Source organism: Trichomycterus rosablanca, chromosome 23 (genome assembly GCF_030014385.1).
Source record: "Trichomycterus rosablanca isolate fTriRos1 chromosome 23, fTriRos1.hap1, whole genome shotgun sequence".
Classification (NCBI taxonomy): domain Eukaryota; kingdom Metazoa; phylum Chordata; class Actinopteri; order Siluriformes; family Trichomycteridae; genus Trichomycterus; species Trichomycterus rosablanca.
In genome coordinates, this window is record NC_086010.1 from 9,736,090 (window position 1) to 9,994,020 (window position 257,931).

A 257,931-nucleotide genomic window follows, 5' to 3' on the forward strand; every position below is an offset into this window, starting at 1 on the left:
ACTGGTATTAGTGTGTTCACAAGGTGCAGCAAGTGTTGATAGGACTTTATATCCTTTAGTGTCAATACTGGGAGAAGAACAGTGCTTCAACCAAAATATTAAGCCAACAGTGTCCTGGGATCAGAAAGTGTCCACTCATAAAATACTAGAGGAAAATAGTTCTCGTCCTCAACTACACCCATGCGGAGTACTAACAGGGTATGTGTTCATAAAGAAGCCAATTAGTTTAAACAATATATAACAATATATAAAAATTTAAGCCGCTGGGCAGTGGTAGCTCAGTGGTTAAGGCACTGCCAAGTTGGGCCTATGAGCAAAGCCCTTAACCCTTGATTGCTTGAATTGTATTCAGTCATAACTGTAAGTCGATTTGGATAAAAGCGTCCGCTAAATGCCACAAATGTGAATCTAAACAGCACCTGATAGTCCTTTTTAGAACACACACCACTGTCATTACCAAATTAGCATCAATGCATTGCTGAAAGTGGTCCCAAACTATTTTATAATCCAACTTTATTAGTATTTTAACGTCATGTTTTACACTCTTTGGTTACACATGACAGAAACAGTAGATACTCATTACTAGGAATGTAACGATACACTCTACCCACGATGCGATGCGATTCACTATACTGGGTTCACGATACAATTTTTTTCCCAATTTTTTAAACTGAAATTGAAGACAAATTATGACAAAGTTTCCTTTTATTATTTCTCTTAAAAAGGTAGGTACAAACTATGCAAAACAATTTTGAATTAAGCCCAATTAGGCAGAAAACCCTCGAATCTGGCAACCAGGCGTATAGCGCCAGTGAATATCGATTCATTTTACATGTCAAATCGATTTGAATCGTGGAATTTTTGAATCGGTTATTAACTGTCTTGTGGTGCATCGTTACATCTCTATTCATTACACAAGGTTCATCAGTTCACAAATTTATATCAAACACAATTTACCTCACTTGCATGTCTTTGGACTGTGGGAGGAAACCGGAGCACCAGGAGGAAACCAACACAAACAAGGGCAAACTCCACACAGAAAGGACCCGGACCGCCCCACCTGGGGATCAAACCCAGGACTTTCTTGCTGTGAGGCGACAGTGCTACCCACTGAGTAACTTTATTCACTTTAGTGTCAATGCTGGGAGAAGAATAGTGCTCCAACCAAAGTATTAAGCCAACAGTGTCCTGGGATCATAAGGTTCTTAACTATACACCCACAGAGAGTACTAACAGGGTATGTGTACATAGTAAAGAAGCCAATTAGTTTAACAATATTTAAAATTCTAAACCGCAGGGCAGTGTTGGCTCAGAGGTTAAGGTACAGGAAAAGTAATCAGAAGGTTGCCAGGTCAAACCTCAGTTCAAAAGTTGCCACTGTTGGGCCCACTGAATTGTATTAAGTCATAATTGTAAGTCAATTTGGATAAAAGCGTTTGTATCAGCTGCACCTGATACAGTAATTTTAGAACAAACAGTACTGTCATTACCAGATTAGCATCAATAGAGTGCTAAATGTGGTCCCAAACTATTTTATAATCCAGTTCTAAAACTCAGAAATATTTTAGCCATTTACTCTGATCCAAATTCTAGTAAATTTAGTTATTTATTACGATTTTAATGTCACGTTTTACACTCTTTGGTTACATTCATGATAGAAACAGTAGATACTCATTACAGAAGGTTCATCAGTTCACAGAAAAACATCACCACACTATCACTGATTCACCTTTATGCTTGATCATGGTCATAAGCCTCACATTTTTATTTTTCACTCAATAGAATTGTGTCCAAGAACTCTGCAGGCCCATGCAAATTCCTTCTGGTGTATTCCATTCGACCCTTCCTGTGCTTCTTGGTCAGAAGAAGAGTGGCATACGTCAGGAAGTCCAGCCAAGAAGTCCTACGCTGTTAAGAGAATCTATTACAGTTGCCACTAACACATTTGTTCCAGCCTACATCAGGTCATCCTGTAAGACAGGGTTTAACTTTGTTGTCATGATAAGATTACCAAGTCCTGCGGATGAAATTTTGGCCTTTCTCCAACGGCCAAGCAAGTTTGCTTGCGTTTTACAAAAATGTCCCAACTTTTCTGGAAATGGGCTCATCCCTTATATATCTTCACTCCAGACATAACTAACTGTAATTCTTCTTTGTAGAGACATCCTCCACAGCAACTTTTTGTCTCAGCCTCTTTAGGAATGAACCGAGGTGATTAGCACAGCGCTAAACAGAGAAGCGCACGTGGGCGGATCGCTCTCCGCCTTATGAGCTCACCACACCTTTGATGTTGTTGTTTTTGTGCTCGGAGTACTCACGCTATTTACATATCAGAGAGAAGCGAGGGTGTAGCTGTGGCTCGGCCAGTCGCTGTGCCTTTGTTGACGTGATTAAAGCAGGTGTCGTCCAGGGCTGTGTTGTTTAATGGCAGTTTAAATATTAGTAGCTGTCACTCGCCTGTCAAATGGGGAAGTGTTTGTTTAGAAGCCTCTAAAGGGCTCCTGTAGTGCATCTCTTTTACATACGCTTAACCCAGCTTTGCAAATGAGCTAAAGTTTGTTTGCTTGCTCAGTTAGTCTTAGTTTTACTGCACTTACTGTATATAAAAAGTTCATAGGAGATAACAGTCTGTACGTGAATATTCTAAAATTTGAATTAGTGATTGATTTATTGATTGCTTGCATTAGTTATTTATCTTTATAAGGCATTATAAAACATACGGATATACAGTGGGGGCAAAAGTCTGAGACCACTAGTGACAATGCTTTAATGCTATTTATTCTAATGTTGCAGTGACACCGACATGGTGGTGGTGTGTTAGTGAGGTGTTTAAAAACTCCATTAGCGCTGTTGTGTTTTATCCACTCATACCAGAACAACAAACACTGTCACTGCTGGACTGAGAATAGTCCACCAACCAAAAATATCCAGTCAACAGCACCCCGTGGGCAGCGTTCTGTGACCACTGATGAAGGTCTAGAAAATGACCGACTCAAACGGCAGCAATAGATCGGCGCTCATCTCTGACTTTACATCTACAGGGTGGACCAACTAGGTAGGAGTGTCTAATAGAGTGGACAGTGAGTGGACACGGTATTTAAAAACTCCAGCAGCGCTGCTGTGTCTGATCCACTCATACCAGCACGACACACACTAACACACCCCCACCATGTCATTGTCACTGCAGTGCTGAGAATGATCCACCACCTGAATAATACCTGTGGGGGTCCTGACCATTAAAGAACAGGGTGAAAGCAGGCTAAAAAAAAGTATGTAGAGAAATAGATGGACTACAGTCAGTAATTGTAGACTTACAAAGTGCTTCTACATGGTAAGTGGAGCTGATAAAATGGACAGCGAGTGTAGAACTCACTGTATACGAATATACAGTGGGGGCAAAAGTCTGAGACCACTAGTGACAATGCTTTAATGCTATTTATTCAAATGTTTATCATTACAAATCATAGAATCAGAATTATTTTTTGGTATTTAGCACTAGTGAAGAACAAATAAGCACACTGGCAAAACTGACCATGGCAATTAATTTAAAGAAAAGGTCAGAAAGCCTCGACTTTTATCTTTTCCACTGAAGCCCATGATCAGGGGACTAAGCAGATGAAAGGCTCGTTTTTCAAAAATCACAGATTTTACGGGTTTTTAAAGAAAAGTGCCACATTTCATGCCAGTCATAAATTACACTCAATTACAAAATAAATGATAGAATAACTGGAAGCTACAATACACAGCAAAGCCTACATTAATTCCGGACAGTCTAAAATACGGACACTCTCATCCGTGTTTTGACACCCCCTTCTGCGTCCACAGAATTGGTTGGGAGTTTTCCAAATTTAGTTACCAGATTAGTGTTTTTTTTTTTTTATTATCTATTTTTTCCCACTTTTTTCCCCCAATTTTTCCCCTCTAATCTTGTCATGTCCAATTACCCTGATTGCGTCCTCTATACTGATTCGACCCTTCACCGCCGATATAGGACGCCACTCAACTAACTTGCGCCCCCTTCGGTACTCAATCAGTATAGCCTGCATTTTTTCACCTGCACGAGCCGAATTCATACACCGAGAGACACTGCGCACGGAGGGTCACACCCCCCTCAATGTTATTCCCCAGCCCTGTGCAGGCGCCATCAGCCAACCAGCAGGGGCCGCAGTTGTACCATTTATGAGGACCTATGCTCTGACTCCCTACCCTCTAACCCTGAACAACAGCCAAACGTTGTTCATGCTGCCTCCCAACCCAGTCGGAAAGGTCGAGCTGAAGTTCGATACGGTGTATCTGGAAACCCCAACTCTGGTGAGCTAGCGTACTTTACCGCTGCGCCACCTGAGCGACCCAGAGTAGTGTTTTTAGCTGCTTTAGACTTTGACATCTTGGACATTTTGACTAACTGATTTGACTGCTAACTAAATTGCCATAGGATTGCTTGCGTAACAGACTTTTCTGTGGTGTAGTGTGCTGACAACGTTTGATGCATGTGTTTACATATTGAGAGCATTTTGTCCCTTTGGGGATTCCATAATCAATGGAAAAGTGTGCTTCTCTACACACATGATCATCTCTCTGTAGTCTGTGCTGCACCTCGAAAGCACAAGCCATTAAAGTATCATGCTCCCGAGAAAGCCTTATTTCATGATGTGATTTTCACGGCTATGAATTGGGTAAGGCCTTAACTATTAGTCTCAGACGTTTGAGATGTTTTTTAATACATACACTCTGCAAGCCCTTGGACTGGTAACACACACGCACACACACCATAAGGTGTCATTTAGGGAGGGAGGGGTAAACGTGACTTAATTTTAACGGGAAACCTGAGCCTGGAATAATGCACACAATCGCCCTATTCTGGCAGGGATGGATGAGAGGCAGAAATGGAGCTCCTGATTCAGAGTCCCCAGTCGCTCCCTGTACTTGTTCTTGATGTAAGTTTGGCTCGAAAAGCTCAGTTCGCGCCATGAACGAATCAGATTTAACATAATTAAACAAGTTTATAGTTTATTTCTCAATTATTTGTCATTATACTGAGAGCACAGCTTCTTTTCTGCATGTTCTCTCTGTAGCTCGGTTACGGCTCTCTTAATTCAAAAGAAGCTTTACTGGCATGACAAATAAGGACATTTGTATTGCCAAAGCAAGTTAAAGAGAAATAATAAAAATAACAATAAGAAAGAACAAATATATACAAAACAGTTACATGTGCAAAAAAATATAAAATAGAATAAAATATTAAAAAAACAGTGCAAAATAATAACAATAAAAATTATTATATTTACAGTAATGAGGTAGTAATAACGATCAGTTTGTGTGTGTGTGTATCTCTCTCTTTTTGTGTGTGTGTGTTTGTGTGTGTGTCTATCTCTCTTCTGTGTGTGTACGTGTGTGTCGCTCGCTCTGTGTGTTTGTGTCTTTATATATTAATAATTTAAATATTAAATTATTAATATTTTATTCTATTTTATATTTTTTGCACATGTAACTGTTTTGTATATTTTTGTTCTTTCTTATTGTTATTTTTATTATTTCTCTGTAACTTGCTTTGGAAATACGAATGTCCTTATTTGTCATGCCAATAAAGCTTCTTTTGAGTTTGAGTGTCTCTCTCTCGCGCTCTGTGTGTGTGTGTGTATGTGTGTGTGTGTGTGTGTGTGTGTGTGTGTGTGTGTGTGTGTGTGTGTGTCTCGCTCGCTCCACGCTCTCCGTTTTCGGATTTGAATTTCGATAATAAACAGTTCTTATTATGATTAATTCCCTCTACTGATGGAAGCGGAATGGGTGGATTACAGCCGAACTGCGCAGAAATAAACATATATATAGCCGCTCCCAGAGGCGCGACTCGGTTCCTTTTGTTCATTTTAAAGAGCCGTTTAATAGAATCGGATCGTTCGCGAACAACTCATCACTATCAGAATATTTTTGACGGCACCCCTGACGAAGCCAGACGGCACCCCAGGGTGCCGCGGCACCCCGGTTGAGAAAGGCTGAGTTACACTGGTCATTTACAAATTCCAAACTGCTTAATTTAATTGATTGGATTTTCAAGGCTAAAAGTACAATATGAGTCTATGATATCCATGCAAAACACATTAGCTTCTAAAAAATATTAATAATAATTTATCATAGTGCCATCGGTAGGGCTGCATTCACATGATACACTGCAAAACCTCTGTTGTGTTGGCTGAGCCTTTGTTTTCTATGGAGTGAGGTGGTGCCGCTTACCTTGCCACTGCGCCACCTAAAGAGTTGCACACCACATCGTTCAGTTTTTACTGCTTGCCGCTGCACTCCAAGTCCAATCTGATTGACCCTGTTTGCTGCTGCCCTTTTCAAAGCGCCACCAATAGGAACAATTGTTTAGATCTAGAAAGAAGCAAAGAACAGACGTGGCGAAGTTGAATCGAAACTTCAACTTGATTTTTGAATTTGATCCATAGCACTGTGAGGGGAAAAAAGACATGAAAACTAGTGAGTTCTTTGCATCTTAGAAATCAAGTCGCAGCTCTTTAATATGATTTAATTCAGTCTTGGATTAACAAAATGACAACTACTGGGAGAGTTTTCTGATATAAATATACATTTTTATATACAGTATATATATATACAGTATATACAGCATATATATATATATATATATACTGTATATATATATCTACACTGTGCGTGTGAATAAACAGTCAATACTGTCAGTCAATATAGTCGATGCTGTTTAATATTTCAAGCTTTGCACACAGTGGCACAGCCCTCAGAAAGCGGTTTTGGTGTGTGTTATGTGACAGGCTGAAACGCTGCTCTAGGCAGCAAAATGTGCCCAGCCTCACACTGAAAGAAGTGCAAAACGCATATAAGAAAGCTGCCTAAAATTTAGTCTGGAGCAGTATGTATAAAACTGCTCAGAAATGCCTCAACAATTGGTCTTAAATGAAAAATTGGCTAGAGGTAGTAATTTAGAAATTTACCCACGATAGCCCATGCAGTTATCACAACCTTTTATGTTCTTGTAAGGCTTTCCTCAAGGTGTGTCTGTGGATATTTGTGTCCATTCAGTCAGGACACCAGTGTTCCTTATGCCCCATTAACATTCCCATTAATGCCAAAGGTGTTTAGCAGGGTTGAGCTCAGGATTTACACCCCAAATTCCTCAAGCCATGTCTTTTTGGGGTCAAACTTTGTGCACAGTGTTACATGTAAGCACATTAGTGAAACTGACCATGGCAATTCATTTGAGGAGAAGGTCAGAAAGCCATTCCAAATACTAAGAAATTCAAAAAGTAATGCATTCATGGTTTCACCCAATCATAAATCCCATGTACTGTAATGCCATTTTAATCAGTTGTACATTTAAATATACATACCAATATATAGTGCAGTATACACTGAGCAGGCATAACATTATGAGCACTGACAGGTGAAGTAATAACACTGATTATCTCTTCATCACGGCACCTGTTAATGGGTGGGATATATTAGGCAGCAAGTGAACAGTTTATCCTCAAAGTTGATGTGTTAGAATCAGGAAAAGGTGTCAGACACACAGTGCATCACAGTTTGTTGTTTGTTGTATAGCCGCAGACCAGTCAGGGTGCCCATGCTGACCCCTGTCCACCGCCGAAAGCGCCAACAAAGGGCATGTGAGCATCGGAACTGGACCACGGAGCAATGGAAGAGGGTGACCTGGTCTGATGAATCACGTTTTCTTTTACATCATGTGGATGGCTGAGTGCGTGTGCGTTGTTTACCTGGGGAACACATGACACCAGGATGCACTATGGGAAGAAGGCAAGCCGGAGGAGGCAGTGTGATGCTTTGGGCAATGGCAATTCTGCTGGGAAACCTTGGGTCCTGCCATTGATGTGGATGTTACTTTGACACGTAACACCTACCTAAGCATTGTTGCAGACCATGTACATCCTTTCATGGTAACACTATTCCCTGATGGCTGTGGCCTCTTTCAGCAGGATAATGCGCCCTGACACAAAGCAACAATGGTTCAGGAATGGTTTGAGGAGCACAACAACCAGTTTGAGGTGTTGACTTGGCCTCCAAATTCCCCACATCTCAATCCAATCGAGCATCTGTCGGATGTGCTGGACAAACAAGTCCGATCCATGGAGGCCCCACCTCACAACTTAAAGGATCTGCTGCTAACATCTTGGTGCCAGATACCACAGCACTCATTCAGGGGTCTAGTGGAGTCCATGCCTCGATGGGTCAGGGCTGTTTCATCAGCAAAATGGCGACCGACACAATATTAGAAATATGATCGGTGTAGAATACATGCAATGGGGAGACCCTAAACTGGCACTATATGCTTATAACAAGAAAAGGATGTCGTTATAACAAGAACAGGATGTCGTTAAAACGAGAAAAGGATGTCATTATAACGAGAAAAGGATGTCGTTAAAACGAGAAAAGAATGTCGTTATAACGAAAAAAGGGTGTGGTTATAACGAGAAAAGGGTGTGGTTATAACGAGAAAAGGATGTGGTTATAACGAGAAAAGGATGTCGTTATAACAAGAAAAGGATGTGGTTATAACGAGAAATTGTCATAACGCACATCTGGTTGTGGTTGTGAGGTTCGTGGGATGTACTGTTTCTTCTGAGACCTCTGTAGTGTAGTCCTGTGGTTTACATATTAAAAAAATAAGAAGCTACATAAAGCTGTTGTGCTATTCATTTTAAAATTCTGACATTGATTGAGAGCGGATCACATGTTATTAAAGCAATAAGCCACGAGAGACCGTGCGTTACTGCGATTTTATGTTTCAAAACAACCTTCCCCATGATAAAATCATAGCAGTAACGCACGGTCAAATAAAACGGAGGTCAACATAAAATATAATAAAATACAACAATGTTCAATTTATAAATGTTTTTATTTACAAAAACACTTACAAAAAGCATTCTTCCGCTACCCCAGGTAGTTCGTTAACAGTGTTGCTAGGCAACATGAGGGCGAACATAACATTATCTTTTCAGTGGCGTATTAATATGGAATGATGTGAGGTGGTCATAGGTGTGAGTTTATCGGGGATTTTACAACGGCTTCGAACGCGGCTCAGCCAATCAGATTTTAGGACGGGACTATCCGTTTTATAATGATGTATTAATTACTGTAGTCAGGCTTATTTATATTTACTTATTTATAAATACATTTATATTATATGGGACAGTGGTAGCCTTGAGGGTAGAGCTTTGGGCTATTAACTGAAAGGTTGAGAGTTTAAATCCCAGCTCTGCCATTCAGCCACTGTTAAGTGAGCAAGACCCATAACCCATTGTACAATGGCTGAGCGTGTGCTCTGACCCCAGCTTCCAAACGAGGTTGGATATGCAGAAAAAAATTTTCGTTGTACTGTACACTTGTATAAGTGTATATGTGTATAGAAGCAGATTGTAGTTCTACAATTACTGACTGTAGTCCATCTGTTTCTCTACATGCTTTGTTAGCCCCTTTCCATGCTGTTCTTCAATGGTCAGGACCACCACAGTAGGTATTATTTAGGTGGTGGATCATTCTCAGCACTGCAGTGACACTGACATGGTGGTGGTGTGTTAGTGTGTGTTGTGCTGGTATGAGTGGACTGAGAATAGTCCACCAACCAAATATATCCAGCCAACAGTGCCCTGTGGGCAGCGTCCTGTGACCACTGATGAAGGTCTAGAAGATGACCAACTCAAACAGCAGCAATAGATGAGCGATCGTCTCTGACTTTACATCTACAAGGTGGACCAACTAGGTAGGAGTGTCTAATAGAGTGGACAGTGAGTGGACTAATGGACTAATTGTAGAACTATAAAGTGCTTCTATATGGTAAGTGGAGCTGATAAAATGGACAGTGAGTGTAGAAACAAGGAGGTGGTTTTAATGTTATGGCTGATCAGTGTATATATATAACTGTGATTTACAGTTTTACAGACCCACCAAATTAATCTTAAGGTATTACCTAAAATGAACAACTTTTATTCCAATGTATCGATCTGACACAGCATTAAATCAACACGGCCAGTGTTGTATTTCAAGCATAACAAAAATTCATACATCACTCACCAAGAATGAAATCCACATGAAAGCTGCTAATTCATGGTCCTGTGCTTCATCGATCTCTTTGTGTCATTTCAGATTGCTCGAAATGTTAAGATGAGTGATCAATAAAACCAGCAGCGACAGCCGAGGCGTTTTGCAATTAGCAGCGTGGAGCTGCCTGCTATATTCAGTCTCAAAAGACTAAGCAAATAGATACTTAAAAAGTACCGTGTTAGTCGTTTAAACACAACTTATTTGTATTTTATTACCTGGGACATTGGCCATTGATGTTTCTATTATTTGACATCCTGGAGGTACTGTGAACTATAATGTATGGACTGTCTTCAGCAGTATTCAACTCTCTAAACTATTTTTTCTATTATTGTCACATTTCAAATAAAGTAATTTTATCAAATGAAAAAAAATAAAAATAAGACTACCTTTAGGGTGACCACACGTCCTCCTTTTCCAGGACATAATATCATGAAAAAGTTGATTTATTTCAGTAATTCCATTCAAAAAGTGAAACTTGTATATTATATTCATTCATTACACACAGACTGATATATTTCAAATGTTTATTTCTTTTAATGTTGATGATTATAACTGACAACTAATGAAAACCCCAAATTTTGTATCTCAGAAAATTAGAATATTGTGACAAGGTACAATACTGAAGACACGTGGTGCCACACTCTAATCAGCTAATTAACTCAAAACACCTGCAAAGGCCTTTAAATGGTCTCTCAGTCTAGTTCTGTAGGCTACACAATCATGGGGAAGACTGCTGACTTGACAGTTGTCCAGAAGACGACCAATGACACCTTGCACAAGGAGGGCAAGACACAAAAGGTCATTGCTAAAGAGGCTGGCTGTTCACAGAGCTCTGTGTCCAAGCACATTAATAGAGAGGCGAAGGGAAGGAAAAGATGTGGTAGAAAAAAGTGTACAAGCAATAGGGATAACCGCACCCTGGAGAGGATTGTGAAACAAAACCCATTCAAAAATGTGGGGGAGATTCACAAAGAGTGGACTGCAGCTGGAGTCAGTGCTTCAAGAACCACCACGCACAGACGTACAGTGTATCACAAAAGTGAGTACACCCCTCACATTTCTGCAGATATTTAAGTATATCTTTTCATGGGACAACACTGACAAAATGACACTTTGACACAATGAAAAGTAGTCTGTGTGCAGCTTATATAACAGTGTAAATTTATTCTTCCCTTTGACACAAAGTCAGAAAGAAAGTCAAGTTCAGTGTATATATGCACTAGAGAAAATGCTACTGAATCATTGTCATTGTTGGCCTTGTTCTGGTTTGGAAACAAATGATCCAGTTTTGGCAGGAACTTTGTGCTATGTCCTGCCCCCTTAGCATCAAATCATGACTAAACTGAAGGTTTCTAAGAAAGCCCCCCGCCCCCTTTTTGCTTGGAAGAACTATTTGAAGAACATGTTGACTTTTACTAAATTCTTTCCACTGTCACATTGTTAAATGGCATGAATTGTTCTGATTTAAACCTGAAGGTACGTCTACGTTTACTACAGGGAACAATATCCGAGGAGGTAAATTCCACTTGAGTGCCGTCAAAACGTGTGCTTCAGTAGAATAGCTGAATTTGAAAGAAATCTGACCTTGACGTGTTAAATATAACAGATGTGCTTGCTTGCTTTTCAGTAGTGTCAAATAATAATACGTTCTAAAAATTCTGTACATGTTTTATATTGAAAATTCAATATTTCACATTGTAATGCTGTTATGGATTGGTGCAGTAAATAATGGATACAAATCTCTCAGAATTTTTTACCTCCTTTATTCAGTGGTTTTTTAACATTGATTTTGACTGACATTTTCACTGTGCCAAAAATGCCCATGTGGCAGACCACTTGGGCTGATCCTTTTTCAGTATGCTGTTTGTGCTACCTGTATAACCTAAAACATCCAAGAAAAAAAGAAACAAGGATTTCCTTTGCCAAAAAAAAAATGTTGAGTTCAGAACTGTACAGAATGTAATTGATGTTAAATGTAATTACTTTAATTGTAATGCTGATTTGTTTTAATGATTAATAACAGTTTTTCATTTGCTCATAAAACTCATTAGCATTAGCTTAAATAACCTTTGCATTTACTCTTTGTATATATATATACGTATATATATATATATATATATATATATATATATATATATATATATATATATATATATATATATATATATATATATATATATATATATATATATATATATATATATATATATACAGTGTATCACAAAAGTGAGTACACCCCTCACATTTCTGCAGATATTTAAGTATATCTTTTCATGGGACAACACTGACAAAATGACACTTTGACACAATGAAAAGTAGTCTGTGTGCAGCTTATATAACAGCCATTAATGTCAAAACCACCGGCAACAAAAGTGAGTACACCCTCTTAGTGAAAGTTCCTGAAGTGTCAATATTTTGTGTGGCCACCATTATTTCCCAGAACTGCCTTAACTCTCCTGGGCATGGAGTTGACCAGAGCTTCACAGGTTGCCACTGGAATGCTTTTCCACTCCTCCATGACATGTCACGGAGCTGGCGGATATTCGAGACTTTGCGCTCCTCCACCTTCCGCTTGAGGATGCCCCAAAGATGTTCTATTGGGTTTAGGTCTGGAGACATGCTTGGCCAGTCCATCACCTTTACCCTCAGCCTCTTCAATAAAGCAGTGGTCGTCTTAGAGGTGTGTTTGGGGTCATTATCATGCTGGAACACTGCCCTGCGACCCAGTTTCCGGAGGGAGGGGATCATGCTCTGCTTCAGTATTTCACAGTACATATTGGAGTTCATGTGTCCCTCAATGAAATGTAACTCCCCAACACCTGCTGCACTCATGCAGCCCCAGACCATGGCATTCCCACCACCATGCTTGACTGTAGGCATGACACACTTATCTTTGTACTCCTCACCTGATTGCCGCCACACATGCTTGAGACCATCTGAACCAAACAAATTAATCTTGGTCTCATCAGACCATAGAACATGGTTCCAGTAATCCATGTCCTTTGTTGACATGTCTTCAGCAAACTGTTTGCGGGCTTTCTTGTGTAGAGACTTCAGAAGAGGCTTCCTTCTGGGGTGACAGCCATGCAGACCAATTTGATGTAGTGTGCGGCGTATGGTCTGAGCACTGACAGGCTGACCCCCCACCTTTTCAATCTCTGCAGCAATGCTGACAGCACTCCTGCGCCTATCTTTCAAAGACAGCAGTTGGATGTGACGCTGAGCACGTGCACTCAGCTTCTTTGGACGACCAACGCGAGGTCTGTTCTGAGTGGACCCTGCTCTTTTAAAACGCTGGATGATCTTGGCCACTGTGCTGCAGCTCAGTTTCAGGGTGTTCGTCTTTTAAGATCCTCAGAGAGTTCTTTGCCATGAGGTGCCATGTTGGAACTTTCAGTGACCAGTATGAGAGAGTGTGAGAGCTGTACTACTAAATTGAACACACCTGCTCCCTATGCACACCTGAGACCTAGTAACACTAACGAGTCACATGACATTTTGGAGGGAAAATGACAAGCAGTGCTCAATTTGGACATTTAGGGGTGTAGTCTCTTAGGGGTGTACTCACTTTTGTTGCCGGTGGTTTAGACATTAATGGCTGTATATTGAGTTATTTTGAGGGAAGAATAAATGTACACTGTTATATAAGCTGCACACAGACTACTTTTCATTGTGTCAAGGTGTCATTTTGTCAGTGTTGTCCCATGAAAAGATATACTTAAATATCTGCAGAAATGTGAGGGGTGTACTCACTTTTGTGATACACTGTATATACCAATCAACCATAACATTAAAACCACCTCCTTGTTTCTACACATATTGTCTATTTTATTACTCCACTGATTGTAGTCCATCTGTTTCTCTGCATGCTTTGTTAGCCCCCTTTCATGCTGTTCTTCAATGGTCAGGACCCCAACAGGACCACTACAGAGTAGATATTATTTGGGTGGTGGATCATTCTCAGCACAGCAGTGACACTGACATGGTGGTGGTGTGTTAGTGTGTGTTGTGCTGGTATGAGACACAGAGTTTTTAAATACCATGTCCACTCACTCCATTACACACTCCTACCTAGTTGGTCCACCTTGTAGATTTAAAGTCAGAGACGATCGCTCATCTATTGCTGCTGTTTGAGTTGGTCATCTTCGAGACCTTCATCAGTGGTCATGGGACGCTGCCCACAGGGCACTGTTGGCTGAATATATTTTTGGTTGGTGGACTATTCTCAGTCCAGCAGTGACAATGAGGTGTTTAAAAACTCCATACTGCTGTGTCTTATCCACTCATACTAGCACAACACACACTATCACACCACCATTATTATAAATATTATAAATATAATTATAAATTATAAATAATACCTGCTCTGTAGTGGTCCTGGGAGAGTTTTGACCATTGAAGAACAGCATGAAAGGGGGCTAACAAAGCATGCAGAGAAACAGATGGACTACAGTCAGTAATTGTAGAACTACAAAGTGCTTCTATATGGTAAGTGGAGCTAATAAAATGGACAATGTGTGTAGATAAACTACTGATCAAATAAGGCTTAGTGTTAGTGTTTGTAGGTTTTAAGGGATTCAGGGGTAAAGGGGATCTGTAGATGACTGTGGAGGATTTGGCAGGGAATATGTTGGTGATAGTGGAGGATTTTGGAGGGATTCTGTAGGTGAATGTGGGGGATTTGGGAGGGGGTCTGTAGGTGATTGTGGGGGATTTGGGAGGGGGTCTGGTGGTAATTGTGAGAGATTTGATGTTGGGTCTGTTCTTGATTGGATTTTGTGGATACATAACATCAACAGCAGGTATTTCTCGGGGCAGAAAGTAGATGGCAGGAATTTAAGTCACAAGACTAATGTTGTTAATATTTTATTAGGAACATTAACTAAATTGACATCTTAATTTAGATCTCCACGATGGCTGTTGGGCTGAAATTATTATTACAATAACATATGTAAGTAAAGCAGAAGAGCAACTTATTTTATATTAAATATTATATTTACCACCTGTTTATCCTGGTCAGGGTTGAAGTGGGTTTGTTTTTTCCCAGGATTAATGGGGTGCAGTGCAGGAAACCAAATAATCCACACCAATCTATTGCTGGGCCTCATTACCCACCAATCATGTCAGTATGTAGAGGCATCTTAATCCTATTAGCATTAGTGGGCTAATACAGTTTAACGCTAAGCCACCTGAAAGCCACTTATTTTACATGTTTTGCAAATTCATTAAAGTGATACAGTGGTGTTATGACTGATCACCTAATCAGTATGATAAAGCATTTCTATCATGATTGGAGTGGTCTCTTCATCGATGGCAGCTCCTTTTTACAACCCCATCAGAAAAAGTTGGGACAGCATGGAAAATACAAATAATAAAAAAACACAGAGTTTCTTACATTTACTTTGACTTATCTTTGATTACAGACAGGATGAACCTGAGATATTTCATGTTTTGTCTGGTCAACTTGATTTCATTTATTAATAAACATCCATTCCTGCATTTCAGGCCTGCAACACATTCCGAAAAATTTTGGGACAGTAAAGCATTTACCACTTTGTAATGTTGCCATTCCTTTTCACCACACTTAGAAGAAGTTTTGGCACCGAGGAGACCAAGTGATTCAGTGATTCAGCTTTTATTTTGTCCCGTTCTTCCTGCAAACACGTCTTAAGATGTGCAACAGTACGGGGTCGTTGTCGCTTTTTTCCTTTCAAAATTCTCTACTGGGGACAGGTCAGGACTGCAGGCAGGCCAGTCCAGTACCCGTACCCTCTTCTTCCACAGCCATGTGTTTGTAATATGTGCGGCATGTGGTTTTGCATGGACGTCCCTGGAAAAGATGACGTCTTGAAGGCAGCACATGTTGCTCTAAGATCTCAATGTACCTTTCTGCAATAATGCTGCACGCATAGAAGTGTAAATGACCTTTGCCAAGGTCACTGATACAGCCCCATACCATGACAGACCCTGGCTTTTGGACTTGTTGCTGATAACAGTCTGGATGGTCCTTTTCGTCTTCGGTCTGGAGCACAAGACCTGGAATGCTGATTCATCTGACCACAATACACATTTCCACTGTATGATGGTCCATCCTAGATGCCTCTGAGCCCAGAGAAGTCAATGCCACTTATGGACATGGTTAACACAAGGCTTCTTTTTTGCACAGTAAAGTTTAAGTGGCATTTGTGCATGTAACTCTGTGTTGTAGAGTTTGACAAAGGTTTGCCAAAGTAATCCCTCACCCATGTGGTTATATCAGCTATTGTTGAGTGGTGGTTCTTGATGCAGTGCCGGCTGAGGGATGGAAGATCACGGGCTTTCAGCTTAAGCTTGCGCCCTTGACCTTTATGCACTAAAATTCCTCTTGATTCCTTGAATGGTTTAATGATATTATGCACTGTAGAGGGAGAAATATGCAAATCCCCTCCAATCTTTCTTTGAGGTTCATTGTTTTTTAAACATTTCAATAATTTTCTCACACATTTTTTGACAAACTGGAGATCCTCTGATTATCTTTGCTCATCAAAGACTCAGCCTTTCCTGGATGCTGCTTTTGTACCAAACCATGATTACAATCATTTGTTTGGAATCACATAATTATTTAGTTTTTTCACCTCATTACTAGCCCTAAATTGCCCCATCTGAATTTTTATTGTAATGTGTTTCAGGCCTGAAATGCAGGAATGGAGGTATATTAACAAATGAAATAAAGTTGAGCAGATAAAACATGAAATATCTCAGGTTCAAACTGTCTGCAATCAAATAAAAGTCAAAGTAAATGTAAGGAACACTGCATTTTTATTTTATTTGCATTTTCTGATTTGGTGTGAAATAACCAAGCACACGTTATCTTAATTACTTATCTACTTCATTTATTTTCTTTAATATGTAAATGATTTCTCATCTGTTATATGAATATGAACTTTTTTTTCCCTCTGGAGAGCATCTTGAAGGGGTGGGGGGCAAGCACGGCGACTGTAAAAATAAAGGATGTTGGTCCTGCCATCTGTCACAAATGCAGCTTGCCTTTTTGCCTGCTACGCTGGCAGGCTGCTTTGGGTCAGAATCCCTGGAGCCTGTGTGGGTATCATGTCACATCCTTAAGAAGTTTCTTCTCATTTTCTCTGCCAAGGGTGTCGGAGCAGCAGGCGAGCGTTTCCTCGGCGCAGAAATTGCTTGTTAGAATTTTATGTAAGTGATGCTTTATGCTTGTGAGAAGGAAAAACACGGTGCTTGATCAGCGCTTGATCGCTATGTGGAAAGATAGAAATTGTACATTTCCGAGTCACTATTTTTTTTCCCTTCTTGAAGACGCTGCTTTTATTTAGAAATGCCTTTTGGTTAAATGGTAACCAGCAGGATTAAATTAGACAGACAGACCTTTTTATTATGAAGTATGAGAGGATTACAGCTTTGTTACAGTGAACATGAAAACTCCCAGGTCACCACTTGACAATCTGTATTATACTTCTTATGAAAAGCTAGCAAACTCTTCTTTCACTTTGCTTTTGGGGTTGATGTGTACTCGAGGGTTGGCTTGATAAATAGAAATAAACTGGTTGCCTTGATTCTAAAACCTCCTTGTTTCTACACTCACTGTGCATTTTATCAGCTCCACTTACCATAAGCACTTTGTAGTTCTACAATTACTGACAGTAGTCCAAATGTTTCTCTACATACTTTTTTAGCCTGCTTTCACTCTTCTTCAATGGTCAGGACCCCCACAGGACCACCACAGAGCAGGTATTATTTAGGTGGTGGATCATTCTCAGCACTGCAGTGACAATGACATGGTGGTGGTGTGTTAGTGTGTGTTGTGCTGGTATGAGTGGATCAGACACAGCAGCGCTGCTGGAGTTTTTAAATACCGTGTCCACTCACTGTCCACTCTATTAGACACTCCTACCTAGCTGGTCCACATTGTAGATGTAAAGTCAGAGACGATCGCTCATCTATTGCTGCTGTTTGAGTCGCTCATCTTCAAGACCTTCATCAGTGGTCACAGGATGCTGCCCACGGGGCGCTGTTGGCTGGATGTTTTTGGTTGTGGACAATTCTCAGTCCAGCAGTGACAGTGAGGGGTTTAAAAACTCCAGCAGCATTGCTGTGTCTGATCCACTCATACCAGCACAACACACACTAACACACCACCACCATGTCAGTGTCCCTGCAACACTGAGAATGATCCACCACCCAAATAATACCTACTCTGTAGTGGTCCTGGGAGAGTCCTGACCATTGAAGAATGGCATGAAAGGGGGCTAACAAAGCATGCAGAGAAACAGATGGACTACAGTCAGTAATTGTAGAACTACAAAGTGCTCCTATATGGTAAGTGGAGCTGATAACATGAACAGTGAGTGTAGAAACAAGGAGGTGGTTTTAATGTTATGACTGATCGATGTATATTATATGGCCAACATTAAATAGTATGTGGACGCTTAAGTTTGTAAACCAATCATTTAGGCAGTAAAAACATGCCAGCATACTAGAGCTGACATTTCAAACTCTTGAGTTGTAATCTAATGCAATTATGATCTCTGCTGGCTGATTGATGGCGCCTGCACAGAGATGAGAAAAGAGTGCTGTCAGGGTGTGTCTCTCCGTACACAGTGCTGAGCTGCACTGCACTGGTCAAAGTGTAGGTGACAAGATGCATATGGCATGCTGCCCATTTGTCGGAGGGGGCATGGGTTAGCTTCGTTCTCTTCAATCAGAGCAGGGATTGGCATTGGTGGAGAAGAAGCATGACGCAATCGGGCAATTGGACGCGCTAAAAGGGAGAAAATGCATAATATATATGTATATAAAGCTTTAGCAAACTGTTTGTATAATATGATGGCTTTAAAAAGTAATGGTGTGCTAGGTTATTGGGTCTTCTTCATTTTGCACACTTTATGTCCTTTTGTCAAGCAACTCTAAAAGCAGTTTGCAGGTTAAATGGGTTTACTGATTGTTGGTTATGATTAAATCAAAACCATGGGCATTTGGGCATCCTCATTTTTGTGGCTCTAATAGCTTCTGTATTGAGACGATAGGGCCCAGTCAATAATAAAAAAGCATTTATAAGGTCAGGCACTGATAGATTTTAAGGTAAAAATATGTGGCTTGCAGTTTTTCAGTTTATCTAAAGTGTTCAGGCCATTAGAGTTTGTCATGACCTCATGGCAAGCCAGTCAAACCATGTCTTTATGGACTGCACTTTGTTTGAGGAAAGAACTTTCCTTTCCCCTCATGAATGTGCCCTTGTGCTGTCATATACCAGTCAGCAATTAATGTAGCAAACACACCTGAACTCAATAATTATTGTTGTATATATAGGGGTCACAGTGGGGTTTACATACCAGACCTAAGTGTTTTACTCTGGATTCATTTCCTGACTCAAACCTTGTATTTTATTTATGCATTTTGTCCCATTTTTTCCCCCAATTTAGCGTAGTCAGTTTGTCTTTCGCTGCTGGGGGGATCCCTGATTGCAGTCGAGGTGGGTTACTCAGTCCTTAGCGGAACCCTTTTTCACCTATGCACTCTGCACAGGCGTCTCTCTATTTGCCAATCAGGGTCCTTACACAGCATTTGAAGACCCCACCCACACAGTCCGGCCATCCCGCCCTAGCAGAAACATGTCTGCTAGATGGCGCCCAGCCGGCCGGTGACAACGTCAAGTTTCGAACCGAGGAGTTCAGAATCTCTGTGCTGGTGAGCTAGCGGAATATTTCGCTGCGCCACCTGGGCGCCTAAATCTTCTATTTTTATCCAGGCTTAAGAGCTGCAATGACAAGTGCACCATCCAATGACAAGGTTGCTTCTTAGCCAATCATGTCCATGCAGGCGTTGAGTAGCTGGTAACACTGCTGAGCTTCGAACCCTGGATTCCCGGATCTCAGAGGTAAAAATCTCTTTTTGTTATTACATTAATATATATATATATATATATATATATATATATATATATATATATATATATATTTTTTTTTTTTTGTTATTTTGTTTTTGTGTAATTAATATTTATTATTTAATTATTACTATTTAATTATTTATTTAAAAAACAATATTGAAAAACAATTCAAATAAATAACATTTATTTAATTAAAAGAAAAAAAACTGTTAATTTATTAAAAATGATCATTTAAAACAAAACCATGGATATGAAAATATGTTTGGACATTTGTTCTGCTGGCTGCTTTTTATTTTGATTTAAAATCTTTTCGTACTTTACTGAGTCCACACTTCCATGGGCCAATTTTTAAATCAAATTTTTAGAGGTCAAGTATAAGCTAAGAGTATAAGCTCAACTATATTGTCCAGCAGGCTGATAGCACAGTGTAGATTTGAACCTGGATCGCAGCAATGGTGGGCTATCATAATAGGCCACCTTGTTAGTCGAGCATCCCAGCTAAAGTACTAAAAATTCTATCCTACCCTAAAATATACAGTGGTACCTTGAAACTCAACGTCAGTTGGTTCTGGGACTGACGTTGAGTTTCAACTTATTTTTTCCCATAAGGATGTATGGAAAACTTAAACACTTGACACTTATACACTTGACATAACACAAATATAATATAAAAAACACTGAAATAAAAATCTGATCCTTACAATTTATACAAGTGAAACAGTGAGGAAAATCCAGCTACATGTGTAGCTTTCAAAGTAAATTTGATGGTTATTCCACACAAATGCAGTTTCGTCTCAAATGCACACTTTGATGAAGACCGCTCAAGCCGAACGCTGAACAAAGCAACTGTTTATTGTTCAGTTTGTTTTTAAAAAATTTCAAATTAACATGTTGATTTTAAGGCAGAGATGTTCACAAGTCACAAAATACGAGTCTGTGTTGAGTCACAAGTCTTTAGGCTAGAGTCCGAGTCAAGTCACGAGTCTTTAGGCTAGAGTTTGAGTCAAGTCACGAGTCAATATAATATACACAAAACATATATTGGAAATGTAGCGTAGAAATAAACAAATAATATGTACGTTCAGATAAAAAACAACAGATTAGTGACTGTATTTTGCTGTTTTACTTTAGTGCCTTTACTTTCCTAGGTACCAGTTAAAAGCTTAAACTGACGTTTTGTTTTCATTACAAATTACTGCACAGCATCCAAAATCCCAAACACAGCAAAAAATCCATAACCACTGCTTACCTTAGCTTATGTTGTTCCAGATGCTATTAAATTTATAACCGTGTGTCCCATTAGGAATATAATTCGTTATCTTGTAAATGTGCTTATAAATAAAAACCTCCAGACTTTTGCCGGTTGTGAAGTAAAACACAAACTCGTTAGAAAGCCAATCAAGCGTTTCATTGACACATCATCTGTGTGACGCTGCAAACTAAATACATGAAAATAACAGCATTTCTTACTAAACATTACAATCAGAAGGTCTGATTGGTTCAGAAAGCGGTTCTTAAAATCATTAGTGCCAATTCTGTAGGCCCGTTCCATTCACATTATCTGTTACTGTGAAGTGCACTATGTAGGGTATTCCACTATTTTAAGTAGGGAGCGACGCTGCATCACTTCGCTGGAAGCTGGCTGGAACATTTACCCATTGCGTGTGTTGCGGGTTAAGACGGCCGGAGCGTTATCGGAGAGCAGAAAATGACACGATCAGAATTATGTCGGATCATATATATACATACATATATATATATATATACAGTGTATCACAAAAGTGAGTACACCCCTCACATTTCTGCAAATATTTCATTATATCTTTTCATGGGACAACACTATAGACATGAAAATTGGATATAACTTAGAGTAGTCAGTGTACAACTTGTATAGCAGTGTAGATTTACTGTCTTCTGAAAATAACTCAACACACAGCCATTAATGTCTAAATGGCTGGCAACATAAGTGAGTACACCCCACAGTGAACATGTCCAAATTGTGCCCAAATGTGTCGTTGTCCCTCCCTGGTGTCATGTGTCAAGGTCCCAGGTGTAAATGGGGAGCAGGGCTTTTAAATTTGGTGTTTTGGGTACAATTCTCTAATACTGGCCACTGGATATTCAACATGGCACCTCATGGCAAAGAACTCTCTGAGGATGTGAGAAATGGAATTGTTGCTCTCCACAAAGATGGCCTGAGCTATAAGAAGATTGCTAACACCCTGAAACTGAGCTACAGCATGGTGACCAAGGTCATTCAGCGGTTTTCCAGGACAGATTCCACTCGGAACAGGCTTCGCCAGGGTCGACCAAAGAAGTTGAGTCCACGTGTTCGGCATCATATCCAGAGGTTGGCTTTAAAAAATAGACACATGAGTGCTGCCAGCATTGCTGCAGAGGTTGAAGACGTGGGAGGTCAGCCTGTCAGTGCTCAGACCATACGCCGCACACTGCATCAACTCAGTCTGCATGGTCGTCATCCCAGAAGGAAGCTGACACACAAGAAAGCCCGCAAACAGTTTGCTGAAGACAAGCAGTCCAAGAACATGGATTACTGGAATGCCCTGTGGTCTGACGAGACCAAGATAAACTTGTTTGGCTCAGATGGTGTCCAGCATGTGTGGCGGCGCCCTGGTGAGAAGTACCAAGACAACTGTATCTTGCCTACAGTCAAGCATGGTGGTGGTAGCATCATGGTCTTGGGCTGCATGAGTGTTGCTGGCACTGGGGAGCTGCAGTTCATTGAGGGAAACATGAATTCCAACATATACTGTGACATTCTGAAACAGAGCATGATCCCCTCCCTTCGAAAACTGGGCCTCATGGCAGTTTTCCAACAGGATAACGACCCCAAACACAACCTCCAAGATGACAACTGCCTTGCTGAGGAAGCTGAAGGTAAAGGTGATGGACTAAACCCAATTGAGCACCTGTGGCGCATCCTCAAGTGGAAGGTGGAGGAGTTCAAGGTGTCTAACATCCACCAGCTCCGTGATGTCATCATGGAGGAGTGGAAGAGGATTCCAGTAGCAACCTGTGCAGCTCTGGTGAATTCCATGCCCAGGAGGGTTAAGGTAGTGCTGGATAATAATGGTGGTCACACAAAATATTGACACTTTGGGCACAATTTGGACATGTTCACTGTGGGGTGTACTCACTTATGTTGCCAGCCATTTAGACATTAATGGCTGTGTGTTAAGTTATTTTCAGAAGACAGTAAATCTACACTGCTATACAAGTTGTACACTGACTACTCTAAGTTATATCCAAGTTTTATTTCTATAGTGTTGTCCCATGAAAAGATATAATAAAATATTTGCAGAAATGTGAGGGGTGTACTCACTTTTGTGATACACTGTATATATATATATATATATATATATATATATATATACTGTATATATACAGTACATACTATTGTTGCTGACTTTTGCTGTCCACAGGTCATTTTTTCCGAGTCGAGTCCGAGTCATTTGAAATGAGTTCGAGTCGAGTCTGAAGTCGTTGTGTGTGCGACTTATGTGCGACTCGGACTCAACTCACAGACTCGAGTCCCCATCTCTGGTTTAAGGGTACAAATTTCTCGAAGAAGGGCTTTGAGTTTCAAAGGTTTTAAGTTTAGGGGACGTTGAGTTACAAGGTACGACTGTATAGTGTTCTATGCACTATAACTGTAAGTAGGTGTATTAAAACAGATGGTCTTTGATTAAATCGGCTGAGGAATCTATAATTTATTCCTCTGTGATTTGAAGTGAGGTGATTTGTTTGGGTGCACTTCTTCTGCATGTAGAACAGAAGGAAATAAACCAGGAGAAGGGATTTATTTCTGCTTGTTTCCTTTTATCTTGCCTTTCATTTGGGTAAAAAAAACCTTGCGTCTTGGTTCATACCAATAAATTCTGTTAGATGCTTTTTATGTAGGATTTTCTTCCAGTCAATTCCTCAAATAATGAGCTGCATCCTGTTTTATGCAAATATTCTGATTCACATCAATGATGAACAGCTGGATCCCCATCTGACTGAAACCCACAGAGAAATCTGAAAAGTCAAGGTGCTATACCTACACGAGTTTAATATGTCTTATAATTGTTCTGAACATGCGTATCATTAGTTTAACTGCTAAGCCGCTGTATAATGTAGAAAAGCCTATTTTTTTTTTTATTAGAACTGAAACGTTGGAAACCCACAGAGCATTGATTTACAAGCAGAACCTAAATAATGGCTATTTGCTTCTTGTGAGTTTTGCTGCTAACAGCCTTGGCAGGACTCTACACTGCTTCCTGTGGTTGTTATGATTGAAGCTGTGGGCACTCTTCCTGCCGCTAATACCCAATTAGAGAGATGATTATTGATCCAGGTGCTGAAAGTTGACCACTAATCTCCTCTCTTAGAAAAACAAATGATTGATCGATTTGCTTCCATAACGAGCAATGCAATTTGCTTACACATTGTATAAAAGAGATTTAACGTAACGCAAGTAATGCTCTAGCGAGGTCAAAACATGCACAAAGACGCAAATCGGCAGCTAAATGATCGTGCTGATCAACCTACGATGTGCTCACGTGTTTAGGGGTTTATTATATGGGCAGTAATTTAATCTGAGAAATGCCACAACTGGTCACAAACAGTGCCATCTTTGTTAATTACACACGAAGGCAGCTTAGCCTGGCATGTTTATCTTCACTGTCAGTGAAAGTTCTATGTAGGGGGTAGTTTGACAGACAGAAACTAAGCGCACTTTAAGAACTACCTCATTGTTTGTTATTTAGCATACCTCTGGCACATACATTGATCAGCCAAAACATTATAACCACCCTCACAATGTGCTGTCTGGATTCTGAGGGAGTTCTGTGTTATCTGATACTTCTGTATGATGCAATGAGGATCATCCTACACTGCAGCCTGGTGCCAGCTTTGCCTCAGGTAAACAATGCCCACATTCTTAGCCATCTATTGATCTTGGATGTTTTTCATTGCTCTACTGATCATTTCACATACCTTTGTGCCTATTGTGCCTTGTTGTTTTTGACAATGGACAAGGGTTAGCTCTGGCATTTTGACAGGCTCTACAGAAGGGCTCAATGGACTGTTTGTTGTGACACATCCACCTCAACACCAGAGTTAAAATGATCTTCAATATAGAGCACAGTAGCCCTTCTGTTGGTCCATACTAGATGCTATAGCATTTATGATGTCTGGCATCAGCAAAACCTCCCTTCCCAACAACCTGTCAACGGTTTCAAGAGTTCAAGCGAGGCTTTATTGTCATTTTATCTATATACAAGTACAACACAGAACAAAAGTGCAAGACAATACAATACACAGTGCAGGTAAAAAACAGTACAATAAATACAAAGACCTACAATAAATACAGAAGACATTTCTAATCTAAAGTAATTAAGGGAGACAAGAGTAGTGTTGGCCAGTTTATGGTACTGAGTAAATAATAAGTGAGCAGTTAGCAGCATATGGTCCTTATGGCAGCAGAGGTATAAAAAAGTAATGTGCAAAAAATACAATACAGTGGTATCTTGTAACTTGACGTCCCCTAAACTCGAAATCTTTGAAACTAGACACCCTTTGTGGAGAAATGTGTACCCTTAAACTCGATGTGTTCAGTCCTTTTTTCCCCCAAATTTTCCTCCTAATTTAGTCGTATCCAATAACCTGGTTGTATTACGCTTTCTCTCTACTGATGCTGATCTCCACTCCTGATTGAGGAGAGCGAGACTGACACATGCCCACTTCAACACACTCCTTCCCCGTCCCTCTTCAGGTGCCATCAACCAGCCAGCAGAGGTCGTAGTTGCATCAGTTATGAGAGAGTCCCTATCTGACTTAATATCCCACCCCTATCTGAAGAACAGGCCAATTGGCTGAAATTCAAGATCCCAGCTCTGGTGTGCTAGTGTATGTTTTACTGGTGCGCCACCTGAGCGGCCTACCAGTACCGTTTTAACTGGTGGTAGTCGTGGCTTGTGGTTGGCTACCTGTAAGCACCCATTGCTGTTGCTGTTTCTGATCTGCTTTAACCCAGTCGTCCGGCTATAACTTTTTGGCCTTCATTAAAGTCTCTTAAGTAACTGCTGCCCATATGTGCTGCATTAATGTTCCATGTTCCATTACTGTGCTGCAAGTACAGTGGGGGAAATAAGTATTTGATCCCCTGCTGATTTTGTAAGTTTACCCCCTTACAATAACTTGAACAGTCTATAATTTTTATGGAAGGTTTATTTTAACAGAGCACAGTCACTAAGAAAACCATTAGTAACACACTTCGCCGTAATGGATTGAGATCCTGCAGTGCCCGCAAAGTCCCTTTGCTCAAGAAGGCTCATGTACAGGCCCCTCTGAAGTTTGCCAATGAACACCTGAATGATTCAGAGAAAGCTTGGGAGAATGTGATATGGTCAGATGAGACCAAAATTGAGCTCTTTGGCATCAACTCCACTCGCCGTGTTTGGAGGCAAAGAAATGCCCGGTGGGGATGGTGTTCTTGGGTCATATCCAGCATTTCTCTGCTCCCAGCTCCCTTGAGATCATTGACAAGCTCCTCCCGTGTAATTCTGGACTGACCTCACCTTTCTCAGAATCATTCTTACCCCACCAGGTGAGATCTTGCATGGAGCTCCAGAGTGAGGGTGATTGACTGTGATCTTGTATTTCTTTCATTTTCAAATTATCGCACCAACAGTGGTCTCTTTCTCACCAAGCTTCTTGTTGATGGTCTTGTAGCCCATTCCAGCCTTGTGCAGGTCTACAATCTTGTCCCTGACGTCCTTTGATAGCTCTTTGGTCTTGCCCATGGTGGTCGAGAGATTTGAACGGAAGAAACTGATTCTGTGACAGGAGTCTTTTATACAGGGACAGGACTAATTTGTGTGCCTCATGGGCACATAACCGGTCTGTGGGGGTCAGAATTCTTGCTGGTTGGTAGGGGATCAAATACTTATTTCCCTTAATTAAATACAAATTAATTTATAACTTTTATTTAATGTTTTTTTTTCTGGATTTTTTGTTGATATTCTGTCTCTCTCTGTTAAAATAAACCTTCCATAAAAATTATAGACTGTTCAAGTCTTTGTAAGGGGGTAAACTTTCAAAATCAGCAGGGGATCAAATACTTATTTCCCCCACTGTAACTACCATCAAGCCAACATTTAATATATCCCTGATTGTGATATGCACATTTTGTTGCAGGGTGGTTGTCAACAATTACAGCTTGTCTGATGAGAAATAAGTTTGCTTTTTAAAGCATTGTGATATCTTTTTTCCTCATTCCTTTTAACAAAATGTCCTTTTTTCTTAGATGAAAGGGTCTATCTAATAGGACTGCAGTTTCTATTAAAACTGTGCACAATGTGTGACCCAAAAAGACATGGTTTGAGTTTGGAGTGTAAGAACGTTAGTTGGGCTTTATTTCATCCATTCTGGAGGGCTTATAACCACATCCTTTTCTCGTTATAACCGCATCCTTTTCTCGTTATAACATCCTTTTCTCGTTATAACCACATCCTTTTCTCGTTTTAACGACATCCTTTTCTCGTTATAACAACATACTTTTCTTGTTATAACAACATCCTTTTCTTGTTATAATGACATACTTTCTCGTTTTAACCACATCCTTTTCTTGTTATAATGACATACTTTCTCATTATAACGACATCCTTTTCTCATTATAACGACATCCTTTTCTTGTTATAACAACATCCTTTTCTCGTTATAATGACATACTTTCTCATTATAACGACATCCTTTTCTCATTATAACAACATACTGGGGGCTTTTTTTATGTGTGGCAGCAATACGCTGCCATACCAAACAAATAAAAAATAAAAAAAAATAAAAAAAAATTTGGTGAGGACATTAAAGGTTTAAATATGTATTATTTATTGTGCTTACTTCTTTGTACATAGCATAACATATCTGTCTGCACCAGGTTTGACTTTTACTTGCTTACTCTGTCTACAAATAGATTAAAATTTTATATTTCTGCTACAAATGGGTATGCTGCAAAGATCAAAATAGCAGCACAACATGCAATGGAGGGGAAAGACCTGCATAAATTTCTACTTGGTATATATGCTTCTGGGCCAATGTTCTTTAGATAAACAAGACCAGAATTTAACCCCTTTTTAGAAACTGTTTGGAAATGCAAACCAATACCAAATCCTTATCTTAACTGTAAAGCATAGTGAAGGGAGCATCATCATTGAGAACAGTCCACCAACCACAAATATATCCAGCCAACAGCGCCCCGTAGGCAGCGTCTTGTAAACTCAAACAGCAGCAATAGATGGTGGACCAACTGGGTAGGAGTGTCTAATAGAGTGGACAGTGAGTGGACACGGTATTTAAAAACTCCAGCAGAGCTGCTGTGTCTGATCCACTCATACCAGCACAACACACACTAACACACCACCACCATGTCAGTGTCACTGCAGTGCTGAGAATGATCCACTACCTAAATAATACCTCTCAGGGGGTGCTGACCGTTAAAAAAAGTATGCAGAGAAACAGATGGACTACAGTCAGTAATTGTAGTACTACAAAGTGCTTCTATATGGTAAGTGAAGCAGATAAAATGGACAGTGAGTGTAGAAACAATGAGGTGGTTTTAAAGTTATGGCTGATCAGTGTAACTGCTGCTAACAGAGGGTATTAGGTATTAAATACAAGAATTTACATAGAAAATGCTAATTATTTGTGCATTACTAATTAAGGCTGAATGCGCTTGGTATAGTGACTTGGATAAAGATCAGATCACACAAGTAATTAATATGAAAAAGCCAGTTCATTCCAAAGAGATCACAACCTTTTCTTAAGCATGTTTACAACAGTGATGTCTCTGATCTGATAAATAATTTCATTTTTTTAACCCTGGCATAACTAATTGAATGATACAAGAAAACATGCATTGCATTAAAATAAGTTTAAACTTTAAATACTCTGAATATTCTGAATACATCTTTATACCTCATTTACACAGATGATGGTGCAGCAGTTAGTGTGGGTGCCGCACAGCATTAGGGTCCTGTGAACCTGGGTTCTCTCCTCTAGTCACTGTCTGTGATGAGTTTGGTATAATCTCCCTGTGAGTCTCCTGCCTTCCAAAACAAAGCAGATGGTACATTGATTGCTCTGTATTTGGGTATGTTTGCGAGCAAGTTAACAGGTGAGCATGTGGTTACTTGCAATGAATAGGCGCCTCATCCAGGGTGTTTTCCAGTCCTTCGTCCAGGGCTTCCAGATCTGAACCTACAGCAATCCTGATCAGGACAAAACAGTTAGATAGATGGCAAGCAAACTCAAAATAATTAGTCAAATAAATCTAGAATCACTTACCATCTGATTTGTTAATTGTTAATAAAAAACTGAACATCAGAACCGGTTTTGTTTGTTGAGAAAATGACCCATCCAATCTAAAATGAGCAAACTCTGGATCATGAAACACTACAGAGAGCGTGAGGTGGATCCCACTCATCTGCAATAATTAAAATAAAACCTATGTGCAGATATTTAATCAAAATAAAACAATATTGTGTAACTAAATGGTCACTAACAAAAATGGGGCCAATCCTAGATTAAAAAAAGTGGCTGGATTAATAAAAAACAAAGCAATGAATGAAAGAAACAATATGCAGCCCGCAATGGAGAAAGTGGATAGAACAGGGATAGCACAGAAATGAGAACTTGGTGTCACAATATGACATGCAGCCCTCTGAAACAGTTTGTTTGTTTATTAGGATTTTGACATAATGGTTTTACACTGACGCAGACACGGGGAGAACATGCAAACTCCACACAGAAAGGACCCGGACCTGGCCGCTCAGGTGGCGCAGCGGTAAAAAGACACGCTGCAACCAGAGCTGGATTCCAGATACATCGTATCGAATCCAGCTCTGCCTTACCGGTCCGAGGACGAGTGGCTGTATGAGCAAGGATTGGCCGGTTGCTCAGTTGGGGGGCGGGACAAAGAACCGGATGTGGGTCTCTCTCTGTCAGAATGCTATTACGACCTCTGCCGGCTGATTAGAGGCGCCTACACAGAGATGAGGAAGGGTGCCCTTAGGGTGTGTCTCTCCGCATGCAACGCTAGGTGGCGCCACACTCATCAATGTGTGGGTGGCAAAAATGCATCCGGCTGCTGCCCATGTTTCGGAGGGGATATGAGTTAGTTTCGATCTCCTCGGTCAGGGAAGGGTTCGGCGTAGACAGAGAGGAAGCACACGATGCAAACTGAACAATTGGCTGCGCTAAAAAGGGGAAGAAAAGGGAGAAAAAGAAAAAAAGAAAGGACCCGGACTGCCCCACGTGGGGATCAAACCCAGGACCATCTTGTTGTGAGGCAACTCTGCTGCCCTCCCTCTGAAACAGAACAGACGGGGAACTATCAGAACCTGCCGTCTCGCCTATGCATGCACAGAACCCCTACCGTACCAACTGGTGCCCCCTGCACATGAAGTGGCTTTAAGGGTGGGTCCGGTCTGAAAGAGAGATGCCGTGCCACCACTGGGGCAATCTGCAGTGCAGCTGAAGATTGGACCGTACAAGGCATTCTTGCATCACGGCTTCAGAAAAAAAGTTAATGTGCAAACAAATGAGCTGGTCAGAATGAAAGAGAGAAGCCATGATATACAGTATAGGGAATCTTCCACCTCAAGCAAACTAACACTTGGTGGGTGGCACTGTCACCTCACAGCAAGAAGGTCCTGGGTTCAATTCCAAGGTGCAGCGATCCGGGTCCTTTAAGTGTGGGTTTCCTCTGAGTGCTGGGGTTTCCGCCCACAGTCCAAAGACATGCAGTCAGGTTAATTAGAGATACTAAAGTCCTTCTAGGTACGAGTGTGTGCATGCTCTGTGATAACCTGGCAACCTGTTCAGGGTGTTTCCAGTATTTCAGCCAGTGATTTTTCAGACCCACAGCAACACTGACCCGAATAAAGCGGTGGTAAAACAGACAATGAATGAATAAGTCAGTCACAGGTGATTGTCAATCAAGAAAAATTGACAGGTCAACTGCAACTGAGCCTCCATGCCCCAACTGCCAGCTATACTAAGTAGCGCAGAGGGACACAAGGCATGAGTGATTGAAGTTAAGAGAGACTGACAGATCACATGCTACTGTACCTTTGTGCCTCATTTGCCGGCCAAAACAGGTCGCACAGAGGGACATGACTCCTATCATGGAGTAGCTCTTGTACAGTGGACACCGTTTTTATTTATTAGGATTTTAACGTCATGTTTTACACACTTTGATTACATTCATGACAGGACAGGTAATCACTGGTTACACAAGGTTTATCTTTGATGTCAAACAGTCATGGACAATTCCCCTCACTTGCACGTCTTTGGACTGTGGGAAGAAACCGGAGCTCCCGGAGGAAACCCACACCGACACGGAGAGAACATGCAAACTCCACACAGAAAGGACCCAGAGCGCTCCACCTGGGAATCGAACCCTGGACCTTCTTGCTGTGAGGAGACAGTGCTACCCACCAGGCCCCTGTGCTGCCGATATAGAACAGGTAATTTATGTGAAGAATTTGTAATGCTTCTTCAGCTTGAAGCATCTGGAGTCATGTTCACTTATAGCGCTAAAGAAATACTATTCTGTGCTGCTGATTGGCTGATGTAAACAGTCACTGAATCTAAATTGGCTCAGGCTGCTGAAATAGCTGCCTTTTTCTGTCGTGTGCAAAGTGATGCCCTAAATTACTTAAGCACAAACAGCTTTCTACTGTGTTACTGAACCAAAAAATACTCAGTTGTTTTACACAACAAAGCAGTGGCGGCTCGTTCCTTAGGGCGATCGGGCGACGCACCACCAAAGGGCGAAAGGGAAGATATTTTTCTATCACAGCTGTGACAGTTCTGGAGTCTGTCTTGCCTCGGAATATCGTAGTCCAATCAGCGTCGAGTTGTGTTCCGTACAGTACCGCGCCTTTTGGGGCGACTTCTGTCTGACTGAAAATCGCCCCGGATTGCTCTCATAGACTCTCATGTTAAGGCACTTTTTTTTCGAACTGCAGGCGCTGCAATACATTCTGAATGGGTTCCGGGAGGGCTCGCACTTACGTGCTTGCGTCACACGTAACCTGGTGTCGCGATCTCGTCACCATGACCACTGATGTCAGTAACGCGTTACTCTAATCTGACCACATTTTTCAGTAACGAGTAATCTAACGCGTTACTATTTCCAATCCAGTAATCAGATTAAAGTTACTTATCCAAGTTACTGTGCGTTACTATTTTTGTCATTTTCCGTAGTAAAAAGATATATTTTTGCTTTCTTCTTGCGTCTCGGGGAGTGACGTCTGTCCTATGCGACAATGAAGTCACGGGCTGCGTCCGAAATCGCATACTTACAGAGTACGTACTAGATTGGAGGAAGTATGCACTACTCGGCCGGTAAAAAAGTACATCTTGCCAACGTCAGGTGATGACGTGGGGACGTGAGCTTTTTGTTATTTATTTGTCTTTAAAACATTTTATTTTATTTATCTTACTTACACTTGTGAACAGAGGACTCCGTTTTCCGCTATCTTTCTTGTTTCTTATTCCGCTTCAATCGCCTACGCAGCTCCAGTTGCATTATGGGATACATTAGCGGACCGCATTATATAACTAATGAAGTAACTTGTAATCTAACTTAGTTACTTTTAAAATCAAGTAATCCATAAAGTAACTAAGTTACTTTTTAAAGGAGTAATCAGTAATCAGATTACTTTTTCAAGGTAACTATGCCATCACTGACCATGACTACCATTACCTCAGTTCGGAGCAACTCCATCGTGTAATCAGGATAAATTAGCAACTAAAGAATTAGGGCCACCCAGACCAAATTTAAACATCAAGCAAGTATCTACAAAGGAGGGAAAATCATATAAGTTACAAGTAAATTACAAGTAAGTAATGTCATTTTTAAATTGTGAATTGTGATTGCACTTATCGTATCTCCCCAATTGTTTAATTGTACTTCTTTATTCATTGCACATCAGCCCCGATGCCCCCAATCTTTATTCTGGATCTGCAGCTCCTACAATAAAATGCTATCTGATGAAGACTGAATTAAATTGTTAGGGCTTTACCTAATTTTATGATTAATGGTAAAGCTGGTCTCTCTCCATGTTCAAAGTTATTTGTGAGGGCAAACTGACATGACTTAAGATGTTAATAATTTAAGCTTTAATTTACCAATTGAACGGGTCACCTTGGCCATCATCGCAACAATTGCCCCCCTTCCTGAGAGATTTGGCAGGAGCCGCCACTGCAACAAATGATAAAATAATACCTAATAATATATCATTTATTAGGTATTTATTCTTGAAACGTTATATATTTTGGGGGTGTAAGAGCTTGTAAGGCAGCACGCTAATGCCTCTAGTGAACGAGACCCTCCTGGTACCTGAGAGACAGCTTGGTGAGTTTTGGGTGGTGCAGTGCTGACCTCTTGTGGATGCCTTATACTAGTACACTTAAAAGTAGAACAATATAAAAAACATTTACAGGTTTAGTAGCAAACAAATGCATAAAATGTTCTTTCTTGGCAACAACCTGGGGAGAGTCATTTTCCTCGGTGCTGGTAAAGACTTTAAGTAACTTATACTTCAAAGAAAACAGTTTAAAGGTATTGAAACTCTTCCTGTGGTGCTTTTTTGTCCAGCTTTTATACACTGCCTGGCCAAAAGAAAAGGTCACCACCTGGATTTAACTAAGCAAATAGGTAAGAGCCTCCCATTGGATAATTACTGCCTGAATGATTATGTTTCAGCTGGCAACAAGTTATTTAACCCTAACTGATGCAGTGAGTAGCTTCTCATTTGTTAAACAACCATGTCGAAAGACACATCCTGTGGTCTTGGAAAAGATGTTCATCTGTTTCAGAAGGGTCGAATTATTGGCATGCATCAAGCAGAGAAAACATCTAAGGAGAAGCTGAAACTACTAACATCGGGTTAAGAACTGTCCAACGCATTATTAAAACGTGGAAAGACAGTGGGGAAACATCATCTTCGAGGAAGGAATGTGGTCGAAAAAAAATCTTGAATGATCGGCAATCACTTAAATGTTTGATGAAATCAAATCGTAGAAAAAAATACAGTAGAACTCAGGGAGATGTTTAATAGTGAAAGTAAGAGCATTTCCACATGCACAATGTGAAGGGAACTCAAGGGATTGGGACTAAACAGCTGTGTAGCCTTAAGAAAACCACTCGTCAGTGAGGCTAACCGGCAAAAACGGATTCAATTTGCTAGGGAGCATAAAGATTGGACTCTGGAGCAATGGAAGACGGTCATGTGGTCTGATGAGTTCAGATTTACCCTGTTCCAGAGTGATGGGCGCATCAGGGTAAGAAGAGAGGCGGCTGAAGTGATGCACCCATCATGCCTAGTGCCTACCGTACAAGCCTGTGGGGGCAGTGCTATGATCTGGGGTCGCTGCAGTTGGTCAGGTCTAGGTTTAGCAACGTTATGTGCCCAGAGAATGAGGTCAGCTGACTACCTGAATATACGACCAGGTTATTCCATCAATGGATTTTTTTTCCCCTGATGGCACGGGCATATTCCAAGATGACAATGCCAGGATTCATCGGGCTCAAATTGTGAAAGAGTGGTTCAGGGAGCATGAGACATAATTTTCACACATTGGCCACCACAGAGTCCAGACCTGAACCCCATTGAGAATCTTTGGGATGTGCTGGAGAAGACTTTGCGCAGTGGTCCAAATCTCCCATCATCAACACAAGATCTTGGGGAAAAATTAATGCAACTCTGGACAGAAATAAATGTTGTGACATTGCAGAAGCTTGTGGAAACGATGCCACAGCGAATGCGTGCCGTAATCAAAGCTAAAGGCGGTCCAACCAAATATTAGAATGTGTGACCTTTTTTTTGGCCAGGCAGTGTATTTCATGTGTTGACTGCTGTCAGGAAGTTTATGATACTTTTTGGAAACCTCAAGCAGAATGCACATTAAACCTTTACATCTGATTAACGATATGTACATGAATAAACACACATTTCATTAATGTCACACAATTCATTTAAAGACATTTCTTTTTTTGCTCCTTGAAGAGGTCAAGATGATTTTTATATATGTATAAACAAGTATTTTGTAACATTATTTTGTTATTATTAAAGAACTGAATACACAGCAACACATACATTGCCAGGTTTAATTATGAATAAACGTTCTGCTTTGTCTTGATTTGTTTTTTGATACACATTTTTGCAGTACAATGCTGATGTACAAGGAGTGTTGAGATTCACTACAGTCCTACTATTGTCCTTTAATAGGTAGGATCTGTAAACAATACTCCTACTACTGGGAAAATTAGCTAAGAAGTACATTTGTAAAGCGAATTTGAACTGACTCATTAAAACCAGCTTAAGGCTTTCACGTTCTCTGTGGCTGCATCTTAAATGGTGTTTAATGGTGTTATGAATTATTGAAGGGAACAAATTCCAAATCTGTAGTGAGTACAAAACATTCTACAATTAAATGAGTATGAATAATTAAAAATGAAGAAACAAACTGCAGATCTGTGGGTATAAGTTGCCCAAAAAAAAAGTAAATGAATCCAAAGCCTTTTGGGTTACCCAGGTACCTTGGCTACATGAACGCACATTAGTGACATGAGATAAAGTCAGGGCCTTCAAAACACTGGTCAGATTTCTGTGATGGATACGCTTCACAGAAAAACCTGGCAGAAAGAAATGTGAACACATCTTGTTTAGTTGGTGATTGACACCAAGTGGTGTTCAGTTGAGCTTTGCATTAAGCAGCTCCTGTAATAACAGCGCTGTTCTTGTTGATTTTCTATAGTGATTCTGGACATGCAGGGGCGTGCCTATACGTTACACAAAGTAGGTATGTTTGCTCTGTCTAGGAATCCAGGTAAGCAGTGGCGCCAACCCATGTCATTTTGTTTATTTTAGAAGAGGAAAGATTAGTGTATTTAGCCCCTCTGTTCTATTCTGTTTTAGAGGAGGAGGTTTCTTTTCTTTAGTGTCACACATGTCCTGACTCTGTGCAGGTGTACCTAGAAGAATTAATGCTGCTTTGAAAGCAAAGGCCGGTCACACAAAATATTGATTTGATTTCGATTTCTCTTTTCTTTATTCACTTACTTTCAAAATATAACTGCTACACCTACATTAATGTTCCCGAGTCTTTGGATAAACAGGGTGGCTCCAAAGAAACGAAAACTAGACAGCGAATGCAGAGGACTTCAGGTGTGCTGGGAAAATTACTATTTTTTCAGAGGGAAGTGTGAACGTTTAATTTAAGATAAACGTTTATATGCCGCTCAGGTGGTGCAACAGTAAAAACACACACTGGAACCAGAGCTGGGATCTCGAATGCATCGTATCGAGTCTCGGCTCTGCCTGCTGGCTGGGCTGAGCAGCCACATGAACAACGATTGAGAGAAAAGGGGGAGAAAATGCATAAAAAAATATATATATATACATATATGTACACCCCTCACATTTCTGCAAAAATTTTATTATATCTTTTCATGGGACAACACTATAGAAATAAAACTTGGATATAACTTAAGAGTAGTCAGTGTACAGCTTGTATAGCAGTGTAGATTTACTGTCTTCTGAAAATAACTCAACACACAGCCATTAATGTCTAAATGGCTGGCAACATAAGTGAGTACACCCCACAGTGAACATGCCCAAATTGTGCACAAAGTGTCAATATTTTGTGTGACCACCATTATTATCCAGCACTGCCTTAACCCTCCTGGGCATGGAATTCACCAGAGCTGCACAGGTTGCTACTGGAATCCTCTTCCACTCCTCCATGATGACATCACTGAGCTGGTGGATGTTAGACACCTTGAACTCCTCCACCTTCCACTTGAGGATGCGCCACAGGTGCTCAATTGGGTTTAGTCCATCACCTTTACCTTCAGCTTCCTCAGCAAGGCAGTTGTCATCTTGGAGGTTGTGTTTGGGGTCGTTATCCTGTTGGAAAACTGCCATGAGGCCCAGTTTTCGAAGGGAGGGGATCATGCTCTGTTTCAGAATGTCATAGTACATGTTGGAATTCATGTTTCCCTCAATGAACTGCAGCTCCCCAGTGCCAGCAACACTCATGCAGCCCAAGACCATGATGCTACCACCACCATGCTTGACAAGATACAGTTGTCTTGGTACTTCTCACCAGGGCGCCGCCACACATGCTGGACACCATCTGAGCCAAACAAGTTTATCTTGGTCTCGTCAGACCACAGGGCATTCCAGTAATCCATGTTCTTGGACTGCTTGTCTTCAGCAAACTGTTTGCGGGCTTTCTTGTGCGTCAGCTTCCTTCTGGCATGACGACCATGCAGACCGAGTTGATGCAGTGTGCGGCGTATGGTCTGAGCACTGACAGGCTGACCTCCCACGTCTTCAACCTCTGCAGCAATGCTGGCAGCACTCATGTGTCTATTTTTTAAAGCCAACCTCTGGATATGACGCCGAACACGTGGACTCAACTTCTTTGGTCGACCCTGGCGAAGCCTGTTCCGAGTGGAACCTGTCCTGGAAAACCACTGTATGACCTTGGCCACCATGCTGTAGCTCAGTTTCAGGGTGTTAGCAATCTTCTTATAGCCCAGGCCATCTTTGTGGAGAGCAACAATTCTATTTCTCACATCCTCAGAGAGTTCTTTGCCATGAGGTGCCATGTTGAATATCCAGTGGCCAGTATGAGAGAATTGTACCCAAAACACCAAATTTAACAGCCCTGCTCCCCATTTACACCTGGGACCTTGACACATGACACCAGGGAGGGACGACACATTTGGGCACAATTTGGGCATGTTCACTGTGGGGTGTACTCACTTATGTTGCCAGCTATTTAGACATTAATGGCTGTGTGTTGAGTTATTTTCAGAAGACAGTAAATCTACACTGCTATACAAGCTGTACACTGACTACTCTAAGTTATATCCAAGTTTCATGTCTATAGTGTTGTCCCATGAAAAGATATAATGAAATATTTGCAGAAATGTGAGGGGTGTACTCACTTTTGTGATACACTGTATATATACTGTATATATACATATAAAAGATAGCTCATTAATCATGCAAATAATAAAAGTGCAATTGTTAGTAATCAAGTAGGTCTATTATATTTTGTTTTATTAGTCTGTGGCCCATGTTTGCATATTTTTACTCCATCTGGTCTCCAACAAGAAAAGTTTGGACACCCCTGCACTAAACAAATACTATTGATCACTACTGATTGGCTGATGTAAACATTTACTGAATCTTAATTGCTCAGACAGCTGAAAGACCTGCCTTTTCTAGCCTGCGTGAACAAACGCTTTAAATTACTTAGGTACCACTGTGTTTCTACTGTGTTATTGAAACGTTCATTATTTTTGCAAACTTTCTTAATTTGCATTATTTATTCCCACACCTGCCTAATACTTTTTGTACAGTACTGTAGATTGTATTGAACTGTAGTCTTTTTTAAGGGGGGTGATGTTGGGGGAATAGGGGCAGAAACGGGATTAAAATTCTTGCTGCACAGCAACACCCACTGTCTGGCCGATCACTGTAGACCCAAAACTTCCTAAATCCCTATAGAAACTGATACTACAATAATTACCAGATCAAAGTCTTTATGCTAAACCGCTGAATTACAGGTGTTTTTATTATTTATGTATAGAATTTAGACATACAGCAGTTCCCCTTTAATAGACGTGTTGGGTAATTATGGTCTAGTCGTCCGTGTCGTCCCGTCCACAATGAAACTGCTGTATTTTCTTGGCGATACACTCCGCGATGCCGTGTCTGCTGGCTGCAATCAGTCTTCGAGACATCAGATCAAACGGCCCCCCTGGAATATGTGAACACCAGCTTAACACAGCTTAACTTAGTACTTGCTAAATTACCAACAGCATCTGCATTTTCTGTTTAGCATTTGTACTTGACTGTGAGCTAAGGGGTACCATTTGAACAAAGACATTTTCAATGCTGAACGAATTCTGTTCACTGTTATGCATTACTGATTAAAAACAGTGTAACATAGTAAATATAATATAATCTAGGGCAGATGAAATGCCTTTACTTGTCTAGATACATGGAGGGTTGGGGTCAATGCTGTCTGTAAAACATGCGTTGAATGAAGCATAATGCATAACAACCTCTAGTACCTGTAATGTCTGTGACGACTCCCCCAGCCTCAGTAACTATGACTGAACCTCCTGCCATATCCCAGCAATGGATTCCCATGTGGTAGTAGGCATCTGCTGCCCCACACGCCACTAAACACAGGTTCACTGCTGCACTGCCTGGGGTGCGGATCCTGTAGAAATATATTTCAATGTCTGGTGACTTTCTTTAGAGTATTTTAGCACCATATACAGTGCTTAAGGAGAATCAACATATCCTATTGAAACAGTCACATTATTTGTCAAACAGCATGAAATTAAAACTTAATAAATATTTCCATTTAGTTTAGGAAAAATATGGGGAAAAAATATTCTAAAATGAATTAGTTCAAATATTAGCTCTGCTACCGGTCGGCTGGGTGCCCCCGATCAGGCACAATCGGCAGTGTCTGAAGCAGAAAAAATTGGCCACCAGTCTGCTGGGTGGGAAAGACTGGACTAATCAGTGGCTAAAGTCTTCAACGCTGTGTAAGTTACTAAAGTGCAAAAATAAAGGAGCAAATTCCGCCCAAAAGTATGGGGGGATGAGAAGGTGTGCGGAAGGAGCGTGAAGGCAGGCGAATATACCCTCTTGGACACCATTGCGATCCCCAGCAGCGGATCTTATTTTTTTTAGCATTGATTATGCTAAAAACTGGGAGAAAACGGGAGACAATGTGAAAAAAAAATGGAAACCGTTAATAACATGGTTAAAAAGGTTTTAAAAATACCCCATTTTGCATTACTTGCAGCTAGGGCTGGGCGATTTTGCCCGCAAAAAAAAATCTCGATTATTTTAAAATTATAACAGATTGTCGATTACGATTTCGATTTGTATTGTTCTTGTATAATGCAATTGAAATAAGACTCAGATTACTTTTTTCTGCATTGTAAATTAAAATGACTGCAGAAGTGCAAAAATAGTACCACCACCACCTATAATTATCCTTTTAAGGATCTAAAAATTTATAACAATAACGATCACAATAATTAAAAACAAAATGGAAATCTGAATTATCTATATGCTTTATAAGAATAGCTCACAAACAACTCTTTTTTTTTTTAATAATGTGCAGCAAAACCTTACATTAGGAAAAGGACTAAAAAAAAGTTCTTTACAGGTTTCTTAAAAGAAACACGAGTCTGTGCTGTGCTGTTTCCACCACTGAGTGAGTCTGTATCAGTATCTATACTGGGGGAGGGGGGGTGAAGTAATCACTCAGCTCAGCTTAGATTTTGTCCTCTTGTGATTGGGGGGTGGATGGAGGGGGCACGTTCTGCTTCTAACTATATAGACTACAACTCCCATGTTTCCACGGACCGTCACATGTCCCCGGTCAGCCAATCCGCGCCGGAGTTTTGATTCAGTTCAGCGGTGTTCGATTCAGTGAATCTTAATTAAACTCTTCTGTTTGTGTCTCGTTTTACCGATCGTGTTTACGCTCCTTATTTCTGAATCTAACCGTTACCGTGTATAACCCTTGTTGTCTTCCGTTTACTGTTTTAGTTTATCCTCTGGTTTTGGACTCTGACCTGGTTTTGTACACTGTTTTTGCCTTTTTATATTAAACTTTCCCTGATTTATATTCCGCGAGCGTCTGGTCAGTTTCTGCCTCGTGTCATGTTGGTATTTTAGTAAAAAATATAAAGTATGTAAACAATCGCGATTGTCACATTCTAACATCGGGTGAAAACGTTCATTCTGATTAACCGAATTAATCGTGAAAATCGCCCAGCCCTACTTGCAGCAAAGAAACTGTCTGGATTTGTTGAACCAGCTTCTGCAAATATAGTTTTTGTATGTCTTAACTTTTCACCAATATCCATTGTGAAAACAATTGTTGCCACCTAATTAAAAAGTTGACCATGCCACCCACACAAAATGGTGAGACAGCACCAGGGTGGGGGGTCAGGTGCGATGCCAGACAGGCGGCAAGAATTGAATTAAACACTTTAGACAGACTTAGACAAATACACTAAAATTACCAACATTATTAAAATAGGTTCAGTTATTTATAATGATCTCAGAATTAAAAATACAAGATAATTGTATTTTCTGTATTTTAGAGGGATATTATTTTGCAGTGAGATAAATTGGTGTACATATTAGTCATTACCAGTTCTAAAACCAAAAACAGATCAACAGCTTGGCCGTGCGGCTGTGGTCTGACTCCAAGGATAAAAATATCTGCTTCTTTTGTACTGGGAACTGATGATAGAGTTTTGATTAAACAATAATAAATGTAGACCAGTAGCTCACCCATGAACAGGAATAGAAAGGATGCTCTGCATATTAGCCATCATGATTCTAAAGTGTTCTGGATCTTTCTTGAAGCCCATCTCGGTCAGTACCAGAGTCTTGGTGATGTCTATATAAATCCAGAACAAAGAGGTATTAAACAACCTCAAACAGCTCTTACAATTATTTTCCCAGTGTGAACGGACTCACCCTGCTGCTCTGAGACTTTAATAGGGATGCCATTGCAGAATGCTCCTTTCCCCTTGCGTGCAGTGTACATTTTGTCCTCCATGCAGCTGTAGACAATCCCAAACTCTATCTGAGAAAGAAACATGGATACACTGGACAATCCATAGGCCCATAATGCATAAGACATAAGAAAACCAGTACAAAATGCTACTCCTAAATGAAATATAGTTGGACTTTGAAGCACTCTGTAAGCAAATCAATAGAAAAATCTAGAACCAATATCCTGTTTTTAAGGTACAGAAATATTTTAAATGTACATCAATAAAGGACCTAAATGAATAGACTGCTTATATTTGACACCAATTGTACATGTTTATTTACTGTACCTGTTTATTTAATGCAAATCCAATAGATACAGACACAAATGGGAACCTGGAGACAAAAACAAGAAGTCAGTTACATTTGAGAAGGATTCATGTTAAATGTGAGGTCTATTACTGTGGTAAAAACCATTTACAGAACAAAATTAAAATGAAATTAAATAAACATTTACTACTGTCTACATGTGACATTTGCCATCCATACAATCAGTAATATTCAACCACTGAAAGGAAATAAGGTTTAGTTTGGTGTTTAGTTTTTAACAACATGTCTGCCCTTGGGCTTTGTTCATGGCAGGAGAGGTTGTGATGTCTTTTATTCGCCATTCTGTTGTATTTAGTAAAGTGATGTCTGTTGTCTATGTATGTCCATTATATGTGGTGCTTTAGTTTTGTTATTGATAATTTCATGAGTGTTTCTTCTTTTGTGATGTTGACATTGACCATTCCTAAATGGTCTTTGCCGTTAGGGTCTGTTGTCTATGATGGTCATAAATGATACATTTTAGCATTTATTTATTTATTAGGATTGTAACGTTATGTTTTACACACTTTGGTTTAGGGGTGTGCTATATCGTATCGTTCACGATAATACCGGTATAATTTTTAAAACGATACAAAAAAGCCCATATTGTAATAATAGCGATATTCTGCGTTGTTTACGTAATGACGTCACACAGCTACGCAAATGGCGTACGTTCGTTCCGTGGGTCATTTGGGCACAGCAACGAGTATGGTGGAAAGCGGCTCTGCGGTGGAGGAGCTCGTTCCAAAAACTCCAAGTCCACCATAAATTAATCTTTGGCAACCCAAACCCCAACCACCGCTTTGCCGGCAACTTTTTTGCGGAAGTATTTCTGCACGCAGGTTCACACAGGGACGCAATTCAACAGCGCACCTCCACCAAACAGTTCAGGAATACTCTTAACATTAATGTCAACCACCAATGCAGAAGTACTACTACTGCTACTTAGTACTACTACTACTGTACTTAGTAGTAAATGTGGCGCGCTACGAGTAAAGGCACCACCGGGCTCTGCGCGTTCCAGTGTTGGTGCCAAATTGGGCGGATTTTGATGGGAAACAATTTAATAGCAGTTAAATAACACTTCAGTCAATTTTCAATGCTGATTTGGCTTAATAGTGTTGGTCAGTCTGTATCATATTGTTAAAAGAAAATTAAAATTAGTTTTCCATGCATTCACGCTAGCATGTTCTGGGGTTCAATTGAGTGTCATCATTACACACAAGTTAGCAGGCAAATTATAAAGTATTGCAAAGGAATATCTTTGAAATTCTTCCTCATAATGTTAAGGTTGCTATATTTTGTTTTTTTTTACTTGTCAGGGAAAATGAAGAGAAAAAAAGCTTAGTAGTATGCTGGTCTTCGTGATGTAATTCTACATGGCACTCACTGCCTGTATAGGTAAATGAGTGAGTGACCACATAAAAAAAGGTATCAGTTTCTGTGTGACCCCTGTGTGAGCAATGGTCTCAGTCTGGCCACCCTTATGGAAATTGTCTGACTCCGCCATTACGTTACATTATTTTTACTGGAAAGACAAAATACAGAAAAGTGTGCGGAATTCTTACATACGTCTTACATTTTTTTACGAAGTGTTAACTTATATTAATTCTAAATAAAAACTGAACATTATTTATTTTTGCAATAGTGTTTTCTCGAAATAAATAAAATATTTTTCAGTGTTTTGTTATATCGCCAAAAATATCGTTATCGCAAAAATAACCTGAAATATTGTGATATTATTTTAGGGCCATATCGCCCACCCCTACTTTCTGCTTAAACTAATAACACACACATTATTCAATACATTGCATGGACTTATCATTTTCAGCAGTGATACAGTAGTAATGATCAACTGATAACCAACAAAGAAGTCATTGTTCGATTAACACAGTCTAGTTAAATGCTATTTAAATTTATTTTTAGCAGCTGACAATTGATTTTTATGAGATTTAAGGCTTACCAATACAAGGTAGGTGTACAAACTCATTTAGAAAAAGCCACCTTTTTTATTTTGAAGTTTTTTAAAATACATTATTATTAATTATATCATGAATGACGGAACTATTGAACATTAAAACCACATACAGTTGCTGTTTTTTGTACATGTGGATCTATCTGCTTGTTGCATTATAATTATTATAATTATTATTTTACAAAACATGGCGACATTGTGGCTCGGTGGGTAGCACTGTCGCCTCACAGCAAGAAGGTCCTGGGTTTGATTTCCATAAAAAAGGGGTTTGTGTCCTTTGTGTTTGCATGTTTTTCCCAAGTCTGCGTGGGTTTCCTCCGGGAGCTCCGGTTTCCTCTCACAGTCCAAAGACATGCAAGTGAGGTGAATTGGAGACACATACAGTGGTATGTAAAAGTTTGGGCACCCCTGATATTTTTCATGATTTTCCTTTATAAATCATTGGTTGTTCAGATCAGCAATTTCAGTTAAATATATCATATAGCAGACGAACACAGTGATATTTGAGAAGTGAAATGAAGTTTATAGGATTTACAGAAAGTGTGCAATAATTATTTAAACAAAATTAGGCAGGTGCATAATTTTGGGCACCCCAACAGAAAAATTACATCAATATTTAGTAGATCCTCCTTTTGCAGAAATAACAGCCTCTAAACGCTTCCTATAGCTTCCAATGAGAGTCTGGATTCTCGTTGAAGGTATTTCTTCTTTACAACACATCTCCAGTTCAGTCAGGTTTGATGGTTTCCGAGCATGGACAGCCCGCTTTAAATCACACCACAGATTTTCAATAATATTCAGGTCTGGAGACTGAGATGGCCATTCCAGAAAGTTGTACTTGTTCCTCTGCATGAATGCCTTAGTAGATTTTGAGCAGTGTTTAGGGTCGTTGTCTTGTTGAAGTATCCAGCCCCGGCGCAACTTCAACTTTGTCACTGATTCTTGAACATTGTTCTCAAGAATCTGCTGATATTGACTGGAATCCATGCGACCCTCAACTTTAACAAGATTCCCAGTACCTGCACTGGCCACACAGCCCCACAGCATGATGGAACCGCCACCAAATTTTACTGTGGGTAGCAAGTGTTTGTCTTGGAATGCTGTGTTCTTTTTCCGCCATGCATACCGCCCCTTGTTATGTCCAAATAACTCAATTTTAGTTTCATCAGTCCACAGCACCTTATTCCAAAATGAAGCTGGCTTGTCCAAATGTGCTTTAGCATAACTCAAGCGACTCTGTTTGTGGCGTGAGCGGAGAAAAGGCTTCTTCTGCATTACTCTCCCATACAGCCTCTGCTTGTGCAAAGTGCGCTGAATAGTTGAACGATGCACAGTGACACCATCTGCAGCAAGATGATGTTGTAGGTCTTTGGAGCTGGTCTGTGGGTTGACTATGACTGTTCTCACCATCCTTCGCCTCTGCCTATCTGAGATTTTTCTTGGCCTGCCACTTCGGGCCTTAACTAGAACTGTGCCTGTGGCCTTCCATTTCCTCACTATGTTCCTCACAGTGGAAACTGACAGCTGAAATCTCTGAGATAGCTTTTTGTATCCTTCCCCTAAACCATGATGTTGAACAATCTTTGTTTTCAGGTCATTTGAGAGTTGTTTTGAGGCTCCCATGTTGCCACTCTTCAGAGAAGATGCAAAGAGGAGAAACACTTGCAATTGGCCACCTTAACCCTTTCTCATAATTGGATTCACCTGTGTATGTAGGTCAAGGGTCAATGAGCTTACAAAACAAATTATGTGTTCCAATAATTAGTGCTAAATGTATTCAAATCAATAAAACGACAAGGGTGCCCAAAATTATGCACCTGCCTAATTTTGTTTAAATAATTATTGCACACTTTCTGTAAATCCTATAAACTTCATTTCACTTCTCAAATATCACTGTGTTCGTCTGCTATATGATATATTTAACTGAAATTGCTGATCCAAACAACCAATGATTTATAAAGAAAAATCATGAAAAATATCAGGGGTGCCCAAACTTTTACATACCACTGTAATTGTCTATGACCGTGTTTGACATTAAAGACTTAAACTGATGAGTCTTATGTAAAAAGTGGCTCTCTGTCCTGTCATCAATGTAACCAAAGTGTGTAAAACATGACATTAAAATCCTAATAAATGAATAAATAAATACTTCGTAGCTCATCTTTATGCTGGTGAACTTCTCTACTGGCAAACGTTTCCATTGCTATCCGGTATGTACCAGCATGCCTCGGAACGTTGAGGGAACGTTCGTGGGGGAACGTTGGGGAAACGTTCGTGAAGGAACGTTGGGGGAACGTTCGTGAAGGAACGTTGGGGGAACGTTCGGGGTGGAACGTTGGGGGAACGTTCGGGGGGGAAACGTTGGGGGAACGTTTGTGTGGAAACATTGAGGGAACGTTTGTGTGGAAACGTTGGGGGAACGTTCGGGGGGGAACATTGGGGGAACGTTTGGGGGGGAACGTTGGGGAAACGTTTGTGAAGGAACTTTGGGCGAACGTTCGTGTGGAATCGTTGGGGGAACGTTGGGGAAACGTTCGTGGAAACTTGGGGGAACGTTCGTGTGGAAACGTTGGGGGAACGTTCAAGGGGGAACGTTGAGGGAACGTTCGTGTGGAAACGTTGGGGGAATGTTCGGGGGGGGGGGAACGTTGAGGGAACCACCCAAGCGTTTTCTCAACAGTCCACCCAACCATTCCCTCAACAAGAAAACGAGTCATTATTCGTTTCAAAAACCGCATGCACACGCTGACATGCATGTATTTACTTCATATACAGTGTAAATCATGCAAGTGTTGAGAAAGTAATAATAACGTAACGGTGCGTCTCCTGTTGTTCTGGCTTGTGTGTTTGTATATGTGATGTGCATATATCTGTAAAAAACAAACATTATGGGGAGTGATTTCTGTACTGGATGTTGTACGTGGTCATGTTAGTTTATACTGGATGATCGCCCGACGTCGTCATTTATTTATTTATCTTCTTTTTATAGTATTTCTTGTTGTCGGCAAATAAACAACCAAAAATTAATAAAATTGCATGAACTAACTCTGCAGTAAACAAGAAGCAAACAGCAATTAAACAACAAATAAAGCTGTTAAATAATAATAAAGTGCATTAAATGTTGTAATAGTTACACAGTAACATGAACGATTAGTTCTGCCTGTATTACAGAACTGAGTTCTATACAGTAAAAGAAAATATTAATGTAAATGTTGTGGCGACTGTGATGTAAAATAATTCAAAGTCCAAACATGTGAGGGGGGTTTAACGAGAACGCTTCTTTTAATACCACACAAGCTCAGTGCAAAACAACAGAAGAACATGAGCACAGCCGGAAACGATACATTCTGATACCTTCCCTACACACTCGCTCCCTGCGCCCTATAGTGCACTTAACATTCTTAAAGGGCCAGACAATATATTTGTAACTCACATTACACGACAGGAGATACCTTAGAAACAACTTTCTTTTTCTTAGAATAGTTCTTTTTTTTTTTTTTTTTTTTTAAGTAAAAATAGTTCTTGTGTGAAGCTTCCCCAGCATGAATTTTAATAAAAGTGCCTGTAAAAAATTTGGAACATGTAGCTTTGTCTCAGAAGTGTCTTTTTGTTATTACCTTATGGGATAAAAAAATATCGAGATATATATCGTATATCGCCATTCAGCGAAAAAATATCGAGATATTATTTTTGATCCATATCGCCCAGCCCTACTTTGGTTACATTCATGACACCACAGGTAGTTACTGGTTAGACAAGATTCATCAGATTCAACTCACTTGCATGTCTATGGACTGTGCGAGGAAACTGGAGCTCCCGGAGGAAACCCATGCAGATACAAGGAGAACTAGCATTCTAGCATTAAGTGTTTGTTTGTAGTCTGAGTTTGGCATGCTGCATAATATGGGGCAGCTTCATTTTTTATCAAAAACGTGTGTTATTTTGGTGTGTCCACTACGACATCATGTATACACTGCCTGGTCCCAGTGTTTTAGTTTTTTTTCTTCAATAATGGGATTAGCTTTGTATATAGTTTATTCTGGTATGTATTCTATTCGTTTTGCTATGTGTCCCGGATATATGAGTTTATAAAAGCAATAAGCCACGAGAGACCGTGCGTTACTGCGATTTTATCATGGGGAAGGATGTTTTGCGAAGCGAAGAGGAGTGCCTAAAACGTCTTTCCCCGTAATAAAATCATAGCAGTAACGCACGGTCTCGAGTGGCTTATTGCTTTTATAAAACGGCGGTCAACATAAAATATAATAAAATACAACAATGTTTAATTTATAAATGTTTTTATTTACAAAAACACTTACAAAAAGCATTCTTCCGCAACCCCAGGTAGTTCGTTAACAGTGTTGGGGCGAACATAACATTCACTTTTTCTTTTCACTGGCGTATTAATATGGAATGATGTGAGGTGGTCATAGGTGTGCGTTTATCGGGGATTTTACAACGGCTTCGAACGCGGCTCAGCCAATCAGATTTTAGGACCAAAACTATCCGTTTTATAATATAGGTTTGATGTCCATTGGTAAAAGAACATAAGGATTTGTTATGCTAAACCTTTCTGAAGAGCTCTGAAGTTTGCTTCAAATGAAGTATTTCAGTTTTCAGTTAAATTTCAGTTAAATGATAACAGCAACTAAACAAAGAAATGAATAACAGATTTTAGATTAGCAGGATATTTTGTGAAAATTGCCATGTGATAATTATTCAGCCACTACACAATATTGCTGATCTTAAAACCTTCTGCCAATCTGTATGACCTAAAGCTGGGCTACAACATGATTGAACAATTGAGAAACATAATAATCAATAATTTCTCTGTTTACTGAGACTTACTGATGTATTTTTCATTTAATTCGATACACATTACTACAATACCTTTGTTGTGGGGGTTGAATATTTGAATATTATTGCAAATGTATATGAATTTAAAAAACCCTACATTTGTAAATGTGTTTTGCTCTGCTGCATTATGAAGGCACAATTACATAAGCAATGTTTACCAACATTTGATAAACATGTTCAGATATGTGTACTTGTGTGTTTCTATAAAAAAAAAAAAAATTAAGGTTACGATAAAAATGTGTGGCCTATAAAATTTACATCTACGACAGATCATGCCAAGACAATTGTATTAGAAATCTAAAAATAACTGTATAATTATTTAAATACCTGTGAACAAAGTTTGTAGTCCCATCGATAGGGTCAATGATCCATGTGGGATTGTCTGTGAGAATACTAGAAGCTCCGGCAGCCACAGACTCTTCACCTATAAAACTTACATATTTAACAGAGAGGAAGAGGAGAACGGGATGTACAGAGAATTGAGAATTGATTACTGAAGTTTGTTTACTTCTTTTAATTAAAAAAAAGCAATTAATTAAGCAAGGTTGTAATCACAATGCAAATGGTGGGGGGGGGGGGGCACTCCCCCTCCCCTTATATTCAGATATGCTCAAAATGCCCCCATCAGTGTGCTGATCTAAAAACTGTTTTATGTTTAACCCCCCCATTTATGTTTGTGTTAAATTCATGGCTACAGCCTTGGAATTAAATAATTAACATTGAAGAACCTACACAACTGTAGATTATCTTATTTTGTATATAACTAACAATTAATTATGTAGACCTGGTCACTTTATACAACCAATTTTTTTTTACAATTATTAACTAATAGCCTTACAGTGATTTAAAATCACATATACCATAATATAAGAATTTGGCCATGTCACCCATCACTAATTCTGACCATTCTTTTTCTGCACCTGTGACTGGGATACTTCTTCTTGATGGATGAAATGATGAGTTCTTCCACTTTCTGGTCCGTCTCTGTGACCAAGTCGACTGGAGAGCTCTTCTGCATGATTGATATATCTTTTCGCAGAGCATCTTGAATCATCTGTGTCACTCAAACAGAAAAGAAATGTTTACTTTTTTTGCAGTAGACCATTTAATATGAACAGAACTGACTCGTGATTTGTTGTAGCTTACCTTTCCTGCCTGTTTGGTCACCTCAACACAGTAATCCATGCATTCTTGCCAAGGATCCGACATGACTTGATAGATTAGATTAGATTAGATTAGACAGACAGACAGACAGACAGACAGAGACAGACAGACAGACAGACAGACAGAGACAGACAGACATACAGAGACAGACAGACATACAGAGACAGACAGACAGACAGATAACTTTATTGATCCCATAGGGAAAGTCAGTAAAATGAATAAAAAAAATAGGTTCACAATGACCTGGCTACTGAAATACAGTAAAAAAAAAAATACTGCAATGAGTTTGTTTGTTTGTTTATTAGGATTTTAACGTCATGTTTTTACACTTTGGCTACATTCATGACAGGAACGGTAGTTTTCATTACACAAGGTTCATCAGTTCACAAGTTTATATCCAGCACAGTCTTGGACAATTTTGTATCCTCAATTCACCTCACTTGCATGTCTTTGGACTGTGGGAGGAAACCGGAGCACCAGGAGGAAACCCCCGCAGACACGGGGAGAACATGCAAACTCCACACAGAAAGGACCTGGACCGCCCCACCTGGGGTTCAAACCCAGGACCTTCTTGCTGTGAGGCGACAGTGCTACCCACTAAGCCACCGTGCCGCCTACTGCAATGAGTAAACAGCACAGACATTATTGATGTTGCCTTAATGCTAAATGCCAAACATGTTAAATGTACATTTATGGGCAGCTGTAGCCTAGTGGTTATGGTACTGGACTAGCAATCAAACGGTCACTGGTTCAAGGCCCACCACTGCCAGGTAGTCACTGTTGGGCCCTTGAGCAAGGCGCTTAACCCTTTAATTACTTACACAATATATACTGTCACAGTACTGTAAGTCGCTTTGGATAAATGCCAAAATGTAAATATAAATATATAAAACCCAATCAGTCGGACAGACAGTAATTTCCAGTTCACGAGACAACTTGAAGGCTGCATTAAATCTAAATAAAAGCCTGGTAAATGTCATGCCTATTTATGTCCGGACTAATGTGATACAATAACCCAGTATTGACTATAGTGTCGCTAAGTAACAATAAAATGATTAAAACACCTTTAAAAGCTGTTATAAGAGTAAAATAAATGAGAGGCAGCGGAACGGTTGTTGTTAGCACTTGTTTGTTTAGACGTTCTATTATAATAACAAAACATGGCGTTTTCTCTTCATTACAGTGAGCTTCATTAACATAATATGTAAACTCCACTAATGCCATCTCACCTCCAGCAAACCGCGGTACATCCCACACAGCTCAACCGCCTGCAATTCTTCGTCTTACATCTGAGCAGACTAACATCCTACTAAAGGAGTGTTACCACCATCTACTGGACGCCATTAGTTCATCTCGGATGGATGAGGGGAAAACGCGCCTTTATCCGATTGAAACTCCTTTATCCAATCAGATTTGTAAGCGACTGTTTCTTTAGCCAATCAAAACTTTAAGCGCCTGCGCCTTTATTTAATCGCTGCACAAAGAGCTCGCATCGCTATACAACCAAAACTTTCCGCGACTGAAATTAGTGCACAAAGCGCATGCGTACTACACCAGCCTGGAAGTTTAGCGCTTTGTCCTTTAATTAATAATTGCATAAAGCACTTACAGTAAGTTCTAATCTTAATCCAGTCAAAACTTTCCAACAAAAATATTATTGTATGTAATAATTAATTTATTAATTATTGTATTTATTTATTGCATATTCTCCCCGTGTCTGCATGGGTTTCCACCGGGAGCTCCGGTTTCCTCCCACAGTCCAAAAACATGCAGTCAGGTTAATTGGAGACACTGAATTACCCTATAAGTGAATGGGTGTTTGTGTGTGTATGTGTGTCTGCCCTGCGATGAACTGGCGTCCCGTCCAGGGTGTTACTGTGTGCCTTGCGCCTATTGAAAAGCTGGGATAAGCTCCAGCACCCCGCCACGACCCTAATTGGATAAGCGGATAAGAAAATGAATGAATGAATTTATTTATTTATTATTTTATTAGCGTTTTTTATTATTCAGTATTTGCAGTCGTTGCACCAGCTTTTTTATGAAGTCAGAACTCGCATGTTTTCTCCAACCAAAACTCTAAGCTCATTCAAAGCACCTGTCCTAATCTATGACTCTGTAATCAGAGCACAAAGCTTCTGTACTTCTACTACTACTCTAAGCACCTGTGCCCCATCCACCCAGAACTCTGTCTGCACTTAATTCAATCAGAGCATAAAATACAATCCAACCAGAGGACAAAACAATTGTCTCAGTCCGACCAGAATTCCAAGCACCCAAATCTTTATCCAACCAGAGCTCCAAGCACCCACATCTTCATTCAACCAGAACTGCAAGCATCCATATCTTCATCCAACCAGAACTCCAAGCACCCACATCTTTATTCAGCCAGAAATCAAAGCAAAGAGTCTTTACCTAACCAGAGCTTAAAGCACCAATTATTTTTATCCACCATAACTCAGTGTCTGCATCAATATCCAGCCATAACTCAATGTGTCTAAGTCTTTAACTAACAAGAACTGAATGCACCTGTTTTGTTATCCAGAACTCAAAACACCTGCATATTTATCCAACAGGAACTCAAGGTATGTGTTTTTGTTCAACCAGAACTCAAGCATTCTAGTTAAATGAAGACAACTTAAGTGTCTACATCTTAATCCAACCAAAGCTCCAATTGCCTGCATCTTTAATAGATCAATACACAAAACCAGCTTTTCTCCTCTGACCAGAACTAACTGATTTACACAACCGTAATCAGAGAACACGGCCGCTGCACATTTATTTATTTATTTAGTGCACAGACTTCCTACATCATCATTAAATAGACAACCAGGAGTCTATTCTCCCCTGAATCACTAAGCACAATGCAGTAACACACAGGACAATACAGGCAATGCATTAAATATCAAACATGCTTCTATAATAAACATCATTCATTACTAGATCCAGTAAAGCCATATCAACCAACAACCTTCACAAACTGTGCTGACTTCCCTGCATTTAGCTCACCTGAAATAGACTAGGGCTGCACAGTGTCAACAAAAGGTGGAACTTGCACATCTGAAAAATAATAATAAAAAAAATAGAATGAAATGCAGCCTTTTTAACCAGGTAGAGGAAAAAAATAAATTTCTAAGCCAAATACAGATCCACCCCTTGTAGACAAAGATGCAGCCCATTGTAATTAAAGTCATGGGAGCTTGTGTGTGAGAGTCTGTGTTCTTTAGAAATTGGTTACGACTTGTTTCACAATGACCTCCTACTAAGGATACTCTCTATTTTCCGCTTGCTCCAAAGTTAGTCGCTATAAAATAATACTATAATCTTCAGCATAGTTTTCTGAGCTTTATTTTTCTGGTTTACCATAAAGGTATGTACAGTTATGTAGTATTCTATTTCTGTATTGCATTTGAAGACCCATCTGTCATTAAAAAATTATGCTGTAAAGTTATTTTAATGTTGATGTTTAACTTTTATAATTATGTATGTAGGCCTGACCATAAATGTGATCGCTGCTGTCTTTGTGTGTGTGTGTGTGTGTCTATATGTTTGTTCATAGAATGCTGTAAATATGATTGCCTTTGTTATTTCTTATAATACGTATGTGTCTTAGATGTTGATGTAGAAACATTGGGTGGCTGTGTTTATCAGTAAGGGTTGAGATACGTGTACTTTAACTGGGCTGTTTTAAAAGATACTTGTCTATGATCAATTAGTTAAACTGGCTTACTAATTTAATTATTCTAACGGGTACAATGTTGCATAAACACTCAAACCCATGTGCTGTGTTTTTACTTTTATGTCATGTTTTGATCTGAAACAATTCGGTGCACTAAATCTGTAGTACGAGACGATCAGAAAGGGGGGTTCACTAATTCATAGCATGTTTCATGCATACATAGACTACAGCATGGCATACAACATATTTAGAGATGTAGCATGGGAAGTGCAGTTAAACAGGATGGAGTCACATTCTTAAGTTGATTCAATTACTTGATTTTAACCATCATGTGGAAGCACAGAAATACACAATGGATGTATTCACAGACTTTTGTTTACTGTATACAATGAGCATCTAACATTTTACATTTAGCATTTTGCTCTTTCTTGAGTGTTAGTCTAGTACAGGAGGGACCCGAGGGCCTGGGTTTAATCCAGTAAGGAGCCTGGTATTATCCATCTGTGTTTGCATGGGTTTCCTGTATTAGTCCGGTTTCCTCCCACCTCCCAAGACCATACAGAATTTGGACAGGTAACTTAAAATTGCCTCTAGGTGCAAGTAACTGAGTAAATGTGTACGTATTTTGTGTACAGTCAGTGGTTTGGTACCCTGTCCGGGGTGTATTTCTGCTTTGCGTCCAGTGTGTCCTAGTCACAATCAGAATGAATGAGTAAAAATAAAGGATGAATTAATTCCTTTTTTGCTCCTTACAGGTCTAACACAGACACAGAATGATATCAGGTAGGTCCTCTCATTATGACCATATGCACCCCACTTGGCCAAAAGTTTGTGGACACTTGACTTCAGAACATCACAAATACAAAAAACAAGAAATTTGAAACACAATTCAAATAACACACACACACACACACACACACACACACACACACACACACACACACACACACACACACACACACACACACACACACAGAAACAAATACCACAAACACACACTAACTGCATGGCAGCAATTTTACCAACAATTAGTCTTCATCCTACCAGCTTTTACAGGTGATAAATAATCAAACCCTCACTACACAGCAGCATTGTCATTAGTACCTGCATGTCCTACCTGCATTTTGGGTTTGGCAGTGTTGCTAATTAAGCTTCCAGTAATGGAGTGTTATATCTAATTTGTAGAAAATGTTTACCTTGTGTGACAATATCTTTTGGATCCTAGTGCTTCTTAATCAAGGTGTAAGTTACTATCCAAACTAATTTGAAATGATTGGCTGGAAAGGTGGCATTCTAATACAATGACAGATTTTTGTTTAGAACTGACTTAGAATAAGACTCAGGGCAGTTGTAGCCTAGTGGTTAAGGTACTGGACTAGTAATCCAAAGGTCGCTGGTTCAAGCCCCACCACTGCCAGGTTGCCACTGTTGGGCCCTTGAGCAAGGCCCTTAACCCTCAATTGCTTAGACTGTATACTGTCACACAGAGGTGGAAAGTAACAAATTACATTTACTCGCGTTACTGTAATTGAGTAGTTTTTTCGTGTGCTTATACTTTTTAAAGTAGATTTTACAACTAGTAATTTTACTTTTACTTAAGTATGTTTTGTATTAAGAATTGTAATTCGCTACATTTTAAATAACATCCGTTACTGAGTAAAAAAAACCCACTAAAGATCGCGTCTGGGAAACTGCTGCAGTGAATTCTGCGATGGAAAATAAACTGGTGCTAAAATAAAGGAGCTGTAATCTAAGTATAGAGTAGGGAAGGATGATTTTAAAAGTTTAACGTGTTTGGAGTTTGATGTTTCGTTATTTGACAACATAGTCTGATGTCAAAGAATGGCAAAGTTTTGTCTTACATCTTGAAGTTTTTCTTTGGGTCATTAAGTGAAAGTCACAACACTTGTAACCTTGACTTGTTTTGAGTTATGGATTTGCAGTATGACTGTTGTTTGGTATTTGTTGGTGATGAAAAGAAGGCTGGTCTATAGAATCCATAATTAATGCTTCAGTGGTTATACAGTTTGAAAAAGTTTTATGGGATGGTCTGTACTAAAATTACAAATGACACATCCCTAAATGCTTTAAATGTTGTATCAACATGTTTTTTTTTCTAATATATTTTAATTAAAAACAACTATTGTGAGATTTATATCCACTGGTCCTGTTTGCATTACACATGAGAGACACCCCCCCGCTGATAAAAAAAGTAACTAAGTAACGTTTACTCTGAGTACATTTTAAATGAGTTACTTTTTACTTGAGTAGGTTTTTAGACTAGTAATTTTACTCATACTTAAGTAAAAATTATTTAAAGTAATAGTACTTTCACTTAAGTACAATATTTTAGTACTCTTTCCACCTCTGCTGTCACAGAACTGTAAGTCGCTTTGGATAAAAGTGTCTGCTAAATGCCTAAAATGTAAATGTAAATGCAGAATATATTAATTTTTAGCCCATGAACGTGATGAAATGTGTCATATATCTTTACTTTATTACCCCTAACGTTTGTAGGAATGGTCATCATCCTATTTCTCACTGGTCATGTAAGCACAGGGCCCGGGACCACCCCAAACTTAAAACAAATTGTGATTGGCCGGTGTTATGAGTACATTATTCTGGTGAACCCCACTTTTAGGTAAGACATTTTACTTTTTCCAAATAATGTTGGGAACTGCAAGGTACATACTATCCTCCAGGAGAGCTGTGTGTGTGTTATACAGGTATAAATGTGAGGAGATATGGTGTGAGTTTGAGGAAACGGTAATCAGAAAATCGCCATGTAATGTAAAGGTGAAGGATTATGAGAGAATGTTTCAACTCACCCCTCAGACTCTTACCTGTGACAAAGTAAGTCTTTATTCAAGATTCCAAATGTGGTGCTAAATATCAGTGAAAACTTCTATGACAGTCATATGGGTTGGAAACCCAAATGTTGACCTCGTTTTTAGGAAAAAGTATTTTTTCACTTTTCTGTAAATATTTCTAGTGTTTATGGTATTTCCTCCTAATTAATATGGACTCCTCTAGACCCCTGAAGGTGTGTTGTGGTATCTGGCACTACACACCACACATAGATGTTAGCAGCAGATCCTTTAACTCCTGTAAGTTGTGAGGTGGGGCCTCCATGGATCGGACTTGTTTGTCCAGCACATCCCACAGATGCTCGATTGGATTGAGATCTGGGGAATTTGGAGGCCAAACTCATTGTTGTGCTCCTTAAACCATTCCTGAAGCATTTTTGCTTTGTGGCAGACAGAGGCTGAAAGAGGCCACAGCCATCAGGGAATACCGTGTTCATGAAAGGGTGTACATGGTCTGCAACAATGCTTAGGTAGGTGGTGCGTGTCAAAGTAAAATCCACGTGGCTGGCAGGACCCAAGGTTTTCCAGCAGAACATTGTCCAAAGCATCACACTGCCTCCGCCGACTTGCCTTCTTCCCATAGTGCATCCTGGTGCCGTGTGTTCCCCAGGTAAGCGACGTACACGCACCCGGTCATCCACGTGATTTAAAAGAAAACATAATTCATCAGACCATGCAGAACTGGCACCTTGATGAAAAGATAATAAATGTTATTCACTTCACCTGTCAGTAGTCATAATGTTATACCTGGTCGGTGTAGGTGTGCGAATACAAATACAGGATATACTGAATATTGATAGACATATAATACTATTTATATGATACTATTTATATAATACTACTTATATGATACATGATACTCTGTGATATATAATACAGCATGCTCTGTCGGATATATAAATAGAAAAATATCAAAGAGACCTTAAAACGAGGTCACAGCTGGGGTAAAAATTATGTTTAGCTGGCTAATGTTTTAATAGTGTTTCCGGGCAAGTATGTCTGTGACATACATTAAAAAAAATGCAAAGACTTAACCTAACCTTAACCTAAGGGGGTCCAGTGGGTCAGATTTGCCCTGGGTGGCATCCTTATTAGTATTAATATATTCAATCCAGTATATTAATATTCTAACTGTGCACCTGATTAATATGTTGGAACAGTTTTATTCCAATGAGAATGGAGTCTATTAGAATGATGATGCATTTATCAACAGGGCACAATGTGTAAACAGTATAAAAATGATATAAATCATATGCTATAACTAAGGCTCTACCTAATTCAACTCCGTGAAAATCGCGCTACAGACCGTGAAACGAGCCTTTTCCCATGTAATATGCAATTTGCTACGAAATTCAAAATGTGGTCCTAGCAAGATGTGGTCCAAGCAAGATGTGGTCCAAGAAAGATGTGGTCCTAACAATCCTACAGCAATTTAGTTAGTCAAAATGTCCAAGATGTTGAAGTCTAAAGCAGCTAAAAACACTACGGTAAATTAGTCTTGAAAACTCCCAACCAATTCCGTGGACGCAAAAAGGGGGGGGGGGTCAAATCAGGGGGTCAAAAACTGATGAGAATTTTCGTCTTTGAGACCATAGTTGGATGTTCTAGGTTTACATTCAACTGTTGAGGTAGGCTGTGCTGTGTATTGTAGCTTCCATTTATTCTACATGGTGGGCCATAAGTTTCCATACATAGGAAAAATAAACATTTTTTTTTAAATAAAAAAAAACACTTTAATTTATATAATATGCTCTACATGACTGCCATTGTTTTGAAAACCCGGCCATCAGTATGATTTCAATTCGTTGCTCTTTATTCAAACTCATTTTTTCGGGTATCTGAAATATAAAAAAATAAAATGTTAAAAACCATAAGTTTGGAAACTTATGACCCACCCTGTATTATTCAGTTTATGAGTGTAATTTAATGACTGCTCTAAAATGTAATTTTCCTGTGAATTTAGTAAGGCCCTAGCTATAACATTCAGAGTGTAGTCCTTTTGTCCTATACTGTATATGTCAGTAAAAATGAAATATCATTAACAGCTGCTGTTCTGGAGCAAAACACGGGAATTAATGCAGAGCTATGCAGCTGTTACTAGAAGCTTCTGGACCTTGGAGAACACATTGGTGGGATTCATGTTCAATAAACTCATCTGGTGTGGTCAGAAGGAAAGAGGGAGAGGTACACATAAGATTTTACATAAACCTTCACATTATTAGCTGACAGACACAAAATCAGATTAGCAGAGCAACAAAATGTGTTCATTATAAAATGCCTAAATCGTAAAATATGCATTTTTATATGTGAAAAAATGATAAGTTAATAATAATACTGGTAGATACTTGAGTGGCACAGCGGTACATCACACTAGCCCACTACTGCTGGGATCCAGAGTTTGAATCCCCAACAGTTTTATTGGCTGGTTGAGCGTCTACATACAGACATGATTGGCTATGTCTGAAGGCTCCTGAAAGATTGGCGTTCTGTCCAGAGTGTGTTACTGAATTGAGGTGAAACCGGACCCACTGCAACCCTGAGCAGGATAAAACATGAAAATAAACAAGTGAATTTGTACGATTTTAAGCTTGTAATTTCTACTCTTTATCTACACTGACCATTTAGCTCCTATTTTAACGTTAAATACAGTACTTTAGATATAAAAACAGGATGACATGACAATTGATTGCATGTCTGTATTAAATATCCTATTAAATAATCTAAATATTTAAATGTGTCAATGTGCTATGTATGTTATAATGTATGGACGTCATTATATTTCCTAAAGTTTATCAGAAGTACACATTCAAAAATATGTTTTCAGCACATTTTTAAGCTAGAACCAGAAGAATTGATAGGAATGGAGGGTAAATATTTTAGGAATGTGTTAACGTAGTCACCAGTAAAAAGGAGTGAAATGTAAACAAACTGTTGGGGGGTCCGGAAACAGCTGGAAATTTACTTAAATTAGGGTTTATATAATACATTATAAAATTTAATACAGGCCACATATCAAACAAAAAGAGGTGGGGGGGGGGAGTCAACCATTTCTGTTCGTTGTTTAGTATATTTGGAGTGCAGATATCTATTTAATTGTTTAAAATAGTTAAAAATATGTATCCTATAATCAGCTGAATAATTTGATGTTTTCAGTCTTATACAGGGTGTCCCAAAATGAACTGACATTAAAAATTTTTAATAAAAGACATTTTTTATTTGAACAATAATAATGTTTTTGCTTTATTTGAAAGTGAAGACATGGAGGTTATGTATGAAACAAAACATCTGACAAATGACTGCCTCGACCGTGGCAGCACATGTTCACTCTTTTGATGAAATTTTTCATGACATGTTGACATAATTGCTGAGAAATTTCAGCAGTGTTGTGTCGAATTTCTTCTTTGAGGTCCTCAATGGATTGTCCTTTATCCTTAAGATAACCCCAAAGAAAGAAGTCTAACGGCGCCAAGTCACGAGATCTTGGCGGCCAATTCACATCACCATTTTTAAAGTTAATTTTTACAATTTCTACGTGTTGTTCGATTGTGTACCTTTTCATGATTTAACCTCAACGTTTACTAATGACAGCAATTTAAAAATCTCTAACTCTGGTTTTGCCGCGAAAAAATGGCAGCAAATTTAAAATGTCAGTTCATTTTGGAAGACCCTGTATTATTAAGGAATTTGATGATTAATTCTGTATTACATTGAGTGAGAGTTTCTTTTAATGTATTGGGCATTGGGCACTGTTGTATATTGGGCATTCATTCAGGATGTGTTTTATGGTGATAGGTGTGACACTTCGCAAAGTGTAGGATCTGCTCCTAGCAGGCACGTGCACAGATAGACCCCTAGTGGTGCTCAAGCACCTGCCCTTTTGCCCTGGGGATGAGAAAAGTGCCCTTTCTGCTGGAGCCCAATTTTTTTTTCTACATTCATCAATATTTAAAAATAAAAATTACCCTTTCTGTCATCAATTCCCCCCAAAAGTGTTTTGATATCTGACGGGCATTTATTTGAGTTCTTGTAAGAATTCTGCCTCGATCTGATTCCCGCCCTGCCCCTCCCTCCTCCTCCTCCTCCTCCGGTTACACTCATGCAGTGCTGAGCTCCAGGCCAAACCGCTGCTACACACTTACTACAGACAGGTAATGACAGTGTTTCATACAAAGAGCATCCATGCATAACACAGAGCCTACACGTTTTGTACTCATGAGTCAGGAAATACGTGATTTCAAAGCCTTGTCCAGCTGTTTAACATTCGTTTAACATTCGCTATTCCGATCTATATAAAACACCTAACACCTACTTATTTTACGAATTCTCACACAGATTAAAGTAGGCTACATACTACAAAAACTATTTTATAATAATTTTAAGGTTAAATGTATTTATTTAAAGAAAAATTAAAATGAAACCGCTGATCAAGCGCCAAGTCCAGCTAACGCGTTAGGGAGCGTCATCAAACTAACAGAAAAACGTAGGAAACATTTACTCTGCACTTATTACAGAGAAATAAATCCATTCAAATATTTTAATATATTGATGGAATCATGTCAAACTATTTTTATAAACACATATTAATATTCATCACAACCTACAAACCTTGTTTTATAGATAACGCTTTTATTTTAATTTTATTTTAATTTATAGTTAAAATCAGTAAATCCATAATATTTTTATATTAGAGACAAATAAATCTATTAAACTCTAAGATAATTTATTATAATAATGTCAAACTATTTTTAATATACACTTATTAATGTCCCTCACAACCTACAAACTTTGTTTTATAAATATTGCTTTTATTTCAAGTCAAGTAGCTTTCACAGTAAAGTGTTGAAAATAGATACAAACAAGTTATTTTCATGCAAGCATTTATACTTCAACAGTTGAGGTTTACAAATGAAGAATAATTAACATTACAAACTAATATATGTAGAAGGCTAAATAAAACACTCTATGATATAGAACAGCATACAAAAAATGATGAATAAATAAGAAAATGTTTTTTAGCTGTTTATTTGATTTTACTGGCATAATAATAGGCCCATTGTTAACATTAAGTACCCAAAGTGGGTTTCTGATTTGAAATCAAAGGTAGGTCTTAAGTTGAGCTACATGACAGTCTGGTGAGGTAAATTGATACTAGTAATGGTATATTATTAGTGTAATGCTTCAACTCTGTCAGAAAACAGTAAAATGAAGTATACCCTTTATGGAGATTCAGTAAGTCACTCTTGATTATTATGCACAACATTGATTTATCTCATTTACAAATTTTGCAGCATAATGCCAAGAAAAGAAAGGTTACAAAAGCAGAAAGAAAAGGAACTACAGCAAGCAGCTCAGGGTGGCAGCTCTCTTTTATCCTGGATTAGGCCATCTACCAGTAAAGCTAATGAGGGAGATGTATCAGTATGAGATGTTTGGTTATTAAAACGCGTGCACAATATGGCCTTGTTTTTGCCTGTTTTTCATTTATTTATGCAATTTGATAATTTGAGTTATTTGATTAGATGTGTATTGATTGTGTTAACAAAATAAATATGTAAGTTAAATATTCTACTGTTTTTTTTTTTATTTTACTAATAATTTTGGCGATGGGTGCCCTTTTTTTTGGCTTGAGCACCTGCCCCCAAAAATGTCTGTGCACGTGCCTGGCTCCTAGTATCAAGTGTTGGTGTGTCAATCTGGAACCTTCTACATCTAGTGTGAACAGTTTGAGTAAAACATTGATTCACTGAAAAAATGTACCTGAATTTCTAAATTTCCTAGTATTTGGTATAGCCATAGCCATAATTATATTAGATGAAATCTCTTCCGATGACAAAAATAAAAACAACTATCTCAAAGTCATATAAACTTCTTTGTACAATGGAATAAACATGGTCAACTTCACAAATGTGCTTACTTGCTTTTCCGTAGCATCAAACATTAAGAAATTCCAAAGTCTATGTATATGTTAAAACACAAGAATACACAGTCTATTTTATTATTACATTTATTTCCTAAGCCGCTTATCAAGATTATTTTGCTAACTATATGATTTGTAATATGTTTGTTTGTTTATTAGGATTTTAACGTCATGTTTTACACTTTGGTTACATTCATGACAGGAACGGTAGTTACTCATTACACAAGGTTCATCAGTTCACACAAGGTTATATCGAACACTATCATGGACAATTCAGTGTCTCCAGTTCACCTCACTTGCATGTCTTTGGACTGTGGGAGGAAACCGAAGCACCCGCAGTAAACCCACGCAGAAACGGGGAGAACATGCAAACTCCACACAGAAAGGACCCGGACCACCCCACCTGGGGATCAAACCCAGGACCTTCTTGCTGTGAGGCGACATTGCTTAGCCACTGTGCTGCCCCATTTGATTTGTATTAAGAAACATTCTAAGTTTGAGAAAACTGCAAAACAGAACAGAACTTTGGCTCCACTATGTAAGACTACATAAAAGTAAATCAAGTTTCAGATATCTATGCTGTGAATTAAAAAAAATGCACCCTGCTTCAGCTATCTATGCAGCTACTGGTTGGAAAAAGCAATTACATTAAAGGTAAAGGATCTTCCTAATGTTCTTAGAATTATTAAACATCATTGTAATTGAAAAAGCTACAGAGCCATAGCAAACACCCAATAATACATAAAACTGAGCATAATATTACAAAAATGATGTGTGTTGGACAATTGTCCTTTTAAAAATGAGACTTTGCTTTACACAATGTTGTGTGTTTAAATGATTATTAACTTTATTTTTGCTCTTTGATTTGAAAGGCTTCGATTATCAGTCCTGTCCAGAATGGTCGAAATGTACGACCCATCCTGTGTACTCACTGTGGAAACAAGCATCACAAAATGTGAGTTCTATGTTGGAATATTTTCTGGTCTAAGCCTAAAACCTGTAAGTCTGGCACTGGTAACTGCTGTAATTAAATAAAAATAAGTTCAATTGGTTTTATAAATCAAATTAAGTGTTAAAATGCAATGAAACTATAAAGGCTTGTAGCTTTTAGTTAAGTTACAAAATATAAATATATTACAACTGCTTTATTCTGGTCAGGGTGGCACTTTTGAACCCTGGAAACCTGCAGTAGTGGGTTGGCATGTTTTCAGGGTTGTAACTGAATGTTTGCAATATTTATATTTACAGTTTGCTGCAGCAGCCTGTGGAAATGTTACAGTGCTTCTAAATGGATCAAATGAGAACGCGTTCGATAGAGAAAGGTCTGATCAGAAATTAATGCATGATGTTTGATACACGATTTTAATCATTTAACATTCTGAATATTGGTAATAATTCACTTGATAAAAAATTAATAAGCATTAAATTCCCCCACCCTTTGCAGCCATAATAGTTTATATTCTTCTATAAAGACCTTCTACAATATTTGGGACTATATATGTGTGAATTTGTGCCTGTTCTGTAATGGGTTGTTCACTGTCAACCGAGTCTTCCTGCAACAGGAAGCACAGATCCATGCGTTGTAGTCCCAAGCAGATACGGTGATCTGTAACCTGTTTCTGCTTTAGTAAACCTGAATCATACAAATCGGATCAGCCATCTGATTCTTCGGTCCAAATTATTTGCCTTTTTCATTTACTTATTTAATTAGGGTTGAAGAAGGAGCGATGGGCTGTGATCATGAATTGTTACATTGGTAGATTAACACACTGGCTTGCCAGCCTCTGTCATAGTTCCAACTAGTGCACTAGTACCCATGTTCAGGGAGGGGCCCGCGAGCTCACACTTTTAATTGTTCATCCTTGATGTGCTTACAGCTCTCTATTGAGAATCTTTTTTTCCTTTTTTGTATTACACTTTATTGGTTCCCATAACCTTTTGATTTTAGTCTGGTCAACCCCTACACTTGGGTCCAGTTTGCTAGTCCTTACCACCAACCGGGTCAAAAGAGCATTAGCGGCCGCTCAGGTGGCGCAGCGGTAAAAACACACGCTGGAACCAGAGCTGGGATTTCGAATACATCGTATCGGCTAAGGCTGATCGGCCAGATGAACAACGATTGGCCCGTTGTTCAGATGGGCGGGACTAAGCCGGATGGGGTCTCTCTCTCATGACTGGTGCAATTACAACTTCTGCTGGCTGATTGATGGCGCCTGCACAGAGATGGGAAAAGGGTGCTGTCAGGGTGTGTCTCTCCATACACAATGCTGAGCTGCACTGCACTCATCAAAGTGTAGGTGATAAAATGCATACGGCTGCTGTACACGTGTCGAAGGGGGCGTGGGTTAGCTTCGTTCTCCTCAATCAGAGCAGGGATCGGCATTGGTGGAGAGGAGGCATGACGCAATCGGGCAGTTGGACGCGCTAAAAAGGGAGTAAAAGGGAGAAAATGCATAAATAAAATATATATAAAAAAAGAGCATTAAGTGTTAATGTTGGACCAAAAGACCAATTAATCCCAATGAAGTTTGATGAGTTTGAGGTCAAGGCTCTGTAACTGTCCACATTAAACTCCTCCAACCATATGTTTATGGGCGTCACTTTGTGCACATGGGCACAGTCATGGTGGAACAGAAAAAAGGGCTATCTACACTTATAGGAGCTCTCTAAAATGATAAGTGACAGAAATCCTTATACACATAAACTAAGACCTTTGCTGCATGCACTAACACTAACATGTGCTAAATGTTCATATTCAAGATATGTCTTTACTCGTATGTGTTTATTTTCTTCAGCATGTTTGGCAGTGTGGAGCTGGACAATCTGAACCCCAGGATGGTGTCACATGTCCATATTAAAGTTGTACCAAATCTGGAGGGTCCATATGTGTAAGAAGTCTGAAGTTTAATGTATTAGATGATACAGCCGTTCTGCATTTGTTGGGTAGAGTTTACATCATAGACTGGAGCCAGCTCATGGCTGATCTACACGGAAATGCCAGTCAGTATTTCGAAAGGCATAAATAATGCTGGATAAGTACAATTTCTCCTGATTTTATTTTTATGTAGCCATAGGGTGTGTTCGAAAAGCTAGGGAGCTCTCTACATAGACAGCATTTTACGTCATCCTACGCCCGCTCCCGAGAATGAGGCTGTTCGAAATCCTAGATCCCTTAATATCCTCACTAGTTAGGCATCTTAACATTTCAATGTTATTTTGACTCGAGAACGAGTGAGCATCGGAAGCGTCCTTAGTGATCAAGGCAATCCCAGCATTCAGTGCGGCAGCTCTTCTCTGACAGAAAAAATAAAATAAAACATGGCTGACGGGGCGGAGAAACGAATGGAGTTACTTTCAAACATAAATAAATTATTATTGATTTTTAACTTGTATAAACTTGCACAAGTGTATTTATTTGGAAGTTCGGGCTTGTCAGCGAATGTAACCGTTTTCAGTACACGAAGGGGGATGTTAGTTGACATGTTAGCGCACTGTGCCACCCCATCCCATTGGTTTCAATGGCAAGATGCTAAATGCTGAATGCAAAACCCGATGGAATCGCTGTCTAGTAGCGCCTTTGAATAACCTGACTTGTAAGTCATTGACTTATTAGAATCCTCTCTACTAGGCAGCTGCCTATGTAGGCAGTAAGACAGCAAGGCAGCTCACTAGGTTTTCAAACACACCCATAGTAATTCATTATTCCATAGTAACTTATTCTTTCAAACCATCAGTTCAGTTAGATCCTTTTAATCATGAATTGTTTCATGATCTACAGCTATTTGGGGTAGTTAGAGCATGACAGTATTTATTCAGGCATTTAACTATTTACAAGTAGTACTAAAATTTATTACGCAAGATTCACTTTTAAGCACTTGTAAGTGTAAAAGAAGATGTAGACTTAAGCCTAACTGTGATGTGAATGTGAGTAGAGTATTAGGCAGTAATAATTTATTAATAGAGATACCGTACACTGACTAGGCACAACATTATGACCACTGACAGGTGAAGTGAATAACACTCCCCTCACATTTCTGCAGATATTGAAGTATATCTTTTCATGGGACAACACTGACAAAATGACACTTTGACACAATGAAAAGTAGTCTGTGTGCAGCTTATATAACAGTGTAAATTTATTCTTCCCTCAAAATAACTCAATATACAGCCATTAATGTCTAAACCACCGGCAACAAAAGTGAGTACACCCCTAAGAGACTACACCCCTAAATGTCCAAATTGAGCACTGCTTGTCATTTTCCCTCCAAAATGTCATGTGACTCGCTAGTGTTACTAGGTCTCAGGTGTGCATAGGGAGCAGGTGTGTTCAATTTAGTAGTACAGCTCTCACACTCTCTCATACTGGTCACTGAAAGTTCCAACATGGCACCTCACGGCAAAGAACTCTCTGAGGATCTTAAAAGACGAATTGTTGCGCTACATGAAGATGGCCAAGGCTACAAGAAGATTGCCAACACCCTGAAACTGAGCTGCAGCACAGTGGCCAAGATCATCCAGAGTTTTAAAAGAGCAGGGTCCACTCAGAACAGACCTTGCGTTGGTCGTCCAAAGAAGCTGAGTGCACGTGCTCAGCGTCACATCCAACTGCTGTCTTTGAAAGATAGGCGCAGGAGTGCTGTCAGCATTGCTGCAGAGATTGAAAAGGTGGGGGGTCAGCCTGTCAGTGCTCAGACCATACGCCGCACACTACATCAAATTGGTCTGCATGGCTGTCACCCCAGAAGGAAGCCTCTTCTGAAGTCTCTACACAAGAAAGCCCGCAAACAGTTTGCTGAAGACATTTCAACAAAGGACATGGATTACTGGAACCATGTCCTATGGTCTGATGAGACCAAGATTCATTTGTTTGGTTCAGATGGTCTCAAGCATGTGTGGCGGCAATCAGGTGAGGAGTACAAAGATAAGTGTGTCATGCCTACAGTCAAGCATGGTGGTGGGAATGCCATGGTCTGGGGCTGCATGAGTGCAGCAGGTGTTGGGGAGTTACATTTCATTGATGGACATGAACTCCAATATGTACTGTGAAATACTGAAGCAGAGCATGAGCCCCTCCCTCCGGAAACTGGGTCGCAGGGCAGTGTTCCAGCATGATAATGACCCCAAACACACCTCTAAGATGACCACTGCTTTATTGAAGAGGCTGAGGGTAAAGGTGATGGACTGGCCAAGCATGTCTCCAGACCTAAACCCAATAGAACATCTTTGGGGCATCCTCAAGCGGAAGGTGGAGGAGCGCAAAGTCTCGAATATCCGCCAGCTCCGTGATGTCGTCATGGAGGAGTGGAAAAGCATTCCAGTGGCAACCTGTGAAGCTCTGGTAAACTCCATGCCCAGGAGAGTTAAGGCAGTTCTGGGAAATAATGGTGGCCACACAAAATATTGACACTTCAGGAACTTTCACTAAGGGGTGTACTCACTTTTGTTGCCGGTGGTTTAGACATTAATGGCTGTATATTGAGTTATTTTGAGGGAAGAATAAATTTACACTGTTATATAAGCTGCACACAGACTACTTTTCATTGTGTCAAAGTGTCATTTTGTCAGTGTTGTCCCATGAAAAGATATACTTCAATATCTGCAGAAATGTGAGGGGTGTACTCACTTTTGTGATACACTGTATATATACTGTATATATACAGGGGTTGGACAAAATAACTGAAACACCTGGTTTTAGACCACAATAATTTATAAGTATGGTGTAGGGCCTCCTTTTGCGGCCAATACAGCGTCAATTCGTCTTGGAAATGACATATACAAGTCCCGCACAGTGGTCAGAGGGATTTTAAGCCATTCTTCTTGCAGGATAGTGGCCAGGTCACTACGTGATGCTGGTGGAGGAAAACGTTTCCTGACTCGCTTCTCCAAAACACCCCAAAGTGGCTTAATAATATTTAGATCTGGTGACTGTGCAGGCCATGGGAGATGTTCAACTTCACTTTCATGTTCATCAAACCAATCTTTCACCAGTCTTGCTGTGTGTATTGGTGCATTGTCATCCTGATACACGGCACCGCCATTGGATGCACATGGTCCTCCAGAATGGTTCGGTAGTCCTTGGCAGTGACGCGCCCATCTAGCACAAGTATTGGGCCAAGGGAATGCCATGATATGGCAGCCCAAACCATCACTGATCCACCCCCATGCTTCACTCTGGGCATGCAACAGTCTGGGTGGTACGCTTCTTTGGGGCTTCTCCACACCGTAACTCTCCCGGATGTGGGGAAAACAGTAAAGGTGGACTCATCAGAGAACAATACATGTTTCACATTGTCCACAGCCCAAGATTTGCGCTCCTTGCACCATTGAAACCGACGTTTGGCATTGGCACGAGTGACTAAAGGTTTGGCTATAGCAGCCCGGCCGTGTATATTGACCCTGTGGAGCTCCCGACGGACAGTTCTGGTGGAAACAGGAGAGTTGAGGTGCACATTTAATTCTGCCGTGATTTGGGCAGCCGTGGTTTTATGTTTTTTGGATACAATCCGGGTTAGCACCCGAACATCCCTTTCAGACAGCTTCCTCTTGCGTCCACAGTTAATCCTGTTGGATGTGGTTTGTCCTTCTTGGTGGTATGCTGACATTACCCTGGATACCGTGGCTCTTGATACATCACAAAGACTTGCTGTCTTGGTCACAGATGCGCCAGCAAGACGTGCACCAACAATTTGTCCTCTTTTGAACTCTGGTATGTCACCCATAATGTTGTGTGCATTGCAATATTTTGAGCAAAACTGTGCTCTTACCCTGCTAATTGAACCTTCACACTCTGCTCTTACTGGTGCAATTAATGAAGATTGGCCACCAGACTGGTCCAATTTAGCCATGAAACCTCCCACACTAAAATGATAGGTGTTTCAGTTATTTTGTCCAACCCCTGTATATATATATATATATATATATATATATATATATATATATATATATATATATATATATATATATATATATAATATTTGTTTCATTTAAAGCTAGGAACCCTGCAAACAAGGACAGACCAAGAGAACTGTTTATACATTAAACATTATCTGGTCAGTGGCGTACTATGGGGTTCCCTTTAGATTGAATAATAGAGTACAAGTGTGTCACAGTGTACAAAGCAACAGATAGGCTAGTCAGTGATATTATTATTAGCTGTTATTAGCTACCTTACAAATGAACTGTGATTATACAATGAATGTACTTACCAGATACGTATACCTATTAGGGTTAGGGGTTAGGGTTAGGGTTAGGTCTCAAGTTCTCAAGTTATTTTTAAATGTACATTGTTTTTAATTGTTTTACATATTCTGAGAATCTCAGTCATGTGTTCACACTTGCATTTTTTATATTTCTAGAGAATCCTGCTCAAATGGTTCTATTCCTAAGCTCATAAATATTCTACAGACCAGAGGGTTCCGATGGTCCTGTTCTGACAGTGATGTGTATGTATTCCAGATTTTGCACTTCTCTATGATTTGTTAATTATCCACAACTGACAAAAATACGAAGAAATGACTTTTAATGTTTTTTTTGTACATGTCAAATGTACATCTTATATATTGAAGTCACCCATGCAGTGGGCACTGATGTGCCCCCCCATACCACAAAATATGTTGCCTGGTTTTTTTCATCTTTGACAAAGATAACGCTACTCCCCTTTTACTTAAAAATAAGCAGAAACGTGGGATCCTCGACCACAGCTAAAGTTTTTACTGTATTTCAATTCATATGAGGAAAGCTCAGACTCAAAGATATTTGCATCATATAACTGAAGTATGGTGTTAACTTTGCATAATAGTGTTTCATAGAGCCATATCCTACTTTTCTCTGGATTCTCTGAATTTTTTCACAATGTTATGTATAGTAGATGGCAAATGAACTGAAGTATTTGCAATTTTGCATTGAAACAAGAATCTGTGGTTTGTTAAATATAGCCACAACGCAGTCCACTGCTGCATCAAGAAATGCAACCAGAAACCTATATATGCAAAAGAAGCCGTACATGCAACCAAGTTCTTTGGGCCTGAGGCCTATCTCAAATAGATGGAAAGACATTAATATTGTGTGCCTTGATCAGATGGGTTCACATTTCTGCTTGTTCTCAGAAAATATGATTCTCTGTGTCAAAGATGGAAAGGACCAGACTGTTTATCAGTGACTTTCACATGAGTAAGGTTACCACTGACACAGCGGTGTATACTGAGATTTTAGAGAAACACATACTGCTATTAAGACAATGTCTTCTTCTGGGCCATCCTAGCTATTTCATTTGTTTGCTTTAACTTTGTGGCTTTGTGGACAGAGTGCATGTGCCTGACTGGTGTGTTTGCAGTCGCAGTGCAACTCCTATTGAAAATGTATAATTATCAATGTGCTAGACAATGACGACAACAGACTGTTGAGCAACTTGTATCAATCTTGTATCAAGCAACTCTTGTTCCACCTGCAAAACTAGTCCTTTGTTTCCAGACAAACAAAAAGTGGAATTAACAGGAAATGTGATGCAACACAGTGATAAACATGCCTCATGCCTTTTTGAATCAAAATTTGTCTCTCTTTTTTTTTTTTTTTTTACAAAATACAATTACATTCTTTTTATACTTTTGTCAATTACATAAAAGTTTAGAAGAAATGTGGTTTGTATAAATATCAATTCAATAACCTCATATGGTACTTTTATGTTATGTTTTTAATACAGAACCCTGATGTTACTCCAGTGCATTAACAACCCAAAACACTCAATCTGCAGAACAGCATCCAGCAGCACTGAACAGAAGAATAGCCCTCATCTCTAGTGCTGTTTACAACATTGTTAATAGATTTTAAGAACCTTTTTTACCGTACTTGTACATCATTTACTCACTTATGTTTAGCAGACATATACTATGTGACCTATATATGACAGGCAGACATTCACCTTCAGGATTTTCTACTACAGAACAGACCACCGCCATGTTTGACTTTTCGTATGACGTTCTTATAGTGGAATGTAGTGTTTATGCCTTTGACAGAATATTAAATTGTTTCCAATGATTAAGTTGGTCAGCCAAACGTTTAAGTCATTTTTTGTAGATTGTAGTTAAATAAAGGTTTAGGAATTATGAAATGTAACAAAATTTATTTGCATTTTACACATTTTCTGGGGATTTTGTAATAACCATTCATTTACATTTTCAGCATTTAGCAGACGCTTTAATCCAAAGCGACTTACAGTACAGATACAGTATACAATCTGAGCAATTGAGGGTTAAGGGCTGTCACGCGGGGGCTACTGGACGAGACAAAAGGCACACACATGCAGAGATGTAACTGAATAAAGTTTTATTTAATAAGGCGAAACAAAGAGCTAGCATAACATGGCTAGTAACTAAAGCTAGGAACATGGCTAGTAATCAAAGCTAGGCACATGGCTAGTAACTAAAGCTAGGAACATGGCTAGTAACAAAAGCTAGGAACATGGCTAGTAACTAAAGCGCAGCTGGAGATAATTAGTCTACATGAACCAATCAGTGAAGGGGTGTGGCAGGAGACAGTGTGTGCTCACGGAGAGGGGGGCGTGGCACACAGAGGGTTAACGTGTGACAAGGGCCCAATAGCAGCAACCTGGCAGAGGTGAGGCTTGAACCAGCAACCATTTGATTACTAGTCCGGTACCCTAACCATTAGGCTACGGCTTGCATTCAACAACTGTTTTGCAGCATTATAGTCTTTATTATCAAAACACTATGAAAACCTCAATAATCATCATTAATTTGGTTACCTGCAATGTTTTACTGTTTGTAAGTCAAGTTACGAACAGTGTTAAAGTAGGCCTACATTTTTGTTACAAGTGCCGCCAATGATTTAATCTAAAACTATCCACACTATTTAAAGGTGTTTTAATAATACCAGGATCATTACTTAGCTACCACAATTTCTAGCTAACTATAATTAGTTTATAGCCTAATAAATAGAAGCATTGTGTAATCTAATAAACTTGCAAGTTTAAAGTTATGCAGTTGTCTGTTTTAATCCATTTAAGATCTGCCGACCTGCCTTTCATTTTTACTTACAAAATGTACATTTCTCAGGTGCTCATTAACACATCATATGATCTCAAGGTAAAAAACATTGTTTTATTGAGATCACAACTTATTTTTAATAAATAAATCACAAGATCTTGGAAAAAATCCAAGTAGCAGCAAGATGGGTTCAATGAAATAAATACATTTAGAAGCATTAAATGTGTTTTATTGAATGCATTTTTAAATATATTTTTAGATAGATATTGCTTTGAGTCAGAATCAATTTTTACCTACAACATTAATTGGTAAGATCTAGGGTTTACACTGAAATAAGCTGTTTTCATTTAAATATATCTTCAATATATGTGGATATTACACAACATTTAAAAAGCATACACATGATGCACATTAAAAAAATTCAGCATATTTTAAACTTCAATAACTTTTAAAACATTCATCAAATTGCTTCAAAACAAGTGCACTTGAATCTGAAGAAAGAAGTGCACTTGAATCTGAAGAAAGAAGTGCACTTGAATCTGAAGAAGACAGTGCACTTGAATCTTAAGAAAGAAGTGCACTTGAATCTTAAGAAAGAAGTGCACTTGAATCTTAAGAAAGAAGAGCACTTGAATCTTAAGAAGGAAGTGCTTAAGAAAGTGCACTTGAATCTGAAGAAAGAAGTGCACTTGAATCTGAAGAAAGAAGTGCACTTGAATCTGAAGAAGACAGTGCACTTGAATCTTAAGAAAGAAGTGCACTTGAATCTTAAGAAAGAAGTGCACTTGAATCTTAAGAAAGAAGAGCACTTGAATCTTAAGAAGGAAGTGCTTAAGAAAGTGCACTTGAATCTAAAGAAAGAAGTGCACTTGAATCTGAAGAAAGAAATGCACTTGAATCTGAAGAAAGAAGTGCACTTGAATCTCTAGAAAGAAGTGCACTTGATACCTGAGAAAAAAATGCACTTGAATCTCTAGAAAGAAGTGCACTTGAACATTAAGAAAAAAGTGCACTTGAATCTTAAGAAGGAAGTGCTTAAGAAAGTGCACTTGAATCTGAAAAAAGAAGTGTACTTGAATCTGAAGAAAGAAGTGCACTTGAATCTGAAAAAAAAGTGCACTTGAATCTGAAGAATAAAGGAGTGCACTTGATACCTGAGAAAGAAGTGCACTTGAATCTCTAGAAAGAAATGCACTTGAATCCCAGAAAAGAAGTGCACTTGACACCTGAGAAAGAAGTGCACTTGAATCTCAAGAAAGAAGTGCACTTGATACCTGAGAAAGAAGTGCACTTTAATCTCTAGAAAGAAGTGAACTTGATACCTGAGAAAGAAGTGCACTTGAATCTCTAGAAAGAAGTGCACTTGATACCTGAGAAAGAAGTGCACTTCATACCTGAGAAAGAAGTGCACTTGAATCTCTAGAAAGAAGTGCACTTGAATCTCTAGAAAGAAGTGCACTTGATACCTGAGAAAGAAGTGCACTTGAATCTCTAGAAAGAAAAGCACTTGAATCTCTAGAAAGAAGTGCACTTAATACCTTAGAAAGAAGTGCACTTGAATCCCAGGAAAGAAGTGCACTCGAATCCCAGAAAAGAAGTGCACTTGAATCTCTGGGAAGAAGTGCACTTGATACCTGAGAAAGAAGTGCACTTTAATCTCTAGAAAGAAGTGCACTTGATACCTGAGAAAGAAGTGCACTTGAATCTCTAGAAAGAAGTGCACTTGATACCTGAGAAAGAAGTGCACTTGAATCTCTAGAAAGAAGTGCACTTGAATCTAGAAAAATAAGTGCACTTGAATCTCAAGAAAGAAGTGCACTTAAATCACTAGAAAGAAGTGCACTTGAATCCCAAGACAGAAGTGCACTTGATACCCGAGAAAGAAGTGCACTTGATACCTGAGAAAGAAGTGCACTTGAATCTCTAGAAAGAAGTGCACTTGAATCCCAAGACAGAAGTGCACTTGATACCTGATAAAGTAGTGCACTTGATACCTGAGAAAAAAGTGCACTTGAATCTCTAGAAAGAAGTGCACTTGATACCTGAGGAATAAGTGCACTTGAATCCCAAGAAAGTAGTGCACTTGAATCCCAGAAAAGAAGTGCACTTGAATATCTAGAAAGAAGTGCAATTGATACCTGAGAAAGAAGTGCACTTGATACCTGAGAAAGAAGTGCACCTAAATCTCTAGAAAGAAGTGCACTTGATACCTGAGAAAGAAGTGCACTTGAATCTCAAGAAAGAAGTGCACTTGAATCTCAAGACTTCTTATTTTAATATGCTGAAAATTTTAAATGCTATTGATAGGCTGAATACTTTAAATGCTATTGAAGTTATGAATAAAAATCTGTTTTTTTATCATGTAATACAGTATAAATGTGTAAGTTTAGGAGCTGTAGTGTGTAATGTGGGTTAGACTTGATACAATACAGCTGTTTTGGAGCAATTGGATGCATATTTTAAAAGGTATTGAAGTTTTAATATGCTGAAAGTTGTAAATGCTATTGATAGGCTGAATACTTTAAATGCTATTGAAGTTATGAATAGAATTCTGTTTTTTTATCATGTAATACAGAGTAAATTTGTCAGTTTAGGAGCTGTAGTGTGTAATGTGGGTTACTCTTGATACAATACAGCTGTTGTGGAGCAAGTGAATGCATATTTTAAAAGTTATTGAAATTTTAATATGCTGAAAATTTTAAATGCTATTAATAGGCTGAATACTTTAAATGCTATTGAATTCATGAATAGAAATCTGTTTTTTTATCATGTAACACAGAGTAAATTTGTCAGTTTAGGAGCTGTGGTGTGTATTGTGGGTTACACTTGATACAATACAGCTGTTTTGGAGCAATTGGATGCATATTTTAAAAGTTATTGAAGTCTTAATATGAATCCCAGGAAAGAAGTGCAGTTGATACATGAGAAAGAAGTGCACTTGAATCCCAGGAAAGAAGTGCACTTGAATCACTAGAAAAAGAAGTGCACTTGAATCCCAAGAAAAAAGTGCTCTTGAATCCCAAGACAGAAGTGCACTTGAATCTAGAAAAAGAAGTGCACTTGAATCTCTAGAAATAAGTGCACTTGAATCCCAAGAAAGAAGTGCACTTGAATCTCTAGAAAGAAGTGCACTTGATTTTCTAGGAAGAAGTGCACTTGAATCTAGAAAAAGAAGTGCACTTGAATCTCTAGAAAGAAGTGCACTTGAATCCCAAGACAGAAGTGCACTTGAATCCCAAGACAGAAGTGCACTTGAATCTCAAGAAAGAAGTGCACTTAAATCACTAGAAAAAAAAGTGCACTTGAATCCCAAGACAGAAGTGCACTTGAATCTCTAGAAAGAAGTGCACTTGAATCCCAAGAAAGAAGTGCTCTTGAATCCCAGGAAAGAAGTGCACTTGAATCTCTAGAAAGAAGTGCACTTGAATCTCTAGAAATAAGTGCACTTGAATCTCTAGAAATAAGTGCACTTGAATCCCAAGAAAGAAGAGCACTTGAATCCCAAGACAGAAGTGCACTTGAATCTAGAAAAAGAAGTGCACTTGAATCTCTAGATAGAAGTGCACTTGAATCTCTAAAAAGAAGTGCACTTGAATCCTAGAAAAGAAGTGCACTTGAATCCCAAGACAGAAGTGCACTTGATACCTGATAAAGAAGTGCACTTGATACATGAGAAAAAAGTGCACTTGAATCTCTAGAAAGAGGTGCACTTGAATCTAGAAAAAGAAGTGCACTTGAATCTCTAGAAAGAAGTGCACTTGAATCCCAAGACAGAAGTGCACTTGAATCCCAAGATAGAAGTGCACTTAAATCTCTAGAAAGAAGTGCACTTGAATCCCATGAAAGAACACTTAAATCTCTAGAAAGAAATGCACTTAAATCCTAGGAAAGAAGTGCACTTGAATCTCTAGAAAGAAGTGCACTTGAATCTAGCAAAAGAAGTGCACTTGAATCTTTAGAAAGAAGTGCACTTGAATCCCAAGACAGAAGTGCACTTGATACCTGAGAAAGTAGTGCACTTGATACCTGAGAAATAAGTGCACTTGAATCCCAAGAAAGTAGTGCACTTGAATCCAAGGAAAGAAGTGCACTTGAATATCTAGAAAGAAGTGCAATTGATACCTGAGAAAGAAGTGCACTTGATACCTGAGAAAGAAGTGCACGTGAATCTCAAGAAAGAAGTGCACTTGAATCTCAAGACTTCTTATTTTAATATGCTGAAAATTTTAAATGCTATTGAAGTTATGAATCGAAATCTGTTTTTTTATCATGTAATACAGTGTAAATGTGTCAGTTTAGAAGCTACAGTGTGTAATGTGGGTTACACTTGATACAATACAGTAGTTTTGGAGCAATTGGATGCATATTTTAAAAGTTATTGAAGTTTTAATATGCTGAACATTTTAAATGCTATTGATAGGCTGAATACTTTAAATGCTATTGAAGTTATGAATAGAAATCTGTTTTTTTATCATGTAATACAGTGTAAATGTGTCAGTTTAGGAGCTGTAGTATGTAATGTGGGTTACACTTGATACAATACAGCTGTTGTGAAGCAATTGGATGCATATTTTAAAAGTTATTGAACTTTTATTATGCTGAAAATTTTAAATGTTATTGATTGGCTGAATACTTTAAATGCTATTGAAGTTATGAATCGAAATCTGTTTTTTTATCATGTCATACAGTGTAAATGTGTCAGTTTAGGAGCTGCAGTGTGTAATGTGGGTTACACTTGATACAATACAGCTGTTTTGGAGCAATTGGATGCATATTTTAAAAGTTATTGAAGTTTTAATATGCTGAAAATTGTAAATGCTATTGATAGGCTGAACACTTTAAATGCTATTGAAGTTATGAATAGAAATCTGTTTTTTTATCATGTAATACAGTGTAAATGTGTCAGTTTAGGAGCTGTAGTGTGTAATGTGGGTTACACTTGATACAATACAGCTGTTTTGGAGCAATTGGATGCATATTTTAAAAGTTATTGAAGTTTTAATATGCTGAAAATTGTAAATGCTATTGATAGGCTGAATACTTTAAATGCTATTGAAGTTATGAATAGAATTCTGTTTTTTTAACAGATTCAAGTTATTGAAGTTTTAATAATTCAATAATTCAAGTTATTGAAGTTTTATATGCTGAAAATTTTAAATGCTATTGATAGGCTGAATACTTTAAATGCTATTGAAGTTATGTAGTTTGTAATGTGGGTTACACTTGATACAATACATCTGTTTTGGAGCAATTGGATGCATATTTTAAAAGTTATTGAAGTTTTATATGCTGAAAATTTTAAATGCTATTGATAGGCTGAATACTTTAAATGCTATTGAAGTTATGAATAGAATTCTGTTTTTTTATCATGTCATACAGTGTAAATGTGTCAGTTTAGGAGCTGTAGTTTGTAATGTGGGTTACACTTGATACAATACAGCTGTTTTGGAGCAATTGGATGCATATTTTAAAAGTTATTGAAGTTTTAATATGCTGAAAATTGTAAATGCTATTGATAGGCTGAATACTTTAAATGCTATTGAAGTTATGAATAGAAATCTGTTTTTTTATCATGTAATACAGTGTAAATTTTTAAGTTTAGGAGCTGTAGTGTGTAATGTGGGTTACACTTGATACAATACAGCTGTTTTGGAGCAATTGGATGCATATTTTAAAAGTTATTGAAGTTTTAATATGCTGAAAATTGTAAATGCTATTGATAGGCTGAATACTTTAAATGCTATTAATATGCTTCAAGTCAGTAGCTTAATATATATAGCTTCAATTACTTCAAAACAAGTTGTATTTTTTCAAGTGTAACCCACATTACACACTGCAACTGTTATACTGACACTTACTTTTTAATAAATAATAAAAAATCAGATTTTTGTTCCATATTTTAAATAACATACACATGATGCACATTGAAAAAATTCAGCATATTTTAAACTTCAATAGCTTTTAAAATAATTAACAAATTGCTTCAAAACAATTTGTATTTTATCAAGTGTAACCCACATTACACACTACATTTGTTAAACTTACACGTTTACCTTTTAATAAATAATAAAAAACTGACTTTTGTACTGTATATTAAAAGCATACACATGATGCACATTGAAAAAATTCATCAAAATGCTTCAAAACAAGTTGTATTTTATCAAGTGTAACCCACATTACACACTACAACTGTTATACTGACACTTTTGCCTTTTAATAAATAATAAAAAACTGATTTTTGTTCCTTATTTTAAATAGCATACACATGATGCACATTGAAAAAAATCAGCATATTTTAAACTTCAATAGCTTTTAAAATAATTAACAAATTGCTCCAAGCTGTATTTTATTAAGTGTAACCCAATTTACACACTACAACTCCTAAACTGACACTTTTACCCTGTTTTACATGATAAAAAACTGATTTTTTTTATCTATAACTTCAATAGCATTTAAAGTATTCAGCATATTAATAACTTCAATAGCTTTTAAAATGTGCATTCAATTTCTCCAAAACAAGCTGTATTTTATTAAGTGTAACCCACACTACAACTCCTAAACTGATACTTTTACCCTGTTTTACATGATAAAAAACTGATTTTTTTATCCATAACTTCAATAGCATTTAATATATTCAGCATATCAATTACCTCAATAGCTTTTAAAATGTGCATTCAATTGCTCCAAAACCAGATGTATTTTATCAAGTGTAACCCACATTACCTTTTAATAAATAATTAAAAACTGATTTTTGTTCCATATTTTAAATAGCATACACATGATGCACATTGAAAAAAATCAGCATATTTTAAACTTCAATAGCTTTTAAAATAATTGACAAATTGCTCCAAGCTGTATTTTATTAAGTGTAACCCAATTTACACACTACAACTCCTAAACTGACACTTTTACCCTGTTTTACATGATAAAAAACTGATTTTTTTATCTATAACTTCAATAGCATTTAAAGTATTCAGCATATTAATAACTTCAATAGCTTTTAAAATGTGCATTCAATTGCTCCAAAACAAGCTGTATTTTATTAAGTGTAACCCACACTACAACTCCTAAACTGACACTTTTACCCTGTTTTACATGATAAAAAACTGATTTTTTTATCCATAACTTCAATAGCATTTAAAGTATTCAGCACATCAATAACTTCAATAGCTTTTAAAATATGCATCCAATTGCTCCAAAACAAGCTGAACTTTATCAAGTTTTTTAAATAACATACACATGATGCACATTGAAAAAATTCAGCATATTTTAAACTTCAATAGCTTTTAAAATAATTAACAAATTGCTTCAAAACAATTTGTATTTTATCAAGTGTAACCCACATTACACACTACATTTGTTAAACTTACACGTTTACCTTTTAATAAATAATAAAAAACTGACTTTTGTACTGTATATTAAAAGCATACACATGATGCACATTGAAAAAATTCATCAAAATGCTTCAAAACAAGTTGTATTTTATCAAGTGTAACCCACATTACACACTACAACTGTTATACTGACACTTTTGCCTTTTAATAAATAATAAAAAACTGATTTTTGTTCCTTATTTTAAATAGCATACACATGATGCACATTGAAAAAAATCAGCATATTTTAAACTTCAATAGCTTTTAAAATAATTAACAAATTGCTCCAAGCTGTATTTTATTAAGTGTAACCCAATTTACACACTACAACTCCTAAACTGACACTTTTACCCTGTTTTACATGATAAAAAACTGATTTTTTTATATCTATAACTTCAATAGCATTTAAAGTATTCAGCATATTAATAACTTCAATAGCTTTTAAAATGTGCATTCAATTTCTCCAAAACAAGCTGTATTTTATTAAGTGTAACCCACACTACAACTCCTAAACTGATACTTTTACCCTGTTTTACATGATAAAAAACTGATTTTTTTATCCATAACTTCAATAGCATTTAATATATTCAGCATATCAATTACCTCAATAGCTTTTAAAATGTGCATTCAATTGCTCCAAAACCAGATGTATTTTATCAAGTGTAACCCACATTACCTTTTAATAAATAATTAAAAACTGATTTTTGTTCCATATTTTAAATAGCATACACATGATGCACATTGAAAAAAATCAGCATATTTTAAACTTCAATAGCTTTAAAAATAATTGACAAATTGCTCCAAGCTGTATTTTATTAAGTGTAACCCAATTTACACACTACAACTCCTAAACTGACACTTTTACCCTGTTTTACATGATAAAAAACTGATTTTTTTATCTATAACTTCAATAGCATTTAAAGTATTCAGCATATTAATAACTTCAATAGCTTTTAAAATGTGCATTCAATTGCTCCAAAACAAGCTGTATTTTATTAAGTGTAACCCACACTACAACTCCTAAACTGACACTTTTACCCTGTTTTACATGATAAAAAACTGATTTTTTTTATCCATAACTTCAATAGCATTTAAAGTATTCAGCACATCAATAACTTCAATAGCTTTTAAAATATGCATCCAATTGCTCCAAAACAAGCTGAACTTTATCAAGTTTTTTAAATAACATACACATGATGCACATTGAAAAAATTCAGCATATTTTAAACTTCAATAGCTTTTAAAATAATTAACAAATTGCTTCAAAACAATTTGTATTTTATCAAGTGTAACCCACATTACACACTACATTTGTTAAACTTACACGTTTACCTTTTAATAAATAATAAAAAACTGACTTTTGTACTGTATATTAAAAGCATACACATGATGCACATTGAAAAAATTCATCAAAATGCTTCAAAACAAGTTGTATTTTATCAAGTGTAACCCACATTACACACTACAACTGTTATACTGACACTTTTGCCTTTTAATAAATAATAAAAAACTGATTTTTGTTCCTTATTTTAAATAGCATACACATGATGCACATTGAAAAAAATCAGCATATTTTAAACTTCAATAGCTTTTAAAATAATTAACAAATTGCTCCAAGCTGTATTTTATTAAGTGTAACCCAATTTACACACTACAACTCCTAAACTGACACTTTTACCCTGTTTTACATGATAAAAAACTGATTTTTTTTATCTATAACTTCAATAGCATTTAAAGTATTCAGCATATTAATAACTTCAATAGCTTTTAAAATGTGCATTCAATTTCTCCAAAACAAGCTGTATTTTATTAAGTGTAACCCACACTACAACTCCTAAACTGATACTTTTACCCTGTTTTACATGATAAAAAACTGATTTTTTTATCCATAACTTCAATAGCATTTAATATATTCAGCATATCAATTACCTCAATAGCTTTTAAAATGTGCATTCAATTGCTCCAAAACCAGATGTATTTTATCAAGTGTAACCCACATTACCTTTTAATAAATAATTAAAAACTGATTTTTGTTCCATATTTTAAATAGCATACACATGATGCACATTGAAAAAAATCAGCATATTTTAAACTTCAATAGCTTTTAAAATAATTGACAAATTGCTCCAAGCTGTATTTTATTAAGTGTAACCCAATTTACACACTACAACTCCTAAACTGACACTTTTACCCTGTTTTACATGATAAAAAACTGATTTTTTTATCTATAACTTCAATAGCATTTAAAGTATTCAGCATATTAATAACTTCAATAGCTTTTAAAATGTGCATTCAATTGCTCCAAAACAAGCTGTATTTTATTAAGTGTAACCCACACTACAACTCCTAAACTGACACTTTTACCCTGTTTTACATGATAAAAAACTGATTTTTTTATCCATAACTTCAATAGCATTTAAAGTATTCAGCACATCAATAACTTCAATAGCTTTTAAAATATGCATCCAATTGCTCCAAAACAAGCTGAACTTTATCAAGTGTAACCCACATTACACACTACAACTCTTACACTGACACTTTTACCCTCTTTTACAAAATAGAAAACAGATTTTTATTCATAACTTCAATAGCATTTAAAGTATTCAGCATACCAATAACTTTCATCAATAACATCCAATTGCTCCAAAACAAGCTGTTTTTTCTTAAGTGTAAGAATTGTAGTGTGTAATGTTTGTTACACCTGATACAATACAACTTGTTTTGTAGCAATTTGATGAATATTTTAAAAGCTTTTGAAGTTACCAGATATGCCTATACCTAATATGCTGAATAATTTAAATGCTATTGAAGTTATTGATATGCAATAACTTGAATAACTAAAACATCATCAGATTTTCACACAAGTCCTAAAAGTAGATAAAGAGAACCCAGTTAAACAAATGAGACAAAAATATTATACTTGGTCATTTATTTATTGAGGAAAATGATCCAATATTACATATTTCTGAGTGGCAAAAGTATGTGAACCTTTGCTTTCAGTATCTGGTGTGACCCCCCCTTTGCAGCAATAACTGCAACTAAATGTTTCTGGTAACTGTTGATCAGTCCTGCAGAACAGCTTCAACTCTGGGATGTTGGTGGGTTTCCTCACATTAACTGCTCGCTTCAGGTCCTTCCACAACATTTCGATTGGATTAAGGTCAGGACTTTGACTTGGCCATTCCAAAACATTAACTTTATTCTTCTTTAACCATTCTTTGTAGAACGACTTGTGTGCTTAAGGTCGTTGTCTTGCTGCATGACCCGCCTTCTCTTGAGATTCAGTTCATGGACAGATGTCCTGACATTTTCCTTAAGAATTCTCTGATATAATTCAGAATTCATTGTTCCATCAATGATGGCAAGCCGTCCTGGCCCAGATGCAGCAAAACAGGCCCAAACCATGATATTACCACCACCATGTTTCACAGATGGGATAAGGTCCTTATGCTGGAATGCAGTGTTTTCCTTTTTCCAAACATAACGCTTTTCATTTAAACCAAAAAGTTATATTTTGGTCTCATCCATCCACAAAACATTCTTCCAATGGCCTTCTGGCTTGTCCACGTGATCTGTAGCAAACTGCAGACGAGCAGCAATGTTCTTTTTGGAGAGCAGTGGCTTTCTCCTTGCAACCCTGCCATGCACACCATTGTTGTTCAGTGTTCTCCTGATGGTGGACTCATGAACATAAGCCAATGTGAGAGAGGCCTTCAGTTGCTTAGAAGTTACCCTGGGGTCCTTTGTGACCTCGCCGACTATTACACGCCTTGCTCTTGGAGTGATCTTTGTTGGTCGACCACTCCTGGGGAGGGTAACAATGGTCTTGAATTTCCTCCATTTGTACACAATCTGTCTGACTGTGGATTGGTGGAGTCCAAACTCTTTAGAGATGGTTTTGTAACCTTTTCCAGCCTGATGAGCATCAACAACTCTTTTTCTGAGGTCCTCAGAAATCTCCTTTGTGCGTGCCATGATACAGTTCCACAAACATGTGTTGTGAAGAGCAGACTGATAGATCCCTGTACTTTAAATAAAACAGGGTGCCCACTCACACCTGATTGTCATCCCATTGATTGAAAACAACTGACTCTAATTTTACCTTCAAATTAACTGCTAATGCTAGGGATTCACATACTTTTGCCACTCACAAATATGTAATATTGGATCATTTTTCTCAATAAATAAATGACCAAGTACAATATTTTTTTCTCATTTGTTTAACTGGGTTCTCTTTATCTACTTGTAGGACTTGTGTGAAAATCTGATGATGCAGAAATATAGAAAATTCTAAAGGGTTCACAAACATTCAAGCACCACTGTACTTTAAATGCTATTGAAGTTATGAATAAAAATCTGTTTTTATTTTGTAATAAAGGGTAAAAGTGTCAGTGTAAGAGTTGTAGTGTGTAATGTGGGTTACACTTGATGAAATACAACTTGTTTTGGAGCAATTTGTTGAATTTTTAAAAAGCTATTTAAGTTTTTGATATGCTGAATACTTTAAATGCTATTGAAGTTATAAATAAAAATCTGTTTTTTATGATGTAATACAGGGTAAAAGTGTCAGTGTAAGAGTTGTAGTGTGTAATGTGGGTTACACTTGATAAAATACAACTTGTTTTGGAGAAATTTGATGAATATTTTACACACGTAACACGTCACACGTAAGTCGCACATACAGCGACTTCAGACTCAACTCGGACTCGTTTCAAAGGACTCGTGACTCGCAAAAAATTACTTGTGGTCAACAAAAATCAGCAACATTAGTTACATGTGACAATTATATATATATATATACAGTATATATGATTCGACATCATTCTGATCGTGTCATTTTCTGCTCTCTAATAACGCTCCGGCCATTTTAAACCACAAAGCACGCAATGGGTAAATGTTCCAGCCAGCTTCCGGCATAGTGATGAAGCGTCGCTCCCTACTTAAAATGGTGAAATACCCTACGTAGTGCACTTCACAGTAACAGATAATGTGAATGGAACGCTCCTACAGAATTGGCTCTAATGATTGTAAGAACCGCTTTCTGAACCAATCAGACCTTCTGATTGTAATTTTTAGTAAGAAATGCTGTTATTTGCATGTATTTAGTTTGCAGCATCACACAGATTGTCAATGAAACGCTTGATTGGCTTTCTAAAGAGTTAGTGTTTTACTTCACAACCGAGAAAAGTTTGGAGGTTTTTAACTATAAAAAAATAAACATTTACAAAAAAACGGATTCTATTCTTAATGGGACAACACACACTTATAAATGTAATAGCATCTGGAAGAACATAAGCTAAGGTAAGCAGTATTATGGATTTTTTGCTGTGTTTGGGATAAAAACAAAACGTATCAGTTTAAGCTTTTATAACTGGTACCTAGGAAAGTAAAGGAATGAAGTAAAACGGCAAAATACAGTCGCTAATCTGTTGTTTTATATCTGAACTTACATATCTAAAGACTTGTGACTCGACTCTGACTCTAGCCTAAAGACTCGTGACTCAGACTCTAGCCTAAAGACTTGCGACTCGACTCGGACTCTAGTCTAAAGACTCGGGACTCGACTCGGAATCTAGTCTAAAGACTCGTGACTCGACTCGGACTCTAGTCTAAAGACTCGCGACTGGACTCGGACTCTAGCCTAAAGACTCGTGACTCGACTCGGACTCTAGCCTAAAGACTCGTGACTCGACTCGGACTCTAGCCTAAAGACTCGTGACTCGACTCAAACTCTAACCTAAAGACTCGTGACTCGACTCAGACTCTAGCCAAAAGACTCATGACTCAGACTCTAGCCTAAAGACTCGCGACTCGACTCAGACTCTAGCCTAAAGACTCGCGACTCGACTCGGACTCTAGCCTAAAGACTCGCGACTTGACTCGAACTATAGTCTAAAGACTCGTGACTCGACTCGGACTCTAGTCTAAAGACCCGTGACTCGACTCGGACTCTAGTCTGAAGACTCGCGACTCGACTCGGACTCTTGCCTAAAGACTCGTGACTTGACTCGGACTCTAGCCTAAAGACTCGCGACTCGACTCGGACTCTAGCCTAAAGACTCGTGACTCGACTCGGACTCTAGCCTAAAGACTTGTGACTCGACTCAAACTCTAGCCTAAAGACTTGTGACTCGACTCAAACTCTAACCTAAAGACTCGTGACAACTCAAACTCTAACCTAAAGACCCGTGACTCGACTCAAACTCTAACCTAAAGACTCAAGACTCGACTCGAACTATAGTCTAAAGACTCGTGACTCGACTCGGACTCTAGTCTAAAGACGCGTGACTCGACTCGGACTCTAGTCTAAAGACTCGCGACTCGACTCAGACTCTTGCCTAAAGACTCGTGACTTGACTCGGACTCTAGCCTAAAGACTCGCGACTCGACTCGGACTCTAGCCTAAAGACTCAAGACTCGACTCGGACTCTAGCCTAAAGACTCGTGACTCAGGCTCTAGCCTAAAGACTCGTGACTCGACTCGGACTATAGCCTAAAGACTCGTGACTCAGCCTCCAGCCTAAAGACTCGCGACTCGACTCGGACTCTAGCCTAAAGACTCGCGACTCGACTCGGACTCTAGCCTAAAGACTCGTGACTCGACTCAAACTCTAACCTAAAGACTCGTGACAACTCAAACTCTAACCTAAAGACCCGTGACTCGACTTCAACCTAAAGACTCAAGACTCGACTCGGACTCTAGCCTAAAGACTCGTGACTCAGGCTCTAGCCTAAAGACTCGTGACTCGACTCGGACTCTAGCCTAAAGACTCGTGACTCAGCCTCCAGCCTAAAGACTCGCGACTCGGACTCTAGCCTAAAGACTCGCGACTCGACTCGGACTCTAGCCTAAAGACTCGCGACTTGACTCGAACTATAGTCTAAAGACTCGTGACTCGACTCGGACTCTAGTCTAAAGACCCGTGACTCGATTCTGACTCTAGTCTAAAGACTCGCGACTCGACTCAGACTCTTGCCTAAAGACTCGTGACTTGACTCGGACTCTAGCCTAAAGACTCGCGACTCGACTCGGACTCTAGCCTAAAGACTCGTGACTCGACTTGGACTCTAGCCTAAAGACTTGTGACTGGACTCAAACTCTAACCTAAAGACTCGTGACAACTCAAACTCTAACCTAAAGACCCGTGACTCGACTCAAACTCTAACCTAAAGACTCAAGACTCGACTCGGACTCTAGCCTAAAGACTCGTGACTCAGGCTCTAGCCTAAAGACTCGTGACTCGACTCGGACTATAGCCTAAAGACTCGTGACTCAGCCTCCAGCCTAAAGACTCGCGACTCGACTCGGACTCTAGCCTAAAGACTCGCGACTCGACTCGGACTCTAGCCTAAAGACTCGTGACTCGACTCGGACTCTAGCCTAAAGACTTGTGACTCGACTCAAACTCTAACCTAAAGACTCGTGACAACTCAAACTCTAACCTAAAGACCCGTGACTCGACTTCAACCTAAAGACTCAAGACTCGACTCGGACTCTAGCCTAAAGACTCGTGACTCAGGCTCTAGCCTAAAGACTCGTGACTCGACTCGGACTCTAGCCTAAAGACTCGTGACTCAGCCTCCAGCCTAAAGACTCGCGACTCGGACTCTAGCCTAAAGACTCGCGACTCGACTCGGACTCTAGCCTAAAGACTCGCGACTTGACTCGAACTATAGTCTAAAGACTCGTGACTCGACTCGGACTCTTGTCTAAAGACCCGTGACTCGATTCTGACTCTAGTCTAAAGACTCGCGACTCGACTCGGACTCTAGTCTAAAGACTCGCGACTCGACTCGGACTCTTGCCTAAAGACTCGTGACTCGACTCGGACTCTAGCCTAAAGACTTGTGACTCGACTCAAACTCTAACCTAAAGACTCGTGACTCAACTCAAACTCTAACCTAAAGACCCGTGACTCGACTCAAACTCTAACCTAAAGACTCGTGACTCGACTCGGACTCCAGCCTAAAAACTCGTGACTCAGACTCTAGCCTAAAGACTCGCGACTCGACTCGGACTCTAGCCTAAAGACTCGCGACTCGACTCGGACTCTAGCCTAAAGACTCGTGACTTGACTCGGACTCTAGTCTAAAGACCCGTGACTCGACTCGGACTCTAGCCTAAAGACCTGTGACTCGACTCGGACTCTAGCCTAAAGACCTGTGACTCGACTCGGACTCTACCCTAAAGACCCGTGACTCGACTCGGACTCTAGTCTAAAGACCCGTGATTCGACTCGGACTCTAGCCTAAAGACTCGTGACTCGACTCGGACTCTAGCCTAAAGACTTGTGACTCGACTCGGACTCTAGCCTAAAGACTTGTGACAACTCAAACTCTAACCTAAAGACCCGTGACTGGACTCGGACTCTAGCCTAAAGACTCGTCATTCGATTCGGACTCTAGCCTAAAGACTCGTGACTGTACTCTGACTCTAGCCTAAAGACTTGTGACTTGACTCGGACTCTAGCCTAAAGACTTGTGACAACACATACTCTAACCTAAAGACTCGTGACTCGACTCGGACTCTAGCCTAAAGACTCGCTACTCAGACTCTAGCCTAAAGACTCGCAACTCGACTCGGACTATAGTCTAAAGACTCGTGACTCGACTCGGACTCTAGCCTAAAGACTCGTGACTTGACTCGGACTCTAGCCTAAAGACTCGTGATTCAAACTCTAGCCTAAAGACTCGTGACTCGACTCGAACTCATATTTTGTGACTTGTGAACATCTCTGCGAAGGACTGAATACAGTTTGAGCAATAAGGGTTAAGGGCCTTGCTGAGGGGGCCCAACAGTGGCATCTGGGTGGCAATTGGGCTTGACCCAGCAACCTTCTGATAACTAGTCCAGTACCTTAACCGCTAAGCTACCACTGAGCTAACACATGGACTTTCTGGACTTTTTTTTGGATATAAATAGGCACTAACACAGCATAAAGTAGAATGAGCTAATGTGAGTAATTTAAATCTAACATATTTGCCTCGTTGTGTTCACAATGAGTTGATGTTATACGCTGTTGGTGCCAAACTATTGTGTGGAAGTTGTGTTTGCTGCTCTGTCCATTAAATACATAAGATATTAATAAACGAACCCTGATAAATAACGGTTAGCCTTGGTTGGTCACGTGATCTCGCTTAGAGGATATTAACAGGTCGGACTGACGGGCTGAGGTTATTCAGCTGGTGGTTGCAGCTGCTGGCGGTAATTTTACTCCGCTTCCGTCCGGCCACAACACACACACACACACACACCTCAGGTTCAACTGTGTCCAGTCATGGCTTATGAGGTGGTCAATAACCGTTCGCGCAAAACGAAAAGAAAACTGTTTGGTCTGGTTGGAACGGCGGTACTTGTGCTCGGAGTCGTTCTCGTCCTCGTCGTTGTGCTGTTAGTAAAAAACGGGAATGGAAACGCGAACAGTGTGAGGAAAACCGTCATTGCTAGATGTGAAAGCTATCTGAAAGAACACAGCAGCATAGCAAGGTAAGCGTTCTGAGGTAAACTTTTCATATAAACTTTCTTTCAAATTAGTAAAACATTAGTAAAAGTTGGTACATTTGGGGTTAAAAGTCTGAGACCAATAGTAAAATAATTATATTTTGCATTTTTTTTCTACTACAATGCTTTCAGTGCTGGGCGGTATGACCGAAAATTTGTATCACGGTATTTTTAAGATTGACGGTTTCACTGTGTATCACGGTATATATACACCGACCAGCCATAACATTAAAACCACCTCCTTGTTTCTACACTTACTGTCCATGTTCTTTAGTGGTCAGGACTCTCCCATTCTCAGCACTGCACTGACATGGTGGTGGTGTGTTAATGTGTGTTGTGCTGGTATGAGTGGATCAGACACAGCAGTGCTGATGGAGGTTTTAAACACCTCACTGTCACTGCTGGACTAAGAATAGTCCACCAACCAAAAAACATCCAGCCAACAGCGCCCCGTGGGCAGCGTCCTGTCAGCATCACTGATGAAGGTCTAGAAGATGACCAACTCAAACAGCAGCAATAGATGAATGATTGTCTCTGACTTTACATCTACAATGTGGACCAACTAGGTAGGAGTGTCTAATAGAGTGGACAGTGAGTGGACACGGCATTTAACAACTCCAGCAGCACTGCTGTTTGTGATCCACTCATACCAGCATAACACACACTAACACACCACCATCATGTCATTGTCACTGCAGTGCTGACTCTGTGGGGGTCCTGACCATTGAAGAACAGCATGAAAGGGGGCTAACACAGCGTGCAGAGAAACAGATGGACTACAGTCAGTAATTGTAGAACTACAAAGTGCTTCTATATGGTAAGTGGAGCTGATAAAATGGACAGTGAGTGTAGAAACAAGGAGGTGGTTTTAATGTTATGGCTGATCTGTGTATATAGTAAAGGATTTGAGTACTATAATGTTTGCTTGGCCCCACAAAATTACACAATATATGATGGAATCAGTACATGTGAAACAGGTGCAATATATACAATGTTTATTATTAATATAACATTTAAGTATTTTACAATTACCCTTAGCTCTCCTTTAACAAATGAAATGACATTTGCAAACTTTACTGTACAACTTGACCACTGGTCTGTTGTAGAAAAGTGTACGACTATAAATATCTCCATTTTCAGTTCACTTATAACGTTGGTCTAGCAACTGACCTGAAGTATTTTTGCCCAGTAAGGCATACCTGGAATCCAGTGTTTTAATTATTGCGCTGAAAGCTTCTTTCTTGACTGTCTATAGAGGAATTGTGACCTTGCATATGTGGATTGTTACTGCGTTCGTAATGTCGTTGTTTGCAACAGCCATCGTCTGTCTGTCTATCTGTCCATTTATCTATCTATCTATCTATCTATCTATCTATCTATCTATCTATCTATCTATCTATCTATCTATCTATCTATCTATCATTTGTTTGCATATTTGGTCTTCCTCTCTTCATTCTCCATCTGTTTTTGTTTATTTTTCTTCACCATATCAAGGAAGCCTCTTATCTGTTAACACTATCTGTGTCTGAAATCGCATACTTCCGTACTGAACATTACGTGAAAGCAGTACGCGAGAGTAAGTTGTTGTGTCCGAATACGTAGTAGTACCCGGATGATCTACTGCCTGGGCAGCCATTTTTGAATATGCAAACACGGCACTAGGGCTGTCGCGCTAACCGCAATTTTGAGATATCGCGGTATAGACCAGCCAACCGCAGGGCATGCCAAGCAACCGCAACACCGCGATATTCACGTTTTTTCTTTCTTTCTTCTCTTTTTTTTTTTTTATTGTTGCAGGGTCCATCTTGTTTTATACGCTTACATTCGTGCGTAATAAATGTTAAATAAATTCATAATGAAAATTAGCTAAGAGCGACATTTTCCCGCAACCTGTTCTCATGCGTTGCTGCTGAGTGTCAGGCTTTGTGTTTTAAAATTTAAACAATCGCAACAGGAATTATAGGCAAGTTTATTAATGATCAAATAGAGTTCACACTCAATAAATACTTGTAATTTAGACGACATTTAAACAGCTTTGGCGAACAAACACTTAATGACGGTTACTATGGCATTGCAGCCTGCAGATTCTCTCTTGCTGGCTTGCTGGAATTATTTAAATGCATTTTTTCGTTGAATAAAAATGTATTGAAACGAATAATAACTTGAAATGTAGTATATATTGTTATGTTAATTATACCTACTAAATAGATGGTTAATAGTGGCGCGATAACCAGGCTAGACTTTCTCTGATCTCTAAAGTCGCATGCAGGTACAGTACATCTACAGTGTATTAATGCAACGAGCACCATCAGAGAGGGTTTTAGTGCCGAGGGGAACATCACTACCCCACTCAGATCCTCTCTAAACCACATCAGGTGAACATGTTGGTTCGTCTAGCGCGCATGATAACGCAGGTTTAAACTCTTACAGACTTTATTCTTTATTCTATTTTTTTTTTTACCATATTTTGATTAGATGTGCATTTAAAATATTTAGCCTAAACACTTTTTTTTTGTTTCACAGTGTATATCTAGCCTAGGCTAGAAGCTTATTTAAACCTTTTTTAATAGAGAAAAGACGCACATCCCTGCTCTGTTCTGTATTTAACATTAAACATGCATTTCATTGGTCTTAAAGCTGTCTCATCTTTGTCATTATAAAGCAATAATATACCGAATCATAGCCTAACAATAAAGCTTGTTTATATAGCTCTAAAATCCAGATCAATTAAGTAATTTTCAAAAAAAAAAAATGGCGATATAACCGCATACCGCGATATTGAGACAGGCTGAACACCGCATGGGGAAATTCTGTCACCGCGACAGCCCTACACGGCACATTTGAGGTCTGATAACACTGCACAACAATTTTTTTTTAAAGTCTTACTTCCTGAAAAGTTTTAGGTGATTGTGACAGGTACCTATAGGGTATGCACAAATATAGTTTTTGTTTTACTGCATCACGTAGGAACTCTAAGAAATAGACATTTATATGTTTACCTATTTAATCACGTTTATGTTCCGCATGAGCCATTAAGTTCAACAGAATTAAAAATGTTTTGCTCCTGATTTTCTTTTGTATTCAACTTCTGGTGCATCACGTTGCAGTGTCCAACAGTAGTCAGCAAGCACTGACGGATTCCAGTTGCCCTGGTATCGTTTCTCCATTGTAGCAATGTCCTAGTGAAACCGCTCACCGTGTTCTTCACTGACAGCACCGAGATTCACGGGGAAGAAGTCCAAGTGTGAGTGAAGGAAATGAATCTTGAGTGACATGTTGCACTTCATTTTCTGGTATGCGCGGAGAAGTTTGTCTACGACTTCAACGTAGTTTGGCGCTCTGTAATTGCCCAGAAAATTGTCAACAACGTCTTTGAAGGCTTTCCAGGCAATTTTTTCCTGGCCAACTAACAGCTCTTCAAACCGCTTGTCACTCATAACATGTCTGATCTGGGGACCAACAAAAATGCCTTCTTTGATCTCCGCGTCACTTATTCTTGGAAACATCTGTCTTAAATAGCGAAAACCTTCGCCTTCCTTGTTCAGTGCTTTCACAAAATTCTTCATGAGTCCAAGTTTTATGTGTAGAGGAGGCAAAAATATATTTGCCGGCTCGACAAGCGGTTCGTGTGCAACATTTTTCTGTCCTGGAACTAACTTTTTGCGGAGTGGCCAGCTCTGTCGACAATAATGTGACTCTTTGGCACGGCTGTCCCATTCACAGATGAAACAACAGTACTTGGTATAGCCGAGCTGCAGTCCCAGTAACGGAGCAACGACTTTCAGATCTCCACAGATATTCCAGTTGTACCTGCTATACTGGATGTGGTTGAGCAACAGTTCCATATTCTCATACGTTTCCTTCATGTGTGCTGCGTAGCCAACAGGTACTGATGGATAAACGTTCAGCCATTGTGTAGCAGAACAGCTTTCAGGCTTAGCATTGACGAATCAATGAAGAGACGCCACTCTTCCGGATTGTGATCACAACCCAAGGCCGAGAACAATCCTTCAATGTTACAACAGAAACAGAGACTGTCGACTTGTGCAAAAAATTTGGTGATATCATGATGTCGGCTTCTAAACATAGAAATTTTCGTACCTGGTGACAGCAGACACCATCCCTGCAGCCTGGAACCCAGCAACTCGGCTTTTGCTTTTGACAGACCCAAATCTCTGACCAAATCGTTCAATTCTGACTGTGTTATCAGATGTGGATCACCTGATGAGCAAGGTTCAAAATTTGGGTCAGTGTCACTGTCAGTACCCTGCACTGGAGTTTCTTCATCTGGTTCGGGAGACTGGGAGACTGTCGTCATGTGGCACATATTCAATTGACTTCTTGTTTTTGGCAGAGAAACCAGATACATTAGTCAAACAAAAATAACAGTCCGTCACATGGTCTTTTTGTTCTCGCCAGATCATCGGAACAGCAAACGGCATACTCTTACGAGTGCCTCTGAGCCAGGCTCTTAGATTGACAGCGCATGTTGTGCAGCAAATGTGAGGCGCCCATTCCTTGTCTTGGTCACCAATTTTGCAGCCGAAATACAGATGATAAGCTTTCTTCACAAGAGCAGTTATAGAACGTCTCTGAGACGCAAGTGTATATTCGCCACAGATATAGCAGAATGTGTCGCAGCTGTTACGACATTGACGAGACATATCGCCAGACAGCAAAACGGCTATAGCATTAAATTTACTTACTGTTATATTGATACAGACACTGTACTTTACTAGAATGATGCACACATACACACTAGCTTTCTGTATTAACCAAATGAGCAGGATCGGTTTATGCAAGCCACCTTTATAGCATGCTGAGAAAGCGCCAAGCTCGTTCTGACTTGCCCAGGCATGCCCAAGATGTCATATTTCCACAGAAAAGCTTCCAGCTTCGGAGGAAACCCACCCAACATGCAAACTCCACACAGAAAGGACCCAGACCGCCCCACCTGGGGATTGAACCCAGGACCTTCTTGCTGTGAGGCGACAGTGCTACCCACTTAGCCATCAATTCTTCTTTAAATTGAAGCACAATATCAGAAATATTTGAGCAGATTGATTTTCTCTCATCAGAAGCTTGTTCTTAAAACTAATAAGTTCGTAGCGAAGGTTAACATCCCTATTGCTATTGTAGCAATGCGGCAAAATGTTTTGCAGCTAGCTGAAGTTACTGGGAATTAGGACAATGCTTTGCAAGTCCTGATATTATCTAAGCTGAATGCTTGGAATGTATTACTATTTTTGAAAGCAAAATGACAGTTTCTTATGAAAGGAGAAAAACACTATGATCAGAAGTATGTGGATCTGACCATGAGCTGGTTAGATATCATGTTACAAATAAACCCACCATGACCCTGACTGAGATAAAGCAGTGGTAAAACAGACAACAAATTAATGAAGGAACCATTCCCATTTTTAAAGGCGTGATGTGGTGAAAAAGATGATTGAAGTACGGATTACACTCAAGTATTTGAGAAGCCTTGGGTGTTTTTTTTTTAGGTTTTGGAATGTTAAAGTAATTGTTTCTGCTGTCACAGGCACCTACAGAGTCAGTCAAGTTTAAAAGCTTTTCCCTTCTGCTGAATGATCATTTTTATTATAATAATTAATTATGCATTTAAGTGTGGTGATTCACAGCATCAGGGTCTTCAATCCTGGTGAATGTCTGCAATGAGTTTAAATTTTCTCCCAGTTTCCTTCTTCCTCTAAAAAAACATAACACATAAGGACAAATTATTTTAAATGAATGAATGAAGGAACAGGTAAGTAGATAGTGTGCCTTGTTCAGGATGTATTTAACCCCTTAGTCCTGGAAGGGGACTATCCCACCACAACCCTGATTTGAATAAAGTAGTTACAGAGGAAAAGTAAATAATGAATGGATGAATAAAAAATTCAGTATTTATTTATTTTTTTATAAACTATCTCTGAGCTTCAGGCCAACAAAACTGACTGATCTTTAGTCCGACAAAATAGACTCTGTGCTTCAGTCCGAGAAAATAGGCTCTGAGCTTCAGTCCGACAAAATAGGCTCTGAGCTTCAGTTCGACAAAATAGGCTCTGAGCTTCAGTCTGAGAAAATTGACTCTGAGCTTCAGTTCGACAAAATTGACTCTGAGCTTCAGTCTGAGAAAATTGACTCTGAGCTTCAGTCTGAGAAAATTGACTCTGAGCTTCAGTTCGACAAAATAGGCTCTGAGCTTCAGTTCGACAAAATTGACTCTGAGCTTCAGTCCGACAAAATAGGCTCTGAGCTTCAGTCCGAGAAAATAGGCTCTGAGCTTCAGTCCGACAAAATAGGCTCTGAGCTTCAGTTCGACAAAATTGACTCTGAGCTTCAGTCCGACAAAATAGGCTCTGAGCTTCAGTCCGACAAAATAGGCTCTGAGCTTCAGTCCGACAAAATAGGCTCTGAGCTTCAGTTCGACAAAATAGGCTCTGAGCTTCAGTCCGACAATATAGGCTCTGAGCTTCAGTCCGACAAAATAGGCTCTGAGCTTCAGTCCGACAATATAGGCTCTGAGCTTCAGTCCGACAAAATTGACTCTGAGCTTCAGTCCGACAAAATTGACTCTGAGCTTCAGTCTCACCTTTAGTCTGACAAAATTGACTGAGCTTTAGCTTCAGTCACGTTAATACAAAAGTAAATTTGTTGTCATCACAACAAAGGAAAATGAATGCTCTCTGTGAAGTAAAGTCCTCGTCTTTGTGCGTCTGCTGACAGTCTGGTTTCTCCAGATTTATTTTTCTCCATTCGATGTTACTGTGTGGGTGAATATGAATGCTGTCAAAGTGATGAGGTAAAAGGTTTTTTCTTTAAATTTTTGCACTGTCATCCGGTGTGTAATGTGTAACCTTTTTGAACAAAGCAATACATAAATCTTGCACACCCACGTATCCAATGGATTAACTTAACTCCTGCTGATAGGATGTGAGAAGGTTGATGGCAAACAGGCTAAACTACCCATTTTTAACAGCTATTAAATCATATAGTGACATAAATCATTCCAACTGTTAGTCTGTTTGGTCTCCTCAAACTTTGTGCACCTACATTTACATTACCTATGAAAAGACAGGCAGTCACACCATTGGAGCAAAAACACTCCATTCAATTGCCAAAAAAAAATGGAAACCAAAGTGACCGCTCAAGTAGAAACAAACAAGCACTGAATGAAACACAGACAACTACTTAATTCATTCACGCTAGTCAGAGAACCAGACAGAGGAACCCAGTAAACTGGCAGTGGCAAAAAATACAAAAACAAAGCTGCCATGCCACCCATGGACCAAACCCAAGACCAGGTCTTAACAGCTACAAACAGTAATGTTGCCACTGTTTATTCGTCTGCCCCCCTGGACACCTGAACAAAAGAACTCCAGCAAAAGGGTCAGTCGATTAAGCCAGGTTGCCAGGTCTGGCCCCTAGACAAGCTTTCAGTCAAACAAACAAGTGAACCCACAAGTGAACTTTCCACTCAAAGCTGCGATTGAAAATTATTGCCATCATTCTTCCTTCTTAGATATGTTTGTCTGGCCATCTCAGATAAGCTGTTCCTGACCTCTCTCACAGTGTTAAGCTGGAACAGATTAAAACCAGCCTTGGTGTAAACATCCATTATTCTCTCCTTGTTTTGCAGGCTGAATGAATGCGAGAAGATCTGGGGGGCTTTTGAGAAGGCCTACGTGGGCAGAGATGCATGTGACGTCCCTCTCGAGGCTTACGATCCTCTAATAAAAACAGTCACGCAGCAGATTACCTGTAATACTGTAAGAATGTGACTACATACATACATACTGTACATCTCAAACAGAGAATGCATAAATGATTTGTGTTTTCAAGTTCAATGCATTTCAGATGGTTACATATACAAAAAATACACCAATTAGGCATAACATTATGACCACCTTCTTAATATTGTGTTGGTTCCCCTTTTGCTCCCCCATATGAAACAAACTGTGATGCAGTGTGTATTCTGACACCTTTCTATCAGAACCAGCATTAACTTCTTTAGCAATTTGAGCTACAGTAGCTCGTCTGTTGGATCGGACCACATGGGCCAGCCTTCGCTCTCCACGGGAACACCCCACAAGAGCCGCAGTTTTGGCGATGCTCTGACCCAGTCTTCTAGCCATCACAATTTGGCCCTCGTTAAACTCATTCAAATCCTTACGCTTGCCCATTTTTCCTGCTCCTAACACATTAACTTTGAGGATAAAATGTTCACTTGCTGCCTAATATATCCCACCCACTAACAGGTGCCGTGATGAAGAGATAATCAGTGTTATTCAGTTCACCTGTCAGTGGTCATAATGGTATGCCTAGTCGGTGTATTGTGTAATTGTTTAGCTCATGGTAAAACACCTTGATGAAGCACTTATGCATGTTGTTTGTGTGTCTGCAGAAGTTGTTCTGGAGCAAAACAAATGCCATAGCACACGCATTTACAAAGAGCAGAAATTGCCTGTTGACTGTGGAAGACACACTGCTAGGATTCATTTTTAATGGACTGACCTGGTGCAGCAAAAATGACAGTAAAGGTACAAAAAGATTAAGAATTTTAAGATTAAGAAATCATCAAGGCCTACAGACTCGGGCGTTTATTGCTCAGTTATAACACAGACCTCCAGAAATCCAGCACACCAGAACAGAGCAAACCAGCAGTGTAGCCCTACTGCTGGCAAAGCAGACAACTGTCATTTCACAGGGACTGACACCCACAAGCCTAATTAGATTCAAAACAAACTGTAAAAGGACCGCATGATGCATTAATAAACATAATCAAACATGGTACTATAGTGTTTACAACTGTAAATAAAAAAGTAGCTGGCAACATCGGTGGCAGCTGGTAGCATAGCAGCTAGCTGAGTAATAGCCTTTAAATGTGAATGATTTATTTGATGCATTTGGAAAAAGAAATATTAAGTAATTCACTCAAACTCAGACATAAAAGCCACCGTGTCGCCTCTGGGGAACTTGCTTTTCCAGGGTGGTTCTGTCATGACAGCTGAAAAATGCTGCAATGCTGACTGGGAAAAGATAAAGAGTGCTGGCATCTAAGCAGGCACAAAATTGGACCGGATCGAGGCCAGCATCACAACAGAAAGCAGGTTGCCAACAGAGACGCTGGCAAATATGTGAGAAAGAAATAGAAACACTTCCACCAGGAGCAAACTAACACTCAGCTGACACTTTAATCATCTGCACCTGCATGCCCCCACTGCTAGCTATATTTGGCAAGGCAGGAGGACAAGATTCTCTAACCATACCCAGCTGCTGATCTCTAAGACAAGTGGGCCTATTACAGCAATACATATTAGCTTAAGCACTACATGTGTTCTTTGCAGGTATGTAATGAGAAAGCACAAACATCATGACAACACATTTTGAAAATGTGCTTTATAAATACTATAGAAATCTTAAAAGCTGTTACTGCCAACAATGTCTGGTGTCTGGATGGTTTAATCTTTTTTCAAACATTTATGTTCATGCTCATAAATGCATACATGTTCCTATTTAGAAGCACAAAGTCAAAAGACTTTAAGTGTGTGAACTTAAATAATAAGCACTGAAATTACAATTATAAGTGCTTCACTTATAAATGCATAAATACTTGGCCTCTTTCTATTTTATATCAACAGAAACATTAACTACACACTGCCCTGAGTGGTCATATTGCCAGAACAACCCTGTGCGCTCTTTTTGGATTCAGGCTTCAAGACATGTAAGTGCTATTAATCTCTCTATAACAGGTCCAATTCAAACGTATTGTAAGGACCATATGGGCTACTTTAATAACCTGTTTCTAATGTATGCCTGTTAGCTTACCAGTGACAGCAGTCAATTATTTTGAATTATCTAGAAAGGTTGATGAGTACATGTAAATGTAAATAAAATAATATGATCAGTTGTGAATAAAATAATATGATCAGTTGTGCAGATGTATAAACAGATTTTAAATGTAATGCCTGTAACACACTGTGGCTGACGGGTGTGAAGTTGTAGTTTGAGGGAAAGTATGTAGGGCAGTTGTAGCCTGGCGGTTAAGGTACTGGACTAGTAAGCAGAAGGTTGCTGGTTCAAACCCCACCACTGCTAGGTTACCACTGTTGGGCCCTTGAGCAAGGCCCTTAACCCTCAATTGCTTAGATTGTATAATGCTTTGGATAAAAGCGCCTGCTAAATGCTGAAAACGTAAATGTAAATATATATATAATTTAAATTGCACTTCAAAAGCTTTCTCTTTTTGTTGAGAAACAGCCACAAGGCTAAAACAACCCACAAGACTAAAACAACTCAAATATAAGAAGGAAACCTTTAAAGAAGTAAGACTCAAATAGGATTAAACCTGGGCAAAAATGATAACTACCCCATAAACCACCTGTACTGTGTGGGATGCTCCCTCAGACTCTTGTATTCTGTCATTGCACACATTAAACTGCAGACCCAAACACACTTTTGTCACATTCCAAGCTGAAATGACTGGGACAGCACATTTAAATCGAGAATCAGTTCCGTGGGGGCAGCGGTCACTGTGCTGTTGTTCAGCATTGCTGGAATTCAGTGGAGCATTGTCAATTGTCCATTATTTACCTCCTACTGTGACTTTCAGAGTTTAGAGTATGTCTGTAGGATTTTGTGCCCATTTAGTCAAAAGCACAAATGGTGATAAGGCACTGATAAGTTATTGCTTGCAGTAAATGTTCCAAAAGTTTTAAACAAAGGGCAGTTGATTCTGCCACTGAATTTGGTGAGGTAAATCTTGAGAAAACCTATTAATGCATTCATGCTGGGATTGAATTATAGTTACAAATTATTGTGGTTATGTGATATGCTATCTGTGTTAAATCTACAGGGGTTAACTGAAACACCTGTCATTTTAGTGTGGGAGGTTTCATGGCTAAATTGGACCAGTCTGGTGGCCAATCTTCATTAATTGCACATTGCACCAGTAAGAGCAGAGTGTGAAGGTTCAATTAGCAGGGTAAGAGCACAGTTTTGCTCAAAATATTGCAATGCACACAACATTATGGGTGACATACCAGAGTTCAAAAGAGGACAAATTGTTGGTGCACGTCTTGCTGGCGCATCTGTGACCAAGAAAGCAAGTCTTTGTGATGTATCAAGAGCCATGGTATCCAGGGTAATGTCAGCATACCACCAAGAAGGACAAACCACATCCAACAGGATTAACTGTGGACGCAAGAGGAAGCTGTCTGAAAGGGATGTTCGGGTGCTAACCCGGATTGTATCCAAAAAACATAAAACCACGGCTGCCCAAATCACGGCAGAATTAAATGTGCACCTCAACTCTCCTGTTTCCACCAGAACTGTCCGTCGGGAGCTCCACAGGGTCAATATACACGGCCGGGCTGCTATAGCCAAACCTTTGGTCACTCGTGCCAATGCCAAACGTCGGTTTCAATGGTGCAAGGAGCGCAAATCTTGGGCTGTGGACAATGTGAAACATGTATTGTTCTCTGATGAGTCCACCTTTACTGTTTTCCCCACATCCGGGAGAGTTACGGTGTGGAGAAGCCCCAAAGAAGCGTACCACCCAGACTGTTGCATGCCCAGAGTGAAGCATGGGGGTGGATCAGTGATGGTTTGGGCTGCCATATCATGGCATTCCCTTGGCCCAATACTTGTGCTAGATGGGCACGTCACTGCCAAGGACTACCGAACCATTCTGGAGGACCATGTGCATCCAATGGTGGTGCCGTGTATCAGGATGACAATGCACCAATACACACAGCAAGACTGGTGAAAGATTGGTTTGATGAACATGAAAGTGAAGTTGAACATCTCCCATGACCTGCACAGTCACCAGATCTAAATATTATTGAGCCACTTTGGGGTGTTTTGGAGAAGCGAGTCAGGAAACGTTTTCCTCCACCAGCATCACGTAGTGACCTGGCCACTATCCTGCAAGAAGAATGGCTTAAAATCCCTCTGACCACTGTGCAGGACTTGTATATGTCATTTCCAAGACGAATTGACGCTGTATTGGCCGCAAAAGGAGGCCCTACACCATACTAATAAATTATTGTGGTCTAAAACCAGGTGTTTCAGTTATTTTGTCCAACCCCTGTATGTCTATGTTAAATGTAAATACAATTTATTAAGTGAGATTATGTTGATTTATTTACACTGACTGACTAAAGGAAGTGTAAAAGATCAGGACTTAACAGTTAGTCAGCATTGATTACATCACATTTAGTCAGAATTGTGGTTGGCCTGTTAGATTACCAGTAACAGCAGTCAGCTATTTTGAATTATCTAGAAAAGTTGATGAATAAATGAAAAAATGAATAAAATAATATGATCAGTTGTGCAGCCCATCTAATTCTACAAAACTGTTGGATTATGTGCCTTTTGCTGGATACCATACATGACTCTAAATGTAACTCTAGTCTACCTAAATATTTGTTTATTTCACATTTGATAGCAGTAGCTTATACATAATAATAGCTCTTAAAAGAGTAATGAATGAACCAAAGCATTGTTTTTAAGACAACAAGAACGTCTACATCCTCATAATTCTAATGAATTATTTACTTTTTGACTTCTGCTTAACAGTTTGCCGTCACTGCATGTGGACACGTATTTGCAATGCTCAACGGATCCCTGGAAGCACCGTTCAGCACCTCTAGGTACATTACAAGCTCTATCAAAATCAGGTCTGCTCATGGGTTGGTGGCCAGATTTGACAAAATACTAAAAAAGAATCTATTAAAACACAGAAAAATAGTTCAGACATTCAGAATATATACATTTATAATTATAAATACTTAATATTTAGAGGTGCTCGGTTATCACAGCGGTCTAGCACGAGTTTGAATCTCAGTAGGCGTCCACACAAACACAACTGGCCATGTTTGAGGTCTGAGGGAGGGAAGGTCAAACCTGTGTCTCTATCCACTCCCGCAGCAATATCCTATTCTCTGTGACTGGTCCGGCGCCTGTATGAGTTATTGGTCTCATGGAGCTTAACGTGGCTCTCTGTACATGCTATGGCCTTGCATGGAAACCCTTAATTTAAAGGTTCTAAAAAGCTTATATGGGCATCAGGTGCGCAGCGGTAAAATACACTAGCACACCAGAGCTGACGTCTCAAGCCAGTGAGTTTGAATCTCAGCTCTGCTACCGGCAGGCTGGGTGCCTACATGAACAATGATTGGCTCATTTGCAGGGAGGGTGCCAGAAGGGGATTCCTCATAACTGATGCAGTTACGACCTCTGCTGGCTGATTGATGTGCACCTGCACAGAGACAGGGGATAAAGGGATCAAGGTGTAGCTCTCCATGCACAAAATCCACATATGAACTCGCATGTGTTAGTCACTGCTCTTCTCAGTCAGGAGTGAAGGTCAGCAGCAGTAGAGAGAAAGCATAAAGCAATCGGGTTATTGGACACAACTAGATTGGGAGTAAAAATGCAAAAAGAAAAAGCTTATCTTAAGCTATATATGAATCTGTATAGTTAATACTTCATTACATCTCAGCCTCTGTTAGTGGTGCCTAATGCAACATGAAAATGCAAAGATTGTCATATCAGGGCGCTCTATTAGCCGTCTATTACGCTAGCCCTCTACTGCCGAGGTTCAGGTTCAAATCTCAGCAAACCAGCCAAGCACCTAGACAGACATGATTGGCTATGTAAGGGGAAAGGAATGGCCAAAGCCATGCAAAGGATTGGCACCCTGTATGGGGTGTATTCCTGCCTTACATCCAGCATTTCTGGGAAAACCAGACCCAGCATAACCCTGACCGGGATAAAGTGATAATAAAAATTATATAAAAGTTATATTACGATCTATCAGATAACACTGAATCGACAATGTATTCATTTAACAGGTTAAACAATAGACATTGGGGGGAGTTTAGGCACCACATTCAGCCAATTCATTTGAAATAGTTAAAAAAAAAAAGAACATTGATTTCTCATTTGTATTTACGTAAATATTAAATAGTTCAAGGCTATTCATGTTGCATTAATCTCAAATTCTACCTCATTGTTTTTTTATCAAGTGTCTTTGGAAGTGTAGAAGTAAAGAGTTTCAACTCCAGTAAGGTGGATAGTTTGACTGTTTTGCTCGTCACCAAGGACACAGACAAGTAAGTTGAATGCTAAAACAGTGTGTGTGTGTGTGTGTGTGTGTGTGTGTGTGTGTGTGTGTGTGTGTGTGTGTGTGTGTGTGTGTGTGTGTGTGTTGAGAGAGCTTATAAAAGATGGAACACACACACGCTTTGGTTTACTAATCACACTTAACCAGTTATTTATTCATCAACACCCAGAGCAAATTCAGAGTAGTGACTTTGTCTACTGGAGTGTTTGGGGGGTGGATAGAAAACACCTTAAATGTACCACATGCAAAGGGGTATGTCCTTATGACCTTGAAGCTGTATAAAACCCACACTACCTGCTGTGCAACCCCAGACCTCTTTCTAGTAGTTTACTACGCTTACTGGAGTGTTTTTTGTGAGGGAGGTAGCGGACAAAAAACATCCCATGAGTACCCCTTATAAAGGAATCCCATGCAAACACAGGGAGAACATGTTAAACATAGACAGACCAAAGCAAGATGCCCTTAGACCCCTGACTCCTTTCTAGAAGTTTACCAAACACTCATGGATTATCTTTCTTTTGTGTGTAGGAAGCAATTCGAAGTAGCGACTACATTTACTAGGGTGTTTTTTTAAAAGGTGGGGGGGGGGGGGGGGGGGTGTAAAGAAAACATCTCAAGAGTACCCCATGCAAATGAATCCCATTCAAACACAAGTAGAACATGTTAAACGTAGACACAGACCAATGCAAGATGTCCTTAGGACCTTTAGGCTGTGTAAAACCCACACTACCTGCCATGGGACCCCTGGCCCCCAATTTAGCGGTTCACAAATCACACTGACTAAAGCTCTTGGATCATCCTTCCTGTGTGTAGGAAGCAATTCAGAGTAGCGACTACGCTGACTAAGGTGTTTTTGAGGGGTGGAAAGAAAACACCTCAAGAGTACCCCATGCAAAGGAATCCCATGCAAACACAGGGAGAACATGTTAAACTTAGACACAGACCAATGCAGGATGCCTTTAGGACCCTGAGGCTACACTAGATACCTACACTATCTGCCATGCCACCTCGTCCCCCTTTCGAGTAGTTTAAAAACACACTGACTAAAGCTCTTGGATCTTGATAATAAATAGAATGACCGATACAGTTAAGATACAGAGACTTATTGTATTAAATGAATTTATTACACAATCACTTCCTATACGTTCATTTTTAATAACCTTGTGTGTGTGCAGTGTAATTTTACAGTAAAACTACTGTAAAGAAACAAAATTTTGCTTATTCACTGTCCTGTGTCTCAGATCATGGGTTTACTAACAGTAGCACATACACAAGACATTTAGCACAATGTGGATGCCACGCTCATGTGGAACATCCAGAGTATGTTCAGGGTTAGACAGCATTTTCCATCAGCATTATTACAACGCTAATTAAGGGAATATCTTTTTGAAGAATGGTGTCCTGTCCTTCCAGTACAGTTCAAAACACTTGTTAAATTGATGCCTAGTACGTTGAGTTCTACGTATGTTTATTAACATGCTACCCAGGCAACACAAACAATGCACGACCGGCATGGTGGCTAAGTGGGTAGCACTGTTGCCCCAAAGTAAGAAGGTCCTGGGTTCAATCAACCTGGGGTTTGCATGTTCTCCCCACGTGTGGGTTTTCTCCGGGTGCTCTGGTTTCCTGGCAAAACTTACCGTTTTGTAAATAGTCGAATTGGTTCCCATGTCCAAAATGAGAGTACAGTTAAATAATGTCTGGAAACTATACATTAGTTACTATTTATATTTATAAAATACTGTGTCTAAAAGTACTTCTTTTTTAAAGATGGTGTCCTTGAATTATTGTTTTTCTTCTTTGTAAACAGTACTACATGTTCGAGTCCCTCATTTAAGGATCTTCGAAATGCTTTGGCCTCAGAGATTGTTTACAACTGCACAGAGGTTCCCTAGTGAGTAAACTGTTATGTTATCTCAATGACATTGTATCAGTGAACCATTACTGTGTGTGTAAATAACTTTCGGTCTCCAGTTCCAGTGTTGAAAGATGCATTTCTCATCCAGAGATTCAATGCAGTGACTGCTTATCAAGGCCTGGTGTGTTCAGCACACAATGAGACCTTCAGGAAAGCTAGCCTAATCATGGGTCAGGATTACACTACAGTAATGTGTACAGTACTTTACATCATGTGTAAATGAAAGCCAGCCAGACCAGCCTTTGTGAAATTAGCTGTGAAATTAAGACTACTTAAGGACAAAATATTAAGCTAGGTGAATTGTGAAGACTAAAAACTTGTAACACTTTTTGTATGTTTTATGACAAGATTTACTTTTTTATATTTACTTTTTTTGTAAGGCGTGGGTGGAATATATGTGAATGTACAATAACTTTTAAAGTGCCTGCAATCAATGTACACATGGTATTTTATGTACAAACAAAGGGAATTGTGCCTGTGACCTGTTTAGTTTATTTTATTTTTTGTGTAAAATGACCTAAATTAATAGATGAACTGATGAAGACAGGTGGATGAGGACAGAGGGGCGGAAATAAGTTAAACACCTTATTCCTAAAAGCTAAAATGGGGCATTTTTAGTTTTAAAACAAATTGTTTGTTTGTTTACATTCATGACAGGAACGGTAGTTACTCATTACACAAGGTTCATCAGTTCACAAGGTTATATCGAACACAGTCATGGACAATTTTGTATCTCCAATTCACCTCACTTGCATGTTTTTGTACTGTGGGAGGAAACCCACACAGACACAGGGAGAACATGCAAACCACACAGAAAGGACCTAAAATAGGGCACTTAGCCCCATGTCAAAGGCCAGCTTTCTCACTCAGTCTAACATATCTTATTCCTAAAAGCTAAAATAGGGCATTTTTAGTTTTAAAACAAATCAGTGTAGTCTTTAATAAATATGTTTTTTGTTGTCTTTACAGTAACCAAAAGTTATACATTGTAACAGAATGGAGGAAGAATTAAGTCAATAATGCTAACCAGGCTCACTGTATATAAACTGCTGTGAAAGTGTGAGATGACTTACATTTGGTGGTACTGTGAAATTTTGGTTTTACTTACTTTATTTAAAACTTAAATGTTAAAACAGTGATAAGTCAGTAACAAAGTGGAAACCTTGAATGGTATTTTAAGTTAGAAACTTTATGACTAGACAAAGTGAACAAGAAGGTTAGTAATAAAGGTTTTTTTTTATAACCTGAGTCTACAAATACACACTAATGTGGCATATACTGACTCATCTGTAATCTTACTTGAAATTTTCTTTTTAAACTGATTGACAATTTTCTCAAGTGGTGAGTCACTTTGCAAGGTCTGATATTTTGGATCCACTTGAATATTCCATGAACTTTTCATGTTGCCTTTGTCCCAATTTTTGTGAAGGTGGTGCAGGCATCAAAAAAAATTTTATATTTACAAAAAAACAATCAAGTTGGTCAGCTAAATATTAAGTCATTTTTGTATTATTGTTGGTTAAATAAAGGTTTAAAAGAATGAACAGATCACATTCTTGTTTTTATTGTATTTTACAACACGAGGCATAAAATGATGACCACTGACAGGTGAAGTGAATAACACTGATTATCTCTTCATCACGGCACCTGTTTGTAGGTGGGATATGTTAGGCAGCAAGTGAACATTTTATCCTCAAAGTTGATGTGCTACAAGCATGAAAAACGGGCGAGCGTAAGGATTTGAATGAGTTTAACAAGGGCCAAATTGTGATGGCTAGACGACTGAGTCAGAGCATCTCCAAAACTGCAGCTCTTGAGGGGTGTTCCCGGTCTGCAGTGGTCAGTATCTATCAAAAGTGGTCCAAGGACATTCCCCAGATCTCAATCCAATCAAGCATCTGTGGGATGTGCTGGACGAACAAGTCAGATATATGGAGGCCCCACCTCCCAACTTACAGGAGTTAAAGGATCTACTGCTGACATCTTGGTGCCAGATACCACAGCACACCTTCAGGGGTCTAGTGGAGTCCATGCCTCGACAGGTCAGGGCAGCAAAAGTGGGCCTGATCGGTGTATATGTAGACTATGTTTTATAAATAGATTACTTGACAGTAACAATGTAAGCTTAGCTAACACATGGAGAGAGGCAATCCCTACACGTTTGTTTAGGTCACGTGATGCAAAAGTTTTACTGTTATTTTTCACAGGGATTTATATATTGTTATTTGTGAAATAGTACAGTTATTTGGTTGTGAAAAGTTAAGATAAATTAAATTACATAAACTGTTAAATTAGACAAAATAGTTTAAACTTTACACGAATTAGCACATATTTGGTGCCCCCTAGTGGCCACAGATATCAATGCACTGTATACGCTGCATAATATAATAATTTGTAGATCTTTGATCATATATCAGCATTTACTCAACACATACTAAAAGAGGTAAAAATAGTGATGCCAGTTTTACACAAGGAGTCTTTTACTAATAGAGTACCTGTTGCTTCTGTATGTCCTCCTTTGTCCTTTTGCTTTCTTGCTGAGATTTGGACCTGAGGAGAATTTACACAATAATGTTATCACTCTGTGTATATTGTATGTGTTAATAAGCATCTTATGCAACTGACTTGTAACTCACTAACTCACTCATGTCTACCAGGCAGAAGTTTATCCACAAGGGAAAACTACCAGCACTGTAGTAACACTAGTGCTCATCATCTCTGGGTGGGTCTGTTTACATCTTGCATCATTTGCATTTTGGAATTACTTATATTACATTTAGATTTCACTCAGTTACACATAATGCTAGATTTAAATGGTTAAAATAGCCTAGATAGATTAAATCTCTTGATGTTCTCGATGCACTCATTGCTTTTTGTATGTTTATCACAGAGCTCAGAAAGTGTTTCTTTGTCTGCCTGAATCATTAACTTCATCTCCTGCCCAAACAGTAAAAGGACTCACACTCAGAACTAGAAAATGTATTAGTTATATTAGTTCCAGTGGTGCAAAGCCTTGAACAAATACAACTTCTTACTGAATAATACTTAATAATAGTTATTGTATTTTTCATTTGTCCCTATGATGATTTAAGCAATAGAACACGAGAGGGAGTGTGTTATCGCGAATAACATCACGGCTGTGATTTGGTCGCAGGCACGAGCCAAAGGCGAGTGCCGTAGATCATTACAGCCATGATGTTATTCGCGATAACACACGACCTCGAGTGTTCTATTGCTTTTATACAACAGTTTTTACAAAATAAAGAAAGAAAATAAATCAAAGAAGCCCTGAATTTCATAATAAATATGCTTTAATATTGACAATACCTTCCGCCAAAAAGTAGTTCCACAACGAATATAAAGTTTAACACTACAAAGCAGACATCCCAAGTTGCAAAAACTCATTTTAGGGAGGTAAGAACAACAAGAAGAAAAAGTCAAGAACCTCTGAAGAGAAAAAAAAAGAAACAAAAAACATCTTGCACACACCAAAGGATATAGGTGAGAACAGAACTCTTAGGAGCTGCTAACTGGGCTATTAAGCTAACTGTTTGCGTTACAAACACATAAATGTTCCCTACATAGTGCACTAGATTGTGTATCGGATAACGCATTCATTTTCACTACATAGTGCACTAGATTGTGTATCGGATAACGCATTCATGTTCACTACATAGTGCACTAGACAATATATTAGACAATTGGTTATATTTCCTACACAGTGCGCTAGATTGTGTATCAGATAACGGATTTAAAACGTGATCGGGAAAAAAAGTCTGTCGCCTGCGTGCGCATTTGTGTGCATGAAGCTTGTCGTTATGTTACACTTGCAACGCGTCAGCGGAGTAATACAGTTGTGGTGTGAAAAGACCGTGCTGTTATCACGAATATCAGCACAGTTAGAACGCTTCCCAACCAATCAGATTGTAAGGTCGGAACTAACTGTTGTATAAAAACTTATAACATGCTGGATGACTAATTCAATAATGTAGTGTGTTCTAAAATTTGATGTGCTCACATCAAACAAACAAATATAACCATGCATAACTGGGGGCACTCGAGTGGTGCAACACCTGGGTGGGGTAAAACATCAGCCCACCATTACATATCTCAGCTCTGACACTACCTGATTTACTATGTTTTACATTAGTTTAATATAATGTATCTAAATTAATTTAAAAAACTCAACAGATTAGCTAATTATGAAAAAAATATTTGCAGCTCATCTGTTCGAGTGTAATGCAGGAGGTGCTACAGAATAGAGGAGAAAACAAAATACAGTACATACATGAATAAAGCACATGCAAAAATAAAAAAATTGGCAGATGCAGTTACAATATTTGGACAGCAGATGGCGCAAAAGGATCAGCACCCACAAGTTTATAATTGTAATACAGTATGTTACAATTGTAAGTATTTGCCTTGTATATGTACTTTAATAGGCATTATCAGCACTATTAAAATCGTTGTAAAAAGATATGTTTGATACAAGGTCAAAATGTTTTAAGGATTATTTTCAGATCACTTGAACTTCAGCAAGGTGCTTAAAACCTTTGTTGATTGGCTTGTTTCTAGGTAAAAATGTTAACCTTGATAAAGATCTCGATAGCTAGATCTCGAATACATCATATTGAATCTGGCCGATTAGAGGCGCCTACACAGAGATGAGGAAAGAGTGCTCTTAGGGTGTGTCTCTTCGTACACAACGCTAGGTGGCACAACACTCGTCAATGTGTGGGTAAAAAGAAGCATGCGGCTTGCTGCCCATGTGTCGGAGGGGACGTGGGTTAGCTTCGATCTCCTCGGTCAGAGCAGGGATCGGCATGGGCGGAGAGGAAGCACGATGCAATTGAACAATTGGACGCGCTAAAGGGGGAGAAAAAGGGGGGAATGCAAAAAAAAATCTGTTTTGACCAATAATTTCACCAAGAATAATTAAATAGCTTAATTTCACACTGAAAATGCCAGCAAAAAAAAAACCTTGCAAATAAATGTATTATTTAATAAAATATTATAAAGAAGTATTTCTCAAATGACCATAAAAAATACTGTGGCCATTAAACCATACTTGTGTGGATTAGGAAATATGTTTTCAATTATTGCCTTGCTAGAGTCTTGTTCAGAGGTGTGGTACGTGGACAGGGAAAAGAAATAGGCCTGTGTCCAATTGACCATTTCCAGTCAAAGTTCAAGTAGTATCTAATAAATAACTACATAAGTAGACATGTATTGCATGTAGGTGCAGTTTAACTGTAGATTTGGGCAATTTGTGACCCCTAATGCTGAAAGATGAGAGACCAAAAGTCTGTGACTACTAGTGTACATACTACTTTCTATTTTGCATGTTGCTCAAATTTAGTGCAAAGCTTTTTATTACTGTTTTAAAGTTCTAAGCATGATTTTAGGACATTTTTAAGACAAATGTAATGCATGTCACTTAGATTAAGAAGATTAATATTGTTATTCGTTTTAACACAACTTCCTGGACTTCCATAAATGCTTAGATTCTTAGATTGTTCTTAAATGCTGATATGTTAAGATAAGACTTTATCGATCCCCTTTGGAGCAACTAAGTGAACAAAATTGCACACAAAGTGTGTAGTTATTTACACACAAAAATCATCATTCTGAGCACTGCAGTGACACTGACATGTGAGTACACCCCTCACATTTCTGCAAATATTTCATTATATCTTTTCATGGGACAACACTATAGACATGAAACTTGGATATAACTTAGAGTAGTCAGTGTACAGCTTGTATAGCAGTGTAGATTTACTGTCTTCTGAAAATAACTCAACACACAGCCATTAATGTCTAAATAGCTGGCAACATAAGTGAGTACACCCCACAGTGAACATGTCCAAATTGTGCCCAAATGTGTCGTTGTCCCTCCCTGGTGTCATGTGTCAAGGTCCCAGGTGTAAATGGGGAGCAGGGCTGTTAAAATTGGTGTTTTGGGTACAAGTCTCTCATACTGGCCACTGGATATTCAACATGGCACCTCATGGCAAAGAACTCTCTGAGGATGTGAGAAATAGAATTGTTGCTCTCCACAAAGATGGCCTGGGCTATAAGAAGATTGCTAACACCCTGAAACTGAGCTACAGCATGGTGGCCAAGGTCATACAGCGGTTTTCCAGGACAGGTTCCACTCAGAACAGGCTTCGCCAGGGTCGACCAAAGAAGTTGAGTCCACGTGTTCGGCGTCATATCCAGAGGTTGGCTTTAAAAAATAGACACATGAGTGCTGCCAGCATTGCTGCAGAGGTTGAAGACGTGGGAGGTCAGCCTGTCAGTGCTCAGACCATACGCCGCACACTGCATCAACTCGGTCTGCATGGTCGTCATCCCAGAAGGAAGCTGAGGCACAAGAAAGCCCGCAAACAGTTTGCTGAAGACAAGCAGTCCAAGAACATGGATTACTGGAATGCCCTGTGGTCTGACGAGACCAAGATAAACTTGTTTGGCTCAGATGGTGTCCAGCATGTGTGGTGGCGCCCTGGTGAGAAGTACCAAGACAACTGTATCTTGCCTACAGTCAAGCATGGTGGTGGTAGCATCATGGTCTTGGGCTGCATGAGTGTTGCTGGCACTGGGGAGCTGCAGTTCATTGAGAAAAAAATGAATTCCAACATGTACTGTGACATTCTGAAACAGAGCATGATCCCCTCCCTTCGAAAACTGGGCCTCATGGCAGTTTTCCAACAGGATAACGACCCCAAACACAACCTCCAAGATGACAACTGCCTTGCTGAGGAAGCTGAAGGTAAAGGTGATGGACTAAACCCAATTGAGCACCTGTGGCGCATCCTCAAGTGGAAGGTGGAGGAGTTCAAGGTGTCTAACATCCACCAGCTCCGTGATGTCATCATGGAGGAGTGGAAGAGGATTCCAGTAGCAACCTGTGCAGCTCTGGTGAATTCCATGCCCAGGAGGGTTAAGGCAGTGCTGGATAATAATGGTGGTCACACAAAATATTGACACTTTGGGCACAATTTGGACATGTTCACTGTGGGGTGTACTCACTTAGTTGGTTGCCAGCCATTTAGACATTAATGGCTGTGTGTTGAGTTATTTTCAGAAGACAGTAAATCTACACTGCTATACAAGCTGTACACTGACTACTCTAAGTTATATCCAAGTTTTATTTCTATAGTGTTGTCCCATGAAAAGATATAATAAAATATTTGCAGAAATGTGAGGGGTGTACTCACTTATGTGATACACTGTACATGGTGGTGGTGTGTTAGTGTGTGTTGTGCTGGTATGAGTGGATCAGACACAGCAGTGCTGATGGAGTTTTTAAACACCTCAATGTCACTGCTGGACTGAGAATAGTCTACCAACCAAAAATATCCAGCCAACAGTGCCCTGTGGGCAGCGTCCTGTGGCCACTGATGAAGGTCTACAAGATGACCAACTCAAACAGCAGCAATAGATGAGCGATCGTCTCTGACTTCACATCTACAAGGTGGACCGACTAGGTAGGAGTGTCTAATAGAGTGGACAGAGAGTGGACACGGTATTTAAAAACTCCAGTAGCGCTGCTGTGTCTGATCCACTCATACCAGCACGACACACACTAACACACCACCACCATGTCAGTGTCAGTGCAGTGCTGAGAATGATCCACCACCTAAGTAATACCTGCTCTATAAAAAAAAAAGTATGTAGAGAAACAGATGGACTACAGTCAGTAATTGTAGAACTACAAAGTGCTCCTATATGGCAAGTGGAGCTGATAAAATAGTCAAAAAGTGTTGATATGAGCCCTTATTATTATTGTAAACCCATAATGTTTAACATTATGGCCCAACATCCTCCATATGACATGCAATGTGGGTGGTAAAAAAAAACCATACAATCAGTAATCAGGAGTGTGTGTACTTATTTTTGGCTGTCTAATGAATAATGAACACAGTTCCACCCCCAGATTAACCGGACCAGATGATCCAGTAATACTACTACTAGAGTACAATGCTGCTCGCTCATCAGATGTAATGGGGATGTAATGGGGGGGGGGGAGTATTGTGACGTCACAGAGGATCTACTCGGCGGGTGGAGGAACACAGTCACCGCGGCTGCAGTGCACAGTCAGTGATGCGGTAGTTGCTGATGGCTCAGGGGAACGGGTTAGATTTGGGATTTGGTGCTGATAAATGTTACGGATTCGGATGGGAATTCAAGCGAAGCATCAATCAGTGCACATCAGATTCGATTCATTCGACGGAGAACCGAATCCACATCTCGGGCACAGCGCTTCTGAATGATTCTTTGTGCCGAGTCATGAGTCATGTACGGACCGGGTACTACAAATAAATGGAGCTTACTGGTCTGGATCGCAGTGTCAGCAGCGTGTGTGTTTCTGTTCTGTGAATATGGGATTTATTTCCCGGTTATCGGACGCTGCTCATGGCCGGAGGTGAAGGAGGACAGCGACCCTGTCCGCGCACTTATCTTATCGGATCCGCATCTGCTCGGTGCCATCAGAGGACACTGGTTCGATAAGCTCAGGAGGTAATACTGGTCTTAAAATCTTCCCCACAAAAATATGGAAATTAATACAAAAATACAGCCAAACATTAAAAATGTATTAGTGCTGCACAGGTCACTTCTGTCAATAGGCTACAAATCAGTTCATCTCTGTAAACAAATGAATGCACTGAGTATATACCAGCATTATGACATCACAAATGTGCCATTCTTTGATTCCTAGTCTTTACTGTTATTAGCTGCTTAGTCCTGATTAGGATCGTGGTGGGTGCAGGGCCACCCAGGACAATAAGCCACTTGGGCAGTGTGTATATGTAACCTGTTTCTTAAAATATTAGCTTAATTATTAATATAATAAAATGCTTGGCTCATGCTTACACCAATCAACCATAACATTTCTACACTCACTGTCCATTTCATCAGCTCCACTTACCATATAGAAGCACTTTGTAGTTCTACAATTACTGACTGTAGTCCATCTGTTTCTCTGCATGCTTTGTTAGCCCCCTTTCACCCTGTTCTTCAATGGTCAGGACTCTCCCAGGACCACTACAGAGTAGGTATTATTTAGGTGGTGGATCATTCTCAGCCCTGCAGTGACACTGACATGGTGGTGGTGTGTTAGTGTGTGTTGTGCTGGTATGAGTGGATCAGACACAGCAATGCTGATGGAGTTTTTAAGCACCTCACTGTCACTGCTGGACTGAGAATAGTCCACCAACTAAAAATATCCAGCCAACAGTGCCCCGTGGGCAGCCTGCTGTGACCACTGATGGTCTAGCAGATGACCAACTCAAACAGCAGCAATAGATGAGCGATCGTCTCTGACTTAACATCTACAAGGTGGACCAACTAGGTAGGAGTGTCTAGAGTGGACAGTGAGTGGACACGGTATTTAAAAACTCCAGCAGCACTGCTGTGTCTGATTCACTCATACCAGCACAACACATACGAACACACTACCACCATGTCATTGTCACTGCAGTGCTGTTAATGATCCACCACCTGAATAATACCAGCGCTGTGGTGGTCCTGACTATTGAAGAAGTGTGAATGCAGGCTAAAAATGTATGTAGAGAAATAGATGGACTACAGTCAATAATTGTAGAACTACAAAGTGCCTCTATATGGTAAGTGGAGCTGATAAAATGGACAGTGAGTGTAGAAACAAGGAGGTGGTTTTAATGTTGTGGCTGATCAGTGTATTACTCATATTAGCCAGACAAGTGGATTGTTTTCGGTAGAAATTGCATTTATCAGCATTTAACCTTGTAACAACATGGTAACATCTACCTGGAATTTGTAAAATTATAATTTACTAATTCATATTTTATCAACTGCTCAATTCTGATCAGATTTGTGGTGGGTCCAGTGTCATTTGGGCCAAAACTAGGCACATGGCACAACAAACTTACTCCCTCACTCAAACCTTGGGGCACCTTGGAACAGCTAATCTACTTTATTCTAATATTTTAGGTAAAATGAAAGGAGGTCTGCACATACACTTAAAGGACATTCAAAACTCTATTAACAGTGACCCTAGGAAACATCTTGCTGCATGGCACCCACTGGGTGTTTCATTGTGCTGTGCCCTGAAATGATCATATTTATGAGATTGGAGCATTTGCATGTCTGTGGGTTAAATAGGGACAGCACAGAGAACTACCGGGTGTTACTTTAAATACTAATAACAGGGACAGTGACACCATAGGTGTTAAAGGACTACTGAGTGCGAGTTTGCCATGCTTATGCACGTCTGTTTGTTTACTACTGACTTGTTTCGATTGGGTTTAAATGGAGATATTAGAGGTACAGTATTTTAATAACAAAAAAGAAGTCATACAAGAAAGCATTACTTAGTGTTAAGTATGCAAAATAAATGAGTTACTATTACTGTCAAGGTTGAGAAATGTTGCCCGGTACTAAAAAAAACCTGTTAGCCTGGAAGCACTACCCTAGGCATTATTTTAAGCTACACATAACCCAACAAAACTAATAACCAAAAAGACAGAGCTGTTTCAATACTAAAAGTTCATATATGGATAAGACACATGCCTAATATGCTGTCAACCCGACGAGATATGGACACCACAGAACCTCTGAATGTGTTGTGGTGTCTGGTACCTGTACATTATCAGCAACTCCTCTAGAGTTGATCTTGATGCCCTTTCATCAATCAAATTATGACTTGGCAACCTTCTTCCAATAATGGTGGACAGGAGTTAGCACTGGCATTTTGACTGGCCTGCAACTATTTAGCACTATACACAAAAAGCTTCAATGCACGCTGTGTAGTAACACATCCCCCAACCCACTGCCAGTATAAAAAGGAAATACAGTTTGAACCACAGTAGCTCTTTTGTTTGTCCATACCAGATGTCATGGCCTTACTTGACCGGCCAACATACTGTAGGCAGTTTGTGGTTTGTGCATTAAAATACTTTGAGTAATCTGGCAATAGTCGCTCAGATCTTCAGGCCTAATAACATCTGCAGGATTCCACATATGTAATAAGAGTAACTACCATCAGCCCAACATTTAATATATCTCAGACTGTGACATGCACCATTGTTACTCAATAGGCAAATGAATACAATTAGTATAGACCGGCATTATGACATCACTAAAGTGACATTCTTTGATTCTTATTCTATTTTTATTAACTGCTTCATCTCGATGGGTTAGAGGCCACCCGAGAAAATAAGTCAGTTGTGCACTAGGCAGGAATACATTCTGGACTGGGGCCCAATCCATTTCAATCCATTTCCAATCACAATTTATGTACATGTGTCTAGGTCTGGTCTAAACTGAAGATCTAAAACATATCAGGTCTGGCTTTTAGAAAAGACAAGTCATCATATCCCATGCATTCATAACCAATGTTCTATTCATATTTCAACTCCACTCATATTAAAGCACACAATTCTACACAACCAAAATTTTTATCCAAGCTCTGGATAAGCTCTGTTTAAACCCAGGAAATTACATAGTACAGTTTTATTACAGAGCCACTCTGGTGGTTCCAGAGGGTTTGAACCCCAAGTGTTGCTATTGGCTGGTTACTTGGCTACATATAGACATGATTGGCTGTGTCTGGGTGTGTGGCTGGCAGGCACTGTGATGACTTGGCATCCTGTCTGGGGTGTGTTACTGCTTTGTGCTCTGTGATTCTGGGGAAACCGGACAAACTACAACCCTGACTGGGATAAAGCAGTGGTTAAACATTTTAAATGGAAAAATGGAGACAAACTAATAAAAATAAAATTAATAAAAAAAAACCCGATTCTAGCTAAAATTAATGTACAAGAATACACCAATTGTTTTTGAATATTTTAGGCCAGAAATACACAGTATGCAAATCTAATGTGATAAGGCAAACTAGGTCTGATTTAGTTAGGTTAAAAAGACTGCCCTAACGTCACAAGTTATTCATAAAAGCGTCATGTTAGATAATTAGTTATATTAAATGCTAGGGATGTAAGATACACCACAAGACAGTTCAAAATCGATGCTTTTTTGGCACGATTTAAATCGGTAATTCAAGAAAAACTAACCGATATTTACTTTAAACAGCAAAGGGCACTTGCGCTAGCCACCTCGCCTGGTTGCCAAATCTGGGTGAAAAGTCAAAGGTTGCGGTGGTGATTTCTGTTTCCCTGTCACTACACAGTTTTAGGAAAATGGCAATGTTTATTTGAGGTCACTTTATTTGTATTATTTATTAATTTATATAATGTGGGATTTGTTTTAAAATTTAATTTCAGTTTTTTTACACAAAAAGGGAAATGTGCAGCATTGTTTTGATTGTTTTTTTATTTAGATAAATAAAAGATAAGCACTCGGGAAAAAAATCGTATCGTGAACTCAGTATCGTGAATCGTATCGCATCGTGGGTAGAGTGTATCGTTACATCCCTATTAAATGCTGAGTGCATGAGTAATACAACTAGCATGTAAGACATCCGTCTATTTTTAGTTACTGTGGATATGTATAAATAGTTGATAAACCAGTTGGATTGAAAAGTAAATTTTAACAGAGCATGACCTGGTGAGCAGAACCCAAATGTGTAATGATACTATTTAAAACTATTTATTATTTCACTGAATCATTTTCACAAATAAATACCACTTTATGCTTGGTAAACAGTCTAACTTTGCTCCAATTTACTACTTTACATTCACTCATTGGAAGGAAATTTCCACTACGTTTGAAGATACAATTCATCTGCATTTATCTGTAAGAGCTTTAGGGTTAACGTTGGGCAATTCAGCCTGGCTCACAGTTGGATTTGTTAGTTCCTCGGGTCAGGACACAGACTATTGTTTTGCAGACAAGGCTTTGTTCCGAGGCATTGTCATGCTGATTCTGAGAAGCGCCTTCCTCAAACTGCTGCCACAAAAAAAACTGTTAGCACACAATTCAATAGACCTGGAACTTCATAATACCTGTACTTTGCATTGACGAGCGTAATATGATATATGCTTGTTTTATGCACCTGTTGGCAATGGCTGTGGCTAAAATAATTGAACCCATTACACAAGGTGTTTAGAACATAATAACTCAAAGCATTTGCAACTCAAAGCAATCTGATCAACAGTTTAACAACAGACATATACACCGATCAGCCATAACATTAAAACCACCTCCTGACCATTGAAGAACAGGGTGAAAACAGGTTAAAAAAGCATGCAGAGAAACAGATGGACTACAGTCAGTAATTGTAGAACTACAAAGTGCTTGTATATGGTAAGTGGAGCTGATAAAATTGGACAGTGAGTGTAGAAACAAAGAGGTGGTTTTAATGTTATAGCTGATCAGTGTATGAGAACATAACACGCATGCACAGGAAGGTTATAAATTGCATTTTAAACTACTCTGAATATCATGTGCCAGGGTTTATAGTGTTACTCTTGCTCAAGGTCACAGTGTGCACAAGGCTTATGTAACATTATCTGCATCTGGCTGGACACCAGGTTCTATCAAACAAATTCATTCAGTTTATTCAGTTCAATTAATTTAGTTGAGTGTCACTAATATAATCCCCCCAAAACCTTGGTGAGCTGCAATTATCAGAAATGAAAGACAAAAGTTCAGCTGGATACCAGCTCTGTGGAGTAAAAGTTTCCCTGACCTGATTTACTTCATTTAACTTGCAAATTTACACATTATGTAAAGCCGGGATGCCAGACGTCAGTCCCACAGTGCCACACCCACACCACAGAGGTTAGCTTTTTATACTGATTCAGAGACCATTTAAACTAGAAATGCAACTTAAAGAAGATCCAACAAGGTCAATGACAAAGTTTTATGCTGGTTCTATCATAGAAACTTCGACCTCAAATAAAAAGCCAACTGCCTGTCATGAGTGGGAAAACCAGGCCTATCACATTCCTAAACAGATGGCTGAATTACAGTATGTTGATTAGATGATCAGTTAGAAGAACTTTGTACTATAGGCTGTGCATGTTCTATGGGAAAAGTGAACATTCAGGCCTGTGCTATTCTCTTGGTGTACTCATGTGCCCTTGTTAGGATTGTGGTAAGTCTTTTAAGATTTTTGTATATAAAAATATATCTGGAAATATCCAGACAAGCAACTGATCCCTCCAACATTTCTATACTCACCAATACATTCCCATACCCACATCGCTTACGGAGTCACACTATGCCCTAAGCTTTTCTCCACCACTTGCTGGTGCCTTGATCAGGAAGCAGAATTTGCTGAGACATAAGCCTGACAGTTAAAACTCTCCATGCTGGTGGGTTAGCATATTAAGACTGTTGTACCTGCATCAAGGTCATCTGAAGATTGTTAAACATATTTTTATAGATGTCATCTAATAAGCAAAAGATCTGTAATCTGTAATCATAATGATTTCTAACAATGTGGCAATTAAGTAACCACACAATATAGATGTAAACAAACTGAATCCTCCCACAGAATACTGGATCCAAGTTTAAAGGACATGTTTACATGAGGATACAGTAAAACTAAGGGTAAATAAAGAAACCTGGCTAGGAAATACAGCACACGATGTTGCTGTGCAGTGTCAATTATACACAGATTTGTTTGTACATTAGATTTTGTTTACACGTTTTGGAGTAGTGGAAGGGGTGGTCAGCTTAAATTACTTAGGTTGGGCATAATGAGTCAGCTTTAAATTCTGCAGGGTGTACTTTACACCCCTGGTAGCATAAATTACAGATCTCATACACTGACCTACTTATACTCACCAAATTTACTTGGGTGACATTTATGACAGGTCTTAGTTACAGAAGATCCATCAGGTCACAAGGTTATGTCAAACACAGTCATGGACAATTTTGTATCTTCAGTTCATCTCACTTGCACGTCTTTGGACTGTGGGAAGAAACCGGAGCTCCCGGAGAAATCCCTCGCAGATACGGGGAGAACATGCAAACTCCACACAGAAAGGACCCTGACTGCCCCACCTGGGGATTGCACCCAGGACCTTCTTGCTGTGAGGTGACAGTGCTACCCACTGAGCTACCATGATAAAAATCTCACCCATCCTCACCAAGATGTAGATTTGTATATACTGTACTTTTTAAGCATGGTAAATTACGTCGTCTTTTAATTTTTTTTCCAGTTTTGAAGGGTAACATTCTGTAACATTTTATTATAAAAGTTGCTTCATTATTTGCTGTTTGATTATAAAGCGTTCAGATGTATTTCGTGAGGTTTATTTGAATTTTAAGAGGTTAGTTGCATCATGCGGTACACCAGTCTGAACTCACCTGCACTGATATTTCACCACTCATGTATTCTGGGTTCTGCCAAGTGTTGACATGTGAATTATGGATAGTGTCTGTTATCATTTGGCACACTTAGTACTGGGCTCCGAAATGCAATGACATCAGCATTGGTGCACTTTGTGCCCAGTGCTTTCAGGTGGTGCCAGATCATTTCGAGCCTAACTGGGTGGTTAGTAGATATATAAAATAAATCATGAATTGTTCAGCATTAATATTTGACAACCCCGGTAGTCTCAAAATTATCATAAGGGTCAAAGACTGTTCATCTATATGGGTGAAGGTTTTGTGCCTATATAAGTTGGAGGTTTCACACCCTGCTGTTAACCTGGGGAACTTGCCACCGCTGTTTCTAAATCCACACTGACTCGCTATCTCTTTCCACAGGGAATGGCAGATGGAGAGAGCGTTCCAGACAGCCCTGTGGCTGCTTAGTCCTGAGATTGTCTTTATTTTGGGAGATGTTTTTGATGAAGGCAAATGGAGTTCCCCTAAGGTAAAACAGTACTGCCGTCTCATTTGCTTAAAAATGATATACAGCAAAACGTGTAAAAATATATATTTTATGCTGTTTGATGTGTAAACTTTTGCAATTAATATACACTTTATGGCCAAAAGTATGTGGACACCTAACAATATGATTGTTAGACGTCCTGTTTCAAAACCATTGACCTCCTTATTGTGACTAAGTTTTCTGGAAAGGCATTCCTAAAGATATTGGTTTATTCCTACCCATTTAGACAAAAGAGCATTTGCAAGGTCAGATGCTGTAAAAAAGTGGCTGAGACACCATCTTTGTTGTGTTCATTTATTTAAATACACAGAAAACATTTGCACAGCTCTCTACTATGTTATCCCAACACTGCTAAGATCTGGGTTCAAATCTAGGCACTACAATTCGCCATCCAGGCATCTAAACAGACATGATTGGCTATGTCTGATGGGCTGAGACCTTGTGATGGATTGGCACCATGTCCAGGGTATTGATGCCACTTACATAAAATAGTGTGCTACATTTAGCAGTCATTTCTGACACCCTGATCTGCTCACATATTAACAGTTCTGTGTTCTGATCTTAATCCACTTAAATTATCCAGTATAATGATAACCATGGTACAATTCGGGTGCCTTTAAACCTAACAGGTGAAAAGTGCAGGGTATTTTGTTAATACTACCATGTCACTATTATTCAATCCATATATAAACCTAAAGTTGGGTTACAACATGATTAAACCATTGGGAATTCAGCCACAAATAAGGCCCAAAATTTGGTCCAGTCCAGAGGCCTTAGCAAAGTTATCAGGACAGCAAATGTATGTATGTGGATATTCATTACAACTTTTTGATATCTGATTCTAAATCTATGATCATTAATAACTGTAAATATGGCCCCATATTTACAACTTTACAACTCACTTAACTGAAAATAATTAATAGACATTTTTAAAGATTTGAGAGACTGTCTGTGGGAACTATAAGCCATTCAGTCAAAGGATTATTTGGCAAGTGATGAGAAGACCTGATTTACAGTCATAATTCCAGTTCATCCCAAATGGGTTTAGTGGGGTTAAAGCCTGGGCTATTGTGTTGCTAGAGGTGTCACTTATTTTATAAACCTATTGGTAATAAGTGTGTATACAACAACTAATGCAATAATCAGACGGGGGTGTTTACATACATACTTCTGGTCATTTTCTTCTTCTTTTGGATGCTTGTGTATTTTAGCTGTTGCCAGAGCAGATCATTATGTTCCTTATACCTGATTTCGTACAGTTTTTATGGCATGAAGTGTAATAAAGACTTAAATGTTGTATGTTTTTCCCCAGAACTGGGAAGATGATGTTAGACGCTTTAAACAGATTTTCCGTCACCCCAGCAACACAGAACTTGTGGTACTTATTGGCAACCACGACATTGGATTTCATCATGAGTAAGTTTAAAGATATTTTCATTTTCTGTACATTTAAAGAAATTTGACATGTAATAGTGTGTGTTTTTTTTTTATATTTTGGGAAAAGAATGAATCGCTATAAACTGGAGCGTTTTGAGAAAGAATTTAATGTGACATCAGCGCAGATACTCGCCAAGAAAGACGTCAAGTAAGTCATTTTACTCATGGTCATTACATTACAAAAGATCTTCAAATATTAGGATGTTAACTGTGTGTGGGTGTGTGTGTAGTTTCCTACTAGTAAACAGTGTGGCACTACATGGAGATCACTGTCCAATCTGTCGGAGTGTGGAGGACAAACTGTACAGCATTGCACAGGACCTTAACTGCTCCATTCAGGTGAAACCCCCACCACTATCATTATCACCAACACATTCCTCAATTCTTCATGTTGTTTCATAACAATCAATACAGATGTGAAGAGTTTCAGCCCAGTCATGTCAAAATATGCACCAAGGCCAAATGTACATGTATATGGACAATGATTGGCTTGTCTGTTGGATTGGATTGGAAGGGATTCCTAAAAACTGATGCAATTACGACCTCTGCTGGCTGATTGATGGTGCCTGCAGAGACGTGGAATAATAGGGATCAGTGCATGACTCTGTAAGCAATACTGAGCCCCATATGAACTCGCCTCGTGCAGATGAAAAGAAGCAGTCGGATACTGCACGTGTAGTAGGGGGCGGGTGTTAGATATAGTAATGTGCATAACTGTTCAAATTGTGCTCAGTTATTAGTTTGCGTTTAATTGTGATTAATTTGGTTCTTTAATCACGATTAATCTCGATTAAAAATTGTAATCGCGTGACAGCCCTATTAATTATGTAAAAAACATTATATCAACAGGTGTGAAACAAACAAGGTGGTGGTAGTGGCACAGTTTGGGCAAGACAGACAACTGCTTTAAACCAATATACAGGTCCTTCTCAAAAAATTAGCATATTGTGATAAAGTTCATTATTTTCCATAATGTAATGATAAAAATTAAACTTTCATATATTTTAGATTCATTGCACACCAACTGAAATATTTCAGGTCTTTTATTGTTTTAATACTGATGATTTTGGCATACAGCTCATGAAAACCCAAAATTCCTATCTCAAAAAATTAGCATATCATGAAAAGGTTCTCTAAACGAGCTATTAACCTAATCATCTGAATCAACGAATTAACTCTAAACACCTGCAAAAGATTCCTGAGGCTTTTAAAAACTCCCAGCCTGGTTCATTACTCAAAACCGCAATCATGGGTAAGACTGCCGACCTGACTGCTGTCCAGAAGGCCATCATTGACACCCTCAAGCAAGAGGGTAAGACACAGAAAGAAATTTCTGAACGAATAGGCTGTTCCCAGAGTGCTGTATCAAGGCACCTCAGTGGGAAGTCTGTGGGAAGGAAAAAGTGTGGCAGAAAACGCTGCACAACGAGAAGAGGTGACCGGACCCTGAGGAAGATTGTGGAGAAGGGCCGATTCCAGACCTTGGGGGACCTGCGGAAGCAGTGGACTGAGTGTGGAGTAGAAACATCCAGAGCCACCGTGCACAGGCGTGTGCAGGAAATGGGCTACAGGTGCCGCATTCCCCAGGTCAAGCCACTTTTGAACCAGAAACAGCGGCAGAAGCGCCTGACCTGGGCTACAGAGAAGCAGCACTGGACTGTTGCTCAGTGGTCCAAAGTACTGTTTTCGGAAATCAAGGTGCCAGAGTCTGGAGGAAGACTGGGGAGAAGGAAATGCCAAAATGCCTGAAGTCCAGTGTCAAGTACCCACAGTCAGTGATGGTCTGGGGTGCCATGTCAGCTGCTGGTGTTGGTCCACTGTGTTTTATCAAGGGCAGGGTCAATGCAGCTAGCTATCAGGAGATTTTGGAGCACTTCATGCTTCCATCTGCTGAAAAGCTTTATGGAGATGAAGATTTCATTTTTCAGCACGACCTGGCACCTGCTCACAGTGCCAAAACCACTGGTGAATGGTTTACTGACCATGGTATTACTGTGCTCAATTGGCCTGCCAACTCTCCTGACCTGAACCCCATAGAGAATCTGTGGGATATTGTGAAGAGAAAGTTGAGAGACGCAAGACCCAACACTCTGGATGAGCTTAAGGCCGCTATCGAAGCATCCTGGGCCTCCATAACACCTCAGCAGTGCCACAGGCTGATTGCCTCCATGCCACGCCGCATTGAAGCAGTCATTTCTGCAAAAGGATTCCCGACCAAGTATTGAGTGCATAACTGAACATAATTATTTGAAGGTTGACTTTTTTTTGTATTAAAAACGCTTTTCTTTTATTGGTCGGATGAAATATGCTAATTTTTTGAGATAGGAATTTGGGGTTTTCATGAGCTGTATGCCAAAATCATCAGTATTAAAACAATAAAAGACCTGAAATATTTCAGTTGGTGTGCAATGAATCTAAAATATATGAAAGTTTAATTTTTATCATTACATTATGGAAAATAATGAACTTTATCACAATATGCTAATTTTTTGAGAAGGACCTGTATGTAAAAAAATCAAACACAGAAACGAAAACACCTCTTTTAATTGGTCCCTTGGCAAAATACATGATTTTACACTGTTTGGCCACCATCTGAAATACTGTGAAAAATGTGTCCACTTCTGTTGTCATTACTGACATTATTCTAATCCACTATGTAGCACCTACTATGCAGTTTGGGATACAGCATTTGAATAAGGGATCAGTCTGGCTAACTAACTTTGAATAAATAATAAAATGTGGACTTTTAGAAAACAAAATCAAAATCATCCACCCAAGACCTTAAACACCTCAGTGTTTAAAACACCAGCGTAGCATATTTTTGGATAAGCAGTTTAATGGTTTCTAATCTAAATTCTAGCCATCTTGTCCTCCGCCAAATAACATCTGGTCTTTTTGAGCACTGGAGTGAAATGGGAGCTTAATGCATCATGTAAAGCTTAATCCCAGGAAAACGTTTGATTAACAGCTTTATTCTGTAATTTTCCTTCATGTAGTTGTGGTCACGTCTCAGCAGTCAATACAATTGGCTGACAGTCAATAGGAGCGCTTTATAAGATTGTGCTGGTGTGGCAGTTTTTTTTTTGTAGCGGTCTACAAAAGAAAACACGCTTGCACAGCACATCCGGCACCGGATGCCAAAATAAGAAGTACACCCACTGTGTAGCTTCAAAGGGGAAGTTGTGCTTTGCTCTGCATCAGTATCCACACTGTTTGTGTATAAGTGAAGCTAAACTAGTCGTCTGGCAGGATCACAACAGTTGGAGAGTAAGATTAAATACAAAAACATATGCTAGTTTACTTTACACCTCTGGTTCACGGTTTTTCCTGCTTGAGGTTCAGATTCCTGTTTTTTCCCCCCCTTTTTCTCCCACTTTAGCACACCCAATTTCTGCCCGTCAATCATCCTCTCACCAATGCTGATCCCTGCTCCTAATTAGGGAGGACGAGGCTGCTCCACACCCCTCCGACACGTGCACAGCAATCGAACATCCTATCACCTACACTTGACGAGTGCAGTGCGGTACAGCGCTGTGTAAGGAGAGCCACACCCTCTGCCGCACTCTTTTCCCATCTCCGCGCAGGCGCCACCAACCAGCCAGCAGAGGTCGTAATCGCACTAGTCAGAGAGAGAGTCCCCATCTGGCTTAATCCCGCCCCTATCTGAACAACAGGCCAATCGTTGTTCATGTGGCCGCTCACCCTCAGCCGGCAGACAGGGCCAAGGTTCGATATGATGTAATCGAGATCTCAGCTCTGGTGAAGATTTATGGGGTTAATAGTTTTTTTTTTTTTTTTTGAGCTGCCGTGTCATGACTTTTGCTGTAGGGTGTTTTCTTTAAACGGTATTTAATTTTAGGCCAGAGAAAGTCAAGTGATGGCATTAAACTATTATATGTTAATTTGCTTCAATGCTTTCTGGTAACGTTTTACCACAGAAATATAATAAGCTTGATTTCATATCATGTAATTAATACAATTCATTCCTAAAATGCAGCCAAGTACTAAATTATAGTATCCCTATTAGTGTAGCCCAATACTAGGTCACCATGTTGCCTACAAAGGACGGCTGATTAAAAGCTAATGTTTGTTTTGAAAGACGTGGTGGATAAACCACTAATGAAATACCTCAGAGACTGGATTGTGAGTAGAAAAGCATTAATATTGTCTGCAGAGAAGAATCACACCGACAGTCTCACACAGAGGCTCTGTGAATGTGATAATACAGGAAATAATAAACATCCTTATATACTTTTTAGTGACCTTGTAGGACAGTGAAGATTCCACCATTAACAGAGAGTTCTTAGCTAGAACATAAGACATATGTCAATATCCAGCTGGTTGAGATCAGTTCCTATCACATACACCATGTACATATCCAGTAATCTACTGTAGCAGTATTTATGAAATATAGGAATATGATTACTAGCATCATGCCCTATGCATATCTATATTTTAAGTATTAACTGATTATATATTAATACTTCTGGTGTAAATTAACATTTTATTTCCTCAGAGTCCTCAGTCTGACGCTATGAAACATCGCTGCAGAGAAATGCACAAACATGCAACAACTCCTCCCATCATATTGCAGGTAGCTGTGATGATGTTTCTATCTTAAGCACAGCTCCTAATGGCTATTTTCTCATACACAATAAACCACAGTATATTATCTTTTCAAATCTATGAAAGTTTACTAGTTGTGTGTGTATCACATTTCGCTTCCTGTACTGCAGCAGACTTTCACTTCTAAACGAGGAGATCCGTGACGGAAATCATGTGACTAACACGCCCCTCCAACACGTGCAGTAGCCAACTGCTTCTTTTCACCCACACAGGGCGAGTTCACACGGGGATCATGGAGGTCATATCTGCCCCAGCAATGGAGGAACTCTGTTTTAGCCCTTTTTTTCCTTATAGACACACAATCAATCATGTTTGTGTAGGCACCTGGCCGACTGATACCAGAGCTCAGTCACTAAAGATCTTTTTTTCTTCCTAAACACCACTTGATCTCAAAACAATATTAAATAAGCTGAAATGGTTCAGCAAATTATATAGTATATTATGTTTTACTTTTTATATCAACTATATATGGAACGCTACAAACAAGTATTGTTTTTTTCTGTGTGTATTTAAATCCGAATACAAATGTTCCATTTTTTCCACCCAGCATTGTAAATCCCACCCCAGAATGGGTGATCAAAGTTCAGGGCTCACTTGCTTAATTGTTACCTGAACCAGTTCTACCACTCAGCAGTTTTGGTCTGGTGTGTAAAATACATGCAGTGACAGATTAGCCTTTTGTGATCATTGTTGACTGGGAACATTCTGAGTTGGGTTAGAACATGTGGATACGAGTATTATAGCTCAACATACTTTAGATCAGTCAGGTTCTGAAACCTCAAGTTTGTCTCTTTCTTAAATAAATAACGTTCACAAAACCCAAAGGTAAAAAGCAATGATTTCCAACACTAAATGGCTAAGGTGGTTATATATAACAGGTATAAAATCAATTATATAAATTATATGCTTCCCAAATGGGCCCCTTTTGTCCAAAGAAAGATCTATAAAGACATATGAGTCTTCACAGGTTTGGAACTCTAGTGTCTACACAGATCCATACTGGCCAACATTACTTGTCTCTAGTCTCGTCTCCCTCAATTACTTTAGATTAGAAATGTCTCTTGTATTTATTGTACTGTTTTATATCTGCACCGTGTATATTGTATTGTTTTGCACTTTTCTTTTGTGTTACTGAAGGAGCATTGTTTAGGTTCAGTATATACTTGTATACAGCTGAAATGACAAAGCCTCTTCTGAACTAGAACTCTTAAACCTTTGGGATGAGTTGGAACATTAATTGTGAGCCAGGGTTTTTACGCCACATTAAAGCCTGACCTTTGAAATCCTCTTACGGCTATAAGGGCACAAATTTCAAAATCCTGTGAAAATCCTTAAAAAAAAAAAATGGAGCTTGTTTAAGCCGTGAAGAGGAGGGTAAATACATATTAATGCATTTGGTATTGAAATAGAATGCCCAACAAGCTCATGGTCAGGTGTCCACATAGTTTTGGACATATAGTGTATGAACTAGGGTTGGCAGAACTGGAAATAAGGAACACCCTGGGCTGGCAGGTTGGTGGAAGGCATAGGGTGGGGTGTTTACCTGAAGGGGTGGGGTGTTTGATTAAGACTAACATCTATTATTTTCATTCTTTATAATAATAAATCAGAACCATATTTTAGGCAAAACAACATGCATAAAGAACATCATGTAACATTTTTTCTCAATAGTGCAAACAACATTTTTACATAATCCATCTTCACACTGACATGCAGCCCCGGTTCTGGACTGCGTTGCTTAGGGGGGCAGTGAGAAAATCTGGGAGGGCAATGCCCATCCCTGCGCCCCCATAGCACCGGCCCTGCTTGTGTTACTTTAGTTTTGCCCTTAGCAGGATTTGAACCTAGGGCGGAAAAATATGCGCGATGCGCTCTGCCCACTGCGCTATGCAAACAGCGGAGTAATGAACAGGTTGTTATGCTGATATGCCTGCGCACACACCGTGTTACTAAGACTTACAGTGAATTTTACTTAAAATAATAACCAAACGCTTTCTAAATAGCGGCAGTTTTCTTCTGTTTCATACATATCTCAGTCTAATATGCAGCATTTCTCTCCCATTGATAAAAATACGGAACAAAGTATCAGTTCAATACGGAACATGACGTTTAGTTTCCAAATAAGGAACGATTCTGTATTTTACGGGACGGTTGGCAACCCTAGTATGAACACTCCAGGTTTAGCTGAAAGCTTGATGACAATGTAAAATGCTAGCAATTAGCAAAATGCTAGTAGGTGCAAAAGGGGTATCTGTATTGTGTTTATTTATACTTTGTAGTACTTTCTACTGAAAATCCTTTTCAGGAGTGAATGTTGGATATATAAAGTGTAATATTGACAGATAACTGGATAAATAAAGTATGTGCAAATCATGTGTTGTTTTAGCACTATCCCTTGTATCGAGCCAGTGATGGCGAGTGTACTGGTGAAGACGCACCACCACCTAATGAGCGCTATCAGCTATTTCATGAGCGGTATGATGTGCTTTCTCAGGATGCCTCGAAGATGGTGAGATTAAGTCCAGTTTTAATTGTGTTTTTATGCAAATGTATCAAACTTTAACACCTAGTGTATTTACAGCTGTATCCTGGAAAAGCTGCATTAAGGTGTATATAAGCAAAAGCAAACAGGAATGCATTGATTACACTGGTCAACAGAGATGTTGCTTCTTATACAATTTGGGTGTATATCTTGTGTATGTTAAGCTGCTGATAACGAAAACTGCCTCAAAATTAATTGTTGTTAAGCCTCAAGGTTGTCTTGTTTGCACCTCCAGCACCTGTTTGTTATGGCTGCACAAATGAAGGACACATACAAGAACATGAAACCGATGTTGAAATACATCAAGTACAGCAACTACAACTGGAACATCTGTAAAGATTTAAAAGTATTGACACTGGTGCTTGGATTGGAGCTCGAATATACCAAATATTGCTGCTTCATTTGCAAATGGGACAGCCATGATACAGAGTCACATTACAGTTGACTGCAGGGCATAAAAATGTGGCACATAAACCACTTGTGGACCCAACAAAGATATCTTTGCCTCCACTTTACATAATACTTGGGGTGACACGATGGCTAAGAGGGTAGCACAGTCGCCTCACAGCAAGAAGGTCCTGGCTTTGATCACCAGGTGGGGCGGTCCGGGTCCTTTGTGGAGTTTGCATGTTCTCCCCATGTCTGCGTGGGTTTCCTCTGCAGGCTCCGGTTTCCTCCCACAATCCAAAGACATGCAAGACAGGTGAATTGGAAATACTAAATTGTCCATGACTGTGTTCGATATAACCGTGTGAACTGATGAATCTTGTGTAATGAGTAACTACCGTTTCTGTTACGAAAACTTGAGTTAATGAAAAACTTTATGAAAGGAACAATGAGGGGGAAAGTTTGCCCAAAAATAACTGATTTTTGTTGGTCCACAAATCCGACACATCATTAATGACTGAGTTTGAATAGCTGCTGGTGGGACCTGAGAAAATCACTTGGAAATCATTCAAAGATGTTGCTGAAAATTTTCATGCCAACTATCGAGCGCCAAACTACATCAAACTGGTTGACAATCTTCTTCGCACGACATGTCATTGAAAATCTATTTCCTGCATGCACACTTGGATTTCCTCCCTGCTAATATTGGTCCATTAAGTGATAAACATAGCGAGCACTTTCACCAAGACATTGCCACAATGGAAAAGCGATACCAGGGCTACTGGAATCTGTCAATGCTGGCTGACTATTGCTGGACACTAATACGAGATGCACCGGACATTGAGCACAAACGAAATTCAGCAGCAAAACACTTTTAGCTCAGTGACACATAAAAGATTTAAATGTGTCATAATGTTTCTCAAAATTTCTACATGATACAGACAATCAAAAATATGGAAATTATATTTGGGTTCAGCTCTAATGGGTCTATCACAATCACCAAATATTTTTAAGGATGCAAAACCTTTGCAATGAAATGTTGTCCAGTGTTATCAGATTACTTAGATTACTGGTTAGACTATTTACTAACCAGATTAATGCAGCTTCAATACTGTTATGATGCCAGTACAAATAAAACATACTATCTAAGAAACTACTTTTTCTAGAATCTTCTAGTAATGTCGGTCTATAATTCATGTCAGTTTATAAGTAGAGAGCATATGGGGAATAAGGTTGGGTTTCCTGATCGCAAGTGTAATAACTGCACATTTAAAAATCTGGGTACATATCAAAAACTAGGGGACATTTACTACAGTGAGCAGGTGCTTTGTCATATAGGGGAGTTGAATAGGCCTGGGTAGACATGCAATGAAATGAGCGAAATTTGCTTAATAGTAAGTAAAATTAATTTAGTAAACATGGGGGAAAATAAACCTAACTGGTCACACACAAAGTTTTTTTTAGACCTGGGTTCAACTCTTGCCTTTAGTCACCTAAGTAACTTAAGTTTTTTTTATAACTGCATATTTTTTACCTCACCTCCAAAAAGATGCAGGTGTACCAGCTCCTGAATTGCTCCTGAAATGTGTGTGTTGTCCTGCAGAACTCTGTCCAGGGTGTATTCCTCCTGCAGCCTCTGTTACTAGGTGGTGCAGGATCTGACCAGGATAAATTGATGCCTGCGACATATTTATTAATAGAGAAGTTGTTATTGTAAGGGCATATTAGACCGGGACCTGCATATTAGACTTTAAAACCTTACACCCAACAACATTTGTAAAGGAGATAGAACAAAGAATCAGGAGGTTTTACTATTGACTGTTCATAATATTATTAAAAAAAAAATAGCTTCAGGAAACCACAGTTTGTTGCTGTATCTACAAATGACTAAACTACTACTAAACTACACAAAGCAGAAGCCATATAATAAATGACATTAAAAAGAGCATGTCAGATAACAAATGCCCTCTCATTCAATCAACAGCTACTGTGGTGGTTTCAGCCCCGTCTTATTTTGAGTGGACACACGCACAGTGGATGCGAGGTTCTACATGAAAACCGTTTTCCTGAGATCAGCGTCCCGTCATTTAGCTGGAGGAACCGGAACAACCCCAGTTTCATCCTGGTAACTAATACCTCAGTTCATTTAAATTCAGTAACACTGTTTCTGATTTTTAAAATGAACAAATTATGAGTATATATTTAGATAGGCAGCATTTTACAGCATGTGATGTCATGGGATTACATTTTTTTATCTTCTTTAATGACTTTAAAAATAATAATTGATACCAGAACCTAGTTAGAGGTCAGTGCCTAATTACCTGCATGCTAATTACAAGCATTATTCTTGTTTAATGCATTTTAATGAGTATAGCTTTAAATTAAATTACAATCGCTATGTGAGTATTGATGAAAAACTAAACCAAAGCTATTAGGTTTAAAGGCTTGCTGAGTGAAATGTAGACTCCCAAGCACAAAGTAAAATATACAAGAAAATAAAAATATAAAGGAAATACAAATAATATATCACTGTAGTATGCAAATAAACCAGGTAAATCATTGTTAAAATAATGGCCTATGTTGTATAATGTCTAGCTAGATATATTTAGTAATTTGCAAGAAAGTACGTGGAAAATGTCCCAAAAACATCTCATAATGCCACAATCAATGTATACTCCTGCCAAACCAAACTAGCAGCTATTTTAAATGTTCAAAATGTACAAACAGGACTTCTCAATACCCCAATGTTGAGTCCAAGCCTTTTAAGTGTGATAAAAACTAAATAAAAATGAAATGGTTACCAGTTCCAAAATGTCTGTTTGCTGTAGTTTATATTCAGGTTTTCTAGTAGGAGCAACAGCAAAGTTCCACAGTAAATGAAATCATTGTGTTTATTTCATCTTTAAACTTAATGAAAAGTAAACCACTGTGAACAAACCAGGCCTACATCCAACAAAACCTTATAAAAGCAAAGTTTGTGGTCATATTAAGTGATGAAAAATATCAAACTAATGAAAGTTTATGTAGACTTTGTACTATACTCACCATTAACATTGAACACATTTTTAAATAGGGCTTTTCATACTGGTTTTGTGTAAAATGGCTCAAACAATTTCAGCAGCAAACAAGCCATGCTGCCATTTTTCCTGAAATAAAACGTGTTACCGAACACTGCCCCTTAGTGGTCACATAAATAAACTACGTTTGTGGGTTTAAGTGGGATGTAGGGTTGCCAGGTGTTCAGATTAGATAGATTATGGTGGTTTGAAAAGGTTTTCGTGCCTAGGCATTAGAATGTACACCGATCAGCCATAACATTAAAAATACCTCCTTGTTTCTACACTCACTGTCCATTTTATCAGCTCCACTTACCATATAGAAGCACTTTGAGGTTCTACAATTACTGACTGTAGTCCGTCTGTTTCTCTACATACTGTTTTAACCTATTTAGGTGCTGGATCATCCTCAGCACTGCAGTGACACTGACATGGTGGTGGTGTGTTAGTGTGTGTTGTGCTGGTATCAGTGGATCAGACACAGCAGCGCTGCTGGAGTTTTTAAACACCGTGTCCACTCACTGTCCACTCTATTAGACACTCCTACTTAGTTGGCCCACCTTGTAGATGTAAAGTCAGAGACGATCGCTCATCTGTTGCTGCTGTTTGAGTCGGTCATCTTCTAGACCTTCATCAGTGGTCACAGGACGCTGCCCATGGGGTGCTGTAGGCTGAATATTTTTGGTTGGTGGACTATTCTCAGTCCAGCAGTGACATTGAGGTGTTTAAAAACTCCAGCAGCATTGCTGTGTCTTATCCACTCACACCAGCACAACACACACTAACACACCACCACCATGTCAGTGTCACTGCAGTGCTGAGAAGAACCTGAATAATACCTGCTCTGTGGTGGTCCTGGGAGGGTCCTGACCATTGAAGAATATCATGAAAGGGGGCTAACAAAGCACGCAGAGAAACAGATGGACTACAGTCAGTAATTGTGTAACTACAAAGTGCTTCTATATGGTAAGTGGAGCTGATGAAATAGACAGTGAGTGTAGAAACAAGGAGGTGGTTTTAATGTTATGGCTGATCGGTGTATGTAGAGCAACTCCTTACTACTTTTTGTTTCCATCATGTACATGTATTTATTTATTTTATTAACCCCTGATTAGGTTTGTAGCAAGAAGAGCACCACCCAGATGCAATAGACATAAAGCATAAATACACTCTGGTCAGGGCCTTGTTTCTGGGTTGGTTCAGACCCATCTGATCACTGTAATTGACTTTGGTGGATTGGCATCCTATTCAGGGTGTATTACCCCCATGCACCCAGTGTTTCAGACCCACTACAATTATGGCCACTAGGATGCAGTTAGTAAAAAGAACTGACCAAATAGCTGTCCACCAGCGGAGATGTTTGTGACTCTAGCCATTTTCAGCTAAACAAATGGGATTGTATTACAGAATGTACAGAATATTTCAGTTTCTGGTTGATAGTATATACAGCAGATATGCAAACATGTGTGGACACATGACCATAAGCTTGTTGGACATACAGTGGTACCTTGAAACTTAACGTCAGTTGGTTCTGGCAGTGGCATTGAGTTTTAAGGTATTTTTCCCCATTAGGATGTATGGTAAACCTGTTAATGCATTCCATGGTCTTGTGGAACTGCATATATTTTAGGCTAATGTAAAATAATGGGGTTGTTTTTGACACTTATACACTGAAAATAACTCAGATATAATATTAAAAAAACACTGAAATACAAATAAAAAACTGTTAAAATCGACAATAAAACCTGCCCTTTACTTTATTGTTTTCTTATGCTTCTTAATTAGTGGAGAGAACTTATAAGCAGTAATAATTAGGGGAGGTTTAGTGTTTTTTATGTCATTCTTTTAATACATTAAGTTACATTATTTTTTATTAATGAAAAGTGTTTTAGACTCTTTTGGAAAAGCTGATTCTCAAAATTTCTTAGCACCCCGTGCTATAACACAAGTTTAAAAGTGAAACAGTGAGTAAAATCCAGATAAACACAGATACATGTGGAGTTTTCAGAGTGGATTTGACGTTCATTCCACACAAATGCAGATTTGTCCCGTTTCACCGCACCACTCAAGCCGAGCGCTGAACAAAGCAGCAGTCGAAGGGAATTGTTGAGTTTATGGGTACAAATTTCTTGACGAAGGGTGTTGAGTTTCAAAAATTCTGAGATGTTGAGTTACAAGGTACCACTGTATTTGGAAAGTAGTTATTAATTATTTTTTGTTTCCATCATGTACATGTATTCATTTATTTTACTAACCCCTGATTAGGTTTGCAGCGAGAAGAGCACCACCCAGATGCAGTAGACATAAAGCATAAATACACTCTGGTCTGTGTTTCTGGGTGGCTTCAGACCCACCTGATCACTGTGACATCCTTGTGGTCCTTTCTGTCCGGAGTGTGCATGTTCTCCCTGTGTCTGCGTGGAGCCCTGGTTTCCTCCACAGTCCAAAAACATGCAGTCAGGTTAATTGGAGACACTGAATTGCCCTGTAGGTGAATGGGTGTGTGTACGTGTGTGTATGTGTGTCTGCCCTGCGATGGACTGGCGTCCCGTCCAGGGTGTTACTGTGTACCTTGCGCCCATTGAAAAGCTGGGATAGGCTCCAGCCTATATGACCCTAATTGGATAAGTGGTTAAGAAAGTGAGTGAGTGAGTGTTTTAGACCCATCACAACTTTGACCACTTGGATGCAGTTAGTAAAAAGAAATAACTGTCCACAATCAGAGTTGCTTGTGATTCTAAAGGTGAACTGTGGGCCATTTTCAGCTAAAATGGGGTTGTATTACAAAATCTGCAGTCTGGTAACAGTGCTGTATTTCAGTTTCTGTTTCCGCACTTTCTTAAAACTCTATTTATTAAGAATTTCAAAACAAATTACATCACTTTTCTACACAGTCACCTACTGATGCATTTTTCCCAGCATTGTACCAACTTTTTAATGCCATCAGCCATCAGTTTTTGGTTGAGCGTGTAGCCACCGATGCACCTCTGCTTTCACATCATCACATAGAAATCTTCTTCCTCTTAAAGCTTCTTTGAGTGGTCCAAAAAGGTGGAAATCAGATGGCGCTAAATCCGGACTATAAGCTCTCTCTCAGTCTCTCAGACACGACCAATTACTACTCCTACCGGCCTCACCGTTTCCAACCAAAATATAAAACTTTTTGAAGATCCCTCGTATATACACCATATACGCAAAGGTATGTGGTCACATGACCATAAGCTTGTTGGACATACTATTCTATAATGATGTGCATTTGCATTATCTTGCTCTGTACCACGTCCACTGTTCTGGGAAAGCTTTCAGGAGTAGGAAATGTGTTTGTAAATGTATATTTCAGTCTCACTCATTTGCCCATTTAGGTATACGAACATTTGTGTGGTTAAGGAAGTTTGGCTTTCCAATTCATCTCAGAGATATCCAGTGGAGAAGAGGTCAGGGTGCTGTGGTTTCACACCAGACTCACCAAAACACGCCTTCATCGACCTCGCTTTGTGAATATTAACATTTACATTTTCGGCATTTAGCAGATGCTTTTATCCAAAGTGACTTATATAGGGTTAATGACCTTTCTCATGGGCCCAACAGTGGCCATCTGGTGAACTTCTGATTACTAGTCCAGTACATTAACCACTAGGCTACAACTGCCCTAGTGGACACAGTCATGCTGGTCAGGGACAGGGCTCAATAATTATGAGGGGTGTATACACATCTTTGATTTTATATTATACGTCTTGTTGAATAATGATGTTGTATAATATAAACAGTATGTTAGAATTAATAATTTTCTCTTTCTTTGTGTCTTTAGGGCTCTTTCACGCCATCCGACTTTGCTCTGTCCAAGTGTTTCCTCCCGGAGGAGAGCAGCGTTATAGGAGTGTACTGCTGCAGTGCTGTGGTGATCGGACTAATAACACTGGGGCACCTGCGTCTGTTTCGGGGGGTGCTGCATGTTGTGAGCAGCCTTCTGGGAAAGCATAAGTCTATGTAAAACCCAGACATAATTATACAGTATGTGTGTTTAGGCTGGGACTGATATATAGATGATATGAAGGATGTAGGTGCAAGCAGCAATAATATGGAGAATCATCATCAGCTGCAGCAGCTCAATGCATTTAAAAACTGAGCACTGTGCAGTTTAACAAAGCCATGTTACATGTACCAATGTGTAGCTACTGTTTTTAAATAGATTTTTTGTATAAAAGGTCAAGTTATGCACTTTTTCCTGAACTGTGAAGAGCCATGTGTGGACAGCTAATGTTCTGACTGAAGTAAATGTTGATCCTTTATTTTTTATCATTTTATTTATTTATTTATTTATTTATTTATCACATTTTAAATAGTTTTTCTCATATTGGTTGTGTGATCTTGATTCCACAAGCTAGTTTTATGCAGAGCATTTTGAATGATCCATTTGAAAAGTGTTGCCTCACAGCAAGAAGGTCCTGGGTTCGATCCCCAGGTCCTTTCTGTGTGGAGTTTACATGTTTCTCCCGTGTCTGCGCGGGTTTCCTACGGGTGCTCCGGTTTCCTCCCACAGTCCAAAAACATGCAGCCAGGGTAATTGAAGACACTAAATTGTCGTATAGGTACCTAGCCGCCAATCTTCCGGTTGATAGACCAAAGCTCTACCCACTAGGCTACCACTGTCCCAGAGCAGAGAGGGTTAAGAGCCTTGCTCAAGTGCCCGACAGAGCTGGGATTCGAACTCTCAACCTTTCAGTTGACAGCCCAAAGCTCTACACCCTTTTGAGAAGGAAGATTGTTATTATATGTTATTGGTGGGTTCTGGACACATCACCATCCTGGTCGGGATGAAGCAGGTACTAAGGATAAATTAGCATCGACTCAGATGTTATTTTTAAAGAAACAAACCCAACTGTTTGCATTCTGTTTTCAATCCAGTGTTCAACCCAGTGTTTTAAATGTGAAATAAAACAAATACAACACGTCATCTCTTTTAGAGGTATTTTATTTGCAAAATTACATTTCTCCTGACATTCTCATTCTAAACAAAGACAATGGGCGTCTAATGTGCCTCTTTATTAAAATAAAAATTAAGAAACAACAACAAAAAATAGTTTTAAGTCCTTGAAGGCCAGACACAAGAGTTTTTTTCTTCTTTCAGTCAGTCATCACTCAGTATTTGAACATGTAGAAGCATCAGAGGAAAAGGGAAATAGTTTTATCTACCAGTGCTGGAGCCTCACCCAACAGCTACTGAGCCGCCACAGTGCCTGTGCCAGTCATCTGCACGATTAAAAAGTGCCATAATCCTCTTCTAAAACGATATCGTAATATTTATTATAGGTTTTTTGGAAATTCTGTAAGAACTACACATAGGTAAACGCCACTAATTCTAATATGTTTAAGCTCTAACCCATCTGTTCGGTTATCTATCATAAGCTTAAAAGGTAAGCGTTTTAGTCACATTTTAATAAATAAAACCTGAGCAGAATCAGGTGTGCAAACAGAGCTGGAACCTAAGTGTAATAACAGAGCTTATATTTCAGTTTAAGAATGCTGTCCAAAAAAAGAAACCTGCATTCCTATTGGTTTCCCATCCTTTATGCCTGTTTAGTGAAATATCACGTTGCTAAACGGTAAACATCAAACATTAAAACTAGTTCTAACTAAAAGGTAAGTGAAGTAAGCTTTGGGAGGAGTTTGGAATGCATTTCTGCAGGAATCTGTAAACCCAAAGCCACTATTTTTAAGGAACGGAATAAAGTCTTGCAGAAGCCAAGACATCTAACAGTGGGTTCTGTTAAAGAACAGGGCAAAGCCCTGGATTTCTCCGGACCACAGCAGGTGTCCCACAAAATAGCATAACAATAATGAAATATCGCTTAATATTAATACACGCTTTCATCTCTCTATTATTACAAAACCGTTAAGCCAAACAGGTCCATTCACTACACTCCTGAAACCTGGTAGAAAACGTCTAATTAATTGTTAAAAATAATAATAGTATTAATTATAGCTGTTTAAATAGCTTGTTGTTATGAATGTAGAATGTGCCATCAGTGAAACATCAACCGAAAATGAATCAATACAAAGGTGCAGAGTATTGAGGCAGCCCAACAAAGCCATTATTGCGATATGTGTGGAACGCACCTCTCCGAAACCGCAGACCCAGAATTAGGATGGTAAATTCGTAGGATCTGGATCTTTCAATATTAGGTGTAACAAATAAAGAAAACGTGTTACATAACTCCCCATGGACAGACAGCACGGCCAGGCAGCGCTACATTTCACATTCGACCGCAAGATATCGACCGACTGGGCTGTGCGACGCTCAGTGAGCTGTTAGAGGAGGAGGAGGAAAGGGGGTGAAGGGGTGAGGGGGTCTGGCTAATCAGTGCCTGCATGTTGCCGAAAAGATCGCGGGACGGTCAAACCTCCTAAGATGCATGGCTATGCATACAACCTCACTAGACATTCATAAATATGTATACGCATAGGCACACACATTTCTATGTATAATTGTACATATAGATTTATACAATATAGCTTCTGTTGTAACCTTATAAATGTATATGTACATATATAAATATAAAAATGCTGATGTACAACTGTCGGGTTCAACACAACGTGGGGTGGGGGGTTTAGTGTGGGTATACACGTGCATGCAGGCACACGAATGCATACACACACTGAGCGCTGTAACCCTGTGTACACGCCACACACACACGCGCGCACACACACACACTCACGCACGCGCACACAGTTCATGTCTAAAAAGATGTGCCCTACTTGAAACATCAGCAGGCTGCAAGTTTACGTTCAAAGGATCTCCCAATGTTTTTTTAAAGCTGTAAGAGTCCTAGAAATAGAAATAAAACTCAATGAAGGAAACAAAAGATGTATTTCATCTGTAACTTCGAAATCGTTAAGTGGTTAATTTTGCATATTGTATACAAGATCTTTTTTTTTTTGTCTAATTTTCATTTTCTACTAAAGACCATATACCCATTAATCTTTATAAACCAGAAAATGCATTTCTACAGAGACAGATTCCCCATCAGCAGGCTGTGATGCAGTTAAGATTTGACATCAAGCTGTACAGCGCCGTCAGAAATGTACTTAATATCTAAATCCCCATTTACAGGTACAGCCGTAATCAAAGGCACAAGGAGCTTCTACAAGTCAAAGGTTTTTTTTTTTTTTTTTTTTTTTTTTAGGTTTGTTTGATTTTTTTCTCAGTTTTTCAGTAAATTGTACAAAATAACATTACATTTTGCAGGCATGTACAAGATAAAGCAACCTTGCACGTTCCTTAGCATAATAAAATACCCTCCCCGCCCGCCCCACCCTCCCGAAAATATATTATGTATATATTTATATATATTTATATACTATCGCCCATCGAGACCCCCTCTAAGCTGAGAGGTATCGGTTATCGATTGGCCACTCGTTCACAGGCAGAAAGTGGCGACTGCCCATCGGCCAAGAGGTGCAAGGACTTCAAGTCCCACAATCCACCACTTCTACGTCTAAACCTGTGCTCATTAAACGGTTCCGAACCCTGCAACCCTGCACTCTCGACTGAAAAAAACGGATTAAAGAAAGGCAAACACAATATAAAAAAACATACTAAGAGAAAAGTGACAATAAATATGGCGGTGCTACATAATGAATTACGCTTCCTGGCCTTTATTTTAGGAACCTGATGCAAAAGTGCATTATCCACCCCTATGTCAAGTACTCCTAAAAGACCTTCCCGAGAACGCAAAGGTCGAAGCTCAGGCTCCCCAGCCTGAAGTTACCACAGATTTCCATTAGACTGGCTGGTCCACGTCCAACCACAGCTAGCAGAAATTCGAAATCAAAAAGAATGGAACGAGAAATCGCTCTCTATCTCTCTCACACTCACACACTCGCGTCTCTCACTCGCATATCTCGTCTTCGAAATCGACTCGGGCTATAAATAAAGACATGAAATGGAGGGAAAGAAGCATGAAAAGAGAAGAACAAAATAATCACATGACAACATTGTCACTTGTCAGTAGTTCACATAGTCCTGCTGCGATCTGGGAGTGGAAAAGAAGTGATCTGATTGGAGAGGCGACCGATCGAAGCAGCCGATCACAAGAGCTCGTACTGGCGGAGGTGCATCCTCTGGATGATGTCGCGACAGTCGTTGAAGACGCGCCGGATGTTCTCCGTGTCCACGGCGCAGGTGAAGTGCGGGTAGCAGTAGTGTTTGTCCGAACCACTCGCTGTGCTGATCCTCTGCACACACACAAAAGATCTAAATTTAGTCAAGTGAATAAACGTGCTAAGCTACGTTCACATGTATGCACCCAGATTAAATTAAATTTTTTATTTAATTTTCATCAACCGCTTTATCCTGGTCAGGATTAGGGTCACGGCGGTCTGGTTTCACAGGGAAACACTTGACGCAAAGCAGGAAAACTCAATGGATCACAGGGTCACCTACACCCCCTTCCTCAGACAAACCCAACCATGTCTGTGTACACGCCCGGCCAGTTGATAGCACCTCTGAGATTCTAACCTAAATCTCAGTGGTGGTAAACTAGCACACTAGACTAAACACGCCCTTAGACAAACGCCTAAATTATTTTCGTCGTTTTCATTTTTATGTCTTCACAATGATTATACATGGGTTCTTCAAGAAGTTTTTCACAGCATCGTAAAAAAAAAATTATGTACTGCCGCTTTCACATCATCATCACATGAAAATCTTCTTCCCCTTAAAGCTTCTTTGAGCGTCCAAAAAGGTGGAAATCAGATGCCGCTAAATCTGGATTATAAGCTCTCTCTTAGTCTCTCAGACACGACCAATTACTACTCCTCCCAACATCGCCGTTTCCAACCAAAACATAAAAGTGCAGAAACTTTTTGAAGATCTTTTTGTGAGGTGTTTAAATAAGGCAGCGGTAAATTACACTAGCCCACTACCACTGGAATCCAGGGTTCGAATCCCCCAGAGGTGCTGTTGGCCCTGTCGGCTATTTTTTTTGTGGCTTGGAGGGTTGGCTAAGGCCCTGCAATGGATATGTGTCCTGTCTGGGGTGTGCTAATGCATCGTGCCTAAAGATTCTAGGGAAACCGGACCCACCACGACCATAAACAAAAATCATTTTGTATTAGATTCACTTGTGTTTTGAGTCACTGTCCTGTCCATTCATTCATCCACTAGATTGTGTGTTGTACCCTGAGATTCTGCAATATAATGTTCAGCTCTAAATTACGATGCAGTCGTGCCAAGGTTGTGCTTCTGTGCAGTGGCTGTGCATGTATTTAATATAGTTGATTGATCACAAAGTACAATTGTTTGTATCTTACTGGTTTAGGTAGGACGTTTTTGGACCATTGTTACCTTCATGAGGGTTTGTTTGTTTGATTCTTATTATTTTTTGTTTGTGCATTTTCTCCCCTTTTTCTCCTGACTTTTAGCGTACCTAATTGCGCAATTGCATTATGCTTCCTCTCGACTGATGTTGATCTCTACCCTGGTTGAGGAGAGCCGAGACTGAGGCACGCCCCCTCTGACGAAGAAGCAGCCTCAGCCAACTGCATCTTTTTACCTGCACGAGGCGAGTTCATATACGGATCAGCTTTGTGTACGGAGAGCCACACCCTGATCAACGCATTATTCCTCGTCTCTGTGCAGGCGCCATCATTCAGCCAGCAGAGGTCTTAATTGCATCAGTTATGAGGAATCCCCGTCCGGCTAGCACCCTGTATGAACGACAGCCAATCGTTGTTCATGTAGGCGCCCAGCCTGCCGGGTAGTCACCTGATCGCCCTTTGTTCGATTCTTCACACCATGTCAGCTGCTATGGCTATTATCATGGCTGAATAAAAGGTTCCATCTTTAAAAAGTCAAAGTGGGGGTCGATATGCTTATAGGAATTAACGAAAAGACTTTAAATAGATTAGGGTGTTTAAGTAACTGTAAGGGTGTAGCGTTTAATTGATTTTTTCATATATTATATGGCGTTTTTTTGTTATTCATCTTTTGGCATGCTGCTCCACAGAGGGGACAAGTGGGGGCCTGGTCTCCCTTTACCAGGTAGTTAATGAGTGACTTTGGTGTATTAATACTGCACATTTTTGGAAATAATTGTGTCTTATTCATACCAAAAATTCATCCCGGATGAAGAACTTGGCTCTGGTCACTTTCGGGTCTTCCCCGGCATCAGGGGTCACTAGAAATAAGATGAGTATGTTATTGCATGCCTGTTCATTTTAATATTATGTACTGATGTAGGAAGTGTTGATTTGTTCTTACCATCAGGTGGGACGGTGTAGCGAGTATACTCAGGGAAGTAATCTTCAAGTTTGGATTTCCCAGCCAGAATCTTCTCTGCCAGCATGTCCTGTTTGTTAAGGAAGAGGATCACCGAGATCGTCCGTAAAAACCTGTAGGAAGAACACGGGGGGTCAGAAATACAGACTTACAGAGCAACAATTGTTAAGTGGTGCATTTGGTTGAAGGATCCTCTTCTCTGCTCTTGCACATGAAGTCACCTGACTGTCACACTTGCACTTGTTATAAAACAACATTCTGTTCTGCTGCTTTACCAGCGGCTGACACTAAAACATTTAAATAGCTCTTTATTGGTCTAGTGCCATTGGTGTAGTGCCATTATAGCATTAGAACTCCATGTCCTTAAAAATTCAAGTCAAGTCAAATTAGTTTATATAGCGCATTTTACAATGGACATCGTCTCAAAGCAACTTTACAGAATCCAGGACCAACAGACCAAAAACCTCCTGTTGAGCAAGCCGAAGGCGACAATGGCAAGGAAAGACTGGAAATTCAGGTCAATTGGGGTCTCTTCCAGCTGCTGCTGCTATGTGATATGTGATCGCTGGGACTGGTCCGGGTGCCTGCTCAAGTGGGGGGAGTCACATGGAGCAAAGCGTGGCTCTGTGTGGCAACTGAACACTTGATAAGAAGCAGCCTCAGATTGGACGAGTGTGTGGACACAGCCAGAAAGACAGGAACAGAGAAAAAGTTAGAAAAGTAGACTGGTACCTGTTATTCCAGATACTGCGGAACAGATCTAGAGACTCGCGCAGGCGGTTAGTACTATTATCCTCTCGGATCACCATGTTGTAGCTGCTGCTGGCTGCCACGAAGATTATAGCTGTCACATCTGCAACAACACACCAACACCCGATTACCTTCATGGGGTTTGGATGTTTTACTAGCCTGAACCAAATATAACAGTGGAAGTATAATGCTAGTGATTAAATAATAATAATAATTATAATAATCCTGGACAGGTCGCCTATCAATTGCTGGACATCATTCACTCTGCTATTCTCTCACTCACTGGGATGGTTTTGAGAGCCAAGAACCCAGAGGAAAGATCTCCCACATATGCAAACAGTGAATTAAATACTTTAAACTGCCCTAGGTGTGAGTGATGGACCCAGTTTATAAACTTGTCTTGCCTTAAGTGTTTGGGTGGCACACTGGCTTCCTGTAGCTGCACGCATTCAGTTTAAAACACTAATGCTCGCCTACACAGCCAAAAATGGGCCACCCCTAAGTTACCTTAGAGGTCTAATAAAACCCCGCTCTGTACCACGCAATCTCCGAACCACTGGTCTCGCTTGACTTGATCCTTCACCCAGAACTCAAGGAAGACAAGCATCAAGGCTTTTCTCTGCACTGGCAACCAAGTGGTGGAACGAGCTTCCCTTGTTAGTCTCTTGCTGTCTTTACTAAGCACTTAAGCTGACATGTAGTTACTAATGCTCTTATTTATTTCTTGCATATTTAAAAAAACGCTGGTTCAGCAGATTTGTATTCTTGTACTGTTGTCTACTTAAACTTGAGTAGGGAAATATTTACTGTGGAAGCTCTTCTGTAAGTCGCTCTGGATAAGAGCATCTGCTAAATGCCAAAAATGTAAATGTAAATATGCTAGCCAGTCTTTAATGTCTGCTCTAAAAGTCATCCTCAAGCCTCAAGTCAAGGCTCTTATCTTTGCTTATATACAGTGTATCACAAAAGTGAGTACACCCCTCACATTTCTGCAAATATTTTATTATATCTTTTCATGGGACAACACTATAGAACTAAAACTTGGATATAACTTAGAGTAGTCAGTGTACAACTTGTATAGCAGTGTAGATTTACTGTCTTCTGAAAATAACTCAACACACAGCCATTAATGTCTAAATAGCTGGCAACATAAGTGAGTACACCCCACAGTGAACATGTCCAAATTGTGCCCAAAGTGTCAATATTTTGTGTGACCACCATTATTATCCAGCACTGCCTTAACCCTCCTGGGCATGGAATTCACCAGAGCTGCACAGGTTGCTACTAGAATCCTCTTCCACTCCTCCATGATGACATCACGGAGCTGGTGGATGTTAGACACCTTGAACTCCTCCACCTTCCACTTGAGGATGCGCCACAGGTGCTCAATTGGGTTTAGTCCATCACCTTTACCTTCAGCTTCCTCAGCAAGGCAGTTGTCATCTTGGAGGTTGTGTTTGGGGTCGTTATCCTGTTGGAAAACTGCCATGAGGCCCAGTTTTCGAAGGGAGGGGATCATGCTCTGTTTCAGAATGTCACAGTACATGTTAAAATTCATGTTTCCCTCAATGAACTGCAGCTCCCCAGTGCCAGCAACACTCATGCAGCCCAAGACCATGATGCTACCACCACCATGCTTGACTGTAGGCAAGATACAGTTGTCTTGGTACTTCTCACCAGGGCGCCGCCACACATGCTGGACACCATCTGAGCCAAACAAGTTTATCTTGGTCTCGTCAGACCACAGGGCATTCCAGTAATCCATGTTCTTGGACTGCTTGTCTTCAGCAAACTGTTTGCGGGCTTTCTTGTGCGTCAGCTTCCTTCTGGGATGACGACCATGCAGACCGAGTTGATGCAGTGTGCGGCGTATGGTCTGAGCACTGACAGGCTGACCTCCCACATCTTCAACCTCTGCAGCAATGCTGGCAGCACTCATGTGTCTATTTTTTAAAGCCAACCTCTGGATATGACGCCGAACACGTGGACTCAACTTCTTTGGTCGACCCTGGCGAAGCCTGTTCCGAGTGGAACCTGTCCTGGAAAACCGCTGTATGACCTTGGCCACCATGCTGTAGCTCAGTTTCAGGGTGTTAGCAATCTTCTTATAGCCCAGGCCATCTTTGTGGAGAGCAACAATTCTATTTCTCACATCCTCAGAGAGTTCTTTGCCATGAGGTGCCATGTTGAATATCCAGTGGCCAGTATGAGAGAATTGTACCCAAAACACCAAATTTAACAGCCCTGCTCCCCATTTACACCTGGGACCTTGACACATGACACCAGGGAGGGACAACGACACATTTGGGCACAATTTGGACATGTTCACTGTGGGGTGTACTCACTTATGTTGCCAGCCATTTAGACATTAATGGCTGTGTGTTGAGTTATTTTCAGAAGACAGTAAATCTACACTGCTATACAAGTTGTACACTGACTACTCTAAGTTATATCCAAGTTTCATGTCTATAGTGTTGTCCCATGAAAAGATATAATGAAATATTTGCAGAAATGTGAGGGGTGTACTCACTTTTGTGATACACTGTATATATAAATTGTATAGATCAGTGGTCCTCAACTACCAGGCCGCAAACCGGTACCGATCCGTGGGTCATTTATGACCAGGCCGCACAGAAAGAATAAATAATTAGAAATCGCTACGAGCAATTACATTTCCAATACTCTTGGGGTGTTAGTGTCTCTAATCATCACTAGGTGGGAGCAGCATCTCGTTGCAGTGAAAAAAGCTCAGGGTTCCCACCGATTTTCTATCCTATAGTTCTTCTATTTTAAATCCTCCCGCCCCCACCGGTCGGTGAAATTATATCTTATATGAAACCGGTCCGTGGTGCAAAAAATGTTGGGAAGCGCTGGTACAGATCATGTGTTTGTATAGAATTGGTGTGTTTTCTATCCTTGAAAAATAAGTCTCCTGCCAATTTGCATGTAATTAGAACTAAAAAAATACATAAAAAATAAATAATAATTCCATAATAATGACCAAACTCACCATTAAAGCACTGGATCCATTTCCTTCTCTCGTCTCTCTGACCACCCACATCAAACATGCTAAGAGAAAGACACAGGGACAGGTTAAACAGGTTAAACATTTCCTTCTCCATAATGAAAATAAATCTTTCTTCATTCTTAAAACCATTTACTGTGTGAGAAACGAAAAACAACTCGAAATTAAGCGAATTCAGCTGATTTATGAGGATTGATTCTAATATTTTTAGGAAAGTCTGCCCTCGTGTGGCCAAAAGGGGTAAAACGTTTGACATCATGGCGGGAAATGACTGCAGTCGTTTAGCTCTTGCTAAAACAAGCTAATACACAAAAGCTAACGTTATTTAAAAAGCCATAACAGACTTCCTAATAATTAATTTCTAGTTTAATCCTCTCACATTCCTAATATATAGATGATATAAGTTCCTGAAACTATTGAAAAAGCAGAGAAAGAGAAATGAGTCATTCTATAATTTGGGGTACATTCCATGTCCAGTGATAATAATTATATTTATTCTAACAATTTTCTTTAAAAATTTCATATTTTACCTATTAATGGAAAACATGTTGTAATATCACAAAAACATTATGTGCATCCTATGCTTCATTTAGCTTGAAATTTGTCATGATGTTCCTAAATGAACAGTTTTTGCTGTGTCTGTTTTTTAAGTTGAGGGTGCCTTGGTTTCAAAATAATGAATAAAATTATTAAGGGCATCAACATCTTTTTTTTAAATTTATTTCAATAGTTTAAATACTAAATAAAAATAATATTTTATATTTTAAATATCTCTTTTAAATAATTTAAATATATTTATTTATTATTGTCCGCAAAAGTTCTGTCAACTATGTTACTAACAGAACTCCACTCAGCAACTCAAAAATGGTTTGTTCTAAAACTATGTGACCAGCATTACATGATATCATTTTTCTCTGTGGAGGGTATATTGAACACACTGTGGTGAATGTACTCTTATTTTTTTAAATATTTTATCTATAATAGAACATTGTCAATGAGTATATTAATTGACCGTCAACTATGTTACATACATTGTTATGGTTACAATTTGTTTAATAATTTTAATTCAAATGTATGTTCAAATTAGACATTACTCTGTTCAAGAAATGACATGTGGTCAGCCAGGCAAGGTCTACCACTGAAGTTATGGGTCAAAATAGGGAAATTGTCAACTATGTTACCTGTCAACTAAGTTACCTAGTAGTCTACATCTACTTACCCTTTTAAATAAAATAAAAAATAATTATGTTTAAGCTTTGCAACTAGTGGATATATTACACTAAAGGAATATATTAATTTGAACCACTGATTGTTCTATTGAGAGAGAAAATTTTTTAGAATGACCCATATACCATGTAAATTAAGACCGCAATCCTAATATCCCACCTGTTTTTAACTGTAAATAATTATGTTTATTAGCTAAATTAGTTGTCATTTGGGGCTGCTGCCCAATCTGCTAACCTTGTACCACACAGTTTTAAGAAACAAATAACTACACTGTCAGTAATAATTTAAACTATTTTTTAAATACAGTTGTATGTAATTTGGGACACATCCAACTGTACATTTGCTAGATTTTACCCTCCAAATTAGACTCTTTTGCACAGTGGTAAAGTTTGTTTGTTTTGTTTACTAGGATTTTAACGTCATGTTTTAATGTCAAACACAGTCATGAACAATTTTGTATCTCCAATTCACCTCACTTGCATGTTTTTGGACTGTGGGAGGAAACCGGAGCTCCCGGAGGAAACCCACGCAGACACAGGGAGAACATGCAAACTCCACACAGAAAGGACCCAGACCGCCCCACCTGGGGATTGAACCCAGGACCTTCTTGCTGTGAGGCGACAATGCTACACAGTGGTTAAGTACACTAGCCCACTACTGCTGAGCTCTGAGGATCCATGGTTCGAATCTCAGTGGTGCTACTGGCCAGTCTGGCGTCTGCATGAACATGACTGGCTTAAGTTGGTGGAACGTGGACAGCCTAGCCATTGGAATGTCAACTTCTCAATGCTGGTCTCAAACCCAGAAACAAATAGGAGGGTTGTGTCAGGAAGGGCATCTGGCGTAAAAACCATGCCAAGTCTGGTAATCGAACCAGATCTGCTGTGGCGACTCCTATACACAGGTGTTTTTGTTATAAACTCCATCAACTGTATTTTATTAGCACATTAGGACTATTTTTTCTTCTGTTTTAATCTCGACTTAAATTTTTCTATATTTAAAAATAATTATTTATATTGTGTATAGTTTTCTTATGTTCTTTAGTACTAATGTGACCGGGCAGTTATAAAAAAAGCATTCCACTGCTAGTTATACAATGTGTGACCTGTATGTAACATGTATTAATGAATATAGTAATAATTAATTTATTAATTATTATAAATTATTAGTATATCTTGTTTTTTTTCAAGGGTACATGAGCAAAAATGATTCCTAACCTAGTTCCTACAGTTTTTTAGACGTGTAGTTTATTGGTATATTTATTGGTCAACTGCTGCCACCATGCGGTCAAAATGGGTAACAAATACAGTATATTTTTTAATGAAGTTCATGAAGTAATATTTAATGATTTATTCTTAATATAAAAACATGTCCTGATGTAATTTACACATTACACAGTGACTTACTGAAAGTTGACTTTGTCTACTTGAAATCTTGTTTCGAAAATCCCTGAAGTCAAAACTCGGCACCTAAGCAAATCCTATGAAAAGAAGGAATTAGAAATAAAGAGTACAATTCATCAGTTTTTGCATCAATTACTGGTACGCCAGCTTGTACAATGATATCAAATGCAAAATAAACAAAATGCACTTTTTAATTACCAGTGTTACATTTGCCAATATTTAAAAATGTAGGTAAATAGTGAGAATAAATTAGTCAGGTTTACTACAGTGCATTTACTACAAGTGTTCTAAAGCTAAACTCTCAGAGCCAGAAGTATGAAAGCGACAGGCAGCATCTGCCTGAAATGTAACCAATATCAGTGCTAATGTTGAGCCTAGTACTTAAAGCACACAGATCTTGGACTTTTCTTTGGGTACTGGGTTGGGTACTGGGTTTCTCCCACAAATGCAAAAGGTAAATTAGCTACTTTAAACTGCCCCTAGGTGTGAGTGAAGGACTCACAGCAGTCTAATATGCTAGCCAGTCTTTAATGTCTGCTCTCAAAGTCATTCAGTCATAAGAGTAGCCTCTTATCTTTGTGTTAGCGCATTTTTTATTTCATGTCAGTTGTGTAGATCATGTGCCTTTACTTTATCCATTTAAAAAGCCAGTCTGGTGTAAATGTAATTAGAATCTGAATTAAAAATCATAAATAAAAGATGTATTATTATTTATTATTATATTATTTATTATTATTATATTATATTTATTATTATTTATTAAAATAACATTCTATAACATTATATTAATATTATTATATATTATATATATTAAATTATTAATATAATAATAAGTCAAAATGGTCAAATACAGATAGAAAGATAGATAAATGTATTGATACATTCATAATAATAAAGTCATTCATAATAATAAAGTAATTTTAATTCAAGACACAGTTGTCAGAACAAGTAAATGTAGTGAATTAAATCATTATAGCTAATAAGTCATTAGATGCCGGGTAACCTCGTTCTACTATATGCAGAATCAATTAGGTGATTTAAACAATATTTTGCAATAATTTTGTTGATTGTTGTCTCTCTTATTAAAAAACTCTATTAATAATAAAAAACTAGGGAATATGGATTTGTACTTTAAATAAAAAACAGAGTAACTTAATCCAGAATCACAGCTGCAGTTTCATGTGTATGTTCTTGTTTATTTTTTAAACAGCATGCCAGTAGATGGTGCAATTTGGTGAACTGGTGGCCTGAGATGAATGTTTCCCTGATGTGTTTCATCCAGACCTTGATTAGGATAAAGTGATTAATAAAAATGAATGAATGAATGAATGAGTGTTAGACATGACAGCCCCCTCACCTGGTCTGTTGGTGTGTAGTCATTCTGTCGTACTGAATCGATTCTGTCCAGGAAGCTGAAAAATAAATAAAAACAAATGAATTAATGAATTCATTACAAACTAAAGAGGAAAAATGAATCTACTGAAATACTACTATAATACTACTGAACATTCAGTTAAATCCATCAGCAATATGTGCTTTTATTAAAGTATTAAAGTAAAGTATTAACTGTTTAAAACGTTGTTCTCAAGGCTTGATGATTTTAATTCATAACTACTGTCATATATGATAAATGTTTCTTTCTGTCTGCATTGTACTTACTGTTTTGACCTGATAACCTGAGAAGAATTAACCATATTAAAATTACATTAAGTCCTAAGGGCTACGTAGATGTGTTTTATAAGATCTGGCAACCTCTTATTCTTTAGTTTATAAAGGATTGGATTACTTAGACTATTTAAATTATTTATTTAATTTAATTATACTGATTTCTATTTAGATGTTTATGTCAATGTTTGGAGAAGGGTTTTTTAATGAAAAGGAAAACTTGGTGACATTTGCATAGTCAACAATAAAAAGTTAGAGGAAAAAAAAATGTTTTTAAGAAGATTCTAACATGGGTGCACAACTAAGAGCGGAATTGGTTCATTTTTGCTTTAAACACAGTGATAAGTCTGTTTATTTACTTATTTGTTTTAAATTTTCTATTTTAATCACTTTTATTCAAACTTCAAAAGAATGCCTTTGTTTGTCATTTGTTCCGTATATCCCAGCTTGTTCGGAACCTGGGATCAGTTGTTGACTTCTTTTTATTTTATTTTTTTTATTTTTATTTTTTTCCCTTTTTCTCCCCCTTTAGCGCATCCAACTGTTCAGTTTGCATCGTGCTTCCTCTCTGTCTATGCCGAACACTGCCCTGACCGAGGAGATCGAAGCTAACCCATATCCCCTCCGAAAACATAAGCAGCAGCCGGATGCATTTTTGCCACCCACACATTTTTGAGTGTGGCGCCACCTAGCGTTGCATGCGGAGAGACACACCCTAAGGGCACTCTTCCTCATCTCTGTGCAAGCGCCTCTAATCAGCCGGCAGAGGTCGTAATCGCATTCTGAGAGAGAGAGACCCACATCCGGTTCTTTGTCCCACCCACCAACTGAGCAACCGGCCAATCGTTGCTCATACAGCCACTCAGCTTCGAACCAGTAAAGCAGAGCTGGATTCGATACGATGTACTCAGAATCCAGCTCTGGTTGCAGCGCGTCTTTTTACCGCTGCGCCACCTGTTGACTTCTTTTTAACATATACTATATACATACATATACAAAAGCAGGAGATCTTTCTTTCACTCACTGTGCACAATGTCACATGTTCCAGTAGCAGACCTATTTTTTGTGCTTCTTTGATAACAGAGGTAAAAAGTCCTGTCAGCAAAAGGTAATAGTTTTGTTTTCTTCCCACCCTCAGCAAGAGACCACTCCTCCATATACAGTACTTTATACATGGTGCAAACTAGCCCTATTTACATGTGCACCATAATAAATATTTATTTTCTCTTCATACAGCTGAATGAATGTGTAACATGCACTATAAGTTTAATACTTACTCCATCAAACTATTTCACTGTAAAAACAAAAAACAAAATTTTTGCAAATTGATGTATTGCGTGTGGAATACACACACACACACACACACACACACACACACAGCCTTGCTATGTTGCTATGGCAGTGAGGATGTCTTGAGGACTCGGACTGCATATGTGTACATGTGTGTGTACGTGTGCCGAAGACATGCCGGATGCTTTCAGACATTCCTTACAAGTGTTGCCATGGTGAACCCACCCAAAACACCTGCCTGCATCAGACCGAGACTCGAAGCACACTGACTGCAACACACCCGGCTTAGTCACACTGTAACTCATATATATAAAATTTGCATTCTGAAGTATTAACACACCCGTGGATTAGTGGTGTCGGCTATTTTAGTCACGTCCATTGCCAAGAAGTGTATGAACTCATCCTTACCGCCATCAAACCTTCATGGACCAACACTGCTACTATTAGTGTCAAGTAAGCAACATTGACCACACATGAGGAACAAAAAAACAGCAGGTGCTGAAACATCTGACGTGTAAGAATCTTCTTCAGCTAAAACTCCACCAAGTTCAAAACTGTCTTTAAAAACAACAGTAAAAATACAGTTTATCAGGAGCTTTATCGATTCGGCGGGCCAGGTGTCTACACAGACATGATTGGCTATGCCTGGGGGAAAAGTTGGGGGTTGATCGAAGCCTTGCGATGGACTGGTGCCTTGTCCAGTGTATTCCTGCCTTGGGATTCAACCAAATACTCTAATGAAGTAGAATCTTGATCAGGTTTTTATTTGAGGAATATTTTCAGCTGTTTCTAATACCTTGAGTCTATGTAATTGTGTACATTAATTTATTCATCTTTAATATTTAGGGAAACAGTAAGAACATGGGGTGGCACGGTGGTTCAGTGGGTAGCACTGTCACCTCACAGCAAAAAGGTCCTGGGTTCGATCCCCAGGCTGGGAGGTCCGGGTCCTTTTTGTGTGTTTCTGTCGTCCGGTTTCCTCCCACAGTCCAAAAACATGCAGTCAGGTTAATTGGAGACACTGAATTGCCCTATAGGAAAATGTGTGTGTGAAGTAAACCCTGCAGGCCTGCACAGATCCACATGTGCAGAGTTCATCTTATTGCAATTATTTACAGTTTATATTATAATAAAGTATTATATATAATACTTTTTAAAATTTAAATGTATCAAAATTATATAAATGTGTGAAGAAGTAGATTAGAAACTCCAAATACAGTATTCAGAGTTGGTTTCAAATCGACATTCTGACACTGTAGAATTCAGCAGCTGCGATCTCAACTGGAATCAAGTGTCAGTTGTTGGAAATGAACTTAATCAACATTTTAAATCAACAGCATTAAAGGCATCGAACAATGACTTCTTTGTCAGCTGTCTGTATCCAGTTTTGCTATTTTTAATAACATTTCTAAACCTGACTAAAGCTTTTATGGCTAAATAGAAGCAAACCCTGCAGGCTTGTTCCAAAATCTAATGAAAAGGCTACTCAGAGGAGTGAACACAGACATGGCGTCTATACAGACATGATTAGCTATGTCTGGGGGGGCTATGTCTTTCACACTGATGGATTAATGCTGTTTGAAATCACGCAAAACTTCAACACTTCTGATGTGCTTCTCTATTAGCAATCGGTTCAATTTGATTTATACCACTGCTCACCAGCAGAGGGCAGAGACCATCAATAACACGCGTTTGTCGCACTGGGTAACAGAAGAAGGCCTTAGCTTTAGCTCCGCAGCCAGATTTGCATGTGGTTTGTAAAAAAAAAAGTAAAGGTTAGAGTTTGGTTAGCGGTGGCTTTTGGCTACCATGTGAGGACACAACGGAGAGCTTTGTCCTCTCACAGCTCCCTTAAAGGCCCTATAGACACAGTGTGGGTGGAGGAGTCTGCTTTTGCTAGCCTGCTGATCTCACACACAACAAACAGTTTTTATCACAAAGTCTAATCACAAAAGACTGGACGGGGATTTTTTTTTTCCTTTATAACCCTGTTCTATTCTGCCGATCCGAGGATGTGATCTCACCACCACGGAGCCATAAACACATAACCTTCATCTGCTCAATCAGGATCTGAGGAAATCTTGTGGGGGGTCAGGTGACTGGATTATGCTCGTTGGATTATTGTTGACAGGTTTCACATACAGTGTAGGGATGCATCAATACCATTTTTTCCCAACCGAGTACAAGTACATGTATTTTTGTACTTGCCGATACCGATACCAATACCTATTGGATCAGATATCTGACATGCTAGAAAACTCGATCCGGTCGCCGAGCACTCAGCGAGCCGGTCGGATCGAGTTGTTGGATAGTTCACACTTAGCGATCGAGAGCCGAGTTTTGATCGCCGAGCGAACGCCGAGTTGCTCCCGAGCCGGCAAATCTAGCGCCGACCAAGTGCCGAGCGAAAATCAGGGCAAAAATCGTGTAGTGTGAACCAGGCATAACGCAGCAACGTGCACTAGGCACACGGTATCGGATGTTTAGTATCGGAGCCTCGTTTGCGAGTACGAGTACAAGTTAATGAGCGCGGTATCGGGCAAATACCCGATACCAGTATCGGTACTCATGCATCTCTAATACAGTGGAAATTAAACTTTTATATACACAATATGACCAAAAGTATGTGAATGCTCCACCTAATTATAGTTAAATAATACAAGTTTAGGTGTTTTAGCCCAACACATTGCTTATAAATATTTAAAAAATGAATTATAGGGAAAAAAGATACCATTTAGCTTTTTGCTAACAGTCTGTGGAAGGATCTTTCATGACTACAATGACCCTGGGTAACAAGTTAGGTGTGAACTAACTCCAGCGCCTACCTAGTACAGCCCTAAACTCAACCCGAAAAAACCCCAAACATTCATTATAATTAGGGCCCTACTAAATTAACAGAAAAACGTGCTTAATTTCATCATCTCATTTTCCAAAAATCACAGATTTAATGGATTTGTAAAGAAAAGTGCCGCATTTTATGGCAGACATTAAATAACATTATAATAAGTACATTTTTTTCCAAACTCAGTTACCCAAGTCGTGTTTTTAGCTGCTTTAGACTACGGCATCTTGGATATTTTGACAAACCGATTGCTAACTGAATTGCCGTAGGATTGCAAGGACCGCCTCATAGTCCAGTAAACGTGAGACACTTGAACGCTATGCGAATAAAAATATTAAATCGCTAAACTCAAACTTTAAAAGCAAATTGCATATTACACACGAAACGGCTCATTTTACGGTCCGTGGTGTGATTTTCATAGCTGTGAATTAGGTAGGGCCTTAATAATAAGGCAAGCCTTTTCGCTCAACATAAGTGCCTGCCTGACCTCTGTTCTTTAGACCAAATGGGCACAAATTCCAACAGACATAAGATACAAGTTTGTGAAAGACCTTCCCAGAAGAGGGAGGCTGTTATCACCTTAATGAGGGCAACTTCATATTACTACCCCTGGTTTTTGGTGGCACGGTGGCACCAAAGTGGGACAGTGGGTAGCACTGTCGCCTCACAGCAAGAAGGTCCCGGGTTCGATCCCCAGGTGGGGGGGTTCGATCCCCAGGTGGGGCGGTCCGGGTCCTTTCTGTGTGGAGTTTGCATGTTCTCCCCATGTTCGAGTGGGTTTCCTCCGGGTGCTCCGGTTTCCTCCTACAGTCCAAAGACATGCAAGTGAGGTGAATTGGAGATACTAAATTGTCCATGACTGTGTCTGATATAACCTTGTGAACTGATGAATCTTGTGTAATGAATAACTACCTGTCCTGTCATGAATGTAGCCAAAGTGTAAAACATGACGTTAAAATCCTAATAAACAAACAATAAACAAACCCCTGGTTTTTATATCAAGTTTCCAACACGGTTAAGGTCAAGTGTCCACACACTTACGGTCATTCGAATCACTTGTCACCTGACTAATATATAATATGCTGGGTCAAAAATATACATGCAATAATAATAATAATAATAATAATAATTTGATCTACTGTAGTTCTATGACATGGCCTCCTATTTTTTTGGAAGTGATTCTGACTGACTAGAGCTCCTGACTTCTCTGTGCCCATATAAATATGGCTAGTTGGACTACACCGATTAAAAAAAAAATATATGGAGCAGTTGTCTTTTGCCATGTTCATGTTCAGGACAAAAACTACACATTCAAATACTAAATAATGATTCATTTGTTTCAATGATCAGACGTCATCCAGCAAAAATTCTTAGTCACTGGAAGTTGCTGGAATGTAGAGGACACTGTCCACAGTCGAGCAAGCTTGATATTGCTACAGACTTGAGGCTGCTGTGCCAGAATTAGCACTAAGACTTTAAAAAAGACTTAAAAAAACTCTAAAGCTTGTTGTTGATTACATGTGAAGAATGAATGAATAGTAACAACACTGTTGACTGGTTACCAATTTGTCATGCTTTAATAAACTAAAGCTCCCAGTGATTAAGTGACGGTGTAGATCTCAAAATAGCCGTCAATCAAAACGGGATTCAGCCTTTCGACTGATCCTCCAATCATCTTGCAGAAGCTCAGCGTCCAGACCCGCCCACAGCTCCATTCACCCCCAGAGACGCTCAGCGTCCGGGGGCGGGACAAAATCGTGGCATTTATCCAATGACCGGCGAGTTTCGAAGCAATGAAAAAAAACGTTCCATGCAGCCCCATAGAAGTGAAGAGACGCTCAGCTTCTGCGGGTAAATGCATTGACGCTACGGGAATGTATGAGAAGTTCGAGTCAGTCGATTTGTGATAAGTAGCCGATTCTGAACGAACTCGTCTTCGAGAGGAACGTGCTCTAACGCATTTGTAGTCAATGAAATGTTAACACAACTGTACATATTTGACCATTTAATTTTTGACATTTTAGGGGAAGCTGAGCTTCCCTTGCAGTCTTAGAGAAATCGCCACTGGTCCTGACCATTGCTTATGATGGAATTTTTGGAACTGAACACAGAAGAGGAGCTTCTGTATAATATTTTTCTTTAGCTATTTTATTCCTAACATAATGACATCATCATTATCATTTTTTTTTTTTTTTTTTCTTAGGCCCCTCACTTGAGAGCAAGGTTACTTGGTTTTACGTAGACATATAAAAGTCCAAGATCTTAAAGACTACGGACGTGTGACAGTCTGTCCAGGGATATCATGTTTTTTTTTTTAGTTCAGGTGTACTTTTCCAACAACAGAGGTTTAATATCATACTTGCATTTTGAACACCTTGACCTTTGACCTGCCCTTAATCTCTGAACCGTACCCTATTTGAGATCCCAGCCCTAAAGATAGACGTGTTTCACATTCACGACAGTCTAGCCTTAATCAGGAGCCATATACCTCTTACATCAAGACTGTGTGTGTGTGTTATGTTTCCACTGCAATAAACCACTGTTCTCACACACACACACAGTCATGTTGGGTATTAAGTCTCTTAGAAACAGTATTTGCCTATGATCTGAAGCTTTAGGTATTTGCTACCTGTAACCATGTGGTGTGTGTGTGTGTGTGTGTGTGTGTAATGTGGAACTACAATAAACAGAACTGATGTCCACAGTGTTGTAGAGAAGCTTAAAGTCTACCCCCCCCCCCCCCCAACACACACACACTTTAAACAGAGGGGTTGACAATAGGCACATAATACCTGCTTCTCTTAGCATGAAGCTACAGCCAGTGTAACCAGGAAACACTGGACGCAAGACAGGAATACCCTGCTATGATAGGGTGCCAATCCATCACATGGCTTTGGCCATCCACCGATCAGATGAAGCCGTTCACGTCTGTGTGGGCGCCCGGTCGGCTGACAGCACTGCTGAGATTCAAATCCGGATCTCACCAGTAGTAGTTAGCGTAACAGACAGGTGCGCCACCCGAGCTCCACCAACAATTACGTTCTTCCAAACAAACAGCATATTCTGATGTATAGTAACCATAATGTACAGACCAAAAGTATGTGGACACCTAAATATGAACCTGATGGATAGCCCATGCCAAAATCAAAGGTATAAATGTCAGGATGGAGACCAATTTGCTGCTATGACAGCCTTCTCTTCCACTCTGTAGGAGTTGAGCTAAGGGGTCTAAGAGGTATAGATCATGTTTTGTCACATGATTATTATTAACCTGGCTTTCCTGGAATCACTGGGCGCAATGCAGTACCGCACCCTGGAAAGAGGCATTCCCAACCCCCACCCTCCTTTAGACTTAGCCAAATGTCTATATGTAGAAGCCCGGCCAGTCAGTAGCACAGCTGCAAATTCACAGCGTGTTGCATGGCATCCCAGATGTGTTCGATAGCGTTGAGATCTGGTGACTTAATGGGTGGGAATGGCAAACCCCCAAATTCAGTTGGCATCTCTAGACGTGTGTGGCGGCTCATTGTCCTGTTGGAATAGGCCAAACCCACTAGAATGAATGCAGGACATGAACGGGTGTAACTTCAGAAAGGAGGCACACTTGGCATCCACCTGTCAGAGACGTTCGTAGACCAGGGGTCCAATGGAATGCCAGTTATCATTCCTTGTACCATTATGGATGGGTGGCACTGTGGCTTGCCTCACAGCAAGAAGGTCCTGGGTTCGATTCCCAGATGGAATTAGACACCCCTACCTAGTTGGTCCACCTTGTAGATGTAAAGTCAGAGACGATCGCTCATCTATCGCTGCTGTTTGAGTTGGTCATCTTCTAGACCTTCATCAGTGGTCACAGGACGCTACCCACGGGGCGCTGTTGGCTGGATATTTTTTTGGTTGGTGGACTAGTCTCAGTCCAGCAGTGACAGTGAGGTGTTTAAAAACTGCAGCAGCGCTGCTGTGTCTGATCCACTCATACTAGCACAACACACTAACACACCACCACCATGTCAGTGTCACTGCAGTGCTGAGAATGACCCACCACCTAAATAATACCTGCTCTGTGAAGAAGAACAGCATGAAAGGGGGCTAACAAAGCATGCAGAGAGAAACAGATGGACTACAGTCAGTAATTGTAGAACTACAAAGTGCTCCTATATGGTAAGTGGAGCTGATAAAATGGACAGTGAGTGTAGAAACAAGGAGGTGGTTTTAATGTTATGGTTGATCAGTGTATGTATTTAATGCTTTACAGCCACTCAATACCCAGTAAGTGCAAGTAATCCACTGTTCCATGTTGCATGGATCACTCAGATAACTCAATAAAACTACAGCAAAGTTAGAAATGACAGACAGTAGTGGTTTTCCGTCCTGCTTAGTCAGCACTGATTCTCAGTATCACAATGCGATCTCAGCTGCTTTTTCTGCTTTCACTCACTTCCCTTGTTCGCCACCATCCCTCCTCCAGTTCCTCTTTTGTCCTTATTTGCTATACACTCTCCGCATCTATCTCTTTAGACCCCCCCCCTCTTCATTCCCCTCCCCGTTTTGTCCTCGTCCGCTGCTTCAATCCGTTCTGAACTCTGCCTTTCTCTCCTGGCAGAGTAAAGAAGGTTTATGCGAGAGGAGACAAGACCATTTCACATCCTGACAGTTCCAATAAACAGATGAAGCCGAGCACCTCCAAAAAGTACAGCATCCCTCTCTCTCTCTCTCGACCCGTACCTCTCTCCTCTCTCACCCAGCCTGGTCATCTGTCTGTTTTTAAATCTAACACACACACTCACGCGCACACACACGGAGCTGCAGGAGCTAAAAATAGAGCTGGGAATGGAGTCTCTCACACCAGTCCTGAGGACATAAACAGAAGAGCGCCAGTGAAGTACCTGCCCAAGATGGCCGCCGGCCGACCGTCCCCTTCTCCGTCGGCCGCTGAAACGGCTCCATGTTTACACTGAGCGCTGTGAGGAACAGCTGCACGCTTTTAGCTTTGCAGCTTTTGAAGAGATATTTCTGTCCCACTCCATGCGTATTGTATACAGACGGGAGCTAAAAATGGATTCCAGATACTGGCTGGAACCGAGCTCGATCGCTCCAGGGCTGCAGCTAGACAACAAAAATGACCTAAATTAGATGTAAGGAGGGAAGTGGCGTATTTGGCTGTTCGCATATCGTGGAAAAGGTTGTATAATGCCAGAGATTTTGAAGAGGTGTCTTTTTGTTTTATTCCCAAAGCTATTTTTAGCGCTGTCACTGGGTTCGACACCATGGTCGGGCGGACAGGGTCCTTTCTGTGTGGAGTTTTCATGTTCAGATCAAATCAAAAAGTTTGTCACGTACACTGATCAGCCATAACATTAAAACCAGCTCCACTTACCATATAGAAGCACTTTGGAGTTCTACAATCACTGACTGTAGTCTATCTGTTTCTCTGCATGCTTTGTTAGCCCCCTTTCATGCTGTTCTTCAATGGTCAGGAGCCCCATAGAACCACTACAGAGCAGGTATTATTTGGGAGGTGGGTCATTCTCAGCACTGCAGTGACAATGACATAATGGTGGTGTGTTAGTGTGTGTTGTGCTGGTATGAGTGGATAAGACAGCAATGGTGATGGAGTTTTTAAACACCTCACTGTCACTGCTGGACTGAGAATAGTCCACAAACCAAAAATATCCAGCCAACAGCACCCCCACTGATGAAGGTCTACAAGATGACCAACTCAAACAGCAGCAATAGATAAGCGATCGTCTCTGACTTTACATCTACAAGGTGGACCAACGAGGTAAAAGTGTCTAACCGAGTGGACACGGTATTTATTTATTTTTAAAAAATGCATTTTCTCCCTTTTTCTCCCCCTTTAGCGTGGCCAATTGCCCAATTTGCATCACGCATCCTCTCTGCCTCTGCCAATCCCTGCCCTGACCGAGATCGACGCTAATGGACACGTGAGCAGCAAGCCGTATGCATCTTGCCACCCCCACATTGACGAGTGTGGCGCCACCTAGCATTGCGTGCGGAGAGACACACCCTAAGAGCACTCCTTCCTCATCTCCATGTAGGCGCCTCTAATCAGCCTGCACCATTCTGACAGAGAGAGACCCACTTCCGACCTTAGTCCCGCCCATCTGAACAACAGGCCAATCGTTGTTCATATAGCAGCTCAGCCTCGGTCGGTAAGGCAGAGCTGGATTCGATACGACGTACTCGAGATCCAGCTCTGGTTGCAGCATGTGTTTTTACCGCTGTGCCACCTGAGTGGCTTGTGGACAAGGTATTTAATACTCCAGCAGTGCTGCTGTGTCTGATCCACTCATACCAGCACAACACACACTAACACACCACCACCATGTCAGTGTCACTGCAGTGCTGAGAATCATCCACCACATAAATAATACCTGCTCTGTGGTGGTCCTGACCATTGAAGAACAGGGTGAAAGCAGGCTAAAAAAGTATGCAGAGAAACAGCTGGACTACAGTCAGTAATTGTAGAACTACAAAGTGCTTTTATATGGTAGGTGGAGCTGATAAAATGTACAGTGAATGTAGAAACAAGGAGGTGGTTTTAATATTTGGCTGATCGGTGTATATACAAAGAATAATAAGAATAAGAATAAGACTACTAACTACATTATCTTTATTATCTTTTAAACTAACGAAAACACTAATCTACTGCAGGAGTTTAAAAAAAAGTGTGAAAAAGTGTGTTTAATATAAACGTCTGGTTAAAACAGAGTTGTTGTGTCTGCTGTAGAAAAATCTCCAAAACATCTGCACTCACCCCACCCCACCCCACCCATAAATAAACACAGAACATGATATTATATTGTAGTATCTGCTCTAGTTGTGACACTAGGCACAAAATGTCATGTCATTCATTCACAACCACTTGGGCTGTGTTACAAACCACATGCTACTGTAATCGTATGTGTAAGTACTACGCCTTACTACCAATGGTGTATTTTTATATTTTCATTCTTTATTTTAAGTTTTGTACACACCGACCAGGCATGACATTATTCACTACGGGAAGAAGGCAAGCCGGCGGAGGCAGTGTGATGCTTTGGGCAAAGTTCTGCTGGGAAACCTTGGGTCCTGCCATCCAAGTGGATGTTACTTTGACACGTACCACCTACCTAAGCATTGTTGCAGACCATGTACACCCTTTCATGGAAACGGTATTCCCTGATGGCTGCAGAATAATGCGCCCTGCCACAAAGCAAAAATGCTTCAGGAATGGTTTGAGGAGCACAACACTGAGTTTGAGGTGCTGACTTGGCCTCCAAATTCCCCAGATCTCAATCCAATGGATCATCTGTGGGATGTGCTGGACAAACAAGTCCGATCCATGGAGGCCCCACCTCGCAACTTACAGGAGTTAAATGATCTGCTGCTAACATCTTGGTGCCAGATACCACAGCACACCTTCAGGGGTCTAGTGGAGTCCAACACAATATTAGAAAGGTGGTCTTAATGTTATACCTGATCGGTGTAAACAGCACATGTGAATAAGGACATTCACTGTTAAAAAAAGCAATAAATATGGGCCAGTGCAATTAAAAAAATATTTTCATAAAATTTATTTCATATGTGTTTTGGTATGAACAATAATTTATTTTATGTAATAATACACACTTACTGGCCACTTTATTGGAAAAACTACTTCAAACCACTGCAATCTTCTTGGCATGGATTCCACAAGATGTTTAAAACATGGTGTTTGTAGCTGCTTTACACCTCGACAGGGTAGGTTCGATCTCTAAGTGGGGCGGTCCAGGTCCTTTCTGTGTGGAGTTTGCATGTTCTCCCCATGTCCGCATGGGTTTCCTCCGGGTGCTCCGGTTTCCTCCCACAGTCCAAAGACATGCAAGTGAGGTGAATTGGAGACACTAAATTGTCCATGACTGTGTTCGATATAACCTTGTGAACTGATGAACCTTGTGTAATGAGTAACTACCGTTCCTGTCATGAATGTAACCAAAGTGTGTAAAACATGACGTTAAAATCCTAATAAACAAATGGCACCTTGGACATTTTGACTAACAGATTGCTAACTGAATTGCTGTAGGACTGCCGTGATGCGATTTTCATGGCTGTAATAAGGTAGGGCCTCATCTCGCTGATGGGAGGTGCACCTGTCAGGGCACTATTAACGCCGGTCCCAAGCCCGGATAGAAATAGGAGTGCTGCGTCAGGAAGGGCATCCGGAGTAAAAACTGTAGCAAGTTTAATATGCAAAGCAGATACACTGTGGCGACCCCTAAATACGGGATCCAACAAAGGGGAAAATAATACTGCCCTACAAGTAGCCAAGTTGGCAAGTTGTATAAGCGTATAATCAGCAACAGGCTGTGTCGTTTGTACAGCGTATGATTGGTAGTAATTTCCCACGCCATTTCCCCACCGCCATGAACGAACTTTTTACGCAGGTCAGTTAGAGTCCATTTATATTTAGCTGTTTATGCCATATTCTGACTCTCTTATCTGCATATCATCAAACCAGGCAACGTTTTACATTCTAACAGCACTAAGAACGGGTCAAAGTCCCTCCAATCATATTGTACCTTGTTCTGATGTCTTAAGCCGTTATTGCCTAAAGCTGTTAACCTCTGCACTGGTGCCATGTGACGGCCTGATTGTACAATCACATGAATGAAGTGTGCACGTGGTTGTATAAAGTGTATGATAAGTTTATGTTTAAAAGCTTTCAAACTGATATTGTAAATCTTTTAATATTTTAGTCAGAAATACTACAGCATTAAACAATAAGGTATTGTATTTTCTTCCTTAATAATCCTTAATTATCATCTTAATTGATAAGAAAACTGATCATGTAGAATAAACACTACACGTTTAAGTATAATATGCAGTGGTGTATAGTAACGAAGTAATAATACTTAAACACATTAATGCGCATGTGCAAACGTTCTCTAAACGCTAGCTGAGTGTTCTAAAAGTGCGTCGTTCACCCAAAGACCCGCAAATATGGACATTTCAGAAGCTCCCCGTCCAACACACTGATGTAAGTTAACAATGATTAACAAAGTAAAGCTGTAGCATCAGCATTTTTTTAAATATTATTAGCATTAACATTGTTCAGATATCTACCTACCATTTTTACCGATTACATTCGAACCACAAATAAAACGTTTCATAAATCATTAAATTTGTTTGGAATTCATTGACTGCCATTATTTTTAAAAACTCACCTACGGACAAATATTTCCTCAGATAACTTCTGTATTAGACCAGCAGAGGAGAGATTCATGGTGCTGAGGAACATGCAGCACGTCTTTAACCCTTTAATCATCTCAACAAGAAATCAACTTATCCAACTTATTATTAATGATTTTTCAGCTGTTGGCTTCAAGTTAGAAATGGTGTTTTCTTAAAGTAAAAATACCAATATTTTGTTAGTTTAACACATGCCATTCAGTGAGTAGATACAGCCCAAAAAAGATTATTTAAATACAGCTTATTTTACTCAAATATTTTGATTAATGGTAGAACAGATCATTAAATGGTTAAAAGTGCCACACGTTTTGATAAACTCTCCTGAGTTTTGCTTTAAATTAATTATGCCAAAATTATTTTTTTGTTATTGAAATATACTACCCAAATAAAAAAAATGGGACAGTATAGAAAATGCAAATAAAATAGATGCAGTGTTTCTTACATTTACATCGACTCACGTTGGAACAGGAACATTTAGGGCTAGTAATAAGTTAAAAAAAACAACTAAATAATGTCATGATTTCAAACAGGTGATGAATTGGCACAAATCATGTTCAGATGAAAGTAAGAAAACAGGTTAATTGTTAAGGTGGTTTACAGGCTTATAAGAACAATCTTTATATTTAAAATGACCGCTTCCATTTATACTAACAGCATTTACTTTTACTTCTACTTTTAATACTTAAGTACATTTAATATCAAATTACTTTTGATACTTAAGTACATTAAACATCAGATACTTTTAGACTTTTACTCAAGTAATGTTCTAAAAGGTGACTTTCACTTCTATCAAAGTAAATTTCTGGTAAGATACTTGTACTTTTACTCAAGTATGGCCTTCCGGTACTTTATACACCACTGATAATATGTGAATCTATAACAAGTAATATGGGCTACAAGACTATACACCAATCAGCCATAACATTAAAACCACATCCTGGTTTCTACACACATTGTCTATTTTATCAGCTCCATTTACCATATAGAAGCACTTTGTAGTTCTACAATTACTGACTGTAGTCCATCTGTTTCTTTACATACCTTTTTAACCTGCTTTTACCCTGTTCTTCAATGGTCAGGACTCCCACAGTACCACCATAGAGTAGGTATTATTTAGGTGGTGGATCATTCTCAGCACTGTATTGACAATGACATGGTGTGTTGTGCTGGTATGAGTGAATCATACCAGCACAGTTTTTAAATACCGTGTCCACTCACTGTCCATTCTATTAGACACTCCTACCTAGTTGGTCCACCTTGTAGATGTAAAAGAGACAATCACTCATCTATTGCTGCTGTTTGAGTTGGTCATCTTCTAGACCTTCATCAGTGGTCACAGGACGCTGCCCATGGGGCGCTGATGGCTGGATATTTTTGGTTGGTGGACTATTCTCAGTCCAGCAGTGACAGTGAGGTGTTTAAAAACTCCAGCAGCGCTACTGTGTCTGATCCACTCATACCAGCACAACACCCACTAACACACCACCACCACCATGCACCAGCAGTGCTGAGAACGACCCACCACCCGAATACTACCTGCTCTGTAGTGGTCCTGGAAGAGTCCTGACCATTAAAAAACAGGGTGAAAGCACTACGAAGAACTACAAAGTGCTTCTATATGGTAAGTGGAGCTGATAAAATGGACAGTGAGTGTAAAAACAAGGTGGTCATAATGTTATGCCTGATCTGTGTATATGTTTATCTTGTCTCGACCAATAAGACCCAGAGAAAATCCACCTGCAAAAAAGGAGTTAAACAGGTAACATGTTTACGTGAGCAAACAGTAAACCTTTCAGGTATTTCAACCATCGTACCCTAACAAACTCTGTAAAACATCATACAGAGGGCAACTGGAGAAAGGATCGATCCTGGGTCCCTGAAGTTGTGCAGTTGTACAAAAGCACATTTTTATTGAGTATTTAACAAGAAATGAATTCTCTCTCATCAAGTAAACGCGAGCTCGTCTATAAAAAGCCATTTTATCAACTAAATCAAAGCAGACGGGGCAAATACGACTTAACCTTGCCAATGTAAACTGTTCTGTTCAAACAGACGATACGCACGCATGTGCTTAAACACCGTGGTTTCCACTTTCATCTAAAGGCTTAAATTCATTAAGGTTTTATTATTTACCATAACAGCAACAGGTTTATAAGAGTATTGTGCTGAACGAAGAGCAGAGAGAGAGCGAGAGAGCGAGAGACAGGATGCGAGCAGCCCCATAGACTGCTCATGGACTACATAAGCTATAAATGGCTCTTCCTGTGCCTGGCCTGGGATATTACACACTGTATCTGCCTGAATCTGCACTGTCTGAGCCAACTCTCCCACTATGAACAAAATGTCTGGCTCTTCAACACACACACACACACACACACACACACACAGCAATAGATAGACAGAGGAAGGCATGAAAAGATAGACAGATTTAGTGAGAGTTAAAGGAAGAAGCTAGGAAACAGATAGCATAAAGAGAAAGCAACCATGCCAGTTATGGCCCGCAGCTGGATCACCATGGTAACTCTAACTGGCAGGTCGATAGTCAGGACTCCTCCCCTTCCTCTCTTTAACTGGGCAAGAGAGCAGTCGCTAGTCCCCCCCCCTTTCCCAAACACACACACACACACACACACATACACACCATCCAGTCGTAGGAACCCATAAAAACACACAACATAAACTACTATCACCAACGTATTGTGGCAGAGGTAACAAGTGTGCCAGTTTCACACCAAGTTGCCAGTTCATGAGGAACTAAGTGAGCATACCAAGTAAACTGGTATGTCACCTATTCTAATTTAATATTGTCTATTATATGTTTTTATGTTATTTCATATTTTTGATTACTATTTTTGCTAGAATCACTGGGCGCAATGCAATAACACACCCTGGACAGGTTGCCATCTACCCCGAAGCCCAACGTCAATACATGACCAATCATGTGTCTATGTAGACACCCCAACTGGGCACCAATAGCACCACTAGGGATTTGAACCCGGGATCCCAGGGTTGAAACTGGGCTAGCGGAATTTACCACTGTACCACCTGGGCGACCTATATTATTATTATTTAAAATAATAATAATAATAATAATTAATAAATGTATGTTTAATTACATGAATGATTATATTATTATTAGTATATGTATTATTTAAAATAATAAAAATTATTATACATGATATAATTATATATAATATAATTAATTACATATAGGATTATTTATAAAATAATAATTATAATATAATAATAATTAATAAACATATTACATTAGATGAATTATTATATTATTATTAGTATACTGTATATATTATTTAACATAATAACAATTATTATACATAATATAATTATATATAGTATAATTAATTACATATAATAAAGGATTATTTATAAAATAATAATAATAATAATTGTATGTATTATTTAAAATAATGATAATAATAATAATACAATTTTTTTTGGTAAGGGTCAGTGTTGCAGCAAATCCAGTTCCACCAGATGGAACCTGATGTTTAACAAGCTTATAAATGCTGAAAAACATCCAGTGAGCAGCAGTTCCAAGGACAGAAATGCCTGGTTTTTGAGCAAACCCAAAGAAAAATTACCAAGGTGTTCTCCCCGTGCCTGCGTGGGTTTCCTCCGGGAGCTCCGGTTTTCCACCCACAGTCCAAAGACATGCAAGTGAGTTGAATTGGAGGTACAAAATTGTCCATGACTGTGGTTGACATTAAAGACTTAAACTGATGATCTTGTGTAACCAGTAATTAGCTGTCCTGTCATAAATGTAACCAAAGTGTATAAAACATGACATTAAAATCCTAATAAACAAATTAAATACAGGTTACAATGGGCACAGGTAGGGATGCACCGATCCGATATTACCAAAATGACATGGATCGGATATCAGATAATCAGGCCGATCCATGGGTCCGATACGTTCACTTTAGTTCGTTTGCGACGCGTGCTAAGCCCATACAGGACGCGCTTCTGACGTATGGCGTATAACACAAACAAAAAGAGCAACATGGAGCGAGCCAAAGAGTCAGCTGCATTGAGGTATTTCACGCTTGCTATGCTAACAAGTTCGATGGCAACATGTTTATTACTCATGTTTAGCTGCTATATTTTATTTTGAATTACTGTTTGCACTAAATATTTACGGATAAGTTTATTTGAAAAAGTTATTTAAGCTACTACTGTTTTTCTCATTGTCAGCAGCCACATTTTGGGTGTGTTCGAAAACCTAAGGAGCTGCCTCGCTGTCTTACTGTCTACATAAGCGGCTGCCTCAGTAGAGAGGATTCTAATAAGTCATCAACTCATAAATCAGGTTATTCGAACGCGCTACTTACACAGCGATTCCATCGGGTTTAGCATTTAGCATCTTGCCATTAAAAACAATGAACTGAGGTAGCACAGCGCTAACGCTAACGTCAATTTAACATTTCCCTTCATGTACCGATAACGGTTACATTTCCTGACAAGCTCGAACTTGCAAATAAAAACACTCGGTATAAGTTTATACAAGTTAAAATCAGTAATATTTTATTTACGTTTGATAATAACTCCATTTGTTTCTCCGCCCCTTTCAGCTATGTTTATTTTTCTGCAATGAATGCTGGGATTGCTTTGGTCACCAAGGCAGCGTCAGATGCTAACTCGTCGAGTGAAAATAACACTGAAATATTAAGATGCCTGTTTATTATTTGATTGACAAATAAATAGCAGTTCAGTACATTTATATCTGTGTTAATTATATTTTGTTTTGCAAACTTAGTAATGTTTAAGTCAATCCTGATGCCTTAAGTCTTTCCCACATAATAAAGTATACGGTTTATTAATTCAACAATGGTATCGGATCGGAATCGGGTATCGGCCGATATGCAAAGTATATGTATCGGATCGGTATCGGAACTGAAAAAGTTGGATCAGTGCATCCCTAGGCACAGGCTCACTTAAAGTGGACAGATTGAAAAAGTGCTATGTGGAATGATGAATGCCGGTATTTCCTGCACCATGAAGGTGGTAGTGGAGAAACAAGGCAAACTGCACTGCTATTGTAGCAAATTGTAGCAAATTTTTCCTCGTTTGTCCACAAAATGAACACTGGTACGTACACGTGTGAGTAAGACATCGTTTCAAAGTACAGTCATCATACCTAATAAACTGCCAGTCCTTCACTTGGAAAACATTAACTTAGGAATGTATAATTTCCTATGTGTCATAAGTTCAGCGCTGGTGAAAAGTCCGACCTCTGCTCTCAAAACCGGCCTCTTCACCGCTCTGCCTCACACTCGTGCGTGTGATCATCACGTCGACAACGAGACCAGGATACAAATCAGTAACTGGGAACGAATCAGGAATGCAGCGCTCATTCTCAGTCTCTCTCATTCTCGGTCCCTGTCCCCCCTCGACTCGCTTTCCGTACCTTCTGCTACTGACCTTCCTTTGTTTATTGGCCGCTGGCCGGATTCTCCCTTTGATTGGAGCGAGACCATGTGATCGGGGCCTGGGTAGAGCTTTGCGAAGCGGAGCTAAAATTAGCAACAGCCTAGCCCAGCTTCGCAGCTAGTTTACATATGCTTACAGGAGGAGGAAGGGACTGAGAGAGATGGACAGGAAGTGAAAGGGAGATGGAGACACATCCTAAATTCAATCTGCTGGCTTTATCTACTGTTTTGAATTGACAATACCTCCGCTTTTTTACTCATTTACATGCCCCAAAATCTAAAAATCTTGCAAATCGAAGTCAGCCTTGATGTTTTAGTGCGTCTGAGGACGTGTGTCGCTAGTTAACAGAGACAGACGATCAGCCATAACATTAAAACCACCTCACTGTCCGTGTTATCAGCGCCACTTACCATATAGAAGCACTGTATGCTTTGTTAGCCCCCTTTCATGCTGTTCTTCAATGGTCAGGACTCTCCCAGGACCACTACAGAGCAGGTATTATGACATGGTGGTGGTGTGTTAGTGTGTGTTGTGCTGGTATGAGTGGATAAGACACAGCAGCACTGCTGGAGTTTTTAAACACCTCACTGTCACTGCTGGACTAAGAATAGTCCACCAACCAAAAATACAACAGCAGCAACAGATGAGCGATCGTCTCTGACTTAACATCTACAAGGTGGACCAACTAGGTAGGAGTGTCTAATAGAGTGGACAGTGAGTGGACACGGTATTTAAAAACTCCAGCAGCGCTGCTGTGTCTGATCCACTCATACCAGCACAACACACACTAACACACCACCACCATGTCAGTGTCACTGCAGTGCTGAGAATGATCCACCACCCAAATAATACCTGCTCAATCATGGTCCTGTGGGGGTCCTGACCATTGAAGAACAGGGTGAAAGCAGGTTAAAAAGGTATGTAGAGAAACAGATGGACTACAGTCAGTAATTGTAGAACTACAAAGTGCTTCTATATGGTAGGTGGAGCTGATAAAATGGACAGATGGCAGATCGGTGGCAGAACTCATGGCCCGTTCTTAAAAGATTGAGCTTTCAAGCCAAGGTTGCTCCAGTCGTACGACACAAACACTGCCTGCTGAGACACGGAGCGACTGGGCATTTAGGAACCATCTGAATTCCAGGATTTTGCAGACACCTTTATTCAAAGCGGCTTAAACTGCAGTGACAGTATATATTGTCTAAGCAATTGAGGTTTAAGGGCCTTGCTCAAGGGCCCAACAGTGGCAACCTGGCAGTGGTGGGGCTTAAACCAGCAACTTTTCAATTACTAGTCCAGTACCTTAACCACTAGGCTACAGCTGCCCTCTTATACGAACAGGTGTAATACTAGGTGTATATACCTCCCACTTTAGAGCAACAGTTTAGGGAAGACCCTTTCCTGTTCCAGAATGACTGGGTCCCTGTGCACAAAGCAAGCCCTATAAAGACATAAGAAAAGCTTGTTTTGGAATATACTGAAATGCCAATTGAGGCTTTCTTGACCAACATCAGTGCCCAGTCATACAACTGAAAAGATTCCCACAGACATACTCTAAAGTCTTGTGGGAGGCACTCTCAGAAAAGTGGCTGTTGTTATAGATAAGATGATCACACAGAGGTTTTTTTTGTGTCCAATTATCTCATGGTCAGGTGTCCAAATACTTCTGACCATATGTTTTTTTTTTTTTTTTTTTCATTAGCTGCTTTATACTGGTCAGGGTTGCGGTGGTCCTAGTTCTAACAGGTGACTCTGGGTGCAAGGCAGGAATACCCTGGGCAGGGTTCCGATCCATCGCAAGGCTTCAGCCATGAGAGATATAGCCAATCACGTCTGTATAGACGCCCAGCCGGCTGATAACACAGCCGAGATTCAAACCTGCATCCCAGTAAATTTACTTAATATTACTTCTTCTGAAAAGGGTTTTCACCCTTTGATTTTGGAGTGTGTCTGTGGTAATTTGTGCCCATTTAATACAAAAAGCATTTGTAAGGTCAGGCAGCAATGTCAGATGAGAAGGACTGGCTGACCGTTAACATTCCAATTCATACCAAAGGTGTACAGTGGTCTCAGGGTCAGGGTTCAGTCCAGGCCACCACTCTTCTAACCATCTTTACAGCCACGCTCGGAAAGGAAACGGCCTTTCCAAAAGTCGGAAGCAAGTAATATTCACCCATTCATTAACTTTCTTATCCGCTTATCCAATTAGGGTCGCGGGGTGGGGTGGGGTGGGGTGGGGTGGGGGAGTGCTGGAGCCTATCCTAGCCTTTCAACGGGCGCAAGGCACACAGTAACACCCTGGATGGGACAACAGACACACATACACACACCCATTCACTTATAGGGCAATTCAGTGTCTCCAATTAACCTGACTGCATGTTTTTGGACTGTGGGAGGAAACCGAAGCTCCCAGAGGAAACCCACGCAGACACGGGGAGAACATGCAAACTCTGCACAGAAAGGACCCGGATCGCCCAGCCTGCGGATCAAACCCAGGCCCTTCTTGCTGTGAGGCGACAGTGCTACCCACTAAGCCACCGTGCCGCCCAGCAAGTAATATAGTTCATATAATTAATTTTCCTCACTCGTTAGGAATAGGTGGTGTCCAAAACGGAGTGTCCACATGATTTGGACCAAATATTCATAGGGTCCCTTTCCTAAAGTCTGGCCTATTTTAAACAGCTCTCCGTCCTTCTGTACACTGCTAGTTTGTGTGTATCTATGGCAGCTAGCTATGTGTTTATTCTTTGCCTCGCAGCGTCAGTAGAACACTGAGCTCTCTGTAGTCAGGGTGAGCGGGACCAGGCCCTTATCATCTTCAAACATCTACAACACTTCCTACTAAAGCCATCCAGAGAAGGAAACGCTGACTTTAGGACCGTGTAAGTACAGAAATATAACACAAGCACTGTACGTTTAATGTGCAAACATACAGCCTGGCTTGTTTTAAGTCATAATGATAGACCAACGTATAACACAGCACACACTCTGCATGAAACAATGAAGCACTTTCAGCACATACTAGAAACCCCCCCCCCCCCCCCCCCACGGAATTGCCCTATAGATGAATGGGTGTGTGTGTGTGTGGGTGTGTCTGCCCTGCGATGGACTGGCGTCCCGTACAGGGTGTTACGGTGTGCCTTGCCCCCATTGAAAAGCTGGGATAGGCTCCAGCAAGATTGACACACGCCCCCACGTGCCTCCGACACGTGTGCAGTAGCCGGCTGCATCTTTTCACTTACACGAGACGAGTTCATATGCGGATCAGCTTTGTGTACAGAGAGCCACACCCTGATCAACGCATCATCCCTCGTCACTGTGCAGGCACCAATAATCAGCCAGCAGGGGTTGAAACTGCTTCAGTTATAAGGAATCCCTGTCTGGTTCTCATCCTGTATGAACAACATCCAATCGTTGATAGAATAATAGCAGAGATGAGTTTGAAATGTCAGCTCTGGTGTGCTAGCGTGTTTTACCGCTGTGCCACCTGAGTGCCCAATGCTCGTGGTTTTAAAATGGCATGTCCAACAAACTCGCAGTCAGGTGTCCTCATACTTCTTGCCATATAGTGACAATTTCACAGAAATATTAAAAGCCACAGTGGTTTGTTATTGGTTTAGGATGAATTTCTTTGTTTACTGGTAATACTAGACATAACAATAGCATATGTGTGTAATAGATGGCTAAGAAATGCTAAAATCTAAGTTCCTAAGGGTTCATAAACTTAATTATCTGATAAAGTGTGTAGATATAACTGGCGCATCAGAACCTTTGGACCGAAGGCAGCTTGTTAAGCAATTAAACAAAACATTTCAGCCCGTCATCAAGTGTTAAGTTTTTTTTTATTGTATTACAGAACGTTTGACTTTGTACTCTGGATGTTCTCCTGATAACCTGGAATGTGTTGCCAGATATAGCGCTCAATCAATTCACACACAGACACATATTCCTAGCCCTAAGAGACAGAATGAGTGAGCAAGAGAGGAGGGGTGAATAAATATCCTGTACTTGGTCACTATTGAGTGCTTATGAGCTGGTTCGATATCAATATGACCATCCACTTCAACACAGAACAATCGGGCATTGTTGATTTTCCAATTCTAATGCTAATCATGCTAGGAATATTTTACAGCATGTTCTTTAAAAGGCCTGACTGGACACTCGGATTGGACACTGTCTGGAATTGACCAGCAGCACGTACAGAAAACTGGCATTCGGGTGGGGCAGAGGTAAAACATGTGGCCCACTAGTGCTGAGATCTCGAGCTTTCGAGTTTGAATCTTAGCTCTGCTATCAGCCGGCTAGGCGTCTACACAGACACACGATTGGCTGTGCCTTCAGGGGAAGAACAATGGGGCGACTGATCACGGATAGCAGCGCGTGGCTTTTCAAACATTTACATTTTCGGCATTTAGCTAATGCTCTTATCCAGAGCTTCCATAGTGAACATTACCTTACTTTACTTTAAGTGGAAAACAGTCCAAGAATACAAATCTGCTAAACACAAAAACACTATTAGAATCAAAAGGTTTTTTTTTATAAAAAAATAAATAAGAGCATTAGTAAGTACATCAGTAAGCTACACGTCAGCTTAAGTGCTTATGAAAGAGGTGGGTTCATTCCACCACTTGGGTGCCAGTACAGAGAAGAGTCTTGATGCTTGTCTTCCTTGAGTTCTAGGTGAAGGATCAAGTCGAGCAAGACTAGTGGCTTGGAGGTTGCGTGGTATAGAGCGAAAGTAGCTTGGGGCTGGTCCATTGTTGGCTTTGTAGGCAAGCATCAGTGTTTTAAACTTAATGTGTGCAGCTACAGGAGGCCAGTGAAGAGAATGCAGCAGTGGGGTGATGTGGCAGTGTTTAGGTTGGTTAAAAAACAGGCGAGCAGCTGCATTTTGGATGAGTTGCAAGGGTTTAATAGTGGACATAGGAGCACCTGCCAGCAGGGAGTTGAAGTAGTCCAACAGTGACATTACAAGTGACTGGACAAGAATCTGAGTGGCTTCCATAGAGAGAAATAGATGAATCTTCTTGATGTTGTAAAGAAGGAAGCAGCACGATCTCGTCATGTTGGCTACACGAGGAGAGAAGGTCAGCTGGTTATCCAGGACAACACCAAGGTTTCGTACACGATCAGATAGTTTGATCTGGGAGTCATCAGGAGACATGACTAGGTCTTGGGTTGGAGATTGATCACAGTCACAGTAGGGTTAAATCATTGTCCCCAATAAACTAAGTACAATATAATTACCACAATCGTTCCTTAATTTATTGAGTTATTAATATTATCATTGAGGTGATTCAGCCTTGATAACACAAGTTACTGACCGTTAGTCAAAACTTCATCCATTATGATACAACGTTAATGATGCAAAACATGCCCACAGTGTGATATTTTTACCATACGTGGATTTACTGTATCTCAGTACCATGGTTTTAAATAGGATGAGACACATTTTAGATTAGCAAAAAATATGGTGTATTGCCAGAGCTTTCAAAATAATTACCCATTTTCCCCTTAAAAGCCATTTATAAGAAAACACCAGGATAGACTGGACCATTAAAGTCATTGTGTCCGTTTCAAGCCAGGAAAAAAAAACAAAAAAAAAACACCAACTACCAGGAATCGGTGTGGCAGGACGGACTAGGATGTGCATGATGTATTAGTTAAAAGCAGTGTATAGAGCCGCTTATTAATGATTATGAACAGCTTTTTCTGTTATTTTCCAAGGGGTCACACATAGGAAACTGGGACTGTTGGGGAGGGCTGGACCAATAGGGTGAACTTCATTCAGCTTAATATTGTATTTATTTATATATATACTGTATATATATATATATATACAAAGGCGCAGAGAATGGGTGCCAACAATGCTGCTCCTACTAGATGGGATGGGTACCTGCCGTGTTTGTATCAAAAATGTCCAGATCTTACAACAAACTTTTATCACAGACTGGCCTGAATAATGAAGAACTCCAATTATGATGATTTATTTATTTATTTTTGCTAGTTGTAACTTTCAGTTTAATTTAATTTTGTGTTTGTATGATTTGTGTAAATCCTATTTATTTAAAGTATCCTCCATGCCACCCAAAGAGGATAGGTCCCAGCTGAGTCTGGTCCTCTCAAGGTTTCTTCCAGTAATTTTAAAAGTTTTTCCTTGCCACCGTCACCCTCGGCTTGCTCAATAGGGGTTTTTGGTCTGTTGGTCCTGAATTCTGCTTTGAGACAATGTCCATTTTAAAAAACTGTATATAAATAAATTTGACTTGACTTGACTACTGTTAAGAGTAGATGTTACAATCAGGCCATGACAATGAGAAGCAGGCAGACTAAAACATAGAGCAAGACCTAAACTGAATACTTAGGAGGGATGTCCGTATAGTTTTGGCCTTCCTATAGTTATCATTTGTATGCTACATTTGTACATTTTGCTTCCACGTTTATAGCAAGCACAGAATTCTATACTGGCATGTAAAACGAACAAGAAGCAAAACCAAACCGAATTCACTGCCATGTTGAAATTGTTTGTTTGTCTTGCTTTAGCCGAGGTTACAGTGCAGAAAGATGGGAATGTTGATATTAACTGGAGTTAATTCTGACCAGTGATAAAAAAGGATCAAGGGGGGTAGACAGAGGGAAAAAATATATATTTAGGGTATCCAAAATCCTCCCACACAGCTGATTTAATCAGTTTCAAGGGAGAATAAAAATCCATCGTAATCAGAAGCCCAGGCGGTTTGCTATTTCCATTTTCATTAAATGCAGCACAGTTAATGTAAATATGTAATCTGCATGAATTTGTTGTTGTGGTAGCCTAGTGGGTAGAGCTTTGGGCTATCAATTGGAAGGCTGATACAGCCTGACCCCAGCTTCAGGACAAATAAAGGCCTTATATCTGCTTCAGATTATAATAATAATTATTATTACTATTATTACATTGTACCCCAAATAATGACGGCAAAATGAGGTAGGGAGATTTGGGTTACGTTTAAATAGTTGTATGTCTTTCCATCCAATCAGAAGCAGATTTTAAGAACCCCAATTCAGTGTGTCTAGTCATGGTTTGCCACATTAATTTTAATAGATGAGTGAATCTTTTACCTGTGTTAGGGTGAAAGTCAAATAAGAATACCAATAATAATAATAAGAGAAATAATACCAATAATAATAATAATTACTATAATAATAATAAGAAGAAGAATACCAATAATAATAAGTACAATACCAATAATAATAATAATTACTATAATAATAATAATAAGAAGAAGAATACCAATAATAATAAGTACAATACCAATAATAATAATAATTACTATAATAATAATAATAATAAGAAGAATACCAATAATAATAAGTACAATACCAATAATAATAATAATTACTATAATAATAATAATAATAATAATAATAACAATAAGAGAAAGAATACCAATAATAATAATAATAATAATAATAATAATAAGAGAAAGAATACCAATAATAATAATAATAATAATAATAATAATAATAAGAGAGAGAATACCAATAATAATAAGAATACCAATAATAATAATAATTACAACAATAATAATAAGAATAAGAATTAGAATACCAATAATAATAATAATAATAATGAGAGAATACCAATAATAATAAGTACAATACCAATAATAATAATAATAGCAATAATAAGAGAAAGAATACCAATAATAATAAAAATAAGAATACCAATAATAATAATAATAATAATAATAATAACAATAATAATAATAATAATAAAAGAAAGAATACCAATAATAATAATAATAAGAAGAAGAACAAAAATACCAATAATTATCATTTTGAATGCAGAGTTAATTTAGGGCAGTGACAGGACACATTAAATGATTTTCTTAACTAAAACAGTGTTACTTTTAATAATGTTATTATTTGATCATTTTTGTGTTAACTTGTTATTAAATTAAAAATTTATTTGGCCTGCCAGCCGCAAGCAAATAAGTCTACAGTCCGAACAGACGCAGCTGATTTGGCGATTTAGAATTTGCAGTGCAGACATTCAATCTGAAAACTGGATTTGAGTCAACCTACAAGACAATAAACCATACATTTCTTTTCTCTGACATAGTAAACCTTAGTTTATAAGTGATAACCATCAGTCTTTACACCACAACTAAGCGTGAAACTATGACACCATAACGAGCCTCCCCACAGGTTTATTAGTAAGGTCTCAATGTTGCACTTTTGCTCCCTTTACATCTCAAAAGTGTTCTCGGGAACAAACAAGCTTCAGCCGGCGGTACTGGAGCACATCACACCTGATGCAACAGAGCCCTCATGGGAGGAATCCAACCAAACAACAACCTGGTAGTAAAACAAACACTAATCGTTATAGCTCTCGTGAGCCTGCTACTTAGTTCATAACACTGATCATTTAATCAGTCCCACAAACACATCAGTAGAGTGCAATATTTACGTATTAATCAGTAGGACAAATCTACTTCAAAGAACTAAATCCAAAGTATTATTGGGTGTTAGAGCAGAAAAATAACAGAATATTATGGGACACAAATTCTTTAACTAGATAAGAGCAAACACACTGTGACTTGACTTTTTTTTTCATTTAGTTCCTTTTTTAATTAACGCACTGCTATCTGTGATTACCCGCCCTCCGTGCAGGAGCCTCGACCGGTCAACAGAGGCTGCACTTGAGCCAGCAACAAGAAACCCTGTTTTAGCCATTGTCCCTCCCCCTACAGACACACGGCCAATCATGTGTCTGTGTAGGCATCTGACCAACTGAGAGCTTGAGATCTTAGTACCGGTGGGTCACCACTGTGCCACTTGAGCTCACTACTGAAGAGTTTTTCGACCTTTTTTTTTTTTTGTGACTCACATTTTGTGCATGATTTTTACCGCGAGTCAGGCAACACAAACAATGCATCACGAAATATACTTAATTAATGAAACCGGTGGCAATCTGGTCCCACTGTGGTTTACGAGGTGTACTGTAAAGCGTCCACAAGGGGCCGTTAGTGTACATTAGTGTTTATGTGCCTATTAAAATTAGTTTATTTAATTATTATTATTTTCCTCTGCAACCCATTTTTGATTTGAAAAGCCCTGTCTTACTGTAACCCCTTCTTAATGCAACCCTCCTTGTTTTTATTTGAGCTTTGGACCAGCACTCAGAGTGCACTGACAAGTACATTTCCCAATGACAAGACCATACACTCCCAAACCCTAACCCCTCTCCTCCTGAATCTTCTATAGAAGCACTTTGTAGTTCTACAATTACTGACTGTCCATCTATTTCTCTACATACCTTTTTAGCCTGCTTTTACCCTGTTCTTTAATGGCTAAGACCCCCACAGGACCACCACAGAGCAGGTATTATTTAGGTTGTGAATCATTCTCAGCACTGCAGTGACAATGACATGGTGGTGGTATGTTAGTGTGTGTTGTGCTGGATCAGACACAGCAGCGCTGCTGGAGTTTTTAAATACCGTGTCCACTCACTGTCCACTCTATTAGACACTCCTACCTAGTCGGTCCACCTTGTAGATGTAAAGTCAGAGACGATCGCTCATCTGTTGCTGCTGTTTGAGTTGGTCATCTTCTAGACCTTCATCAGTGGTCACAGGACACTGCGCACAAGGTGCTGTTGGCTGGATATTTTTGGTTGGTGGACTATTCTCAGTCCAGCAGGGACAGTGAGGTGTTTAAAAACTCCATCAGCGCTGCTGTGTCTTATCCACTCATACCAGCATATATATATTACGATTTTAACGTCATGTTTTACACACTTTGGTTACAATTAGATAGAACAGGTAGTTACTGGTTACACAAGATTCATCAGTTCAAGTTTTCAATGTCAAACGCAGTAATGGACAGTTTTGTATCTCCAATTCACCTCACTTGCATGTCTCTGGACTGTGGGAGGAAATCGGAGCTCCCGGAGGAAACCCACACAGATATGGGGAGAAAATGCAAACTCCACACAGAAAGGACCCGGACCGCCGAACCTGGGGATCGAACCCAGGACCTTCTTGCTGTGAGTCACCAAAAAGACTCATGGATAAATGCATAGACTCATTTCAGCTGGTACAGTAGCAAACCCAACAACTATACTACACTGTACAATATTTCCTATATACTAGATCTGCAGGCCTGGCATCTGTCCATGAATTCAAGTACAGTAGACCCTTGAGTTACAAACGGTTTACCATACGAAAATACTATTGAAGTAAAGAAGGAAATAACAGAGAAATATGAGAGTTATTGTTGCTTCTGGTAGATACATTTTATAAAAAAAGAAGGAAATGTATTATGGTGTATGGTACAGCACACGTACTGTACTGAATGTGATTGTGTGTTTTTTATGTACAGTATGGTACTACTGTGTATTGTTGTTTATTACTGTTTATTACAGGAATGTCTATTCTATAATTTAAGATTTAAGGAGAAATATACGTGTATTCGTAACAAAAAAACACAATTCAAGACATTAGAAAGGTTAGGTAAGGGGGGGTTTGGGAGGTCTGGCTCAGATTAATTGTTTTACATGAATACTTATGGGAAAAATAGGTTTAACTAACGAACATTTTGACTTAAGAACAGCCCTTCGGAACCAATTTAATTCGTAAGTCAAGGGTCCACAGTATGTTTAACACTCACATAACACACTGGCGGTTAAACGCAGTTAAAAAGCAGCCAAGTCTGTGTCAACTGCATAAGTTACGCACCGGCTACACTCCAGCCTATGCAAACAATCCGCTATGTTTGTATACGTGTGAGTATGGCCGTGTGTATACAGCGCATGTGTGTTACGAGGTACATCCTCCTCATAATGGGAAACTTCCTGGGAGAAACGAGCTATGACGTTGAACTGATGTCACACTCGATACAGAGACAATATGCACTCTTTAGCGCCATGACATAGATTAGCAAAGGACAGCTTGTACATAGCTCATGGTCAGTGTGTGTGTGTGTGTGTGTGTGTGTGTACAGTAGGCAAACTGAAAATAAGTCAATTAACAACAGTGACAGCTCTATGACCCTCATGCTAACGTTTTGTATGTTTCTGAGGTAAAAATGCACATTTACTGATTCTCAATGTCCAGTCAGACTACTTAGTTCAAGATTTAAAAAATGTGGTAAATAAATTCAAGAAATCTGACTAGAATTAGCCAGAGCGACTAATAAAGTATAATAAAAGTTATACGTTCATTTATGCAACTTTTTATTTGTTAAAGTTGCATTCTTATAATGCCCATGTGCTCATAGGCTAGTGAAATGTGATGCTAATATAATAGCAGAAGAAAGAGTACTTTTGACATGTTTCCAAATTCTACAGTTCCTCAAAAGTTATTTTTGACTTATTTCACAGATCCGCTTCTCTAACACACGGCTTTTTGTTTATCTGCTATTTTGTGAGTGAAAGACTCCCAGAAATAGCTGCTATATGATACCTAGCAGTTAGCATTATGCTATCGAAGCAGAAGCTGGGTCTAGCTAATAAATTAGCATTCATTGTTTAGCATACTAAAAAATTCATGTGAATTTTAAAATTTCCTAAAGATTTAACTTTTCACTTAAATTCTTATGCTGATTATATGATTTGTAATAATAATAATAATAATAATAATAATAATAACAAAATAGAAGTGTTTTCACCCTTTAAAAAGCACATTTACTTTATCTGTGCACAACTGAGGGGAAGATTTAAGAAAAAAAACATCACTGTCATTAATTTATTGAAAAAATTAAGTACAACCCCAAATCAGAAAAAGTTGGGACAGCATGGAAAATGAAAATAATAATAAAAAAACACAGTTTCTTACATTTACTTTGACTTTTATTTTATTGCAGATTGCAGATTTTTATTTGATTACTTCATTTCATTTATTAATAAACATCCATTCCTGCATTTCAGACCTGCAACACATTCCAAAACAATGGGGCAGTAAAGCATTTACCACTTTGTAATGTCGCCATTCCTTTTATACCACACTTAAAAGACGTTTTGGCACCGAGGAGACCAAGTGATTTAATGTTTCAGCTTTTATTTTGTTCCATTCTTCCTGCAAATACGTTTTAAGATGTGCAACAGTACGGGGTCGTCGTTGTCGCTTTTATGTTTCAAAATTCTCCACACATTCTCTATTGGGAACAGGTCAAGACTGCAGGCAGGCCAGTCCAGTACCCGTACCCTCTTCTTATGCAGCTACGCCTTTGTAATGTGTGCAGCATGTGGTTTGCATTGTCTTGTTGAATAATGCATGGACGTTCCTGGTAAAGATGACGCCGCTTCTGGACATGGTTAACATAAGGCTTCTTTTTTGCACAGTAAAGGTTGAAGTGGCATTTGTGCATGTAACTCTGTATTGTAGTCCTTGACAAAAGTTTGCCAAAGTAATCCCTCACCCATGTGTTTATATCAGCTATTGTTGAGTGGCGGTTCTTGATGCAGTGCCGTCTGAGGGATCGAAGATCACAGCCGTTCAGCTTAAGCTTGCGCTCTTGACCTTTACGCACTAAAATTTCTGCTGATTCCTTGAATTGTTTAATGATATTATGCACTGTAGAGGGAGAAATATGCAAATCCCTTCCAATCTTTCTTTGAGGTACATATAATAATTTTCTCACATTTTATGACAAACTGGAGATCCTCTGATCATCTTTGCTCATCAAAGACTCAGCCTTTTTCTGGATGCTGCTTTTGTACCAAATCATGAATCACATCATTATTTAGTTTTTTCACCTCATTACTGGCCCTAAATTGCCCCGTCCCAATGTTTTTTTGGAAAGTGTTGCAGGCCTGAAATGCAGGAATGGATGTTTATTAACAAATGAAATGAAGTTGAGCAGATAAAACATGAAATATATCAGGTTTGAACTGTCTGCAATCAAATAAAAGTCAAAGTAAATGTAAGGAACACTGCGTTTTTATTGTATTTGCATTTTCCATAGTCCCAACGTTTTCTAATTTGGTGATGTATATTTGGTGTGGCTCCATACAGTGAGGATTTCATTCAGGATGTTCTTAACAAACCGAGTCATCTCATTATAGATGAATTTGCATGAAGTGTTTCCAGAGTGAATTCAGGGGTAAAAAAATAAACAAAACTTTGCATGTAATGACAACAGAACTGACACACGAAACACATTTGTGGCCAGCCACAAGCGCGCATCGAGGATCATGCAAAGTGATCCCGATGGGATAATGTTGCATTATGAGGCGCGATTGTAACTCCTGTGAGTACACAGGTAGGTAAACCTGGGAGACGGCACTTTCTGATACAACAGTTACCTCAGTTACCTCAGCTAGAGGAAAACACGAACCTAACGAGCATGCTGATCTCTCCCTCTGCTGCCACGACACGGGCCGAGCCGCGCCGCGCAGACGAACGAGTGCAGTAAAAAGCCAAAACCACAGAGCAAATGCGGCCTAAATGTAGCCAGACCAAACACAGAAGATGAGGAAGTCAGTTAAAAGTGAAAAGAAGCAATAGGGGGGTGGAGAGGAGGGGAAAACTGAATGGATTGAACAGGAAGAACAAAAGAAAAACAAAAGAGGAACAAGAAAAAGCAGACAGTACTTAAACATTATGTTCTGTTTTAGTCAAAACATACAGTGGTACCTTGTAACTCAACCTCCCCTAAACTCTAAATCTTTGAAATTTGTACCCTTAAACTCAACGTTTCCCTTAAACTCAAGGTTTCCCTTAAACTCAACGTGTTCAGTTTTTTTTTTTTTAAATTGCTTTATTTAATTTCAAATTAACATTGAACAATCGCAGCCGCTCAGGTGGCGCAGCGGTAAAGTACGCTAGCGCACCAGAGTTGGGGTTTCGAATACATCGTATCGGATCTCAGCTCTGCCTTCCGACTGGGCTGGGCGGCAGCATGAACAACGATTGGCTGTTGTTCAGGGTTAGAGGGTAAGAAAGTCGGATCATAGGTCCTCATAACTGGTGCGACTGCGGCCCCTGCTGGCTGACTGATGGCGCCTGCACAGGGCTGAGGAATAATGCTGATGGGGGTGTGGCCCTCCATACACAGTGCTGTCAAGTGTATGAACTCGACTCGTGCAGGTGAAAAATGCAGTCTGTACTGACTCTACGTCGCTTTGTTCAGCGCCTGGTTTGAGTGGTGCGATTACACATCATCAAAGTGAGCATATGAGACGAATCTGCATTTGTGTGGAATAATCATCAGATTTGCTCCGAAAGCTCCACATGTATCTGTGTTTAGCTGGGTTTTCCTCACTGTTTCACTTTTAAACTTGTGTTACAACTCAGGGTTCTGAGAAATTGTAAGAATCAGCTTTTTATTTAGTCTTTTTTTTTTAATTATATTTGTGTTATTTTTTACGTGAATAATATTAAAAACTATAATTATTAAGAAATTCCGAGTACATTTACATTTTCAGCACTTAGCAGACGCTTTTATTCAGTGACACAGTACTGTGACAGTATATTGTCTGAGCAAATGAGGGTTAAGGGCCTTGCTCAAGGGCCCAACAGCAGCAACCTGGTAGTGATGGGGCTTGAACCAGTGACCTTCTGATAACTAGTCTAGTTCCTTCACCACTAGGCTACAACTGGCTACAACTGCCTAGTAATTCTTACCTGCCAAGTAATTCTTACTCATTCTATCTCAAGCGATGTTAAATGTCTTCAATGTTAAATTTAGGGTTAGGGAATGAATAATTAGACGCCACCTCTACTCAGACTATTTGAAGCTACCAGAACTTTGTTAAGATCCATAATTTTTGGTGTGATGAGAGTAAAAAAAAGAGCTTCTAGGCAACAAACACTGCAACAAACGTTGCTTAAGCATTAAAAGAAGAATAGTTATACAAAAATAACCTAATCCCAACTTTCCAAAGGCGGACCATGTTTTTTTTTTTTCATTAAATTCCGGCTGCCTACATCAAAAAAGCTAAAACTGCCTGTGGTTCTCTCCTAGCAGGAAAATGATCCAAAACTTAAGTCCAAATCCACAACAAAATAGCTAGTTAACCACAAATTCAAGCTTTTGCAGTGGTCATCCCTGACCCAGTCTAAAAATAGTCAAAGCAAATATAAGATGCATTAAACAGTTAAAAAAAGAACGCTCGCGACCAACCCATCTATCACTGAACATCAAAGGCTTCCCGAAGAACGCGTCCTTTATACGACCTCATTAATCCCATCTAATCATTAAGCTGGAATCAGGTATGGAAGGGCAGTGATAACAGATTCGAGCATTTTTACTGCCGTAAATCAGCTAGTTCAAGCTGGTGCACGCCTTTATATGCTGTAAGAGTAGAGATTATGACTTAGTACTGTCGCAATAGTTCTGCGGTGGATTACAATTTATTATACACACTTGCTGCACCTTAGTTATTTAATGTAGACACTATTTAGCCTGACCAGTAATTATAAAACCACCAGAATTTAAAATCAGATTATTATTAAAGCCACGATATACAGTGTATATATATATATATATATATATATATATATATATATTTATAAATAAATAAATAACACATACACACACAGATTAGGCATAACATTATGACCACCTCCTTGTTTCTACACTCACTGTCCATTTTATCAGCTTCACTTACCATATAGAAGCACTTTGTAGTTCTACAATTACTAACAGTAGTCCATCTGTTTATCTACATACTTTTTTAGCCTGCTTTCACCCTCTTCTTCAATGGTCAGGACCCCCACAGGAACACTACCACTACCTCACTGTCACTGCTGGACTGAGAATAGTCCACCAACCAAAAATATCCAGCCAACAGCGCCCCGTGGGCAGCGTCCTGTGACCACTGATGAAGGTCTAGAAGATGACCAACTCAAACAGCAGCAATAGATGAGCGATCGTCAAGGTGGCAAGGTGAACTAACCAGGTAGGAGTGTCTAATAGGAGTGGACAGTGAGTGGACACAGTATTTAAAAACTCCAGCAGCGCTGCTGTGTCTGATCCAGTAATTGTAGAACTACAAAGTGCTTCTAGATGGTAAGTGGAGCTGATCAAATGCACAGTGAGTGTAGAAACAGGGAGGTGGTTTTAATGTTATGCTGTTCTCACACAGCATCAAAGACCCCACCATCTGTACAGTCCTGTGTTTTCCCACCCATCAGACTAGTAAGCAATTTTGACTGCTATGCACTGCCAATTGCGTCGGCCATTAGGCGCCCAGCCGACCGGTAGCAGAGCTGAGATTTGAACCCAAAGAGTTGTGCGAGTGGAATATCCCACTGTGCCACCTGGGTGTGAATGTAGATCAGAACAGGAGAAGGAAGCACTTACTATTGGGCGCAGTCGATAAGCTGGTACTCATTGGACCGTTCAAAGCAGGCCTTCACGCCCTCATCATCCCAAAGCTGTTTAGCATGCTCGAAGAACTCCTGTAAACAGCAAATACACACAAAAATCATGAAATTTGCATAGTGCAATTTTATTTTCACTGTGACAAATGAAATTTGTAATTTAGGGTGTAAAAATATTTGGAATAAATTATAATAAATATCACATATATTCGCCAAGCACTGTTTAAAGTAAACCACACTTAGCAAACAGAAGTAATTTGTGGATATACAATTACTGACTGTTGCCCAGCTGTTGCTAACAGGGTTTGTCTATAGAATCACTGCTGCACCGGAGTGTTGAGAATGGGCCATTCTCAGTGGAACTGCATGTATTTTAGGCTAATGTAGAATAATGGGGTTGTTTTTGACACTTATACACTAAAAATAACACAAATATAATGTAAAAACACTGAAATACAATTTAAAAAGTTAAAAATCAATCAAAAATACAATAAAACCTGCTCTTTACCTTTACTTCTTTATTGTATCCTTATGCTTCTTAATTAGTAGAGAGAACTTAGAACTTATAAGCAGTAATTAAGAGAGGTTTAGTTTTTCTATGTCGTTCTTTTAATACATTAAGTCACATTAAGCTTTTTTTTTTTTAACAATAAGCATTTTAGACTCTCGGAAAAGCTGATTCTCACAATTTCTCAGCACCTCGAGCTATAACACAAGTTTAAAAGTGAAAATTAGGAAAAAACCAGATAAACACAGATACATGTGGACGTTTTCAGATAGGGATGCATCAATACCATTTTTTTCCCAACCGAGTACAAGTACATGTATTTTTGTACTTGCCGATACTGATACCGATACCAATACCTATTTAGAATGATGGAGTTAATGAGTTGGAGGTTAATAAATATTTTTGCAATGTTGGTGTTTTGTTGTTATGTTTTGTAGAGAACGATCAGGTCAGAAATACTGTAAAACGTGTGTGTGCCGGTGTATTCTGATATAAACTATATTATCCCCCTGTCCCACCTGTTTACACTCCTCTCCTGCGTTTCCCCTCACGCCATATCCTGTGTTCTCATTGGCTGTTCGACATGTCACTCATTCCCAGTCGCACATCTGAGATCAGATATCTGACATGCTAGAAAAGTTGATCCGGTCGCTGAGCGCTCGGCGAGCCGGTCGGATCGAGTTGTTGGATAGTTCACACTCAGCGATCGAGAGCCGAGTTGCTCCCGAGCCGGCAAATCTAGCGCCGACCAGTCGCCGAGCGAAAATCAGGGCAAAAATCGTGTAGTGTGAACTAGACATAACGCAGCAACGTGCACTAGGCACACGGTATCGGATGTTTAGTATCGGAGCCTCGTTTGCGAGTACGAGTACAAGTTAATGAGCGCGGTATCGGGCAAATACCCGATACCAGTATCGGTACTCATGCATCTCTACTATCAGAGCGAATTTGATGATTATTCCACACAAATGCGGAATTCGTCTCATGACATTTTAGCGCACCGCTCAAGCCGAGTGCTGAACAAAGCAGCAGTCGCACACATGTTGAGTTTAAGGGAAAGGTTGAGTTTAAGGGTACAAATTTCTTGACAAAGGGCATCGAGTTTAGGGGACATTGAGTTACAAGGTACCACTGTATACTACTACAATAATAATAATGATGATGATGATGTCGATATGATACGTATTGCATAACCTGCAGATTACTACATCGCAGTTTCCACATTTAAAAACAGACAATTGTGACCGTTCCTATTTAACAGAGAACTAAACCTGAAAATTTTTAATTCTACAATCTATGCAGTGAGCTGCATGAAAAAAAGAAGGTTTGGGATACACAGTAGAGCACTGATTATTGACAGTCTTTCACCGCTTGTTTTTACTAAAGAAGCCCCCCGCCCCCCCCCCAACCCCCTCACACTCGATTCACATGTAAAATACAAAATGTTGATGATTATTAATTACGCTGCTCAATTAGCATGAGCTCTTTTTCTTTTCTCTGTTAGATTCATTAATGGAGTGAGAGCACCAGGCAGAAAGACGGAGAGATACAGACATGAAGCCGGTAAGGTAACATATGTGATCTGTTAGAAAAGTAATAAAGGATTCAGTGATCAAGCCAAAAACATCAATCATGGCTTAGGTAAATTCTATATAATGCTTATGATTGGGCAGTGATTGGTCAGTAATCATAAGGTTGCCAGTTCAAGCCCTACCATTTCCAAGTTGCCTCGAGCAGGGCCCTTAACCCTCAATCGCCTGAACTACATTAAATCAGTTGCTAAATGCCGTAGATGTTCATCATGATGTAGTACATCAAGAGCACCATGTTTTGTTATTTATTTTCAGTAACTGTTTAAACCTGGACAGACTTGCTGTGGGTCCAGCACCCTCCAGAAACACTGGACACAAGGCAGACACACCCTGGACAGGGTGCCAAGTCATGGCAGGGCAACACACATTCAAACATTCACCCCCCCCATTCATGCAGGCAGCCAATCCACATTCAGCATTCAGTCTTTGGGAGTGGAGTGATAATCAGAACTCTGGAATTAAACCTATGTGGACACTCCCAACTTCTTACTCCCTAAAAACCTTGCTTTGCAGCACCCATTTTACCAGCTGCACCATCTTACTGCCCTAATTTGGAGTCCTGTGTAACTAAAGTCTCTCTCCCTGCCACCAGGCTTTCTTCTTTTTCTCCCCTCAAATTAAGAAATAGCTGCACAGGTTTGTGACAGTATACAGCACAAATAATCTCATCCACAATACAAACAGCATAGATAAATATCTAAAGCCATCCCCCAACACCATTGGGGATTCGAACCCTGGATCCCAGCAATAGTGAGCTAGCATAATTTATGGCTGTGCCAGCCAAGCGTTGTACTAGAAATACTGCAAAGTCTAGTTATTTTTTTTTTTTAGATTGAATTACAAAGTACAACAAAATAACAACTAGAAATACTGCAAGGAATTCCATTATTATTATTATTATTATTATTATTATTATTATTATTATTATTAAATAATAAAAAAAAGAATTAAATAGAACCAAAGACACTTCAAATAAATCTTTAGTAGAGTTTAAAAGCTTAAAAAAGACTGCCAAAAATAAAAAAATTTTTTTTTTAATATTAGCAATAAAGTAATAAATAAAAATATGATCAAATAAAAAATAAAAATACTGCCAAAAATAGATAAATAACTTTTTAAATATTTAAAGTAAATCATTTCATGGAAAATGGAATGTACTAATTAAAGGAACAACAATGTGTTGAAACATTTCATGACATTTATTTAATGTAAAAATATAATAATTAAAAAAAACCATAAAATAATAAATCATAATAATAATAATAATAATAATAATAATAATAATATATTCAGTATGTTTATTATACAAGAAAACAACTAAAACCAAATTAATGTATTAAATAAATAATAAAAAGATTTAAATAATTAAAAAAAGAAATACTGTAAACAAAAACAGTATCATCTAAATTAAATAGCGGCTAAAACTATATAAAGAAGTAATATAACTAAATTACAGTTCTAAATTATTATTATTAAAAGGGGTTACAAAATCATCTCCCAAATCCACTATTTTACTGTCTCACAGGCAGTCAGATAGAAATTACAGTGATTCAATACAATGTGCAGTGTTTATTCATGTGTTCATTCACAAACTCACTACTATGTTCACTAAAATCAATTGACAAGACTTACAAAACACTAAATGAATAAATAAAAATAATACACAATACAAAAAAATTAAGCCTTAATATAAGGCGCTCAGGTGGCACAGTGGTGTATTACGCTACACCACCACTGAACTGGGGTCGAATCTCAGCGATGCTATCTGTGGTCATGTGTGTGCTATCTACACACAGATGATTAGCTTTGTCTGAGGGAGGGGTGGCTGAAGCCTTGTGATGGATTGGCACCCTGTCCAGGGTATTCCTGACTTGTGTTAAACTGGACCCACCATGACCCTGACCAGGATCATTCACTGAGTAGTCTCTAATACTAACCAGCTAATTATTTATAATGTCTTATGTAATTCATTCATGTATTCCTTTATTTATCCTCGGTAAACACTTCATCTTAACAGGGGTTTCGGAAACACAAGACAAGAACACAGCGGCAAACAAAACTCACCCAGTCACCAAGTCATGTGACCTGATTCAAAAAATATATATATACACTGATCAGCCATAACATTAAAACCACCTTCTTGTTTCTACACTCACTGTCCATTTTATCATCTCACCTTACCATATAGAAGTACTTCTATATAGTTCTACAATTACTGACTGTAGTCCATCTGTTTCTCTACATACCTTTTTAGCCTGCTTTCACCCTGTTCTTCAATGACCACCACAGAGCAGGTATTATTTAGGTGGTGGATCATTCTCAGCACTGCATTCACAATGACATGGTGGTGGTGTATTAGTGTGTGTTGTGCTGGTTTGAGTGGATTAGACACAGCAGCGCTGCTGGAGTTTTTAAATACTGTGTCCACTCACTGTCCACTCTATTAGACACTCCTACCTAGTTGGTCCACCTTGTGGATGTAAAGTCAGAGACGTCGCTCATCTATTGCTGCTGTTCGAGTTGGTCATCTTCTAGACCTTCATCAGTGGTCACAGGACGTTGCCTATGGGGCACTGCTGGCTGGATATTTTTGGTTGGTGGACTACTCTCAGTCCAGCAGTGACAGTGAGGTGTTTAAAAAGTCCAGCAGCGCTGCTGTGTCTGATCCACTCATACCAGCACAACACACACTAACACACCACCACCATGTCAGTGTCACTGCAGTGCTGAGAATGATCCACCACCTAAATAATACCTGCTCTGTGTGGGGGTCCTGACCATTGAAGAACAGGGTGAAAGCAGGCTAAAAAGGTATGTAGAGAAATGAGAAATAGATGGACTACACATCAGTAATTGTAGAACTACAATGTGCTTATATATATATAGCGACAACAAGAAGCAAAACAAAAAAAATCCCTTGGTCGTCCACTAATGCTGCACTCAAATCAAACTATAATAAACATATTACTAAGTGTCCCAATATTTTTGGGTGCAGCTACTAAGCTTTGGTCGGTCATAGACCCTATATAAATCAAATTATGTGGATACACAACCTCTAATTCCAAAACCAAAGACATTAAAATGAACTTATCACTATAACAGCCAGAACTCTTTTGAGTAGACTTGCCACATCATTGTGTAGTGTGTCTGTGGGAATTTGTGCCCATTCAGTCAAAAGAGTTTTAAGAGTTCAGGCACTGGCTTGCAAAAGACAGTCCAAACTATACCGCAAGCCTTCAGCCGTTGACTAAATGTGTCAAATCTTGTGCAAATCAGGCTGGAACAGGGAGGGGACTTCCCCAAACTGTGGTCACAGAAACAACATAACACCTAAACTTGTTTTGTGTCCACATACTTTCATCCATATACTGTGAATGATGCATTTTAAGATCATTTTTAGAGTAAAATAGTCATTTAATTTCATTTACCGCCTGGACTGAGCTCTAATCCATCTCGGGACACTACACTGACCCATTTACTCACACGCCCAGGGGTAATTTAAATCAACAAATCCACCTTCTGCATGTTTTTGGAACGTCTGAACGTCTAACCAGACAAAAGGCGCAGACACGGGTAAACCTAGCCAACATCTCGGAGACAGTGACAGCATGTACACTTCAAACTCAAGCCTCCAGGACTATAGAGCTGTGCAGCACCCACACCACATCCTGCACCTACTGAACTGAGCATGCTGCCCTATTTTACCTGGTACTTAACATCACTCAGCCAAAGCGAACGTTCCTGATGTGCTGTGTCCTGTCCATCATTCAAGCAAATCTCAGTCTCAGACTTTCTTCCCAGTGGAGTAGTGCCGAGAGAGGCGTGCATGCAGGAAGGTAGGGAGGTAGGGAGGGAGAGGCCGGCGGAGAATAAGGCCCTTCTTAGAACAACACTTGTTTTTCCTGCACCTCTTCCTTGGAGAGTAGAGACAGCTATACGGTAATTAGGCCCCCAGTGATCCCCCATCATATAATCACCACAATACAACAAAACAAACGGCTACAGAGACACAAAGCAAACTGACACGAGAACGTACCACGCCCCAAATAAAGAAAACAAAACAAACACACCACTTCCATACTTTCCAAGCCTTTAAGTGTGAAATGTACTACAAATAATATCAAGCATATACGATCAGAGATAACAAATAATAAGGATCATTTAAATAGTAGTGGAATTAATGGAAAAAATGGAATTAATAAATGATATGACTTAATGATTCCTTTCAGCTGCTCCAATTAGATCATTTATCCACTTATTTGATCTGGAACAGTTTTTACACCGGATGCCCTTCCTGACGCAACCCTTCTAGTTATCCTGGTTTGGGACTGTGCACTGATACGCTTCCCCCATTGGCATGGTTCACGGAACACCAAGCATCTTCTGTATTTGTGAGCCTGACCCAAGGTGGCTCTTACTATTACACAATGCCAGATTATTACTTTTATTATTATTATTATTATTATTACTGTACAAATCTATCAAGGCTATTTAGAATATTGGCATATTGGTGAGAATACTCAATAGAATATTGGCATTTGTTTCACTTGTTCCGTCAAGTGCCAGTCTGTCACATTTCATCCTGCATCCCTTGACGTTAATAATTGATCCAAGTAGGCAAAAGCTGTCCAACATTTTCAGCATTTAGCAGACACTTTTATCCAAAATGACTTACAGTACCGTGACAGTATACAGTCTAAGCAACTAAGGGCCTTGCTCAAGGGCTCAACAGTGGCAACCTGGCCGTGGTGGGGCTTGAACCAGTGACCTTTCGATTACTAGTACAGTCCCTTAACTGCTAGGCTACAACTACCCATACCGCCCATCTTAATCTAATCAATGACAATATTTGCATTTTCTGTTGTTGTCCTATGGTGCGAACTTATGATGTGTCTGTGGGAGTTTGTGTCCGTTTATTTAAAGGAAAATTTGAAAGATCAGCCACTGAAGTTAGACGCAAAAAAAAAGCCTGTCCCAAATGATTCCAAACTCATCAGACTATGTCTTTTTGCACAGTTAATCTGGAACTGTACACAAACAGTTGCGTAACTAGGAGCTCATGGGCCCCAATGCAAAACTCACAAATTTCATATATATATTAGGGCTGTCGAAGTTAACGCGATAATAACGCATTAACGCGATTTCAATTTAACGCGATTAAAAATAATAGTGCCGTTAACGCAAATTCTAGTTCATGTTGAAACTTGACTGGTAGAACAAACGTTTTAATGTCGGACTTGCCACCGTTTTTCATTTGCGGTTTGTTAGCATAATGTAACCGAGCGTTGTAGTGATGCACTTATAAAGAAATAAATACACGCTATATTCACAAGTTGTCGGGAGCAGAACACTTTTATTAACTTATTCTGTTAAGGTACCAAATACCGGAAAGCTGAGTCAAGCACGTTAGTCCATGCACTATGGAAGCCCCAAAGGGTCAAAACACACTCACTTCGTGTAGAAACGGCCATCAAACCATTGTCACAATAAAACCACAGAAAAGTCTGTTACAATAACTACGCCTTATCCCACCTAAAGCACCGCTGATCTACAATGTTTGCTGATGGAGAAATTCTAAACTACAATCTGACATTTACTGCCTAGTATGTGAGTGAATAAACTCCCTTACAGTTTTCTCTTGTCCCAGCAGTTTTTAACATCAGTACATTTAGCATAAAATGTGTTCACCATTTTAATTGTAACATTTCACTTAAAAATCCTTGTTTTCTATAACATTTACACAGATTTTTTTTAATGCGATTAATCGCGATTAACTATATGAAATTCTGAGATTAATCGCGATTAAAAATTTTAATCGTTTGACAGCCCTAATATATATATATATATATATATATATATATATATATATATATATATATATATATATATATATATATATATATATATATATATATATATATATATATATATATATATATATATATACAGTGTATCACAAAAGTGAGTACACCCCTCACATTTCTGCAGATATTTAAGTATATCTTTTCATGGGACAACACTGACAAAATGACACTTTGACACAATGAAAAGTAGTCTGTGTGCAGCTTATATAACAGTGTAAATTTATTCCTCTCTCAAAATAACTCAATATACAGCCATTAATGTCTAAACCACCGGCAACAAAAGTGAGTACACCCCTAAGAGACTACACCCCTAAATGTCCAAATTGAGCACTGCTTGTCATTTTCCCTCCAAAATGTCATGTGATTTGTTAGTGTTACTAGGTCTCAGGTGTGCATAGGGAGCAGGTGTGTTCAATTTAGTAGTACAGCTCTCACACTCTCTCATACTGGTCACTGAAAGTTCCAACATGGCACCTCATGGCAAAGAACTCTCTGAGGATCTTAAAAAACGAATTGTTGCGCTACATGAAGATGGCCAAGGCTACAAGAAGATTGCCAACACCCTGAAACTGAGCTGCAGCACAGTGGCCAAGATCATCCAGCGTTTTAAAAGAGCAGGGTCCACTCAGAACAGACCTTGCGTTGGTCGTCCAAAGAAGCTGAGTGCACGTGCTCAGCGTCACATCCAACTGCTGTCTTTGAAAGATAGGCGCAGGAGTGCTGTCAGCATTGCTGCAGAGATTGAAAAGGTGGGGGGTCAGCCTGTCAGTGCTCAGACCATACGCCGCACACTACATCAAATTGGTCTGCATGGCTGTCACCCCAGAAGGAAGCCTCTTCTGAAGTCTCTACACAAGAAAGCCCGCAAACAGTTTGCTGAAGACATGTCAACAAAGGACATGGATTACTGGAACCATGTCTCATGGTCTGATGAGACCAAGATTAATTTGTTTGGTTCCGATGGTCTCAAGCATGTGTGGCGGCAATCAGGTGAGAAGTACAAAGATAAGTGTGTCATGCCTACAGTCAAGCATGGTGGTGGGAATGCCATGGTCTGGGGCTGCATGAGTGCAGCAGGTGTTGGGGAGTTACATTTCATTGAGGGACACATGAACTCCAATATGTACTGTGAAATACTGAAGCAGAGCATGATCCCCTCCCTCCGGAAACTGGGTCGCAGGGCAGTGTTCCAGCATGATAATGACCCCAAACACACCTCTAAGACGACGACTGCTTTATTGAAGAGGCTGAGGGTAAATGTGATGGACTGGCCAAGCATGTCTCCAGACCTAAACCCAATAGAACATCTTTGGGGCATCCTCAAGCGGAAGGTGGAGGAGCGCAAAGTCTCGAATATCCGCCAGCTCCGTGATGTCGTCATGGAGGAGTGGAAAAGCATTCCAGTGGCAACCTGTGAAGCTCTGGTAAACTCCATGCCCAGGAGAGTTAAGGCAGTTCTGGGAAATAATGGTGGCCACACAAAATATTGACACTTCAGGAACTTTCACTAAGGGGTGTACTCACTTTTGTTGCCGGTGGTTTAGACATTAATGGCTGTATATTGAGTTATTTTGAGGGAAGAATAAATTTACACTGTTATATAAGCTGCACACAGACTACTTTTCATTGTGTCAAAGTGTCATTTTGTCAGTGTTGTCCCATGAAAAGATATACTTAAATATCTGCAGAAATGTGAGGGGTGTACTCACTTTTGTGATACACTGTATATATATATACACAGTATATATATATATATATATATATATATATTGCTGATCAGAATGAATTAAAGGTACTCACTCACTTGTAATATTTTATTTAACGAAAATATTGTAATACAGTAATAATGGCCTGGCGAGTGCAGCCAATTGGGGGGGGGGGGGCAGTGCAGTGGGGGGTTTGGAGCACCCCTCCACCCCCTGCCATGGGCCCCAGTGCACTTCCCCCCTTTTTTATAGCATTGATTTATCCACCTTAGCAGTCAGCGTGGCTGAAACACCCAAATTCGACGACTAAAGACACTCACTTTTGTGAGAGTGGAAGACAGGGCAAGCATTTACAAATTTCTAAATACAGTCTTATCTTATTTCACTTTGTTAAAGATCTACTTTTCTCACAGCCACATTGGTACTGTAAATGCCAAACAACTCAAATCTGGTACCCATCCACAACCTGGCTGTTTGGAACACATGTATCAACAATGTATTACTCGTAGACATCCAGTAATAAGTAAAGAAACCTAAACTTTTACCATCGCTTAATCCTATTCAGGGTCTCGGTGGGTACAATTCACCTGGCAAATAGTAGGAAACACCCCAGACAGGTCGCCAGTCCATCACAGGGTGCGCACACACACACACACACACACACACACATTTACACCTAGGGGAATTTTAGTATCTTCAATTAACCTGACTGCATGCATCAACAGTTAAAAAGCATGACCACTCATCCAAGAACTTTTCAGTTATATATGAGCTTCTCTAGAAGGAGATCTTTAAACTGGCTTGATTTACCCCCCATCCACATCCATAAATGGCCAAAAGCATGGACATCTAACCATGTACTTGTGGATATCTAACCATGGGCTTGTTAAACATCCCATTCCTAAACTATGACCATTAATAAAGTTGGAGTTGCCAACCCAACCCATGTGTTTCATTATACGCAGGAACTTCATGTACCTGTGTATAAAGGAAAAACAGGAAAAGTCAGTGTTCCAATATGTTTATAGACCTTGTTTTTTTGCAAGGGCACCGTTGTGTTGCAACAGCAAGGGCCTCAAACCATTGCCACAAAACTGGGATCCTACAATTTCTTATATAATTAATTTAATACACCTGTTAGCAATAGGTGTGTACGGAAAAACTGAAGTTAATAATTAGGTGGCATGTCCACAACAGATAATTACTTATAATACATTGTCTACCAAGTAATGTTAAGCACAGTTAGAAAGTTATATTGCAGTGGGCTTTATAAGAAGTGTTACCACGACACTTCATCAATAACACAACTAACAACAAACACGCATGCTAGTAACATTCAATGTCGAGAGACGCACTCTGTACTCCTTCCAGACACTTCTTGCGCTGCGAGAGACGAGGTGATCCCATCGGAAAACTTGGTGTGACAAGCCGAGCCGTCCGGGGAGCCCGAGTGAAAGGAAAAACATGAAAACAAACCCCTGACGACTGACTATTAGTGGCCTTTCATTCAGCAGAGATGTTCTGTACCTGAACCTTCATTAGCAAAGAGGAGAATGCAAAAGAGTCATTAGAAGAAAAGTAAGTAGGGCCATCAGAGCACTCCTGAGACGGTGGTAATGACAGCCACTGCTACAGAGGGCCTCCCTCATGCCCTACCGTATTGCCCCCCCAAGAGAATCCCCACAAGAGCGCAGGGTTCCAACATACACCTGCTGAGGCACCTCGGCCCACATGCAGCCAGAGATACACTCATAGTAGGGATGTCCCGATCCGATCTCAAAGATCGGGATCGGGGCCGATCAAGGCATTTTTTAATTGATCGGAATCGGCTTTACTAAACCCGATCGTAATCCCGATCTTTTGTGTTACGTCAGCATGTCCGCTGTGCGGAAATACTTTAAATTGAAAAGTAAAACAAGTCCAACAGTGAAGTGTAACGTCTGCAGTGTGAGCGTTTCACGAGGCGGTGGGAGCAGAGCTGCGTTCATGTGTGAGAGTGTGTGTGAGTGAAGGATCACACCGGTTTACAAAACAACGTAGTGATGCACTCTTTTAATAAAGAAATAAATGCACAGTATATTCACATGGTGTCGGGAGCAGAACACTTTATTAACTTCTTCTGTTACGGTACCGAATAGCCGACAGTTGAGTCCAGCACGCTATTTCATGTTCTATGGAAGGCCTAAAGGGTCAAAACACACTCACTTCATGTACAAACGTTTATCAAACCATTGTCACAATACAAGCACTTTAAGAACTGGCTTTCCTTCATAACAAAAGAGCCTTTCCATTTTATTTTGGTGTTCAGGTTTTACTGTAATGCTTTTAAGTAACTTTTTTTCTTATATTCAAGTTAAGCTGCTACACAGATTTCTGTTCATTTTTAGTGTATCACTGCATTAAACATTTTTTTTCTTTGAATGTAAAGTTTAAAGTAAAACTAATTATCTCACTCATTTTGATTGATTTTGTAAAAATACAAAAACATTAAGTCAATAGCTTGGATGCAGCATTTTTCCCTTCAGCACTGCAGAGCTATTTAGTTGTTAAACATATACACTGGATTAATTTGAATAACTGTAATGTACTTGAAGTGTGCACTGTGTGAACAGTATTATCTAGTTCTTATCTAGACAATATCTAGAAAATACAAGTATCGGTTTGAGAATCGGTATCGGATCGGGATCAAAATTAATAATCGGGATCGGTATCGGGAACAAAAAAACGTGATCGGGACATCCCTAACTCATAGTGCAAGAGAACAGAAATGGTTGACACATATCGTTTAGTAATTTCTTCGATTAACACACATATTTAATTCAGTAATCGCTGTTAAGATTTCCAACAGCTGATGCTTTATATCAGTTGAGAGCAAAGCTACCGATCTCTACTGAGTAAGAGTGCTGATTTGAAACGCACCCTCACCCACCCTCAGTCAGTCAAATTCTTAGAACAGAAAAACCCCTATGTATTTCACGCAGCATTGCATTGTTGTGTACATGAGCAAAACCCTTCTCGCCTCCAGATGTGCTGTATAACAGTCGAATGAAGTGAATTTGTACACGGATCAGCCATAACATTAAAACCACCTCCTTGTTTCTACGCTCACTCGCTTTGTTCAGCGCTTGGCTTGAACGATGCAGTAAAACGTCATTAAAGTGCGAATATGAGACGAATCTGCATTTATGTGGAATAACTGTCAGATTTACTCTAAAAGTGTCCACATGTATCTATATTTAGGTTGATTTTCCTCCTGTTTCACTTTTAAACTTGTGTTACAGCTCGGGGTGCTGAAAAATTGTAAAAATCAGCTTTTCCAAAAGAGTTTAAAACACTTGTTAAAAAAAAAAAAGCTTAACGTGACAATGGATTAAAACAACGACACAGGAACACTAAACCTCTCTTAATTATTATTGCTCATAAGTTCTCTCCACTAATGACATTTTTGCTCTTTGTTTTAGTTCAATAAGTCACGTTAAGCTCTGTGCACCGCCACACTCCATAGGAAATAACGACACAGCCATCGCAAAAGCTATGAATGCGCCTTTACTGAACGGAATACGGTATTCCAAGATCAAGCATTTCCACGATTAAGAAACATAAGATCAGTAATAATAATAGTACTAAGTTTTATTGTATTGTTTATTGATTTTTAACTGTTTTCAATTATATTTCAGTGCTTTTATATTATATTTGTGTAATTTTCAGTGTGTAAGTGTCAAAAACAACCCCAGTATTTTACATATGCTTAAACTGCATGCAGTTCCACGGGACCATTAACAGGTTTCCTACACATCCTTATGGGAAAAAATACCTTGAAACTCAACACCTTTTAAACTCAACGCCACTCCCAGAACAGTTTCAAGATACCACTGTACTTTTTATTAATCAGTTTCTTTTTTTATATATTTTTTTTATGCATTTTCTCCCCTTTTTCTCCCTTTTAGCATGCCCCATTGCATCACGCCTTCTCTCCACCAATGCCGATCTCTGCTCTGATTGAGGAGAATGAAGCTAACCCACGCCCCCTCCGACACGTGGGCAGCATGCCGTATGCATCTTATCACTTACACAAGGCAGAGCAGAGATTCGATACGATGTATTAGAGATCCCCGCTCTGGTGTTCCAGTGTGTATTTTTACCGCTGTGCCACCTGAGCAACCACTATTAATCAATTTCTTAAAAGTAATCAAAGAAGGGCAATTAATTTTCAAAAGGGACCACAAGAGAAACTGGAGGAGACTTGTTGTGGAGAGTCGAACCAATAGGCTGAACTTAATTTGACTCAATATAAATTTTATTAATTAATTTTGTAAATATTAGTAATATTAAACCTCTTTAGAACAAAAGAAGTAAAATACATCATTTTGATGGCAATGAACATGTGAGGCGGGCAAAGAAAAAACGCTAAAATAACTTCGCTATTTTAACAACATTCACCAAAGCAACTGTGAACAAAATGTGTGTGTTGTTGCTGTGAAGACCAGCTAAATGAACTGTACACAAAGTGCTATTGCTATTTTGTTTCTAGTATAATGATTTCGTTTTCCTTCCTGTTTTCAGTTCTTTTTTTCTTCTAGTCTAAGTTTAATCCTGTTGTGCTAGATGTGCTAGAACAAGTGCAATGTCTTGTTAAATCTCTACATTTTATATCAATCTTTCTATTTTTTTTTTTAACATGAGCTGACATTTTTGAGGGCTAATGGCTAACAGAGCTTAGGAGAGACGTGTGTTAGATAACACGTTACACACAAAGCTACATACGCTTGCACACACTAACTTAATAAAAAATAGCAGTCCCTTCAAAATACAGTAGACCCTTGAGTTACAAACGGTTTATTATACAAACATTTCGGGTTACGAACGATCTTTTTCAACTTAACGTACGAACAAGTTTCGGATTACAAACCAAAAGTTCACTCCAACCATCTCTCTCTCTCTGTCTATATACAGGGGTTGGACAAAATAACTGAAACACCTGTCATTTTAGTGTGGTAGGTTTCATGGCTAAATTGGACCAGTCTGGTGGCCAATCTTCATTAATTGCACATTGCACCAGTAAGAGCAGAGTGTGAAGGTTCAATTAGCAGGGTAAGAGCACAGTTTTGCTCAAAATATTGCAATGCACACAACATTATGGGTGACATACCAGAGTTCAAAAGAGAACAAATTGTTGGTGCACGTCTTGCTGGCGCATCTGTGACCAAGACAGCAAGTCTTTGTGATGTATCAAGAGCCACGGTATCCAGGGTAATGTCAGCATACCACCAAGAAGGACAAACCACATCCAACAGGATTAACTGTGGACGCAAGAGGAAGCTGTCTGAAAGAGATGTTCGGGTGCTAACCCGGATTGTATCCAAAAAACATAAAACCACGGCTGCCCAAATCACGGCAGAATTAAATGTGCACCTCAACTCTCCTGTTTCCACCAGAACTGTCCGTCGGGAGCTCCACAGGGTCAATATACACGGCCGGGCTGCTATAGCCAAAACTTTGGTCACTCGTGCCAATGCCAAACGTCGGTTTGGAAAGGAGCGCAAAGGAGCGCAAATCTTGGGCTGTGGACAATGTGAAACATGTATTGTTCTCTGATGAGTCCACCTTTACTGTTTTCCCCACATCCGGGAGAGTTACGGTGTGGAGAAGCCCCAAAGAAGCGTACCACCCAGACTGTTGCATGCCCAGAGTGAAGCATGGGGGTGGATCAGTGATGGTTTGGGCTGCCATATCATGGCATTCCCTTGGCCCAATACTTGTGCTAGATGGGCGTGTCACTGCCAAGGACTACCGAACCATTCTGGAGGACCATGTGCATCCAATGGCGGTGCCGTGTATCAGGATGACAATGCACCAATACACAAAGCAAGACTGGTAAAAGATTGGTTTGATGAACATGAAAGTGAAGTTGAACATCTCCCATGGCCTGCACAGTCACCAGATCTAAATATTATTGAGCCACTTTGGGGTGTTTTGGAGAAGCGAGTCAGGAAACGTTTTCCTCCACCAGCATCACGTAGTGACCTGGCCACTATCCTGCAAGAAGAATGGCTTAAAATCCCTCTGACCACTGTGCAGGACTTGTATATGTCATTTCCAAGACCAATTGACGCTGTATTGGCCGCAAAAGGAGGCCCTACACCATACTAATAAATTATTGTGGTCTAAAACCAGGTGTTTCAGTTATTTTGTCCAACCCCTGTATATACAGTGATATATATATACACAGTGTGCGAACAATCGGATAGCGGACGGTCTTTATATTTTGTAAAATTCAATATTAAAATGTCCCCAAAGAATGTGCAGAGGAAGCACAGTGGTGAGAAAATGAGCAAATCTATTACATCTGTTGTTGTATAATTACTCCTGCCAGTAGCTGTCACTGTGTATCAGACAGAGGGGACAGTGAGTGAGAGAGAAGAAGGAAGTCAGCTGAGTAAAGTATTCTCTCTTTCGTGCAATTACACCTACAAAATGCAACACTACTGAAATAAAGAAGGAAATAATAGAGAAATATGAGAGTTATTGTTGTTTCTGGTAGATACATTTTATAAAAAAAGAAGGAAATGTATTAAGGTGTATGGTACAGCACACGTACCGTACTGAAATGTGATGTGTGTTTATGTACAGTACAGTACGACTGTGTATTTTTGTTTACTATTGTTTATTACAGGAATGTCTATTCTATAATTTAAGATTTAAGGGAAAATACACTTATATTTATAACAAAAAAGAGCATTTAAGACATTAAAAAGGTTTGGTAAGGGGGGGTTGAGAGGTCTGGCACGGATTAATTCTATTCACATTATTTCTAATGGGAAAAATAGGTTTAACTAACGAACATTTTGACTTAAGAACAGCCCTTTGGAACCAATTAAATTCGTAAGTTAAGGGTCTAGTGTAAAAGCAATGCAGTTGTACTGAGTGTAAGATGTACAGTTATTTTTGTTTGATTCTTAATTATCACTGACCTCACATGGGCCTAGCGGGGACTGACGAAGAGCCGGATGACAAATGCTCAGGACTGCACTAAACGCTTACCTGACTTTATAAATAAATCACATAAACAGCTAACTAACAACAGACACAATGATTTAACCTCTTTGTGCTAAACTGTGTGACTCCATGCTAATGCTAAGTTAAGCCACAGCTTATCACAATTGTCTAACTTGTTTACTTGACTCTATTGGATCTATTTACACACAGGCTAATGTAAGCTACGAATTATTCCTAAAGCCTGTTAAAACAAAGCAAAAAGAGTCAAACTGAGGTATTTAATGTTGGCTAAAGAAACAAAAAGGCCTTAGTGGGTTAAATTTACTGCCACAATCAAAGAGTTTAAGCAATAACGGTAGTACTTAGTAGTGTTGGTAATAGCATTAGCAGTAAAAATATCAGCAGTAAGGTATTAGCAGCATTAGCACTAGTAATGTAGTAGTAATTTTAGCAGAAATAGTAGTTCAAGCAGTAGTAGAAGTAGTTGTTGTAATTTTATTAGCAGTAGTAGTAGCATAAGTAGTATTTATAGTCATAGCAGTGGAAGTAGAAGCATTAGCGGTGGGCGTAGAAATAATTTTAACAGTAGAAGTAGAAGAATAAGCAGAAGTAGTTGTTATCATATTAGCAGAAGAAGCATTAGCAGTAGTAGTTGTTGTAATCATATAAACAGTAGAAGTAAGATGATTAGCAGTAGTAGTAGTTGTTATCACATTAGCAGAAGAAGCATTGGAAGTAGTATGAGTTGTAATTATACTAGCAATACACTAGTAATCATTTTAACATTAGAACTAGAAGGATTAGCAGTAGTAGTAGCAGTAGTAGTAGTGGTTGTAATCATACTAGAAGTAGAAGTAGAAGCATTAGCAGTAGTTGTAATTATATTAGCAGTAGAAATGTTAGCAGTAGTAGTTGTAATCATATTAGCAAAAAAACTAATTAGCAGTAGTAGTTGTAGTAATCATTTTAACATTAGAACTAGAAAGATTAGCAGTAGTTGTAGCATAAGCAGTAGTAGTAGTTCTAATCATATTAACAGTAGAAGTAAAATAATTAGTAGTAGTAGTAGTTCTAATCATATTAACAGTAGAAGTAAAATAATTAGTAGTAGTAGTAGTTCTAATCATATTAACAGTAGAAGTAAAATAATTAGTAGTAGTAGTAGTTCTAATCATATTAACAGTAGAAGTAAAAGAATGAGTAGTAGTAGTAGTTCTAATCATATTAACAGTAGAAGTAAAAGAATGAGTAGTAGTAGTAGTTCTAATCATATTAACAGTAGAAGTAAAAGAATGAGTAGTAGTAGTAGTTCTAATCATATTAACAGTAGAAGTAAAAGAATGAGTAGTAGTAGTAGTTCTAATCATATTAACAGTAGAAGTAAAAGAATGAGTAGTAGTAGTAGTTCTAATCATATTAACAGTAGAAGTAAAATAATTAGTAGTAGTAGTAGTTCTAATCATATTAACAGTAGAAGTAAAAGAATGAGTAGTAGTAGTAGTTCTAATCATATTAACAGTAGAAGTAAAAGAATGAGTAGTAGTAGTTCTAATCATATTAACAGTAGAAGTAAAAGAATTAGTAGTAGTAGTAGTTCTAATCATATTAACAGTAGAAGTAAAAGAATGAGTAGTAGTAGTAGTTCTAATCATATTAACAGTAGAAGTAAAAGAATTAGCAGTAGTAGTTCTAATCATATTAACAGAAGTAAAAGAATTAGCAGTAGTAGTTCTAATCATATTAACAGTAGAAGTAAAAGAATTAGCAGTAGTAGTTCTAATCATATTAACAGTAGAAGTAAAAGAATTAGCAGTAGTAGTTCTAATCATATTAACAGTAGAAGTAAAAGAATTAGCAGTAGTAGTTCTAATCATATTAACAGTAGAAGTAAAAGAATTAGCAGTAGTAGTTCTAATCATATTAACAGTAGAAGTAAAAGAATTAGCAGTAGTAGTTCTAATCATATTAACAGTAGAAGTAAAAGAATTAGTAGTAGTAGTAGTTCTAATCATATTAACAGTAGAAGTAAAAGAATTAGCAGTAGTAGTAGTTCTAATCATATTAACAGTAGAAGTAAAAGAATTAGTAGTAGTAGTAGTTCTAATCATATTAACAGTAGAAGTAAAAGAATTAGCAGTAGTAGTAGTAGTTCTAATCATATTAACAGTAGAAGTAAAAGGAATAGAAGTAATATTAGTTGTAATCATACTAGCATTAGAGATAGAAGCATTAGCAGAAGTACTGTAGTAGTTGGGTCATTCCTAGCATTCGGTGCCATTTGAGTCCCATTGACATAATATGGTATATTTTGTGTAAAAATTGGCTAATACTAATTTCTAAAAGCTTGTTTTACACGATTAACCCCCCTCTACCATAGAAAACAACTATGTGTTCCCAGGATTATTAAATTTGAAATAATCACTCTAATTTTAGCTCAAGTTGGCTAAACTGCCATGTCCCCAATCATGTTTTCTTAAATTCATTCACAAACAAAAGTAATAAAAATCAAACAAATTCTACATTTGTCATTATTGTTGTATAGCCTTTTTTAAAATATACCTCACCAAATGTTATTTTTTGTTATTAAAACATGTTTAATACTTAAAGTCTTTAAAATAAGTTGTGTCCCTAAGTCAATTGTCCCCCCTGTTACTGTCATGGAAAATCTGTCTGAACATGCCCCCCCATGACTCTTCCTCTAGTCACATGACTTAGGAAGTAGCATACATTTTTGGAGGAAAATCATCTACAAGTGTCATTCTTTAATCAATCTTTTTTCAATGTTTTAGAAAGGATCACCGATGTGGTAAATCATAACATGTCCACTCTGTTATGCTTATTAATAGTGGAAACTAATAATTTTTTTGTGATTTTGAAAATATGGTTAATAAACATATCAAAAATATTCGTCTATGGTCGCCATGAACTAGCCTGTTGTTCATCACATGAGCAGTAATGCTAACATTAAGCATAAAATGTCCCTCCTGTTACTGTCCACCCTGTTACTTTTTTGCACAGTAACAGGGTGGACACATAGTAATAAATGTGTAAGATGAATAGGTGTTTCCAGCAAGTATTGGTATTTATTACAAATTTAATATGAATGTATTTGTTATATACTATAGACTAAAGATAAGTTAAATGGGATGCATATATTTGCCAGGGAATGGCACCGTTGTCTGCTGCAGAAAAGCAGAGGTGCTACAGGGAATGCCATGATGCAGACCCTGAAAAAAGACCCTGTACAGCCAAGCCAGCTTGCTCAGCCCTGTGTTAGACATGGTGAGGGAGAGATTCCATGGAAATGGGGCTCCAGATGGTGTTGGGGCTACCCTTAAAAGATCAGCTGACAAAATTACCATAGAGGAGACAGAGACCATGTTTTTCCAGTTCCAAGGAACATGGGCACTTTGCTGGAACTATTTCTGGGAGAAGGAGATGTTGATAGCCTGTGAGAAGAGGTAAGCCCACATTCCATTGAAGAACTATCACGGCCTGAGGTCCTCATGAAAGAAAATATTGGGCAGTGGTGCATTGCAACTACAGCAATGAACCCTACCCAGGAATCATCCTAGAAGTTGAAGAAGATGTAGGAGTGAAATGCATGCACAACAATGGGACAAACACGTTCTATTGGCCAAGTCCGTGAGATGACCAGATTGTATGCCTGATGAAAGAGCAACAACCTTTAATTAAGAGGTCCGTCCAGCTAGAGAAGACGTGTGGAATTTCCTAAAAAAACACCTGGGCTGCTGTGTTGTTACACAACTTACTGTAGCTGAAACATCTATGATATCACTAGACTTAAAAATGTTCCTGACAATTACTTTAGGTGTTCAGAACATTTGATGATTGAAGGTTGGGGGTGAGGGTGGGGGACACGAGTTGCCTTTTTTTTTAATGAAATGTACTGTTGTTCACTGATATGATGTCCACCCTGTTATGTCCTGTCCACCCTGTTTCTCCTCTGTCCACCCTGTTACCTGTGTGCTTTTTTTATATTAATTAAATAAAATCAACAATGAGTATTCATATATTTGTGGTTACATGCAGGGAATGAATCAGTAAAGTGAAATCATTTACAAATTGAGCCAAATTTCATTAAAATTCTTTTTTATTCTAAAAGAAATGTATTCAAATTACATTGTGCCTTAAAATACAACATATCTTTTTTTAGATAATGCTTGTTTATTAATACGTTCTTAAAATAAATTGAGGGACATTTTAGCTCTTAGAAAATGTAAATATTAAAATCACTGTGCATTTAAAACACTTATTAATAGAGAAGAGAATGTCCTGTAACAGGGAGGACATTTGTCCTACGTCACATGCAAAGAATTTGGTCAAAATTATTAGAGTATAATATCCTGAGCTGGACCAATATATATTTCTTATAGTTTAACAAGCTCTCCTTCAGATAAAATAATAAAATCATGGAAAGTTTTGCATTTTTTGATAAGAAGTTACCAAGCTGAAATGGCACCGAATAGTAAGAATGACCCAGTTATAAGCATACTAACATTAGAAGTAGAAGCATTAACAGCAGTAGTAGCTGTAATTATATTAGCAGTAGAATGATTAGCAGCAGTAGTAGTTGTCATTATGTTAGCAATAGTAATAACCGCAGTAGTAGCTGTAATCATACTACTATTAGAATAGAAAAATTAGCAGCAGTAGATGTAATCATACTAGCATTAAAAGTAGAAGCATTAGCAGCAGTAGTAGTTGTTGTAATCATATTAGCAATAGTAGGAGCATTTATAATCAAATTAGCATTAGAAGTAGAAGCATTAGCAGTAGTAGTAGCATAAGCAGTAGTTGTAGTTGTACTCATGAAAGCATTAGAAGTAGAAGCATTAGCAGCAGTAGTGGTTGTAATTATATTAGCAGTAAAAGTGTTACCTGTAGTGTTTGTAGTAATCATTTTAACAGTAGAAGTAAAAGGATTAGCAGTAGTAGTGGTTGTTAGTAGTGGTTGTAATCATACTAGCATTAGAGGTAAAAGCATTAGCATTAGTAGTAGTTGTTGTAATCATAGAAGCAGTAGAAATGTTAGCAGTAGCGGTTGTAATAATCATTTTAACAGTAGAAGTAAGGATTAGCGGTAGTAGTGGTTGTAATCAAATTAGCAGTAGAAGTAAAAGCATTAGCAGTAGTAGTAATTGTAATCACATTAGCAGTAGAAGTGTTAGCAGTAGTAGTTGTAATCATGATAGCATTAGAAGTAGAAGCATTAGCAGTAGTAGTAGTTGTAATCACATTAGCAGTAGTAATAGTAATAGTAGCATAAGCAGTTGTTGTAGTTTAAGTGGTAATAGCAGTAATAGTTTTAATCATAAATACAGTAATAATAGCAGTAGTTGCAGTATTATCAGTAAAAGAAATAAAAATACCATAGCAATGAATAAAATACCATGGAAAACCAAATGTTAATCTATTTGTGATCTGATCTGATCAGATAAATCAACACACACACAGGTGTACATAACAAAACAGTATGAATATTATTACTGTGTAATCACACGCAACAAGGCTGGGAAAACACACACACACACACACACACACACACACACACACACACACACACACACACACACGAACACACACACACACACACCTTCATGTTCATTGATCTATCAGCCATGCTAAAAACTCAAGCCTCCTTTTTTGTCCACTGTGTAACATGCATGGCAGCTTCAATATCAAAAAGAGGAAACTTCTGAAATAAATAAATAAAGAGCAGTCCTTATGAGCTTAATTAAATGCTTAAATGCTCACACTTCCTTCAGAGACGCTTAGGTGTGTGTGTGTTAGAAAGGAAACCCTGTGGATGTGGTTGAAGCATGTTACAAACATTAAAAATGATGAAAACCACAATGCTATTTTTTGCTTTTTTGTCTCTGTTCTTAAAAGAAATCCAGTTCAGCCATGAGTACTTTACAGCCTTGTTGACAAATTTGTTCTCCAGTTGCTATTTCTAAATTCTGACCTTTTTTTCTTTATAAAAAGGCAAAGACTACAGACATTTTCTGTAAAAAAAAAAAACACGTAGTAAGCAAGGGAGAAAACGCCAATTTGTGCACATTTTTGCAACACTTGCATATACATTTATACAATTAAATAAACTTGGTTTATTTACCAAGTAGAAATCCCAGTGTCTGTCCAGTCGGAACGCAAACATGTGCATAGGGCTGCAACTATCGATTATTTTTGTAATCGAGTATTCTATCGATTATTCCAGCGATTAATCGAGTAATCGGATAAGAAATACTTTTGCTTTAACAAAGAGCAAAAACAAATACATATTAGATTAAATAAGACATGTTTCTTAAACCAAACTGTACATTTGTATTCCTTGCATACAGGACAGTTTAACATTTTTTAAATGCAAAAATAAATCAATCAAAAATAAATCAATTTACTTTTAAAATGTAAACAGGTAACCTGAAACATCAGGTCATCAAGTCATAAATAATAATAAACAAAAATACATGAACATAAGCCTGTAATTTGTGCAACTTTCAAAACTCAAAGTTTCAGCTACAGCTCACGCAGAACATAAAGCTTTAATATTTTGTTGGGAGGTTTTGTGGTGTTTGTAGGGGGATAAAAATCTGTCAGGATTGTGTCTCTAGATGAGGTAGATCTGGTGTGTGTGTGTGTGTGTGTGTGTGTGTGTGTGTGTGTGTGTATGTGTTTGCCTAAATCTTCATAAAAGCCTGTGGTGGTTGAAACGAAGTAAAGTCAGTAAACATGAGTAAAGTAAACACGACGCTCTGATGGTGTGGATGTTATACTGAGTTTTAGTTTTATCAGCTTAAAATGATCTCAAACTTTCTGTGGTTTTCTCTGTCCAGTCTCATCCTGTTCACTATTTTCTCTCTATATTTTGCAGTCCGCGCTATCAAATCTCGGCTGCGTCCTAAACTGATACGTTCAGTTCGCAGGAGCGGCGAACGTGTCCAAATACGTAGTGTTCATTAAACTGTCCGCAAAAAGAACCCGGATTAAGTCCTGTTAAGTTCTGTTTATGTTTAAGATATTTGGGACGCAGCCCTCAGATTCTTCACGTCACCTGCACACAGCGTTAAACACGCTGCGCAAAAGTGAAAGTCGTCCGTGTAAAACACCGTGAGCTGTATACGGTTGTGCGGATTAAACGATTCCTCGATGCAAAAAATTTGAATCGATGATTTTTAGTAATCGATTTACTCGAGTTACTCGAGGAATCGTTTCAGCCCTACATGTGCACAAGACAAAAGGATAGCTAGCAAAAGGATGTGCTAAAGAATTTAAATTTCATGAATCTAGTTGGTCTAGCATCACACCACTACCATGCTTGACAGTAAGTACAGCATTATTGGGTTTGCTTTCTAAACATACTCGTGGTCTTTGGTCTTTCCAAATACAATATAGCCACAGTCAAAGAATTACTAACATGGAATTAGGAGGCCAAGCAAAACTCCCTAACACAACCAAGTTAACAAGCCAATCTAAATGTACAGTATATACACCCTAATCAGCCAGCCCTGTAGCAGCAGCACAATACTTAAAAGCAAATGCCTGGGTCAAGACCAGGAAAGCAATGGTAATTCCAATAACCACTCGTTACAGCCTTGATTAGCAGAAAAGCACCTCAGAATGCACAATATGTTCAACCATGGGGGGGTGGGATTCCGCAACATGCAGAATTTGCCATAAACTGAATGAATCCATGGACCCAACCCGTCATGGGTCAGCATTCCCGACTGGTTGTGATGGTATAATGGTGGTGTGGGGTGATGTTCCGGCAAACATTGAACCCTTAATACCAAAAGAACAGTTTTTGAATGTCACAGGCTACGAGAGTATTGTTGTTAACCATGTACATTGCTCGGTTTGAAACTCGGTGTTGCCACCGGTCGGCTGGGCGGCATCTGCCGGGCATAATTGGCAGTGCCTGCAGCAGATACTAATTGGCCACCGTATCTGCAGGGTGGGGGCCGAACTATGTGTGGGTGGGTGGGTCTTCATACGCTGTGTAAGGACCCCGATTGGCGGAAGACACGCCTGTGCAGAAAGCAGGGGCGAGGAGAGGAGGGTTGTACACGTGTCGGAAGAGACGTGCTCTCCTTGGATGCAATCTGGTATCTCTCAGCAGCGGAAGACAAAATTGAGTGCGCTAAATCGGGAGGTAAATGGGGAGGGAAAAAAAACATGTACATTGCTTTATAGCCAGTTTACCATCCTATATGATAAACCACAAGCTTTATGAACATCACAATAAGTTTGGCACTTATCAATGGCCTCCCCAATGATCAAATCTCAATCCAATAGTGCATCTGTGACAATGGAACCACAATTTCAAATATTTGTTTCCAACAACTGGTGGAATCCTTGCAATTCGTAGCCAGTATTAATATAAGGCTCCCAGTTTAGTTTAGTTTTTAACGCCATGTCTGCCCTTTGGGCCATGTTCATGGCAGGAAAGGTCGTGATGTGTCTTTTATTTACTTATTTCATTTGACTTAGAGAAGTTATGTCTGTTGTCTATGTATGTTCATTTATATGTGTTGCTTCAGTTTTGTTAATGACAGGAATTTTAGGAGTGTTGTTGCTTTTGCCTTGGTAAAGAGTTCCTTTATGGTTTTTGCTGATAAGATCTTTTGTCTTTCATGGTTATAGATGATACATTCCAGCATTAAATGTTTTATTGTAATCTGTGTTTGGCATGTTGCGCAATACGGGACAGCTTCGCCTTTTATCAGGTACATGTGTGTCTAGTCACAACGGTTTTCGAGGTAGGTCTTCATTTTTTTCCCCAATAGTGGGATTAGCTTCGTACAATTTATTATTCTGGCGTGTGTTCCAGTCATTTTGCCATTTGTCCTTGATATATGAGTTTATTGTAGGTTTGATGTCCATTGGTGGGATCTGGTACATTGGATCCGGTATACATGTGGATAAGGCTTCCCAGTAAAAATGCCAGTATCTGCTCCAGCCGTTAGAATCTGTATTGAATTTTGGAGCAAATATGACCTATCAAATTAAGAAATGCCATCATGTCTATTCTCAATGTGAATCTTTGATCTAAATCCACCAGCCATGGAAAATGTTTTGAGGTCAGAACAAATAATCGTCGTCAGCCGATTATCTAATATCTTGCCCACATCAGGGCATGACATTCAGTCCTCTCTGTATTTAATCCGGAAAGTTGGCAGTAAATTGCAAGTAAGCTGGTTTGGCTGTTGCAGATACAACATCCGCACACATACCGCTCGCCCGACCCGGCTCTGAACTGAAAGTCACGCACAAACAGGAAGTTTACCTTTTTCTTCAAGTTTAGCTATGCACACAAGACCAGTTTGAGGTTGAGTCATCAACAAATGAAAGGACTATTTTTAGCAACTGACAGTTTGATAGAGATGAAAAGGTCTCTGAACCTAAGATGAGGAGAAAGCAAAAAGGAGGGAGAAAGGAAGTGCGGGAGAGGAGCGATCTGTCGACTTTTACCCCGGCTAACACTATACATCATGGCAGCCTATCCCAGGCTAACCCGGAGATCTCCATGAAGCTCTCGGTTTGATCCAGAGCACTGCATTTAACAGCACTGAGCTAATGCCTGCAGGAAATGGAGATTCAGGCCAAAGCAGAGGAGTGCAGGAAGCAGGATTAGCAGGACGACGTGCAGGGAAAAAGTCAGCACAGATACCAAACTATGTAGGACACAAACACAGGACTATACATTAACCACCAGTATTAAATGTAATATTAAATAAAACAGCAGTAATGTACTAGTAGTCTGTGTTTCCTTTTTGGATTACCCCCCCCCCCCCCCCCCCCCCCCCCCCCCCCCCCCCACACTTTCCACAGTCCACACATAAGTTAATGCTTAAATGAAATAGAAAGAAAAAGAGAGTAAGAGAAAAACCGAGATGAAGTGAGAGATAAGGAGAAGGCACAGTCAGGCTCGTGATACAGTATGAATAAAAGCAGTGTGCATTTTAATGCCCTAAGCACAGACAGAGCAAAAGCACAAGTCCAGGAAACAGAAAAAGATAGAATAGAAAAACTAACACATATACACTAGTGTTTAAAGGTTTTAGAACACTTAGAAAACTCTTTATCAGTTTTTATTGATATTTAGCAGTCCAAGTCTAGTGAATAACCTGAAAAGTTAGTCTTTATCTGGGACATACACCGATCAGCCATAACATTAAATCCACCTCCTTGTTTCTACACTCACTATCCATTTTATCAGCTCCACTTACCATATAGAAGCACATTGTAGTTCTACAATTACTGACTGGTAGTCCATCTGTTTCTCTGCATGCTTTGTTAGCCCCCTTTCATGCTGTTCTTCAATGGTCAGGACTCTCCCAGGTCCACTACAGAGCAGGTATTATTTCTCAGTGTTAGTGTGTGTTGTGCTGGTATGAGTGGATAAGACACAGCAGTGCTGCTGGAGTTTTTAAACACCTCACTGACCCTGCTGGACTGAGAATAGTCCACCAACCAAATATATCCAGCCAACAGCGCCATGTGGGCAGCGTCACGTGACCACTGATGAACGTCTAAAAGATGACCAACTCAAACAGCAGCAATAGATGAGGTGGACCAACTAGGTAGGAGTGTCTAATAGAGTGGACACTGAGTGGACACGGTATTTAAAAACTCCAGCAGCGCTGCTGTGTCTGATCCACTCATACCAGCACAACACACACTAACACACCACCACCATGGCAGCGTCACTGCAGTGCTAAGAATGATCCACCACCTAAATAATACCTGTGGTGGTCCTGTGGGGGTTTGAGCATTGAAGAACAGGGTGAAAGGGGGCTAACAAAGCATGTAGAGAAACAGATGGACTACAGTCAGTAATTGTAGAACTACAAAGTGCTTCTATATGGTAAGTGGAGCTGGTGGAGGTGGTTTTAATGTTGTGGCTGATCAGTGTATATTTACACACACACACACACAAGGTCTGCAGCATGAAACCATCACCAGTAAAAATCAATATTCCATTATACAACAGACCTAACTAATGGAGCTGGAGCTTCAACCAACTCATCTCCTACTGTCCATGTTTTCTAAACAGTGTACAGTATCCAGTCATGTAAACACACACACACCTCTGAGTTAAATAAAACAAAAATTAGGCCAAAATAGCAAACCATTCAAGCTCTTTTAAAGTTTTTTGTCCTCCCTAAAGTAGATTTGATCTATAACAGCTTTCCACAAGATTTTGGAGTGCATTTGTAAAAATCTGTGCTCATTTATTCCTGGATCAAGACCTAGTTTCAGGAACTTTTTCTTCAGACTTCCTTCGATTTCACTGTTTTAACAACTGTGTCTTACTGTGGTGTCCACATATTTATCAGCTTTTATTTTTGTAATAGAAAAAAAACAATAAAATATTAAAAACTGCACAATAAAACGAGAAGTCAATAATTTTCCATCACATTTCCTCCTATTTAGGAAGCTAAAAATAAAACAGTGCTGTGCATCACTGATGTCCTACTGTCTCGTCATCTTGTTTACATCAGGTTCTAAGTAACCAGAATGAGTGTTGGGTATTATGCTTTGGAATAAACACAAAAGGAAGTTGATCATTTCGGGGGAATAAAGATTTCTCAAGAATCACTGATCTTTCTCATCAAACCCGTTTTAGTTTCAGTTTGTTTGGCCTTATTGTGCTGTTTACTCTGGTAAAGTAGTACATGCATCTACATGTTTGGTAAACGAGCATGTCTTTTTTTTAATCCTTAGCTTAAAAAAATGAATACAATTAATATAACAAAGCATGTAAATAGAGAACTTAAGGGGTCATTTATTATTAAGGTTGATTTAAAGGCATTTATAGCTGTTAGTTACAAATAAGGTGGAAATACTTGAAAAACAATAAAAATGTGAGCACATCTTAAGCATTTCAAATAGAAATCCCTTCACTCCGCCCCTCATTTACTGCCCTTAAAAAAACGAACACCGATTTCCTTGTTTAATGATCAATATTTAAAAATGCTATGCTGTAGTTCACCTCATAATTAATTAGGGGGTACCGGAGTCTAAAGCTTCTCTCTTTAAAACTGACATTTTACTCTTAACGATTTCACATTATCACTACATCTTCTGTTGTTTTACCTCGAGGTGGTTCTGACGGAAATCTGTTCACCCTCTTGAGGTTAAAGACTGCAAGTCGAGACTGCTGTGCCAACAAGTGCTGCTCCTACTAGATGGGATAGGTACAGTACCTGGTGTGTTTGCACCATAAATGTCCAGAACTTACAACTGACTTTATCACAGACTGGACTGAATAATAAAGAACTCCAATTATTTTTTTCTAGTTATAGCTTTCAGTTCAATTTAATATTGTGTTTGTATGATTTGTGTCAATTCTTTTTATTAAAAGTATCCTCCAGGCCACCCAAGAAGGATGGGTTCCTGCTGAGTCTGGTTCCTCTCAAGGTTTCTTCTTGTAATTTAAGGGAGTTTTTCCTTGCCACTGTCGCCCTCGGCTTGCTCAATAGGGGTTTTTGGTCTGTTGGTCCTGGATTCTGTAAAATTGCTTTGAGACAATGTAAAGCAAATGTAATGTAAAAAGCGCTATATAAATAAATTTGACGAGTATAATTAGAAGAATCAAAAATACACAATGCAAGAATATGGAAGGTAATATTACATGGAATATATGGAAAACAATATTATTATTATTATAATTTGCAATACATATAAGAATAATTTGGTTACATTTTGCATTTGTAGTATTACATGTAATAGGTTAATGTTTTTACATTCTTCCTGACTCATTATTTCATTTAATATTTTATTTTTCATTTCACTTTCAAGTTTTGACAACCAGTTTATCCTGATTAGAGTCACGGTGGGTGGAGTTTTACCGAAATCATGGGCGCAACGCAGATACTTCTGGTCAGGACACCAATCTATTGTTTAGGGAATGAAAACCAATTTTCATTAGCTGTCGATTAACCAGCAACGACAAGCGTAGAGTGTCCCATAAAAATAATTTAAAAAATGATAATAAAGTAATAATAATAATAATAAATAATAAAATATAATAGTAAATAAAATAAAAATAAATTAAAATAATAATAAAATTAATAAAATTAAAAATTAAAATTAAATAAAATTAAATGAAATAAAAAATTATTATAAAACATTTAATTAAATTACATTAAATTAAAATGGTAATATATAAAAAACATTAAATTAAAAAAGAAAATAGTATCATGGCATTACTGTAAAACAGTAAGAGAAACATAAATAGTAACATAATAGTCTGTAGCAAACAGTTAAAAAAATGACCTAACCAAAATTTTTACCATGTGTACCCAAATTGGCACCCAGGTGGCGCAGAATGATATTTCGCTAGCACACCAGCGCTGAGATTCTTAACTCCCGAGTTCGAACCTCAGCTCTGCTACCGGCCGGCTGGGCGCCCTCTAATGGGCATAATTCACAGATCCATGCACCCACCTGCTCAAATGGGGTATGGACGGCACTTTACTGGACTAATCACTGTCCGAAACGACTCTTTTCAAACAAATTATTAATTGGAATCGAATCAGGGAGCTGTGCTCTTTTCTATGGTAAAGATTTATTTGTTTTGCTCACACAAATGAATCAGTTCATTTGTGAAAGAGATTCATTCGTGGTTCAAGCCTGGAAAAACAGCTTCCGAAATCAGATTTTGGGTGGGATTTCAATCTCTCTCTTGATTGGCTGCAAAGGCATAAGTGACAGTTTAGTGAATGAATGACCAGTTTCAGCTTTTTACTCTATAGGAGGATAAACACAGTTGTTAAACGCCTCAAAAGTAAAAAAAAAAACAGGAAATGTTCCAGCTTTCGTCATGACCTCTCTAATTACCACATTTAAACATCATCGAAGCTTTAAAAGGAAAGATCTAGAGCAACGACTATGAAGTAGATTAACATGTTTGATAACTCCTACATACCACTGCAGACTTGTTTGACAACATTCATAAATGAATCCTGTTTTAAAGACCCTGGGTGGAAAAACTCCCTATAAGCACTTTCATTTGCACATTTGACAAAAGCTTTTATAAGCCCGTCACAATTATCACTATTTTTTTATCTCATTTTTAATTGTCTTAAGATGATGTGCACTGGCAAACTAAGTACTTTTATTTTCCATCAACCGTTTTATCCTGGTCAGCGTCTCAGCGAGCATGGTTTGACCAGGAAACACTGAGCGCAGGGCAGACAGCCAGAGCTTCGGCCACCCCGCCCCGTCCTCAGACGAGCGTCTGCACAGACACAGCTGGCTGAGATTTAAACCTGGATCTCAGCGGCATGGGCTAGCATATCAGTGACAACATAATCAACCTAATATAATCAAATCGTTCCAGTAATTTCAACTGAGAACTATTTTTAACTTTTATCATTAGTGCTTTAGTCGGAAAATTTCTTTTAAACTGGATATGCAGTATTTATCAAAGTCAAAAATGTGCATTACCTTTTCTTGACCTTGATTTCGTACATTGCTGCGACTGATCCATTAGATGTTTGGGGTTTAATCACTTCAATTTCTCCAATGCATAATTTTCTACTTGAAGTATTGTTAGTTTACTTTTATATTTACATTCTATTGCTTCTTTATTACTTAAAGTCTATTTATATTTAGATAAATGTTTATGTTTATATAATATACCTTTTCTACAGGTATATTGTTTTACTACATCTAAATGTTGACTCCTGCACCAAGAGAAATTCCTTGTACACTTGGTACTTGGCAAATAAATAAAGATTCTAATGATTGTATAATAGCATAGTCTCAGATAAATAATTATCCCATCAATTGTGTTTACTGGAGGTATTTTATTAAACTGTTTATTAGACCAGCCATAACATTATGACCACTGACAGGTGAAGTGAATAACACTGATTATTTCTTCATCATCCCACCTGTTAGCGGGTGGGATATATTAGGCAGCGAGTGAACATTTTATCCTCAAAGTCGATGTGTTAGAAGCTGAAAAAATGGCCAAGCATAAGGATTTGAGCGAGTTTGACAAGGGCCAAATTGTGATGGCTAGACGACTGGGTCAGAGCATCTCCAAAACTGCAGCTGTCAGTGGTCAGTATCTATGAAAAGTGGTCCAAAACAGGAACAGTGGTAAACCGGCAATAGGGTCATTGATGCATGTGGGGAGTGAAGGCTGGCCCGTGTGGTCCGATCCAACAGACGAGCTACTGTAGCTCAGATTGCTAAAGAAGTTAATGCTGGTTCTGATAGAAAGGTGTCAGAATACACAGTGCATCACAGTTTGTTGTGTATGGGGCAGCAAAGCGGGACCAACACAATATTACGAAGGTGGTCATAATGTTATGCCTGATCGCTGTACGTTAATAGTTTTAGGGGCATAAAAATTTGCATGGTGTTGCAGTTTATCCTGAACATTTAAAGTATTTCATGTCATAATTGCACCTTCAATATCCAGTAAACAAATGTAATTTATATATAGTAAATCTAATTTGTTTATGACATTATATTTGACACACTATAAATATATATACACACACAGAGGGAGAAGAAAGAGAAAATTAACATTATGGCAATTATGGCATTATTGTATGAATGTTTTTATACCCTGTTTTTGTCATGTATCATTTTAAAAAACATAATGAATTAATATATTTACAGAAAATCAACAGCTTAATTGGTTATCAAGATAAATCCTTAGTTTAATTTCCTTTAACAAACAACAAATACCTCCTACTACGAAACTGCATTTGGTGTGAAATAACCATCAGATTCACTCTGAAAGCTCCACATGTATCTGTGTTTAACTGGATTTTTTCCTCACTGTTTCACTTTTAAACTTGTGTTATAGCTTCTGGTTCTGAGAAATTGTGACAATCAGCTTTTTATCTCAGTGTTTTACAATATATTTGTGTTATTTTCCATGTATAAGTGTCAAAACAACCCCATTATTTTACATTAGCCTAAAATATATGCAGTTCCATGGGACCATGGAACACATTAACAGGTTTTCCATTCATCCTCGTGAGAAAAAAAAGTCTTGAAACTCAACGCCAGTGCCAGAACCAACTGACGTTGAGTTTCAAGGTACAACAGTCCAGTACCAGTCGTCTAGCCATCACAATTTAGCCCTTGTCAAACTCGCTCAAATCCTTAAGCTTGCCCATTTTTCCTGCTTCTAACACATCAACTTTGAGGGTAAAATGTATATATATATATATATATATATGAACTTTATACCTTGTTAATTTTCTCTCCTCACTGCTCTTTAAGCACAGGGAATCTTCTGAGGAATCATCTGTAAGGCTAACAGGGGTGTATCTAGGCAATGGGCTCAAATTATTATATGTAATAATGCCAACCTGAATTCAAATAAACACAAGCAGACCCTGAATTTTAATACAAAATTAAAATTAGATTAAAAAATAGAATTTTAATAGAAAAGCTTCAACAAATAGCTCTATTTTTATATGATTTTTTTATTATTGGGTTAACAGGTTGAAAAAAGAAAACAGTACACATGACAGGAAGTAAAGTGTGATTATAACTCTCTCTCTGTGTGTGTGTGTGTGTGTGTGTGTGTGTGTACAGAAAAAGAGACAATGTTATCAGCTCTGGACTTCTGAATGAGCCATACACATCTCATGACATCCCCACCGTCTCATAACAGGATTTAATTGGGTAACAGCACCAAACACGGCGACACATCATAACAACTTGCTAAGCGTATCCTAAAGATCTCCCCTAAAGCGGCAGTCACCAAATTCAAACCCGCTCCAAAATTAGAAACCGTTTGAAGATCTTTCATAGTTTCCCATCAGCAACAGTGCAAGCCTTGTGTTTCTGCAACTACTGGATCAAAACTTAACTGAATTAACAGCTGTTAAAATGTGTGCTGTTTATTTAAATGTCTTAATGATAAGAAAACAAAAACCTGAATTCTACAAGTTGGAACAGTAAAATAGTTATACATGTAAAAAACCTATATACCTCTCGGGTGGCGCAGCGGTAAAAACACACGCTGGAACCAGAGCTGGGATCTCGAATACATCGTATCGAATCTCAGCTCTGCCTGCCGGCTGGGCTGAGCAACCACATGAACAACGATTGGCCTGTTGTTCAGATAGGGGTGGGATTAAGCCAGATAGGGTCTCTCTCATAACTCAATTACGACCTCTGTCGTGGCGCCTGCACAGAGACGGTCAGGGTGTGTCTCTCCATACGCAGTGCTGATATTTTTCTTGCTGGATTTTGTAAACCATGTTGCCCCAAAAAAAATTTGTATCTGACCAGGATAAAGTGGTGGTAAAACAGACAATGAATGAATGTTAAATAATGAGAATTGTGGAATTTAATGCCAATAATAATAATAATAATAACAATACCATTTTAAATAGTAAAAAAAATACCCAAACGTGACAGAAAATACTTCTTAAAAAATAAATGAGTAAAACCCCATTTAGAAATCTGATGCTTAGACCTAAAAGCAAATCCAGCAATACATCGCTGAGCCATAACATTATGACCACCTTCCTAATATTGTGTTGGTCCACCTCTTGCTGCCTAAACAGCCCTGACCCGTCGAGGCATGGACTCCACCAAGATGGACTGGCACCAAGATGTTAGCAGCAGATCCTTTAACTCCTGTAAGTTACAAGGTGGCTCCATGGATCAGACTTGTTTGTCCAGCACGTCCCACAGATGCTCAAACGGATTGAGATCTGGGGAATTTGGAAGCCAAATGAACACCTCAAACTTCCTGCTTCTAACACATCAACTTTGAGGATAAAATGTTCACTTGCTGCCTGATATATCCCACCCACTAACAGGTGCCGTGATGAAGAGACAATCAGTGTTATTCACTTCACCTGTCAGTGGTCATAATGTTATGCCTCGTCGGTGTATAACGGCTTTGTCCTATTTAGGACAAACTGACCACAAAACTGAACTACTGACCACAAAATCTCAGTATACCCTGGACAGAGCACCAATCATTTGCAAGGCACCAGACTTGTTTAACCAAACCTGCCAAACTCCTGACAGACATTGACTGTAGGTGTGGTTTAAACAAGGTCCCAGGACCTTGCCGTTCTGGTTGTGCACTTTGTGCTGCACCACTGTTATAGCCATTCATCAGTTTAAGTTTGGTGTCAAACACAGTCATGGACAATTTTGTATCTCCAGTTCACCTCACTTTGGACTGTGGGAGGAAACCAGAGCTCCTGGAGGAAACCCACACAGACACGTAGAGGACATGCAAACTTCACACAAAAAAGACCCACACCGCTCTACCTGGGAATCAAACCCAGTGAAGCGACAGTGCTACCCACCGAGTCAGCAAGTAACACACTACTGTTTGCATTACAGTACATAACAGCTTAGAAATAGGCAAGCAGTACTAAAAGTGCACAACTGGACAACAAACTCCACACAGTTGTGTCTAAACAATAGGACAAAACCAAAATGCATCACTGTGACAGCACACAGGATGGTTCATGTGGCATAATTAAGGTCCTACGTAATTCACGGCCGTGAAAATGAGACGTTTCCCGTGTAATGTGTTTGTTTGTTTGTTTGTTTATTAGGATTTAACGTCATGTTTTACACTTTGGTTACATTCATGACAGGAACGGTAGTTACTCATTACACAAGATTCATCAGTTCGTATGTTTATATTGAACGCAGTCATGGACAATTTAGTGTCTCCAATTTACCCCACTTGCATGTCTTTGGACTGTGGGAGGAAACCGGGAACACCCGGAGTAAACCCACACGGACACGGGGAGAACATGAAAACTCCACACAGAAAGGACCAGGACCGCCCCACCTGAGGATCGAACCCAGGACCTTCTCGCTGTAAGGCGACAGTGCTACCCACTTAGCCACCGTGCCCCCGTTTGATTTAACGTTTTGTACTCGTGTAGCATTTAAGTGTCTCGGGTTTACTGGTAAATTTGCACTATGAGGCAGTTCTAGCAATCCTACGGCAATTCAGTTAGCAATCGGTTTGTCAAAATGATAAAGTCTAAAGCAGCTAAAAACACGACTCGGGTTTCCAACCAATTCTGTAGACGGGGGGTGGGGAGGGGTATTAGTGTCAAAACACGGACTTCCTCTTTTAGGGCTTTTCCACCAAAAGAACTCTGGTTCTTGAACCAGTTCTGTTCGGGTCTCGTCGAACCTTGGTGTTTTTTAGAGAACCGACCCGCGTTTCCACCAGTTTTTGGGAACCAAGCATGCGTCATCAACGGTGTGCATTGCCCAAACAAAAGTAAAGAGTAGTAACATGATGGCGGAGCGTGTAGATTACCTGCGAGCATTTGTGCTGCTGTTACAGATGTTCGTTTTTATGCTAAAAGTATCGATCAACTATCGGTGATAAGAAGACGTAGACGTGTTTGTCGCAGTTGTTTTCTTTAGTTCATTGACGTGAGAAGAGTTTTGCGCTTCGCTCTCACCGCGACCCTCGGCGCAAATTGCCGATTTGCTCAGCGCTCGGCTTGTTCCACGACACGAACATCCATTTGTGTGAAATACCCATCAAACACACTCTAAAAGCTCCACGTGTATCTGTGTTTATCTGGATTTACTTAACGTAAATAAAGCGTAACGTGGCTTAATGTACTAAAAGTATGACATAGAAACACTAAATATCACTCCGTTATTACTGGTTATAAGTGCTCTGTACTGCCCAAATTCATCGCTCATTGTTTTAGTACAACAAGCCACGTTAAGCTTTATTTTTCACGTTAAGCATTTATACTGTCCGAGTCACTTTTACCACGTCACATCACACAGTTCATCTCTTTGAAAATATCAGCAAATATCAGCAGCAAACTGGATCAAAATTTAATCAGGTGAGCTTTAAAAGATGAAAGTTTAGCGCCAAAGCTGTTTAGCAGCTTCTCATATGAAAGCGTCCAAACCTCTACACTGTGACACGCCCACATATGGCGACCAAACCAAGTATTCTGTGGTGCCAGATTAGAACGCTAGTTCCAATTTCTGCCCGTCAATCATCCTCTCACTAATGCTGGTCCCTGCTCCAGATTGGCGAGGACGAGGCTGCTCCACGCCCCCTCCGACACGCGCACAGTAATCGAACATCTTATCACCCACACTTGACGAGTGCAGTGCAGTACAGCGCTGTGTACGGAGAGCCACACCGTCTACCGCACTCCTTTCCTATCTCCGAGCAGGCGCCACCAACCAGCCAGCAGAGGTCGTAATCGCACTGGTCTGAGAGAGAGTCCACATCCGGCTTAACCCCGCTCCTATCTGAACAACAGGCCAATCGTTGCTCATGTGGTCGCTCAGCCTCAGCCGGCAGGCAGAGCCGAGATTCGATACGATGTATTCGAGATCTCAGCTCTGGTGAACAGCGTGAGTTTTTACCGCTGCGCCACCTGAGCGACCAACCTCTTTTTTTTATGGTGGAAACACGCGGAATCGGTTCAAAATCAAGTTCGAGAACCGGAACGGAGCCGGATCCGCATCGGTGGAAAAAGGGGTATTTGAGACCGTCGCTGAATGTTCTAGGTTTACATTCAACCGTTAAGGTAGTGCTGTGCTGTGTATTGTAGCTTGAATTCATTCTATCATTCGATTTATGAGTGTTATTTAATGACTGCCGTGAAATGTGGCTCTTACTTTTTAAAATCTCATGTTCAGCCGCTCAGGTGGCGCAGCGGTAAAGTACGCTAGCACCAGAGTTGGGGTTTCGAACACATCGTATCGGATCTCAGCTCTGCCTGCCGACTGGGCTGGGCGGCAGCATGAACAACGATTGGCTGTTGTTCAGGGTTAGAGGGTAAGAAAGTCGGATCATAGGTCGTCATAACTGGTGCAACTGCGGCCCCTGCTGGCTGACTGATGGCGCCTGCACAGGGATAATGCTGAGGAATAATGCTGATGGGGGTGTGGCCCTCCATACACAGTGCTGTCAAGTGTATGAACTCGACTCGTGCAGGTGAAAAATGCAGTCTGTACTGACTACATGCCGGAGGGGGCGTATGTCAGTTGAGAGGCGTCCTCAGTCAGCGGTGAAGGGTCGAATCAGTATAGAGGACGCAATCAGGGTAATTGGACACGACTAGATTAGGGGGGGGAAATTGGGGGGAAAAAAATTGCTTAGGTGCAAAACAAACCCTGTATTGTGTGTGTATCTTTCGCTCCGTTTAAGCATGGAAATATAGTCTAAATGGACAGTGAGCTGGCACAGTATGCAAACTTCCACCCACTACACCCCCTAAATCAAGTTCCAGTACAGTTACTGAAAGAACTCCACGCATTTCCATATACATAAGCAAGCCCAAGACCAAAAAAACAAAATCTACACCTTACCTCTGTGTAGTCGAAGTCTGAGAGCGGTGCTATACTCTTTATATAGTCTGCTCGGAACTGGTTATCCGGGTTGGCAATCGGCACCGGGGGTATTAATGTGCTCATGGCCGATACTATTGTCTAGAAAGGAGAGAAAAGAGGAATAAACGGCTGGATGATGAATCGACACTGCTGGACAACAACAGCCTCGTGGGGCTCAACATATAAACATTTAGTGCATTCTGCTCTCAGAAAAGAACTTACCACAATGGCGTCCTTGACGTTTTTTCGGATATCCAATATTTTCTGCTTTTTTTCTCTGAGAAAGACAAAAATAAGGTTAGTTTATGAATTTCTTTTATTCCATTTATTCATTGTCATTCTCTGTCTGTTTGACCACCGCTTTATCCGGGACAGGGTCGCGGTAGGTCAAATTCATTGGGTAAATGGGCACATGGCAGACATACAAACACATTCACATTCACACTCACACACACACACACACACACACAAACTCTCACACTTAGGGCAATTTTAGTAGTTTCGGTTGGCCTGACTGAACGTCTTTGGACTTTGGAAATCGGAGCACCCAAAGGAAACCTACACCGACCATCTTCCTAATATTGTGTTGGTCCCCCTTTCGCTGACAAAACAGCCCGGCAACTGTGATGCACTGTGTATTCTGACACCTTTCTATCAGAACCAGCGATAACAATATCTCGTCTGTTGGATCGGACCACACGGGCCAGCCTTCGCTCCCCACGTGCGTCAATGAGCCTTGGCCGCCCATGACCCTGTCGCCGGTTTACCACTTTTGACAGATACTGACCACTGCAGACCGGGAACACCCCACAATAGCGGCAGTTTTGGAGATGCTCTGACCCAGTCGTCTAGCCATCACGATTTGGCCCTTGTCAAACTCACTCACTTATGCTTGTTCATTTTTCCTGCTTCAAACACATCAACGTTGAGGATAAAATGTTCACTTGCTGCCTAATATATCCCACCTACTAACAGGTGCCGTGATGAAGAGATAATCTGTGTTATTCACTTCACCTCTCGGTGGTCTCCTTAAAGGAACTCCTTACAAAAGGAATCCTGGATACCCAGCCAGGGAATCCAACCTAGGCCCTTCTTGATGCGAGGCAACAGCGCTACCCACTGTGCCATCGGATTTCTGTCGTTTAACACCAATAAGGTGAATCATAATTAGACATGAAATACCCTTATTAAAGTTTAAAGTGTAAGGCTCGTATGGTAAAAGTTGAAACTAGCATGATGAGTATCATTATTATTATATTAGGGCAGTTGTAGCCTAGTGGTTAAAGTACTGGACTAGTAATCCAAAGGTTGCTGCCAGGTTGCCACTGTTGGATCCTTGAGCAAGGACCTTAACCCTCAATTGCTTAGACAATATATACGGTCACAGTACTTCTAAGTCACTTTGGATAAAAGCGTCTGCTAAAGGCCAAAAATGTAAACGTAAATGAATTACATACATAAACAACAAATGATTTAAGGTCATTGTTTGAGATGAACTGATAGTCAGAGACGAGACCAGATACTTCTGGTATGGAAAAACACCAGTGGCCTGCTCAGAGCCCTGACCATAACGTCATAACACCTCTGGTATGAATTGGAACGCCAATTGCAAGCCAAAGTCTATATATCCACATACAGTGGTAGCCTAGTGGGTAGAGCTTTGACCTATCAGTCAGAAGATTGTCGGTTCAAATCCAGGCTCTGCTATGCAGCCACTGTTGGGCCCTTGAGCAAGGCCCTTAACCCTGTCTCCGCACGGGGCACCATACAACCATGGCTGACCCTGCTCTCTCACCCCAGTTTCCAAACAAGCTGGGATAAGCGGACAATAATTTAACTGTACTGCACACGTGTTTATGTATGTATGACGAATAAAGCCGTTCTTCATCTGAAATCTTCAGAGAGGAGTGGAGGCTGTTATAGCTGCAAAGAGTGGGCCTTTATGTTTATACCCATGGTTTGGGATAGGATGTCCACATACATCACTGTATTGTGGGAGTGATCTTTACATCTATGCTACATTAAAATGCTGCCTACTAAGGTGCCTTATTTCAAAGCGATAATCTGACTGAATATCGAGGGAGCATCTGACGCTTCCTTAGCGGTGAAGGTAATCCCAGCATTCAGTGCGGCACAGTTTTTCTCACAAAAAAATGACAAACATGGCGGACGAATGCGGAGCAACAAACTGGGTTATTTTCAGATGTCATTTTCAGGTGTCATTCATTCGCAAATTCGGGCTCATCAGTGACGGTTTAATCGTTTTCGGTACACAGAGGGAGATGTTAGCTGGCATGCTAGCGGGTTGAACTGCATCAGCCCATTGGTTTGAATGGCCTAAGGCTAACTGTGTTAGCTTAATAAGAGAAAACTGTGGTAACGTAATCGCTGTCTAGGTAGTGTGTCTAAATAATCTGCCTTATAAGTTTGACGTCTTATTAGAATCCTCTCTACTTAGGCAGCTGCCTAGGTAGGCAGTAGGCAGCAAGGCAGCTCAGTAGGTTTTCAAACAGACCCAATGTCTTTTAGAGGCACTCGAGTGGTACGGCAGTCTAACTCGAGTTCCACCGACCAGCCCGGGCATCCGTACAAACACAACCGGCGGTGTTCGAGGGATGGAAGGTCGGACAGTCCCTTCCCGCTGAGAGCATGGCTCTCCACATGCGATACGGCTCAGTGTGTGAACCCAACAGTGGCATGAGATAAGAAGCGGCTGGCGATTGCACTAAAGGTCACGTGATGGTCTACAGTGCTCCTTGACCCAGGACAGAGGTCGTGGAAGAGGCAGGAGTTACTTGAAACCTGATTCCAATTGAAAGCGCAACTACAGTCTGTATAGAGAAAAAAACACCAATTTGAAATACACCCTTCCCTAATCTAAACTTTAATAATGAACGATGAACCATTACACATCAAAATCACAAACAGAAGATGTTTATAGCTGTTAATAAAGCATTAAGACCGTGTTTTATATTATGATGGGACGTTATGAGCTTGCCAGTTTTTGGTTAAAAGAAATTTGCATGATTTGCATCACTAAACAGCACACAAGCAAACAGCATCTAACAGACTGATGAATAAAACAAGGTTTTATAAGTGTTGGGACACCTTGTAATCAATGAATTTGGGTGTTTCATTCAGTCCCACTGCCCAGGTGTATAATAACAAGCAACTAGCCATGCAGTCTGCCTATACATTCAGTACATTTGTGAAATAATGGGTGGTTCTAAAGAGGTCACTGAAGGATCTCGAGGATGGTACTGTAATAGGATGCCTCCTAAATATTCCACCATCAACTGTGAGTGGTATTATTGAAAAGTTTAAGCGTTTAGAAACCACAGCAACTGAAGCGACAGACCATGTAAAGTTGGGTCGCCAGGTGCTGAAGTTCATAGTGCATAAAAGTCTGCTGACTCAATAACTGCAGAGTTCCAAACCTCCTCTGGCATAAATATAAAAAGCTAAGCACAGGAAGCTGATGGAGTTTGGTTTTGGCGAATGCCAGAAGAACGTTACCTGCCTGTCTGAATGTGTTAGCTGTAAAGTTTGGTGGAGGGGGCATTTGTTTTTCAGAGGTTGGCCTAGGCCCCTTAGTTCCAGTAAAGTAAAATCCTGACTCTTTAGCATACCAAGACATTTTGGACTGTATGCTTCCAACTTTGTGTGAACAGTTTGGGGAAGGCCCTTCACTGTTTCAGCACACAAATCAAGATCCATAAAGGCAAGGTCAGGTGAGTTTGGCTTCAACCCCATCAAACACCTTAGGTATGAACTAGAACAGAAATTGCAAGCCAGGCCGTCTAATCCAACATCAATGTCTGACCTCACAAATACTCTTCTGGATGACCGGGCATAAATTCCTAGACACACTCCAAAATCATGTACGTAGAAAGCCATCCCACAAGAGCGAAAGCTGCTATAGCAGCAAATGAGGACCAACTTCATATTAATGCCTATGGGTTTAGAATGGGATGTTATAAAAGCTCCTGTAGGTGTTGCATATAGTGTAACTTAAATAGCCCTGTTATAACAAATGTAAAATTACAATTACACAATTATTTGAGCTAATTACAATTACTAAAATCTCTGTAAATTATTATTTATTATGAGATTCCATAACACTAGCTTTCCACATAATCAATTAACACTGCCATTATCAGTAAAACCACTGTGGTATTATTCAGTTGAGCCCTTTTCTTAACTCTCTTTATTAAGAATTGACATCGCCTACAGTCAACTACAGTCACCGTCACCTTCACTACAGTCACCTTCACATCATCATCATATGAAAATCTTCTTCCCCTTAAAGCTTCTTTGAGCGATCCAAAATCAGGTAGAAATCAGATGGCGCTAAATGCAGACTATAAGCTCTCTCTCAGTCTCTCAGACACGACAAAGTACTACTCCTCCCACCCTCACCGTTTCCAATGAAATTATAAAAGTGCGGAAACTTTTTGAAGATCCCTCGTATATCTTATAGATCTTATTTATTTATGTTTTGTTATAGGGTGGGGCAATATGACAATATTTGCGGTCTGACAAAAATAAGCGTCTGTAGGTTGAGGTCTTGATCGTTTCTACCGCAGTATTGCAGTTATGCTGTCTGTTCTAATCTACACTGCTATGAAATTGGCTTTATGTTGGCTGTTTAATACTCATCATGTTAGAGATGTTCTTCTAGGGTTAGGGTTTAGGGTTAATCTTTGCTTAATTATCTGAAATGACAGCATATTTAGACAAATTAACGGAATCACTATGATTTAGGACTGATTTTACAGATAATATAAATTATTATTAAATCACACCTGGTTTTTGATATGTGAAATTATGATTTTTTTTCTATTTACAGACATTCCTTTATGGAAAATAAAACAAATACCTAAGTCTAATCAAAGTTTAATACAATTAATGTGTAAACTAGTCTGCCTGGAAAAACACACGTATAGCTAGGATGCAACGCTGGAATTTATTCAATAAAACCTTGGCATTCAATCATGGTGACAATTATTCCTTGAAACCACAATATTTATCAATGTTATGATGAAATTTATAGCAAGAAAAGTGTGTACGGTTAAAGTTAGCGCTTTGTGTTAGCACTATGTTTTCACACGACATGAGGTAAAATTATTCACTATTTATTTATTTCATTTTTTTACAATGACATGTCAATATCATGGTGCAGCAGCTAAAATATCAGCTTCAGGTTCTAATTGGCACGCCGAACGACGTACATAATTTGAGATTTGAGATTACTTGTCAAGTTTATGCTAACAGTGCATCAAGCTAACACTTTATCTGTGGAGACAAGCTGCCGAAAAGTGCACCCAAGTTTTTAAGGAACTAATATTTATGTTGAAGGTTGTTTAGCGATCTCACAATACTAACAATATAGCCTTAGAGATGTTGCGTTGCCTGTCATTTTGCCCTTATCTATGCTAACTGTGCTAAGATTGTAAATAGTGTGGTCAGACAACTTTACAACTTTATTTAAATGCTAATGGTCCAAAACACATTTTTTAAAACACAAGGCCATATGGCGATCTCATAGTGAAAAATGTGACCTTTTGTTGTGTAACAACAGATGCTAACAGTGCTAACATAGTGCTATGACACACCAGCGTAAAGACGCAGCATCCGGACGAGCAACCTCCAAAGTTAAGAGGGTTTTACCGACATCTCAAGCCCTACAGAATACCATGACTTTGTATGACATGCCAGTCTTCATCCAGATCTCATGTTAACATTGCACTGAGCTAAAACCTTAACTGTGCGGTCAAGCTACGAGTTTGTACGAATGCCAAAGGATCAAAAATTACGCAGACAAAATTATGGTGCAAGCTGCATATCAATCTCCTAATAATAGCAACATGGCCTCATGAGATGTAGCGCACAAAGTCTCAAACTAAATCTCAAATATTTATATAGTGACCAGGCCTATGTCATGCTAACTTAGCGGTTCGTACCAGCGTTTCAAGCCCTGCTTTGCCTTGCAATGTCTGTATAGAATACTTTGAATTTATGTTACTTTCCCCGCTTCTAGTAGATTCAATGCTAACATTGTGTCTAGCTAACTTTCTATGGATTAGACGCCAAAGAACTAAAAGCAACAAACTGATCTGTGCTTGGAACCCTGTACAAAATACTGTGAATTCATGCTACTCGCCCTGTCTTATAGTGGATCCCATTTTAAAAGTGCTTAGCTAATTTAGCACACAAATGCAAAATATATATAATTTATAACTGTTAAACATGACCAGGCTGATTTGTGGGTTAAATTGTGCGGGTCGCAACTGCTAACCAATGTACAGAATACTGTGACTTTATATTACACGCTAGTTTTCTTGTAAATCCAATGCTAACACAACAAACTGATTTGTGCTTGTAACCAAGTGTAAAATATTGTAAATTTATGTTCGCCCTATTTTATAGTGGATTCCATTTTCAAAATGTTTATGGACGAACCGAAAGAGTGCAAACAAGTTTCTAAGAAGCTATTACTAATGCAGCAGGAAGTATAGCAATTTTGTGAATTTGGCAAATTTAGCACACAAATGTAAGATATAAATTTAAAACGTTGTGTTATTCACGGCCAGGTTGATTTGCGGGTCAAACTGTGCAGGTCGCAACTGCTAACCAATGTACGGAATACTGTGACTTTATATTAGATGCTAGTTTTCTTGTAGATCCAATGCTAGCACTGAATTAAGCCAAAATGTCATGTGTGGTCAAGCTACAACTTTATATGGATAGCAAATAGCAACAAGGGTTTGGACATTTTTTGCAAGCTAAAATTATGCAGCAAAGAACCTAGCATCTTCCAAAATATTTAGCAATATAGCCTTACAAATGTATATATATATATATATAATATATAGGTGTGTGTAGAATAAAGTAAATATAAATGGGAAATATGTTCAATATTTAATACACTGCCCATCCCTAGAGCACAGAAACGAGCACTTTGGGCTTTTATTTTTTATATTTGATTATATTCGATTTAAAATCTATACAAGCCAGACTGAAAAATGTGAAAGTGTTTGCCTATTTTTTGACTAAAATGATGCAGCACAGCACTTAGAATCTTCCAAAATATTTAGCATTTTAGCCTTGAAATGTATATATATATATATATATATATATAAAAATACATAGGTGTGTGTAGAATAAAGTCAATATAAATAGGAAATATAGTCAATATTTAATACACTGCCCATCCCTAGAGCACAGAAACGAGCACTTTAGGCTTTTATTTTATATATTTGACTATATTCATTAGGATTATATATTACATTTACATCTTCGTTTTTTTGTGCAGACACTTTTTTATCCAAAGCGACTTACAGTACTGTGACAGTACACAGTCTGAGCAATTGAGGGTTAAGGGTCTTGCTCAAGGGCCCAACAGGGTAGTGGCAACCTGGTAGTGGTGGGGCTTGAACCGGCAAGCTTTCGATTACTAGTCCAGTACCTTACTGCTACAACTGCCCTATAAAATATATATATGTGTATGTAGAATAAAGTAAATATAAATGAGAAATTCAATGCTAGCACTGAATCAAGCTAAATGTCATGGGTGGTGAAGCTACAACTTTATATGTATAGCAAATGGCAAGACTTTGGACATTAATTATGCAGCAAAATATTTAGCAATATAGCTCGCTTTCTAGGTGTAGGTAGGTAGGTAGGTAGGTAGGTAGGTAGGTAGGTAGGTAGGTAGGTAGGTAGGTAGGTAGGTAGGTAGGTAGGTAGGTAGGTAGGTAGGTAGGTAGGTAGGTAGGTAGGTAGGTAGGTAGGTAGGTAGGTATAGATGTGTAGAATAAAGTAAACATATCCACGCATGTCATGGGTGGTCAAGCTACAAGTTTATATGGATAGCAAATGGCAAGACTTTGGACATAAATTATGCAGCAAAATATTTAGCAATATAGCTCTCTCTCTCTCTCTCTCTCTCTCTAGATAGGTAGGTAGGTAGGTAGGTAGGTAGGTAGGTAGCTAGGTAGGTAGATAGCTAGGTAGCTAGATAGCTAGATAGCTAGGTAGCTAGATAGATAGATAGATAGATAGATAGATAGATAGATAGATAGATAGATAGATAGAGATGTGTAGAATAAAGTAAACATATCCACGCATGTCATGGGTGGTCAAGCTACAAGTTTATATGGATAGCAAATGGCAAGAAGGCTTTAGACATAAATTATGCAGCAGAATAGCTATATATATATATGTGTATGTGTGTGTGTGTGTAGAATAAAGTTAACATATACACGCATGTCATGTGTGGTCAAGCTACAACTTTATGTGAATAGCAAGTAGCAAAAAGGGTTTGGACATATTTTTACAAACTAAAATTACCCAGCAAAGGACCTAGTATCTTCCAAAATATTTAGCAATATAGCTTTATAAATGTATATATATATATTCGATTGTATTTGATTTAGGATCTATTTAAGCCTATTCAAGACTGAGAAATGTGAAAGTAAATATATATGGGATATAAAAGTAAACATAAATGTATGTATGGATATATGTTTAACAGTTAATACACTGCCCATCCCTAGAGCACAGAGGCTTTTATTCTATATCTATATCAGATTATATTCGATTTCATACAGGCCAGACTGAGAAATGTGACAACCGACCCAGTTCTCCCCAACAGACATGAGATACTGAAAGCACCGATCAGAACCGTTTCATATTTGAACCATGAAGGCTGGATAGAAGGGGAAGCCACACACACACACACACACACACACACACACACACACACACACACACACACACACACACACACACACACACACACACACACACACAATATGAGGCCTTTATCTGGCTGACAGCTATTAGAAAATCAGTCGGACACGGAGAGCTTGTCGCCATGCTGGCCTGTATAAAATATAAAGCGCACACTGACGCCTTACATTACAATCATACACGATCAATAAACAGCGGCCTGTTATATCAGAGACCGAAGCCTTTACATTGTAATCATATAACAGGGGAAAAAAGCATATCAATGACTTACTCTGCATTAAAGCCATTGACGTGCAAGATCCTCATCTGCTTGACAATCGTGCTCTTTCCGGATTCTCCAGCCCCTTTGACAGGAACACAAATGTAAATGTAAATGTAAATGCAAAGAGCAGAGCCCAGAAAACGCTATCTATCCAGCCTAGAGAATAATGTCAACACAATGCAGAAGAGCACCATGTCTGCTGTCACTTTCCTCCGCATGCACAAATGCGTAAATCCATTCCAGACCTGTCAAAACACAAGAGGCATCCATCCGCCGAGTCTTACCTAATAAAAGCAGCCGGTGTGTAGCTTTATACGCCTGTCTTTCCTTCTGCAACTGTTTCTCGATCTTTTTATTCGCCTCTCGTTGTGCCTTCTCGTCAATGCGCTGGTCTTCGGTCTTGCTGTTGCCCAAACAGCCCATCTTCCGCCAAGCTCTCCTCACAAACGCTACGTTACGGAATGAACGCTAATGGAGTGGATTTAGATTTAAAGATCGACCAGCCAACAAACGGGGCAGGATCCGACCAACCAAAAAAAAAATCCCTGCGTCGCTTATCCGTCACCGTGAGAAAAAAAACACACACAAGCTTTCGCTTTAACCCCCCCAGCAAGCAGCCGAGCAGATTCAGTACAATCCAAACAAAGCGTGCATCCTATCAGAACCAGAACCAGAACCAGAACCAGAACCGGGCTGGATGTGTACAAAAATAGAAAACAATCAGAAGTAGGAATCCGACCGAGCGCTCTTGTTCTCCTCTCCGCTCCTCTGTCCGCTGTCCGCTCCTCTTCCCCCGTCACTGGCTTTTTTTTTCTGTCTAACGTTAGCTCGGCTTTTTCTGTCTCTTTAACTCAGCACTGCTCACTGTGGCTGCAGGAAGTAACGCTGCTCTGCGCACGCGCACACACACACACACACACACACACACACACACCGCTACACACACACACACACACACACACACACACACACACTATTTACATTAATGAACGACAGCTTTAATAATCCGCTACACATTTACACATACAGTCTCATGCAAATGTTTAGACTCCACCGGTAAAAGTCCATGTTTTGAATGTTCCTAAATTTACAAAATATTTAAATAAATATTTAAAAACAAAAATATATTTGTTTTTATTTGCCAATGTGTTACATTCAGCAAATGAACTATAACTGTGTATTCAGGTGTGCAGAAGATTGTTTTTAATAAAGGATGTTTTTACTTCAAACTAAATCAACAAAACTTGGTATTTGACCACAAGTGTTAAAAAAAACTGTGCATTTGAAATAACAACTAATAATATATTTAACATTATTATTATTACTGTATATATTATTATTATTATTATTATTGACAGATTTTAAAAACACAAAACAACTGATAATAAATCTAACATTAGTCCTTATTATTATCATCATTATTAGTATTATTATTATTATGACGACAGATTTTTTAAAGACTGCACATTTGAAATAACAACTAATAATATATTTAACATTATTATTATTAGATATTATTATTATTATGACAGATTTTAAAAACACAAAACAACTGATAATATATCTAACATTAGTCCTTATTATTATCATCATTATTATTATTATGACAACAGATTTTGAAAAGACTGCACAGTTGAAATAACAACTAATAATATATTTAACATTAGTCATTATTATTATCATTATTGTTATTATTATTATTATTATTATTAACAGTAGTAGTAGTAATTTATTTTACAGCTTTTACAATATTTTATTAAATATTTAACAATTATTTAATTATTATTTCGTCACAATAATCATTTTATTATGTTTATCATAATGTTTTTACTGTAAACTATTAAATTTTTAAGTATAAATGTATTACTATCATTTTTTGCAGCAGTGGTAGTAACTGAATAACATTTACATTTGTTATTAAAAAGCAAAAATTATACATATATTTATTATTATTATTATTGCAGCAGTGAAAAAATAGTAGAAATTTAATTATTTAACATTTAAATGATTAAAATTGTAATTTAAATATTAATATTACACTGCTTTATCAAATACTATAGAATAATTATAATAATAATAATACTAAGTATTTCTACTGTTTATATTATTGGTTTTAATAAACATTATTATTATAATAACCTTACAGGTAATTTAAAGTTAAAATCTTACATTGACCTCATTCATTGTATAACTGTAAGCTTTGCTTAACCATCTCTTCGTATTTAGGATCTTGGATAAGGGTGTAGCTCAGAGGCAAGGTTTACTCTTCTACAACAATTATACAGATAAATTATTTTAGGTCTAGGGCCTCTTCGTAGTACAAAGACAGCATTAGTGAAAATCTATGGAATCACAAGAATGCATTCTTTCATAGCGGCAGTTCATACATAAATATATGCACACACACAGAAACACACAATCTTAGTTGTGTTTTCTTCATATAAACACATTTAGAAACACACTCAAAAAGTTGGGACAGAGTGATTTCATCACCTTTGTTTTGTCTTTGGCACAGAAAACTAGGCGTTTATTTTTGCTGGAAAAAAGCTGAAGTGGACTCATCTGACCACAGAACAGCACGTTACCACCAGTCCATCTGATACGAGCATGGGCCCAGATACTAAACAGCAGTTCTGCATAGACAATGTTATATAATGTTATATATATATTATGCATTCTTCTCCCATTTTCTCCCAATTTAGTGTAGTCAGTTTGTCTTCCACTGCTGGGGATACCCGATTTTTTGCAGTTGAGGTGGGTATATTGCTGCTCACGCCTCTTCTGACACACGCGCAGCCCTTAACGGGACCCTTTTCCACCCATGCACTCTGCACAGGTGCCTCTATCCACCAATCAAGGTCCTTACACAGCGTTTGAAGACCCCGTGCACATATTCCGGTCATCCTTCCTTGCAGGCACTGCCAATGATGCCTGGTAGATGGCGCCCGACTGGTGGCGAACCGAGGAGTTCAGAATCTCAGAGCTGGTGTGCTAGCGGAACATCCCAACTTGCACAACTTTAGATACATTTACATTTTGCCACTTAGAAGACCCTGTCCCCATAGGACTGGGATTGTGGCCTTGCTCAAGGGTCCAACTGTGGCAGCTGGAAGTGTGGACACTTGAACCCTCAACCCTCTGATCAATAATCCAGTACCTTGCCGCTCAGGTGGCGAAGAGGTAAAGTACGCTAGCGCACCAGAGTTGGGGTTTCAAATACATCGTATCGAATCTCAGCTCTGCCTTCCGACTGGGCTGTGCGGCAGCATGAACAACGATTGGCTGTTGTTCAGGGTTAGAGGGTAACAAAGTCGGATCATAGGTCCTCATAACTGGTGCAACTGCGGCCCCTGCTGGCTGACTGATGGCGCCTGCACAGGACTGAGGAATAATGCTGATGGGGGTGTGGCCCTCCATACACAGTGCCTGTCAAGTGTATGAACTCGACTCGTGCAGGTGAAAAATGCAGTCTGTTCTGACTGTACGTGCCAGAGGGGGCGTATGTCAGTTGAGCGGCAGTCAGCGGTGAAGGGTCGAATCAGTATAGAGGACGCAATCAGGGTAATTGGACACGACTAGATCCAGTACCTTGATTACCAGCACCACAGCTCTTCTAGTATACAGCACACCGAGACTTTATAAAGCATTAAAAAACAGTAGAGGTATTCATGCAAAATTAAACTGCCAGTCAATACAGTTAACACATAAACATTATATAATCAAATAATCAAAAGTATAGCTTCTGAAAACAAGACTAATGTGTTAAACATTACAGGTTCAGCCAGCTTTACCTCTAATAAAAAGCGGACAGGTTGCAAATACAGAGGCCGCACGCAAATACCTAGTCAGTTTTGCATAGCCGCAGCTACAGCAGTATTGTGTTCCAGTATAAACATCAGTAATGTATCATGTGAATTCACTTTTTCCAGGACAGAATGAGTCTATTTGCACTCGGTGTTTTATGTCATCGGTACAGTAACTCTTTGATCAGTGTTTAAATTTAGCTGTAAACCAGATGTACCTGTTTGGGAGGGGTGGAGGTGTTGATTCAGGTCAAACTGCTGTGGTTGGCTTTTATGTGTCTGGAAGTTTTGTGTAAATACAGTCCTTAAACAAACGTATGCTGGACTACAATACAAAATGCAGAACAAAACGTTGGAGGATTTGATGCGGACAGTTTTTTTGTTATTGTGGAATGGGATAATGACTTAGGTCATAGATGCTGGGAGCTTTTTTTGGAGGAAGAAATAAGCTTTAATGTTTAAACAAACCAGCCTGAATATATAAAGTGCATTTTTATGAGCTTATCTATTTTACAGTCACTTACAGTCAGTTAACTGATGCTGATGTGTCCCTAACATCAAACTGTCTGTGTATAATTTAATCTCACTGTATACACAAAGAGTCTGATTTTTAGATTTTTATACACCCATAGGAACATGTATCTCATAAAAATGAACAGCTATTCTTGTTTATTTTTCATTTAGGTCATTTTGTCATGGATTTTTTGCCTACAAGGACACAGCGTCATCAGTGTGACACAAAACCACTTCTGTACACCTTGTTACGATTACGGAAAAACGTCAGACAGTTTGTTGCTATTAAGTAAGTGATTAGGCGAGGCTCATAAAATTCTTTGTATCAATTCCTTTAGGGACAAGGAAATATAAACAAAATGACACAGAAAAAAACACATGAGATACTTCCTCCTGCCTGTAGTTATATTGGGCACTGTAAAATGCCCCTACATGTATGTAAATGAGTAAATTAGTGGGTGTGTAATGCGCTGTGATGAACTGTCCCCTCTGCGCAAGGTCTATTGCGTCCAGTGGTTCTGGGAGTGGCTCCAGACCGACTGTGACTTTGATTAGAATAAAGTGGTAAGTTCAGAGTTAAGAACAAGTAAATAAATGAAATTACGTAGTACTTTTTCAGCATTTAGCAGACGCCTTTATCCAAAGCGACTTACAGTACTGTGACGGTATACAATCTAAGCAATTGAGGGTTAAGGGTCTTGCTCAAGGGCCCAACAGCAGCAACCTGGCAGTGGTGGGGTTTGAACCAGCGACCTTCTGATTACTAGTCCAGTACCTTAACCACTAGGCTACAACTGCCCTGTAGTACACCCAGGATTCACATTAGTCATTATGCAGCACTAATCGCTAATGTTACCTTTTGACAGTGATAGCCTAGTGGGTAGAGCTTTGGGCTATCGACCGGAAGATTGGCGGTTCAAATCCAGGCTCTGCTATGCAGCCACTGTTGGGTCCTTGAGCAAGGCCCTTAACCCTGTCTGCTCCAGGGGCGCTGTACAATGGCTGACCCTGCGCTCTGACCCCAACTTCCAAACAAGCTGGGATATGTCAAGAAATAATTTAATTGTACTGTACACCTGTATATGTATATATGACAAATAAAGTACAGTATATCTTCTTCTTAGTTTCTCGACACAATCTGCATGTTTGGTGGACGAGATGTGACTTATCTAACTATGATAGGGACACAGAAAAGGCCAGTGGTGTCCTATAAACAATGGAAAGATTTTCCTACATGAAAAAATGGAAACGAGATGCAAAGTTGGACTTAAAGATGTTTAAGGCCACTGACTGGCTCCACATTATGCAAAGCAGGAACTGTAACATGTAGGCAAAATAAGTTTTCATGCGAAGGAAATGGCTGGTTCAGCCACTTTGTGGAAGACAACTTGGACAGGAAGCTTGTGGCTCCCCCTCATGGACAAAAGCAGGTTCGTATCATGACCCAGATATTACAAAATCAATGTTTTTTTTTTTTTTTTAATAAGTAGTAAAAAAACAAAATTAATAACATATAATAAAATAAATAAATAAATAAAATTAATAATAGCAATAAAATAATCTGATTTGTTTTAATCAATACTTTAAATCTAATAATATAAATAAATATATACATAAATATATATATAAATAAATGATCCACTTACCATATAGAAGCAAGTTGTAGTTCTACAATTACTGACTGTTGTCCATCTGTTTCTCTACATGCTTTGTTAGACCCCTATCATACTGTTCCTCAATGGTCAGGACACTCCACAGGACCACCACAGAGCAGGTATTATTTAGGCGGTGGATTCTCAGCACTGCAGTGAGACTGACATGGTGGTGGTGTGTTAGTGTGTGATGTGCTGGTATGAGTGGATCAGACACAGCAGCGCTGCTGGAGTTTTTAAATACCGTGTCCACTCACTATCCACTTTATTAGACACTCCTACCTAGTTGGTCTACCTTGTAGATGTAAAGTCAGAGACGATCGCTCATCTATTGCTGCTGTTGGAGTTGGTCATCTTCGAGACCTTCATCAGTGGTCACAGGACGCTGCCCACGGGGCGCTGTTGGCTGGATATTTGTGGTTGGTGGACTATTCTCAGTTCAGCAGTGACAGTGAGGTGTTTAAAAACTCCAGCAGCATTTCTGTGTCTGATCCACTCATACAGCACAACATATACTAACACACCACTGTCCTGACCATTGAAGAACAGGGTGAAAGCAGGCTAAAAAAGTATGTAGAGAAACAGATGGACTACAGTCAGTAATTGTAGAACTACAAAGTGTATATATAGACATACATTTTGTTACATTTACGACAGGACAGGTAGTTACTCGTTACACAAGATTCATCAGTTCACAAGTTTAATGTCAAACAGTCATGGACAATTTCCAATTCACCTCACTTGCATGTATTTGGAGTGTGGGAAGAAAACGGAACACCCGGAGGAAACCCACGCAGACACGGGAGAACATGCAAACTCCACACAGAAAGGACCCGGACCGCCCCCACCTGGGGATCAAACCCATGACCTTCTTGTTGTGAGGCGACAGTTTCATGACAGAAACGGTATACTCGTTACACAAGATTCATCAGTTCACAAGTTTAATGTCAGACACAGTCATGCAATTCACCTCACGTGCATGTCTTTGGAGTGTGGGAGGAAACCAGAGCTCCCAGAGGAAACCCATGCCCCACCTGTAATACGTGTATTTGAACTTACCCTCTATACGTATATATATTCGTACAGAAATTCCTAACGTTACAGTGAATAATATATAAAAAAAAAAACAACAACTAATGTTTGTATTTGACATATTTTAATACAATTGAAAGTTAGGATGGGGTAGAATAAGAGCGAAAAGTGTATTTTAACTTACATCGTTTAGCAATATTCCACAATAAGCAGGTAAATTGGTAAAATGTGAGGAAATCATAATTAAGGATAAAGAAGGCATTAAAAAGCTTTGCTCACCAATTTGTGCCAAACATGTCCAAAATTATCCATTAGTTCAAAAAAGAACATTTTTTAATGTAAGATTGCAGTGAATTATGAAGCAACATGAAGCTGGAAACTGCTGGACGTCACTTTTGGAAGAAAGACTGTACCGCTGACCCATACGGTTAGGAAACTCACACTGGAGAGGTTACAGAGAGAGAATCCTGGAACATATAGATGCACAGCAGATAGCCTTACGGTTAGTTTCACATATGCCAACACACTGAGGTGCCAACTTATTAGGTACACCAACCTAATATTTAGTCAATAGCAAGGTCAGTGGTAGGGTTGTGGTAGCTCAGAGGTTTGTTTGTTTGTTTATTAGGATTTTAACGTCATGTCCTAGTTTCTCATTACACAAGGTTCATCAGTTCACACAAGGTTATATCGAACACAGTCATCAGGCACGTGCACAGACATTTTTGGGGGCAGGTGCTCAAGCCAAAAAAAAGGGCACCCATTGCCAAAATTATTAATAAAAAAAAAATAAAAAAACAGTAGGATATTTAACTTATATGTTTATTTTTGTTAACACAATCAATACACATCTAATTAAATAACTTAAATTATCAAATTGAATAAATAAATAAAAAAACAGGCAAAAAACAAGGCCATATTGTGCGCTTTTTTTTAACCAAACAATATATTAATCATAAAAAAATAGCTCAACTTAAGAACTACCTTTGATTTCAAATCAGAAACCCACTTTGGGTATTTAATAGAGATACATGAGTACCGATACTAGTATCGGGTATTTGCCCGATACCGCGCTCATTAACTCGTACTCGTACTCGCAAACGAGGCTCCGATACTAAACATCCGATACCGTGTACCTAGTGCACGTTGCTGCGTTAACGCAGGGGGGGGGGGGGGGGGGGGGGGCAAGACATTACGAGATTTTTTTACTTCTAAAACTAAAGCAATTCATTTTTTACCCACGGGAGACAGATTGAATTATTCTCACTGACCACGCTCACACGCACGTTTAATGTTATTTAGCTCCGTTTGACAAAAAAAAAACCTTAAAATAGAGCTAACAGCGAAGATAACCGGTTACAAAAGCAGCGACCGCTGTTATAGGACGTGTTTGTGTTCAATACTCTGTTCGCAGTGTCGATACAAGTGATTCAGGAGTCGACTCATTTTAAGCACAGCGTAAGTTTCTTTTCTCAGTCATCTCTCCGTGTTTACTGTTATAATGAATGATGCGGTTGTAAATAAACACCAACTACTACAGAACATTCTGTGTGACTCGCTTACCTTATAAAGCTCAGGCTTAATTATACTGGTTATTACCACAGAGCGGGAGCCGACTCAGAGTCGTTTACGATTTACCGAGGTGAACCACGAATGTATGTGCTGATAGAATCGGCTCAGATGGGATCGGACTGTATTATCCGTTTAAAGTAAATATTTCAATCAGCAGAATCGCATCGCATGTATGATGTGCACAACGTTAATTACGTGCTTTTATTAATGAACGTTAACGTTAGCTTGTCAGAAGCTTTCTCAATGATGGCTGTGCGGTGTTTTTTTTTTTTTTTTTTTTTACAATTAGTGATGGCAACCCAAGCAACTGTTCCACTGCACTATTTTACACTAAAAACTACACTATTCCATAATGCTCCAGATTGCATCATTCTAAATAGGTATCGGTATCGGTATCGGCGAGTACAAAAATACATGTACTTGTACTCTTACTCGGTTGGGAAAAAATGGTATCGATGCATCCCTAGTATTTAATGTTAACAATGGGCCTATTATTATGCCAATAAAATCAAATAGACAGCTAAATAACATATTCCTATTTATTCATCATTTTTTGTATGCTGTTATATATCATAGAGCATTATAATTAGCCTTCTACATATATTAGTTTGTAATGTTAATTACCTAGCAAAATTATTCCTCATTTGTAAACCTCAACTGTTGAAGTATAAATGCTTGCATGAAAATAACTCCTTGACTAAAGGTGACTTTTCCTACACAGCGTTTTGGCCGTGATGCTTTAATTAAAAAATATTGTATGTTTGTATCTATTTTCAAAAAATTACTGTGAGAGCAGTTTTTCAGGCTTTCACATCAAAATAAGTAAGATTTTAAATAAAACAAAACTAGTGAAACACTTATGGGGGGAATTGATGACAGAGAGGGTAATATTTATTTTTAAATATTAATGAATGTAGAAAAAAACTGGGCTCCAGCAGAAAGGGCACTTTTCTCATCCAGGGCAAAAGGGCAGGTGCTTGAGCACCACTAGGGGTCTATCTGTGCACGTGCCTGACAGTCATAGACAATTTAGTATCTCCAATTCACCCCACTTGCATGTCTTTGGACTGTGGGAGGCAACCGGAGCTCCAGGAGTAAACCCACGCGGACACGAGGAGAACATGCAAACTCCAACACAGAAAGGACCCAGACCGCCCCACCTGGGGATCGAACCCGGGACCGAGTCAAGTGTGCTACCCACTTAGCCACCGTGCCACCCAGCTCAGAGGTTAAGGTAATGAACTGGTAATCACAAGGTTAGCAAAGCCCTTAACCCTGAATTATATTTCCTCATAATTGTGGATAAATGGCACAAATGTAAGGTTTTTACTATCTACCGTACATAATATTGTGAAAAGATTAATGGATTGCAAAGAAATCTCAGCCCAAGTAAGACAAGGCAAGAAACCACAGCTGAAATGTGACCTTTGAGCCATCATTTGGCATTGCATGAGAAACTGTCATGCTAGTTTGAAAAATACAGCCAAAATGGCTTATGACTGCTTCAGAAAATTATTGTCACTTAACACTGCGTTAAGAAAATGCAACCTCATACATTCATTCTAAGCAGAAACGTCAAGTTCTCTGTGCTGGAGCTCACCTCGGATGGACCAAAAGACAGTGGAAGCTTGTGCTATGGCCTCATTCTGCATGCAAAACAGTACTGCGGCTTCACAGTTCTGACATGTCTCCTGCTGAAAATGTATAGCGCATCACGAAGAGGAGAATCAGACATCAAGCAAGTATGGAGGAAAATTCTCCAAACGATTTCCCAAAAGATTAAAAAGTGTAATAAATACATAATTTTTTCTGCCTTGTTTTGTTTTAAAATGTGATATCTTACAATATTATGGTCAGTGTGTCTACATATTATGGCTTAGTAGTGTAACAGTAAAATTGGGCATATTAATTCTCTCCATTTGGTTTTCATTAGCTATAATGATCTAAAATATTTTACTGTCTTTTTACTGTTTGTGTTTTTGGGGTGAACCTGCTTGGTTCTGGTGAACTTTCACTGTACATGATGAGGACAAAGGCAAATGGGAGACTAAGGACAAGACCGATTTAGAAAATCATACTAAGAATTTGAGACCAAAAACAGGAAACAGGTGTGTGTTAAATGCTTGACTCACATCTGAGGTCAGAGAAACTATAGTGTAAGCACACGTTCCTGGAAAGCTGCTCAGTCTGTCACCTTTCACCTTTGTGAGAAAAAAAGCGGTACTCATCACATAGAAATCTGAGCACTGATAAGAGTATTTTGGCAGAATTTCAGCTGCCCTTGACTGTTGGCTGAACGTGGAAGTTTGGCAAAGTGATACAGTAAAATAAAATGGGATTCATAAAATGGCACAGAATAGAAAAAGAATATAATAGTGCAGAAGAATAACTATAATAACCTGGTATACACCGATCAACCATAACATTAAAACCACCTCCTTGTTTCTACACTCGCTGTCCATTTTATCAGCTCCACTTACCATATAGAAGCACTTTGTAGTTCTACAATTACTGACTGTAGTCCATCTGTTTCTCTGCATGCTTTGTTAGCCCCCTTCCATGCTGTTCTTCAATGGTCAGGACCCCCACAGAGCAGGTATTATTTAGATGGTGGATCATTCTCAGCATTGCAGTAATACTGACATGGTGATGGTGTGTTAGTGTGTGTTGTTTCACTGGTATGAGTGAATTTTTAAACACCTCACTGTCACTGCTGGACTGAGAATAGCCCACCAATCACAAATATCCAGCCAACAGCACCCTGTAGGTAGCGTCCTGTGTTCACTGATGAAGGTCTCGAAGATGACCAACTCAAACAGCAGCAATAGATGAGCGATCGTCTCTGACTTTACATCTACAAGGTGGACCAAGTAGGTAGGAGTGTCTAATAGAGTGAACAGCGAGTGGACACGGTATTTAATAACTCCAGCAGCGCTGCTGTGTCTGATCCACTCATACCAGCACCATGTCAGTGTCACTGCAGTGCTGAGAATGATCAACCACCTAAATAATACCTGCTCTGTGGTGGTCCTGTGGGGGATGCTGATCATTGGAAAACAGAGTAAAAGGATGAAACTACAGTCAGTAATTGTAGAACTACAAAGTGCTTCTATATGGTAAGTGGAGCTGATAAAATGGACAGTAAGGGTAGAAACAAGGAGGTGGTTTTAATGTTATGGCTGATCGGTGTAAATTCTTGTTAGATCATAATTGTTTATGGAAGTAGTCACTGTCTTCATGTGCCACTCACAACACACATACTCGTTTCTACACTGTATTTCCAACATACTAATTCCAGCTCGAAAAGGGGGAATTCTGGGCATTCTGTATCCTTCCTCTCCTGCTGTATAAGCCAACATACACAAACACCCACACACACACACACACTTATCACCAGATGTTTCCGTGATTGAAAAAAAATCAGTTTATTTAACAGTAAGCATTGACTTCATGTTGCGGAATAGAGAATCAGGGCTGCAGGTCAAATTACTTCACCGGGGGTGAAGTGATCCACACGCCATTCACATCAACAATACAGAACGCTTAAGAATAACAGATGTACAGGAATACAGCGTGTGTGTGCACGTGTGGTTGGAAGTACAATATGTCGATCCTGTTCAACCGACACTATGATCAAATGTTAACCAGTTTAGGTTCTGACCACAGACGGCACAACAGCATTTATAAGAGCATTAACCAGTTAGCAATGGCTGTGGCCTGTTAGCTCAGTCTGTTACAATCAAGCAGCATCCACATACTTTTGGTAATATGGAACATGTCTGAGTCACTGCTTTCAAACATTTCTTGAGCTTCCGCAAACACTTTTTCTTAATCAGAGGTGCAGTGGGAGGAGAAGGAACCCAACAGAAGAAAACACACCAGGACACATGCTTCCAAACAGTGACATCATTCACTCATTGAATGCATTTTGTGTTTTAAAATATTTACAAGGTGTGGACAAAGCACTAAGGTCCACAAAAGTGGTGAACATGCACATATGATAAAAAGCAAAATGAACAACATAGGGTAAGGGATTTGCATATTTCTCCCTCTACAGTCCATAATATCATTAAATGATTCACGGAATCAGGAGGAATTTCAGTGCGTAAAGGTCAAGGGCGCAAGCTTAAGCTGAACACCTGTGATCTTCGATCCCTCATACGGGACTGCATCAAGAACCGCCACTCAACAATAGCTGATATAACCACATGGGTGAGGGATTACTTTGGCAAACCTTTTGTCAAGCTCTACAATACAGAGTTACATGCACAAATGCCACTTCAACCTTTACTGTGCAAAAAAGAAGCCTTATGTTAACCATGTCCAGAAGCGATGTCGACTTCTCTGGGTTTGGAAGCATCTAGGCTGGACCATCACACAGTGGAAACGTGTATTGTGGTCAGATGAATCAGCATTCCAGGTCTTTTTTGGTAAAAATGGACACCATGTGCTCCGGACCAAAGATAAAAAGGACCATCCAGACTGTTATCAGGAACAAGTCCAAAAGCCAGGGTCTGTCATGGTATGGGGGTGTGTCAGTGCCCTTGGCAAAGGTCATTTACACTTCTGTGATGGCAGCATTAATGCAGAAAAGTACATTGAGGTCTTAGAGCAACATGTGCTGCCTTCAAGACGTCGTCTTTTCCAGGGACGTCCATGCATTTTTTAACAAGACGATGCAAAACCACATGCTGCACACATTACAAAGGCATGGCTGTGGAAGAAGAGGGTACGGGTACTGGACTGGCCTGCCTGCAGTCCTGACCTGTCCCCAATAGAGAATGTGTGGAGAATTTTGAAACGAAAAATGCAACAACGACGATTGCTTGGTATCCTCGGTGCCAAAACGTCTTTTAAGTGTGGTGAAGAGGAATGGCAACATTGCAAAGTGGTAAATGCTTTACTGTCCCAACTTTTTTTGGAATGTGTTGCATGCCTAAAATGCAGGAATGGATGTTTATTAATAAATGAAATGAAGCCGAGCAGATAAAACATGAAATATCTCAGCTTCATCCTGTCTGCAATCAAATAAAAGTCAAAGTAAATGTAAGAAACTATGTGTTTTTATTATTTGCATTTTCCATGCTGTCCCAACTTTTTCTGATTTGGGGTTCCAAAGCACTGCTAGAACTGCAAAAATTAAGCATAAAACACAAAGAAAAAGGCGATAACAAACCCGATAAGCCACGCCCACCACATGCTGGGTGTCTCTTCTAGACATGTCCCTCGATGTCTGTGCACATTCTCGACCTTGTTGAGCGTGTATAATTGAAGATATTCGACTATTGAATTAACTTTCTGTCCACACCTTGTACAGTAGGCCGCTCAGGTGGCACAGCGGTAAAACATGCTAGCACACCAGAGCTGACATCTCGAACTTGTCGGTTTGAAACTCAGCTCTGCCATCCAGCAGGCTGGGCGCCTACGAGAATGATGGGCTTGCTGTTGGACTTTGTAACTGATGCAATTACGACCTCTGCTGGCTGATTGATGGCACCTGTGCAGAGTCGAGGAATAATGCGTTGATCAGGGTGTGGCTCTCCGTACACAAAGCGGATCTGAACTCGCCTCATGCAGGTAAGGAGATGTAGTCGGCTACTGCACACATGTCGGAGGGCGCGTGTGTTAGTCATGACTCTCCTCAATCAGGGTGGAGATCAACATCAGTAGAGAGGAATCGTACTGCATTCAGGTCATTGTATTCTGGCACAAAAATGTAAACAGCTTGACTTCGTCTGATGGCTTGTGACCATATGTCTTACTTTTCAACACAATCCAAAGGATTTTGAAAGGGTTCAGATTTGGAGATTGGACTGGCCATAATGGGGTCTTGATCTGATGGTCCTCCATTCTTATGTTCATTATCCTGCTGAAAAAAAAACAATACTCAGAGTTGGGAAACATTGTTAGAGCAAAAGTAAGCATTTTTACCCAGGATAATACACAGTACATGGCTTGATTCATGCATCCTTCAGAAAGATATATATACATACACAAATCATCTCTTTGTTTCTACACTCACTGTCCTTTTTATCAGCTCCACTTACCATATAGGAGCACTGGACTGGACTGTAGTCCATCTGTATGCTTTGTTAGCCCCCTTTCATGCTGTTCTTCAATGGTCAGGACTCTCCCAGGACCACTACAGAGCAGGTATTATTTGTGCGGTGGATCATTCTCAGCACTGCAGTGACACTGACATGGTGTTGGTGTGTTAGTGTGTGTTGTGCCGGTATGAGTGGATAAGACACAGCAGTGCTGCTGGAGTTTTTAAACACCTCACTGTAACTGCTGGACAGAGTCGTCCACCAACCAAAAATATCCAGCCAACAGCGCCCCGTGAGCAGCGTCCTGTGACCACTGATGAAGGTCTCAAAGATGAACAACTCAAACAGCAGCAATAGATGAGCGATCGTCTCTGACTTTACATCTACAGGGTGGATTAACTAGGTAGGAGTGTCTAATAGGGTGGACAGTGAGTGGATATGGTATTTAAAAACTCCAGCAGCGCTGCTGTGTCTGATCCACTCATACCAGCACAACACACACTAACACACCACCACCATGTCAGTGTCAGTGCAGTACTGAGAATGATCCACCACCTAAATAATATCTTCTCTGTGGTGGTCCTGACCATTGAAGAACAGGGTGAAAGCAGGTTAAAAAAGTATGTAGAGAAATAGATGGACTACAGTCAGTAATTGACCCAACAATGACTGTGTTCTTTAATACAAAGCAAGGTCCATTAGGTGATCCAGGCATTCTTTTACAACATCAGTGCCTGTCTTTACATAATATGCTCTTTTGACTGAATGGCAACAAATTCTCACAGACTTTGTGGAGTTCATGGTCAGGCGTTCTCATCGGTGTAGCTGTATAGTGTAAATTTCCATATTGTTTATTCCTTAATCGATATATTACATTATTTAATAAAAAACCTTGTCAGCTTTACTGAAAGCCTGGTGCAGCAATAAAATTCTACCTTGATACATTTTACTGTAAACCTGTGCAGTCAGGAGTGATAACTAGAGGTTACTTCACTGATACGTTATAATTAGCTGACACGTCGATGAACTTTAGTCTGTGCAGATGCTGATAAGATGACCGTATCAGCTGGGTACAGATTTTATGTAACATTCTTGTTTATGAGCTACTTGCTTTCAGAAAAGATAATCTCCAGTGGTGTTGAAATCTAGGCCATTTTTATGGTACAGCGACTAGGTAGAATGTCTGCAGACTGGTCGGTGCCACTAAAATAATGGATTTCGCTAACATGTCACTATCATGAATTAGATTGGGTAGCTTCCAAAGTGTCTACGATTTATTTCTAATTATTACAACATGAGGGCAGCACGGTGGCTCAGCGGGTAGCACTGTCACCTCACATCAAAAGGGTCCTGAGTTTGATTCCCAGGGTGGAGCGGTCCGGGTCCTTCCTGTGTGGAGTTTGCATGCTCTCCCCCCGCGTCGGTGTGGGTTTCCTCCCACAGTCCAAAAACATGCAAGTGAGGTGAACTGGAGATACAAAATTGTCCATGACTGTGTTTGACATTAAAGAATTAACTACACTATATTGCCGAAAGTATTCACTCACCCATCCAAATCATTGAATTCAGGTGTTTCAATCACTTCCATGGCCACAGGTGTATAAAACCGAGCACCTAGGCAGGCAGACTGCTTCTACAAACATTTGTGAACGAATGGGTCGCTCTCAGGGGCTCAGTGAATTACAGTGTGGTACCGTGATAGGATGCCACCTGTGCAACAAGTCCAGTCGTGAAATTTCCTCGCTACCAAATATTCCACAGTCGACTGTCAGTGGTATTATAACAAAGTGTAAGCGATTGGGAACAACAGCAACTCAGCCATGAAGTGTTAGGGCCACGTAAAATGACAGAGCGGGGTCGGCGGATGCTGAGGCTCATAGTGCACAGAGGTCACCAACTTTTTGCAGAGTCAATCGCTACAGACCTCCAAACTTCATGTGGCCTTCAGATTAGCTCAAGAACAGAGAGTAGAGAGCTTCATGAAATGGGTTTCCATGTCCGAGCAGCTGCATCCAAGCCTTACGTCACCAAGCACAACGCAAAGCGTTGGATGCAGTGGTGTAAAGCACACCGCCACTGGACTCTAGAGCAGTTGATACGTGTTCTCTGGAGTGACGAATCACGCTTCTCCGTCTGGCAATCTGATGGACTCTGTGGAGTCTGGGTTTGGCGATTGCCAGGAGAACGGTACTTCTGACTGCACTGTGCCAAGTGTAAAGTTTGGTGGAGGGGGATTATGGTGTGGGTTTGCTTTTCAGGAGTTGGGCTCAGCCCCTTAGTTCCAGTGAAAGGAACTCTTAATGCTTCAGCATACCAAGTAATTTCGGACAATTTCATGCTCCCAACTTTGTGGGAACAGTTTGGAGCGAATACTTTTGGCAATATAGTGTATCTGTCCCGTCCTGTCATGAATGTTGGCAGCATGGTGCCACATGTGGTACTGGATGTCTACGTGAAGTGTAGGCATGTCCCTGTGTATGTGTTGGTTTTGGTACTGGTATTTCAGGATGGGTACTGGATCCACAGCAATTATAACTACAATCAATAAATATGCACATGTATTCGTCCCATAGGGTGGGACAGCAGCTCAGTGCAAGAAGGTCCTGGGTTTGATTCCCAAGGGGAGTGGTTTCCTCCCATAGTCCACAGACATGCAGTCAGGTTAAGTGAGATACCAAAGTGAGATACTCCCTATGTGTGTGTGTTTGCTTTGTGATGGACTGGCGACCTGTTTGGGGTGTTGCCAGCCTTTCGTGCAGCGAATCGGACACACAGCGACCCTGAATAGGTAAAACAGACAATGAATGAATGGATAAATTCGCCCTGTAAGAGTGGTTACATTCATCTCAAATCAAAAGTTGCCAAAATAATGCACTAGATGGAGACATTTCCTTGAACTGGACATTACTATTAGAGAACAACTACTAAGGTCTATGACTGCACTAAGAGCAGGGAATTTACCTTTCATGTTTTTGGGAGGTAGGTAGAAACTGGAGTACCCAAAGAAAATCCATACAGAACAGGAAGAATGTGTACAGATTCTCAGACAGTGACTAGAATTGAGGATCAAACCCAGAATTCCAGGGACAATGTTGCTCTGCATCCTCCAGTCTACCAGCAGTGTCACCCCATCTTTGTGCAGGTGCCTCCAACCAGCCCTCAAAAGTCACAACTGCAGCAGCAATGAGGACTCCCATTGCCCACCCATTCTGAGCCAAATCATGTCTGTGTAGGCCAGCCAATAGCAGAGCTGAGATTCAAACTCGAGAGCTTGAGATCTCAACATTGGCGGGCAACGCAAGCACTCTAGCACAGTGTTTCTCAACTTACACTCGGCATCCCTAGGACTGCTAAATGACACGCATACACACCATAAGGTGTCATTTAGGGAGGGAGGGGTAAACGTGACTTCATTTTAATGGGAAACCTGAGCCTGGGATGATGCACACAGTCGCCCTATTCTGGCAGGGATGGATGAGAGGCAGACACGGAGCTCCTGGTCCAGAGCCCTCAGTCGCTCCCTGTACTTGTTCTTGATGTAAGTTAGGCTCGAAAAGCTCAGGTCGCGCCATGAACGAATCATATTTAACACAATTAAACAAGTTTATAGTTTATTTCTCAATTATTTGTCATTATACTAAGAGCACTGCTTCTTTTCTGCATGTTCTCTCTGTAGCTCGGTTACAGCTCTCTCAACTCAAACTCAAAAGAAGCTTTATTGGCATGACAAATAAAGACATTCGTATTGCCAAAGCAAGTTAAAGAGAAATAATAAAAATAACAGTAAGAAAGAACAAATATATACAAAACAGTTACATCTGCAAAAAAAATATAAAATAGAATAAAATATTAATAAAAACAGTGCAAAATAATAACAATAAAAATTATAATATTTACAGTAATGAGGTAGTAATAACGATCAGTTTGTGTGTGTGTGTCTCTCTCGCTCGCACTCTCTCTCTCTGTGTGTGTGTGTCGCTCGCTCTCCGTTTTCGGATTTGAATTTCAACAATAAACAGCTCTTATTATGACTGATTGATTCCCTCTACTGATGCGAAGCGGAATGGGTGGATTACAGAACTGCGCAGAAATAAATATATATATAGCGGCTCCCAGATGCACGACTCGGTTCCTTTTGTTCATTTTAAAGAGCCGTTCAATAGAATTGGATCGTTTGCGAACGACCCATCATTATCAGAATATTTTTGACGGCACCCCTGACGAAGCCAGACGGCACCCCAATTGAGAAAGGCTGCTCTAGCAGATACTTTTATCCAAGGCAACCAAATACAATCCAAGCAACTGGGAGCTGAGGGCCTTGTTCAAGAGCCCAACAGTGGCATCCTGGCAGTTAGTGGAGCTTAAACAAGCAACATTCCAAATACTTCCTCCTAGAGGTGTTCAAAGGTTGGGGTCAGAGGTCTTTGCAGGCCACTGCAGTTTCCCAACAGACTAGTCCAACCGTAAAAGAAAGGACTCTTTCACAAACTCCTGCCAAAATGTTGGAGGTATGGGAAGCACTGTGGTGCAGTAATTACAGAAGGCACCACATAGCCTTTGAGTTCGGTAGACCTGGGTTCAAGCCTCGACTCTGCTTACTGTCTGTGAGGAGTTTAGTATGTACTTCTGGGTTTTCTATGAGTATTACTGTTTACTCACATTGTTAAAACATGCCAGTGGGTGCAATGGCCCATGGGTGCAAGTGAGTAAGTGGATGGAAATGTGATGTGCAATGAATTAGTCTTTCATGAAGTGTTTTCAGGTACTCTAATCCTTAGTGAATTATAATTACAGCAGAAAGACTGACAAGGGTCGTCTTGCTTTGCTTATAAGTGAAAGAAATTGATGTCTGACAGGGCAGACTGGCTGGTGGTATAGTTTGTTTTTTTATTAGGACTTTAAAGTCATGTTTTACACACTTTGGTTACATTCATGACGGAAATGGTAGTTACTCATTACACAAGGTTCATCAGTTCACAAGGTTATATCAGACACAGTCATGGACAATTTCGTATGTCCAGTTCACCTCACTTGCATGTCTGGAGGACTGTAGGAGGAAACCCAGGCAGACACGGGGAGAACATGCAAACTCCACACAGAAAGGACCCAGACCGCACCACCTGGAGATCAAGCCCAAGACCTTCTTGCTGTGGGGTGACAGTGCTACCCACTTAGTCGTGCCTCTATATAATTAAAACAATAATGCTAAACTGCGATGTACAGTGTCAATGGACAGTATGTACAGTATCCAATGTACAGTATCAAGCTAAAGCTTGCTAAAATTATATATATATATATATATATATATATATATATATATATATATATATATATATAAACAGTAGAGTAGTAGAGCAGTAGAGAGTTGGAACTGTCAAAAACAATAACCAAAAAAAAATAAAAAATAAAAAATTATGAAATGTCCAGTAAATAACCTACATAACCTACAAATACTGGACATATACGTATATATATAGGTTGAAACTTAAAACAAAATGTAGGTTATTTACTGGACATTTTATAATTTCTTTTATTTTTTGACAGTTCCAGCTCTACTGTTGGGTAAATAGGACCAAGGATGCAGACTCAGCCCTAAGCAGTTGCCTCTATCATTACTGGTCAGGACCGACCCTTGCCATTTCAGCACATTGTAATATGTTGTACAGAAAGCAACCAAAAATTTTACTACATAACTACTTGTACTTTGTTCACCCTGCATACGTGACAAATTAGGCTCAGTGAGGTCGGCCAATTTACCAGGCGGTCTACCAAGAAGGTTCATGCAAATCCACACAGGTGCACCTGCCTAACCACGTTTTAAGCACGTCTTCCTAACACAAAACAAATGATGTGAACCACACACACTTAAGGAGAGCTTTGGTTTTTTGTTTTGAATTGTTTCTTGTGCTGCAAGGGTTTTTTGGCTATTATAATTAAACGAGTAGATTTGTCTATTGCACTGACTACATCTGAGCTGGAACTGGTACCAAAATAACCATTTTATAACCAAACCTATCCTTGGGTTAAATACCAGGATTGGGGAGTAGTGAAATACATTACTTGGGAGCACAGGTCGAGTAGTGGTAAACAGAACTAGCCCACCAATGATTTGAATCCCCAGCGGTGCTGGTTATGTGTGTACGTGTATATACAGTATATGCACGACTACTTCATCTGAGAAGGATGGTCAGACCCCAGGATGGATTGTTGTCTTGTCCATTAAAAAAAAGCTTTTAATTTTCAGGTTTTGATTAAATTACTGGACATTATTGATTAAGGTTTATTTAAATACCTGGAAAATAACAAGTCTTTCACCCCAGGATGAATTGTTGTCTTGTCCATTCATAAAAAGCATTTAATTTGCAGGTTTTGATAAAATTGCTGGACATTTTTGATTAAGGTTTATTTAAAGACCTGGAAAATAAGATGTTGCCGACCAATCAAATTCTTCCTACCACATTACAATAACTGCATATAGAATTAACCCACTTCTTCTAAGGCTTTTAAATAAAACAGCAAGCTGTGTAAACATGTAAAAAATCAGTTTCTCATTTAAATGCATTCAAAAATGACAGACTACATTAAAAACCCAGAGAATTTAGCTAATGGCTTTGCTGCGGTAAGCTTTACCGAAAGTTTTAACAGAAGCCATGCTTTTTAGCTTCGAAAAATAGGCCTGGCGGTTCTCGACTCTGTTCCAAAGTCTGCAGAAAGCCTTTGACTACACGCTGAATGTAGGTCATTTGCCTCTGTGGGCAAAAGGTGCAGCCGAGGGTACAAATTAGGTGTTGGAGGTTTGCCTGCATGCAAATTGGTACACAGAGGTAACCAAGTTCAAAGCTACTTGCAGTGAAATATCCGACTCATGTTTCTCCTTTGTTTAAGCGTCTCATACAAAAAACTAAGAAAGTTATTCTGTTTCTTGAATGCATTTCTTGAAAGCAGGATGGCAAGTGTGGGCTAAACTTTAAACAGTGTGTTAATTAAAAAACGTACAAACCGAGAGCAATTAAACATTTATTAATTCACTGTTTTACCACCGCTTTATCCTATTCAGATAAAGGGTTCAGATTTACCGGGCGAAAGGTAGGAAACACTCTGGGCAGGTTGCCAGTACATAACAGGGCAAACAGACACACACACACACACATATTTAACCTGATCGCATGTAGGAAACTGTAGTCCCCCACATGGACACGGGCTGAACATGCAAATTCTACACAAAAAAGACCCAAACCGCTCCAACTGGAAATCAAACCCAGGACCTTTTGTTGCGAGGCGAAAGTGCTACCCACTGAGATACCTCACTTTGCCACCTCCCAAAGATAAATTAAGATTTGCCAATCCAGTTCTTTATGTCTTTTAGAGGTGGTAAAATTGTATTTTATATGTGGCATTTAGCAGACGCTTTGATCCAAAGCAACTTACAATTATGACTTAATACAGTTCAAGTAATTGAGGGTTAAGGGGGTTGCTCAGGGGCCCATGAGTGGCAACTTAGTAATGGTGGGGCTTAAACCAGCAACCTTCTGATTACCAGTCCAGTACCCTAACTGCTGAGCTACCACATTTTAATTGGGTTTAACACCATGTTTAGTACGTATTTGTGCCATTTATGGAATACTAGGTATTGTGTTTCATTTACATCATTTAGCAGACGCTTTTATCCAAAGCGACTTACACAATGAGCTGAACACACAATGAGCAATTGAGGGTCAAGGGCCTTGCTCAGGGACCCAACAGTGGTAACTTGGTGGTGGCGTTACTTGAACCGGCAACCTTCTGTTTACTAGTCCAGTACCTTAACCACTGAGCTATCACTGCCCTTATGGTAGAATGCTATCAGATTCCCTTTCTATTTTTTTAAGTCCACTTTATAATTTTATTATTATTTTTTATAGCTGCAAGATACAGTATGTTAGCACTGTTCCTGTATTTTCCTGTGTAAGGATTTCTTTCATGGTTTATAGGTGGTAAAATCCCATACGAAAGTGCATTTAACACTCCTTACACAGTGACCAGAAGTGAAGATCAAACCCAGGTCCTGTGACCCACGTTGCCCGGTTGCACCTGCTTCACCAGTTGTATTGCTGTGCCACTCTTTTTGTGTTGGCTGTACAATACATGAAGTCATTATGGAATTGATTATGGAGTCATAATGGAATGAAGTCATTATGGAATATATGCTGTACATACCAGACCCACAATGACCCTGACCAGTATAAAGCACCATAATACTACATACAACACTAAATAATAGGCAGTTGCAGCCTACTACTGGACTAGTAATCAAAAGGTCACTAGTTCAAGCCCCACCACTGCCAAAATAAAAAAAAAATCAATAATAATTCACCTATTATTCACCCTGTTGTCAGAGCCAATGAATTATAAAAAAATAACAGAAACTGCGTTCACAGCAGCATACATATTATAAACACATATCGCCTCCCTATCACCGCAGATAACCGCTGGTATTATTACCCAGTCACAAGTATTATTACCCAGTCACAGCACCCTTTACCCCGTTCGTTCACCCGGCTGCTCTTATCACCTTTATTGGCACATGACCCCCTCTTCCGTCCTCCCTGTTCCCTGCTCCAACCACAGCACGGGACAAGTGTCACCCCACTTTCTCCACCATCAGCCCACTTCTTCCAGCCATTCAAGCTCCCGACATGCTGGATTCACGCCACCCGGCGCGCCCCCGTCTTTGCGCTCGGTCTCGATGCAGTCGCGTTTCAGCAGGAATCGGGAGCGCGCATTTTACTGATTCACAAGAACAAAAAAACTGAAGTAACCTTGTTATGTAAGCAATGATCAGTTGAATCTATAAAGTAACTGCGAGATAAAATGTGGCACTTTGGCATCACTTGTTTGTATAAATTTTTATTAAATGTGCTCTAGTCTTAACAGTCATGATAATACTAAGGCATGTCTACACCCTAACTGATAAGAATAATATGTAAATCCTTTGGCTGTACCTAGATTTTATTATTATTATTAATTATGCATTAAATGTGATCTCCTGTAGTTCTTTAGAAATCATAATAATACCAACATTCACCTGAACTACTTTGTTTCTTTAGGTTACTTATATGGGTATGGGTGACTAGACAATTTTAATATAATTTAAGACTTTTCTAATTCACCAAGCTCCCCATGTATCTTGTTATTTTCTCTTTATTTTTTAATTGTTAAGCACTTTAAAGTGCTTTGTGTATAACATGTGCTTTATCAATATTATTGCCTTGGCACCAGTGGCGGCTCCTGCCAAATCTCTCATAGGGGGGGGGGGGGGGGGGAGAGAGAACGAAAAGGCACTGCACATCAAATCTTTACTCACACTGTAAAGCATGGTGAAGGTAGGCATGGACAGTTATCCTGTCAGAGATGAAGTGGCATGAACTGAAGAGGGCTGTTTATACAAGAAGTCACAAGGTTCTTTTGAGAAACTACAGTTCCTCATTACAGTTGTGCAAGTTTGATCAGAAGCCACATGAAATTTAATTGCTTTTAAAGGTGGTTGTAAGCTTTTCCTTCTGTTAATTAATAAAATATTAACAAAACATATTATTCTGTTATATGTTCATTCTGTTAAT

General features: G+C 39.4%; 5 protein-coding genes, 1 long non-coding RNA gene and 1 other non-coding gene across 9 annotated transcripts; 4 read left to right on the forward strand and 3 right to left on the reverse strand.

Moving 5' to 3' along the window:
• Nucleotides 1–38,617: 38,617 nt before the first annotated feature.
• On the reverse strand, nucleotides 38,618–51,341 carry LOC134300918 (inositol monophosphatase 1-like). Of its 2 annotated transcripts, none has more exons than XM_062985389.1 (9): nucleotides 51,208–51,341; nucleotides 49,961–50,025; nucleotides 49,735–49,868; nucleotides 49,142–49,246; nucleotides 41,964–42,009; nucleotides 41,599–41,707; nucleotides 41,410–41,518; nucleotides 39,153–39,304; nucleotides 38,618–38,836 (listed from the first exon to the last, which is right to left on the reverse strand). In XM_062985389.1, exons 2-9 carry the CDS (start codon nucleotides 50,021–50,023, stop codon nucleotides 38,718–38,720), a joined length of 837 nt encoding a protein of 278 aa, XP_062841459.1. In that variant the 5' UTR covers nucleotides 50,024–50,025; nucleotides 51,208–51,341; the 3' UTR covers nucleotides 38,618–38,717. The 2 variants fall into 2 exon arrangements, with proteins under 2 accessions (XP_062841459.1, XP_062841460.1); XM_062985390.1 differs by having other exon boundaries at nucleotides 49,142–49,238; nucleotides 51,208–51,340.
• A 3,086-nt stretch (nucleotides 51,342–54,427) lies between these two features.
• LOC134301219 (ADP-ribosyl cyclase/cyclic ADP-ribose hydrolase 1) lies at nucleotides 54,428–71,527 on the forward strand. The gene is made up of 9 exons (XM_062985823.1): nucleotides 54,428–54,437; nucleotides 56,172–56,295; nucleotides 56,381–56,507; nucleotides 58,567–58,705; nucleotides 63,311–63,393; nucleotides 63,687–63,760; nucleotides 65,234–65,326; nucleotides 69,794–69,880; nucleotides 71,137–71,527. Exons 1-9 carry the CDS (start codon nucleotides 54,428–54,430, stop codon nucleotides 71,231–71,233), a joined length of 834 nt encoding a protein of 277 aa, XP_062841893.1. The 3' UTR covers nucleotides 71,234–71,527.
• trnat-agu (transfer RNA threonine (anticodon AGU)) lies at nucleotides 54,998–55,071 on the forward strand. The gene has a single exon. It is a non-coding gene; the product is annotated as a tRNA-Thr (tRNA).
• A 17,527-nt stretch (nucleotides 71,528–89,054) lies between the features above and the next one.
• On the forward strand, nucleotides 89,055–106,914 carry LOC134301176 (ADP-ribosyl cyclase/cyclic ADP-ribose hydrolase 1-like). 2 transcript variants are annotated; one of them, XM_062985772.1, is made up of 8 exons: nucleotides 89,055–89,299; nucleotides 96,957–97,086; nucleotides 97,722–97,857; nucleotides 98,959–99,041; nucleotides 101,897–101,970; nucleotides 103,348–103,434; nucleotides 105,256–105,339; nucleotides 105,420–106,914. In XM_062985772.1, exons 1-8 carry the CDS (start codon nucleotides 89,091–89,093, stop codon nucleotides 105,502–105,504), a joined length of 888 nt encoding a protein of 295 aa, XP_062841842.1. In that variant the 5' UTR covers nucleotides 89,055–89,090; the 3' UTR covers nucleotides 105,505–106,914. The 2 variants fall into 2 exon arrangements, with proteins under 2 accessions (XP_062841842.1, XP_062841843.1); XM_062985773.1 differs by having other exon boundaries at nucleotides 97,725–97,857.
• Nucleotides 94,942–113,754, reverse strand: LOC134301177 (uncharacterized). The gene is made up of 3 exons (XR_010007419.1): nucleotides 113,697–113,754; nucleotides 107,859–107,913; nucleotides 94,942–95,024 (listed from the first exon to the last, which is right to left on the reverse strand). It is a non-coding gene; the product is annotated as an uncharacterized LOC134301177 (long non-coding RNA).
• On the forward strand, nucleotides 113,460–138,149 carry mppe1 (metallophosphoesterase 1). Its single transcript, XM_062985771.1, has 9 exons — nucleotides 113,460–113,883; nucleotides 121,021–121,129; nucleotides 122,460–122,563; nucleotides 122,652–122,732; nucleotides 122,815–122,923; nucleotides 127,101–127,178; nucleotides 129,597–129,719; nucleotides 132,124–132,264; nucleotides 137,004–138,149. Exons 1-9 carry the CDS (start codon nucleotides 113,660–113,662, stop codon nucleotides 137,184–137,186), a joined length of 1,152 nt encoding a protein of 383 aa, XP_062841841.1. The 5' UTR covers nucleotides 113,460–113,659; the 3' UTR covers nucleotides 137,187–138,149.
• Nucleotides 138,150–140,508: 2,359 nt separating this feature from the next.
• gnal (guanine nucleotide binding protein (G protein), alpha activating activity polypeptide, olfactory type) lies at nucleotides 140,509–234,455 on the reverse strand. The gene is made up of 12 exons (XM_062985774.1): nucleotides 233,998–234,455; nucleotides 233,723–233,795; nucleotides 224,920–224,974; nucleotides 224,677–224,796; nucleotides 186,646–186,743; nucleotides 151,237–151,291; nucleotides 149,883–149,956; nucleotides 147,235–147,293; nucleotides 144,207–144,327; nucleotides 143,457–143,587; nucleotides 143,306–143,373; nucleotides 140,509–141,430 (listed from the first exon to the last, which is right to left on the reverse strand). The coding sequence occupies exons 1-12, from the start codon at nucleotides 234,134–234,136 to the stop codon at nucleotides 141,284–141,286; spliced, it is 1,140 nt and encodes a 379-aa protein (XP_062841844.1). The 5' UTR covers nucleotides 234,137–234,455; the 3' UTR covers nucleotides 140,509–141,283.
• Nucleotides 234,456–257,931: the final 23,476 nt, after the last annotated feature.

What these genes read in the sequence shown, in the direction of transcription:
- LOC134300918 (XM_062985389.1), bottom strand. Translation starts at nt 50,023, where the DNA reads ATGTCGGATCCTTGGCAAGAATGCATGGATTACTGTGTTGAGGTGACC. An exon ending in TGACCAAACAGGCAGGAAAG is followed by an intron (nt 49,869 to 49,960) that starts GTAAGCTACAAC and finishes TGAGTGACACAG; the next exon opens with ATGATTCAAGATGCTCTGCG. An exon ending in CTTTCTATTCCTGTTCATGG is followed by an intron (nt 39,305 to 41,409) that starts GTGAGCTACTGG and finishes ATATTTCTACAG; the next exon opens with GATCCGCACCCCAGGCAGTG.
- LOC134301219 (XM_062985823.1), top strand. An exon ending in GGAAACAAGCATCACAAAAT is followed by an intron (nt 63,394 to 63,686) that starts GTGAGTTCTATG and finishes TTATATTTACAG; the next exon opens with TTTGCTGCAGCAGCCTGTGG. An exon ending in TCCTGTTCTGACAGTGATGT is followed by an intron (nt 69,881 to 71,136) that starts GTATGTATTCCA and finishes TTTTTAATACAG; the next exon opens with AACCCTGATGTTACTCCAGT.
- LOC134301176 (XM_062985772.1), top strand. Translation starts at nt 89,091, where the DNA reads ATGGCTTATGAGGTGGTCAATAACCGTTCGCGCAAAACGAAAAGAAAA. An exon ending in GCACCGTTCAGCACCTCTAG is followed by an intron (nt 101,971 to 103,347) that starts GTACATTACAAG and finishes TTTTTTATCAAG; the next exon opens with TGTCTTTGGAAGTGTAGAAG. An exon ending in AACTGCACAGAGGTTCCCTA is followed by an intron (nt 105,340 to 105,419) that starts GTGAGTAAACTG and finishes TTCGGTCTCCAG; the next exon opens with TTCCAGTGTTGAAAGATGCA.
- mppe1 (XM_062985771.1), top strand. Translation starts at nt 113,660, where the DNA reads ATGTACGGACCGGGTACTACAAATAAATGGAGCTTACTGGTCTGGATC. An exon ending in GACATTGGATTTCATCATGA is followed by an intron (nt 122,564 to 122,651) that starts GTAAGTTTAAAG and finishes TTTTGGGAAAAG; the next exon opens with AATGAATCGCTATAAACTGG. An exon ending in ACCTTAACTGCTCCATTCAG is followed by an intron (nt 122,924 to 127,100) that starts GTGAAACCCCCA and finishes TTATTTCCTCAG; the next exon opens with AGTCCTCAGTCTGACGCTAT.
- gnal (XM_062985774.1), bottom strand. Translation starts at nt 234,136, where the DNA reads ATGGGCTGTTTGGGCAACAGCAAGACCGAAGACCAGCGCATTGACGAG. An exon ending in ATGGATCCAGTGCTTTAATG is followed by an intron (nt 144,328 to 147,234) that starts GTGAGTTTGGTC and finishes GTGTTGTTGCAG; the next exon opens with ATGTGACAGCTATAATCTTC. An exon ending in CGCAGTATCTGGAATAACAG is followed by an intron (nt 143,588 to 144,206) that starts GTACCAGTCTAC and finishes TTCTTCCTACAG; the next exon opens with GTTTTTACGGACGATCTCGG.